This window comes from Alnus glutinosa, chromosome 11, assembly GCF_958979055.1.
Source record: "Alnus glutinosa chromosome 11, dhAlnGlut1.1, whole genome shotgun sequence".
Lineage (NCBI taxonomy): Eukaryota > Viridiplantae > Streptophyta > Magnoliopsida > Fagales > Betulaceae > Alnus > Alnus glutinosa.
Window position 1 is genome coordinate 28,462,955 of NC_084896.1, and position 286,416 is coordinate 28,749,370.

The 286,416-nt window shown below is 36.9% G+C and overlaps 19 protein-coding genes, 3 long non-coding RNA genes and 3 pseudogenes across 46 annotated transcripts; 16 read left to right on the forward strand and 9 right to left on the reverse strand.

Moving 5' to 3' along the window:
• Positions 1-5,808: 5,808 nt before the first annotated feature.
• LOC133882679 (uncharacterized) lies at positions 5,809-15,160 on the reverse strand. Of its 3 annotated transcripts, none has more exons than XR_009902705.1 (11): positions 14,831-15,160; positions 14,427-14,498; positions 14,226-14,350; positions 13,950-14,110; positions 12,595-12,664; positions 11,576-11,630; positions 10,597-10,680; positions 9,833-9,871; positions 7,571-7,617; positions 6,464-6,569; positions 5,809-6,290 (listed from the first exon to the last, which is right to left on the reverse strand). XR_009902705.1 is itself a non-coding variant. In XM_062321882.1 (11 exons), the coding sequence occupies exons 1-10, from the start codon at positions 14,969-14,971 to the stop codon at positions 6,468-6,470; spliced, it is 909 nt and encodes a 302-aa protein (XP_062177866.1). In that variant the 5' UTR covers positions 14,972-15,160; the 3' UTR covers positions 5,809-6,290; positions 6,464-6,467. The 3 variants fall into 3 exon arrangements, 2 of the variants coding, with proteins under 2 accessions (XP_062177866.1, XP_062177867.1); XM_062321882.1 differs by having other exon boundaries at positions 6,464-6,582; XM_062321883.1 differs by lacking the exons at positions 5,809-6,290; positions 6,464-6,569 and adding an exon at positions 6,707-6,734.
• Positions 15,161-15,870: 710 nt separating this feature from the next.
• On the forward strand, positions 15,871-19,351 carry LOC133882606 (cinnamoyl-CoA reductase 1). Its single transcript, XM_062321812.1, has 3 exons — positions 15,871-16,521; positions 16,776-17,125; positions 19,043-19,351. The coding sequence occupies exons 1-3, from the start codon at positions 16,054-16,056 to the stop codon at positions 19,203-19,205; spliced, it is 981 nt and encodes a 326-aa protein (XP_062177796.1). The 5' UTR covers positions 15,871-16,053; the 3' UTR covers positions 19,206-19,351.
• A 114-nt stretch (positions 19,352-19,465) lies between these two features.
• On the forward strand, positions 19,466-22,083 carry LOC133882607 (uncharacterized). 3 transcript variants are annotated; one of them, XM_062321814.1, is made up of 5 exons: positions 19,466-20,272; positions 20,367-20,622; positions 21,171-21,329; positions 21,459-21,605; positions 21,724-22,083. In XM_062321814.1, the coding sequence occupies exons 1-5, from the start codon at positions 20,241-20,243 to the stop codon at positions 21,763-21,765; spliced, it is 636 nt and encodes a 211-aa protein (XP_062177798.1). In that variant the 5' UTR covers positions 19,466-20,240; the 3' UTR covers positions 21,766-22,083. The 3 variants fall into 3 exon arrangements, with proteins under 3 accessions (XP_062177798.1, XP_062177799.1, XP_062177797.1); XM_062321815.1 differs by having other exon boundaries at positions 21,733-22,083; XM_062321813.1 differs by having other exon boundaries at positions 19,515-20,272; positions 21,720-22,083.
• A 5,608-nt stretch (positions 22,084-27,691) lies between these two features.
• On the reverse strand, positions 27,692-73,905 carry LOC133881407 (leucine-rich repeat receptor protein kinase HPCA1-like). 4 transcript variants are annotated; one of them, XM_062320331.1, is made up of 21 exons: positions 39,045-39,197; positions 38,845-38,939; positions 38,559-38,748; positions 37,367-37,487; positions 37,213-37,284; positions 36,743-36,817; positions 36,576-36,647; positions 36,197-36,346; positions 36,020-36,094; positions 35,612-35,683; positions 35,438-35,509; positions 35,261-35,326; positions 34,990-35,064; positions 31,582-31,653; positions 31,353-31,490; positions 30,766-31,247; positions 30,456-30,602; positions 30,228-30,364; positions 29,725-29,944; positions 29,072-29,307; positions 27,692-28,328 (listed from the first exon to the last, which is right to left on the reverse strand). In XM_062320331.1, exons 3-21 carry the CDS (start codon positions 38,635-38,637, stop codon positions 27,846-27,848), a joined length of 2,844 nt encoding a protein of 947 aa, XP_062176315.1. In that variant the 5' UTR covers positions 38,638-38,748; positions 38,845-38,939; positions 39,045-39,197; the 3' UTR covers positions 27,692-27,845. The 4 variants fall into 4 exon arrangements, with proteins under 4 accessions (XP_062176315.1, XP_062176312.1, XP_062176313.1 ...); XM_062320328.1 differs by having other exon boundaries at positions 30,456-30,614; positions 39,045-39,196; XM_062320329.1 differs by lacking the exons at positions 37,213-37,284; positions 37,367-37,487; positions 38,559-38,748; positions 38,845-38,939; positions 39,045-39,197 and adding exons at positions 71,696-71,767; positions 71,850-71,970; positions 73,641-73,887 and having other exon boundaries at positions 30,456-30,614.
• LOC133881410 (uncharacterized) lies at positions 39,412-100,048 on the forward strand. Of its 10 annotated transcripts, none has more exons than XM_062320342.1 (8): positions 39,412-39,696; positions 39,784-39,820; positions 39,902-40,086; positions 40,652-41,422; positions 41,508-41,592; positions 47,441-47,538; positions 48,461-48,589; positions 48,983-49,376. In XM_062320342.1, the coding sequence occupies exons 1-4, from the start codon at positions 39,545-39,547 to the stop codon at positions 41,166-41,168; spliced, it is 891 nt and encodes a 296-aa protein (XP_062176326.1). In that variant the 5' UTR covers positions 39,412-39,544; the 3' UTR covers positions 41,169-41,422; positions 41,508-41,592; positions 47,441-47,538; positions 48,461-48,589; positions 48,983-49,376. The 10 variants fall into 10 exon arrangements, with proteins under 10 accessions (XP_062176326.1, XP_062176327.1, XP_062176320.1 ...); XM_062320343.1 differs by having other exon boundaries at positions 39,908-40,086; XM_062320336.1 differs by having other exon boundaries at positions 39,412-39,820.
• Positions 53,941-56,781, forward strand: LOC133880842 (uncharacterized). 2 transcript variants are annotated; one of them, XR_009902439.1, is made up of 4 exons: positions 53,941-54,243; positions 55,448-55,508; positions 55,607-55,915; positions 56,638-56,781. It is a non-coding gene; the product is annotated as an uncharacterized LOC133880842 (long non-coding RNA). The 2 variants fall into 2 exon arrangements; XR_009902440.1 differs by having other exon boundaries at positions 55,617-55,915.
• Positions 100,049-106,340: 6,292 nt separating the features above from the next.
• Positions 106,341-108,715, reverse strand: LOC133882514 (uncharacterized). Its single transcript, XR_009902679.1, has 4 exons — positions 108,528-108,715; positions 108,385-108,449; positions 107,588-107,643; positions 106,341-106,658 (listed from the first exon to the last, which is right to left on the reverse strand). It is a non-coding gene; the product is annotated as an uncharacterized LOC133882514 (long non-coding RNA).
• A 1,600-nt stretch (positions 108,716-110,315) lies between these two features.
• Positions 110,316-120,764, reverse strand: LOC133881406 (leucine-rich repeat receptor protein kinase HPCA1-like). Of its 2 annotated transcripts, none has more exons than XM_062320327.1 (19): positions 120,565-120,764; positions 117,440-117,560; positions 117,286-117,357; positions 116,805-116,879; positions 116,639-116,710; positions 116,258-116,407; positions 116,081-116,155; positions 115,689-115,760; positions 115,515-115,586; positions 115,339-115,404; positions 115,068-115,142; positions 114,119-114,190; positions 113,830-113,967; positions 113,239-113,726; positions 112,920-113,072; positions 112,690-112,826; positions 112,160-112,379; positions 111,580-111,815; positions 110,316-111,018 (listed from the first exon to the last, which is right to left on the reverse strand). In XM_062320327.1, the coding sequence occupies exons 1-19, from the start codon at positions 120,644-120,646 to the stop codon at positions 110,548-110,550; spliced, it is 2,847 nt and encodes a 948-aa protein (XP_062176311.1). In that variant the 5' UTR covers positions 120,647-120,764; the 3' UTR covers positions 110,316-110,547. The 2 variants fall into 2 exon arrangements, with proteins under 2 accessions (XP_062176311.1, XP_062176310.1); XM_062320326.1 differs by having other exon boundaries at positions 112,920-113,084.
• Positions 120,765-123,090: 2,326 nt separating this feature from the next.
• On the forward strand, positions 123,091-126,617 carry LOC133881409 (uncharacterized). 2 transcript variants are annotated; one of them, XM_062320334.1, is made up of 5 exons: positions 123,091-123,499; positions 123,583-123,761; positions 125,198-125,966; positions 126,052-126,143; positions 126,264-126,617. In XM_062320334.1, the coding sequence occupies exons 1-5, from the start codon at positions 123,224-123,226 to the stop codon at positions 126,391-126,393; spliced, it is 1,446 nt and encodes a 481-aa protein (XP_062176318.1). In that variant the 5' UTR covers positions 123,091-123,223; the 3' UTR covers positions 126,394-126,617. The 2 variants fall into 2 exon arrangements, with proteins under 2 accessions (XP_062176318.1, XP_062176319.1); XM_062320335.1 differs by having other exon boundaries at positions 123,091-123,350; positions 123,584-123,761.
• A 206-nt stretch (positions 126,618-126,823) lies between these two features.
• Positions 126,824-160,188, reverse strand: LOC133881412 (glutathione S-transferase zeta class-like). Of its 3 annotated transcripts, none has more exons than XM_062320348.1 (11): positions 160,072-160,188; positions 135,912-136,011; positions 135,701-135,757; positions 135,405-135,490; positions 135,185-135,256; positions 131,972-132,025; positions 130,407-130,482; positions 129,381-129,442; positions 128,594-128,653; positions 127,773-127,900; positions 126,824-127,339 (listed from the first exon to the last, which is right to left on the reverse strand). In XM_062320348.1, exons 1-10 carry the CDS (start codon positions 160,072-160,074, stop codon positions 127,790-127,792), a joined length of 681 nt encoding a protein of 226 aa, XP_062176332.1. In that variant the 5' UTR covers positions 160,075-160,188; the 3' UTR covers positions 126,824-127,339; positions 127,773-127,789. The 3 variants fall into 3 exon arrangements, with proteins under 3 accessions (XP_062176332.1, XP_062176331.1, XP_062176333.1); XM_062320347.1 differs by lacking the exon at positions 160,072-160,188 and adding an exon at positions 136,155-136,492; XM_062320349.1 differs by lacking the exon at positions 160,072-160,188 and adding an exon at positions 136,161-136,488.
• Positions 138,445-146,477, reverse strand: LOC133881978 (glutathione S-transferase zeta class-like). 3 transcript variants are annotated; one of them, XM_062321056.1, is made up of 11 exons: positions 146,214-146,470; positions 145,971-146,070; positions 145,772-145,828; positions 145,488-145,573; positions 145,286-145,357; positions 143,250-143,303; positions 141,591-141,666; positions 140,581-140,642; positions 139,770-139,829; positions 139,056-139,183; positions 138,445-138,655 (listed from the first exon to the last, which is right to left on the reverse strand). In XM_062321056.1, the coding sequence occupies exons 1-10, from the start codon at positions 146,220-146,222 to the stop codon at positions 139,073-139,075; spliced, it is 687 nt and encodes a 228-aa protein (XP_062177040.1). In that variant the 5' UTR covers positions 146,223-146,470; the 3' UTR covers positions 138,445-138,655; positions 139,056-139,072. The 3 variants fall into 3 exon arrangements, with proteins under 3 accessions (XP_062177040.1, XP_062177041.1, XP_062177042.1); XM_062321057.1 differs by lacking the exon at positions 139,770-139,829 and having other exon boundaries at positions 146,214-146,473; XM_062321058.1 differs by lacking the exons at positions 138,445-138,655; positions 139,056-139,183 and having other exon boundaries at positions 139,737-139,829; positions 146,214-146,477.
• Positions 147,892-160,211, reverse strand: LOC133881413 (glutathione S-transferase zeta class-like). Its single transcript, XM_062320350.1, has 11 exons — positions 160,072-160,211; positions 159,828-159,927; positions 159,620-159,676; positions 159,336-159,421; positions 159,139-159,210; positions 158,059-158,112; positions 151,095-151,170; positions 150,018-150,079; positions 149,218-149,277; positions 148,503-148,630; positions 147,892-148,102 (listed from the first exon to the last, which is right to left on the reverse strand). Exons 1-10 carry the CDS (start codon positions 160,072-160,074, stop codon positions 148,520-148,522), a joined length of 681 nt encoding a protein of 226 aa, XP_062176334.1. The 5' UTR covers positions 160,075-160,211; the 3' UTR covers positions 147,892-148,102; positions 148,503-148,519.
• LOC133881365 (cytochrome P450 86A1-like) lies at positions 160,073-161,630 on the forward strand (annotated as a pseudogene).
• A 3,604-nt stretch (positions 161,631-165,234) lies between these two features.
• On the forward strand, positions 165,235-174,116 carry LOC133881408 (ferric reduction oxidase 7, chloroplastic-like). Its single transcript, XM_062320332.1, has 9 exons — positions 165,235-165,648; positions 165,746-165,839; positions 165,918-166,115; positions 169,142-169,376; positions 171,998-172,325; positions 172,413-172,689; positions 172,780-173,035; positions 173,139-173,583; positions 173,725-174,116. The coding sequence occupies exons 1-9, from the start codon at positions 165,423-165,425 to the stop codon at positions 173,892-173,894; spliced, it is 2,229 nt and encodes a 742-aa protein (XP_062176316.1). The 5' UTR covers positions 165,235-165,422; the 3' UTR covers positions 173,895-174,116.
• Positions 174,117-176,709: 2,593 nt separating this feature from the next.
• LOC133882836 (ferric reduction oxidase 7, chloroplastic-like) lies at positions 176,710-183,141 on the forward strand. The gene is made up of 9 exons (XM_062322057.1): positions 176,710-177,537; positions 177,621-177,726; positions 177,862-178,053; positions 178,240-178,474; positions 179,496-179,823; positions 179,906-180,179; positions 180,726-180,981; positions 181,077-181,509; positions 182,787-183,141. Exons 1-9 carry the CDS (start codon positions 177,291-177,293, stop codon positions 182,954-182,956), a joined length of 2,241 nt encoding a protein of 746 aa, XP_062178041.1. The 5' UTR covers positions 176,710-177,290; the 3' UTR covers positions 182,957-183,141.
• Positions 183,142-185,617: 2,476 nt separating this feature from the next.
• On the forward strand, positions 185,618-190,016 carry LOC133881398 (endoglucanase 25-like). Its single transcript, XM_062320319.1, has 6 exons — positions 185,618-186,273; positions 186,867-187,177; positions 188,006-188,467; positions 188,693-188,828; positions 188,951-189,123; positions 189,243-190,016. Exons 1-6 carry the CDS (start codon positions 185,901-185,903, stop codon positions 189,642-189,644), a joined length of 1,857 nt encoding a protein of 618 aa, XP_062176303.1. The 5' UTR covers positions 185,618-185,900; the 3' UTR covers positions 189,645-190,016.
• A 3,103-nt stretch (positions 190,017-193,119) lies between these two features.
• LOC133882821 (MLO-like protein 13) lies at positions 193,120-198,488 on the forward strand. The gene is made up of 14 exons (XM_062322045.1): positions 193,120-193,250; positions 194,113-194,170; positions 194,337-194,551; positions 194,954-195,070; positions 195,394-195,442; positions 195,548-195,642; positions 196,827-196,901; positions 196,986-197,074; positions 197,164-197,213; positions 197,308-197,348; positions 197,448-197,693; positions 197,795-197,862; positions 197,941-198,001; positions 198,119-198,488. Exons 1-14 carry the CDS (start codon positions 193,131-193,133, stop codon positions 198,356-198,358), a joined length of 1,524 nt encoding a protein of 507 aa, XP_062178029.1. The 5' UTR covers positions 193,120-193,130; the 3' UTR covers positions 198,359-198,488.
• A 4,053-nt stretch (positions 198,489-202,541) lies between these two features.
• Positions 202,542-209,485, forward strand: LOC133882822 (uncharacterized). Its single transcript, XR_009902732.1, has 3 exons — positions 202,542-202,591; positions 202,686-202,726; positions 209,417-209,485. It is a non-coding gene; the product is annotated as an uncharacterized LOC133882822 (long non-coding RNA).
• A 2,926-nt stretch (positions 209,486-212,411) lies between these two features.
• LOC133881366 (protein FAR1-RELATED SEQUENCE 5-like) lies at positions 212,412-214,945 on the forward strand. Its single transcript, XM_062320281.1, has 2 exons — positions 212,412-212,470; positions 212,815-214,945. The coding sequence occupies exons 1-2, from the start codon at positions 212,412-212,414 to the stop codon at positions 214,943-214,945; spliced, it is 2,190 nt and encodes a 729-aa protein (XP_062176265.1).
• A 2,018-nt stretch (positions 214,946-216,963) lies between these two features.
• Positions 216,964-222,329, forward strand: LOC133881368 (MLO-like protein 13). The gene is made up of 5 exons (XM_062320282.1): positions 216,964-217,201; positions 221,245-221,402; positions 221,504-221,571; positions 221,665-221,725; positions 221,887-222,329. The coding sequence occupies exons 1-5, from the start codon at positions 216,964-216,966 to the stop codon at positions 222,160-222,162; spliced, it is 801 nt and encodes a 266-aa protein (XP_062176266.1). The 3' UTR covers positions 222,163-222,329.
• A 12,266-nt stretch (positions 222,330-234,595) lies between these two features.
• On the forward strand, positions 234,596-237,302 carry LOC133882713 (uncharacterized). Its single transcript, XM_062321927.1, has 6 exons — positions 234,596-234,833; positions 235,011-235,830; positions 236,034-236,278; positions 236,379-236,814; positions 236,929-237,030; positions 237,123-237,302. Exons 1-4 carry the CDS (start codon positions 234,816-234,818, stop codon positions 236,676-236,678), a joined length of 1,383 nt encoding a protein of 460 aa, XP_062177911.1. The 5' UTR covers positions 234,596-234,815; the 3' UTR covers positions 236,679-236,814; positions 236,929-237,030; positions 237,123-237,302.
• A 1,145-nt stretch (positions 237,303-238,447) lies between these two features.
• LOC133881369 (uncharacterized) lies at positions 238,448-246,527 on the reverse strand (the record flags this gene model as incomplete). The annotated part of the gene is made up of 3 exons (XM_062320283.1): positions 246,306-246,527; positions 245,938-246,155; positions 238,448-238,535 (listed from the first exon to the last, which is right to left on the reverse strand). Coding segments are annotated over exons 1-3 (528 nt in total), but the record flags the coding sequence as incomplete, so codon positions are not given.
• LOC133881859 (endoglucanase 25-like) lies at positions 246,494-250,647 on the forward strand (annotated as a pseudogene).
• A 1,408-nt stretch (positions 250,648-252,055) lies between these two features.
• Positions 252,056-257,838, forward strand: LOC133881370 (MLO-like protein 13; annotated as a pseudogene).
• Positions 257,839-260,508: 2,670 nt separating this feature from the next.
• Positions 260,509-276,754, reverse strand: LOC133881595 (uncharacterized). Of its 2 annotated transcripts, XM_062320545.1 has the most exons (6): positions 276,031-276,754; positions 275,376-275,979; positions 273,665-273,934; positions 272,465-272,701; positions 272,102-272,319; positions 260,509-261,019 (listed from the first exon to the last, which is right to left on the reverse strand). In XM_062320545.1, exons 3-6 carry the CDS (start codon positions 273,911-273,913, stop codon positions 260,752-260,754), a joined length of 972 nt encoding a protein of 323 aa, XP_062176529.1. In that variant the 5' UTR covers positions 273,914-273,934; positions 275,376-275,979; positions 276,031-276,754; the 3' UTR covers positions 260,509-260,751. The 2 variants fall into 2 exon arrangements, with proteins under 2 accessions (XP_062176529.1, XP_062176528.1); XM_062320544.1 differs by having other exon boundaries at positions 275,376-276,754.
• Positions 276,755-286,416: the final 9,662 nt, after the last annotated feature.

Consider the following 286,416-nt stretch of genomic DNA (forward strand, 5'->3'; position numbering starts at 1 on the left):
GTTTAATGTTGAAGATATTATTATAACACCCTGCTCAAACATGTGGCAAATGTTTTATTAATTACCGGTTAAGCCCATAAGAATAACATTATTTTAAAATGACACAAATGCAAACTACCTTGATATGTGTGTTTCAAAAACACTATGTACCTTCTACTTGGTTAACAACCAAACGAGTTTCGAAGTGTTTAAAAACCCGTGTTGAAAACATGTTAAGAAAAAAAATTTCAAAATAATTATTCTTAGGATTTGTATCGAAAATGATCTATAAATTAATCGGTGCCACATGGCACAAAACGATGGATCAATGTACTGAACGATCGATCGGTGATAGTCTACATGTTTTTGGATATGAACTTTTCAGCATATAAACGTGAGAAAGACCCTATATAAGGGCTTAGGATAAACCTTATATTAATTAGGCTCCATTTTCGCTCATTTCTAATACCCAATCCTAGAGAGAGAGAGAGAGAGAGAGAAAGAAAGAGGATCTTCTTGGAGATCTTGCACCTAGAGCTTGGAAAGCTTAACCTAATTCTAATCCATGTTTATTTCTCATGCTTTGAACTTTGATTTACGTATTTAATGATGATTAATTGTTTCCTTTTATAAAATGGCTTAAAGTTGGTTCTTTGATGAAGGAAATTTTGTTTTGTTTTGTTTTTTTTTTTTTTTTTTTTTGCATATGTAAACTTTAGAAGATTATTTCCATTTTAATCTCAAAACAGTGTTAAAGTAAATGCTTTTCAACACTTCAGAGCACTTTCCTTGATTGTTTAACAAAAGGGATGCGATTATGTGAATAAAATTAATTAGGACCTTTGATGTTTAAAGTAATGCTTGAGACCTTGCTTGTTTATGCATGATATATGGTGTTCTTTAGTGGTTTTGTAACCTAGCCTCCAGGATTCTTGGGTAAGCATTGGATTAGGTTTTGGTAGATTGTATTAAGAGAAATCATGGTCTGGAGGTAAAATGATCGATGAGTTGGTCCCTAGGAACGTACGATCAATCGTTCTAGACAATAAGTGTAAGATTAGGGGTTAAAATGCATGATTAGTGTTTCACATGTGGGATTAGAGTTTTTGCTTAGAGTCTTGACTAATATTAGAGTATGATTTGCATAAACGAAGAGTTGATTTTTTGTGATGTCCGAGGTTGAATCTGAGTGGTCGAGATAAGTAATCACCCATGGAACCATCAAAATACTATATCATTTAATATGACTATTTTTCTATAACTTATGTTGTGAACCTGATATTTATAAATGATGATTAATATACAATGATATTAATAAATGTTGATTATTCATAAAGTAAATTATATTCTCAATTGAAATGTATTGTGTATCACACCATGTATGGATGGTAGTTACGCACGTATAGGGAGACTTAACCCCATGACCCATGTTTACTTTTATTGGTATTGGCTTTAGATTCAATGGTTGTCGGTGACTAGCGCATCCAGGGGCGGAGCCACACTATGGCTTGAGGGGGGCTTGGCCCCCCCCCCCCCCCCCCCCCCCCCGCCAAAGGGCTCCCCCTAAAAAAAAAGAAAAATCTAAAAAAAAAAAAAGAAAAAAATATAATTTTTATCCCAATTCTTTAAAAAATTTGTAGTTTTGGCCCCCCAAATTATTTTTTTTTCAATTTGGCCCCCCCAAAGCCTAAAAGCTGGCTCCGCCACTGAGCGCATCCATGTACGGATGGTGGTCATGCCTTGCGGCATTGCTAGCGGTGTTAATCACTCAGGGTTAGACCCAGTCAAGCCATTAGCGATGGCTTGCTACGTACCTCGTTGGGGCACCAATGTTGTACTAAAAGTGCCACGGGACGCGCAAATCTCACAGTAAAAGGGTTTAGGGTAATGATAGACTATACGAAGGACAATTATGAGTTTATAAATGATTATTATATTGTATATTTCATTGATTTTCTGCATTAAAACATTATGTTCCTTGTCCCTGGGATTATGTCTCAGTTACTTTCAATATGTACTTATTTTCCGTAATGGCGTAATAAAGGAGATAATACTTTATTCAAAATGCATGTTAATTTTACGATATACAATTCTTTTGATTACTCTTATGAAAATAGGCTTATTGCATGGGTTAAGTTTCGTTGGTAATTTACTTACTAAGTCGTGGACTTATCCAATTACTTTTCTACCTGTAAAACATTACGGTGTTTTTACAGTTTTATTAAGTTTATCTCGGGAGGTCAGGTTAGAGTTATTCACAAGGCTGAAGATGTTGAACAAAGGGCTTCTAGAGGTAGAAGATATTATTGAGGTTACCTAGTTTTCAGCTCAGATCATATCAATATTTTATGGTTTCCACTACTTTTTTACCCTGATGTGTGTGTTTAGGTATGCAATCAAATAAATTAACAAAACTTGTTTAGCCTAGCTAGCTATATGACTTTGTGTCTTTCTCTTTATATCTTTAATCTCTTTAGTTTATTATGAAATTCTATATGACCGCTGTTGGTTGCAAATAGAAGAATTAAGTTCAGCGATTGAATCCATACCTCTATGAACTTTATCAGTCCTCCGGAGAGTTCTTTTTAAGGGAGAGGGAGTATGATGGAGTAGGAGCCAACAACTACCTACAACACAATCTAGCTAGCATATGTAGAAGAAGTCAAGTAAGGATGGAGTTGTTTTCCAGCAATAGGAGATCAAATGCCAAAGGAGCCAGTCTAGTTCAATAGGCAGTCTAGCAGTTAAACAATGTTTATTAAATAGTTGGAAATTGTAACTAATTAATAACTCTTATCGTCTTTTTAACTTTCTTTCTTAGTGATCACAAGTGGGTTGTCTATACTAATACCCATGTACTCCACCCGGTGATAATCAATGATGAGAATTTGTTTATAGTAAACTTTCTTGATCGATCGAGTTAAGACTACTCTATTCTTTTGATGATCGAGATGCCAATCGTGTGTGTGTGCAGTGTGTTTTCTGTGTTCGTCCTGCATCAAGACTACTTAAAGGAATCCATCTTTCGTCTCTTTACCACGGTAACAACTAATTAACAAAGGTACGTACGTAGAGCGTAGAAATTTCATAATTGTTGAGAGAAAAGTTAACCAACTAATTAACTAATTAATAATATTGTACGTGGCTGCTTTATAAGGCACGCACGTCCCAAGCATGAAATAAATGGAGGGAGGTGCGCAACTGGATCGCCTTTGAATGCCATAATAAGTTACGAAAAACATTTGGGCTTAGCGAGGATGGATCGGTGAAGTTGGTAATGCCATAATGGCAGTTAATATGGGAAGCATGTTAGGGCAACCCCAGTTCATCGAATGGTTTTGAAAAATCTCAATCCAAATGGCCTTATCCAACCCCACCAAGAAGACCGGACCCATTCACAGTCAAACCACCTTTATCGGATCCAAACACAATAGACTTGTCAGTTATAGAATTCAGTGGTACTAGTACTACCACTTTGTTGTCATATATATATATGACTTAAGCACAGCCTCGGGGGCATACAACTGTCGACGTTCCTTCAACTTGTACGTTTCTAATATCTGCCGACTCATAATTGCGATTTACATATAATGATACTTTTCATATTTATTTACATATAATGAGTGTGTAGAATAGCCTTACCAAAATGCAAATATGATATTACATCAATAGTCAGTCGGAGCTGTAATTGTAAGTAGTATTATTGTGATAGAATAAGGACAAAAGACCAAAGGAGAGGGAAGGGGACTGGACAGCAGGATCGGACCGGGCATGTATCACAATGGAAGAAACATGGGAGGGTCCACAACCACCGTTGGATTTGTATCCATTTATTTGGGTCCATAATAAAGGAGTCAAAATATTGACCATCTGACCAATGACCATGACTCCCTGACCATCCATTGACTCTCTGACTAGCCATTTAATGTTGTCCCAGTTAAAGGACTTGGAACTAACCGATCTGGTTGGTGTCTTTGAGCCCAAAGTACCTCTTTCTCTGCTGTCTCTCTCTCTCTCTCTGTATTTGGTTGGGGCTCTTTGTTTGTACCTCTTTTCTTTTTTCTTTTTTTCTCTCCTAGCTACTTACTAAGCAGGCAAGCATCTCGTGATTCCCTTTCTACAAACCCTGCAAGAAGCTGACACTCCTAAATGCACGACAGCCTCCTACATTTTTACCAATTATGCTCTTTCTGTCCTTTTTTTTTTTTCTCAATATCTGTCATTCATACTTTCTGGTAATTAATGCCACACAAGTTATCTCTTTGGTAAATGCCAAAACCAGTCTAAAGATCAATACACAACAACCTCGTTACTCGAATGCATGGTAAAATAATACGATACAAGTAGTGCATGTGATCAGTAGCAACAATCTGCAGGTTTTCTAAATGCTTTAGGAGCTAGCTAGCTGTGAAAGTTAGTCCAATCTTGGTGGTAATTACTCACCCGGAATAATGCATGTGGAATTAATCAATCAACGCCCTTTTTCTTCTGTGGTCGTATTTGGTAGGTGAATGAAGTTTTGCAAATTATACTTGTCTCAGTGTCTGTCTGACAGCCAGACGACCCACAAGATACTCTTCCATTTAGCGGTGGCATTCATCACTCATTATTTTATGATGATAAGGGATAGTAAAGTTTGTGGTTGTTAGGGAAATATTTATCCCCTATAATTGGTGGGGTCAGACCAGCCCCTTTGGGCTGATCACCAGACTCCGGGGTGGGCTTTAGGTCTCAAACTTTGGGCTTTGGCCGGGCATCTCAGTCTTTATTTATTGACACAGTTAATTTAAGTCAGATATATGTATATCAAATATATGCTAAGAACACCGTGCCTGACAAAGGAACAGAAGAAGTGATTGGATATTTATCATGACAAGGTTTTATCTAGACAAAAAGGAAGAAAAAATAGAATATGTACAGATATGTGAAATAAAAGGGAGTATCAGAACTATTTGACAGCAGAATCAATTATTCTCTCTCTCTCTCTCTCTCTCTCCCTCTCCCTCTCCCTCTCCCTCTCCCTTCTTTACATAGACACTTGACTGACTTGACCATCCGAGGAGGCTTCGCCGACTAACTCCAGGCGGGTCTTTGCTGTCTTGCAGGTCAACACATGGACGAAGGAATGGCTTTGATGATGCCACGTCACCGCGAAAAATCTGACATCAATAGTACTAAAATCATGTATTGATGGGACTATATTCGTAAAGCTTACTGACAACATAACTGGCAAAGCTAGCCAATCGATGCTAGGGTTTGACGATTTTTTACTTCGATAGTTAATAAATCTATGTAAAAAATCGTCAAAATAGGAATCCAACGATAAATTAGTGAACTAAACTCTAGAAGTTTTAACCATTTCATTAAACGAGTCAAATTATAATTAACCTTTATAATTTTATACACATACAATATCAACAATGACTCAAACTCAACCCGCTACATATCCGTTGTCTAGCTCTTTTCTTTCTCTCTATCCCTAATTGGAATCTGGAAGTCATTCTTTTGGAAATGATGAAATATGTCCGCAAATGTCGCTAGGCTGATAAAACTAAGTGTAATTATTGGGCTTTATGAGGTCTATTCAATCAAACCGGCCCACATGAACTTGGGCAGGGCCAGCCAAAAATGATTCCGGGCTTGGATTAACCCAGCCAGAACACCATGGCCAGTACCTTCTCTTCTAGAGCATCTTCTTCGATCCCGATGCCTGAATGGCTTTTGTTATTAATTACATAATTTAATTTACATTCGAACGTGGCATATATGCAGCTTCTTTAATTTGTCTTGTTGGATTGGTGCATGAAGCCTAAATTCACGAGCTCAGACTTAAAAGCATGTAATTTCTATTATTTCATTGATTTTAGGAAAAATCGAACAATGTGTACGTTATGATAAAAACAGCGTTGAATATTATTGTGGGTTTTATATCATGAAATAAATTTACGACTAGCGAGGCCGTCACAACCGTGCAGTGGCAATCATCCTTGGAAGAGCAAATATGGCAACTGTTTGTTTATCACCGTGCTTTTCGTACGTTCATGGAACCATGATGCATGCCACCATAGAGAACTATCCATGTTTTAGGGTTCTCGATCGTGAAAGTATATCTTGGTCATGCATGCATGGTTGATGCAGCCAATGAAATTCCCAATGCTACTTTGTTGATGTCGGTCATCATGGCACACGTACAGTAAAGTTCCCCGAATTAGAGAACTATTCCCTTCTTCTTCTTCTTCTTCTTCCTCTTCACCCGGCACATTCTTAATCTCATTACAACTAGTTATTAACGTGCTCTCTTATAAATGTATCTGCAAAGAAAAAGGTACGCACCTTAAAATCAACATATATATATATATGTAGAATATGCATGGTGAAAGGTAAAGGATAATTACCACTAAGACCTTCTCATGAAGGCTGTACTCTACTCAGGAAGCAAGGAATATCAAGGGTTTAAACATGAAAAAGAAAACATAAATTGAACCTGATCAGCTACTTTGAGTCTTTGACTCATTTTCAGATAGCTGCTTCCTCAGATCTTTAAGAGCATCTACAACTTCTGAATCAAGATTGTGCTTCAACAGTTTACCCTGAAAAGTAGATCTGAAAAGATAAACAAACTGGTTAATTACTCTTTCTTTCTTTTCTTTTTTTTCTGGTAAGTTAACACATACACAAAGTGAGTCTTGAACCCATGAGCTCACTTTCCGTCTCACTCTTATGGGGGATGAAGTGCCATTTGACCTATAGTTTATCTTTGCAAAGAAAAAAAGAGCATAAGAAACCAGCATAAGCTCTGGCCAAAAACCACGACAAATGGCTTTTAACAAGCTTCAATGAGGATCAGGCTTTTATACCCATAAAACGCAATTATTTTCTAGTAAGCATCCACGCCAAAGATGTACAAGATCTGCATAGGTAAACATCCATGTAAACTATGGTTTCTCTCCTCTGAAAGGACCTGAAACTATTTCTAATTGTTTTACTGTGGTCAACTTGCATAGTTCTTACAAAGCCTGGCATGAAGATTCCCCCTGCAAGTCAAAACCACCACCACAGTTTCTCTGGTTCAAACGTCAATGGAATACACCTTTTCAAATGACATACGATCCCTAGAGTCATGCAGCTCAAACTGTGTGGCTAAAAGTTAAGTCAACTTAAAAAACCTGATTGAGTTGCTATATTCTGTCCCAGTAAAAGTAAAAAATTTAAACTCAAAGAGCCCGTCTTACATTATGGCTTTCAGAATTTGGTGTTGAGAAGAAAAGTCACGTATGATACTTCACTAAACAACTCTTATTGAGTACTCTGCTCTGAAACATTAGTCCTCTCGTATTGTGGCATTTAGAATTTTGTATTGGAAGGAAAAGTCACTACATATTTATCTAAATACAACTCATAATTTCTGATCCCCTCAGACAATCAATGAGGACAAATCTATATGGGATAATTATGTGTCAGCCATGGCATTCACTTAGTTGGGAATTTAAAAAGAAAAATGAAAAGGCATGAATGGCTTACACATAATTCCTAATATTTTCATGCAAAGAAGATAATATGCTTGTAAACATTCATCTCAGACAGAACACACCTTTGTTCTTGAAGCATCTTCTCAACCTCCCTCTGTGATGCTTTAATCTATACCCAAACCACATATATAAAATTAAAAAACATGGCATACATGAACTATAATATGTCCCAATAAAGCCTTGTCATCAAAGAATAAGTTAGAAACTTCTTAGTAGGGTTGAAGTCAGATATAATTGATACATCTTTATTTTGCATAACCAAAACAATTTAAAGTTGTACAACATGTCAATTATTGATAAGCAAGACCATAGGACCAACATAAGCAGCAGCGTAATTTAGTAGAACTTGTATGTGATAGTCTACAAGAACGCTAATACAACAAAAACTTTTGTTGTATCTTGTTTAATCATCCGTGAGTAAAAGACTGAAAAAGGACACTGCCCATCGAATTTAAAGTGCATCCATTGAATGAATAACAGGGACGTGATTGGGAGTATGACCATTGATAGAGAGTATGCAGAAAAGATACATGTAACTGATCCCAAGTATTTGAGAAATGACTTATGGAGCCAACCTCGCTTTAGTTGGATTAAGGCTTAATTGAGCTGGGTTGAGTAATCCATTGAATGAATAAAATTGTTACAGCAATATGGATGTTGATGAGCAGGGATAACAAACAGGATCATTGCTCCAGGTTACATGAAGAAGTTAGTCTATTGTATCAATTGTGGTTATTGATACTAAAGTGTTTTCAGTGAAAAGAAATATTCCGTCCATTTTTTTAAATTCTGATTTAGACCCAAGTTGTTAAACACAAGATTACCAAGCCAATTATTAATCCAATTATCACAGTTAAAGTCACCACAATCACAAAAAGTAGAAAAATAATAAAACAAACAGATTTGGTGAAGAAATGAAAACCTTTTGAAGAACTCTTCAAAGGTAAAACCACTCTGGGGCCCGGCCAACGCCAAAGGCATCCACTGTAGAAGACTTGTGTTATAGATTGTTCTTATTTACAAAACCTTTGCTACTCTGAGGACCCAATATGTAACCCCAGCAAATGGCCCGTTCACCTCCCACCGCAGTGGCTCTATCTAGTCTTCTTCTACACATATCATCTTTACAACGAACCTCATCCACTTCAACCCAAAACTTTGGTGGCTATAGACCTTTCTGTGGTTTGAATGAAAAGAATGAAACTAGGAGAAATTTTGAATCTGTTTAGTCTCAGAAACAGTAACAAACTTCTCTCATAACCACGAAAAAATCGCCTCTCAAGGTGTGTGGAAGTGTTGGTATGCGAGACTTATATAAATGGGAGAAAACAAAACCTTTTAGGCTAAGTTGACTAGACAACGATCTACTTCAGTCTCATTCGAACGATACTAAGTTACGTTTGAAACAAATATAGGTTTTCACAATTATCTTGAGCGGTGATCGAACGGCTTCAAACGACACTTCAACTGAAGCATTCTATGGCCCTCTTGTTCGAACAACTTTCAAATAGGGTTGCGACCAGGGCATTCTAGAAGTCCTCTTTTCTTTTCTTTTTTGAAAAAAGGAAAGTATATTCCCAAAAAGCGCAGAGGGGCGCAACCCAAAGTATACAGGAAGTATACATGATGCCTTTAATCCAAAGAGAAAGAAGAACAGAAATCAAAAAAATAAAAAAAAGAACAATCAGACATAAAATGTAGCGTCACTCTCCATGTAAACAAGGTTTGTATTACCAACTTCTTCAAATTAAGCGAATCAGTCTCACAATCTTCAAAACTGTGTGCATTCCGTTCATTCCATAACATCAAACACAACGGAGCCATTCTCCACATCGGCCTCAATAACCGGTTGCCCTTTTAATCCTCCCTTCAATTGGGCTTTGATCGTATCTGCGATCAAGTCATTCTAGAACATGACGCACATTCTCTTTTGAATGAGATCTTCAACTTCTCGATTTCAGCACCAAAAGTACACCGATTCAACCCTAGACCTAAAACTTGAAACAAAATAGGTTTTGACATTGATTTTGCCAACACTTAAAACCTAACAATTTTTTACGAATCAAAGGTTAAAAATAATATGAGATGCATCTTTCACAACCAATATCATTCTATGAAGAAGATCATCATTGTGATATAACACTATCATAATCATAATCATATCATTCTATGAACACACATCATATCATGAAACCCACAAACTGCTAATGGGACCCCATAGTGCATCTGACCCCACATTGCACAATGGTTTTGTGATATGTACAATAAAAATGATAACCATAGTATAATAAATAAATTCCCAATGTCAGATATTGATGGCTCACCTCAGAAACCAACGCCTTACTACTCCAAACAAAGGCACCCTGGAAAATATCATGACAGTATAAATCCATTGGGACATTAACAAAAAGCATGATTCAACCACCATTGAGATACATTACTAGTGGAAGAATATTATAAAAGATAACTACCACTTGTTTACAAAACATTCCATGTGTAAGAGGGAAACTGACACTATATGAAATGACACGCTGGACCATTCCACAACACAGTTAATAGTTTTTATTTTGAGAGAATTGTCCAGGATGGACCAAGTATAAAATGTAACTGACACTAAGCAACAACTAAGAGGTTAAATGGTGGTATGAAGGAGGCTGGAGTATTGGGAATTAATGGGGGGAATGAGGTTTCATTTTTGGTAGCTGCTTGGACAAAAAAGTCTAAAACAAGCAAAAAGAAGAAAATTTTAAATTGGTAATACCATATCTTATTCCAACAGCAAACTCAGATTTCAGGTGTGTACGCAAAACCAAAAACACAATGTCAGCCAGACAGAGAACGTTTAATACCAGAAATTATGCATCCATAAGGTTGAAGACATGAACTTAATGGATATGGTATGAGACATCATATGACATAATTATGGATTTCACATTAAATTTGAAATTGTTCTTAATTACTGCAGCAGTTGACTAAACACAAAATATTCAAAATACTTTGACATGGTTGTATAAGAATTTCTCAAAAGATTAACAAAGAAAGTCTCATAATTTTGAGAAAATGCTCTAACTATGAGGAGAATGCATACTGCTCCATATGCTGCATGCTGCTGACTATGATCAGAAGTGGCAACCCAGACTTTGGGGCATCCATCCTCCTTCAAAGCTGCAACCTGTCGCATAAACAAGAAGACATGCTACCAATAAAAATAAAAACAATTTACACATGAAAACTAACAGATAAATACAAACACAACATCAATCAAGAGAACTAATTTCCAAAAAAGAGACTGATAGAAAATGTCTAAACAAGGGTAACCATGCCAAACATAAAAAAGCAGTTTTGTATGACAACTGATATTCATTTTCTTCATAACTAGTAAACAATCTATCAGAGAATAAATATTAGACAGATAGGATGATTATGCTACATTCTCTTAAGAAATTACAATAAAAATTTCAAGACAGCAATGAAATCCAAATGTATACAGCCCAAGACGCACAAATTACAACCAAGATTCAGGACAGTGAAAATTTTTGCTCTATCACATGCATGATGTAGTTCCATGAAATGTGCGACTCTTTGGTATAGACGAGAGGTAAGGCCCCTGCCAAAAGAACCTCTGTCATTCTCAACTTTTCACTTTTTAGGGCCTGCTCATCTAGCAGGTTACAGCGATCCAGATCCACAGGCTAAGATTCTTCAAGTTCCTGCTAAGGAAGTCGTATCCCCGTAGAAAGTGCGGAAGATATTTTTAACATCATTCTGACCAAAGTTTGATGATAAGTTAGTCATGGTTTGATTGCTGCAGGCAAAATTAAGAGGGACAGAGAAAAGCAGGATAACAACATGAATGAAAATAACATCCTTCTATACTAACTATATCCTATCACTAAAATACAACAGTAGAGTAAGTTATATCCATAACATGAACGAGACGAAGAGACGTCCAACTAACAAAAATAATTCAGGCAGTCAACCCACATAATATGAAAACAATAACTTCTATATTTTGACACAGCCAGAGCACAGTTCTGGAATTCTACCGGCTTGATGTTATCTCTTACCTCCTTTTCGATCCACGCATCAGCACATGATTCACCTGAGTAAACTACATCGACACTGCAATATTGTGAATTTTCATAATTAAATGAAACTTATCAACAATAAGGAAGTTTTATTCCCCACTTAAAATAGATAATTAAGATTCAAAGATAAGCTTGACTTTCAACATAATCTTTTAGGTCTATTTTGTGTTAATTTCAAAATATAAATTACAAGCATAAAAAATGTAAAAATGTGCTATTCATGAAGTTTCAATGGCAAACCTACTTTCAGTATCAGGCTTTGTTTCTTGATCATAACTTCTATTTGTTTAATTTACTTTTGTTAAGTAAATATGAGTTAAAAATGAAAATCACATTTCAAACAATAATTAGAGTGGTTCAACTCCAGCTCTCTACCCTGCGCTGCAATCAGAGTGACAATTGAAGCAAGAACTCCCTACTTTCCACAACAAACATTATTTTCCAGGTTTTGTACATGCACGTGCGAAAGAAGTCTATCATCCTTAAAAAGATTACATCATCAGACTCTTGTAAATCAAGAACTTAAGAAAATAAATATTATTGGTTTTTATGTGTAATGCAGCACAACATGTAGAGCATGCATGAAATAAGAACAACAATATAATAGTAGTCATCTTTTATATGTTGTGTCTGTGTCGATATATTATCAGTTTATCACGTAGATGGGTACAAACAGTTAAAGATGTGCTTGCCGAGCCAAGCAATGACCAATCAAAATGTCATTATTCTATAAATAAGATTTGTCAATTATTAGGAATCATCCTTCATATGAAAAACTTGATCTCATGGATACAAGAAATGTAAGGAGGGGGCATGGATTTACACATAAATATACACAGACACAAGTATAAACCATAAAAAAAAAAAAAAAAAAAAAAAAAAAAAAAAAAAATGCTGCTTCTTGCTTTAATTACAATGAACAACCAAACCTCGAGATTGATTAGGAATACCATGCAATTGAAGAAAGAGCTAACTATAGGTTAGGTTCTAAATAGTACCCGGCGAAATCTTCCTTGTGTGTAGGGAGTCCAGACATCATGGCATCAAATACAACTACCACTTTCACCTCTGCAAATGTTTCAAATAATAGAGTGTGGTATTGACATCAACATACAGAGAACAAATCAAGAAGAAACAATCTAATTACAACAACTCAACATAAGACAGCTTTAGAGCAAACTATAACAGATGTAATGTCTTAGTAGAAAAATCATGGGATATAATAACTGTATCCAGTTTTAATATAGTGCAGGAAGCTATACACATATTAAACAAAAGCATAAGAAACAAATAATTTTTAAAATTATAGATTTGTCAACATAGTTTACACAGACTATCAAATGAATGACAATGCGAAAGAGATAGTGACACCAATAAGACCCATTATTTTTCCTTATCTTTCTTCTATATTGTAAAGAGAATTTCCATGTTCAGCTTCATGATCCAGATCTACTCCAGTGCTACAACAATAGTGTGTCTTTTATATTACAAGTCAATCTTCACTAGTCTCAATATTTTTTAAGTCACCAATTCTTGCAAAAGTTTGAGCCGAAAGGAAATGATGAATTTAATAATTTAACTAATATTTAACACCCCCCACACGTGTGGGCTAAAAATCCCCTTCAACAAGTGAATCCCAACACGTGAAAAATTTGACTGATGATTTAACATGGTATAAAAGCCAGAGTTCTAAGAGACTAATAGGAAATGGTTAATTTAGTCATTTAATTGATATTTTAATAATATTCTCTTCAACCGAATTATTTTTAGAGGCTTCAACATATACATAAAAGAGTAGTCTTCTAAAAGGGACTTCTTTCCCTCAAGGGCCTTAATGCATGCAGAAAATGAATTTGGAGTGTTGTTTGTTCAACGGGTGCATACAACCATACCATTTTAATCTGCAGCCCTTCAGTAAAATCTTATGCGCTAGTTGTCTTATCAGATTCTCATATCTGATTATCTTCATCTTCCATATGCTTATCCACATTAACAACCTTACATACTCCATCTTGGAAAAACTAAAAGTATTTTTTGGTTTGTGTCGGGAGGGGAAGGGTCACTAGAATATGACCTATTCCTTAGTTGCTGGATGTTTTGAACATCCAAGCAAGGACGTGTCTGGCTGAATCTTTAAAAGAGGGTGAAAGTAAAAGTAACCAAACTTTGGAGGGGAAATATAGGAAATAAGTTAATACTTGGGAGGGCCACCAGGTTAGTTCAAAATTAACCTGAAATGTAAGGTTAAAACTTGAAATCCACCTCCCTCAACCCCCTGCCCCAAGCATGTATGTAGTACGGCCCCTGTTTATAAGCCACCTTATACAACTAATAGAAGAGCCAGAGTACGAACCTCTTAGCAGACTGAATGTTACAAGTTCATCAATTAGCTTTTGGCGAGCAATATCAAGTCTCCCATTCACAAAGTGTTTCTTCAACTTCATCCAGTAGCCACATACATTATAACCATCAACAAGCAAGACAGGGATTGCGTTATCTATACCCTGGTTTGTGCTGTAAAAGAAATTTAGCAAACAAGGAAAATACTTTCGAAAATACTTTCTCCAAGACGCTGAATATGGTTAAGATGACAAATCACAATAAGAAAAAAACCTGGAAAGATTATTACTAGTAGAGGGTCATGGTAGGATCACGATAGAGTTCTGTATCTTCTGGAAGGTCCTCCTTCTGAACCTTCTTTCTCCGATAGCTGGTAGCAGGCTTAGGTGTGCCAGACTTTCTATTTTGGAACTCCTACAAGAACTTTACCAGGTGAGATAGAGGATCCATAAATGAACACCAGCTATGAATATTTCAGTAGATAACCAACCTTCCATAACCTTAAAAACTGCAGATTCTGCTTGACATTTGATGTAATTCTGGGAGGAGTTGGCTCCGAACCCTGTCAGCATAAAGCCTCTCATATGCAGTCTAAAGCGGAAAAAAAAAATATATATGTATATACTCTCAGTACAAAGCTGGCAAGCTCACTACTTTTCCTACAAAATTGGATGCTTTTGTGCGCCAATGTCTTCCAAACTGTTCTCAAATTGCTTGCCTTTCATATTCACACCAAAACCCACTACATTTTTCGTTCTTTAATGTGCTGAAAGACTACATACTAAACAGTCTTTTTTTTCATTAGTACAAATTCGAAAGATTAAGATAATGGGTGTCATGGTAACTGGAAAAATATCATTTAAGGAAACAAAAGAGAAGGAAAAGAAACGAAACCTTGGGAGATGGAGGTCTAGGCTGCTTCTTGCTCCCGCCCATTTTGATAACCTTGTAAGAAGTAGTTGTAAGAGAAGAAGCGTAGGTACAGCATGAAACACCATCCCAATTATACGGAGATGGAAATGAAATTGATTTCATGGAACCACAACTATTTTTTGTTTCTTGTCTCTTGCTTCTTATCCTTGTACACTCTACTTCCACTTGTATTCATACAAGATAACAACATGATTCTCCATCTTTACCCTTCCGAGCATCTGAATGTATCAGTTTGGTCTGTAGGAGCGAAGCCGTAGCTGTGCCTGTGCCTCTATGGCCAGTAGAGGTGGATGACGTGTATGGGCAGCAACCCCCACATCCTTAATTTGTGCGACTGTCTCCTAGTTGTCTTCACTGGGCTCGGCCCATTCATCCAACCGGGTTTATTACCCAACCAAGTCTAAGACCCACAAAGCCATTTATTAAGCGTAGAAAGCTAGAAACCAAACTTTCCTATGGGGAGAGCTGGAGTTTCATTTTGTTAAGTGGATTTAGATTTTTTATAATTATTTATCTGAATCGGAAGGAATTCAAACTAGTAATGAGTCCAACTCTTAGAACATACTATAGCCGAAGGTCGATGTGAGATCTTTGAAAAGATCATCATGTTATTTCTAAAATAACTTTTATTTGTTGAGTGACGGCCCTGTCACTTGGTACTGTCGGATCACTAAGGCCAACTTTTGTCCATGCTCGACTCATTTATTAAAACTTGACTCGTATATTACATGTAAGCATAAATTAAGTAATAAATAAAAATGGTCAGTAAATATTAATTGGTCATACTTGTTTGATTATATAAATATGTATATAAAATAATAAAAATAAATAATATCGATACTTAATTGTTAATCGCTTAATCATATGATATAATAATACCTCAAATACTTAATCTTATGATTTATATAGTATTATTCATGAAATATAATAGAACCTTTATTCTATATACAAAGTCTTAACGATGATTATGGTGAAGGCAGAACATTCCAATTACGTACGGTGCAATTCTACATCATATACGAACGTCTTTTTTCTTTCCAAAATGGCAACCTCTTCTAATCCCACAAATTGAGAGAGTTATCTCCTGATAACTCTCTAACAAGAAAGATTTATCCTTTATTAGGCCTTCTCCTATCCCAAACAACTCAAATCCAACACATCAGAGCTTAAACATATGTATATATATGGCTGCAAATTACCAGAAGGAGGCAGTCTGCGTGACCGGAGCCAATGGGTTCATAGGATCATGGCTGGTGCGGACCCTGTTGGACTCCGGCTACACTTCCATCCACGCCTCCATTTTCCCGGGCTCCGACGGCTCCCACCTCCTTGCGACCGGGGGCCACGTGGTGGTGTACGAGGCCGACGTGTTGGATCTCGAGGCGGTGTGCAAAGCGGTGGAGGGGTGCCAGGGAGTATTCCACGTGGCCTCGCCTTGCACGCTGGAGGACCCCAAGGACCCCCACAAAGAGTTGGTGCTTCCTGCGGTTCAGGGCACGCTCAATGTTCTGGAGGCTGCCAAGAGGCACGGGGTGAGGCGCGTGGTTCTCACCTCCTCCATTTCCGCTTTGGTTCCCAACCCCAGCTGGCCTCCTCATAAGCCCTTCGACGAGTCCTCCTGGACCGACCTCCATTACTGCGAATCTCGCCAGGTCCCCTCTATACTCTAGTAAAATTACTACAAATATTAGTTAAAATTGCGGCCAATTGAATCGATTGACAGTGGATTGGAGATTATAAGTGGAAATGAAATGGTAATTAGGGTGTCAATCCGATCAGTTAATAGTTTTTTTATATAGATAAATCAGTTAATAGTTAATAGATTGCAAATGGGGTAGCTTTTGGGTGGTAAGGTAAGGGTAGTATTTTTAATTGATGGTTTTTTGTTTTTGTTCAACTTGCTCAGAAATGGTATCCGGTGTCAAAGACATTGGCAGAGAAAGCAACGTGGGAATTTGCAGAGAAACATGGAATAGATGTAGTGGCTATCCATCCAGGTACATGTCTTGGCCCGCTCTTGCAACCTGGCTTGAATGCGAGCTGTGCCGTATTGCTGCAGTTGCTACAGGGATCGCAGGATACTCAGGAATATCACTGGCTGGGGGCTGTGCATGTTCGGGATGTTGCAAAGGCACATGTTCTGCTCTTTGAGACTCCTGCTGCCTCTGGTAGATATCTTTGCACCAATGGTATCTATCAGTTTGGTGATTTTGCTGAGAGGGTCTCCAGGCTTTTCCCTGAGTTTCCTGTTCACAGGTGCGTATCTTAGACCCAACCCCCTCGAGTTGTTCAACTCAAGCATAATGGCTTAGCTGAATTAGTATTAACTCATTAACAAAAGCATTCCGTGCGGATAGATTATATTGCAACCAATGGGCAGCCCTCACTGAAATATGATTACCTATACGAATCTGTTAATCATGCACCATGTGCTGCTCATGTGCATGGGGTTAACTTTATCTTTTTAATGGTTGGAACTTATCCTTATTCTCTTGTCATGTTCCCTCGATTACTTTGTCTAGTTAAGGTGGTTTCCCTGCATAAAGACAGGGAGCTTTTCTTCTTGAAGCTTGCTAATAGATACCCTTGGTGATTTTTTCTGGTTGGATGTTTCTACTTTTCTGTGAGCTAATTTCTGGTTGGATACCCCTGCTCAACGATCAATTTTTTTTTTTTTTTATGCGTCAATCTTCTAAACTTGGTCATATGAGATCCACATCATCAATCTTAATGGTTATCTATCTCCAAAAGTATATCTTTCATGTTCTGACTTCTGTAGTATGCATTATATACGATGCTCAGTATATGGCCTTGTTGAAGCTTTATGAGTCATATGCTTGCTGCTGTCCCACCAAAGTTTTTCATATAGAAAATATATTATAAAAACTATTTGAGATGATTAAGTTACACAAACTTTCTGCGAATTTGAAAGACAAGAAAATAGATTCTCCTTATGTTAGTCAATGTGCTAGAGCTGTGGTGTAGTAGAGATACATACAGCAATATAATATTTTTCTTATGAAAAATTATTTTGATTTGTTGATCCAAAACCTTGAAAAACTAGCACCTATTGAAGCTGATGTTACATGGCCTCTCTATTAACATCATTGGAAAATGTGGTATCTATTAAATCACTACTTATTTCAAAAGCTGAAGTTGATTGAAAATGATGAATGTAATCATTTTTAATTAATATTTAAATGCTCCCCCTCGTATGTGAGACCAAATAACATGTAGAATATTTTAACTAAAATAGGGTATAAATTATGGAGGCAGAATTCAAATTCAGGACCACTAATCCGATACTATATTAAATCACTAGTTTTTCTTACAAAAATTTAAGCTGATATGAATGGGTGAATTTAATCATTTGATTAATATTCTTACGCTTTCTATCACATGTAGACTCAAATTCCATCTTAATAAGTAAGGCTCAATATGTATAGATTGAAATAGGAGGTGACTTATAGAGTTATGGTTCGAATTCAGGAATTATACTTTGATACCTTGTGAAGTTACTCTGTATTCCAAAAGCTTAATTTGATAGGAAATTGTGTATGTAATAATTTATAATTAATATTCTAATAGTATGTATGATAAAGTAGTAAATATTGCGCAACAAGTTGTGATTATAGGGTATCTCTAGAAGTTTCAAAAGTGGTGGTAGTAATAAAAATAATATGACTTTCAAAGCTGACATGCATCAGTTCAATTCAATGTTGATTAACCCTTGCTTTCCATGAGACTTTCCAAAAGGTCCAAAAAAATGAAGTTATCTTATTATGACACATTATGAAACTTACTTTAATGATCATTGCATCTCCACCTTTTATTCAAGGGAAGGCCTTGATTGGTCTAAAAAATAAAATCCTTTCATAACTAGATTTGTCACATTGTTCTTTAGAGTAAGCAAGGTTATTTTATTATTCTTGGTAAGTAGAGCTATTTTAGTTAGCAATGCATGTCATTGGAAACAGGACAACCTGGTTTTCTGGTTTTATGTGAACCAAGGGATAACATATATAATAAAACAAAACAGAAGTTATCATTGGTTGTGTCAGTCATTTTGAACTTTTCTATCCTTCTCAGACCTAGAAAAATATCATTTTTGTCTTAATTTTTTTTTTTATCTGATTCCATTTGGTGGAAGTTCTTAACTTGAATTACATACAGGTTTACTGGGGAAACTCAGCCAGGTTTGGCAGACTGCAAAGATGCAGCAAAGAGATTAATCGATCTGGGTCTGGTCTTCACACCCCTTGAAGATGCTGTCCAGGACACAGTGGAGAGTCTCAAAGCTAAAGGCTTTCTGTGCCAGAAAATGCCACAATCTTAGGCTATTTCTTTCTTTTATTCTGCCTCGTCTAGTTTTTCAATACAACATGAAATTTTCACTGTTTCATTGCTTTATCTATTAGCTGGCTGTAATAACGTTTGCAATGAACTGTTGTCTTTGTATATAATCATGCTTTTTCTCTTTCATTTCTAAAGGAAACGTTGATTGATCAGAAATGAACTACCGGTAATGCTTACTATATAATCATTCAACTCGTTATAATTTTCGTGAAATTTTATAGGTTACCAGAAATATATCAAACTCTAGCTCTAATGTCTTTTACTGCACCATATCCTGCGAGCATACGAAAATAAGAGTCAGTCCAGTACTTGGGATTCAGTTGCAAAACGTAATATTGGCTCCGTATTCTATGAGTTTTTATAATTATAAGTTATAGCCTCAGAATAATTGGCATTTTTTTTATCAAAAGCATGAAATGGAAATGGGTTAGTACCATAGGTGCACTAGAAAAGGACGATGCCAAAGCAATTTGAATTGGGACCATTGTCCATCTTCGTGTTTGGTGTGGCAAGTCAGGCCTTTCTCGGGCACGTGATTGGGGGCCTTTTAAGCTGAAAAAAAAAAAGAAAAAAAAGAAAGTGGGGTCCTTGTCAGTAGTCACCGAGAACCAAGCGGTCCAAGCCAAGTTTAGATAAATATAGAGCAAGTTATTTATTCCGGCTTTAGTTTTCAGTCTTTTCTCGATCTCTCTCTGTTGTTTTTCAAAAGCCTCCAACATTCCATGTGCGATATCTTTCCCACCCTTGTTCTTGCTCCTTTTTGACATGGAAGAATCTATCTTTTATCTAGAGAGAGAGAGATGCTCAGTTCTAATCATGGAGGTGTTCTGGCATTGCATGTGCATCAATCACCCCTGCCCACTTGGAAGTTATATTACACTTTCAGTGTCCCCCTCCTCAAACCAATCTTCAACATACTCTCTCTCTCTCTCTCACACACACATATATTCTTCTGCAATTTTCTCGTTTCCTTAATGTGAAAAGAAGACTTAGAAGCAGTTGATAGCCACCAGAGATGAGCAGCCTTGCACCTTGCAGCCGATCTTGGTGAACAGAACTTTTTGATTCCCCCTTTTTATTGTTCTATATAATCATTAATGAATCGGGTTTTCAGTATTACTTTCTTTTCGTGTTTCCAAAGGTCCATAAGCGAGGATTCACTCAGAAGGTATGTGCGCTTTGCAAGTGAGAGCTGCATACAGGAGTTACTGTCAGCTTCAGACTCAAACAGGGCTGGTAATGCCAATGATGGCTGGAAGGTTCTTACTCTTGAAAACGGAGTAGAGATATCCAAACGCAGGTCTGGGTCTTTTCACACATTTCGCAGCCGTTGGCTGCTCAGATCAGTATCGCCCCAACAATTCATTACTGTTGCTAATGCCATTGATGCTGCAAAGGTGAATTTTGAGTTTCTCACATGATCATGGAAAAAGAAAATCAAAATTTTTAAAATCTATAGATGGGAAACACTAAAAAAACTCCGTAGGTGAGTTAGATTCCTAAGTCCTAACCAACACGTTGAAAAGAACAGTTTTGTCCTCAGCAATATCTATTATATGACTTCTTTTCTCTGGGTAAGATAATAATGAATTCTTTTTTTTTGTTTGTCTTCCTTGAAAATGACAAAATATAACCTGTATCCTTTTTTTATGCAACAGCTATGGCAAGTACATTGTATGGGATCGTACTAGCTTGGATTTGAAAAGGAATTCATATATGCAATTATGAGTAATGCTAGTACTGAGTCTTCACAGCACTTATTTTGCACCGGCTGACGTGGTGTGTTTTAAGTGACTTTACATGTCGGTCGGTGTAAAATGGGTGTGAAGAGTAATATTACTCATGTAATCAAATATCAGCAAATTGCTCTAGGTGTGTGTATATAACTAGGTTCATGTGGGGTTCTTGTTAATTAACATGTTGTATTTTCATGTTATTGAACCAGCAATGGGACCCTGATCTGGTGGAAGCCAGGTACATAAAAGATCTTGAGGACAATCTTAGTATCATCCGGCTCAGGTTTGGTGATAGCTCTAAGCCTCTCTTTAGGAACAGAGAATTCATAGTCTACGAGCGACGTGAAACCATGGAAGACGGCACCCTGGTAAGCAGTACTACAAAGCAGACTGGCAGAATATTTATTTACTTAATTTTTAGTGCAATGAATTTAACCTTGCTTGCAAGGAACAGAACTTATAAAAGTGTGTCTTTCACGTGACTGTGGGTTTTGCAGGTGGTAGCAGTTGCTTCACTGCCGAAGGAGATAGCTGCTGGATTGCATCCAAAGCAAAATAATGCAATCAGAGGACTTCTGCTTCAGTCAGGTTGGGTCGTGGAGAAACTTGAAGATGACTCCTGCATGGTCACTTACGTTGTTCAGGTAAGTAACTTTAGCAGCACGTTTTTTCTGTTCCCCGTATGCTTCCACAATTGCCAAGTAAAACTAACAGGTCCAATTCACTCAACTGTTGACTTTCGCTTTATTGTTATTCAGTTAGATCCTGCAGGATGGCTGCCCAAGTGCTTTGTCAATCGACTAAACACAAAGCTGGTTATGATCATTGAAAACCTTAGGAAACTAGCTCAAGCTTGTCCCATGGAAGGTGATACATAATTGCATCAATGTGGAGTGGGAAAAGAACAGAGATTAATGCATATTGGTGGAACAATTATTCACCGATCGATATTCCTGATCGATGCCTCTATTTAGCACTCTCTTGAACTTGGAATTTGCTTCTTTCAGCATGAACGCAAGTGTGAATATTAGAACATGCATCAATCTTCTGATGTTCAGCAGGCGTGCAATCAGTCTTATATATGGGTTTTGTTTTGAACTATGAAAATTATGATTAATACAAGTTATGTGGCCATTAACAAGCTAAGGATTAAGTGAGAAAGAACCATTATGTTTAGAGAAATGTTTTATACTACAGTTTACTGGATTGATGTGACAGTGTCCATCAGCTTTTTTTGTTAGACAAAATAAAAATAAAAATAAAAATTAAGGGCCGATAGACACTGCTACATCAACCCAATAAGATAGGGTGAGATGAGTGTGTCGGATATGCATTACTCTTTATGTTTAACTAGCTTATAACCCACACATGCTATGCACGATTTTTTTTTTATTATTATAATTTAATTTTAAAAATATTTTATATATTACTATATTTGTAATATATCTTAGTAAAACTATTGCTTCGATTCACAAAAATCTGTAGTTTTTCAAATATCATATAATCACTAAGAAACAAAGTGAAGGATAAAAACAAATGATTGAGAAAATAAAATTAAGCCTAATGAGGAGATTGGGATTGGGTGCAATAAGAATCGAAACTAAGATGTGAGCTGGATTTAGGCTGGAAGCATGTGCGATGCAAGCAACAAAACAGTCATGAAATCGTCGAGTAGCAATCTAGTGCAACAGTCAGGGAAAGTAACTCATGAGCTCAGGTCACCAAGTAAGGATCTAGTTGAGACAGGCGTGTAGGTGCATGGATCTCACGTGCAGGTTAATGAGCGGTGCGTGACAACGCGTGCACTAGTGTGGTGGTGTGGTCGAACTAATGTTGGCGCGTGAGGGTGCATCCAACAGCTTCTTGAGGTTGTTTTTTCATAGAATCTATAATGCCCCCGAAATTAATTAACTATGAAGTTAACATTGCAATGCCACTCGCAGCGCTTCTAAATTAATTAATTAGTAATTAACTTTTATTTTTTATGTGTGTAAGTTGTACAATAGAATGAGTTATTTATTTGCTTCTTTTTATGTTACTTGGGTTATTGTTTCCCTTTAAAGTAGACTATTATATTTGAATTTGAGTTGGTACCTCTCTTTATTATAGTCCTATTTTCGAACCCTAACAGCGCTTTTACTGCTTCAGCCATCCTTTTGGTGGTTGTTGCTGTTTCCAAGTGGGGTTGCAGATAGGCTTGTCCTAATCTGTTTTCCTTTAACTTTTATAACCGCCTTGTGCTGCTTATTGAGATGACCGAATCATTTGTTTGACCAATTTTCTACCCTTTATAATTATTTTAGTGTTGTTTTAGTTTAGTTTGGGTCTACTATTGGGGAGCCAACCCCTTTTTCATTCATAGGATCGTCTACTTCTTCCTTTTGGATCAGAAGTGGGAAGGATCTTCTTTTATAATTAACCCTTTTCCTTATTCAATTTATTTTTATTTTTTTTAAAAAAAAAAGAAAAAGAAAAAAAAGAACAAGGCCAATGAAAAAAATGAAATACACTAATTAATATTATGATAATATCTATTCTTGCACAAATATGGTAATATTGTAACAATGGTAATATACTAACAATTTTCAATGCTACCATAGACTTCTAATTGCAAGAGCTCGATAGTAAATTTAGTTAGGGGTGGGCAAAACCGTGCAAAACCACACCGACCCACATGAACTGCCCCGCCCCGCCCCATCCCTACCGGTTTTCACGTTGAAATTTGCGGGCATGGTTTGAATTTCTGCCAAACCGTGCGGGGCGGGGCGGGGCACGGGTTTAGGATTTTTTCAACCCCAGATCCCCGCCCCGCACCGCATAAACCTAAAACACCTAAACATAAAAAACCCTAACCCCCCGTCCAGCGACTCTGGCTGTCCTTCACGAGTTATGCGACTCAAGCTTCACTTGTTATGTGACTCACGTCTCACTTCAAATGAAATGAGTCATCATTTCTTCATCTTCGTTACTATTCAGGCTTTGGATTCTTTGAGCAGGACTGGAGGAAGAGTGGAAGGCTGCAACTGAGATATCATGACTGTTGAGACGGCAACAGATTTGGGTAAAGAAGACGAAAGGAAAAGAAGAGGAGATGAAGGTTGAATATTCATTTTCGTTGATTATTGAATGCCTTAAGGGTAAAATTGTAAAATGCAGGAAGTTGGAAGACTCTAGAAGCCACGTGGTGGATGAGGGTTGAAGTTTCTCTCAATGTGGATTACAGCTATTAGTCACTCACTACTAACTCCAAAGTCCAAACGGTGTGTTTTGCTATTCATTTTTTTTTTTTTTTTTTAAACTAGAAGCTTCAAGCTATGAATCATTTAACCCTAATTTCCCTAAACAAAAAACAGTAAAAAATAAAAATGCTCGCAGGCGCAGCCTCTAGTCTTCGTTTTCCTCATCTTCTTCTTTCATCTCAGATCATCTATGTCTTTCTCGCTCCTCCACTTCTTCTTTTTCTGGTTATTCTAGGGTTTGCGGAATGGCGACTATGGAGAGCAAGAGCTTGATAGGCCTTGTGAATTGGATACAAAGGGCAACAGGCATGGCTGATTTTTCAACGCTCGCTTCAAGTCCTTCAGTTGTGACTCCGGGATTGTGTCCTTGTCTATATGTTGGTATTTCTCTATTGCTATAATTTCTCTATGATTTGTTTGGTTCTTGAGAAAATTGAGGAAACGAGAAATTCTGTGATTTGTTTGTGATTTGTTTGGCTTTGGTTTGAATCCACCCCGCCCCGCACAACCCGCACCCCCCGCCTCGTATCACCCCGCCCCCGCACGTACCCGCCCCTCACGGTTCAGCTCTGTAACATGCGGTTCACGGGTTGAGAATTCTCAACCCGCAGGGATGCGGGGCGGGGGCAAAAAGGACGAAAATCCGCCCCGCCCCGCCCCGCCCCGTGCACACTCCTAAATTTAGTGAAGGGGCAATGAAACTTTTGACACTTGCTTGATTGTGAGGATGTGGGGGTCACAAAGGAGGTGAGGGGCCGAGGGCACAAGAGTACAGAGAGAGACGATGGGTGAGCCAGGAGGTAGAGATGGTGGTGGGGAGATGGCAAGACTACAGAGGAGATGAGTTAGGGGGGGAGATCGAGCTTTGGATCGATGTTGTGCTATTTATTTGGCTATTCATTTACAATGACCGATCCAGGTTCTAAGAGTTGCAATGTATTTGGCTGTTCATGCGCACTAACACATACCACTTTTGTTTATTTGGTATTTTCTTCATCTCTTTCTTTCTTTGTTTTCTTCTTTTCTTTTCTTTTCCTTTTCCTTTTCCATTTTTTTTTTTTTTTTTGGCCAAAGAGTGAAATAACTTTCTTGGAACCTATGATAATAGGTAAACTTTTGCAGGTACAGTAAACACAAAAACAGAAGGAATTTTGTTAAGTAAGAAAAAAAAAATTAAAAAAATAAAATCTTGCCACTATGATCATCGTTTTCAATCACAAATATTTGTTACATAGCAGGTTGCCAATTTTATCAATGGGTAATACTTGAGTGCAGCAAAATTTCCGGATGATTTCCGAAAATTTTGCTACTCTGTAGCAGTACTCTTTTATCAATTCATGGTGGGTTTTGGGTTTAACCTGTTGTCCCTCATTACTTATAGGAACCATAGATTGTCACATAAGTATCATTCTTGAATTATCTACAATCTAACAAAATGAATATATGATCATTCTAATGAATATTTACAGTTTAGGAATTTATAGGGGTGGGCAAATTTTCCTCCTACCGCCTACCGAACCGACATTAACCGCCTATCGACTCTACCGACAAAATTCGGATCGGTAGTCGGTAGAGAATTTTTAACCGAAAGTCGGTTCGGTTCGGTAGGCGGTTCGGTTATACTGTTAACCGACTTATCGAACCGAACTGAATCGACACTTAATCGAAAATTAACCGATCATTTAACCGAACTGTCGAAACGAAATGATGTCTTTTTATTGATAACGAAACGATGTCGTTTCATTACATCTTTTTTTTTTATTATTATTATTATTAAAAAATCAAAACGGCGTCGTTTTATCACACTTGAAACGACGCCGTTTTCTGAGAATATATATGTTTATCGCTATTCGCTTCAAGACCTAGGTTATTCGGCAATTCCAGGCTTTCTAGCCTCCAGGCTTCCAGTTCCAGCCCACTGCAGCATTGCCCACCCCAATCACCTCCCCACCTACCCATTCTCTCCTCTTTCTGAATCACTTGAACCCTAACCCTAACCGGCCGACTCCACCGACGGCCGACGCAGCCGAGGCCCGCTGTTGCCTCCCCGCCTTCCCCTACGGTCCTACCCCTCTCCTCAATCCTCAGTTAACCAAATCCTAAGGCCTGGAAGTCCAGACTCCGGATGACTCGACGCAAGCCGCGGACCGCTGCCGTCCCCTCCCACTCGAAAACTGTCCGATAGCTCTCTCTCTGATTCTCTCTCTCTCTCTCTCTCTCTCCCGCTTCTTCACTTTCCTCCTTCGCGCCTTCCTCGTTTTCCTTGTCTCCGCCTTCTTCACTTTCTGGTTGGAGCATATATGGGCATTTTCTTGTCCAATTAGGCGAATTTTTTATTTTTATTTTTTTTCCAGTGTTGGTGTTTTTGTGGAATTTCAGCTTATTTATGTTGTATTTAGTACATTTTCTTGTTCATGTCTTATTTATAAAGTGTGGCTTTATGTTTGTATGTTCGAAGCTGTTCCAGCTTGAGGGTGAGTAGCATTCAGAGTTTGTTTGTGTAACTTGTGTTCTTCCAAGCCAAGCATATATCTATTATGCTTTGTATGTAATGAGCTGTGTAGCCTGTGTGTGAGCTCATTATACAAAGCTCCAATATATGTGGAATTATCCGAATTAATTGAGAGCTCATTATTAATTGTGGTAATATAAGTTTTGTTTACTACATTCTTATTCATTATCAATTATTTGTGAGATTCAATATAAATTCAAAATTCTAGTATTCTACAAATCCAATAATAAACTTGAAACTGATGAATGTTTAACATTTTTCAATAATATACGTACTCATAAAAAAAAAAAAAATGTTTCAATGAATGTTTAACATTTTTTGAGTAATTTTGTGTGGACACAATACACATGTAAGCCAAGATTTTACATTTTCCTTTTACTATTTGTTATTTGCTACTGGCCAACTGCCAGCAATCAGCATGGTCTCAAGTTTTTTTTTTTTTTTTTATTATTATTTTTTTATTATTTTTTATTGGTATCCTACAAACAATTGAAATTATTATCAAATTTGCTATTTAAGAGATCTAATTATCTCATTTAGAAATTAACTATTTAAATGTATGAAAATTTGATTAAACATTGTAAATATGTAAAAAAGAGAATAATCAAATATTATTCTTCATAATTGATTCATTTGATTTGAATGGGCCAATGGCTTGTGGTGGTGTTGGACTTGCTGGCAAATGTTGAAAAATGAAGACCAATTGTTTTTAGAAGTATTTTTTTTTACCAATTTAAAAAATTAGGCCCAAATTATGAAGGCCCAGGCCACCCAGCCCATTTGAAGAGTATTAATCGAATTAACCGACCGCCTTAATCGAACCGCCTACCGACCGACTTAACCGCCTATGCCGACTTAACCGAACTTTTCGAAAATATTCTTAGTCGGTTATATGTCGGTGAATTAACTGACTTAACCGAACCAGTCGGTTAAGCGAACCGACTTAACCGCCTACCGAACCGCTGCCCACCCCTAGGAATTTCCACCACAATACATTAAAAAAAAGAGAGACAATAATACAACGCATTTCAATTGTGATTCTGGTTCTTTGTCATCTGAAACAAGCATCACAACATCTTCAATCCAATACAAACTAGCAGTACCAAGCTCCACATGAAAATGCAAAAGGATAATCAATGAGGTTCTATCTTTGAAGTTGGATAAACCCCACTGTACTCAAAGCCCTCATTGCTGTAAGGATGGCTATAAGGATGGTGGGCATTCTCCTTCTTTACGTCGTAACTGTCTGAAGTGGTTGCAGATTCAGCATTGGGGTTCAAACCAGCGAGCTCCATAATGTTCTCAATCTCTTTCACCACCATACCCATTGCAGGCCTCTTCGCTCCTGATTCTTCAACACAACGCATTGCCAGGTCCACGAACTTCTCTAATCCTTTCAGTGATGTCTGCAAACCAATGGCTGGGTCAAGAATCTCATGGAGGTTGTATAATACTTTCGTTCTATCCATTGCTGTCTGTACCACCCTGACAATATACTTCCCCCGTTGAATTGGCATTCTTGCAGTTATCAGCTCCAGCAGTACCACTCCAAAGCTATATACATCACTCTTTTCAGTCAACTGTTGGGTCATGTAATATTCAGGATCCAAGTAGCCCTACACAATTAAAGAAAATCAGTTCACACTGCTTGATTTTGATGCAATGTGGTGGAATATTAAATCAACTCAAGATGTAAAAACACATGGCTTTAACAAGTTAAAGTTTGGATTCCCCTGGTCAGAGGAAATCATATGTATTTGTTCGTTAAGAAAATTTAGATTCTACAAGCGGATACATGTGACCTTTTGGCCCAACAGGATCTGGTAAGCAAACTGCCTAGGAAGAAAAAGGCACAATCCAGTAACAGGTTCAAACATTGTCAATTTTTTGTATTTGCTTTAAGAGAAATGATCCCTACACTCATTTCTCACAACAGCCCCACAACAAGCTGACGTGGCTGGTAATATTTTATTATTTTTTTGTTTTGTTTTCATTTCTTTTTGTAAAAAAATAATAAAATATTACCAGCCACGTCAGCTTGTTGTGGGGCTGTTGTGAGAAATTAGTGTATGGATCATTTCTCTTGCTTTAAATACCCGACAATGGGACAATTTTCTGCCTAAACCCTGATCTGCTTCTTCCGTTACTACATTGTAAGACAATTTTTCTGCCTAAACCAGCTCCTTGTGATTGAAAATCTCATGGTTGAGGACACCGATATTTGGCTAAATTAGTTTAACATTATAAACCACAGCAATCCTCCATTACTTTTTGTTTCCTCATCACTTTTTTTTTTTTTTTTTTTTTTTAAAGGGAATTAATTTTGCTAGAGTATAGGTTTATGGGATTTTCGACTAACCATTGTCCCTTTAACTTGAGTAGTGACATGGCCAATTTCAGCATCACCCATAAGCTTAGAAAGACCAAAATCAGCAACTTTTGCATTTAAGCGCTCATCCAGCAAAATGTTGGTTGATTTGATGTCCCTGTGTATAATAGGTGGGTTGGCAAGTTCATGAAGATACGCCAGACCTCTGGCTGCACCAAGGGCAACTTTTAGTCTTCTTATCCAATCCAACCGGATTCCTGACTTCCCTGCATAAGCAAAAGCTATGTCATTAAACTCTTAGGAAAAATTATATGAGGACTGTTTACCAGGCTAATTTACACTGTCTGGAGTGAGCAATATGAGTTCTGTATGTATATTTTTTCAAGGGGCACAGGTGAGAGAAGCATTGTAACACAAAGATGATGAGTTCCTTTCAATTTTCCTCTGAATGAGGCGCACTGCTAAACTATAAAGATTTTATTGATTCTTACTGTGTGATTTCTTTGTTTCTTTTGCAAGTAGAAACAAGATATATTGTCTTCTTCTCAGTTCCCTAATTAGTGAACAATATAATGCTAATAAACTGAGTTCCACGATATTATTAATTAAGTACTCCACCTCAAGTGTCAACAGATACAAGAATTCAATTAGATAAAAGAAGGTCAAGAATAGAATGGAAGTACCTGAAAGGCCATCCATAAGAGTACCATTTGGAACGTACTCATATACCAGCATCTGTTCACCCTGATCGAAACAAAAACCAACAAGACTGACAAGATTCTTATGATGAACCCTAGATAGAAGTTCAATCTCAGTTTTGAACTCAACCCCACCCTGCAGAGATTCTGTCTGAGCTCGTTTGATGGCAATCAGTTGACCATCGGGAAGAATCCCCCGATAAACCTGTAAAAAAGTTGACAGATTAGACATTTAATTAGTAAATATTTAGTGACAGGAACCGTTTATAACTATTGAGAGAAGCTTAAGAAGCTTTTGTTAACAAGAAATTTATGGAGGAAGAATAAAAGAACAATTTTGGAAGGAAATTGAGGATTTGAAGTGCAAGAAAACAATTAAAATTGGATAGGTTAGTAATGTTCTTTTTATAGAGCTTAAAGAATCTTCTGGTATATTCACACAAAATTAGAAAAGAATCAATATTGTTGCATGAGAGTCATAATTAAACCTTTCCATATCCTCCAGATCCAATAGAATTTGCTTCAGAAAACTTGTTGGCGTACTTCTTCAGCTCTTCAAAAGAAAATGATCTAGCCCCTTTTAACTGAGGAATGCCACCACTGCCGTTATTTGGATCCCAGTGTGCTGCATTTGTATGGCATGAAAACGATAATATACACTTACAATTCCATACTAATAACTCTGAAATGCCAAGTTTAGATCATAAATTTCATACCAAAAGGATTTAATTGCTCAGAAGCTCTTTCCGCTCTTCTCTTTTGACGGAGAGCATAAACCCCAGCAAGGAGTAATAGTAGCAGCAGGATGGTGCCACCAGCTACCGCTCCAATTATAACTCCTATGCTCAAAGACTTTTTTGATTCTGTAGATATTCCTAAACCATGCGAAGAAGGGAGAGGGGGAGAGAGAGATAGGTCATAATCGGATCAAGCTAACATTGTTACAATTATTATTTTTACAGATGCATCATAAGACAGCACATATGAAGTGTTACTTTTTATTGAAATTGTGAAATTCCAAGTTACCTGCATAGTATCCATATGGATCAGCCAAAAAATAGTAGGGTCCAAAACCTGGCGGAGGCTTAAAAGTCTGGCCACTAAGTAGAGACCCAATAATAGAAATTCCTGTTCGATTGAAACTATCTTGGCCAGATGGGAAGACATCTAGGCTCAGGTCAAGGTTCATAGTTGAGTCTTTGATTGGATTACTCAGGGAAACTGAATCCACAGGAAGACTAAAATTCTGAAAACATTGCAAGAGAGAACTCTGAAGTGCTATGTAGTAACTGAAGTTCCCCAAGTTTGAAAAGGAAGGAGCTCTGAAGACTAGAGTTCCGCTGTATGGATACGCACATTTACAGTTAGGGCTGGAAATCTGATTCGAACTACATTGAGCAGTCAGACAGCTATTTGGTGGCGTGGAGTATGGGGGAGTATTCGATTGGGAAACCGCACAGTAACTCTCTGTGGTATCTGATGTGTTACAAATTGGGTTATCCACAAGTCTGCAGTGATTTTGGAAAATTAGTTCAATAGTGTGACAAGAAATCAAATGGTCAGTTCTTGGACACCGCAAATGAAATGACCAAGATAACTAATATGTGGCTTACATCAAGTTCTTGTTGTATCCGCCAGCTGAGTCTACTTTGTGCCTAATAGAATTGTTCTGCAAATCAACGAGTTGCAGTTTGCTGCTATAGCTGGTACCAATATCTAAGCTACCACTGAGATTGTTGTTCCTTAGTGTCCTGTCCCCACATGTCAGAACATTTACATCATTATCACCCTATATATGTATATATCACATTGAAATCTGCTTGAGATCAAGCTGATACTCACAGAGTCTGTAAATTGGGAAGGCTGAAAATGGAACTAGGAACTGGTCCTTGAAGTTGTGTGTTTTCCATCACTCTGCACCAATAAGATATTTAGAGGTTAAAGCTTCTCCCTGTTTGACAAAAATCCTGAAAGCATTCATACACATGCAAACCAGAGAGAGAGGAGCACCACCAGTTTCACAACCCATTTGGCCCATTCCCAAGCCAGAATGGACAGGGCCCTTTAGGTTGAGAATGAAAAACTCTTGAAATATAACCTAAGAAACACGAATTCTTATGCAAGAAAAACCATGCTCTGTCTTGCTAACAAAATTAACTTAAAAGACAAGACCTGAGAAAAACCCGCTGAGTCAATATAATGGAGAGATGCAACTTTACAGTGTAAACTGGACTTATTAAAAGTGTGAAAGAAACCTAATATCAGAATAATATATACTACTTACATTGAGAAGATACTAACGGACCGAGCTGAGTATGTCAGTTCAATGATCTATTATAGGGAAGATTCTAGAGGATGTCGCCAAAGATTCAAAAGATAGATGGATGAAGTGGGAGCAAGGAGCCTTGTCTGGCAAGGTATTAACACAGATACCAAACCCAGTGAGAAATCCAGAAGAAGACTTATGAAAATAATCCTTTTGATGTAATCATTATCGATTACATCTCTAGCCATGAGTAGTATTATTTAAATAAGAGTTTATCTCTTATCTTAAGAGATAGGCGGTTGATCAGTAATAGAAATAGTCTTTTAATTTTAAATAAGATAGATTAGTATGTTTTTTGATTTACTAGCAGTTCTATTTAGATGATATCTAAGTAGTATAGTTTGAATAAGGTTCCTAGCTATTATAGTGGGATAAGTTAAGTAGTAGTCTTTATTGATTGTTATTTGGTATTGCTATAGGTTTCTATCTTTGAATAGCAATAGGTTATCTAAATTAATTCATGGGATAACTCTATCTAGAATAGAGTTATATTCCGATGATGAGTCTGCTAGCTTTTTTGTATATTTAAATGAATGATTATGGAATAAAGCGTATGTTGATTATTGTTATGTGAAATACAGTTTACTGTGTTTTTTGGGAAATCAGGCTTTCTCGAATTAGCCATTGGAGGTTACGGTTCCCTCGAACGAGCCAATCTATCATTTCCTGTGTTTTGTATTGGTATCAGAGCCAGGCTTTTTTTTTTTTCCTCTTGAATAGCAAGAATTGTTTACCCAAGAGGACCGGTTTCCCTCAAAAGAAACCAGATATTAGACAACACAAGAAAATCAAAGAACAAGAGTTGGGCAATTCGGGATTTTTCTTTACAAACCCGTCCAACAACCCGTTCTGTAACAAAAGAGAGACAACACGAAGAGATTGATCAACAACTGCGAAGCATGGAGCAATCACTAAAGAGCTTATCGGATAAGCATGAGGAGTTTTGTAAGAATCATGAGGAATTCCATAAGAGTCAACAAATCATGCACGATCGTATGACAGAAATCTATGAGATGCTTGCCAAACAATCACATGGGGAGAATTCACGTGGAAGAGATCACGAATGCGAAGGAGAAAATTCCTTTCAGGGAGGACGTCAACCAACAATTACCACACGACACATGAAATTAGATTTCCCACGATTCAACGGAGACGAAGACCCCACGATGTGGATCTGCTGAGCTGAACAATTCTTTCGATTTCAGGGACCATTGGAGGGTGAGAAGGCAGCCCTGGTATCATTCCACCTAGAAGGAGAGGCCCAGATGTGGTTCCAAATCTTAATTAGGGAAGAACGAGAAATTGGGTGGCCAGAATTCACTGCAGGTTTACTTACCCGCTTTGGACCTAATCAATTTTACAACCCTTTTGGAGAATTGACGAAGCTACAACATGAAGGAACTGTACGAGAATACCAGGCAAAATTCGAGTCTTTACCCTCCAAAATTGGGGTGCTATCCCAAACTCGTCAGGTTAGTTGCTTTATAAGTGACTTGCGAGAAGTGCTCAAGGCTGATGTCACTGCAGGAAAACCTGAGACGTTGACATTTGCAATCGGGCTGGCTAGACTTTACGAAGCACGACACAGTGCTATCACAAGAAGCATCCAAGCAGAAGAAAGAAAAGTAGATATGGGAAACCAACAAACCTCAAACCCGCCATCCCTCCCCATCAAGAGGTTGATGCCGGAGGAGTTAAAGGAAAGACAAGCAAAGGGATTGTGTTTTAAATGCAACGATAAATACGGACCAGGACACCGATGCAAAAAATTGTTTATGATTGAAGCTTGCCTAGGGGAAGATGAAGATGGAGACATGGAAGAAGTGAAAACGCAATTCTCTTGTTTTTCCCTTGAGGACAAGGGAAAGGATTAGAGGGGGGTAATGATGTAATCATTATCGATTACATCTCTAGCCATGAGTAGTATTATTTAAATAAGAGTTTATCTCTTATCTTAAGAGATAGGCAGTTGATTAGTAATAGAAATAGTCTTTTAATTTTAAATAAGATAGATTAGTATGTTATTTGATTTACTAGCAATCCTATTTAGATGATATCTAAGTAGTATAGTTTGAATAAGGTTCCTAGCTATTATAGTGGGATAAGTTAAGTAGTAGGCTTTATTGATTGTTATTTGGTATTGCTATAGGTTTCTATCTTTGAATAGCAATAGGTTATCTATATTAATTCATGGGATAACTCTATCTAGAATAGAGTTATATTCCGATGATGGGTCTGCTAGCTTTTTTGTATATTTAAAGGAATGATTATGGAATAAAGCATATGTTGATTATTGTTATGTGAATACAGTTTACTGTGTTTTTTGGGAGATCAGGCTTTCTCGAATTAGCCATTGGAGGTTACGGTTCCCTCGAATGAGCCAATCTATCATTTCCTGTGTTTTGTATTAATTGGTTCGCATCACCTTTATACTACAATGGTGCTTGGAGGCAAGGAACATATCAGTGAATCAAGTTGGTGACTATAGTACTGGCTATGTTGAGAATTATGAGACATGCTAAAATCAAAATGAGCTAATCTGCCAGAAATTAGCGATAGCTGAAGATGAGCACAAAGTTCACTAGGTTGTGTGGGTTGGTCCATACAAGTGCAGTGAAAACTAGAGACTGCATGTGGCAAGGAGACACATTAGGAGTCAAGCACACTTAAAAAAAGAGGATTAACAAGATATAGATAAAATTGTGAGAGAAATCTTGATAAGCTATAATTTAAACAATTAGGTCTTTTAGATGAAGCCGAAAGGTGGAAAAAGATTTTCTACAGGAACCCAAATTTTTCTAGTAACGCTATTGAATATAAACTGTCTTCTTTTAAATTCTTTCAATTTTTTTCTTTGGCAGTATGCATGTGCTGTTGAGAGAGAAGGGGGAAGGGACATGGAGAAAGAGAAGAGCAAAACTTACAATGTCGTCAAAGACTTTAAGGTTGAAAACCATGGAGGCATATCGGAAGCAGTGAAACTATTGTTGCTCATATCCCTGCAGATCACATTTCAGTCAAAGAAAACATTGCAAGATTACTAACTATAGTTATAATAGAAATAGGGTGTGACAAATAGTAAACGTGTGAGGAAAGACGATGAACTGATCATCCATTTATGATGGTCTGAGAATGCTTAGCTACCCTTGCACCACAAATGAAATTTGTAGCCTCAGTAAAACTATTTCGACTTACACATAGGTGAGGCTCATGCCAGTAAGGTTGGGAATAGAACCAATGAACTTATTGTTGGACAAGTACCTGAAAACAGAATATCAGAAGCTCTTTTAGAAACTGAAAATTCCCAAACAAGATGATAATTGTCAAACAAGCATAAATGCTACATTTGGAATGTCCATATTTTCTGCTTACAGCTCATGAACGTTAACAAGATTGCTGAGGTTCGAAGGCAGAGTCCCACTTAGTGAATTCCTATCAAAGCGTCTGTAGCCAAAACAAGATATTTAGCACAATAACTTGTCAAAATTTCACAGCCATCTATAGTGTAGGACTGAATTCACTTGAGTATCTGAGCTAGATACTCACATCACCTCCAAAGTCTGCACACTTCCAATGGTTTCAGGGATACTGCCACTGAGATTATTGCCGTTAAGAATCCTGCCAGAGAAATATATGAGCGGATGGAAAGTAATGAGTAAATTGACAGTATTTTGCTATACCAATTGAGAATAATAAAGCATTTTCATTCCTTAGATTCCATATCCAAGACATTCAACCTGATATTTGACATTAGAGACAAAAAACAGGAAAAACAATTGCAGAGGCGATACCCAAAAAATAAAAAATAAAAAAAACGAAAAAAAAAAACGAAAAAGCACAACAAGGAGAGACTATTAGGCCTGTATTTCAAATATTACTAATATGAAGACGTGAAAGCTTGGCACCTAGCCGTACCTTCGAGTTTTAGACAATAAACAGTTTCATGAAACTTACAAGTGTAACAGAATCATATTTGAACTGAAAAGTTGAGGTGAAATTTCGCCTGAGAGTTTGTTGTTATCGAGATGACTGTATATAACATAAAAAATCATAGATGGTTATTAATTGGAGAAAACAAAGAAACTAGGAGAAACAATATAATCATCTTGAAATTACATAAACTTGACATACAAGTGCTTTGCATGAAGTAGGTTATCAAGACCAGGAGAGACTGGTATAGGTCCATTAAGCTGGTTTACAGCTAGGTCCAGCCAATTAAGATTGGAAAGATTACCAATAGAGGCTGGAATTGGTCCACTAAAGCCATTATTATTCAGAGATCTGCAATTGAATAGCAAAAGATGAGTTATGGAATTCAGTGTAAGTTGGCCCAGAAATGAAACTGCAACAAAATACCAACAAATGCAAGATTGACAGTATGTGAAGATAGACCCTTCATCCAGAAAATCATTGTATACTAAATCAAAGATAAGTTAAGATCCATAAGTAATTTCATGTGTATTTGACGCTACACTGAAAAAAAAAACGAATACTAAGTTAAAATCCTTACATAGTGGTTAGCTGCTGTAGATTTCCAATTGTGTCTGGAATAGATCCAGAGAACCCACAACCAATCAGGTTTCTGCTATGCAAAAAGCAACAGCTTAATTAAAAAGGATGTTTACATGCAAAACTGATTATCGGCTAAGACTTTGACAGCAATCAACATTTCCTTACAAGATAACTAGCTTCTTTAAACTCCCAATTGAAGGTGGAAGTGGTCCTGTTAAGTACTTGTTGTAAGACAGGTCCCTATATGAAAAAGCTGATAATCAGAAAATAAATTACAGACTACTAATTGAATAAGCAACAAGCAAATACTGCAGCAGAAAATAGACATCAATTTAATCTAATAGATGACATGAAATAAAATACAGTTTCTTAGACACTACTCTCATGATGATAATCCCTACTCTCATGATTACTGTCCCCTGAAATGGTTGGTGCCAGAGATGCAAGTCTCAAGAGAGATAAAGGGACCCAGGCATGAGGAATGTGCTGTCTCACACATGAAGCACTGAATCTTAACATATATGAACAAGTGTAAGAAAAATGATGGTAGTTGACTGTCGCTCAAGAAAATTTGTAAATGGATTATTATGAGTCTATGACTAACAGAACTGGCTAAGTACAAATAGAAGACCTACAAAGCCTGCAACTCAGACAACAACTCGATTTCGCCAGATAGCCTGCCTGACAAATTCATGCTCAGTAATTGTCTGAAATAAAAAGCAGCACGTTAACACAAAAAATTTGGACATAAGTTACAGCCTTCCAAATGCGTTAAAGGGTGAAACTCACAAGGTGGTCACACGTGAATTGGTGCATACAATCCCATCCCATTTGCTACCACAAGGGTCAGGACCTACCCAATTTGGTGGTGTGTTCATCAAATCATTCTTTACAGAAAGTAGGCCATTATCTGCATCAGAAATTATATGATAGTTTTCATGATTCAATCACCAAAAAAAAAAATCATGCAGAACCATACAAGTTGTTGGGGAATTATTATCCCCCACTCGGGTTATTCGGTGTTTAGACTATATACAGATCTCGGGATTATATGCTTAGTCGGGAATGACCAAGATCTCGGGATTATATGTTTAGTCGGGAAATGGTTAGTTGGGAATGACCACGATTCTTAGCATTTATTAGGATCTTGACACTTGTCAAATCAAGTCAGAAATTAGTATAGGGCACCATGCTTGATATCTACAAACCTTACCGGTCACTCTTCACATTGTACAATAATAAGACTTTTACTATGCGTCAATAGTAAAATGTAGCCTATATATTTACCCATCATCTAAGAGGTATGGATCTATCTAATATGAGCATCACTCTCTCTCTTTCACTCTCTCAATTGACTTGGGCATCGGAGGAGGCTCCACCGGCCAACCCCCGGTGGGCCTTCGCTTTGTTGCAGGTTACAAATGAAGAGACGAATAGGAGGCTGCCACGTCATCAGGCTAAAAATCGTATCAACACAAGTATTATACTGAATATGTACATAAACTGAGGGAAGGATTACAACTAGCTTTATCCACCTTGAGGGAAAGCAACTTTCAAGACATGATGCACTTTACTGTTATTTCAGCAACCCAGGTAACATAAGGAAATTACCATTCGAGAGCTGATCCTCTTATCGAGACTGACCAAGTATTTCCCAGTTCCAAGTGTTGCCAATTTACTTTAAAAAGTACCAAAGCCACAAAAGAAACAATATATGTATGTGTGTGTGTGTGTGTGTATATATATATATCCAGTGGGCTATGTAACTTGAATCTGACTTGACAACGCTAATGTCAAATCTTGACTTCCGAATGCCACCATGCTAATGTGTTCTGTAAAAGAGCACTTGTATGTATACACAACATGAAATTCGCAGTTGATGGCACTAAAGATAACCCTCTAAGGCAATGTCAATGAAGGGATATCAGAAGTCTGTAAGTCACATAAAAACTGGATTAACAAACAAAGAAAAGAAACTCACAGTCATCACCGGCTGTACTTTCCATAACGAAATATGGGATGAAAAGCAGCAGCAGAATCAGCTGCGTCCTTTGACCCATCTCTCAACGAACAAAAGGCTTCCAAATCTCAGAATTCAATTTAGTTCTGTTGGAAATGCTGGAGATCGAAGTTTTAGATGAAAGCCACCTAACAACATTGACTTGAGCAACCTATACAAAGAGTATGGTCAAAATTTAAAATTTCACAACCTCTTTCTCAGATTTTTAAACTACAACATTCAATAATGACGGGCTTGAATGGGGAACCTTTTTTTTTTTGATAGAAGGGGGGGCGGGGTGTCGTAAATTATAATAAAAGGACCGCTGTGCGTCGGTCTTTGATTGATTTCCCCACGAGTTCTCTGAAAGATAATTTGGTTTTGATAGTGTTAAAAAATAAAAAAAATGAAAAAACAGAGAAAAAGTCGTCCCGAAGAAGGATTCAAACAAAGCGAACAAGTCACTACCAACGGTAAGGATGATAATAACAATAACAAGTTGTGCGTGCTGAGCTCTACAAGCGTCAAGGGTTGTTTCAATGTTTGAGCTCCGGCAGCATTTCTTTTAAGTTTCTCCGCTGAATAAGACAAAATGAAGAAGAAGAAGAAGAAGGCCGGCATCTTAAAACCCCTGCAAATGTTGGTGGGATGAGTTCAATGCGTGTGGCCTCTCTGTCCATCTCTGACCACTCGCCATTTTTCTTTTTTCATTTTTTCTCTTCATGCAGTAGAAAAATAGAAATAGAGCATTATTCAAACTACTTCTGCCACGTCATGTATATAAAAGCACGACCATGCATGTCAAAGGAATCAAAGGATGTGGGCGCACGCGCCATCCTTTTCCCTTTACCCTTTGACATTCCCTCCCTCCCACAGGCCACAAACAACAAAGTCTGTCCGTCTCAAAGGTTGAGTAGTTTTCAGAGGATCTCTTTTCTTTTCTTGTTTTGTCGTTTCAGTTGAGAAAGATGAGCGATGGGTTAGACTTGGTCCTCCCACTGGGAGAAGCAGCGGAGACCTTCCAACTGGAGAAGGCCGTGTGTAGCCATGGGCTGTTCATGATGGCACCCAACCAGTGGGACCCTCTCTCCAAGACCCTTCTCCGCCCACTCCGTCTTCTCCACTCCCAACCCCAAGCCTCAGTCCTTGTCCGCGTCTCCCAACCCCACTGGGACTCTCACTCTCTCCATGTCCGCGTTTACGGCACCCACTCCCTCTCCACTCCTCATCGGCAATCACTGCTGGTACTCCATTCTCTATTCTTAATTTGGATTGATTCATCTGGGTGGGTAATGGGTATTATTGTACTTGAGATTAATTTATAGGCCCAGGTTTCGCGAATGCTGCGTCTGTCGGAAACCGAGGAGAGGGCTGCGAGAGAGTTCCGAAAGATGTGCACCAATGGAGCAGATGCGGATGGGAGCTTTGGTGGCACTGGCAGTGGCAGGGTGTTCAGGTCTCCTACGTTGTTTGAGGACATGGTCAAGTGCATTCTCCTCTGCAACTGCCAGTGAGCTCCTAACTTTTAACTTTCTTTTCTCATACATTCTCACCACTTCTCCCATACCACCTGCTTTTGCTAATGCTGCAAAGTCAAATGCTTCAATTCTTGTTTTGATTTTAAATTGTTGTAAAGGATGCAGTTTATGAAAACGGCTGCCTTTGGAATTACCCTGCATCCTGCTGCTATTGTTAACTAATCTCCATATCTTTTTCCTTGACTCCACTTATCTCTCATTTTAAATATTTATCTGATCTAGTCAAAAGTTTCCGGAACCAAATCTGCTGATTAATGATTATCTTTTCAACTGCCTCTCCAGTAGATGTTAAAACTCTTCTATTTACCCAGACAAGACCATTGGCATACCCCTTGGAGTTGGAGGAGTTATGCAATGGGATTGGGTGCAAAATACTGTAGGAAAGAAGTCAGCAATTTTGTATTACTAGTGTTGAATGTGTCAAAAAGAAAAAAACACTTTTTTCCTCACTCAACGTTGCAAACTGAACTGACTCCAGAAAGCAGGGAAACTAATGTTTCTAAAGCCAATTAATGATAACCTTCACAACTTTAATAGGTGGTCCAGAACCTTAAGCATGGCGAGAGCGCTTTGTGTGCTTCAGTTGGAACTGCAGAGTCGATCGTCATGCATGTCCTCCACTGAAACTGGAGGATCAGTTACTGAAGCTAGCAATACCAAGTCTAAGAGCCCAAAAGCTGAGAATGAGGACTTTGTTCCGAAGACACCTGTAGGAAAAGAGACAGAGACAAAGCTTAAGGCATTCAAAGTTTCCACGAATTTGACAAAGCTTGCGGAGACTGAAGCAGAGTTGGGAGCAAATGCTTATTTGAGGACAGACTCTGTCCAAACTAAAGCTAAGAACTTGAGCTCAAACGTCCTTCCAACTAATGTAGAAGATAATTCATGTCAAAACTGCAAAAGTTGTCAGGTTACTGGAGAACTATACAAGACTGACTCATGTTTGCTCACTGTGCTTCAGTGTTTTGAAGGGCAAGAATTTGATGCCTATGGTATGGTAGGAAATTTTCCTAGCCCAAGAGAACTAGCAAAAACCTTGATGAAAGTTTTCTGAGAACACGCTGCAATCTCGGCTACAGAGCAAGTCACATATTGAAATTTGCTCAGGGTATTGTTGAAGGCAGAATTCAACTAACACAGCTTGAAGAAGCCTGTAAAGGAGCAAGCTTATCCAGCTACAAAATATTGGATGACTAGTTGAAAGGAATTGATGGATTTGGTCTTTTTACATGTGCCAATGTGCTTATGTGCATGGGATTTTACCACGTCATTCCAACTGATTCTGAAACTATCAGGCATTTAAGACAGGTATTCATTTGGTTCTTCCTCTGGATTTATCAGTAGTGTTAAAAATGTGCCTGATATGATTGAAGTTTTTCTTAATAAAATGCAGGTCGAAAATCCAACTCTCAAACAATGCAGAGAAATGTTGAATATATCTATGGGAAGTATGCAACATTTCAGTTCTTGGCATACTGGTATATGATACAACAACTCTAATTTCGTATTGACTATAGCTTCTTCATATTTTCCTACCATGCTTTTGTAATCCTTCATAATTAGTTTCACTACATAATATTTCCTCTGTTATCTATTAGGTCTGAACTCTGGCACTTCTATGAGAAAAGATAAACCTTAGGATGCAATATATCAAGTGCTTTGTCAATCGACTTAACACAAAGCTGGTTATGATCATTGAAAACCTTAGGAAATTAGCGCAAGCTTGTCCAACGGAAGGTGATACATAACTGCATCAATTTGGAGTGGGAAAAGAACAGAGATTAATGCATATTGGTGGAACAATTATTCATCGATCGATATTCCTGATGTCTTTATTTAGCACTCTCTTGCTTTCAGCATGAACGCATGCAAGTGTGAATATTAGAACATGCATCAATCTTCTGATGTTCAACAAGCGTGCAATCAGTCTTATGGAATTTGTTTTGAACTATGAATATTATGATTAAACTTGAGATAAATCTGATATACTTGAGATAAGTCCTATTGAAGTAACTCAAAATTTTTTCCTTTAAAATGAAGTAGCAGTTCATGTCATTGAATCAACTCAAACTGACCACCAATTAAAACAAGTTGAATAAAACTAGCTCCAAGTAATCTAGGGGTTTGCCTTGTTTCACCTACCAGACGTTCGGTTGCTGTGCAGGGATAGTGTTTTGAGCATCAGGTGTTTGTGGGTCGCGCTAGTAGCTCTCATAGGGGCGTCAGCCGGTGGGTCTCGTGATTGTGTGGCTCTTTTCCGTCGAAAATGTGAACATCCTCTGGGTCGGGCGCTCGGGTTCTGAGTGTTTTTTGTGATGGAGATAAGTTTTATCGTGGAGTCGAAGACTTATGTATTCTCGGTTCTGGATGGGTTGTCGACGCTGAGGGTGGGGGAGAAGAGAAAAAGCTTCTCCGGTGAAATTTTCATTAGTTCTTTGTGTTCTGAGTGGTTGGCTTCGATATTGGAGAATCTCGTAGGTTATATGGAAGATCAAGTCTTCATCAAATTTTCAGGGAAGGATCGAGAGTCTTGATTGCTCGAAGAGGGTGTAACCAAGCCGGCTGTTTCTTAGAGGCAGCATCATTCGGGATGGGTGGCCGAAAAGGGTTTATACTGATCCCTGATGGACGTGGAGGGTGGGGTTGGATCAAATTCTCCGACGAGTTGAGAAAGGCCGCAGTTTCCTTCTTTGCTTCAGTGGGCTGGGGGTCTAGGTCCTTGCATGAGTCAGTGGAGAATAAGGGGAAGGAAGTAGAGGCATGGCCGGGTTTGGTTCCTTTCATGAAGGGGCCCTCCTTTGTGGAGGTGTTGAAGGCAAGCTTGGCCGCTGTCGTGAAGAAGGTGCCTATCGTGGGGGATCATTTTTCTGGGAGAAAGGTTACGCCGGTGGAACAGTGTGATCTTGACCTTCTACCGACGGTGAGGGTGTTAGATGCAGATCTGAGGTCGGCGTTGGACTATCCTACCTTAGAGTCTTCTTCGTTTGATCTATTGTGTAAGGACCAGCCTCTCCGTCCGCTGGGTAAGACTTATCTTCCACATACGAGTTTGAAATTTCAAAGTTGCGCACGTGGAGTAAGCGGGTCAAAGGGTTCAACATGGTTTTGGGCCAGGCTGCTAAGAAGCTTCTGGGCCGGCTTGCAAGGCATGGACTGAGATGAAAGGGCTTGCGTTTGGGTCGTCTCATGCCAAAACCCAGATCCTCCCGGTTGTCGAGTTTCATGCCAGAGATGACTCTGGTGGTCTCTTCTGGGCTGTGCGAAGACATTTTGCTGGAGTCGATGATGAAGTTTCCCTATGGGGATCCTTTGTGCGAAGACAGACCTAGGGGTGGGTTGTCTCTGGTTAAGTCAGCTCCTCTGTTCGTCTTCCCTCCTCTACCGATTGCGGAGATGCCGTCTCCAGCGACTTTGGCTACTCCTCCGGCGTTGACTGGGCTTTTGTGTGGTGCAGAGCTTTCTGTCTCAACTTTTCCTTCTCCCTCAGGGGCCTCTGAGTTGGGGAAGAAGATTCGTTCTTCCCCCTCCCCTTTGCTGCAAAGTCGCCCTTTTCAGCATTATTACAGGAGGGCTAGGGAGCTCAGGGTAGGGCATTCTCTGTTATGGAATTATGGGTTTTTATCAGACTCTTTGGAAGCCTCGAAGCTATCTGCAGGACCTGCTCTTTTTAAGGATACGAGTGGAGAGTTTCATGCGAAAAAGAAGACAGAGACTCCAGCAAAACAAGGTCTATTTAGGAAGGGATTTCTCAATCTTTCCCCGATTGTTTTTGTCCCTCCCATTTTGCCGCGAGAGGTCAAGGACGCCGAGGTAGCAGGACCTTCCTCTCCTCCAAGTGGCTGCATCATTCCTCATTTCGTTGAGGGAAATGGTTTCTTCCATTCTCGGAATTGGCCTGTCGGTTTTGATCATAACAGGGAGATCGTAGTTTGGGAGGAGGAAGATGATTATTGGGAGGGATTGCCCTTGGATTGGGCATTGGAAGGGGCTTTTTGGGATGAGGCCTTGGCAATTGGGGATGGCATGGAAGAAGATTTTCAGTTGGAGAAGATGACTACACGCCAAAAGTCTAAAAAAAAAAGGAGCTACTTAATTTGCATAGTTTCATCAATTATGGTGTTGCGAAAGATCCTTCTAGGAGTAGGAAAGGCAAGGCACACATGATGTAGATTTGTGTGCTTTGGTGGGTGGTGGGTTGTTTAGTATCTTACTTGGGTTCTATTGTAGTTTGTTTTGGGGTTTTTCTTCGATTTCGGGGGTTTAGGTTTTGTTGGTTCTGTTGGGTTTTTGCTAGTGGTTAGTTTTGGTTGTTCATGTGTATACTTCTTGTGTACGTAGAGACGCCTTACGCTTTCATTAATAAAGTCTTCTTACTTATCAAAAGAAAAAAGAAAATTATGATTAATACAAGTTATGTGGGCATTAACAAGGATTAAGTGAGAAAGAGCCATTATGTTTAGAGAAATGTTATATGCTACACCATCGTCTCACCCACATTTTACTAGATTGATGTGATAGTGTCCATAAGATTGGAAATTTTGATACGACCCTACAACCCGACACGAAATTAGCGGATTTGGGTATAGCTTAAACGGGTTTGGGTCATAAACGGGTCGACTCGTGTATGACCTGTTTAACTCAGTCTTGCGGGTCGGGTGGCGGGTCACCAGTGGGTGACCCGCCAAACACGATCAACTTTTTCTTCTTCTTCTTCTTATTTTCTTCTTCTTCTTTTTTTTTTTTTTTTTTTTTTTTTCTTTTTTTTTAAAAAAAAAAAAGAAAAGAAAAAAGGGAATGGGATTGTTTCTGATTTTCTGTTTTAGGCTTTTAGCCGAAAACACAAAACACAAAAGTTCAAAAGAATCAAAACCCTAACTTCCTTTCTTTTTCGGGTTTTCCTTCAGCTGAATTAGCTTCGCCGCCCTTCTCTTCTTCTTCTTCAACTCTGCGCCGCCGCCCCTTTTTCTTCCTCCCGCAGTCCCTGTAATGTCCAAGAAATTATTTGATGAGTTTATTAGGAATTAAATTAATGTAAGCCCACTTAGTGTGGTAAAATCACACTTGTGGATTTAATTTAGATAAGTGAAGAGAAAATGGTAGAATATTATTAATGGGTTTTTAGGATTTAATAAAAATAAGTCTATTTAGTGTAGTAAAATGAAACCAAGTGTTTTATTTTATCCTATGGGCTTTTAAATGATAGCCCAAGAAAAGAGAATAAGAATGATGTTTTTGAGGCCCAAATCATGAATTTTCACTAATACCCTCAAAAATCACTTAAAGTGGGGGGCATTTTCAAAATTTATGCATAACCCTTATCCTCTCTATGTGGCTCACGACACTCCCTCTCTCAAAATCAGATTTTCACTCCTCTTCTCCCTAAAAACGCAGCAGCACTCGGTCTCTCTTCCTCTCCACCAACCGGTGAGCTCCTCTCCCTCTTAACTCTCATCTCTTCTTCACACAAGCTCGGATTAGCATGGGAATGGGCTGAGCTCGTGTGAAGGACAAAGAGCAACGGTTTCATGGGCTGAAAACAGTAGGTAATTTCTCAAATCCTCTTGCTCATCATTCTCTTTCACATGGGTTAAGGTTTGAGCAATGAATTACACACCTTAAATTAGCTAAAGCAGCACGTATGAGTGATTATAGAGGCTGATTTGGTAGATTTAAATTCTGAAATTTCTCACTTTTCTTTCCCCATTCACATGAAGCTTGAGCTTGGATCATGGGTCTTGCTTGCAAGTGAAAGTTCCATCATCTACAAGACTAAAGTAGTGATTATTCTAAGATAAATTCGTAATCCCTAATTTTGTCTAAGTTAGGTCAATTTTTGGGTGTTAGACTAAATCCCTAAAATTAGCTTGGGGTTTTTATATATAGTGAATTCCTATACATAATTTTAGCCATGGGCTGTTGAATTAAAGGATTAAGACTCCAATTTTGTTAATGGTTGAAGTATGGGCATAAACCCTAAATTTGTTAGAATTGTTGAAATCTTAGAGTTTAATTTTGTCTATGTTTTTGGATTGAATCCGAAAATGGGTATGGATTTTATGGGATTTGATTTAGATGAAAATTTAGGGTTTATGGTGATTTTTGGGAGTGATGGCCTAATGGTAATGGTGTTTTTATCATGGGGTTTTGTTTCTTGTAGCTTTCATGGTTGATTATGTTAGTAGATTTTGGTTGTGGATTTTGAATTAGGAATTTTGGAGATATGATTTTGAGTTTACTCATGTTGCTAACCAAATTAGAAATGGTTTTTAAAGGTGGGATTTCCTATCTTGGCCATGCGATGTTTTAGGTATTTATATTTGGTATGTGTAATAGTGATAGAGATGATTTTGATGGGTATTTTGATGAAAACCTTAAATCTGGTTTGTATTTGTAAATGGGATAATTATGTTAGTTTATGACTATTTGTTAGGAATTAAGTTTGTTTATGTTCTAGGGTTGATGTTAGCTTAATTGGAGATGAACTTTGAGGGTTTGGTGTGGAGATACCGAATTGGTATTCTTGGAAGTTTGGTTTTAGGCTTTTGATAATTGTTAATGTCTTGGCCATTGATTGAGGTTGGTTTTAGAACTCATGCATATGGTGACCTTATATGTGAGTTGAAATGAGAGGTGTGTGGTGTTGTATTGATGGACTTAGTGTGGTGGAGGAGTCTCGGAGAAGTTGGTTTTGGTTATGTGACGGAGTTTTGAATTATGCCCTAAAAGGAGTTGAGTTAGTTATTATGTTGTAAGTGGTTAAATAAACAAGATAATAACTAATATAAATTAAGGAGTAAAGGCTACATAGAGTAAGTGAGCAAATAAAATATATTAACATAAAGAATGAATAAATCCATGAGTAGGTAAAGTAATTATATAAATGGATTATGGATTTAGGCTAATATAATTGAAGACATTAAGATAATCTTTAAGTATAAGTCACTAAAGTTCTAGGTTGGAAAGACTTAATGGATTAGCCTAAAGTGTTGTATGTGTATATGTATATATGTATACATGTACATGTATATGACTAAAATATATATATATATATTGTTAACTTAGTGAATGAATTACAAACTATAGAAAATGGTTAACAATAATAGGGTGATACAACAATAATATGTAAACCAACAAAAATAGTAAACACATCTTTGTGCTTAATATGCATGATATATTATGAACCTATAAACAATGATCCACATAATAGTAACCAAGGTACCCAACTAGACTTAGAAGCGAGTGACGTGACGTGTGAACGCATGGGTAGTTAGGATGTTATAGAGTATGAGATTCAATAGTGTAGTCTAACGATACCAATGTTTGCAGGATCATGTTCGAATTGGAGACTTTAATTGGTTCTCCAATGTAGAGTCCAAGTGACTAGAGTCCAATGAGTGTTCGAGTTGGAGTCCAATGCAGCCAAGGTGGGTATTCCACTCACTGAGAAAATATATATTTTTATATGTATTGGATTGATAAAAATATATATATTGTTTATGAATCCGAACCAACCATATGATGAAATGTATATGCTTTGAGATAATTTGTTTAGTTTCGATTATGTTTAAACTATATCAATGATGTTAAAGAGATAGTGTATGAGTGAAAAGTATTGAATAGATTTAAAGTGTTAAGTTCTGCGGTTGAGATTTAAATTATGCAAATTGTTGAGAACATGTCATGTTGAAACTGTTTATGTTTTATGAAATTATGTTTTGAGTTTGAGAACATGTCATGTTGAAACTGTTTAGATTTTATGAAGAAACTATGTTTTGAATTATTTTAAAGGGTTGCATAAAATGTTGGATTGTTTAGTTTTAAGAGGACGTGATTTAGCAACTGCATGTTTTCAGCATGATACAGTAGTGAAAAATATACTGGTCATGCACGGAACATAGAGCATGTAGAATAGAGCATACATACCAGCAGTATCAGTATATCAGCAGCATAACAGTATCAGCAGCATATCAGTATCAACAGTATCAGCAGTATATCAGTATCAGCAGCATAACAGTGCCAGCAGCATATCAGTATCAGCAGCATATCAGTAATCAGCAGCATAACAGTATCAGCAGCATATTAGTATCAGCAGCATTATTAGCCCCAGTTCATGCATAACATATATAGAATTGTTTTATGAGTGATGTTTTTATGTTAGGAGTAGTTTTACTAGACGTGTTGGTATGCATAAGTGTCTTCATGAAAAAGTGCTTATGTATATTTCTATCGGATAGTCATGTGTTAAGTTGTCATACATTGAACTTGGAAGTACATGGATACATGACTACCCAGGCACGAGTAATGGCATGTCTATGAGTAAGAAGGTTGACTGTTCTTATTCTTCAGGAAAGATAGCATGATTGAGTTCAACTCTAGTGCTCTCATGATCTACTGACGTCAAGGCACGAAGCTGGAATACGATTAGAGATGGTGTTGCGAGTGTTTTGTTGAAGGATGTTATCCTAGTACGGAAAAGTAAGATGCTATGTTCTTTGCTTAAGACCTATGTGTATACGTGATATCTGTGATAGAGTGATCGTGTGCACGTATGTCTGAGCGACCGGTGAAAAGTATTATTATAGAAGGGACTATATGTAGAAACTTCCAAGGAGGGATGATTGGAACTTCTACATATGTTCACAGCTATATATTATGTTTTAAATGTTTTCTAAATAGTCGGTGTTTGCTGCATTAGCTGTTGGTAAATTGTGGCTAATATAGTGCTCGCACGACTAAAAATAAATAAAGGTTGGTTCTTTGTGAAAACTCAGTTAGTCTTATACCACTGAGGTCTTAGTATGAGGTATACTAAGGCGGTGAACTCATTATTTCACCTATGCGGATGTGGATACCACCACAACCGTGTAGATGATGTTTCTTTGGCTGCAGGTACTACGGTATAGTCGATGGGTCAGTAGCAGTGTGCTTGGGATATTATGACTGAAGCTCGCCGCGACAGTTGTAATTGTCGGACCACGGGTTGTCCATTATTTTATAGGTTTGGTATGGCTTGTGGCGTTTGTGTCACTTGTTCTTTGTTAAGCCATTATTGTTATAGTATTAATAAGACTCAAACAGATAGATGTTAAATGGCTCTTTGTTGTAATTAATTTGTGATAGATGTATAAGTTGTAATTTCCGCTATTCAGATTTATGTTTTCCGCTGCATAGATAGATGTATGTTATACTCTGATTATCAGGTACATGTTATGGGGCATGTGTCATATGTTGGCTTTGCGACATATCGTCGTGCCACTGTGAGGACTCATTTTATGTTTGTATATATATAAAAAATAAAAATTAAAAATTAAAAAAAAAACGGGTCGTCACAGTCCCGCTGGACGCTTGGACCCGCTCGAGTTGACGCTCTCTCTCTCAATCTCTCTAGTCTTTACTCTTCGCTCGGCGCTCGCTGTTGACATCACAACGCTCTCCTCATCTCTCTGTTGCTCTCTCTCTCTCTCTCTTCTGCCGATGTCGCATCTGGTACCGCCGGTATGTTAATAATTGATTTTCATTTTTATAGCATTTTGATTTGTTTTGAGAATTGCTTGTCAAGTCTCAGTGGTTTTGTTAGTGTAAATGCTTTGTAATTAATGGATGAGCTGAAGCAATGAGGAAAAGTTTGCAATCTCCTTTTATGTGGAAAGGAGAATTTTATCATAAAACATAATTGTTGGATAGATGATAGCAAGGCATTTCCTACATTTCATTTTTATTTACTTACAGTAGCAAGGCATATTAGCTCAGCTAGATTTCCATTACACTTGCCTCTCATGCGGTTGTCATGTCAAACAGATTGGGATCCATAACAATTAGTTGCACAAATTGTTGTGGATAGGGAAATTAGTGTAGCTAATTGCTGTGGATTCCCATCCATGTCAAACGCGACTAATTGATATTGCAGGTAAAAAAAAAATATAGAATTCAAACTTACCAAAGGCAATTCCTTTGAGAAAATGTGGTATCTAAACTCTGCTGCCAGGTCTAGCAGGGGATTAGGGCCACTAACATAGCAATGGACATGGAGACACATTTCATCTTTCACTTTCTTCCATTCTGCAACTACATCATCCTTGTTGTACCACCCATTTAACTGAGACGAACAAGTGGACAAACAAAATTATGTGTACTTGTTTGCCTATTTTGCAGTTTTAGACATCATGTGATTAGTACATAATAAGAAAGTATACTTGATCAAGGTTGATGACATTTGAGATAGTCAAGGTTAAGTTAGCTGTAAAGTCACAGTGGGATAGGATGTAGGTTCTTGGAATAATTCCTGAATACTTGGCCAACTGTTCTCCCATGAAAACCACTTTCAGCTTTGAAGCTTCAAATCTTGCTGGAGGATCCAAAAGTCTAACAGCCTAGCATCAAGAATATGCCACCTAATTAGGCAATAAAGAATACCAATGATAACTGTTGCAAAATGGTCTTAACCATGTTGTGTTTATGCTGCTGCAAATAAGCAATGTTAGTTTTGGAACAGAAAATCCAACCTGAGTATTCAGAGACATTTGCTCATGTTAAAACTATTAAGCTTTTCTCTAGTGTATGCAAAATGAAGGAATCTGAAGCTGGATCAGATACAACAATAAATATGATATTTGTCTTCATTAAAACATATCCAGAAGTTGCCTTAACTCACTGAATCTAGATCGAGAACATCACTCGTCTCCCTACCTTTCTATTGCATGAATACAATATTATAGAGGCTATAAGCATAATTGGGAGATATATATACAGAAGGGCTTACTAAAATTTGAAAGTGGGTTGAAACTAGAAATCTGAGAGACTCATAATTAAGAACTATGCACTAACTACACATATTACATGTTGATTTATGTGACGTCCAACATCGTCTGGGAATGGAGATGTGCTTATATGTATAAATGCATTCTTTATGACACAACGCGTTTTAAAGCCGTGATGGCCATGAACCTATCAGAACTTCGCAGTTAAGCGTGCTTCTGCGAGAGTAATCCTAGGATTGGTGACCTCCTGAGAAGTTTGGCTCGGGGGAGCCAAAAGCGGACAATATTGTGTTATAAATGGTGCATTTATACATATAAGCACATCTTCATTCTCAGGCGATGTGGGACGTCACAATCACCCCCTCTTGGGACCCAGTGTCCCCTCTGGCGACCCTCTTAGGCTTGTGCACCCTCCCACCATCTCAGGCTGGGCAATGGCTCTGATACCATTTGTAACGACTCACCCCTAATGACACAATATTGCCCGTTTTTGGCTCCCCAAACCAGACTTCCCAAAACTTAACCCAAATTCTGAAAATCATCAACCATAACAGGGGAAATAAATCCAAACTTCAACACCCACAGATTTGGCCAAGACCCACAAAATCCTAGAAATTCCATACCAAAGCCACAACTAAAATCAAAGGATCGGGCTACACGATTTAGTCGACAACAGCAACTAAAATACCCACAAAACACCAAGTTCAATCCAAGTTTCCAAGGTAAAATCTATCGATAATAACCCATAAACTCAAAACCCCCAATCGGTTCTAACAATAAATCAAAGGAAGCTTCAAGTAAAAATAAAAGAAAAGGAAAAGATGTCGCACCGGAAATCGGCTCTGCATTGTCGGAGAACCCGCCGGAAAAATCGCACCTAGAGGGTCGGGTTTCACGGGTCTCGGGTCATGGATCACAGGGTCACTGGTTGCACGGGTTTCGGGTTACGGGTTCCCTCTCCTGGGTCATCTCTGGTTCACGGGCTCACCGGAGATCACTACTGGGACCGCCGAAAAACTCGCCGGAAATCGCACCTAGAAGATCGGCCATTGTAGCTTCACCGGCGTCATCCACCAGAGGATCAGGCTCCGATCTCTCCTTCTCTCCCAATCTCATCTCTCTCTCAACATCTTTCTGTCTTTCCCTCTGAAACTCTCTCTCTGATCTCTCTCAATCTCTCATCTCTGTGTTCGCTAGAACATAGAAGAAGGAAGAAGAATAGAAGAAAAAGAATAAAGAAGAAAGAAGAAGAAGAAAGGAAGAAGAATTGGGGGGGGGGGGGGGGGGGGGGGGGGGGGGGGGGCGGCTGTGAGATTGAGGGGAGAAGTATCTTCCCATTAATCCATAGCCACACACGTGGCTATGGATAAGGCCAAGCTTTGGTCTTATTTAACACTAGCCCCTGTCCTTTCTAAATTGCAGTATTACCCCATCTTATTTTATTCATTTCTCAAATAATTATTACTCAACCTCATTTAGCTAAATATCATTACAACTTAACCCTACAATTAATTACTCACTACATTAGGACTCATTAGTAGTATTTTATTATTTTATCTTAAACTCGTTTTATTTTAGATAACATAAATATTATCACTTAAAACTTAATTATTAATCTTATCTTATTTAAAAATATAAATCATTAAATGCTAAATACCTAATTATTTTCTCGGTCTTTACATCCTCCCTTCCTTATAAAATTTCGTCCTCGAAATTTGCATACGACTCTTTGGATCTCATATGCTTAAATGGAGCTAAGCTAATAGTCCTCAAGAATAATTCGCATCTAGTATATTATCCTTAATACCAAAGTCATAACTAGTCTCAACACTTGGCTAACCCAAACTTTATTCATTCAACTTCATTCATCTTCATTCATTTGAACTTTACATCTTCCTCTACAATCATCAATCACTTAAACTCATACTACTTTACTAGCATCACTTATCTCTTCTATTTATATATTCATCACAAGTTCAAGTCATTTCACTAAGTCTCCCCTCCTTAATTCCAAACTCATTATCCAAATTATGACTTAAGGTGAATCAGACTCATTTCCTCTATACCGTATACTTTAACTTATCCTTAGTGCTTTAAATTCTTTGTCATTGTGGCAAACTATCACCAAACTTTAGCCATGAAAAATATTCCTTAAGCAACCTCAACAATAATTTGATCGTATTATTGAATCGCTATAGAGAGTGACCTCCCTTAATTGATGTAATTCAATTGTTTCTCATAAATCTCCTCTATCATTTACCTTGTCAACTCCTAATACCATAATGGAATCACCTCAATCGTCCTCAATCGTGACCTTTAGGACATCAAAGATCTTGTGTGGACTTACTAAGTGTCTCTCAATATTCAAAATCTTACTTAGCCTCATATGGTTTTATGATTTATTTCTCTTAACTCATAGGCACTACTATCTTCAAATAGGTAAACCATTGAAATTTTCATACTTAACCTAACATTACTAGGCCTCGACTTGATTCTTATTCATGATTGATGGCTTATCCTCAACATGTTATCCATTCAATTCGTTAACTCCTTACTATTTCCCCATCATCCATACCTTCAAAACATAAATTTTTCTATCCACTGGTCTTACCATCGAAAATATGCTATGATACCATGATCTTATAAAAGATCAACTTGCAATTAACTATTTTCCAATACCTGGACCTAATTCAAATAATATTCTCTAACACGTACAACACATAATATGCTATGACACAACGCGTTTTAAAGCCTTAATGGCCATGAACCTATCAGAACTCTGCAGTTAAGCGTGCTTCTGCGAGAGTAATCCCAGGATGGGTGACCTCCTGGGAAGTCTGGTTCGGGGGAGCCAAAAGCGGACAATATTGTGTCATTGGGGGTGGGTCGTTACAATTTGCATTACATGTATCAACATGTTGATACATAATTCATTTTTACATGTTGATTTTGACTGTCATCATTCTTTTCTCCCCTTTATTTTTAACTGCCTATATGTTAATCTTAGTTTGGTTAAAAGGGTTTTTTTTCCTTCATTCTAACTTACTAATGATTATGTGTGTAGGTGATTAACGAAGATTCAGTTACATTCGATAACGATGTGGTTGAAATAGATACAATGGAGGATCATTCTATTCATACGAATCCAATGACAACAAAAAAGGTCCAGTTTGGACCCATTTTGATGAACTTCCTTCTACAGATCCAAATGACACAAGAATATGAACAAAATGCAAGTTTTATGATCATAAATATATAGCTAACAGTTCACATGGAACTAGAAATCTACAGAAGCATATGAAAGTTTGTGGGGGGAAAACTAATCATGATATTCAACAAATGCTCCTATCTAGAGATCAAGAAACTCTGTCAGTAAGTGCCTCAAAATTTTGTCCTAAAAGATATAGAGAATTGTTGATTAGTACAATTAAAAAGCATGACTTGCCTTTTTTCATATGTTGAATATGATGGTGTAAGAGAAATGTATAGATACTTGAGTAGTGATGTACCATTAATTAGTAGAATACTGATAAGGCTGATTTGATTAAGATGCATATGTTGGTGAAACAAAAGTTAAGTCTTTGTTAAATGTTTGTCCTTGGAGGATTAGTTTAACATCTGATTTGTGGACTTCTTTGATAACCGATGTGTATATATGCCTCACTGCACATTTTATTGACAATGATTGGGGATTATCTAAAAGGTTGTTAAGCTTTTCATTCATGCCCCCACCACATAATGGTGCATCTTTAGCTGAAAAGATATGTAGTTTGCTAGAAGAGTGGGGGATTGATAAAAAGGTTTTCTTTATAACATTAGATAATGCTTCTGCGAATGATTTGTGTGTTGTGAATCTCAAACCAAAATTAAACATGAAAAAAGCCCTTTCTTGTGAAGGTGAGTTATTTCATATGCGTTGTTGTGCCCATATTCTTAATTTGATTGTGCAAGATGGATTGAAAGAAATCATTGGTGTTATCCAAAAAATTCGAGATAGTGTTAAGTATTTTAGAGGATCATAAATGAAAAAACAAAGTTTTCTTCAACTTGTCAATCAAATGTCATTGGAAAGTAATAAGGGATTAAAACAAGATGTGCCAACTAGATGGAATTCAATATATCTTATGCTTGAGAGTGCAATTCATTATAGGCGTGCTTTTGCTTATTTGGAGATGACTGATAAAAACTATACATTTTGTCCTAATGCACCTGAGTGGGAAAAAGTGATTGATATCAGTAGTTTCTTGGGTTGCTTTTATCGTGCTACATGTGCTTTTTCTGATGCCAAATATCACACAACCAATCTATACTTTCTCGTGATTGCATTGATTTATGTGAACTTGAAGTAAGAACTTGTGAGCGAAGATGAATATAAGAAATTAATGGCAAGTCAAATGATCTCTAAATTTGAGAAATATTGGTCAGAATTCAATTTAGTGTTGGCCATTGCAGCTGTCTTAGATCCTTGTTACAAGTTGTGCCTTGTAAAGTACTACTATACGAAGATTTATGGAGCTGAATCTCAAGAGTATGAGAATGTGATAAAAATGTTAACCAAACTTTTTATGGATTATAGTGCTCCTACAACTTCAAACTCCACAGTTGTTCAGCCCCAAGAAGGCTCAGATTGGAAAAAGGTAAATAATATCACAAGTTTCTTAATTTGTTAGTAACTTCGTATATATACTCATAATTACTTACTAATTTTATGTTTATATTATCTCTTTTTATGTAGGATTTTCTAGCATTTGATGAAGTCGATCCTGATGCACAAAAGACTCAATTGGAACTTTATTTGGATGAACCCAAGTATTTGAAGAAGAAAACGACATTTGACATCCTTTTATTTTGGAAAGGAAATGAATTCCGTTATCCTGAAGTAGCTGTTATGGCTCGTAATATTTTGAGTATTCCATTTCTTCTGTTGCTTTATAATCCACTTTTAGTATTGGTGGACGTGTGATTGATCAGCATAGGAGTTCACTCAAGCCTGATATTGTTGAGGCATTGGTTTGCACTAGAGATTGATTATATAGAGAGCAAGGTAATATTAGTTATTTGCATATTTAATTTCTTCATTTACTTGTATTTTTTTTATTTTACTTTAATGACATTAATTTCTTTTATCTTTTGATATAGAACAAAGTTTAATGAAGGTAGATAATGAAGAAGATGATGTTTTTACATTGGATAGTAGCAGTTCCTGTGAGATCCCCAATTCTTTCTTTTGTTCTTATGTTATTGTTTGTGTTTTAGCATGTGAGATAGAATGACCAAACTTTGCTTGATGCTACATGCAATTGGTATACGGTTAAAAAGTTAAATTGTAGAAAGTGAATGCTGTAAGTAGACATCTTAAATTTATAAAAATGGTCACTTTATGTCTTTGTACAGTGGGTAAGGCATACTAAGACCAACTGATTTGTTTGTGTACATATATTATATAAGACATGCTAACAGATCATGTTTGTCATGTATTCGTATATTATATAAGCCAGATATAACAGTGAATAGCTGATTTGTTTGTGTACATATACATACTTGTTTCACTTGAATTGTTGCTTTGATTGAATTATATGCTTACTCCTATAAATAGCTAGAGGATTGTACTTTAGGATCACATATTTTGGCTTGAACCATGCTGAAGAAACAAACACTTGATAGAAATTCTCCATATCTAATTATCATCCTCTACTTTTGAGCCATAGAGATAATCTTCAGAACTTTTTCCCCTCCCAATGTAATTACTCTGTTTTTTTCTTTTAGGTATTGGAGCTGAATGACAAAGATGTGCATGTCAAACTAACCTGCGTTGGACCCAATCTGATGGGCAATGAGAATATTTGTAGGTCATTCAAGGAATCAAGAGTGAACAATTATGATGTAGTTTTTTGTATTTGTAAATTTGTAATGATGATGTAGTTTTTTTTTTTTTTTGTTATTTGATTAGACAATTAAGCATATTAAGTGATTTGGTGCTAGCCTACTAGGAGTTTAGAGATGAATTGTTAAAACTATTATTATTTTATTTAAATACAAAAAAACAAAAAAAAAAAAACAAAAAAAAAAAAACACTTTTAAGCTAAACAGGCCAAACGGATCGTGTCTAGTGACCCATGAAATTGTTGTGACGTGTCATGTTTGGTGCCCCGACCTGTTAACATAAACGGGTCGTGTTTGGGTCTAGTTTAAACAGGCTGCGGGTCTTAACGGGTCGTGTCGGGTACCTGTTTTGCCAGCCATGTTCATCAGCTCTTAGATCAATAACCCTTGTTAGTAAAAAAAAAAATTGAGGACTAATAGACACTGTCACATCAACCTAATAAAATAAGGTGGGATGAGTGTGTCGTGTATGCATTACTCTTATGTTCAACTAGCCTATAACCCACACGTACTATGCACGATTTTTTTCATTATAATTTAATTTTAAAAATATTTTATATATTACTATATTTGTAATATATCTTAGTAAAACTATGCCTTCGATTCACAAAATTCTAAAGTTTTTGAAATATCATATAATCATTGAGAAACAAAGTGAAGGATAAAAACATAGGATTGAGAAAATAAAATTAAGCCTAATAAGGAGATCGGGATTGGGTGCAGTAAGAATCAAAACTAAGATGTGAGCTTGATTTAGGCTGGAATCATGTGCGATGCAAGCTTGTAGGCGCATGGAAAGGAACTCGTGAGCTCAGATCACCAAGTAAGGATCTGGTTGAGACATGCGTGTAGGTGCATGGATCTCATGTCCAAGTCAATGACCGGCGTGTGACAGCATGTGCACTAGTGTGGTGGTGTGGTCGAACTAATGTTGGCGCGTGAGGGCGCATCCAGCAGCTTCTTGATGTTTTCTTCATAGAACCTATAATGCCCATTAAATTAATTAACTAAAAAGTTAACATTGCAATGCCACTCGCAGCGCTTTCAAATTAATTAATTGGTAATTAACTTTTATTTCTTATGTGTGTAAGTTGTACAATAGAATGATCTATTTATTTGCTTCTTTTTATGTTACTTGGTTTATTGTTTCCCTTTAAGGGAGACTACTGTATTTGAATTTTTGTTAGTACCTTTTTTTACTGCAGTCCTATTTTCAAACTTTAACAGCGCTTTTACTGCTTCAGCCATCTTTTAGTAGTTGTTGCTGTTTCTAAGTGGGGTTGCAGATAGGCTTATCCTAATCTGTTCTACTTTAGCTTTTATAACTGCCTTGTGCGGCCCATTGAGAGGACCAGGTCATTTGTTTGACCAATTTCCTACCCTTTATAATTATTTTAGCGTTATTTTAGTTTGGTTTTAGTCTACTGTTGGGGAGCCAACCCCTTTTTCATTCATAAGATCGTCCACTTCTTCTTTTTAGATCAGAAGTGAGAAGGACCCTCCTTTATAACCCTTTTCCTTATTCAATCAAAAAAAGAAAAGAAAAAAAAGGGCGAGGCCAATGAAAAAAATGAACTACACTAATTACAAAATCAAGAAATAATACCTAAAATATTTACAATAGCAAATATGGTAGTAAATAAAGAATATTACTATAATATGCTGAGAATATTATGAAAATATATATTCTTGCACAAATATGGTAATATTGTAACAATGGTAATATACCAACAATCTTCAAGGGCTACGAAGGAGATGAAACTTTTAATTGCAAGAGCTCGATAGTAAATTTAGTGAAAGGGACTTTTGACACTTGCTTGATTGTGAGGATGTTGGGGTCACCAAGGAGGTGAGGGGCCGAGGGTACCAAGACTAGAGAGAGAGACAATGGGTGAGCCTAGGAGGTAGAGATGGTGGTGGGGAGATGGCAAGACTACGAAGGAGATGAGTTAGGGGGGGGGGGGGGGGAGAGAGGGAGAGAGAGAGAGATATATGGATCGATGATGTGCTATGTATTTGGCTATTCATTTACAATGAGCGATCCAGGTTCTAAAAGTTGCACCTCTAAGGTATTGCGGGAGATTTGAATCCTAAGTTACTGCACAATGTGATTAAGGTTACAAATATACGTGATTTAAGTGCCATATTAAGCCATTATTTGATATAAAACATCTAAAACAACTGAGTTGTTGCACACTTGAATTATATGACTGTCCAATCAATATAGAATGATATTTTCCTAAATTAGAAGGCACATGAGTGCATACACTAACACATACCACTTTTGTTTATTTGGTATTTTCTTCGTCTCTTTCTTTCTTTTTTTATTTTCTTTTCTTTTTTGGCCAAAGAGTAAAATAACTTTTTGGGAACCTGTCATAACAGGTAGACTTTTGCAGGTACAGTAAACACAAAACAAAAGGAATTATGTTATGAAATAAGAAAAAGAAAAAAATCCTGCCACTACGATCATCGTTCTCAATCACAAATATTTATTACTTAGCAGGTTCCAGTTTTATCAATTCATGATGGGTTTTGGGTTTAACCTATTGTCCCTCATTACTTATAGGAACTATAGATTGTCACATAAGTATTATTCCTGAATTATCTATAATCTAACAAAAGGAATACATCATGATCATTCTAATGAATATTCACAGTTTAGGAATTTCCCCCACAGTAAATAATAATAATAATAATTTCAATTGTGATTTTGGTTCTTTGTCATCTGAAACAAGCATCACAACATATTCTATCCAATACAAACTAGCAGTACTAAGCTCCACATGAAAATGCAAAAGGATAATCAATGAGGCTCTATCTTTGCAGTTGGATAAACCCCACTATACTCAAAGCCCTCATTGCTGTAAGGATGACTGTAAGGATGGTAGGCATTCTCCTTATTTACGTCGTAACTCTCTGAAGTGGTTGCAGATTCAGCATTGGGATTCAAACCAGCTAGCTCCATAATGTTCTCAATCTCTTTCACCACCATACCCATTGCAGGCCTCTTAGCTCCTGATTCTTCAACACAACGCATTGCCAGGTCCACGAACTTCTCTAATCCTTTTAGTGATGTCTGCAAACCAATGGCTGGGTCAAGAATCTCATGAAGGTTGTATAATACTTTCGTTCTATCCATTGCTGTCTGTACCACCCTGACAATATACTTCCCCCGTTGAATTGGCATTCTTGCAGTTATCAGCTCCAGCAGTACCACTCCAAAGCTATATACATCACTCTTTTCAGTCAACTGTTGGGTCATATAATATTCAGGATCCAAGTAGCCCTGCACCATTAAAGAAAATCAGTTCACACTGCTTGATTTTGATGCAATGTGGTGGAATATTAAATCAACTCAAGATGTAAAAACACATGGCATTAACCAGTTGTTAAAGTTTAGATTCCCCTGGTCAAAGGAAATCATATGTATTTGTTCGTTAAGAAAATTTAGATTCTGCACGCGGATACATGTGACCTTATGGCCCAACAGGATCTGGTAAGCAAACTGCCTAGGAAGAAAAAGGCACAATCCAGTAACAGGTTCAAACATTGTCAATTTTAAATACCTGACAATGGGACAATTTTCTGCCTAAACCCTGATCTGCTTCTTCCGTTACGACATTTTAAGACAATTTTCTGCCTAAACCAGCTCCAACTGCTTATACCATGTCATTGAAAATCTCATGGTTTAGGACATCGATTTCTTGGCTAAATTAGTTTAACATTATAAACCACAGCAATCCTCTATTACTTTTTGTTTCCTCTTCATTTTTTTATTTTTATTTTTATTTTATTTTTAAAAAGGGCATTAATTTTGCTAGAGTAGAGGTTTATGGGATTTTCGACTAACCATTGTCCCTTTAACTTGAGTAGTGACATGGCCAATTTCAGCATCACCCATAAGCTTAGAAAGACCAAAATCAGCAACTTTTGCATTTAGGCGCTCATCCAGCAAAATGTTGGTTGATTTAATGTCCCTGTGTATAATAGGTGGGTTGGCAAGTTCATGAAGATACGCCAGACCTCTGGCTGCACCAAGGGCAACTTTTAGTCTTCTTATCCAATCCAACCGGATTCCTGACTTCCCTGCATAAGCAACAGCTATGTCATTAAACTTTTAGGAAAAATTATATGAGGACTGTTTACCAGGCTAATTTACATTGTCTGGAGAGAGCAATATGAGTTCTGTATGTATATTTTTCACAAGGGGCACAAGTGAGAGAAGCATTGTAACACAAAGATGATGAGTTCCTCTCAATTTTCCTCTGAATGAGGCACACTGCTAAACTATAAAGATTTTATTGATTCTTACTGTGTGATTTCGTTGGTTCTTTTGCAAGTAGAAACAAGATATATTGTCTTCTTCTCAGTTCCTTAATTAGCGAACAATATAATGCTAATAAACTGAGGAGTTCCACGATATTATTAAAGTACTACACCTCAAGTGTCAACAGATACAAGAATTCAATTAGATAAAAGAAGGTCAAGAATAGAATGGAAGTACCTGAAAGGCCTTCCTTAAGAGTACCATTTGGAACATACTCATATACTAGCATCTGTTCACCCTGATCGAAACAAAAACCAACAAGACTGACAAGATTCTTATGATGAACCCTTGATAGAAGTTCAATCTCAGTTTTGAACTCAACCCCACCCTGCATAGATTCTGTCTGAGCTCGTTTGATGGCAATCAATTGACCAGTGGGAAGAATCCCCCGATAAACCTGTAAAAAAGTTGACAGATTAGACATTTGGTAAATATTTAGTGACAGGAACAGTTTATAACTATTGAGAGAAGCTTAAGAAGCTTTTGTTAACAAGAATTTATGGGGGAAGAATAAAAGAACAATTTTGGAAGGAAATTGAGGATTTGAAGTGCAAGAAAACAATTAAAATTGGATAGGTTAGAAATGTTCTTTTTATAGAGCTTAAAGAATCTTCTGGTATATTCTCACAAAATTAGGAAAGAATCAATATTGTTGCATGAGAGTCATAATTAAACCTTTCCATATCCTCCAGATCCAATAGAATTTGCTTCAGAAAACTTGTTGGTGTACTTCTTCAGCTCTTCAAAAGAAAATGATCTAGCCCCTTTTAACTGAGGAATGCCACCACTGCCATTATTTGGATCCCAGTGTGCTGCATTTGTATGGCATGAAAACGAATATAACCTTACAATTCCATACTAATAACTCTGAAATGCCAAGTTTAGATCATAAATTTCTTACCAAAAGGATTTAATTGCTCAGAAGCTCTTTCTGCTCTTCTCTTTTGACGGAGAGCATAAACCCCAGCAAGGAGTAATAGTAGCAGCAGGATGGTGCCACCAGCTACCACTCCAATTATAACTCCTTTGCTCAAAGACTTTTTTGATTCTATAGATGCTAAACCATGCGAAGAAGGGAGAGGGGGAGAGAGAGATAGGTCATAATCGGATCAAGCTAACATTGTGACAATTATTATTTTTAGAGATGCATCAGAATAAGACAGCACATATGAAGTATTACTTTTTATTGAAACCGTGAAATTCCAAGTTACCTGCAAAGTTCCCATATGGATAAGCCAAAAAATAGTAGGGTCCAAAACCTTCTGGAGGCTTAAAAGTCTGGTCACTAAATAGAGACCCAATATTTAAAATTCCTGTTCGATTGAAACGATCTTGGCCAGATGGGAAGACGTCTAGGCTCAGGTTCAGGTTCATAGTTGATGAGTCTTTGATTGGATTATGCAGGGAAACTGAATCCACAGGAAGTCTAGATTCCTTAAAACGTTGCATGAGAGTACTCTGAAGTTCTATGTAGTAACTTGAGATCCCCAAGTCTGAAAAGTTAGGAGCTCTGAAGACTAGAGTTCCGCTGTATGCATACGCACATATACAGTTGGGCCTGGAAATCTGATCCGAACTGCATTGAGCAGTCAGACAGGATGGCGTGGAGTATGGGGGTGTATTCGATTGGGAAACCGTGCAGTAACTCTCTTTGGAATTTGATGTGTTACAAATTGGGTTATTCACAAGTCTGCAGTGATTTTGGAAAATTAGTCCAATAGTGTGACAAGAAAATGAAGAAATCAAATGGTCAGTTCTTGGACACTGCAAATGAAATGACCAAGATAAATAATATGGCTTACATCAAGTTCTTGTTGTATTCTCCAGCTGAGTTTACTTTGTGCGCAATAGAATTGTTCTGCAAATCAACGAGTTGCAGGTTTCTGCTATAGCTGGTACCAATTTCTAAGGTGCCACTGAGATTGTTGTTCCTTAGTGTCCTGTCCCCACATGTCAGAACATTCACATCATTATCACCCTATATATGTATATATTTATATAACTAGATTTCATGGTGTTCGAACCCATGCTCGTTCCATTTGGATTTTCTCTATCACATTGAAATCTGCTTGAGATCAAGCTGATACTCACACAGTCTGTAAATTGGGAAGGCTGAATATGGAACTATTAACTGGTCCTTGAAGCTGTGTGTTTTCCATCACTCTGCACCAACAAGACATTCAGAGGTTAAAGCTTCTCCCTGTTTGACAAAAATCCTGAAAGCATTCATACACACATGCAAACCAGAGAGAGAGAAGAGCACCACCAGTTTCACAAGCCATTCGGCCCATTCCCAAGCCAGAAGGGGAAGGGAGCTTTAGGTTGACAATGAAAAACTCTTGAAAGAGAAGTGATTGATGCACAACAACATTGTACAACTTATGCATAACACAAGACACATAGGGTGGGACCTATGTGGTGGGTTGTACTCACATGGGTCCCACCCATATGTCCTATGTTGTGCACAAGTTGTACAATATTGTTGTACAAGAATATTTTCCCATATCATATCATATATCATATATATATATAAAAGCCGAATTCTTTCTTAGAATGACATAGAATAGTGACATGTGGCATAAATTCATACTTTTTAGTGACTAAACCGGTTCTTTAATTACTGAACATGTCTTTTAAATAAAATTGAACCGGTCTATTTAATATCTCTCTCTCTTTCTCTCTCTCTCTTCCTCTATTAATGATACAAGTAGCCTCTCTCTCTCTCTCAATTAATGATAGAAGTATGACTCTTTAGTATTTTTATATTTTTGGTTAAAATCTAAATATGTTTTCATTTTTTTGTTTGTGAAATTTGTAGTTGAGCAATTCTTCATTTGAATCTTTATGAGATTTTTTTTTTATTATTATTCATTTGCTTTTTCGAATGTTCAGAATTATATAGGATTAAAATATAATAGGTATCACATCAACAATAAAAAAAATTTCTGTTAATTTTCTATTTTATGTTTTGATAATCAAAATCGTGGTTTTCTTTTTGCTATTTTTTTTTTCTTCATACTTTTTTTCATTCTAAACTAAAACTAAGGGTCTTATATTTTAATTCATTTGAATGTTAATGGGATATTTGCTTTTCTTTTATGTGATTTTCATGATTTTTACTTATTTTTTGGAAGTGTTATTATACTTTTGAAAGCCAAAAAAAGGCAAAATTTATTTGATTATTGTGAACAAAAGGGATATAAATGCTTTTAAAACACTAAAGAGTTAATTAAGCATTAAATTTGAAATGATTTTTTTTTTAATGTTCAAAATTATATGGATTTTATTTTTATTGAAACATAATAGGTACGTATCACATTAAAAATATCATAGATTCCTACTATTAATGCTTTGATAATCAAAATCCAGGTTTTTCTCTTGCTATTTTTTTTTTCTTTACACTTCTTTCCATTTTAAGCTACACATATGAGAATATTTCAAATGTTTTAATTTATATGGATTAAAACTAAAAATACAGTTCTTTTGATAATAAAATTTTATATGATTTATATATTCATGCAATGGAGAATTATGACACGTGGCGTGAACTCATAATTTTTAAACACTGAACCGGTTTTGTAAGTAAAAAAAATCGGTGAATTTTAAAAGTTCAACCGGTTTGGTCATGATTTTAATAAATTTATTGTGCTTTAATGAAAAAGATCATGGGTGTTAATCTTCATTGACCAAAATATGGAATTTTTCACAATATATCATTAAGTGTCATTATAGCCGCATTAAGTTGTGAGATTTTTTTTTTTTTTTAAAAAAAAAGAAACTAAAATTAAAAACTTGCATTAATTCTAAGTGGTCAGATTTTTTTTTTTCTCCAAAATTTTATTTCAAAAATTTTCCTTACATGAGATTTCATTAAGTTTAAAATTTTAATGTACAATATTATGGTTTCAGAATTTACGACTCTCGAAAATTATAAAGAGATAAAATTTAAAACTAAGAACGTATTACATTAATTACCTATAATTGACCATATATTTATTGTATATATTAATTTTAAAGAAACCGTACAAGTAAGCTAAAAAGTCATATTACTCTCTTAGATTAGTTATTTATACCTCTCTTTAAGGTTTGAAACATCTTGAATTGTGAAATCAAGAGCATACATCAGCAACATTTAAGAGAAAAACAGATTGTTAAAGTACATAATTTTTTTTTTTTTTTAAGGACTTTCCTTTGCTTTCTTTCTTTCTTCTTCTTTTCTTTATATATATATATTTTATTATTTTTTGGGGTTTTGTGGAGGTTGAAAGACTTTGTGTTTTATGCATTTTTATAATTAGAATCTAGATATTCTTTTGCTTCCTTCTTTTTTTTTTTTTTTTTTTTTTTTTTATACTTTCCGTTTTCAACCTTGTCTACCTATGGGAATAAATTTTCAAAAAAAATGTTTATTTTTCTTTATATTTTTTTTTCCTAATGTTCATAATTATTTGCGTTTTATTAGTATTGAAATATAATAGATATCACACAAAGATTCCTACTAATTTTGTATTAATGCTTTGATATTTAGATTAAACTATGTATTCTTCTTGAATATTTTTCTGTTTTTGAAAGAAAAATGAGGCAAAAAATTATTTGATTAAGCATTGAACGTGATGTGAGAGGATTTATTTGATTGCATTAAATGTTGAGTGAAGATTTTTGTTTCATTTTGTAGGATTTGGCTTAGGTGCTATAAAAAAAAATTACATCATCATATTGACCATTGAAAAAACTACAATACCTATGTTGTAATATTTGGAATTTAGATTTTCTTTTTGCAATTATTTATTTATTTATTATTATACTTATTTTCGTTATAAACTACATCTATGCGAACAAATATTTTAAAAAGTTTTACTTTTTTTGGGTGTGATAATTTTTTTTTTTACAAGTATTTTTTAACCTATGATAAAAAGTACGATGAATGTGTGTTTAAATTCTGAAATTAAATTATAATGAAAAATCTCGCGCATAGTGTGAGTTATGAGCTAGTATATATAAAAGCCGAAAGCCGAGTTTTCTCTTAGAATGGCATTGAATGGTGATACGTGGCATGAACCCATACTTTTTACTGACTAAACCGATCTTTTAAGTACTGAACCGGTCTTTTAAATAAAATTGAACCGGTCTATTTAATATATATATATATATATATATATATATATATATATATATATATATATATATATATATATATATATATATATATATATATATATATCTCTATTAATGATACAAGTAAGACTCTTTTGTGAAGATAAATGTATCTTTAGTATTTTATATTTTTGGTTGAAATCTAAATATGTTTCCATTTTGTTTGTGAAATTTTTGGTTGAGCAATTCTTCATTTGAATGTTTATAAGATTTTTTTTTTTCCCGTTCATTTGCCTTTTCGAATGTTCAGAATTATGAGTAATGCTATACATCATCCCCTTGTCCTCCTTTTGTCCTCCCAAATTTGATGTGACTCTTAAAATCACTATTGAATTTATGATAGATCATTATTGAATTTTGATCCAATGGTGATTTTAAGAGCCACATCAATTTTGGGAGGATAAAAGGTGGACAAGAGGATGATGTGTAGCATTACTCCAGAATTATATAGGATTGAAATATAATAGATATGACATCGACAATATAAAAAATTTCTGCTAATTTTCTATTTTATGCTTTGATAATCAAAATCATGGTTTTATTCTTGCTATTTTTCTTCGAGAACTGATTCTCGTACATCACTTTTACAACAAGTTTACAACAGCCCTCTCACATGGGGTAGGCCCCACAGTGTGTGGGACCCACCCCATGTGAGAGGGCTGTTGTAAACTTGTTGTAAAAGTGATGTATTTCTATCATTTTTCTTTTTCTTCTTCATACTTATTTTCATGCTAAACTATAGCTATGAGAACAAAGATTTTAACATGTTTTAATTTATATCGATTAAACTAAAAATAAGGGTCTTATGTTTTAATTCATTTGAATGTTTTATGGGATATTTGTTTTTCCTTTATGTGATTTACATGACTTTTACTTATTTTTTGGAAGTATTATTTTGCTTTTGAAAGCCAAAAAATGCAAAATTTTATACTTTCCATTTTCAACCATGTCTACCTTTGGGAACAAATTTTCGTAAAAAAATGTTTATTTTTCTCTGTATTTTTTTTTTCCCCTAATGTCAGAATTATTTGCTTTTTATTTGTATTGAAATATAATAGGTATCACACAAAGATCCTACTAATTTTATATTAATGTTTTGATATTTAGATTAAACTATGTATTCTTCTTGATATATTTTTTTTCTTTATACTTTTCATTTTAAACCATGTATACCTATGGGAACAAAGATTTAAACACGTTTTAATATATATATGGATTAAACTAAGATAAAGACTCTTATGTTTTCCATTTTTTTTTTCCTTTTATGTGATTTACTACATTTTTAGCCATTTTTTGAAAATGTTTTTATGCTTGTGAAAGCAAAACAAGGCAAAAATTTATTTGATTGTTGTGCATAAAAAGAATATAAATACTTTTGAAACACCAAAGAGATATTAAGCATTGAACATGATGTGATGATTTATTTGATTGCGTTAAATGTTTAATGAAAGATTTTGTTTAGTTTGTTTAGTATTCTTTTAAATGTTTATAATTACTTTGGTTTTATTTGTATTTAAATATAACAGGTATCACATTAACAATATCATAAATTCCTGCTAATTTTTTATTAATGCATTGATAACTAGATTAAACCATGTTTTCTTCTTGCTATTTTTTTTTTCTTTATACTTCTTTTTCGTTATAAACTATTCATATGGGCACAAAGATTTTAACATGTTTTAATTTATATGGATTAAACTAAAATTAAATGTCTTATTTTTTAGTTCATTTAAATGTTTTATGGAATATTTTTGTTTTCGTTTGTACGATTTACTCGATTTTCAGCCATTTTGTTTAGTTTGCTATGTATTTTTTTTAGAATGTTCAGAATTATATGGATTTTATTTGTATCGAAATGTAATATGTATCGTACTAATAATATTATAGACTCCTGCTAATTTTTTTTATTAATGCTTTGATAATCATAATCTACAGATTTTTTTCTTGCTTCTTTTTTCTTTCTTTCTTCTTTTTTTTTTTTTTTTTTTTTTTCCCATTATAAACTACTGATATGGGAACAGAGATTTTAAATACATGTTTTAATTTATATAGATTAAAATAAAATTAAGGGTCTTATTTTTTTAATATATTTGAAAGTTTAATGTTTTTTTTTTTTTTGGTATGATTCACTCAAAAAAAATTTTGAAGTGTTTTTTTTTTTGCTTTGGAAAGCAAAAATTAGGAAAAATTTATTTGATTAAGCATTGAATGTGATGTAAAATTTTGTTTTATTTTGTAAGATTTGGCTTAGATGCTGTAAAAAAAAATTACAGCACCATCTTGACTATTGAAAAAACTACAGCACCTATGTTGTAATATTTAGAATTTAGATTTTCTTTTTGCTATTATTAAATATATATATATATTTTTTTATCCTTATTTTCGTTATAAACTACACCTATGTAAACAAATATTTTTAAAAAAATTATTTTTTTGGGTTAAAATAAAATTAAGGATCTTAACCTTTATTGTCTTTTTATTGAAAGATGTGTGATAATTTTTTTTTTACAAGCATTTTTTAATCTATAATAAAAAATACAATGAAAATGCATTTAAATTCTAAACTTAAATTATAATGAAAGATGTGACGCATAGCGCGGGTTATAAGCTAGTGATCTATTATAGGGAAGATTCTAGAGGATGTTGCCAAAGATTCAAAAGATAGATGGATGAGGTGGGAGCAAGGAGCCTTGTCTGGCAAGGTATTAACACTGATGCCAAACCCAGTGAGAAATCCAGAAGAAGACTATTATGAAAATGATCCTTTATACTACAATGGTGCTAGGAGGCAAGGAACATATCAGTGAATCAAGTTGGTGACTATACTACTGGCTATGTTGAGCATTATGAGAAGGATATGAGATATATGCTAAAATCAAAATTTAATGAGCTAAACTGCCAGAAATTAGCGATAGCTGAAGATGAGCACACTTAAACAAGGAGGATTAACAAGATATAGATAAAATTGGGAGAGACATCTTGATAAGCTATAATTTAAACAATTAGGTCCTTTAGATGAAGCCGAAAGGTGGAAAAAGATTTTCTACAGGAACTCAAATTTTTCTAGTAACGCTATTGAATATAAACTGTCTTCTTTTAAATTCTTTCCATTTTTTTCTTTGGCAGTATGAATGTGCTGTTGAGAGAGAAGGGGAGAAGGGACATGGAGAAAGAGAAGAGCAAAACTTACAATGTCGTCAAAGACTGTAAGGTTGAAAACCATGGAGGCATATCGGAAGCAGTGAAACTATTGTTGCTCATATCCCTGCAGATCACATTTCAGTCAAAGAAAACATTGCAAGATTACTAACTATAGTTATGATAGAAATAGGGTGTGACAAATAGTAAACGTGTGAGGAAAGATGATGAACTGATCATCCATTTATGATGGTCTGACAATGCTTAGCTACCCTTGCACCACAAATGAAATTTGTAGCCTCAGTAAAACTATTTCGACTTACACATAGGTGAGGCTCATGCCAGTAAGGTTGGGAATAGAACCAATGAACTTATTGTTGGACAAGTACCTGAAAACAAAATATCAGAAGCTCTTTTAGAAACTGAAAATTCCCAAACAAGATGATAATCGTCAAACAAGCATAAATGCTACATTTGGAATGTCCATATTTTCTGCTTACAGCTCGTGAACGTTAACAAGATTGTTGAGGTTCGAAGGCAGAGTCCCACTTAGTGAATTCCTATCTAAGCGTCTGCAGCCAAAACAAGATATTTAGCACAATAACTTGTCAAAATTTCACAGCCATCTATAGTATAGGACAAAATTTTTCATGGGTTGGTTTTTTCCCGAAATTCTACCAAATTAAAACGACTACTGCTATTAAACCGTTTCCATTCTACCAAATAATAGTATGGGACTGAATTCACTTGAGTATCTGAGCTAGATACTCACATCACCTCCAAAGTCCACACACTTCCAATGGTTTCAGGGATACTGCCATTGAGATTATTGCCGTTAAGAATCCTGCCAGAGAAATATATGAGTGGATGGAAAGTAATGAGTAAATTGACAGTATCTTGCTATACCAATTGAGATTAATAAAACATTTTCATTCCTTAGATTCCATATCCAAGACATTTAACCTGATATTTGACATTAGAGACAAAAAACAGGAAAAACAATTGCAGAGGCGACACCCAAAAAAAAAAGAAAGGAAAAAGCACAACAAAGAGAGACTATTAGGCCTGTATTTCAAATATTACTAATATGAAGAAGTGAAAGCTTGCCACCTAGCCATACCTTCGAGTTTTAGACAATAAACAGTTTCATGAAACTTACAAGTGTAACAGCTTCATATTTGAACGGAAAAGTTGAGGAGGAATTTCGCCTGAGAGTTTGTTGTTGTCGAGATGACTGTATATAACATAAAGAATCATAGATGGTTATTAATTGGAGAAAACAAAGAAACAATATAATCATCTTGAAATTACATAAACTTGACATACAAGTGCTTTGCCTGAAGTAGGTTATCAAGACCAGGAGAGACTGGTATAGTTCCAGTAAGCTGGTTTACGGCTAGGTCCAGCCAATCAATATTGGAAAGACTACCAATAGAGGCTGGAATTGATCCACTAAAGCCATTATTATTCAGAGATCTGCAATTGAATAGCAAAAGATGAGTTATGGAATTCAGTGTAAGTTGGCCCAGAAATGAAACTGCAACAAAATACCACCAAATGCAAGATTTACAGTATGTGAAGATAGACCCTTCATCCAGAAAATCATTGCATACTAAATCAAAGATAAGTTAAGATCCACAAGTAAGTTCATGTGTATTTGACGCTACACTGAAAAGTAAAACGAATACAAAGTTAAAAGCCTTACAGAGTGGTTAGCTGATGTAGATTTCCTATTGTGTATGGAATAGATCCATAGAACCCACAACCAATCAGGTTTCTGCTATGCAAAAAGCAACAGCTTAATTAAAAAGGATGTTTACACGCAAGTTGATTATCGGCTAAGACTCTGACAGCAATCAACATTTCCTTACAAGGTAACTAGATTCTTTAAACTCCCAATTGAAGGTGGAAGTTGTCCTGTTAAGTTCTTGTTGTTAGACAGGTCCCTATATGAAAAAGCTGATAATCAGAAAATAAATTAAAGACTACTAATTGAATAAGCAACAAGCAAATACTGCAGCAGAAAATAGACATCAATTTAATCTAATAGATGACACGAAATAAAATACAATTTCTTAGACACTACTCTCATGATGACAATCCCCTGAAATGGTTGTTGCCAGAGATGCAAGTCTCAGAGAGATAAAGGGACCCAGGCATGAGGAATGTGCTGCCTCACATATGAAGCACTGAATCTTAACATATATGAACAAGTGTAAGAAAAATTATGGTAGTTGACTGTCGCTCAAGAAAAGTTGTAAATGGATTATTATGAATCTATGACTAACAGAACTGGCTAAGTACAAATAGAAGACCTACAAAGTCTGCAACTCAGACAGCAACTCGATTTCGCGAGATAGCCTGCCTGACAAATTCATGCTCAGTAATTGTCTGAAATAAAAAGCAGCACGTTAACACAAAAAAATGGGACACAAGTTACAGCCTTCCAAAAGCGTTAAAGGGTGAAACTTACAAGGAGGTCACACGCGAATTGGTGCATGAAATCCCAATCCAGTTGCTACCACAAGGGTCAGAACCTTCCCAATTTGGTGGTGTGTTCATCAAATCACCCCTTACAGAAAGTAGGCCATTATCTGCATCAGAAATTATTAGATAGTTTTCATGATTCAATTACCAAAAAAAAAATCATGCAGAACCATACAAGTATTATACTGAATATTTACATAAACAGAGGGAAGGATTACAACTAGCTTTATCCAACTTGAGGGAAAGCAATTTTCAGGACATGATGCACTTTACTGTTATTTCAGCAACCCAGGTAACAAAAGGAAATTACCATTCAAGAGCTGATCCTGTTATCAGGATTGACCAAGTATTTCCCAGTTCCAAGTGTTGCCAATTAACTTTATATATATATATCCAGTGGGCTATGTAACTTCAATCTAACTTGACAACGCTAATGTCAAATCTTAACTTCTGTAGAAGAGCACTTGTATGCATACACAACATGAAATTCGCAGTTGATGGCACTAAAGGTAACCCTCTAAGCAGGGACAGAGCTGGGGGGTGGCCGGTAGGGGTCATGGTCCCCCCTAGCTAGTTCATTTGAAAAATTAAAAATTTAATAAATAAATAAAAATTAATAAGTATAGTTTGATTTTCAGTCTATTTGGCCTCTACCCATTAAATTTTTTAACCCTACCCATTAGAAATTTTGGCCCATTTTTGCTGTTAAAGTATGGAGGAATAAGCCTTTTAGAGCTTATCTGTATCGATTGATTATTTGTGAAACAGTCTATAATTTGTGAAGAAATAGAAATAAATTAAAATATGGGTGCAGGCCGAAAACAAATGAGCAAATTTCTCAGCATATTTTTTTGGAGGTTTGTTCTTGAGTACTGGGAACTTGAGCAGAAGAAGATTTAAAAAAAAAAATCTTGAGAATATTGAACTTTGTAGGAGTTAGAATCTTAATGAAAAAAATTTGGGTTAATAGGCAGTTCAGCCACGCTGTGAAAAGCACCTCTACCATATTGTGACTGATATTACCTGTTGAATGAAAGTAAATAGTGGTTTATGTTGTAGATGATGTAGCGTAGAATTGAGAAAAAAGAAAAAAAGTATAGTAGAAAAGATGAGGTATTTATTTATTTATTTTTTTAAAGCACAAAAGAGACTCAATAAGGCGTTGAAAACTTGAAGATGAAGAGATAGCAAACTCACTCAGTATATTTTGTATTTATACTTTGATGACATATTTTAATTTATTTTTTGTTTGGCCCATTCTCAGCCTTATGTGTGGCTTCGTCCCTGCCTCTAAGGCAATGTCAATCTGTGACCTTCATTCTGGAGATGATAATCACTCAAGAATAACAGAAATAGAAATCCTCCCTCCGTGGTGGAGGAATCTGGAAAAATAAAAAGATTCCAAAGAAGTAAGATTTATCTTGTTCAGATTTCCACAGACAAGGAAAATTCATTCCAAGAAGGTAAAATTATTGTCCAATGGTCACTTAAGTGGACACGTTCAGTTTACTCAAATTATTAAATATAGAAATTTTAAGATTCATAATTCCTGTTTCTTGTCTTTTCAGTTTTCTCTCAGCAATCAAATGAATTTGAGCCATAATTAAAGAAAAAAAAAAGGGGTAGGAAGAAGCAGAAGAAACAAGCTAAGAAATAACAACCTGTTTGTATAATAAAGGAGATGCATGAGGTGGTAAGCAATAAACTTAAAGAAGGGATATTAGAAGTCTGTAACTCACATAAAAACTTGATTAACAAACAAAGAAAAGAAACTCACAGTCACCAACGGCTGTACTTTCCCTAACAAAATATGGGATGAAAAGCAGCAGCAGAATCAGCTGCGTCCTTTGACCCATCTCTCAACGAACAAAAGGCTTCCAAATCTCAGAATTCAGATAATTTAGTTATGTTGGAAATGCTGGAGAAAGAAGTTTTAGATGAAAGCCACCTAATAACATTGACTTGACCAACCTATACAAAGAGTATGGTCAACATTCAACAATGGCGAGATTGAATGGGAAACCTCTTTTTTCAATGTAGAAAAATATGGGAGGTAAACAATTACACGACTCTACTGATATGTAGTGAGACTTATGTGAGTGAGACCTGTCACATGGGTTCTATGCAATGTGAGTAGAGTTGTCCAATTGTTTGTTATGCATGATTGTTGTGTAAAAAACATTTTTTGAAAAATAGAGCGTTATTCCAACTACTTTTGCCACGTCATGTATATAAAAGCACGACCATGTCGAAGGAATCAAAGGATGGGGGAGCCGGAGGTCAGTGGTTGGCGCACGCGCCATCCTTTTTTTCCTTTACCCTTTGACATTCCCTCCCTCCCACAGGCCACAAACAACAAAGTCTGTCCGTCTTAAGGTTGAGTAGTTTTCAAAGAATCTCTTTTCTTTTCTTGTTTTGCCGTTTCAATTGAGAAAGATGAGTGATGGGTTAGACTTGGTCCTCCCACTGGGAGAAGCAGCGGAGACCTTCCAACTGGAGAAGGCCGCGTGTAGCCATGGGCTGTTCATGATGGCACCCAACCAGTGGGACCCTCTCTCCAAGACCCTTCTCCGCCCACTCCGTCTTCGATCTCCACTCCCAACCGGGAACCTCACTCTCTCCATCTCTCGACGAACAAAAGGCTTCCAAATCTCAGAATTCAGATAATTTAGTTATGTTGGAAATGCTGGAGAAGTTTTTGTTGGCCGGCGTGAGTGTGTCGTGAGGGAAATTATGGAAAGATTGGCATGGGTTGTCATTAATTAGGGAAATTATGGGAAGATTCTTGATAGCCAATCCCTATAAGGGTTGGTTGCCGACGCCTACAATTAGGGACCACTATTTATTATTCTAGCCATAAAATCATAAAAGAAAGAGAAATGATCCCTACACTCATTTCTCACAACAACCTCACAACAAGCTGATGTGGCTGGTAATATTTTATTACTTTTTTTGTTTTGTTTTGTTTTCTTTTTGTAAAAAAATAATAAAATACTACCAGCCACGTCATCTTGTTGTGGGGCTGTTGTGAGAAATGAGTGTAGGGATCATTTCTAAGAAATGATCCCTACACTCATTTCTCACAACAGTCTCACAACAAGCTGACGTGACTGAAAATATTTTATTATGTTTTTACAAAAAGAAAAGAAAACAAAAAAAAATAATAAAATATTACCAGCCAGAACAGCTTGTTGTAGGGCTGTTGTGAGAAATGAGTGTAGGGATCATTTCATAATAGCCTAAAATTAGTTAGGATTCTCTTGTATTTATACATGGTCATTCTTTGTAAAGAAGTGTGGAGAAATAATAGAAAAAGCTATTATGAATTTGAACAGTCTTAGATGAAAGTGTCATCTAATAGCATTGACAATAGCAACCTATACAAAGAGTTTAGTCAAAATTTAAAATTTCACTCTTTCTCTGATTTCCAACCTCTGTTGGTACAGTTTCCGGTATGGTGACGTGTCGCCTGAAGATTCGCTGTTGATTTCTACCGAATACCTCAACCCTGCAAAAAGGAACAAACAACTCGTCGGGGGTGCCGACCACGCCCACTCCGATGCCTAAGTCAGTCTAAAAAGTTTTCTGCAGAGTATTCTGAATATTAATCTCAAGAGCTTCGAGAATTCGTGTTTATACCTGGTGTGACGGTCTTTATTTATAGGCCGGACCTTCTTGACACCTAGTTGGATTAGGAGTTTGAGTCCTAGCCTGGTTGAACTTTAACTATATCTTCAGGGAATTCGAGTAGGAGTGTGAAGTCCGTAGTTGATCGCGTTTGTACTTCTTTGAACTTGATTCCATGTCAATAACCATTTTATCCCATAAATTATGGATCTGTAGTTTATCCCTGATCTTCTGGGATTCTATCTTTATCTCACTCTAAGACGGACGTGGCGCATGGCACCTTTTAGAAGTCTGTAGCACATTTCAGCTAACCTCCGAGGCGATGATATCCGAGACGTGTTCGCTCCGACCTGGAGATCTCGGGATATATCTGTACCACAACGGGGTTATGTAAGTCCGAGATGTTGACACATCCAATAGATATCACCCCGAAAATATACCACACCGACTCGATATCATACCGAGACGTTATTACTCCGAGACACAAATATCCGAGATATGCTCGCTCTATTCAGACTAGGAGATCTCGGGACGTTCCATATACCGTAACCTGGAGTGTTAAGACCGAGATGTCGTTTTGCCTCCGAGATGTATTTGTACCGAGATGTCGTTATACCTCCGAGATCTATTTATACCTAGGCAATCTTTTCTTCGCTGGCCGAAATAAATGTCCGAGACATAGATCCGAGATGTTTCTGAGTCCACGTGTCTCTAGGGTTAATTTTATCCCTAACAGTTACCCCGCTAATTCTCTGATTTCAGGGATAAGAGAAATAAGGGAATTATTCTTCGTCTGCCATTCTGTACTCGCTACTGTGAAGGGCGCGTCTTTTCAACAGTTCAAATATTTAAATCTTACCGCCTCTTTTTCCAATGACGACGTCAGCTCTGTACCGCCTCCCTTTTGTCATCATGAAACGGTATTGTCGAGGCAGTGCATTTAATCCTGGAGTACGGAAGGCGCGCCTTTTCACCTTCAGAAATTTTGAATCGACAGCGCTTTTTGGCATTCCAGACACGTAGGGGTGGAGGTATTTAAAGTTAGAATATTTTACTGTTCATTCCTCATCACTTATCTACTTTCTCTCGATCCTCATTGTCGTCTTCCTCCTCAATTTTTTCTTTTCCCTGCATTTTCTGTTTCCACTCTTCTTCTTTCTTCCATGGCTCCCAAGAAAACTGTCCCAAATGCTCCTGCCACATCTCGGGCTCGGACAAAGAGATCCGACGGCTCTGTGGATCTTTCTCCTTTGGAGAGCAGAGTCAACTCCATTATTTTCGCGAAGCATGAGGGTGTCCTTCGCTCGAACTACGAAATTTCTCCAACAGTAAAGCTGTTTTATCAAGCGCCTGGAACCAGGGTCATCGACGGTGGCGACGTTACTCTGTACGAGAGGATGTTTCTTGCTGGTCTCCGATTACCGTTTCCGGAGATTGCTCGAGACTTTGTTCTTTTTCTGATGCTCGCACCCAGTCAGATAATGCCCAACGCTTGGCGGTACCTGTTTGCCTCTTACATCCTGTGGAGGCTTGTGTTGAAGAAGGAGATGAATATTCTGCAATTCTTCAACATCTACAGGCCGAGGCAGACTGCAGAGGGGATGATTGAACTCTGCGTTCGTCACCCGCCTGTCTTCATCAAGCTCAAGAGTGGGCTAACGAACAACAAGTTCTGGGAGATGCAATTCTTCAGAGTTTCCGGGGAGTGGGAATGCCCCGAAGGTACTCTTCTTCCTGAAGACCGTATGATGCCCCGGACTTGGCAATTGCTGCGATCTGACCGAAGCGACCCCCCTTCACTCACTGTATCCGAACTGGAGGATGTTAAGAAGATAAGTGGGTGGTCCGCTGCCAGGGTCAAGGCCGAAAAGTTTGAAGAGGTTGATTTTGATAATCTCGTCACCGAGGAGAATCTGAGGCAATTTCTTGGATACGACATTCCGAGAGACAAACAGCTAATCACCAAGAGGGGAGCTGTCAGGAAGAGGAATGACGCCCCTCCATCCCCGAGGCCTGCTACTAAGAAGAGGTCGACTAAAAGTTCTGAGGAAGTTCTCGGTGATGTTCCTGCACAAAAGAAACAGAAAATTCCTTTGGCTGCTTCGGGTGCAAGGAGGACTCCTCCTTCGGCTCCATCACCTAGGGTGAACGTTGAAGAGGGGTCTGCCAGCTTTCGGGGTTTCATTCCCGAGGTTAGCCCTGCCCCTTCCTTTGTTTTACGGGATGAGTCTAGCTCCGAGGCTTCGTTCCATGGTGAACAATGTGCGGAGCCCGAGAGGTCTGGAGAAGGAGAAGGAAATGTACCTGAGGCCCGAGACATCCCAGTCGCGCGTAGGGTGAAACATTCAGCCAGGAAGCGGAAGTTCACAGCCCAGGACCGAACGGCTCAAAGACTCGCGGACGCCGAGCGGATGTGGGGTAAAGTGGTTATAACACCTTCCGACGCCGAGGAAGTGCACCAAGAGCCCATCGCTTCAAGTGGTGAATCTCTTGAAGAGATGGATGAGGAAGTTGGCACCCCCCGAGCTGAGGCTCTAGTTGAAGAGTCTGAAGTAGAAGGTACTCCCCGAACTCCTTCTTCTGAACGTCCGGAAACACCATCACTTCCTGAAGAAAATCGTGAAATGGGGCATACCACCCCACAAGTTCCATGTTATGCGCCTGTTCAAACCGAGGCTTCTACTGGAGTACCTGAGGCTGAAGATGTCGAAGAGCCTAGCGCCTTTCAGGAAGCGGTTGATCAGGAGGTACCGGGCTCTGCCTCTGAAGTTCGAGATGCTGGTCAACCCGAAATAACTCCCCGCGTCGAAGCGCTTGAGGAGCCTCGGATCGACTCCGAGAATGTTATCCCTGAAGCAGTTGTGCCTCCCGAAACTTCCACTCGTGCCAAGGTCAGCCCTTCTGGATTAAGGTCTGACGGGTCTGAAGCGGCCCCAAGTGTAGGGGCTGAACCTCATGTGGGTCCCAGCTCTTCCCCTAGGGTCTCGGTCGGTTTCGAAGTTTTGGGCAGGGGTCTTCTGGGTCATCCGATGGAGGCCATAAAGAACTTAATCCCCGAGGGATATCTGGGGAATGCAGGGGCGTCTTCTCCCGAGAAGATCGCTCAAGGCATTCTTATTTCTCATTATCAAGTAAGTTTCTGGGGCTAAGTCTTTTCATTCTGCATGCACCTTGATTCTGTCTTTGCTTACATTTTTCTTGACAGCTTCTAGTGAAGATGACTGCCCTCTGGCAGAAGTACGAGAATCGTCCTGCGCCTCCGCCTACTCCTTCTCCCGAAGTGCAGGTCCGTATCTCTGGTTTAGAGAATGAAGTTGCGACGCTGAAGTTTCTTCTTCAGTCCAAGGACGAGGAACTCGCCTCCCGGGACTCGATCATATCCGAGATGCGTTCTGCTAACGCTCGTTTGAGGAACGAAGTACTGGAGGCCAACGATCGGTACACTCGCTCTGTTGCAAGTCTTTCTTCCGAGCTGGATCGCGCAGACCAATTGTCCATTCGCTTGTCGGCCGTGCAGAATGAATGCTCTGAGGCATGCAAAAATGCTTTGAATGCCGAAGCCGAAAAGGACAAGCTTAAAGATGAAGTTGAAAGACTTGCGTCCGAGAGAGATAAAGCTGTCAAGGCGCAGGATCATTCGGAGAGTCTCTTGATTCGGCTCAGGACCAGATATGACGCAGATCGGGCAAAGCTCAAGCGTTATCTGAAGCAGTTGAGCTATGCACCACATCTCCGGGATCATAGCTGGTCTCGGGGTTGTCATTGGGGTTTCGAAAATTTTCGAACTTTGGTGACAAATCCCCAATATAAATTTGATCCCAAGACGGTTGATCCGATGCTGGTGGGTTTTCCCGAAGAAGCCATCCAGGAGATGGAGGAGTTCGGGAAGGACTTCATGCCCGATGTTCCGAATTGGGGTCTTGACGCGCCAGATCCCCGAGAAGAACCTCTAGACGATCCTGCCAGCTAGAAGCTGTTCCTTGTCTTGAATTTTTATCTTCTTTTTTCTTTACCTGTACATTTTTACCTGTACAAGACTTCGAATATGATATCTTTTGAATGAAATTTCTACCTTTTAATTCTTTCTTTTCTGATTCGAAGAAGCCTTTTACTTTGGTATTTTTCTTTTATGTAGTCTTTTCGTATCCTCTGAGGAATGGAATACCTTTTTCTGTTTTCGGTGTTGTTCTAGCCAATAGACTTTTCCTGCTCTCGGTGTCAGACAAACCGAAAGACTTTTCCTGCTCTCGGTGTTAACAAACCGAGAGACTTTTCCTGCTCTCGGTGTTGAATGACCGAGAGACTTTTCCTGCTCTCGGTGTTAACAAACCGAGAGACTTTTCCTGCTCTCGGTGTTGCATGACCGAGAGACTTTTCCTGCTCTCGGTGTTGAATGACCGAGAGACTTTTCCTGCTCTCGGTGTTGAATAACCGAGAGACTTTTCCTGCTCTCGGTGTTAACAAACCGAGAGACTTTTCCTGCTCTCGGTGTTGAATGACCGAGAGACTTTTCCTGCTCTCGGTGTTGAATGACCGAGAGACTTTTCCTGCTCTCGGTGTTGAATAACCGAGAGACTTTTCCTGCTCTCGGTGTTGAATAACCGAGAGACTTTTCCTGCTCTCGGTGTTAACAAACCGAGAGACTTTTCCTGCTCTCGGTGTTGCATGACCGAGAGACTTTTCCTGCTCTCGGTGTTGAATGACCGAGAGACTTTTCCTGCTCTCGGTGTTGAATAACCGAGAGACTTTTCCTGCTCTCGGTGTTGAATAACCGAGAGACTTTTCCTAAGTGTGAATCGGATTGATTCTTGGATTTCTGCCATTGTCAATATATACTGGAAGTAGACATTCTTTATTGAATATGAAATTGTTTGTAAAAAACTTGAAAAAGAAAACAATAAATTACATAAAATATTTTTTCAGGTGTTCGGCATTCCATGATCTCGGAAGTATCTTCCCTGTTTCTGTCATCAAGCGATAAGCTCCCTTCTGATGGCATCCTATTACCTTGTAGGGACCTTCCCATACGGGTCCCATTTTGCCTTCCATAGGATCTTTCGTCATTAAGCTCACCTTCCTGAGTACCCAATCTCCGAGCAGGAATTTTCTGGGCACCACCTGTTTGTTAAAATACCGAGCCGTTCGGTTCTGGTATGCCGCCCATGTGACATGAGCGTCGTCTCTTTTTTCCTGCAAGAGATCCAGGTGTACCTTAACATTCTCGTCGTTGAGTCCTGGATTGTAGTGAGCCACACGGAAGCTTTGAGATCCTACTTCCACAGGTATCACCGCCTCTGTTCCATATGTAAGTGAGAATGGTGTCTCACCCGTTGGAGTTCTTCTGGTGGTTCGGTACGACCACAGCACCTCTGGAACGTATTCAACCCATGCTCCTTTCTTCTTATCAAGCTTTTTCTTCAGAATCTTTACCAAGGTCTTATTTGTCGCCTCTACCTGACCGTTCGCCTTTGGATATTGTACCGAAGCATAATGGTTTCGGATACGGAGCTCCGAACACCACTTCCGAAATGGTTCACAGTCAAACTGCTTCCCATTATCTGTGACGAAAGCATGAGGAATCCCGAACCGGCACACCACCGACTTCCAGAGGAAGGTTATGGCATTCGTTGTAGTTATAGCTGCTAACGCTTCTGCTTCCGCCCATTTAGTAAAGTAGTCTACAGCTACAATCAAGAACTTTCGTCCACCTTTTCCTACCGGCATTGGACCAACTATATCCACCCCCCATTTCGCAAATGGCCACGGAGAAGTGAGGGGGGTGAGCTTCTCGGGACTTGCTTTCATGATTCTTGCGAATCTCTGACATTTGTCGCAGGTTTTGACAAGAAGAGCTGAATCTTTCTTGATCGTGGGCCAATAGTAACCCGCTCGGATGGTTTTTTGTGCCAGCATCCTTCCTCCGGAGTGGTCTCCACACACACCTTCATGAATTTCCCTGAGGACATAATTCGACTCGGCCTTGGAAAGGCATTTGAGAAGGGGTTCGGAATATCCTCTTTTGTACAGTGTCTCCCCGAGAAGGCAAAACCGTGCTGCTTGTATCTTCACCCTCCGAGATGCAACCTTATCTTCGGGCAACAACCCCTGTCTAAGGAACCGGATAATGTCCTTCGCCCATTCTGGCTCCTCTGGTGCTGAGTCTACTTCCATAACCTTGGTCCTCGGGGCTATCGAAGGCTCGGTCAGAACAATAATTTGCCTTCCTGATGCTTCCATCTCCTCCTCTGTTCCCGATGCGATCTTTGAGAATTCATCGGCTCGAATGTTTTCCTCCCGAGGTATTTTTGTGATGACGAATCTTTCGAAATAGGACTGGAATCGCCGTACTTCTTCCAAATACTTCGCCATTCTATCTTCTTGTGCTTCGAATTGCCCTTGGACTTGGCCTACGACCACCTGGGAGTCACTCCGAATTTCGACATTGGTTGCCCCCATCTCTCGGGATAATGCCAAACCTGCTATCACCACTTCGTACTCAGCCTCATTGTTCGTCGTAACGAAGTCCAGTTTCACAGCAAAACCGAACTCTTGCCCTTCGGGATTCCTGAGGAGAACCCCAACTCCGCTTCTGCTCTGTGTAGAAGAGCCATCTACGAACACAACCCAGGTTGACTCCTTGGGTAGTTCTTCTGCTTCAGGAATGTTGCAGAATTCTGCCAGGAAATCTGCTAGAACCTGTCCTTTGATAGCCGTCCGAGGATGAAACTCGATATCAAATTGTCCGAGTTCCACCGCCCAGTTGACTAATCTTCCCGAGAGGTCTGGTTTTTGCAACACCTTCTTCATTGGATACTCGGTTAAAACTCTGATAGCGTGAGCCTGAAAGTATGGCCTCAATCTTCTGGCTGAAATGATCAAGGCGAACGCCAACTTCTCGATCCGAGGATACCTCCCCTCCGCGCCATGTAGTGCTTTACTTGTAAAGTAAACCGGTCTCTGAACCCCTGAATCTTCTCGGACCAGCGCCGAGCTTACTGCTGAGGAAGAGACTGCCAAATAGAGATAAAGAATCTCCCCTTCGGTTGGGCGGCTCAATAGTGGTGGGTTGGCTAGATATTCCTTCAACTTCTGAAAAGCTCCCTCACACTCCTCACTCCATATAAATGCTTTTCGTAAAATTTTAAAGAAGGGAAGACACTTATCTGTCGACCGTGATATGAAACGGTTCAAGGCCGCAATCCTTCCTGTCAGCCGTTGGAGTTGCTTTGTCGTTCTCGGTGCTTCCATCTCGAGGACAGCTCTGACCTTCTCTGGATTAGCTTCAATGCCCCTTTGTGACACCATAAACCCCAGAAACTTGCCTGAAGAAACTCCGAAGGCACACTTCACGGGGTTGAGCTTCATGTTGTATTTTCTTAGAGTCCGAAAAGTTTCTCGGAGGTCTTCTATGTGTCTGTTTGCCCGAACACTCTTAACCAGCAGGTCATCTACGTATGCCTCAACGTTTCGGCCAATTTGACTTTGAAACATCCGGTTCACCAGGCGTTGATATGTGGCTCCAGCATTCTTCAATCCGAAGGGCATCATCTTATAGCAGTAAAGTCCTCGGTCTGTGATGAAAGCAGTTTTCTCCTGGTCTGTTTCTTCCATGCAGATCTGATTGTACCCCGAGAAGGCATCCATGAAGCTTAAAAGCTCATGCCCGGCCGTCGAATCCACCAATAAATCAATCCGAGGCAGAGGAAAGCTATCCTTCGGACATGCTTTATTCAGGTCGGTGAAATCTACGCACATCCTCCACTTCCCATTAGACTTCTTCACCAGCACTACATTGGCCAGCCACTCGGGATAATCCACCTCTCGGATGAATCCAGCTTTCAACAACTTCTCTACTTCTTCAGCAACAGCCATGTTTCGTTCAGCAGCAAAAGCTCTTCTTCTCTGCTTCACAGGGCAATAATTTGGGTCCACATTCAGCTTATGGACAATAATCGAGGGATCAATCCCCGGCATATCTTCATGGCTCCAGGCAAATACATCTTTGTTGCGCCTCAAGAACGCCACTAGGTCTTCCTTCATGGGTTAAGGGAGTTGTGAGCCTATACGAACTTTCTTTCCCGAGTCGCCTATCTCGAACTCCTCCAAGGCTTCCACAGGCTCCCCCAACGATGATTGCTATTTTCCATCCTCCTTAGTTTTCTCCCCCCGACCGTGCTGCCTCGGGGTATCTTTCAAGGACATATTGTAGCATTTCCTAGCTTCCTTCTGGTCTCCTTTTACCTCTCCAACTCCTTCTTCTGTTGGAAACTTCATGCTGAGATGTGGTGTTGAAGTCACCGCTTTGAAGTCATTGAGAGCCGTACGTCCTATAATTGCATTGTAGGCCGAGACCTTATCAACTATAAGGAATTTCACCATAATGACTTTTTGCCTTGGATAAGTCCCGGCTGTCACAGGTAAATCGATAGAACCGAGGGGCAACACCTTCTCTCCAGCAAAACCCTGTAGCTGGCACGAGACTGGAACCAACTTTTCTGATGGAACACCCATGTGATCGAAAGCTGATTTAAAAAGAATATCAGCCGAGCTCCCAGTGTCAATGAGAATCCGCCGGGTCTGATAGTTTGCTATGGTCAAGGTGACTACAAGGGCGTCTGTGTGCGGAAGCGAGACTCCAGCATAATCATCATCAGAAAACCCTATAACCAGAGGGTTATATTTCCGAGACTTTGCGGGCTTCTGGACCGAGTAAACTTCGAAATCATCGAGCTGTCTGGCATACGCTTTCCGAGCCGAGTTGGACTCACCTCCTCCTCCGAATCCTCCCGAGATGGTATGAATGATAGGGATATTGCCTTGCTGTGCCCCCCGAGGCCTGCTTCTACTTCTCTCCCTTCTTTCATCCCTCCGAGGCCGAGGTGCTGGCTCTCGGCTTCTTTCTCTTCTTTCATCTTGTCTCGGTTGATTGTTTCTTCTATTATCCCGATCTTCTTCCCTCCTAGGCCTCGGATAGTGATCTCGCTCCTGATGATTCCTCTCGTTCACGAGGAATCGGACCAGCTTCCCATTCTCAATGAATTTCTCGATCAACTGCCTCAACGAAACACACTGCTCGGTCAGATGACCGCGTGAGTCGTGGAAGGCACAGTACTTGTGAGCCAGGTACGGAGGGGGATTTCCTTGAATGGGTCTCGGTCTCTGGTAATTCGGATCTTTCTTGAGTTCCATGAGCACCTCGGTGATGGAAGTGTTCAACGGTGTCCACTTATAATCTCCGAAATTTTTCTTCACCTTCTTATACTCTGCAGGACCAGCATCCTGTATGGGCTCAGGGTTCTTCTTTTACTTAGGCTTCTCGGTGGACGGCTGTTGTTGTTGCTGGGAATTACTGAGAAGGGCTCGGAGCGTCTCTTCCTGATTGATGTACCTGTCCATCTTCACCATAAAGGTTTGAAGATCTTTCGGCGGTTTCAACGCCAATTCTGCCATCAGAGGTCCATCTTTTTTTAAGCCTTGAAAAATTGCACCGTAAATGAAGTCGTCTGGTGCACTCTCTGTGTCCAGCTTCTCCTGGTTGAACCTCCACAGATAGTCTTTTAGAGACTCATTCGGTCCCTGCTGTACAGAGAGTAAGTACCCTCGGGGTTTTCTTCTAGCTCTCCCGGATACAAACTGGGCTAGGAATTTTCTTCCAAGGGTGTCAAAGCAATCAATCGACCTTGGTGAGAGATTCCTGAGCCAGTCTCAGGCCTTTCCTGACAAGATGAGAGGAAAAGCTCGGCATGCCACAGCGTCTGGTGTCTTATGCAGGGAGACATGGGACCGGAAATTGTCCAAATGCTCCACTGGATCTTCGCTGCCTGAGAAGACAGGAATGTCAGGTACCTTGAATCTTCCAGGTAAGTCGCAGTTGGACACTTCTTCGGTGAATATGGACTCCTTGTGCTGGAAGAGGTTGTCAACAAGGGACTCCTTCCCATCACGTTTCTGGTCAATCGTCCTTGACAGCACGTCATATTTTGCGCCCAGATCCTGGACCATCCTCTGCAACCTCCTTTCTGCCTCCGTGGGTGGAACCGGATTGATGGGCTCTCCATGATTCTCGTTCCGTCCGGCTCTCTCTTCATGATTCTCGTTCCGTCCGGCTCTCTCTTCATGATTCTCGTTCCGCCCGGATCTCTCTTCATGATTCTCGTTCTGTTCGTCTCTCTCTCCTGACCCTTCGTGTACATCATGATTGAACGGCGGTGGAGTTCGCGCGGCTAAGAGCACAGCATTCTGAGCCAGCAAATCCTCTACATTCTTCTGCGCCTGGGCCAACTGTTGACTCAGTTGGGTTATCCGGGCCTCTGGATCTGCAGATTCTGCTTCTCCACGAGCATCGTCTCGGCTGGTAAGTGGTACTTCGTTTACGATCGATTTGGAACGTCTCGTCGTCACCATTGCGGATTTGTTTTTCGTAAGAACAACTGATCGTTCCCACAGACGGCGCCAAACTGTTGGTACAGTTTCCGGGATGGTGACGTGTCGCCTGAAGATTCGCTGTTGATTTCTACCGAATACCTCAACCCTGCAAAAAGGAACAAACAACTCGTCGGGGGTGCCGACCACGCCCACTCCGATGCCTAAGTCAGTCTAAAAAGTTTTCTGCAGAGTATTCTGAATATTAATCTCAAGAGCTTCGAGAATTCGTGTTTATACCTGGTGTGACGGTCTTTATTTATAGGCCGGACCTTCTTGACACCTAGTTGGATTAGGAGTTTGAGTCCTAGCCTGGTTGAACTTTAACTATATCTTCAGGGAATTCGAGTAGGAGTGTGAAGTCCGTAGTTGATCGCGTTTGTACTTCTTTGAACTTGATTCCATGTCAATAACCATTTTATCCCATAAATTATGGATCTGTAGTTTATCCCTGATCTTCTGGGATTCTATCTTTATCTCACTCTAAGACGGACGTGGCGCATGGCACCTTTTAGAAGTCTGTAGCACATTTCAGCTAACCTCCGAGGCGATGATATCCGAGACGTGTTCGCTCCGACCTGGAGATCTCGGGATATATCTGTACCACAACGGGGTTATGTAAGTCCGAGATGTTGACACATCCAATAGATATCACCCCGAAAATATACCACACCGACTCGATATCATACCGAGACGTTATTACTCCGAGACACAAATATCCGAGATATGCTCGCTCTATTCAGACTAGGAGATCTCGGGACGTTCCATATACCGTAACCTGGAGTGTTAAGACCGAGATGTCGTTTTGCCTCCGAGATGTATTTGTACCGAGATGTCGTTATACCTCCGAGATCTATTTATACCTAGGCAATCTTTTCTTCGCTGGCCGAAATAAATGTCCGAGACATAGATCCGAGATGTTTCTGAGTCCACGTGTCTCTAGGGTTAATTTTATCCCTAACAAACGACATTCATTAATGACGGACTTGAATGGGGAACCCTTTTTTTTTTTTTTTTGTCGTAAATTATAATAAAAGGACCGCTGTGCGGCTGGCCTCCACAAGTTCTCCGAAAGATAATTTGGTTTTGATAGTGTTAAAAAAAGTCCTTCAGGAAGAAAGATTCAAACAAAGGGAGTGGTTTATCATATGGGTTGAGGCCCACAAGTCACTACCAACGTTAAGGATGATAGTAATAATAACAAGTTGCGTACATGTGCCAGGAGCTGTGATGTTGATAACGTACAATAGCGAGCAAGTTGTGCGTGCTGATGAGCTCTATAAGCGTCAAGGGTTGTTTCAATGTATGAGCTCCGGCAGGATTCCTCCGCTGAATAAGACAAAATGAAGAAGAAAGAGGCCGGCATCTTAAAACCCCAGCAAATGTTGGTGGGATGAGTTCAATGCGTGTGGACTCTCAGTCCATCTCTGACCACTTGCCATTTTTCTTTTCATGCAGACATGCAGTAGAAAAATAAAAGCATTATATATCGTTGTGAAGACACAATCCTGAGTCAACTTTGTACCCCTAACAATTTTTACTTTTTTTTTTTTTTTTAAAGAAAAGAATCCTTAAAGCTAGTTAGGGCATCACTTTGCCACATGAGAAAGGTGGTCAAAAGTTGTGTCTTGAAGTGGCAAAATATCATATCTCTATTCCAATCAGAATGGGTTAATTGCACAATTAAAAGTGCATAATTTTTACACAACTAAAATATATTGGGGGAACCCATGCATGTAGGCCCAAATTGTGCACTTTTGATTTTGCAAAAATCATTTTCCATTCAGAATATAATAAAAAACGCCCACATTTACATACTTTTTACACACCCACTCATATGGGGTGAGACTTATGTGAGTGGAACACATCCCATGTGAGTGGGGTGTATAAAAAGTGTGTAAATGTGGGTATGTAACAATCATTGCTATTTCCATTCCAACTATGTCTGCCACGTCATGCGCGCGTGTGTGTTAATATATATATATATATATATAGTAATGTTTCTTGCACAATTCTTATATAACTTTTACACAACTCTAATAACCTTTTTTTAATATCAACTATTGAATATTTATGAGATAGAAATTTTCTACAAATCGGTTTGTAAAAAATATTCTACAATCCATATATAAGATTGACATGTGTCCCTTGACATGTGAGAATCACATGTTATTTATATGTGGGTTGTAAGAAATTTCCTACAAACCGGTTTGTAGGAAATTTCTGTCCATATTTATGGCCCACATGTAGGAAAACAAATCTAATGATTGATCATAAAAAATAAATAAATAAAAATAGTTAGAATTATACAAAAGTTGTGTAAGAGTTGTGCAAGAAACATTACTCTATATACATGGAGTTGTGATTAGGGGTGTGCAGAACCCACCTGCACCTGCAAATCCGCCCCGCCCTGCACCAACCTGCCCTGTAAATAACGGATATAAGACATTTCTAGAAATGTACGAACCCTAATGGTGCGTTTGGGTATTGAATATTTCGAATATGAATAATATTCTGAATCTGATTGCGAATTTCAAAGTAATGAAAATGTGTTTGGATGTTGAATATAATTTAGATTCTTTTCGAATATGTGTTTGGGTGTTGAATTTCTGTGATTGAAAAAAAGTGTTTTATAATGGTATAAAGTGATTGGATTGTATGAAAAGTTGTGTATAATGATTGGTATGTTAAAAAATAATAAATTTAATAATAAAAAAAATAACAAAAAAAATTAAAAATTAAAAACTAAAAAAACAAAATTTTTATTTTTATTTAAAAAACAAAACAAAACAAAAAAATAAAAATATAGGAGAGAACCGGCAGCCACCCATTGGGAGGGGGGTGGCCGAGCGCCACCCCGAAATCTATTTGGGGTGGCCCGAAAGCCACCCCCAGGCCACTCGGAGTAGCCGCGCGGCCACCCCCGGCCACAAGGGGTAGCCGCGCGGCCACCCTCGACCCCAGGGGTGGCTCGACAGCCACCCCTAAGGCTTTCGGGCCACCCCTGGATCCATTTGGGGTGGCCCGAAAGCCACCCCTAGGGATCAGGGGGTGGCGCGCGGCCACCCCTAGCCCCAGGGGTGGCCCGAAAGCCACCCCTAAGGCTTTCGGGTGGCTTTCAGGCCACCCGTGGATCCATTGCGGTGGCCCGAAAGCCACCCCTAGGGCTCAGGGGGTGGCGCATGGCCACCCCCGGCACCAGGGGTGGCTTTTGGGCCACCCCGAAAATCCACACGTAGTGGTTCAAAAGCCACCCCCAGGGGGTCGCAGGGTGGCGCTCGACCACCCCTCGACCCCTGGGGTGGCTCGTAGGCCACCCCATTCTCCTATTTTTCTTTTTCTTTTTCTTTATTCTTTTTTTAATTTTTTTGGCCAGCTTTGATTTCTGCAATTGAAAGAAAATGCACCTCGAAATTCACACATCAATTCATGATTTCATCACCTCGAAATTCAAACAACATTCAAAACAATATTCAAGAGGCAGACGAGTTTTATTCACCATGGATCCGGGTTCCGGGTTTTTGAATAAAAACCCGGTTTGAATATTGAACAATATTCGAACCAAACACGCCAACCCGTGATTTATGGGGAAGGTTGCAGTATTAAATTTTTTTCCCACCCGCAGTCCCTTTATACTCATACCATTATATTTTCCCCAAAAAAATTATAAGAGTCACGACTAGGGGTGTGCCTTTGATTTCATCAAATTTTTCCCAAAAAAATTATAGGAGTCACGACTAGAGTCACAAATTGCTCAGATTGTGTACCTTTGATTTCATTCAATACAGTTCTGCACTATCCATTTCATCTCTATTCTTATTACATTCTCATATACACTTCCATCTCTACATTCTCACATACACATACCAATTCAATCTACAATCATAGAAAAGAATAAAAAAGTTCTTTACAGTTGGGTTTGTTGGTAATTCTGGTTCTTTCTTCTTGTTCTTGTTTGTTGGTGAAATTGATTCAATTGGGATTTTCAAATTTTGAACTGGGTTAGCAAGATTATTCTGGTTTTGGGCCCACAAAAAAAAACCCGAACCCGTATGTACCCGTCCTGATCCGTGCTACTCGAGGCCCAGCGGGTTGACCATTCATTATGCGGGTTGCGGATCTCGATTTTCAACCCCGTTCAATGCGGGGCGGGTTGTGGGAAACATGCAAATCCGACCCGCGCCCACCCCTAGTTGTAATTCTTATAGAACAAAATTTACACAACATACTCACATGGAGTGTGACCCATGTTGTGGGTCTTACTCACATGGGTCTCACCTCACGTGAGTGTGTTGTGTAGAAGTTGTGTAAATTTATTGCTTAAATATCATTTCTCATATACGTAAGAGTTGTAATTGGTGCATAACAAAATTGCACAACACATGCACAATACTAGACATATGGAATAAAACCCATGTGATGAATGTAAAATGATAAAAATACTCACAGTGCACAACACCAAGACACAATGGAGTGGGGCCCAAACATTAGGCCTCATTCCATTGTGTCTTGGTGTTGTGCACTATGAGTGCAAGAATCACTCCCTGTGATGAATTTCACTCACATAAGTCTCATCCATGTGTCTTGTGTTAGTGCAATTTTATTGTACAAAAAATCTTTTCACTATGCATAGTCCCACACCTGAACGAATTTGGATCCTCCCATTTGAATGGAGACGGTCCATTCATAATCCGAGTTGCATCTTTGTCCACTTAACAATTTTTAATTTTACGTTTTTTTTTTTTTTTTTTTTTTTTTTTTTTAAGAGAAAAATCCTTAAAGCTAGTTAGAGCATAACTTTGCCACATGAGTAAGGTGGTCAAGAGTTGTATCTTAAAGTGGGCAAAATATCATATCTCTATTCCAATTGGAATGGGTTAGTTGCATAATTAAAAGTGCATAATTTTTACACAACCAAAATATATTGGTGGAACCCATGCATGTGAGTCTAGATTGTGTACTTTTAATTTTGCAAAAATCATTTTCCATTCAGAATATGATAAAAAAAAAAAAAAAAAAAAAAAAAAAAAAAAAAAAAGCCCACATTTACATACTTTTTGCACACCCACTCACATGAGGTGAGACTCATGTAAGTGGAACACATCCCATGATAGTGAGGTGTATAAAAAGTGTGTAAATGTGGGTTTGTAACAATCATTGCTCTTTCCATTCCAACTACGTCTGCCACGTTATGCATATATATGTGAGTAATGTTTTTTACACAATTCTTATATAACTTTTACACAATTCTAATAACTTTTTTTTAAGATCAACTATTGAATATTTATGGCTCACATGTAGAAAAACAAATCTTATGGTTGATTATAAAAAAATAAAAAATAAAAAAAGTAGTTAGAGTTATACAAAAATTATGTAATAATTATGCAAGAAATATTACTCTATATACATGGAGTTGTGATTCTTACATAACAAAATTTACACAACACACTCACATGGATGGGGGACGCATGTTGTGGGTTTCACTCACATGGGTTCTACATCATGAGAGTGTGTTGTGTAAAAATTGTGTAAATTTATTACGTAAATATCATTTCTCATATACATAAGAGTTGTGATTGGTACACAATAAAATTACACAACACATTAATAATTCTAGACACATAAATGAGTCACATGCACGTGAGTCTCATGTCCAAAAATCTTTTCCCTGTACATAGTCCAAAACGTGAACGACTTAAATGGAGAGGAACCTGTTCCCACGTGAACGACCAGGTCAAAGGATGGCTTGACCCAAATACAATTGAGTGATTGACGCCTTGACGGGGGAGCCGGAGGTCAGTGGTTGGCGCACGCGCCATCCTTTTTCCTTTCCCCTTTGACATTCCCTCCCTCCCACGGGCCACAAACAACAAGACTAGTGGATTGTTTGGCAAGTGACATTACAGAACAGAACAGAACAGAACAGAGTAGTGGATTGTTAGTTTTTGAAATTAGTAAAAAGTGATGATGTGATATAAAATAAAAAGAATTTGTATAAAAAAGTAAAAAAGTTTTGTATTGTAGTGAATTTTTTTATTTGAATAGTAATAAAAAATTATTGATGTAATATAAAAAAGTGAAAAAAGTGGAAATGTTTTGACGTTGATTAGTAGTGAAAAGTATTAAAAAATGAAAAAAAAAAAAAAAAAAGAAAAAAAAAAAAAAAAAAAAGTACATAAACAGTACTGTAATGTATTGTTACTCGACAAACAACCCCAAAGTCTGTCTGTCTTAAGGTTGAGTAGTTTTCAAAGGATCTCTTTTTCTTTTCTTGTTTTGTCGTTTCAATTGAGAAAGATGAGCGATGGGTTAGACTTGGTCCTCCCACTGGAGAAGGCCGTGTGTAGCCATGGGCTGTTCATGATGGCACCCAACCAGTGGGACCCTCTCCCCAAGACCCTTCTCCTTCCACTCCGTCTTCTCCACTCCCAACCCCAAGCCTCAGTCCTTGTCCGCGTCTCCCAACCCCACTGGGACCCTCACTCTCTCCATCTCTGTGTTTACGGCACCCACTCCCTCTCCACTCCTCATCGGCAATCACTACTGGTACTCTATTCTCTATTCTTAATTTGGATTGATTCATCTTGGTGGGCATTATTGTAATTGAGATTAATTTATAGGTCCAGGTTTCGCGAATGCTGCGCCTGTCGGAAACCGAGGAGAGGGCTGCGAGAGAGTTCCGAAAGATGTGGACCAAGGGAGCAGATGCGGATGGGAGCTTTGGTGGCACTGGCAGGGTGTTCAGGTCTCCTACGTTGTTTGAGGACATGGTCAAGTGCATTCTCCTCTGCAACTGCCAGTGAGCTCCTAACTTTTAACTTTCTCTTCTCATACATTCTCACCACTTCTCCCATACCACCTGCTATTGCTAATGCAACAAAGTCAAGTGCTTCAATTCTTGTTTTGATTTTAAATTGTTGTAAAGGATGGAGTTTATGAAAACGGCTGCCTTTGTAATTACACTTCATCCTGCGGCTATTGTTAACTAATTTACATATCTTATCCCTCATTTTAAATATTTATCTGATCTAGTCAAAAGCTTCCGGAACCAAATCTGCAGAGTAATAATTATCTTTTCAACTGCCTCTCCACTTGCTGTTGACTGCTGTTGACTGCTGTTTAATCACGGGTTAACGTGTGTTGCGTTGTGCCCCCTCTTGCTTATCGTGTAGGGCACGTAATGCCATTATTGTCATTAAGAATCTGACAAGTTTGACACTCTCAGAAACGACATCATAACCCACAAAATTATTTTCATTAAAAAATTACTCGATATAGGTTCAATACATTACTTGCATCATATCCTTGTTTAATTTAGTACGCTAGTAGAAGTAGATGTTAAAACTCTCCTATTTACCCAGACAAGACCATTGGCATACCCCTTGGAGTTGGAGGAGTTATGCAATGGGATTGGGTGCAAAATACTGTAGGAAAGAAGTCAGCAATTTTGTATAACTAGTGTTGAATGTGTCAAAAAATAAAATAAAAAATAAATAAAAAACACTTTCTTCCTTCACTCAACGTTGCAAACTGAACAGACTCCAGAAAGTAGGGAAACTAATGTTTCTAAAGCCAATTAATGATAACCTTCACAACTTCAATAGGTGGTCCAGAACCTTAAGCATGGCGAGAGCACGTTGTGAGCTTCAGTTGGAACTGCAGAGTCGATCTTCATGCATGTCCTCCACTGAAACTGGAGGATGAGTTACTGAAGCTAGCAATACCAAGCCTAAGAGCCCAAAAGCTGAGAATGAGGACTTTGTTCCCAAGACACTTGTAGGAAAAGAGACAAAGACAAAGCTTAAGGCATCCAAAGTTTCCACAAATTCGACAAAGCTTGCGGAGACCGAAGCGGAGTTGGGAGCAAATGCTTATTTGAGGACAGACTCTGTCCAAACTAAAGCTAAGAACTTGAGTTCAAACGTCCTTCCAACTAGTGTAGAAGATGATTCATGTCAAAACTGCAAAAGTTGTCAGGCTACTGGAGAACTATACAAGACTGACTCATGTTTGCTCACTATGTCATTGTTTTGAAGGGCAAGAATTTGATGCCTATGGTATGGTAGGAAATTTTCCTAGCCCAAGAGAACTAGCAAACCTTGATTAAAGTTTTCTGAGAACACACTGCAATCTCGTCTACAGAGCAAGTCGCATATTGAAACTTGCTCAGGGTATTGTTGAAGGCAGAATTCAACTGACACAGCTTGAAGAAGCCTGTAAAGGAGCAAGCTTATCCAGCTACAATATGTTGGATGACCAGTTGAAAGGAATCGATGGATTTGGTCCTTTTACATGTGCCAATGTGCTTATGTGCATGGGATTTTACCACGTCATCCAACTGATTCTGAAGCTATCAGGTATTTAAGACAGGTATTCATTTGGTTCTTCCTCTGCCTTTATCAGTAGTATTGAAAATGTGTCTGGTATGATTGAAGTTTTTCTTAATAAAATGCAGGTCCATGCAAGAAAATCCAACTTTCAAACAGTGTAGAGAGATGTTGAATATATCTATGGGAAGTATGCACCATTTCAGTTCTTGGCATACTGGTATATGATACAACAACTCTAATTTTGTATTGACTATAGCTTCTTCATATTTTCCTATCATGCTTTTGTAATCCTTCATAATTAGTTTCACTACATAATATTTCCTCTATTTTCTATTAGGTCTGAACTCTGGCACTTCTATGAGAAAAGATAAACCTTAGGATGCAATATATCAAGTGCTTTGTCAATCGGCTTAACACAAAGCTGGTTATGATCATTGAAAACCTTAGGAAACTAGCGCAAGCTTGTCCAATGGAAGGTGATACATAACTGCATCAACGTGGAGTGGGAAAAGAACAGAGATTAATGCATATTGGTGGAACAATTATTCACCGATCGATATTCATGATGCCTCTATTTAGCACTCTCTTGCTTTTAGCATGAGCGCATGCAAGTGTGAATATTAGAACATAAATCAATCTTCTGATGTTCAGCAGACGTGCAATTTGTCTTATGGGATTTGTTTTGAACATTGAATATTATGATTAAACTTGAGATAAGTCCTATTGAAGTAACTCAAAAGTTTTTCCTTCAAAAAGTAGCAGCAGTTCATGTCACTAAATCAACTCAAACTGACCACCAGTTAATACAAGTTGAATAAAACTAGCTCCAAGTAATCTAGGGGTTTGCCTTGTTTCGCCTACCCGGCGTCCGGTTACTGTGCGGGGATAGTGTTTTGAGCATCAGGTGTTTGTGGGTCTCTTAACTGTGTGGCTCTTTTTCGTCGAAAATTTAAACATCCTCTGGGTCGGCCACTTGGGTTCTGGGTGTTTTTTTTGAGATGGAGATAAGTTTTATCGTGGAGTCGAAGACTTATGTTTTCTCAATTCTGGATGGGTCGTCAACGCTGAAGGTGGGGGAGAAGAGAAAAAGTTTCTCCGGCGAAATTTTCATTAGTTCTTCGTGTTCTGGGTGGCTGGCTTTGACGTTGGAGAATCTCGTGGGTTATCTGAAAGATCAAGTCTTCATCAAATCTTTCATGGAAGGATTGAGAGTCTTGATTGCTCGAAGAAGGTGTAACCAAGCCGGCCGTTTCTTAGAGGCAGCATCATTTGAGATGGGTGGACGGAAAGGGTTTATACTAATCCCTGATGGACGTGGAGGGTGGGGTTGGATCAAATTCTCCGACAAGCTGAGAAAGGCCATAGTTTCCTTCTCTGCTTTAGTGGGATAGGGGTCTGGGTCCTTTCATGATTCAGTGGAGAATAAGGGGAAGGAAGTAGAGGCATGGCCAGGTTTGGTTCCTTTCACGAAGGGGCCCTCCTTTGTGGAGGTGTTGAAGGCAGGCTCGGCTGCTGTAGTGAAGAAGGTGCCTATCGTGGGGGATCGTTTTTCCAGGAGAAAGGTTACACCGGTGGAACAGTGTGATCTTGACCTTCTACCGGCAGTGAGGGTGTTAGATGCAAATCTGAGGTCGACGTTGGACTGTTCTACCTTGGAGTCTTCTTCGTTTAATCTGTTGGGTAAGGACCAGCCTCTCCATCCGCTGGGTAAGACTTATCTTCCACATGCGAGTTTGAAATTTGAAATTTCAAAGTTGCGCACGTGGAGTAAGCGGGTCATAGGGTTCAACATGGTTTTGGGCCGGGCTGTTAAGAAGCTTCTGGGCCGGCTTGCAAGGTATGGACTGAGACGAAAGGGCTTGTGTTTGGTTCGTCTCATGCCAAAACCTAGATCCTCCTGCTCGTCGAGTTTCATGCCGGAGACGACGCTGGTGGCATCTTCTGGGCTGTGCGAAGACATTCTGCCTGAGTCGATGATGGAATTTTCTTATGGGGATCCTCTGTGAGAAGACAGACCTAGGGGTGGGTCGTCTCTGGTTAAGTCGGCTCCTCCGTTTGTCTTCCCTCCTCTGCTGACGGCGAAGATGCCGTCTCCGGCGACTTTGGCTGCACCTCCGGCGTTGACTTGGCTTTTGTGTGGTGCAGAGCTCTCCGTCTCAACTTTTCCTTCTCCCTTAGGGGCCTTTGAGTTGGGGAAGAAGATTCGTTCATCCCCCTCCCCCTTGCTGCAAAGTCGCTCATTTTAGCATTATTACAGGAGGGCTAGGGAGCTCAGGGTAGGGCATTCTGTGTTATGGAGTGATGGGTTTTTATTAGACTCTTTGGAAGCCTCGAAGCTATCTGCAGGACCTACTCTTTTTAAGGTTACGGGTAGAGAGTTTCATGCGAAAAAAAAAGACAGAGACTCCAGCAAAACATGGTCTATTTAGGAAGGGATTTCTCAATCGTCCCACGATTGTTTCTGTCCCTCCCGTTTTGCCGTGGGAGGTCAAGGACGTCAGGGTAGCAGGACCTTCCTCTCCTCCGAGTGGCTGCATTATTCCTCATTCCATTGAAGGAAATGGTTTCTCCCAATCTCGGAATTGGCCTGTCGGTTTTGATTATAAGGAAGAGATCGTAGTTTGGGAGGAGGAAGATGATTATTGGGAGGGATTGCCCTTAGATTGGGCATTGGAAGGGGATTTTGGGGAAGAGGCCTTGGCAATTAGGGATGCCATGGAAGAAGATTTTCAGTGGGAGAAGATGATTGCGCGCCAAGAGTCTAAAGAAAAAAGGAAGCTCTTAATTTGCATAGTTCCATCAATTATGGTGTTGCGAAAGATCCCTCTAGGGGTAGGAAAGGCAAGGCACACATGATGTAGGTTTGTGTGCTTTGGTGGGTGGTGGGTTGTTTAGTATCTTACTTGGGTTCTATTGTAGTTTGTATTAGGGTTTTTCTTCGATTTCGAGGGTTTAGGTTTTATTGGTTCTGTTAGGTTTTACGCTTTCATTAATGAAGTCTTCTTACTTATTAAAATATATATATATATATATATATATATATATATATATATATATATATATATATATATATATATATATATATATATATATATATATATATATATATATATATATATATATATATATATATTATGATTAATACAAGTTATGTGGGCATTAACAAGGATTAAGTGAGAAAGAGTCATTATGTTTAGAGAAATGTTATATACTACACCATCGTCTCACCCACATTTTATTAGATTGATGTGACAATGTCCATGGGGCTGGCAATTTTGACACAACCCAACAACCCGACACGAAATTAGCGAGTTTGAGTCTAGCTTAAACAGGTTTGGATCATAAACGAGTCGACCTATTTATGACCTGTTTAACTCAGTCGGCGGGTCCCCGTGGGTGACCCGCCAGACATGATTAACTTTTTCTTCTTCTTATTTTTTTCTTTTTCTTTTTCTGTTTCTTTTTAAAAAAAAAAAAAAAAAAAGGAATGGGATTGTTTCTGATTTTCTGTTTTAGGCTTTTAGCCGAAATCACAAAACACAAAAGTTCAAAAGAATCAAAAACCTAACTTCTTTTCCTTTTCGGGTTTTCCTTCAGCTGAATTAGCTCCGCCTTCCTTTCTCTTCTTCTTCAGCCCCGCGCCATCGCCGCCCCATCTTCTTCCTCCTGTAGTCCCGCTGGACGCCTGGACCCGCTCGAGTCGACGCTCTCTCTCTCAGTCTCGCTAGTCTCTGCTCTCTGCTCGACGCTCGCTGCCGACTGCCTACATCGCAAAGCTCTCCCCGTCTCTCTCTCTCTCTCTCTCTCTCTCTCTCTCTCTCTCTCTCTCTCTCTCTCTCTCTCTCTCTCTCTCTCTCTCTCTCTCTCTCTCTCTCTCTCTCTCTCTCTCTCTCTCTCTCTCTCTCAAGCTGTCAATCAAATGTCATTGGACAGTAATAAGGGATTAAAACAAGATGTGCCAACTAGATGGAATTCAACATATCTTATGCTTGAGAGTGCAATTCATTATAGGCGTGCTTTTGCTTATTTGGAGATGACTAATAAAAACTATACGTTTTGTTCTAATTCACTTGAGTGGGAAAAGGTGATTGATATCAGTAGTTTCTTGAGTTGCTTTTATCGTGCTACATGTGTTTTTTCTAGTACCAAATATCTCACAGTCAATCAATACTTTCCCGTGATTGCATTGATTTATGTGAACTTGAAGCAAGAACTTGTGAGCGGAGATGGATATAAGAGATTAAATGGCAAGTCAAATGATCTCTAAATTTGAAAAATATTGGTCAGAATTCAGTTTAGTGTTGGCCATTGCAGTTGTCTTAGATCCTCGTTACAAGCTGCGCCTTGTAAAGTACTACTATACGAAGATTTATGGAGCTGAATCTCAAGAGTATGAGAATGTGACGAAAACGTTAACCAAACTTTTTATGGAGTATAGTGCTCCTACAACTTCAAGCTCCACAGTTGTTCAGCCTCAAGAAGGCTCAGATTGGGAAAAGGTAAATAATATCAAAAGTTTCTTAACTTGTTAGTAACTTAGTAGATATACTCATAATCACTTACTAATTTTATGTTTATATTATCTCTTTTTATATAGGATTTTCTAGCATTTGATGGAGTCGATCCTGATGCACAAAAGATTCAATTGGAACTTTATTTGGATGAACCCAAGTATTTGGAGAAGAATACGACATTTGACATCTTTTCATTTTGGAAAGAAAATGAATTTCGTTATCCTGAAATAGCTGCAATGACTCGTGATATTTTGAGTATTCTTATTTTTACTGTTGCTTCAGAATCCACTTTTAGTATTGGTGAACGTGTAATTAATCAGTATAGGAGTTCATTCAAGCCTGATATTCTTGAGGCATTGGTTTGCACTAGAGATTGGTTATATAGAGAGCAAGGTAATATTAGTTATTTGCATATTTAATTTCTTTATTTACTTGTATTTTTTTTATCTTACTTTAATGACATTAATTACTTTTATCTTTTGATATAGAACAAACTTTAATGAAAGTGGATAACGAAGAAGATGATGTTTTAACATTGGATAGTACCAGTTCCTGTGAGATCCCCTGTTCTTTCTTTTGTTCTTATGTTATTGTTTGTGTTTTAGCATGTGAGGCAGAATGACTAAACTTTGCTTGATGCTACATGCAATTGGTATACGGTTAAAAAGTTAAATTGTTGAAAGTGAATGCTGTTAGTAGACATCTTAAATTAATAAAAAGGTTCACTTTATGTCTTTGTATAGTGGGTAAGGCATACTAAGACCAACTGATTGTTTGTGTACATATATTATATAAGCCATGCTAACAGATCATGTTTGTCATGAATTCATATATTATATAAGCCAGATGTAACAGTGAATAGCTGATTTGTTTGTGTACATACACATACTTGTTTCACTTGAATTGTTGCTTTGATTGAATTATATGCTTACTCCTACAAGTAGCTAGAGGATTGTACTTCAGGATCACATATTTTGGCTTGAACCATACTGAAAAAACAAATACTTGATAGAAATTCTCCATATTTGATTATCATCCTCTGTTTTTTAGCCATAAAGATAATCTTCAGAACTTTTTCACCTCTCAATGTAATTACTCTATTTTTTTCCTTTAGGTATTGGAGCTGAATGACAAAGATGGGCATGTCAAACTAACCTGCGTTGGACCCAAGTTGATGGACAATGAGCATATTTGTAGGTCATTCAAGGAATCAAGAGTAGACAATTATGATGTAGTTTTTGGCATTTGTAAATTTGTAATGATGATTTTTTTTTTTTTTTTTTTTTGTTATTTGGTTAGACAATTAAGCATATTAAGTGATTTGGTGCTAGCCTACTAGGAGTTTAGAGATGAATTGCTAAAACTATTATTATTTCATTTAAATACCAAAAAAAAAACACTTTTAAGCAAAATGGGTCAAACGGGTCGTGTCAGGTGACCCGTGAAATTGTTGTGTCGTGTCATGTCTGGAGCCCCGACCCGTTAACATAAACAGGTCGTGTTTGGATCTAGCTTAAAAGGGTCGCGGGTCTTAACGGGTCGTAAACGAGTCATGTTGGGTACCTGTTTTGCCAGCCCTGTGTCCATCAGCTCTTAGATCAATAACCCTTGTTAGAAAAAAAAATAAATAAATAAAATTAAGGGCTGATAGACACTGCCACATCAACCTAATAAGATATGGTGGGATGAGTGTGTTGTTTTTGCATTACTCTTATGTTTAACTAGCCTATAACCAACACGTGCTATGCGCGATTTTTTTCATTATAATTTAATTTTAAAAATATTTTATATATTACTATATTTGTAATATATCTTAGTAAAACTATGCCTTTGATTCACAAAATTCTAAAGTTTTTTTTTTTTTTTTTTTCAAATATCATATAATCACTGAGAAACAAAGTGAAGGATAAAAACAAAGGATTGAAAAAATAAAATTAAGCCTAATGAGGAGATCGGGATCGGGTGCAATAAGAATCAAAACTAAGATGTGAGCTCGATTTAGGTTGGAATCATGTGCGATGCAAGCGTGTAGGTGCATGGAAAGGAACTCGTGAGCTCAGGTTGTGACGACCCTTTTTTTTTTTTTATACAAACCATTTGCTTAAACATTAATCTCTTAAAATGCAAACGGATCCTCACAATGGCACGACGATGTGTCGCGAAGCCAACATATGGTACATACCCCATAATATGTACCTGGTAAATTAGAGTACAACATCTAACTACTATGCAGCGGAAAAACATAAACTCAATAGCAGAAATCACATCTTAAACATCTATCATAAATTAATAAAAAGAGCAATTTACCATCTATGTGTTTAAGTCTTTCATCAATATAAATACATAACAAAGTTGGCTTTATACAAAACAAGTGACACAGGCGTCACAAGCTATAGTAAAATTTACAAAACTGAGGACGTCCATGGTCCCGCAATTACAACCGTCGCAGCGAGCTTTGGTCATAATATCTCAACTGCACGTCTACAACCCCATCAACTACGACCCGAGTACCTACAGCCAAAGGGACATCATCTATACGGTGTGGGGGTTTGCCACATCCATATAAATGAAATGATGAGTTCACCGCCTCAGTACATAATACCGAGACCTCAGTAATATTAAACTAACTGAGTTTTCCAAATGAACCAACTTTTCTTTTTAGTCTCGCGTACACTATAACAGCTACCAATTTATAGAATTTTGTTTGAAAACCCCCATAGCTGATATAGCAAACACTGACTATCAGAAAACATTTAAAACATACTATGTAGTTGGACCCATACGTAGAAGTTCCATTGGCTTGGAAGCAACCACGTAAACCCACCTACAATAATACTTTTATGTTGTGGCTCAAATGCACATAGGTCTAACGTTATTAACTGTGATAACACTGTACCTCAGGGCATTACAACTTCATGTCAAAGCACATAGTTGTCCATGCGGTTACTAGAGTAAGACTCTGATATCCAAGCACTTCTTACTGATGTGCCACAATCCATCTACCTACTCTCAAGCCACACTGATATCGCAACCAATAGCGTCAAAACCAAGCACACTAAGCTTAAAACATGCCATCTCGCTCTTTAGTACAAGCTTACTATCATTTTCCGAACATGGTTAACACGGAATCCTAGGGCATTACAACTTCATGTTGAACACGTAGTTGTCCATGCGGTTACTAGAGTAAAACTCGGGTATCCAAGCACTTCTTACTGATGTGCCACGACAATTCATCTACCTACTCCTAGGACAATGTATTTCTCATACCGAACCATGACAATATTCTTGTTCATCCAAGCTCAATGTTCTAAAATTATGCAACTAGACGATAGCAGTATACATAAGCTCTTTTGCCATTAAAACTCTTAGGCATACTAATACGTCTAGGATAAAAACTACAATATTCTATATCATGAAAACATCACACAATTTAAATCATGCTATATGCTATGCATGCTACTATGCTGCTGTTAAACTGCTGAACTGAACTGTTACTAGGCTACTGCTGGGTTACTGCTGAGTTATTGTATGCTTTATGCTCTATGCTTTTTGCTTGACTAGTAAATATTGTCTTTCTGTATCATGCTGGTAAATCATTCTTTGCTAAACATTTTACTATTTCATCTCAAAACATGCAACATACTATACTATACAAACTATCATTGATATATTTGAACATACTCTAAAATACTCAAACCAAGCAAAACAAATATATTCAACATACAGTTGGTTCATATTTATAAAACATATATATTTTGCAATTCTATAATATATAAAAATAACCGTTTCTCAGTGAGTAAAATATCACCTGGCTGCATTGGACTCACGACTCTAACTCTACATTGAAGGACCCATTGAAATCTCCAATGATGACACGATCCTGCAAATACTTATAACATTAGATTACACTATGGAACTCTACACTCTATGACACATAAACTATCCGCGTGCTCACACGTCACATTACCCGTGTCTATGTCTAGTTAAGTACCCTAAATTATTGTTAAGTTATCATTTAGGTTTTAGTTCATATTATATTACATTTATTAACACTAAGGTGCGTTTATTTTTCTTAAGCGCATTCATTATTGTTGTATTACGTTAGTTTTACTAACCATTTTATAACTTGTCATGTACTTACTAAGTTGGCAATATATATTTATACATATACGCCATGTACATGTATATGTATATATATATATACATACATATATATACATATACACATCTAACACTTAAACCTAATCCATTAGTACACATAAATACTATATGGATATGGTTAGGTGAATTAGTTATTAGGTTGTCACATAATGGATTTATATTACACTTATATGTTCTATAAGTCTTCTAACTTATATTTACAAGCTTAGGGTTATTTGAGTAATTTATAGTCCTTTAACATTATTATTAATTACTAACCATTTAGGTAGTTTAGATTTAGGACTTTGATCTTATAGCATTGCAATTTAGTAACACCTATTACTTTAGGTTACTAATATTTACACATACAAAAACTTGAGATATATACATAGGCCTAAGAGCTAAGCATTATACATGGGTTCAATTTACTTTTAGTCCACCACAATTCTAATAATGATACCTCATCATCTATCACTCATTTTACTTCACCATTTGTTTCCCTTCCTTCTCTGAGATTCTTCTTTTAATTTATCTAAACTCGTTAGCCATATACTACCAAGAATATCCTCCAACTATTTCAACAACCTTCCATAAGGATCCACCATCCCTCCTCTACACATATTTGGCCATTACAAATAAATCATCAAGCTTAAAACTCTCACATACAAACCTAACACAAATAAACATTTAAATGAACATACCCAAAAATCAACTCCAAATTTCAGATTCCACCAACAATACACCCAATGAACACCATACCAAATCAGCAACCTATTCTAGATTGTTAAACACAAAATAACATCACTGAAACCGAAACCCACATACAAAATATACCATTAGGCCAATTCCGAAAATCATAGCATAAGCCCTAGATTTTAACCTAAACCAAACCCAATCAAACTTTCATCCTCATTTAGCACAATCTTTAAATTATAAACATCAACAACTCATTCATCAAAATCATCAACCCATAAATTCACCATAAACCCTAGATTCATATTTAACAAAAGTCATAGCAATCCACCAAATTTCTTCCCAAAACTTAACCTAATTCTGAAAATCATCAACCATAAACATCCCCAATTTCAGAACCTATTCTCAATTTCTGATTTCACCTCAATACCCCCATTCAGATTTACAATAAAAAATCTTAAACATCAACCATTGAAAATCAACCCAAATCAAACCTAAATATCATACCCATAAAAATCTAGCTTCAAGAACACCAACTAATGCTTTAACACCAAACAACCAAAAATCAATAAAGCTCCAAATACTGATCGGCCGAACCCTCATCACCAACTAAAACCATCAACCCCCAATTACACATACACATACAACCCATCGATCAAACCAACCTCAACCCACACCTAGAAAATGATCTACCACAATCACGGCTCAGCCGTTCCAAGAATCCAAACAAAATACCCATATCAACCAATAATAAACCTAAATGAAATCACAAGAGTTACAAGGAATTACCTATAGAAAAAATCCCCACAAATCACCGAAAATCGCACTAGGAGTCACCGAAATTCGACCCACTGCTTCACCGGCGCCGACCACCGTCATCCAGCCACCAACCGGACCTTCAAAAGGACCGGGTCTCACTCAGGTCTCCCTCACGGATCCACCAGATTTGCTCTTTTCTCTCTCTCTCCCGAGTCTCATCTCACTCAATCTCTCGATCTCACTCTCTCATTCACCGCATCTCTCTCTGTTTGGTGTCTCTCGGGTGGAAGGGAAATGAAGAACAGAGAAGAGGAAAGAAGAAAGAAAGAAAAGAGAAGAAGGAAGAGTGCTGCGTCGAGTGGGGAGAAAAGAAAGAAGAAGAAAAGAAGGGAGAGGTCGTGGTCCAAAGGAAGAAAATGGGAGAAAAGAAAAGAAAGAAAATGGAGGTGAGACACGTGGCGCGAGGTGAGTGGCTAGGAGAAGATAATGAAATCCTCCCAACCAACCGGGTAACGCCACATGGCAAGGGGGAGATTTCTTTTATTTTTAAAACCCTCAACTTATGTGAATTAAAGTGGGACCCCATTTAATTAAAACCATTTTATTTAATAATTAACATTTGACCCCACATATTTTAAACCACCTTCTTATTAATACAAATAATTATTTATTCAAGTAGGACCCACTATAATAATTATTATTCTTTCAATTATTTTATATTAAGCTTATTTTATTTTGATAACACAATTATTATTACTAAAAATAAAATTATTAATCCTATCTATTTAGTAAATACGATTTATTAATTGATAAATCGCCTATTAAATTTCTTGGTCTTTACACAGGTCACCAAGTAAGGATCTAGTTGAGACAGGCGTGTAGGTGCATGGGTCTCATGTGCAAGTCAATGAGCGGCATGTGACAGCGTGTGCACCAGTGTGGCAGTGTGGTCGAAATAATGTTGGCCCGTGAGGGTGCATCCAGCAAATTCTTCAGGTTGTTTCCCCGTGAAATTAATTAACTAAAAAGTTAGGGGTAATTACCTTTTTCCCCCATCAACTACCAGCCATTGTCAACATGCCCCCATGAACTGACACCTCGACCAAAAGAGAGCATCCAACTATCAACTTTACACACTTTACCCCATTCCGTCAGTTTAATTCGTAAAAAGACATAAATGCCCTCAACTTTTTTAAACATATTAATTTTAATATATTTTTTTATTAATTACTGTTGGAGGGCATTTTGGTCTTTAAACCAAAATTAACGCCCAAAAATGGAATATTCCGTCCAAGTTAACGGAATTCCTTGACGGAAGGGGGCAAAGTGTGTAAAGTTGGTAGTTGAATGCTCTCTTTTGGTCGAGATGTCAGTTCATGGGGGTATATTGACAATGGTTGGTAGTTGATGGGGGAAAAGGTAATTACCCCAAAAAGTTAATATTGCAATGCCACTTGCAGCGCTTCCAAATTAATTAACTAGTAATTAACTTTTATTTCTTATATGTGTAAGTTGTACAATAGAATGATCTATTTATTTGCTTCTTTTTATGTTACTTGGGTTATTGTTTCCCTTTAAGGGAGACTACTGTATTTGAATTTTTGTTGGTACCTCTCTTTAGTGCAGTCCTATTTTCGAACTCTAACAGCGCTTTTACTGCTTCAGCCATCTTTTAGTGGTTGTTGCTATTTCCAAGTGTGGTTGCAGATAGGCTTGTCCTAATCTGTTCTACTTTAGCTTTTATAACTGCCTTGTGCGGCCTATTGAGAGGACCGGGTCATTTGTTTGACCCATTTCCTACCTTTTATAATCATTCCAGCGTTGTTTTAGTTTGGTTTGGGTCTACTGTGACGACCCTTTTTTTTTTTTTTTTTTGAAAACATGCAAACGGATCTTCACAGTTGCACGACTATTTGTCGCTCAGCCAACATAACGTACATATTTCATAACATGTACCTGATATTCAGAGTTACATCTAACACAGCGGAATATAAATAATCAATGTGCAGCGGAACACATCATAAGCGAAAATACATCTAATACATGACGATTATTTACAACAAGAGTCATTTACAAGTCTATCTATTTAAGGCTTATAAAACACATTACACTAATTACATACCATAACACAGGCTCAACAAATACATGTGCCACGTAGGACACGAGGCATAAATAAAATACCCAAAATACGGACTACCCATGAGTCCGTGACTTATGACTGTCGCGATATGCTCCAATCATAGCATCCCATGTGCTAGGTGGACGAGTCAATATCTATATCTGCAAAACCTGCAACCAAAGTATTAACGTCTGTACAGTTGCGAGGGTTGCCGCACCCATACAGGTGGAATTATGAGCCCACCGTCTTAGCATAAATAAATACACTAAGACCTCAAAGGTATACTATTCACTGAGTTTTCGCAAAGAACCAACTTTTCTTTTCTAGTCATGCGTACACTATAACAGCCATCAACTTTATAAACTTTTGTTTGAAAACCCCCATAGCTGATATAGCAAACACCGACTACTAGAAAATATTTAAAGCATACTATGCGGCTGGGACTTAGAAAACAATAGCATTTAAATCATGCAACCATCCGATAAAAATATACATAAGCTCTTTTTCATTGAGACTCTTATGTATAATAATACGTCTAGCAAAACTACTCATAATGTAAAAACACCACACTCATAAAAACAATGCTATACATGCTCATGCAAGTTTCCTCATGGAAATGAATCCATGCCTCATGGGAATTAACCCAAGTTCCTCATGGAAATTAATCCAAGCCTCATGGAAATTAATCCAAGCCTCATGGGAATTAACCCAAGTATAGTTTCCCGTGGGCTATAAACCTCACTTCGATGCACGTTTAGCGTTCATATGCTCATGCCTCAAAAAAAATATACATATACTTTCTAATTTCATGAACATGCTTTAAACTCATGCTTCCGATGTAAATTCATAAACAATTTAACACATCAATTCTTCTATCAATATTTCTGTAATTTAAATCCCTACAACATCTCACAATCAAATCATTCAAATCAGTTTAAATCACACTTTTCAGTTACATATCATTTCTCATAAACATCATTGATACTTCAACATAATTGAAACTACTTAAAACATCCAAAACATATTGTCAATATACAGTCGGTTCGGATTTATAAAACACATATTTTGCAATTATATAATATATGAAAAATAGTAGTTTCTCAGTGAGTAGAATACTCACCTTGGTTGCGCGGATTTAAGCACTAGGTCTCCTAGACACCACCTTGCAATGTATCACTGTGGAATAATACATTGCACTATTTAGCACTTTAAATAATTAACACCCTAATTAGCACTTGAATCGCTCAAGGCTAAACCGTTGGAAAACTCATAATATTTTTAAGGGTTCCAAACGTCTACCCATAAGTCCTAGACACTAATTAAAACTCAAACAATACTAACTCAAAGTATTTACTAAGGGTTAGATATTAAAATTACTATTTAACTATTTACTCATAATATTAATTACTAACCCGCAATTAATTTCACTAACCCATAAATTATTTTCACTAACACTTTTATAATAATATTAGCCATAAAATTATATTCACTAATCTCTAAATTATTTATCACCAACATTTTCTCAATATCATTAACACATTTAAAATAACATTAACCCATAAAAAAATCTTAGGGTTAACTTCGCAAATATTATTTAAACTAAATACCCATAATTATTTATTTTTACTAACATTAGTACCTAACCCATAAATACTTATTTTTACAAAACCCATAACTAATTTAGGATTAATCATCACAATAACAACAATTAATCCACCAACTAATAATCTAGGTTTTAAACACTAAAAACTCCAAATTAATTTAACCTATCAAATTAAGGTTTCTAATTTTAAATCATAATTTATAAAATACTACCCCAAACACAATATTATTAACCCAATAGCTTTTACTAATGGTTAATCACATAAAAATTCAATTAAAATTAAATACCCAAAAGTTAGGGTCGAGGAAACTCACCAAAAATTCCACCAAATGTAAATCCAACACTTGGAGAGTGTTTAGCAAACTCCCCACAACAAATCCTAAGGACACATAAAATCAAACTCATATATCTTTAGATTTAATCTAAAATCTTAAAAACCAAGAGTTTGCGAAAATACCTCAAACCAATCGGTAGAAACGTAGATTGAGTTTCGTAGATCACGTTACCGAAATCAGATTGAAGATCGGACCGTTGGATCTTCGTAGATCAAAAATTTTCTATAAAAATCATTAAGAAAAATAAGAAGAGGCCCTGCCTCTTTTCGAAAAATGAAAAGAAAAGGCCATTTGGCCTTCTCTCTAAAACAAGGTGCACTGCGCCTTGTTTATTATTATTTTTTTTTTTTCTGCAAGAAAGGGCCACTTGGCCCTTCCTTTTAGTGAAGGTGGAGCGCAGGCGCCCCACACTTCTTTTATTTTATATATATATATATATATATATATATATATATATATATATATATATATATATATATATATATATATTACTTTTGACTTTTCTTTTTTTCTTTTAATTTTAATTTTTCTTTTCTTTTTCTTATTTCTTTTCTATTTTAAATTCTTTAATTCTTTTCTTTTCTTTATTTAATTTTATTCATTATTTTATTTTATTTAATTTTTCATTTCTAATTTCTTTTCTATTATTTCTATTTTCTATTTTCTTTGGGCTTTAAAAATATCCATTTGCATTTTTAATTACACTAAAATAATTTTAATTAATTATTTACTTAAATTTTATACTCTAATTATTTAATAATGTCCCGGACATTACATCTACTGTTGGGGAGCCAACCCCTTTTTCATTCGTAGGATCGTCAACTTCTTCCTTTTGGATCAGAAGTGAGAATGATCCTCCTTTATAACCCTTTTCCTTATTCAATTAAAAAAAAAAAAAAAAAAAAAGGAGCGAGGCCAATGAAAAAAATGAACTACACTAATTATAAAATCAAGAAATAATACCTAAAATATTTACAATAGCAAATATGATAGTAAATAAATAATATTACCATAATATGCTGAGAATATTATTAAAATATATATTCTTGCACAAATATGGTAATATTGTAACAAAGGTAATATACTAACAATCTTCAATGGTATCATAGACTTTTAATTGCAAGAGCTCGTTAGTAAATTTGGTGAAGGGGCGATGAAACTTTTGACACTTGCTTGATTGTGAGGATGTTGGGGTCACAAAGGAGGGGAGAAGCCAAGGGCACAGGAGTAGAGAGAGAAACAGTGGTTGAGTCGGGAGGTAGAGATGGTTGTGGGGAGATGGCAAGACTACGGTGGAGATGAGTTAGGGGGGGAGATCGAGCTTTGGATCGATGATGCGCTATGTATTTGGCTATTCATTTACAATGAGCGATCAAGGTTCTAAAAGTTACACTTCTAAGGTATTGCGGGGATTTGAATCCTAAGTTACTGCATAATGTGATTGAGGTTACAAATAAACGTGATTTAAGGACCATATTATGTCATTATATGATATAAAACAACATCTGAAACAACTGAGTTATTATACACTTGAATTTTATGACTGTCCAATCAATATAAAGTGATATTTTCCTAAATTAGAAGGCACATGAGTCCATACACTAACGCATAACACTTTTGTTTATTTGGTATTTTCTTCGTCTATTTCTTATTTTCTTTTCTTTTCTTTTCTAGCCAAAGAGTAAAATAACTTTCTAGGAACCTGTCATAATAGGTAGACTTCTGCAGGTACAATAAACACAAAAATAGAAGGAATTTTGTTAAGAAGTAAGAAAAAGAAAAAAATTCTGCCACTACGATCATTGTTCTCAATCACAAATATTTGTTACTTAGCAGGTTGCCAGTTTTATCAATTCATGATGGGTTTTGGGTTTAACCTGTTGTCCCTCATTACTTATAGGAACTATAGATTGTCACATAAGTATCATTCCTGAATTATCTACAATCTAACAAAAGGAATACATCATGAACATTCTGATGAATATTCACAGTTTAGAAATTTCCCCCACAGAAAAAATAAAAAAATAAAAAAACATTTCAATTGTGATTCTGGTTTTTTGTCATATGAAACAAGCATCACAACATCTTCAATCCAATCCAAACTAGCAGTACCAAGCTCTTCATGAAAATGCAAAAGGATAATCACTGAGGCTCTATCTTTGAAGTTGGATAAACCCCACTGTACTCAAAGCCCTCATTGCTGTAAGGATGGTGGGAATTCTCCTTATTTATATCGTAACTCTCTGAAGTGGTTGCGGATTCAGCATTGGGGTTCAAACCAGCTAGCTCCATAATGTTCTCAATCTCTTTCACCACCATACCCATTGTAGGCCTGTTAGCTCCTGATTCTTCAACACAACGCATTGCCAGGTCTACGAACTTCTCTAATCCTTTCAGTGATGTCTGCAAACCAATGGCTGGGTCAAGAATCTCATGAAGGTTGTATAATACTTTCGTCCTATCCATTGCTGTCTGTACCACCATGACAATATACTTCCCCCGTTCAATTGGCATTCTTGCAGTTATCAGCTCCAGCAGTACCACTCCAAAGCCATATACATCACTCTTTTCAGTCAACTGTTGGGTCGTGTAATATTCGGGATCCAAGTAGCCCTACACAATTAAAGAAAATCAGTTCACACTGCTTGATTTTGATGCAATGCGGTGGAATTCTAAATCAACTCAAGATGTAAAAACACATGGCTTTAACAAGTTGTTAAAGTTTAGATTCCCCTGGTCAGAGGGAATCATATGTATTTGTTCGTTAAGAAAATTTAGATTCTACACGCGGATACATGTGACCTTATGGCCCAACAGGATCTGGTAAGCAAACTGCCTAGGAAGAAAAAGGCACAATCCAGTAACAGGTTCAAACATTGTCAATTTTTTTGTATTTGCTTTAAATACCCGACAATGGGACAATTTTCTGCCTAAACCCTGATCTGCTTCTTCCGTTACTACATTGTAAGGCAATTTTCTGCCTAAACCAGCTCCTACTGCTTATATACCATGTCATTGAAAATCTCATGGTTGAGGACGCCGATTTTTGGCTAAATTAGTTTAACATTATAAACGACAGCAATCCTCAATTACTTTTTGTTTCCTCATCATTTTTTTTCTTTTTAAAGGGCATTAATTTTACTAGAGTATAGGTTTATGGGATTTTCGACTAACCATTGTCCCTTTAACTTGAGTAGTGACATGGCCACTTTCGGCATCACCCATAAGCTTAGAAAGACCAAAATCAGCAACTTTTGCATTTAAGCGCTCATCCAGTAAAATGTTGGTTGATTTGATGTCCCTGTGTATAATAGGTGGGTTGGCAAGTTCATGAAGATACGCCAGACCTCTGGCTGCACCAAGGGCAACTTTTAGTCTTCTTATCCAATCCAACCGGATTCCTGACTTCCCTGCATAAGCAACAGCTATGTCATTAAACTTTTAGGAAAAATTATATGAGGACTGTTTACCAGGCTAATTTACATTGTCTGGAGAGAGCAATATGAGTTCAGGATGTATATTTTTTCAAGGGGCACAGGTGAGAGAAGCATTAAACTATGAAGATTTTATTGATTCTTACTGTAGAAACAAGATATATTGTCTTCTTCTCAGTTCCTTAATTAGTGAACAATATAATGCTAATAAACTGAGGAGTTCCACAATATTATTAATAAAGTACTACACCTAAAGTGTCAACAGATACAAGAATTCAATTAGATAAAAGAAAAGAAGGTCAAGAATAGAATGGAAGTACCTGAAAGGCCATCCATAAGAGTACCATTTGGAACATACTCATATACCAGCATCTGTTCACCCTGATCGAAACAAAAACCAACAAGACTGACAAGATTCTTATGATGAACCCTTGATAGAAGTTCAATCTCAGTTTTGAACTCAACCCCACCCTGCATAGATTCTGTATGAGCTCGTTTGATGGCAATCAGTTGACCAGCAGGAAGAATCCCCCGATAAACCTGTAAAAAAGTTGACGACAGATTAGACATTTAGTAAATATTTTTTTGATAAGTACATTTAGTAAATATTTAGCGACAGGAACAGTTTATAACTATTGAGAGAAGCTTAAGAAGCTTTTGTTAACAAGAAATTTATGGGGGAAGAATAAAAGAACAATTTTGGAAGGAAATTGAGGATTTGAAGTGCAAGAAAACAATTAAAATTGGATAGATTAGAAATGTTCTTTTTATAGAGCTTGAAGAATCTTCTAGTATATTCTCACAAAATTAGGAAAGAATCAATATTGTTGCAAGAGAGTCAAAATTAAACCTTTCCATATCCCCCAGATCCAATAGAATTTGCTTCAGAAAACTTGTTGGTGTACTTCTTCAGCTCTTCAAAAGAAAAAGATCTAGCCCCTTTTAACTGAGGAATGCCACCACTGCCGTTATTTGGATCCCAGTGTGCTGCATTTGTATGGCATGAAAACGAATATATATACCCTTACAATTCCATACTAACAACTCTGAAATGCCAAGTTTAGATCATAAATTTCTTACCAAAAGGATTTAATTGCCCAGAAGCACTTTCTGCTCTTCGTTTTTGACGGAGAGCATAAACATAAACCCCAGCAAGGACTAATAGTAGCAGCAGGATGGTGAAACCAGCTACCGCTCCAATTATAACTCCTATGCTCAAAGACTTTTTTGATTCTGTAGATATTCCTAAACCATGCAAAGAAGGGAGAGGGGGAGAGAGAGATAGGTCATAATCGGATCAAGCTAACATTGTGACAATTATTATTTTTAGAGATGCATCAGAATAAGACAGCAAATATGGAGTATTACTTTTTATTGAAACTGTGAAATTCCAAGTTACCTGCATAGTACCCATATGGATTAGCCAAAAAATAGTAGGATCCAAAACCTGTTGGAGGCGTAAAAGTGTGGCTACTAAATAGAGACCCAATATTTAAAATTTCAGTTCGATTGAAATGATCTTGGCCAGATGGGAAGACGTCTAGGCTCAGGTTCAGGTTCATAGTTGATGAGTCTTTGATTGGATTACGCAAGGAAACTGAATCCACAGGAAGACTACAATCCTTAAAACGTTGCATGAGAGTGCTCTGAAGTTCTAGGTAGTAACTTGAGATCCCCAAGTCTAAAAAGTTAGGAGCTCTGAAGACTAGAGTTCCGCTGTATGCATACGCACATTGACAGTTGGGGCTGGAAATCTGATCCGAAGTGCATTGAGCAGGCGGACAGCTATGATTTGATGGCGTGGAGTATGGGGGTGTATTCGATTGAGAAACCGCACAGTAACTCTTTGTGGCATCTGGTGGGTTACAAATTGGGTTATGCACAAGTCTGCAGTGATTTTGGAAAATTAGTCCAATAGTGTGACAAGAAATCAAATGGTCAGTTCTTGGACACTGCAAATGAAATGACCAAGATAACTAATATGGCTTACATCAAGTTCTTGTTGTATCCGCCAGCTGAGTATACTTCGTGCACAATAGAATTGTTCTGCAAATCAACAAGTTGCAGTTTGCTGCTATAGCTGGTACCAATATCTAAGGTGCCACTGAGATTGTTGTTCCTTAGTGTCCTGTCCCCACATGTCAGAACATTCACATCATTATCACCCTATATATGTATATATTTATATAACTAGATTTCATGGTGTTCGAACCCATGCTCGTTCCATTTGGATTTTCTCTATCACATTGAAATCTGCTTGAGATCAAGCTGATACTCACACAGTCTGTAAATTGGGAAGGCTGAATATGGAACTAGGAACAGGTCCTTGAAGTTGTGTGTTTTCCATCACTCTGCACCAATAAGACATTTAGAGGTTAAATCTTCTCCCTGTTTGACAAAAATCCCGAATGCATTCATACACACATGAAAGCCAGAGAGAGAGAAGAGCACCACCAGTTTCACAGCCCATTCAGCACATACCCAAGCCAGAATGGGAAGGGCTTATAATGGAGAGATGCAACTTTTCAATGTAAACTGTACTTATAAAGTGTGAAAGAAACCTAATATCAGAATAATATATACTACTTACATTGAGAAGATACTAACAGAACGAGCTGAATATGTCAGTTCAATGATCTATTATAGGGAAGATTCTAGAGGTTGTTGCCAAAGATTCAAAAGATAGATGGATGAAGTGGGAGCAAGGAGCCTTGTCTGGGAAGGTATTAACACAGATACCAAACCCAGTGAGAAATCCAGAAGAAGACTATTATGAAAATGATCCTTTATACTACAATGGTGCACGGAGGCAAGGAACATATCAGTGAATCAAGTTGGTGACTATAGTACTGGGTATGTTGAGAATTATGAGAGGATATGAGATATGCTAAAATCAAAATGAATTAACCTGCCAGAAATTAGCAATAGCTGAAGATGAGCCCAAAGTGAACTAGGTTGTGTGGGTTGGTCCATACAAGTGTAGCGAAGACTAAAGACTGCATGTGGCAAGGAGAAACATTAGGAGTCAAGCACACTTAAACAAGGAGGATTAACAAAATATAGATAAAATTGTGAGAGAAATCTACAGGAACCCAAATTTTTCTAATAACGCTATTGGATATAAACCGTCTTCTTTTAAATTCTTTCAATTCTTTTCTTTGGCAGTATGCCTATGTTGTTGGGAGAGAAGGGGGAAGGGACATGGAGAAAGAGAAGAGCAAAACTTACAATGTCGCCAAAGACTGTAAGGTTGAAAACCATGGAGGCATATCGGAAACAGTGAAACTATTGTTGCTCATATCCCTGCAGATCACATTTCAGTCAAAGAAAACATTGCAAGATTACTAACTATAGTTACGATAGAAATAAGGCTGTGACAAATAGTAAACGTGTGAGGAAAGATGATCAACTGATCATCCATTTATGATGGTCTGAGAATGCTTAGCTACCCTTGCACCACAAATCAATTTGTAGCCTCAGTAAAACTGTTTCGACTTACACATAGGTGAGGCTCAAGCCAGTAAGGTTGGGAATAGAACCAGTGAACTTATTGTTGGACAAGTACCTGAAACAGAATATCAGAAGCTCTTTTAGTAAATGAAAATTCCCAAACAAGATGATAATCGTCAAACAAGTATAAATGCTGCATTTGGTTTGTCCATATTTTCTGCTTACAGCTCGTTAAGGTAAACAAGATTGCTGAGGTTCGAAGGCAGAGTCCCACTTAGTGAATTCCTATCAAAGCGTCTGTAGCCAAAACAAGATATTTAGCACAATAACTTGTCAAAATTTCACAGCCATCTATAGTATAGGACAGAATTCACTTGAGTATCTGAGCTAGATACTCACATCACCTCCAAAGTCTGCACACTTCCAATGGTTTCAGGGATACTGCCACTGAGATTATTGCCGTTAAGAATCCTGCCAGAGAAATATATGAGTGGATGGAAAGTAATGAGTAAATTGACAGTATCTTGCTATACCAATTGAGAATAATAAAACATTTCCATTCCTTGGATTCCATATCCAAGACATTATCCTGATATTTGACATTAGAGACAAAAAACAGGAAAAACAATTGCAGAGGCGATACCCCAAAAAAAAAAAAAGAAGAAGGAAAAAGCGCAACAAAGGGAGACTATTAGGCCTGTATTTCAAACATTACTAATATGAAGACGTGAAAGCTTGCCACCTAGCCATACCTTCAAGTTTTAGACAATAAACAGTCTCACGAAACTTACAAGTGTAACAGAATCATATTTGAGCTGAAAAGTTGAGGAGGAATTTCGCCAGAGAATTTGTTGCTTTCGAGATGACTGTATATAACATAAAGAATCATAGATGGCTATTAATTGGAGAAAACAAAGACACTAGGAGAAACAATATAATCATCTTGAAATTACATAAACTTGACATACAAGTGCTTTGCATGAAGTAGGTTATCAAGACCAGGAGAGACTGGTATAGGTCCATTAAGCTGGTTTACGGCTAGGTCCAGCCAATAAAGATTGGAAAGAATACCAATAGAGGCCGGAATTGGTCCACTAAAGCTATTATTAGTCAGAGATCTGCAATTGATAGCAAAAGATGAGTTATGGAATTCAGTGTAAGTTGGCCCAGAAATGAAACTGCACTAAAATACCACCAAATGCAAGATTTACAGCATGTGAAGACAGACCCTTCATCCAGAAAATCACAGTGTACTAAATGAAAGATAAGTTAAGATCCATAAGTAATTTCATGTGTATTTGATGCTACACTGAAAAACAAAAAAACGAATACAAAGTTAAAAGCCTTACAGAGTGGTTAGCTGCTGTAGATTTCCTATTGTGTCTGGAATAGATCCAGAGAACCCACAACCAATCAGGTTTCTGCTATGCAAAAAGAAACAGCTTAATTAAAAAGGATGTTTACACGCAAGTTGATTATCGGCTAAGACTCTGACAGCAATCAACATTTCCTTACAAGGTAACTAGCTTCTTTAAACTCCCAATTGAAGGTGGAAGTGGTCCTGTTAAGTACTTGTTGTAAGACAGGTCCCTATATGAAAAAGCTGACAATCAGAAAACAAATTACAGACTACTAATTGAATAAGCAACAAGCAAATACTGCAGCAGAAAATAGACATCAATTTAATCTAATAGATGACATGAAATAAAATACAATTTCTTAGACACTACTCTCATGATGATAATCCCTACTCTCATGATTGCAATCCCCTGAAATGGTTGGTGCCAGAGACGCAAGTCTCAGAGAGATAAAGGGACCCAGGCATGAGGAATGTGCTGTCTCACATATGAAGCACTGAATCTTAACATATATGAACATGGAAGTGTAAGAAAAATGATGGTAGTTGACTGTCACTCAAGAAAAGTTGTAAATGAATTATTATGAGTCTATGAGTCTATGACTAACAGAACTGGCTAAGTAAAAATAGAAGACCTACAAAATCTGCAACTCAGACAACGACTCGATTTCGCGAGATAGCCTGCCTGACAAATTCATGCTCTGTAATTGTCTGAAATAAAAAGCAGCACGTTAACACAAAAAAATTGGACATAAGTTACAGCCTTCCAAAAGCGTTAAAGGGTGAAACTTACAAGGAGGTCACCCGTGAATTGTTGCATACAATCCCATCCCATTTGCTACCACAAGGGTCAGGACGTACCCAATTTGGTGGTGTGTTCATCAATTCATCCTTTACAGAAAGTAGGCCATTATCTGCATCAGAAATTATAAGATAGTTTTCATGATTCAATCACCAAAAAAAAAAAAAGTCATGCAGAACCATACAAGTATTATACTGAATATGTACATAAACTGAGGGAAGGATTACAACTAGCTTTATCCAACTGAGGGAAAGCAATTTTCAGGACTTGATGCACTGTACTGTTATTTCAGCAACCCAGGTAACAAAAGGAAATTACCATTCAAGAGCTGATCCTCTTATCGGGATTGACCAAGTATTTCCCAGTTCCAAGTGTGCCAATTAACTTTAAAAGTACCAAAGCCACAAAAGAAACAATATATGTACATATACACATGTATATATATTTATCATTTCCCTATCCAGTGGGCTATGTAACTTGAATCTGACTTGACAACGCTAGCGTCATATAGACATCTATATATCATATAGATGTCTTTTCACATTTTCAAAGACATCATTTTATAAAAATATGGAAAGGCATCTATATTCCTGATTTATAACTAAATGCAGAGAAATGGAGAGGATCCAAATTCTTGGCTATTGCGGTCCAACATATAGATTGACCATCCGTTACCAAATCCATTGATTCCATTGCCATTGTTATACATTATGCCCAAAACGTAAAAACACATAACATCCACCCTTACCGTTAAGTCCATATAAATATTCGGCCCGTTTCTAATACTTAACCAACATTGTTAAATATATTGATATGTATGTGTAAAAAGGAATTTTATGCTCAATTAATTATTAATTCGTATTGTTTTGAATTCTATTTCATTTGTAAAATCAAGCAAAAAATATAACTAAACGTCCATTTTATATATTTATATTTTGTTCAAGTAGGGAGATCAATCCATGTGCTACCTAAAGGTTAATTAGACATTCTGCATCATGTTTCACTTATTCCAACTAAATACATTTTTTTTTTCTTTAATTTTTTTCACTCTATTTATTTGATATTTGTTCTTTAGGTTGTTTAGAACAATCAGCATATCTGAGAAAAAAAAAAAAAACACACTCGACTGGCTACCTTCTCTCTGTTTATTTTGTATTGCGTGCATCCAAGAATTTGGTTAATAAGTACAATTTGTCTGAATTGTAATTTATTTTTTATTGAAATATTAGATTAATTTTGTATTTGATTTTGATTTTGTACAATATGCCGTTAACCAACAAATAAAAAATAAACTTGAAAGTACTTTATGTATAACCTAATATTTCTTTTTAATTAATCCAATACAATATTTTGATTCTCTCCTTATGGATAACATGTGATTTTATTATTTAATAAATACATTTAAGAATTATTTTAATTTATAAATCGAATTGTTACTTTTTAGTTGAAATATCTATTTAATATTTAAATATAAAAAGGCATCATTTTAAACTTTTGCCTTAAGCCTCACAATATAGAGAGTCGGCGTTGTTCTTCTTTCTTCTATTTTCCTTTCTTTCTCTAATGCACGCTCTTTCTCTCTGTGTCTGGTTTTCGTATTTCTCTGTTTCTTAGTTTTTCTCTGTTTTTTTATTTTTGTCCTTACTGCAAAATTGAAAGGGGACAATTTTTAACACTAATTTGGGCTTTCGGTATGTATATTCTTCTCCTCTCTCTACTACTAGTTTTTTTTTTTTTTTGCCCCAATTTGGTGAAATTTTTTATAGGCATGTGTAGTCTTGGGTTTAAGTTTTAGCATCTTTCTCACGCCCATTCAAATTTTCTAATGTAATTTTACTTAAGATAAAATAAATTGTTGGATTTGAAAACTGGTACTTTAGATGTTGGTGATTGTGTTTATACAAAGTACATTGCACTTGAAGTTTATTTCTTTCAGCTTTATCAGCATATGCTGCTAGGATAATTCATAGATCAGACTCATGTTCTTCTGAGGTGTTTTACTTATTGATATGTTGTACTTTACTACTTTTGGCTTTACTTACTTGGTTATGGTTTGACAAATAGAGATTTGTATAACCCTGAGAAGCTCTACTCACTTAGTTCCTCTTCAACGATCTTCAGGAAAAGAAAGCGGTTCACTTTTGTATAGATGTTATTCAACTCTTTTGATATGAATCTGGCAAAGCTGGGTACTTGACTTGCTATCTTTCTTTCTTTTCTTTTCTTTTCTTTTTTTTTTTTTTTTTTTTTTTTTTGCAATCAAATAAATCCTCTTATATGAAGTTCAATGTTTAATTATTTCTTTAGTGTTTCGAAATCATTTCTATTCTTTTTTTGTACAACCATTTCTATTCTTTTTTTTTTTTTTAATATTCAAATGGCTTATTTTCATTTTGTAAATTTTACATTGAATTCAGAGAAATGAAAAAGAGTTTCTTATCATTGATTTTGGTACGAGATATGACTTTTTTTTTTTGGTGGTAATGCACATTGTTTACATTCTTAATTGATAGCTAACATTAGCTTTCAAGGTTTTATAATGGATTATGAATCTATGATTTCTTTTTATAGTTCTTTTTTTTATGGAATTTTATATTATCATATATTTTCATTCATGTCGTGTTTGTGTTTTTGGGTTCTCAATATTTTTGTCACTGTTTTTCTTTTTCTTTCTTTTTTTTTTTAAAGAATAGAAATATCATGCAACCAAATTTTTTATGTTCGTATACAAACATAATTCATTTCGTTTTAAACTGCATCTATGAAAATAATTATTTGACATGTTTCAATTTATAAGGATTTAAACTTTATGAATTTTAAATTTTATTTAATTTGTGCGTTTATAGCATTGAGTAAAAACTCTTGTTATAAACAATTATATATATTTGGTAGCAATTAGTTAAATAAGTGAGAAAAGAAAATTAATTACTAATAATCTTTTAACGACTTTTTGAATAAATTATAATAAAAAAAGCCCGCACTTAGAGCGGGTTATAAGATAGTTTGAATAATAAAGGAGATAAATGAAGTCTTCAGCAACAAACTTAAAGAACGGGATATTAGAAGTCTGTAAGTCACATAAAAACTTGATTAACAAACAAACAAAAGAAACTCACAGTCATCACTGGCTGTACTTTCCATAACGAAATATGGGATGAAAAGCAGCAGCAGCAGAATCAGCTGCGTCCTTTGACCCATCTCTCAACGAACAAAATGCTTCCAAATCTCAGAATTCAGGTAATTTAGTTACGTTGGAAATGCTGGAGATCGAAGTTTTAGATGAAAGCCACCTAATAACATTGGCTTGAGCAACCTATACAAAGAGTATGGTCAGAAAAAGTCGTTCCCGAAGAAAGATTCAAACAAAGCGAGTTGTTTATCATATGGGTTGACAGTTGAGATCGACCCTTAGTCACTGCCATGGCAATTAAGGATGATAAGTACATGTGAAAGTAGGCCAGTACGTAGCTGTGATGATGATAACAATAGCAAGTTGTGCGTCCTCTACAAGCGTCAAGGGTTGTTTACTTGTTTCAATTATGGTCCGTTTGAAAACCCTTCTCCTCCCTTCCCTTGGGTTTTTTCTTTTTAATAATTGAAAAATAAAATTGATATGATAAAAAGTTGAAATAATTTATATAGAAAAGTGAAAAAAAAAAAAAAAAATTATATTGTAGTGAATTTTTTATTTAAAAAGTAATAAAAAAGTGTTGATGTGATATAAAAAGTTAAAAAAAAAATTAAAAATATTTTGAAGTTAAATTTTTTTTTTTTTTTTTTTTTGAAGAAGCGTAGGGAGGAGGAGAGAAGGAAAAATGAAGAAGAAAAGGCCGGCATCTAAAAATTAGCAAATGTTGGAGTGGGAGTAGATGAGCAGTGATTGGGGGACCTTGCCAGCCCCTTTCTCTTTTTTAATAAATAAATCAATTTTATTGAAAAAAAAATTAAAACAATAAAAAAATCACTTTTTGAATATAATTGTTTTGTTTATTAAAAAAAAGGAGAAAAGGGGCCGGCAAGGAGTCCCCAATTACTGCTCGTGATCGAGTAGATAGCCGTGCCTCTCGGCTCTCAGTCCATCTCTGACCACTTGCCATTTTTCTTTCTTTTTTCTTTTCATGCAGGAGAAAAATAAAGCATTCATTATTCCAACAACGTCTGCCACGTCATGTATATATACATGGGTCCCACGCGGACCACCGTGTCAAAGGAATCAGAGGATGGCTTGGCCCAAATCAGGGGCGGAGGGAGGGGGGGTCGAGAGGGGGCAAATGCCCCCCCTCAACCTCCAAAAATTTCTCTTATACCATGTAGAAATCTTCCTAATATTTTGGTTGCCCACCCTAACCAGTCACCAGGGGCACTGCCCTCAGCCTCTCAGCCACTAATAGGGGCAAACGACTCCCGCCGCCATTTTTATTTTTTTCTTTGACAGTCTCAGTTTTTAGGTTGGATGTTATAGACGAGGAAGACGAACGAGGAAGATGAACTTTTATGACTTTAAAAAAACGCACCGTTTAGTTGATGAAAGCGCGTGTTTAAAGAAAGCCACGCCTTTCAAATGTTGCCCAACGCTCAGTTTTTGTAGTGACTGCCAGTTGTTGTAAAGGCATGTGTCAATTTACTTTTTTTGGCTCTCTAATTGACCGCTAGATTTGATTGGGATCGAGACACTACAGTAAATCACTAAACTCACCCACTCAAGTAAAAAAAAAATTTTAAAAAAAGCTGAAGACTAAAGTACATAATAAACCATGGGCCATGGCATTGAGTTGCTATTTGCTATTGCAAGATGCAATTTATAGTTTGTCTCGGAGAGTATTTTGCAGGTAAAATGTGTAATTTCAAACTAAAATGCGAAAAGTAAATTGTGAGGAGTGAATTTTTAAATAATTACAGTTTGAAAACGTAAAAAAAAATTACATTTTCAAATCTTACACAATGAAATATTTTTTTTATATTAAAAACGTACTATTTTAAAAGTTAACTTGCAATTTTAAGGGTGTTTTACTAAACACACTATTTTGTTCTCTATTTTACCAAACGCTTAATTGCGTTTTTTAAAATTATATTTTTAAATTGCACGTGTTAAAATCGCTATTTTTAAATCGTCCTTTTTAAAACCGTAAACTCAAACGGACATTCAAAGACATTGAGTTGTGATTGCGATTGCAATTTTGAGAATTTCTGAAGTCTAAAACAAGTTCATCTTTTATAGCACGACCATCAAATTCTTATTATTCTTATTGTAGTTCTTTCATTCCGTCAAATTTTTCTTCTTCATGCCGTCCAATAATTCAAATAAATTACTTCCTTTTTTTTTTTTTCCTTTGATTTCTTCTTTTTGAAAAGTTTCAGATATTTATTTTATTTATTCAAACTTTTACATTGATTACGCTTTTATATTTAGATTGCTCTTATAAATTAATTGTTTATGAATATATGGTTTTTTTAGCATATTTTAATTATATAAAATATATAATTGTAATTATACGAGATTATGGAGAACAAAAATGATGAGCTATAATCAAATTCTAAACAAGATCGTGTCGATGTAAATTTAACAAATATTTTTAATAAATTTTCTTTAACTTCATTTTTAATCTTGACCCTCCTTAACCAAAATCTTGGCTCCGTCACTGGGCCCAAATAATCAAAATTTTGTGTGACTGAGGACGGGGGAGCCGGAGGTCAGTGGTGGGCGCACGCGCCAACGTTTGCCGTTTACCCTTTGACATTCCCACAGGCCACAACAAAGTCTGTCCGTTGAGAAAGATGAGTGATGGGTTAGACTTGGTCCTCCCACTGGGGGAAGCAGCGGAGACCTTCCAACTGGAGAAGGCCGTGTGTAGCCATGGGCTGTTCATGATGGCACCCAACCAGTGGGACCCTCTCTCCAAGACCCTTCTCCGCCCACTCCGTCTTCTCCACTCCCAACCCCAAACCTCAGTCCTTGTCCGCGTCTCCCAACCCCACTGGGACCCTCACTCTCTCCATCTCCGCATTTACGGCACCCACTCCCTCTCCACAACTCATCGACAATCACTGCTGGTACTCTATATTCTCTATTCTTAGTTTGGATTGATTCATCTGGGTGGGTAATGGGTATTATTGTAATTGAGATTAATTTATAGGCCCAGGTTTCGCGAATGCTGCGTCTGTCGGAAACCGAGGAGAGGGCTGCGAGAGAGTTCCGAAAGATGTGCACCAATGGAGCAGAGACGGATGGGAGCTTTGGTGGCATTGGCAGGGTGTTCAGGTCTCCTACGTTGTTCGAGGACATGGTCAAGTGCATTCTCCTCTGCAACTGCCAGTGAGCTCCTAACTTTTAACTTCCTCTTCTCATACATTCTCACCACTTCTCCCATACCACCTGCTATTGCTAATGCTACAAAGTCAAGTGCTTCAATTCTTGTTTTGATTTTAAATTGTTGTAAAGGATGGAGTTTATGAAAACGGCTGACTTTTACTCAATTTGAAATTACTCTAAATTTAAAAAACTCTCAATTTCACCCGTCAATCTTTGAATTTGTTGCAATATCCTCCTTCGTTATCTGCTATCCACTATCCGCACATGCGGATGCGGTTAGCAAAAATCTATTCGCACCTGTTTTGAGTAATGAGGAACAATTCATCCGGATGAATTTTAGAAAAAAAAAATTGAGACTACTATGCGTGGCCCTTCACACGTTATACAGAAATTAATTTGCTATTCATAAAAGGACATAAATTTCCTAAAAACAAGCTTGTAGGAAATTTCATACCACATATAAAAATGACATGTCCTTTAAACGTGAGAAGCATATATTTTTTTTTTATTAATGCTATTAAAAAAAATATGTGAAAAACACATGCTATTAAAACAATATGTGCTTCTTACATGTCAAGAGACACATATCAATATTATACGTGGGTCGTATAAAATTTCCTACGTACAAACCGGTTTACAAGAAATTTCTGTCCTTCATAAAATAGGTAGATAGCCTAATTGTAGGCCATCCTCATCCAAATTGGAGATGTTTTATACCACATAATTAAAGAAGGTTGAAGATAATTTCAACCACATAATCTCTGCCAATCCATCATATTAATGGAGATGTCGATCTCCTCCGACTCCAGTAGCAGTTAAAATCAGCAGCCTAATTGTAGGCCATCCTCGTCCAAAACAGAGATGCATGTTTTATACCACATATATGAAGAAGGTTGGAGATAAGGTTGCTCGGAATTTTAAACATATGTTTGTGTCAAACCGGCCATTTTCTGGCCGGTCCACTTCATGTATGATCGTGATTGTCCACTTCAAGTGATTGGCCCAAAGTCTCAAAGCCTTGTAATCTCTTAGAGAATGCATCCTGCTGCTATTGTAAACTAATTTCCATATCTTTTTCCTTGACTCCACTTCTCTCTCATTTTAAATATTTATCTGATCTAGTCAAAAGTTTCCGGAACCAAATCTGCTGATTAATGATTATCTTTTCAACTGCCTCTCCAGTAGATGTTAAAACTCTTCTATTTACCCAGACAAGACCATTGGCATTCCCCTTGGAGTTGGAGGAGTTATGCAATGGGATTGGGTGCAAAATACTGTGGGAAAGAAGTCAGCAATTTTGTATAACTAGTGTTGAATGTGTCAAAAAAAAGAAAAAACACTTTTTTCCTCACTCAACGTTGCAAACTGAACTGACTCCAGAAAGCAGGGAAACTAATGTTTCTAAAGCCAATTAATGATAACCTTCACAACTTTAATAGGTGGTCCAGAACCTTAAGCATGGCGAGAGCACTTTGTGAGCTTCAGTTGGAACTGCAGAGTCGATCGTCATGCATGTCCTCCACTGAAACTGGAGGATCAGTTACTGAAGCTAGCAATACCAACTCTAAGAGCCCAAAAACTGAGAATGAGGACTTTGTTCCGAAGACACCTGTAGGAAAAGAGACAAAGACAAAGCTCAAGGCATCCAAAGTTTCCACAAATTTGACAAAGCTTGCGGAGACCGAAGCGGAGTTGGGAGCAAATGCTTATTTCAGGACAGACTCTGTCCAAACTAAAGCTGAGAACTTGAGCTCAAATGTCCTTCCAACTAATGTAGAAGATGATTCATGTCAAAACTGCAAAAGTTGTCAGGCTACTGGAGAACTATACAAGACTGACTCATGTTTGCTCACTGTGCTTCAGTGTTTTGAAGGGCAAGAATCTGATGCCTATGGTATGGTAGGAAATTTTCCTAGCCCAAGAGAACTAGCAAACCTTGATGAAAGTTTGCTGAGAACACGCTGCAATCTCGGCTACAGAGCAAGCCGCATATTGAAACTTGCTCAGGGTATTGTTGAAGGCAGAATTCAACTAACACAACTTGAAGAAGCCTGTAAAGGAGCAAGCTTATCCAGCTACAATATGTTGGATGACCAGTTGAAGGGAATTGATGGATTTGGTCCTTTTACATGTGCCAATGTGCTTATGTGCATGGGATTTTACCACGTCATTCCAACTGATTCTGAAACTATCAGGCATTTAAGACAGGTATTCATTTGGTTCTTCCTCTGGCTTTATCAGAAGTATTGAAAATGTGCCTGATATGATTGAAGTATTCCTTAATAAAATGCAGGTCCATGCAAGAAAATCCAACTCTCAAACAGTGCAGAGAGATGTTGAATATATCTATGGGAAGTATGCACCATTTCAGTTCTTGGCATATTGGTATATGATACAACAACTCTAATTTCGTATTGACTATAGCTTCTTCATATTTTCCTATCATGCTTTTGTAATCCTTCATAATTAGTTTCACTACATAATATCTCTTCTGTTTTCTATTAGGTCTGAACTCTGGCACTTCTATGAGAAAAGATTTGGGAAGCTAAGCGAAATGCCATGCTCAGATTATCACCTAATCACTGCCAGTAATATGAGAATCGCAAGAGGTAAAAGCAAGAGGAAGAGAATATGACTCCAGAGAAAGCCTAGCATTAGCTTGGATGACAAAAAAGTGAGAGGCTAGTTTAGCTGCCCTGTTCTGTGATTCACTTTTTATTATTTTTAGTGTTTCAGGCATGCTGAAAATTGCTTGAACTGCTTAACAATTTTGAGGCTTTGTCTGCCATTTGGAACACAATTTGTGACATCATGCCCATGCGATGTAGTGTAATATGAAGTTTCCATGTAAGTTGCTCAGTTTTGACTTTCTGGTCCTTAATTCTTTTATTTTTATTCTCTGGTAAATAAGGAGGGAAAGGCCCAACTACCTTGCAATATTACATCCCAAGTAGGAGTTCCACTGATCCTTGAGTTAGCTGAGAGTGTACGTACCATTAGGATGAAATAAGATTGACAAGCTAAGTGAGTTGGCCCAACTACCATCACTGCCAGCATTCCAGGTAAGCTTTAAGCCATTAGAACGTTAATCAAAATTAGCTGAGAAAGCCTACATTCCATTCGCCACTGCCCCCAAGTCAGTATCGCACTGACCGTAACAAAGGAAAAAATAAATAAAGAAAAAGTGTAGTTGCTGTCTTGCACGTTTGGGTCTGACAGCACAAAACGTTTGGCTCACTACTCTTAAAAACATCTTTTCTCAAATACATGTGTGCAACCTAATTATTTACTTCATAGTTGTGGAAAGTAAAATAGCTCCCTTGATACTTCTTCTTAAGTCACCGGTCTGTCTCTATAGCCAACTAGTACGTCTCCAAGCCATAATATTTACATCTCAACTTCTTGTTAATGCAGATTTCTGATAATAAGAAATCTTCCATCATCCCAAGAAAAAAATAATACTATCTTATGAGATGTCAATAAAATTTGCAATATGGCGAAGTGAGTAATTGACTGCCACTAGCACAGAGTTTATGGTTGGCCTGTGAAATTCTTGAAACTTGACCACGTGGCACTTCATGCTGCAATTTTGAGATTGGAAGGGTAAGTTTGATAGAAAAATAGTCTCAGATGAACAAGAATGACAATTTCAATCAAATTTATATGACCAACGACCATAAAGAAAACCATGAAAAAATAGAAATTGAAAAAAGTGTCGCACAAATGGAACCCCATATGATCGGAAAATTTGAGTCTAGCTTTATAGCTTTAAACCTTGGGTTTCTAATCTATCCAAGAAAGACTTTTTCATCTTCCCTTTTTTAAACAGCACTTACTAAGCAAAACGCTTATTGAAAAGATATATATATATATATATATATATATATATATATATATATATATATATATATATATATATGCTGGTCCTATCTTCTGGAATGTATATGTATGTACTGGACACCTGATGGATAAGAAATGGCTAATAATTGCTGATTCAGCAAGGTTTCTACACACCTCCTTAACCAATTCGTTTAACTAGTGCTTGCAGAAGGAGCCTCTGGCTGCTTTTCTGCCAAAGCATCTTGAAAAGCTGGTATCTCATTGTATGCCTCATTCAACCTGGATAAAAGAGGGAATTGGGTCTGCAGAATAAAATTGAAAGAGTAAAAGGAAACCTGTCAGCAAACACTTACAGAAATACTGTAGACCCTAGATTTCAGGACTACTGGATATAGTTGTTATCATGAGTGAAAGAGAAAGAGAGAGAATTTCATAATCTTACTTCTAATAATTAAACAACAGGATCAAAGAAGCAACAAAAGGAGAAAGCAATACAAAACTAATGAAGCCAAAAATATCCGCAGCAAAAATTCTAGCTGGTGGATGAAGAAGTTGGAATATCTCAGACCAGAAGCAAGGTGTACAATGGCCGCAGAAGAATATACAAGGTCATAAAATTTTCCAAATACTGTAATTCCACAAATTCTTGATGGCCAGGTTCCAGTAGCATTTACAACCTAAAAGGAAAAAAAACTATCCTCATATATGAAGGCTAAACTCTAGGTCCATGACAAAGTGCAGCTACTGTTATTACAACAAAGTGTACATACAGCAGATCAAAGGAAACGTTCGTATTAAAGCAGATTGCAGATAAATTTAATTCATTTAATGAAAACGTCAGCCATCAACCGCTGCTTTTTCATTTTTATTTATTTTGCACTTTTTCTGAAGAAATATTGTGTCTAGTAAGACTGCTACTGTTTTTCCCATTAATATAAATTAGAGATATTTCCTACACATGTAGCTGCCACATTAACTTATAGAATGAGCAATACCATGTCAACATTGAACATTTTACTTGCTGCATCAAGCTGAGGCGCTAGAAACAAATCTGCCTGCAATAATAGAGAATGCATTACATTATGTTTTAAGAAATACCTTAATTCATGAACGAATTCCACTCAAGCTCTTGTACTGCAGCACAGTAGAAAGTGAAGTTCTAGCATACTGCAATGTGCCTAAGGCATGTAAAGTATAAGACTGGAATCAGCACAATTGTATATATGTATACAATTGTGCTTAGAGTTGAGTTTGGTGCCTTCATGTCTCAGAATCCATGGTTTGGGAGAAGAACCGTTTTCAGATTGCAGTCCCAAAGATTGAGGAGTGGGTTCAGATATTTTATGTTGTGTTCTGCTGCCAGAAGGTAGCAGTTGGTCTCAATACTTAAGGTTGTAATAACATTAAGAGATATCTTCCTGTGTAGAAGATAAAGCAACTTCAGACTGGTTGACGACTTTCTTAGCGAAGCCCCAAGGAATATTGGAATATTCGGTACCAAATTGAAGATTTCAGAAGACGCACATTTTTTTTTCAGCCTTTCTCTGTGCAGTAGCCAATTTTAAATTAGTTTGAAAGGATCTAGGGTTTAAGATTGTGTGTTTAGGGTTAGGTACCTAGTGCATTAAATGTAGATAGCCAACTTAGAAGAAAGCATTCTTAAGAGCCGTAATACATCTGTAGCACCTTCCAAACCCTCTCTAGAAAAATGCCTGCAAACAGTACAGTGTCTGCTATATGCAAGTTCACAGGCACAGACACAGATGGAGCAAGAAAACAAACCAGGAAAACTTCATCTCCAGTTGCATATCGACCAGCATGGTCTTTTAACAGCTTTTCAAGTGCTGAAACAAATTGAAATAGTGATCAAATTAAGCCAAAACTGCCATTCAGGAGCAGAAACAATCACATGGTGAGCTGCAAAAAGCAAAGAGGAAATCAAAAGTCGTTAGAAAGATCGAGATAGTCCAAGAAAATAAAATTTTGCATTCAACCTTTGTTTCTCCCCAATTATTCTGATGATTGGTCTTTGGATATATGAACATTGACCTGATTATCCAAACAAACAAATAGATACGATCCTTCCAACAGATCTAGAATCCATTGGCACTTAACATGTCTTCTACATGATATAATAATAGTCTATCCAAGTAGAAAGTCCATGTACAGCTAAACTCCCTTGAATTTCATGAGTAATGAAAAACTAGTACCACAACCTAGAAAGTTGAAGTCATATTACAAATTTGATATAAAGTCTATTGATAATAGACCTAGCTGATACTTCTTCTTTTTATAAGTAAGGGAATCGCCTACCGTGGGGCTGATACTGTTAATCTTGTGAACTGCTGAGCATGCAGATATTTCGGAACTCATAGAGATAATTAAAATCAAAGAATTATTGTTGTCAGGCGTATCTCTAAAATGGCTTATGGAGGGACTGAATGCTCAGATTGTGTCTATATCATAACTCAATATTATTCGCAAAGACTATTATCAGATATCTTCCCCTATATCTTGCTAAAATTCTGTATATATTATATTCATTCAATGGCTGTGTGAGAATTGGTCTTGTCATCAGCTTATTGTGAAATAATGCTTGGACAGCCATCCATGGCTGAAGCCATACCCAAAAGATCTTCAACAACTCTAGTGCCATAGTTCTAATGTATGAATTCAACCCATCCTTCAGACAGGTAAAATTGAACTTAAATTCTACGTGTCATGTATAAATTGGCATTTGTCTCCTCTCTGGGGGTGAAGGGAGTGGGAAGGAGGATTGGGTTCAGCGACAGCTTAGTGCAAGCTTACCTGCCAAGCCTTTTTCAATATGCTGTTTAGCCCAAGCAAGTTGCTCGTTGGGACCAACTCTTTCTTCAATGTACTTCTGTAAATGGGAAAAGCAGAAAAACAAAATTAATATCATATATGTTTTAACAATGTTATCAATAATAAATAAGAATGTAGTCAAGCTGAGATGAGTATTAAAAATTTAAGATTAGTTTGTTTAATTTTCTTTTGAATACAAGTTGAGCTCGAGCTGATCACCAAACTAAATTACATGTTCAAGCTTAGTTAATTTATTTTTTAAATAAGCTCAAGTGTGCTCACGAGCGCTTTAATTAATGTATTCCTCTCCTCATAAAATGTTAATACCATGAGACCCGTTATTTCTTCATCTCCCATCCATCTTTTTTTCAAATCAACCATGTGTGACCTACAATTCCAATGGTTGATTTGAAAAAAAAAAAAAAAATTACATATATGGATAGAGATGGAGAAAATAGCATTTCTCAAATACCATTATTGAAATTTTGCACTTTTCCATAAATCCAGGCTATAATTGTCGTTAAGTTTATATCATTCAAGTTAATTAGATAAACTAATTTTTATTTATGAATTTATGAAAATTATATTCGCCTACTAAGATTTGTAACAAATCATAGAAAAAAAAATTATCACGAAACAGACTATTAATGTTATATTTTGTGACCATATCTACAAATTTATAGCGGAAAAGTTGCTACCACAATTTCTTAAAAAAAAAAAAAAGGATTTCCTATCTAGTTTTCAAAGCTTTGCGATTTACTTCCTCCATCATATTTTCCATCAAACTTACTAACGGAGTTGCTGCCTGTAAGCACATCGCTAGATCACCACAACCACGTATTAAATTCGACACATCATATCTATGTTGTATACAAACTGTGTGAAATTTCAATTCTATCCTTAAAAATAATAAAAGTAGCATTAAAAAAAAAAAAAAAAAAAAAAAAACACCCTGATGAAAATGGATATGTGATGTGGTGGGTGCAATTGCGGCCCCCACCCAAGTCCCACATAGATCCAACTTTTCTTTCACTTTTTTTTGGACGAAAAAAGTTATTCATAAAGTTATGAAAACCTAGGCAGAGAATCTCTCTTCTTCTTCCCCTCTTTTTTTTTTTTTTTTTTTTTTTTGGATAAACATAGATAGCAATTTTGAAATGTGTTAAAACCTATAGAGTAATTTTTTTTATTTTCCCTTCATATAATCCAATTTTGAGTTCAAACTATATGCATCACATTGAAGAGAATTCTTTTTCTTTTTCTTTTTTCTCATCTTTTATATACTTCAAATGTTATCATTACAAAATTATAAATAATAAAATTGAAGCTATACAATTTTATACAAGTTGGCTCATTTGATAAACAAGCTTAAATCTTTGTTCAAACTCAATTCGTTTATTAATCAAACAGAACTTAATCAAGTTTATACTAGTTGAGCTGGAACTATTAATAAACAAGTTAGTTCATTTGCAACCCTAATTATGCACATATTGTCTGAATTCTAACTAATGGATACAGAACCATAAAAGCCTCACTCAGCTACATACCAGTATAGTTAGATTTTGACGAGGCTGTATGCTTGAGGAAACAATATTGGCAGCCTATATATCATGTGGCAAAAGAAACCTCATTAATCTCTGAATCTGAAACATACTTGAAAAACATTGGTGAATATTAGGAAAAATTAGATAACACCAGACAAACATTTATGCCTGATTACATCAGGAAACTCAAACCATCATTACTATTCCAGCATCTATCCCCTCGAGGCTGGACAAGAAAGTAATTCTAAAGAAGGATTTTTGTTACATATTATCTACCATGAAGAAAACAATTCTTTTAGTGTTATTAATCATGCAGAATACAAATAAGTGCAGGTGTGTCAGAAATGTTTAAGGTACCCATATACTGGACAAGAAAGTAATGATCACAGCAGACACAGCCATCCTTGTTAATGTGTATCCAGGTTTATTTCAGATTGTTAACTCTCCATGGGCCATGAGGCCATGCACTGATCTCCAATATTAAGATTCATAAATATTTAAGCTTATCTCTGTCCATGTGTTAACATTCTTTCATTTATGTTTTTAAATACTTCCAAATTTCTTTGAAAATTATGAGTGGTACTACAAAACCCACTTCTACCAACTTTCTTATTCATGACACGGTTATAACTCTGTGTGAGTCACTAACAGATGCAAGTACTGGAGTCACTTCCAGAGAAGAGGTAAACAGTTTTAGTTAGAATTGTTGTGTACAACTGACATATATTTGAGATAAAGTACATCAATGGCCAAGGAACAATTCACATTTTCTAACAAGAGCATTCGATGGAATATGTAGAGCTCAATGAATATGGGTTCTTAAGCTTAAACTCAAATAAAGAGTCATACTGTTAAGGATAAGATAGTAAACTCACACAACACACGCGGATCCTACTCAGCATCCGCCACTACAGACTCAGCCTCACTCCTGGACAGCAGACAAACCCTAGAACAATCAGCCAATCGAGGGCACCATGGCTGCTTTTGCCACAAATCTGGCAGGGAGAATACTGGCGAGGAGGCAGGGCAGTAGCAGAGAGGAAGTGCTCGGCAGTGGAAATTTGAGGCTGTTGTGGAGGTGGATTTCTTGGAGAGAAGGGTGGAATATGATACTGGTGGTTGTGTGGAGATGGGTGACGAAATTGACCAGGTGGTTTAGGGAAGAATCTGAGTTTGCGGAAGTTGTTAGGACTATTGTGGAAGGAGTTGGAACTGTAAGGTGGTTTCGATCGATGAGCATGAAGAGCAAAGGAACCGGCTTCAGCGTTAAGTGCTTGCTGTTGGTTTTGAAGAAGTATTTCATGGCTAAGCAACTCGGATTGGAAATCATGAACAGTAGTTTCTCGGTCACGTAGGGTAAAGGCAGTAACAAAGGAATTAAAAGTAGGGTTGACTCCATTGATGATGAGCGAAATCAAGTCATCATCATCAACGGGTTTACCTACGGCAGAAAGTTCATCAGCCCAAGCTTTGGCTTGGTTGAGGTATTCGGTGCACGTCTTATTCCCCTGCTGTAAGCTTTGCAACTGACGCTTGAGATGGGAGATGCGTGATCTGGACTGAGCAGCAAAATGTGTAGCCAGAGAGTCCATGCAATCCTCGATGTGTAACGATCCACCCCCAATGACACAATATTGTCCGCTTTTGGCTCCCCATATCAGACTTCCCAGGAGGTCACCCATCCTGGGATTGCTCTCGCAGCGGCTCGCTTAACTGCGGAGTTCTGATAGGTTCATTGTCATCACGGCTTTAAAACGCGTTGTGTCATATAGGGTGCATTTATACATATAAGCACATCCTCATTCCCAGGCGATGTGGGACATCACAATCACCCCCCCTTGGGACCCAGCGTCCTCGCTGGCGACCCTCATGGGATCACCCCATTCTTGGCATCCCAGCGAGTGCCCGCCGGCAACCCTCTTGGGCTTGTGCACGCTCCCACCATCTCAGGCTGGGCAATGGCTCTGATACCATTTGTAACGATCCACCCCCAATGACACAATATTGTCCGCTTTTGGCTCCCCATATCAGACTTCCCAGGAGGTCACCCATCCTGGGATTGCTCTCGCAGCGGCTCGCTTAACTGCGGAGTTCTGATAGGTTCATTGCCATCACGGCTTTAAAACGCGTTGTGTCATATAGGGTGCATTTATACATATAAGCACATCCTCATTCCCAGGCGATGTGGGACATCACACGATGTGTTCAAACCATACATCGATGGCACAAGTGAAGGTGCTAGAGAGCAGATAATGAGACTTAGAAGCTGTTAGTCTCGTCTCAGCCATGCAACATAGGCTGGATTGGGAATCTGGGCATCACCAGTGGCATTGGCGATGGTTTTGGGAGGACAGGGTTCCGTCCCATCAAGCAATCCCTAGAGTTCATAACCACATAGGATAGGTTGAAACTAAGCAACCCATCCGAGGTAGTTAGAGCCTTCCAATTTGATGCCGCCGAGCTATGTAACATTGGGCATCAAAGGATTGGTTTCAGCAGGTGCAGCATTTGTGTTGGCCATGGAAGAGCGTTGGCTATCGGTTTGGCTCTGATACCATGTAAACTTAAAAGAATATTAGGGTAAAAACCTTAAGCACTTGATGCTTAGGTTTAGTATTGATACAGTATTTATAGGGATTTACAATATGCCGTGTACATGGCATGATATAATATCATATGCTAGATAAGGTAAGTAACATTCTTTCCTAGGAAGGTAAAGATGGCAATATAGCCGTTGAGTGTACAATAGGAATAGTGTGCAAGAATAATGACAGATATGCTAGCTATAGGTTTGATATGGTGAGGAAATTCGGATCTGTTCATGTTGAGGAAGGCTCCCTTGAATCACGGCTAATTGTTCTAGGGTTTGTCTGTTGTCCATGAGTGAGGCTGAATTTGTAGTGGTGGTTGCTGAGTAGGATCCGGGTGTGTTGTGTGAGTTAACTATCTTATCCTTAACACATACTTCACCTTACTGAAATCTGTTAGTTTGAGCATAAGAGAAGTTGGTTAAGAAACCTCATAGAATAAAATAGCACAGTGACCTCCCGTGAGCGAACTGACAAGTATACTTTGCAATTTCTCAAGTGCAAGCACACAAGTTCTTGATTTAGTCAAGAATCAATAATCAATCCATTCATACTGGTTAATGAATTTTTGTTTCAAAGTGATGCATTAAATTTTATTTAAAAAAAAAAAAAACAGATGCAATATTACCTGGTAGTTGATGCCTCTTTTCTGAAGATCTCGAGGCAACAATGGATGCTGGGGATATTTCGCTTCTAAATACTGCATGCGTTGCAAAAGTACAACAAGAACCATTAATATAGGAAAGATTGAAAATGTACATGAAGGGGATGTTTGATGAGACAGACGGTAAAGAAATTGTGAAAAATAAAATATAAAATATAAAAAAAAAAAATTGTCACTTATATACCATTATGATGGCAAAAGAGTCGGAAAGTACAATATCTCCATCCACGAGCACCGGCACGTAACCAAGAGGATTTACCTTTCTAAACTCTACGAAGCCAAAAAAAAAAAGAGAATGCTTTCAAGAGTTTTTTTTTTTTTTCTTTAATTATAGAGAGATCAAATTTAGTAGAAGGGGCGGGGCCATTATGGAATGCATGTAGAGGCGTAGAGCAATAGAATTCATTCAGAAGTTTGAGAAAAAGAACATGCAGAAGGTTGGGAAAAAATAAGAAGAACAAAAAGAGAATCAAAACTGACCTGGACTGAATTGCTCTCCCTTCAATATGTTAACTGCTCTGTCTTCGTATTTCAGCTCTATATATGATTTATGCAAAATTGAAACAGTCAAACAGTACTGGATCAACAAAAGACTAGAGGGGCTTACCATTAATGATCGATTAACCATAAACTAAAGTCAAAAGACAATAATTTGAAGAAATTTAAAAAAAAGGGGAAGCAAAGGGCTTACCTTTCAAGCTGAGGGCAATACGAACACGGCGGGAGCAAGAACTCCTCCAGTACGAATACAGCTTCAGCTGATTCTTATCGCCATTTCCGCCTCCACTCGCCTAATCAAACCACCCCCCGCCAAAAAAATAAAGAAAAGAATAAACCCAATTCTCAGTCTCCTCTCACGTATACAAATCTTCATATACTTAAAGTAAAATAAAAAAGAACGAGAATACTGACTGTAATTTGTAATAGCGCATACCAATGCCATGACCCGCTCCAAGTAACAAAGAAGGATAATTCGATCAAGCAGCGATCTCTTGATTTGGTTACCCCTAAACAACGCAACACAAAACAGCCAGTGACGACGCACTCTTTAAGGCCAATCCAATCCCAACGAGACATGCAGTGTCGTTGTCCAACTCTAAAGTTTGCGTCGCGGTAGTCTATTGGCCGTTGGCTTTCTGCGGTGTCGTCGGCTGCATTCCCAATTGATTACTCACACTCACACAGTTACACCAGCCCATTTGTTTAGTACATGCTTAACGAGTCATGCTTCTTCCTTATTCTTACGTTATCTCAAAATTGATATTGTTTTTAAAATTATGCTGCGATTAAAATGATCTACTAAAATTAAATAATAATTTTAAAAGTTACATCAATTTTAAAATAACACAAGAAAAAGATGAAAGGTTGAGAACAACCTAGACTAGAAGAATTGAAAGCCAGATCTCCTCCCCCAGCAGCCTTGAAAGAAGAGCTTCTAGGAGTGATAAGCTGCTATGAAGACTTTTGGTTTTTTGGAAGAAAAAAAAAAAAATATATATATATATATATATACCGTAATGAATGGGGCATGATACTTTCGTATGTAATTATCTAGAAGATGAATGGTAACCTACTTTCACCGATCATGATTATGATTTGTATGATGATTATTATAGTGACAATTAACAGAAGAATTGCATTAAGGGGTATTATATGATGAACCATTATGACATGAAGACTTTATGAAGATGCATTATGACAGACTTTATAAAGAAGAATTATGATATGAAGACTTTTGAAGAAGGCATTTATGACATGGAGACTTTATGAATCATTTTCACACCCGCCGACACAAAAGACAAAATAATCAATACTGCTCAGAAGACTCAAGAATTATTACTGCCTTTACTGTTCAGAAGACATGTGGAATATTGAATTATTGCTACCTTTACTGTTCAAAAAGATATGCACAATATTTACTACTGTTCATATTTGTAGTTTTCCTTTTCTTCTAGCCTATAAAAGACCTGTAAGATATGTTAGAAGGCAGAGGCTATTTGAGAGGTCATTTAAGACGCAACTCAGAGATAACTTGAGTGCCTATCGTCCTTAGCCTTTGTATCATTTCTATCCTTTGTATCCAGTATTATCTTTTCTTTTTCTTTTTCTTTTCATTTCCTAATATCTTCGGCCTCTGCATCAAGGTTTTGAATCTTGTATCTACTTCCACTTTGAATCAATATATTAAGTAAGAATGTTTATTACTTGTCTTTATCTTCACTAAATGATTCTCCTTTATATTATGTTTTTGAATTATTTTATCAAATCATTATACAATTCATTATTTAACATATATATATATATATATATATATTATTCAGGGCCATTCCATTCCTGTAAATGGTTATTCTGAAGAATGCTAAAAAACCAGAGGACAGAATAGTTATTCCATTATATATTGGACCTATTCCTATCTACCAAACGTGACATTATTATGATGATGAGATAATTTTTTTAGGTATTGTTGTCACAATTTGGGTCGTTTATTTAAAATGAGCGGCTCGAAAAAAAAAAAAGGTATTGCACCGGATCTAAATCCAAAAGTGTAAATATCTGCTATATGATGTCTAAGAAAGGTACAATGGATGGAAAATTAAATTGCCCCTTGTAAAAAGAACTATATTAAAACATGGAAAAACTTTACTAAACATACCTGAATTTTTATTCCTTTACAATTATCCCCTGAACTTAAAAAATACTCAATTTAATGTATTCATCTTTAAAAACTGCTAAGGAGGCACGAGACATTCTAGAGGTCACTCATGAAAATATTAAAACTGTTTAAAATTCAAAACTTTAGGTGTTGACTTCCAGGCTTCATGTGATTAGGATGAAGAAACAAAATGAAGGGATGAATGGTACTACTATTTGAGTCTAAACTCGATCTTTTCTGTTCCCAAGAAGTAGCTCAATCGGCTGGAGACCACGCCTCATGAAGCGAAGGCCACTAGTTCGGATCCCCCATCCTCTCTCTTGTGTGGACATGTCAAAAAAAAACTCAGATCTTTTATTTTTGTTGTTCAAAAGGCTTTAAAGATCTTTGCCATGCCTCATTAAAAGAAAAACTAAAGTAATAATTTAACTTGAGTTCATATTTGGATATTGGATAAATTAAATATTTCTTAGGAATAAAAAAAAATTAAAAAAAAAAAGGAGCCAAACACCTTTTCCGCTATAAATCTGATATCTGATTGATATGCAACTGGAAGAAAACAAAAAGGAGAGAACACAAATAACAACTGAAAGCAAACTGAATTTCAGGGAATTCAAACAGGCAATCCAAACCGTTAATTGTATGTATCAATTCAGTCTCAACTGTTATTAACATTATTCCACACGATTCCATGACGTACGGTAAGGACCTTTATTGCAACACCTAGATACAAATGTGCTCTCACATGCGTATCTTAAAGCTTGACCACGCGGTACTTCATGCTGCAATTTTGAGATTGGAAGTGTAAGCTTGATAGAAAAATGGTTTCAGATGAACAAGAATGACAATTTCAAACAAATTTATATGACCAACGAAACGAGCATTAAGAAAACCATGCAACAATTAAAAATTGAAAAAAGCATCGCACGCAAATGGAACCCGTATGATCGGAAAATTTGAGTCTAGCTTTGTAGATTTAAACCTTGTGTTTTTAATCTATCCAAGAAAGACTTTTTCATCTTCCCTTTTTTAAACAGCACTTGCTAAGCAAAACGCTTATTGAAAAGATATATATATATATATATATGCTGGTCCCATCTTCTGGAATGTATATGTATGTACTGGACACCTGATGGATAAGAAATAGCTAATAATTGCTGATTCTGCAATGTTTCTACGCACCTCCTTAACCAATTCGTTTAACAAGTGCTTGCAGGAGGAGCCTCTGGCTGCTTTTCTGCCAAAACATCTCGAAAAGCTGGTATCTCAATGTATGCCTCATTCAACCTGGATAAAAGAGGGAATTGGGTCTGCAGAATAAAATTGAAAGAGTATAAGGAAACCTGTCAGTAAACACAGATAGAGAAATACTGTAGACCCTAGATTTCGGGACTACTGGATATAGTTGTTATCATGAGAGTGAAAGAGAAAGAGAGAGAATTTCATAATCTTACTTCTAATAATTAAACAACAAGATCAAAGAAGCAACAAAAGGAGAAAACAATACAAAACTAATGAAGCCAAAAATATCCACAGCAAAAATTCTAGTTGATGGCCAGGTTCCAGTAGCATTTATAACCTAAAAGGAAAAAGACTATCCTCATATATGAAGGCTAAACTCTAGGTCCATGACAAAGTGCAGCTACTGTTCATACAACAAAGTGTAAATACAGCATATCAAAGGAAAAGTTGGTATTAAACCAGATTGCAGATAAATTTAATGCATTTAATGAAAACGTCAGCCATCCACCCCTTCTTTTTCATTTTTATTTATTTTGCACTTTTTCTGAAGAAATATTGTTACTAGTAACACCGCTACTGTTTTTCCCATTAATATAAATTAGAGATATTTCCTACACATGTAGCTGCCACATTAACTTATAGAATGAACAATACCATGTCAACATTGAACATTTTAGTCGCTACATCAAGCTGAGGCGCTAGAAACAAATCTGCCTGCAATAATAGAGAATGCATTACCTTATCTTTTTAGAAATACCTTAATTCATGAACGAATTCCACTCAAGCTCTTGTACTGCAGCACAGTAGAAAGTGAAGTTCTAGAATACTGCAATGTGCCTAAGGCATGTAGAGTATAAGACCAGAATCAGCACAATTGTGTACGTTTCTACACTTATGCCCAAAGCCTAGAGCTTAGAGAGTTTGGTGCCTTCATGTCTCGAAATCCATGGTTTGGGAGAAGAACCATTTTCAGATTGCAGTCCCAAAGAATCAAAAGATTGAGGAGTGGGTTCAGATATTTTATATTGTGTTCTGCTGCCAGAAGGTAGCAGTTGGTCTCAATACTTAAGGTTGTAACAACATCAAGAGAGATCTTCCGGTGAAGAAGATAGAGCAACTTCAGGATGGTTGACAATTTTCTTAGCAAAGAAGCCCAAAGGATTATTGGAATATTTGGTACCAAATTGAAGATTTCAGAAGACACATTTTGTTTTCCAGTCTTTCTCTGTGCAGTAGCCAATTTTTTAAAATTAGTTTGAACGGATCTAGGGTTAAAGATTGTGTGTTTAGGGTTAGGTACCTAGTACATTAAATTTAGATAGCCAACTTAGAAGAAAGCATTCTTAAGAGCCATAATATATCAGTAGCACCTTCCAAACCCTCTCTAGAAAATGCCTGCAAAGAGTCCAGTGTCTACTATATGCAAGTTCACAGGCACAGACATAGATGTAGCAAGACAACAAACCAGGAAAACTTCATCTCCAGTTGCATATCGACCAGCATAGTCTTTTAACAGCTTTTCAAGTGCTGAAACAAATTGAAATAACGATCAAATTTAAGCCAAAACTGCCATTCAGGAGCAGAAACTATCACATAGTGGGCTGCACAAGGCGAGGAGGAAATCAAAAGTCGTTAGAAAGATCAAGATACTCCAAGAAAATAAAATTGTGCATTCACCCTTTGTTTCTCCCCAATTATTCTGATGATTGGTCTTTGGATTATTGGATATATGAACATTCACCTGATTATCCAAACAAACAAATAGATACGATCCTTCCACCAGATCTAGAATCCATTGTGCACTTAACATGTCTTCTACATGATACAATACTCTATCTAAGCACTTATAGAAAAATAAAAAATAAAAATACTCTATCCAAGTAGAAAGTCCAAGTTATGTATAGTTAAACTCCCTTGAACTTTATGAGTAATGAAAAACTAGTCACACAACCTAGAAAGTTGAAGTTACATTAAAAATTTGATATCAAGTCTACTGATAATAGACCTAGCTGATACTTTTTTTTATAACTAATAAGTAAGCGAATCGCCTACCGTGGGGCTGATACTGTTAATCTTGTGAGCTGCTGACCGTGAGGATAGTTTGTAACTCATAGAGATAATTAAAATCAAAGAATTACAGTCATCAGGCATATCTCCAAAATAGCTTATGGAGGGACTGAATGCTCAAATTCTGTATACATTATATTCATTCAATGGCTGTGTGAGAATTGGTCTTGTCATCAGCTTGTTGTGAAATAATGCTTGGACAGCCATCCATGGCTGAATCCATTCCCAAAAGATCTTCAACAACTCTAGTGCCATAGATCTAATATATTAATTCAACCTAGCCTTCAGAAAAGTAAGATTGAACTTAAATTCCACGTGTCATGTATAAATTGGTATTTGTCTCCTCTCTGGGGGTGAAGGGAGTGGGAGGGAGGATTTGGGTTCAGTGCCAGCTTAGTGAAAGTTTACCTGCAAAACCTTTTTCAATATGCTGTTTACCCAAAGCAAGTGGCTCATTGGGACCAACTTTTTCTTCAATGTATTTCTGTAAATGGGAAAAGCAGAAAAGCAAAATTAATATCATATATGTTCTAACAATGTCATAAATAACAAATAAGGATGTAGTCAAGCTGAGCTGAGTATTAAAAATTTAAGATTAATTTGTTTAATTTTCTTTAGAATACAAGTTGAGCTCGAGCTCATCACCAAACTGAATTACATGTTCAAGCTTAGTTAATTTATTTTTCAAATAAGCTCTAGTGTGCTCATGAGCGCTTAGTTAACGTTTTCATCTCCTCATAAAATATTAAGACCATGAGATATGTTATTTCTCTATCTCCCATCCATCTTTTTTTCAAATCAACCATGTGGGACCCATAGATCTAATGGTTAATTTGAAAAAAAATATGGATAGAGATGGAGAATTAGCATTTCTCTAATACCATTATTGAAATTTTGTACTTTTCCATAAATCCAAGCTATAATTGTCGTTAAGTTTATATCATTCAAGTTAATTAGATAAACTAATTTTTATTTATGAACTTATGAAAATTAAATTCGCCTACCTTATATTTGTAACAAATCATATAATTTTTTTTTATCATGAAATAGACTATTACTATTATATTTTATGACCATATCTACAAATTTATAGCGGAAAATTAAAAAGTACTCTCTGGGTTTTAACGCGTATAAAAGTTGCTACCACAGTTTCTAAAAAAGGAAAAAAAAGGATTTCCTATCTAGTTTTCAAAGCTTTGCGATTTACTTCCTCAATCATTATTTCCATCAAACTTACTAACGGAGTTGCTACCCGTAAGCACGTTGCTAGATCACCACAACCACGTATTAAATTTGACACATCATATCTACAATCTGTGTGAAATTTCAATTCTATCCTTAAAAATAATAAAAATATATATATATAAAAAAAAAAAAAAAAAAAAAAAAAAAAAAAAAAAACTGAACAAAATTGATATGTGAGATGGCGGGTGGAGTTACGACCCCCACCCAAGTCCCACATAGAACCAACTTTTTTTGTACTCTTCTTCTTCTTCTTTTTTTCCATTTTTTCTTTTTCTTTTTACTATTTTTGTTATTGTTGAGAATATAATTGGAATTTCATACACGGCTATAGTGACTTGGTGAAGTGCTTACGTAGCAACAAATCCATTGGTAGTTTGGACGAAAATAGTTATTCATAAAGTTTTGAAAACCTAGGCAGAGAATCTCTTTTTCTTTTTTCTTTCTTTTTTCTTTTTTTTTAGAGTAATTTTTTTTATTTTCCCTTCATATGATCCAATTTTGACTTCAAACGATATCTATCTCATTAACAAGAGGATTCTTTTTTCTCACTTCTATATACTTAAAATGTTATCATTACAAAATTATAAATAATAAAATTGAAGCTATACAATTTTATACGAGTTGGCTCATTTGATAAACAAGCTTAAATCTTTGTTCAGACTCATTTTGTTTATTAATCAAACTAAACTTAATCAAGTATATACTAGTTGAGCTGGAACTATTAATAAACAACTTAGTTCATTTGCTACCCTAATTATACAAATATTGTCTCAATTATAACTGATGGATATATAACCACAAAAGTCTCACTCAGCTACATACCAGTACAGCTAGATTTTGAAAAGGCTGTATGCTTGAGGAAACAATATTGGCAACCTACATATCATGTGGTAAAAGAAACCCCATTAATCTCTGAATCTGAAACATACTTGAAAAACATTGGTGAATATTAGGAAAAAATAGATAACACCAGACAAACAGTTATGCCTGATTACATCAGGAAACTCAAATTGTCATTACTATTCCAGCATCTATCCCTGAAGGCTAGACGAGAAAGTAATTCTAAACAAGGATTTTTCTTACATATTATCTACCATGTACAAAACAATCCGTTTAGTGTTATTAATCATGCAGAATACAACTAAGTGCAGGTGTGTCAGAAAAATTTAAGGCACCCATATACTGGACATTACTTCAGAACGACAACAGCAGACACAGCCATCCTTGTTAATGTGTATCCAGGTTTTATTTCAGATTTTTAACACTCTCCATGGGCCGTGAGGCCATGCACTGGTCTCCAATATTAAGATTCATAAATATTTAAGCTTATCTTTGTCCATGTGTTAACATTCTTTTTTTTTTTTTTTTGATAAGTAATGGCAATTATATTAAAAAGCGCAAAGGGGCGCAACCCTAATACACGGGAAGTATACAAGAGAGCCCCTAAAAGGGTCGGACAGGAAATACATTTAGAAACTCTACAAAAGTAAAGACACTCAAACTATGATGTGGCGCTATCCAAGAATATAAAGTAGTTAGCCACCCCTTCCGTAGCTCCACCATAGTCGTCTCTACATCTTCAAACAGACGAGCATTCCGCTCCCTCCAAATACACCACAACAAGCATAGAGGAGCTAACCGCCAAGCCTCTTTGAGTTGACCATTCCAAATCGCCGCCCCCCAACTATTCATTAGCTCCAACACCATTCGAGGCATAATCCACTCCACCCCAAATAAAATAAGAACGTAGCTCCAAAGAGCCCGGGCGACCTCACAATGAAGTAACAAGTGATCAATAGTCTCCCCACTCTTCTTACATAGACAACACCACTCCATTACTATTACATTCCTCTTACGCAAATTATCATGAGTCAAGATTTTGCCCAAAGCTGCTGACCATACGAAGAAAGCCACCCTTGTTGGAGCCTTAACTCGCCAAATATTCTTCCAAGGAAAGAATGAAAGAAATGGACCATCTTTCCTAAAGAGTTCTTCGTAGAATGATCTCACCTCAAATAAACCTTTTTTAGAGGGATTCCACACTAATTTGTCACCCTCTCCATGACGAATCGAAATGGAATATAATCGGTCGAAGAAAGAAAGGACCATTTATGTTTTTAAATACTTCCAAATTTCTTTGAAATTTATGAGTGGTACTACAAAACCCACTTCTACAAACTTTCTTATTCATGACATGGTTATAACTCTGTGTGAGTTACTAACAAATGCAAGTACTGGAGTCACTTCCAGACAAGAGGTAAACAGTTTTAGTCAGAATTGTTGTGTACAACTGACAAATATTTGAGATAAAGTACTTCAATGGCCAAGGAACAATTCACATTTTCTAACAAGAGCATTTGATGGAATATGTAGAGCTCAATGAATATGGGTTCTTAAGCTTAAACTCATATAAAGAGTCATACTTCACCTTACTGAAATCTATTGTAAATAGTTTTAGTCAGAATTGTTGTGTACAACTGACAAATATTTGAGATAAAGTACTTCAATGGCCAAGGAACAATTCACATTTTCTAACAAGAGCATTTGATGGAATATGTAGAGCTCACGAATATGGGTTCTTAAGCTTAAACTCATATAAAGAGTCATACTTCACCTTACTGAAATCTATTAGTTTGAGCATAAGAGAAGTTGGTTAAGAAACCTCATAGCACAAAATAGCACAGCAACCTCCCACATGCGAACTGACGAGTATAATTTGCAATTTTTCAAGTGCAAGCACACAGGTTCTTGATTTAGTCAAGAATCAATAATCAATCCATTCATACTGGTTAATGAATTTTTTTTTTTTTTTTTAAAAAAAAAAAAACAAAAGAAAACAAAAATAGATGCATTATTACCTGGTAGTTGATGCCTCTTTTCTCAAGATCTCGAGTCAACAATGGATGCTGGGGATATTTCTCTTCTAAATACTGCATGCGTTACAAAAGTACAACAAGAACCATTATAGGAAAGATTGAAAATGTACATGAAGGGGATGTTTAATGAGACAAACGGTAAAGAAATTATTAAAAAAAAAAAAAAAAATTGCTACTTGTATACCATTATGATGGCAAAAGAGTCGGAAAGTACAATATCTCCATCCACAAGCACCGGCACGTAACCAAGAGGATTAAGCTTTCTAAACTCTACGCAGCAAAAAAGAGAACGCTTTCAAGAGTTTTTTTTTTTTTTTCTTTAATTATAGAGATATCAAATTTAGTAGAAGGGGCGGGGCAATTATGGCATGCATGTAGAGCAATAGAATTCATTCAGGCGTTTGAGAAAAAGAACACATGCACAAGGTTTGGAAAAAATAAGAAGAACAAAAGAGAAGCAAAACTGACCTGGACTGAATTGCTCTCCCTTCAATAAGTTAACTGCTCTGTTCTCGTATTTCAGCTCTATATATGATTTATACAAAATTGAAACAGTCAAACAGTACTGGATCAATAAAAGACTAGAGGGGCTTACCATTAATCATCGACTAACCATAAACTAAAGTCAAAAGACAATGGTTTAAAGAAGTTTAAAAAAAGGGCTTACCTTTCAAGTTGAGGGCAATACGAACACGGCGGGAGCAAGAACTCCTCCAGTTCGAATACAACTTCAGCTGATTCTGATCGCCATTTCCGCCTCCACTTACCTAATCAAACCACCCCCCGCCAAAAAAATAAAGAAAAGAATAAAACCAATTCTCAGTCTCCTCTCACATATACAAATCTTCATATACTAAAAGTAAAATAAAAAAGAACGAGAATACTGACTGTAATTTGTAATAGCTCATACCAATGCCATGATCCGCTCCAAAGTAACAAAGAAGGATAATTCGATCGATCAGCGATCTCTTGATTTGGTTACCCCTAAACAACGCAACACAAAACAGCCAGTGATGACGCACTCTTTAAGGCCAATCCAATCCCAACAAGACATGCAGTGGTATCCAACTCTAAAGTTCGCGTCGCGGTTGTCTATTGGCCGTTGGCTTTCTGCGGTGTCGTCGACTGCATTCCCAATTGATTACTCACACTTACACAGTTACACCAGCCCATTTGTTTAGGGTGCGTTTTTGGCTTGCGATTTTGTAGAAAAAAAAAAAAAAAAAAAAAAAAAAACGATTTTAAATCAATTGTGAAAAATAAACCATTTAAAATTACGTTTTTAATTACGATTTAAAAACGTAGAAAAAATGCATATTCAAATTGCAGGTAATGAGATATTTGTTTGAAAATGCAATATTTTAAAGGATTAATCTGCGATTTTAAATGCTAAATTGCAATTTTATCAAACGTTTAACTGCGTTTTTAAAAATCACTTTTTTAAATCGTACTTTTTGAAATCACAAACCCAAACAAAACGTTACATGCTTAACGAGTCATGCTTCTTCCTTATTCTTATGTTATCTCGAAATTGATATTGTTTTTAAAATTATGCTGTGGTTAAAATGATCTACTACAATTAAATAATAATTGTAAAAATTACATCGATTTTAAAATAACACAACAAAACCATGAAAGGTTGAGAACAACTTAGACTAGAGGAATTGAAAGCCAATCTCCTCCCAGCAGCCTTGAAAGAAGAGCTTCTAGGAGTATGAAGACTTTTGGTTTTTTGGAAGAGAAAAAAAAAAAAAAAAAAAAAAAAAAAAAAAAAATATATATATATATATATATATATATATTTTCAGGGCCATTACATTCCTGTAAATGGTTATTCTCGAGAATGCTAAAAAACTAAAGGACAGAATAGCTATTCCATTATATATTGGACCTATTCCTATCTATCAAACGTGACATTATTATAATGATGTGATAATTTTTTTAGGTATTGTTGTCATGATTTGGGTCGTTTATTTAAGAACGGGTAAAAAAAAAAAAAAAAAAGTATTGCACTGGATCTAAATCTAAAAGTGTAAGTATCTACTATATAATGTCTAAGAAAGGTACAATCGATGGAAAATTAATTTGCCCCTTGTAAAAAGAACTATATTAAAACATAGAAAAACTTTACTAGATATACCTGAACTTTTATCACATTTACAATTATCCCCTAAACTTCAAAAATACTCAATTTAATGTATTGATTTTTAAAAACTGCTAAGGAGGCACGAGACATTCTAGAGGTCACTCACGAAAATAATAAATCTGTTTAAAATTCAAAATTTTAAATGTTGACTTCTAGGCTTGAGGTGATTAGGATGAAGAAACAAAATGAAGAGATGGATGGTACTACTATTTGAGTCTAAACTCGATCTTTTTCCTTTTTTCGTTGTTCAAAAGGCTTTAAAGATCTTTGCCATGCCTCATTAAAAGAAAAACTAAAGTAATAATTTAACTTGAGTTCATATTTGGATATTGGATAAATTAAATATTTCTTAGGGAAAAAAAAAAAAAAGGGAGCCAAACATCTTTTCCGCTATAAATCTGATATCTGATTGATATGCAACTAGAAGAAAACAAAAAGGAGAGAACACAAATAACAACTGAAAGCAAACTGAATTTCAGGGAATTCAAACAGGCAATCCAAACCGTTAATTGTATGTATCAATTCAGTCTCAACTGTTATTAACATTATTCCACACGATTCCATGACGTACGGTAAGGACCTTTATTGCAACACCTAGATACAAATGTGCTCTCACATGCGTATCTTAAAGCTTGACCACGCGGTACTTCATGCTGCAATTTTGAGATTGGAAGTGTAAGCTTGATAGAAAAATGGTTTCAGATGAACAAGAATGACAATTTCAAACAAATTTATATGACCAACGAAACGAGCATTAAGAAAACCATGCAACAATTAAAAATTGAAAAAAGCATCGCACGCAAATGGAACCCGTATGATCGGAAAATTTGAGTCTAGCTTTGTAGATTTAAACCTTGTGTTTTTAATCTATCCAAGAAAGACTTTTTCATCTTCCCTTTTTTAAACAGCACTTGCTAAGCAAAACGCTTATTGAAAAGATATATATATATATATATATGCTGGTCCCATCTTCTGGAATGTATATGTATGTACTGGACACCTGATGGATAAGAAATAGCTAATAATTGCTGATTCTGCAATGTTTCTACGCACCTCCTTAACCAATTCGTTTAACAAGTGCTTGCAGGAGGAGCCTCTGGCTGCTTTTCTGCCAAAACATCTCGAAAAGCTGGTATCTCAATGTATGCCTCATTCAACCTGGATAAAAGAGGGAATTGGGTCTGCAGAATAAAATTGAAAGAGTAAAAGGAAACCTGTCAGCAAACACAGATAGAGAAATACTGTAGACCCTAGATTTCTGGACAACTCGATATAGTTGTTATCATGAGAGTGAAAGAGAAAGAGAGAGAATTTCATAATCGTACTTCTAATAATTAAACAACAAGATCAAAGAAGCAACAAAAGGAGAAAGCAATACAAAACTAATGAAGCCAAAAATATCCACAGCAAAAATTCTAGTTGATGGCCAGGTTCCAGTAGCATTTACAACCTAAAAGGAAAAAGACTATCCTCATATATGAAGGCTAAACTCTAGGTCCATGACAAAGTGCAGCTACTGTTCATACAACAAAGTGTAAATACAGCAGATCAAAGGAAAAGTTGGTATTAAACCAGATTGCAGATAAATTTAATGCATTTAATGAAAACGTCAGCCATCCACCCCTGCTTTTTCATTTTTATTTATTTTGTACTTTTTCTATAGGAAGAAATATTGTTACTAGTAAGACCGTTACAGTTTTTCACATTAATATAAACTAAGATGTTTCCTACACGTAGCTGCCACATTAATTTATAGAATGAGCAATACCATGTCAACATTGAACCTTTTAGTTGCTCCATCAAGCTGAGGCGCTAGAAACAAATCTGCCTGCAATAATAGAGAATACATTACATTATGTTTTAAGAAATACCTTAATTCACGAACGAATTCCACTCAAGCTCTTGTACTGCAGCACAGTAGAAAGTGAAGTTCTAGCATTCTGAAATGTGCCTAAACCATGAATAGTATAAGACTGGCATCAGCACAACTGTTTATATTTATACACTTATGTCAAAAGCCTAGAGCTTCGAGTTGAGTTTGGTCCGTTCATGTCTTGGAATCCATGGTTTGGGAGAAGAACCATTTTCAGATTGCAGTCCCAAAGATTGAGTGGGTTCAGACATTTTATATTGTATTCTGCTGCCAGAGGCTAGCAGTTGCTCTCAATACTTAAGGTAGTAATAACATTAAGAGATATCTTCCGACGTAGAAGATAGAGCAACTTCAGGCTGGTTGACGACTTTCTTAGCAAAGAAGCCCCAAGGAATATTGGAATATGTGGAACCAAATTGAAGATTTCAGAAGACGCACATTTTTTTTTCAGTCTTTCTATGTGCAGTAGCCAATTTTAAATTAGATTGAAAGGATCTAGGGTTTAAGATTGTGTGTTTAGGGTTAGGTACCTAGTACATTAAATGTAGATAGCCAACTAAGAAGAAAGCATTCTTAAGAGCCGTAATACATCTGTAGCACCTTCCAAACCCTCCCTAGAAAATGCCTGCAAACAGTACAGTGTCTACTATATGCAAGTTCACAGGCAGAGACACAGATGGAGCAAGAAAACAAACCAGGAAAACTTCATCTCCAGTTGCATATCGACCAGCATAGTCTTTTAACAGCTTTTCGAGTGCTGAAACAAATTGAAATAGTGATCAAATTAAGCCAAAACTGCCATTCAGGAGCAGAAACTATCACATAATGAGCTGCACAAAGCAGGGAGGAAATCAAAAGTCATTAGAAAGATCAAGATACTCCAAGAAAATAAAATAGTGTATTCACCCTTTGTTTCTCCCCAATTATTCCGATGATTGGTCTTTGGATATAGGAAAATTGACCTGATTATCCAAACAAACAAATAGATACGATCCTTCCACCAGATCAAGAATCCATTGTGCACTTAACATGTCTTCTACATGATACAATACTCTATCTAAGCACTTATAAAAAAAAATAAAAAATAAAAATACTCTATCCAAGTAGAAAGTCCATGTATAGTTAAACTCCCTTGAACTTTATGAGTAATGAAAAACTAGTCACACAACCTAGAAAGTTGAAGTTACATTAAAAATTTGATATCAAGTCTATTGATAATAGACCTAGCTGATACTTTTTTTTATAACTAATATGTAAGCGAATCGCCTACCGTGGGGCTGATACTGTTAAGCTTGTGAGCTGCTGACCATGGGATAGTTTGGAACTCATAGAGATAATTAAAATCAAAGAATTAGTGTCATCAGGCGTATCTCCAAAATAGCTTATGGAGGGACTGAATGCTCAGGCTGTGGCTATATTATAACTCAATATTATTTGCAAAGACTATTATCAGATATCTTCCCCTAATCCCTATAGCTTGATAAAATTCTGTATACATTATATTCATTCAATGGCAGTGTAAGAATTGGTCTTGTCATCAGCTTGTTGTGAAATAATGCTTGGACAGCCATCCATGGCTGAATCCATACCCAAAAGATCTTCAACAACTCTAGTGCCATAGATCTAATGTATGAATTCAACCCAGCCTTCAGAAAAGTAAGATTGAACTTAAATTCCACGTGTCATGTATAAATTGGTATTTGTCTCCTCTCTGGGGGTGAAGGGAGCGGGAGGGAGGATTTGGGTTCAGTGCCAGCTTAGTGAAAGTTTACCTGCAAAACCATTTTCAATATGATGTTTACCCCAAGCAAGTTGCTCGTTGGGACCAACTTTTTCTTCAATGTATTTCTGTAAATGGGAAAAGCAGAAAAGCAAAATTAATATCATATATGTTCTAACAATGTCATAAATAACAAATAAGGATGTAGTCAAGCTGAGCTGAGTATTAAAAATTTAAGATTAATTTGTTTAATTTTCTTTAGAATACAAGTTGAGCTCAAGCTCATCACCAAACTGAATTACATGTTCAAGCTTAGTTAATTTATTTTTCAAATAAGCTCTAGTGTGCTCACGAGCGCTTAATTAACGTTTTCATCTCCTCATAAAATATTAATACCATGAGATATGTTATTTCTCCATCTCCCATCCATCTTTTTTCAAATCAACCATGTGGGACCCACAGATCCAATGGTTAATTTGAAAAAAAAAATATGGATAGAGATGGAGAATTAGCATTTCTTTAATACCATTATTGAAATTTGTACTTTTCCATAAATCCAGGCTATAATTGTAGTTAAATTTATATCATTCAAGTTAATTAGATAAACTAATTTTTATTTATGAACTTATGAAATTAAATTCGCCTACCTTATATTTGTAACAAATCATATAAATTTTTTTTTTCATGAAGTAGACTATTACCATCATATTTTATGACCATATCTACAAATTTATAGCGGAAAATTAAAAAGTACCCTCTGGGTTTTAACGCGTATAAAAGCTGCTACCACAGTTTCTAAAAAAGAAAAAAAAAAGGATTTCCTATCTAGTTTTCAAAGCTTTGAGATTTACTTCCTCCATCATATTTTCCATCAAACTTACTAACGGAGTTGCTACCCTTAAGCACGTCACTAGATCACCACAACCACGTATTAAATTTGACACATCATATCTACAATCTGTGTGAAATTTCAATTCTATCCTTAAAAATAATAAAAATAGCAGAAAAAAAACTGAACAAAACCGATATGTGAGATGGTGGGTGGACTTGCGACCCCCACCCAAGTCCCACATAGATCCAACTTTTTTTGTACTTTTCTTCTTCTTCTGTTTTCCTTTTTTTCTTTTTCTTTTTTACTATTTTTGTTATTGTTGAGAATATAATTGGAATTTCATACACGGCTATAGTGACCTGGGGAAGTGCTTATGTGGCAACAAATGCATTGGTAGTTTGGACGGAAAGAGTTATTCATAAAGTTTTGAAAACCTAAGTAGAGAATCTCTTTTTTTTTCTTTTTTTTTTTGTAGAGACGTAGATAGCAATTTTGAAATGATTTAAAACCTAGAGTAATTTTTTTATTTTCCCTTCATATAATCCAATTTTGACTTCAAACGATATCTATCTCATTAAGAAGAGGATTGTGTTACGCACTTATGTTAGGCGCAAAAAGACCCTAGCAAACCCTGATGCTAACCACGGTGGCGGTTGAGGCGAATATGGAAGGGAAAAGTTTGTGCTTGAGAAGCACGGCTTTTGGTAGGAAAGTCCTAAGAATAAGGGGTTGTGTTTCCCCAGTTGTAGCCTAAGAATAAGGAATTTACTTCCCAATTAGTAGCTGATTTGTAGGAAGCAAATAAAGGGAATTATACTTTCCCTAAAAATGGAAATCAAGCAATTACTGTTGTATTTGTAATTCACCCTATTTATGTAGGGATTCGAAGGAATAAAGATATGCAGAAAAATTATCAACACAACTCCAGTAGTTGTTAGGAGGCAGAGGTACCTCGAATACCTCTTATCATCAACCCCGTCAACATAGGTAAGCACAGGGAATTAGACCCTACGGCTGTACCCCTAGCCAAACCAGTCACACAATCACAAACCCGGGTCCTTAACAGTTTGGTATCAGAGCCAAGTTTCAGCATGACGGAGCAACGGATCGAAAACTTGGAGAAGAAGGTGGGATCGATGGAAGAACGAATCACGAAACAGATGGAGGAGATGCTGGCCGTCATTGTTGATCAGCTCTAGAAAAATCAAGTGGAGGAGGCTAACAAATCCACAAGTTCATCCGACGTACGCTTAGGCAAAACAGTCACCCGAACAGAGTCGGGCGGCTCCTTTCCGAAGGTGGCCAAGCTGAATTTCCCCAAGTACGATGGCACCAAAGACCCAACTAGTTGGGTGTGTCGAGTGGAGCAATTCTTTGAATTCCAGAATACTGCGAAAGATGACAAAGGATGCTGGCCACTTTCCACCTGGACGGCGAGGCCCAATTGTGGTACCAGCTCTTTAAAGAAACGAAGGAAGGGGCAACATGGGAACAAATGAAGGAGGGTCTTCATGTCAGGTATGGGCCAACTCAGTTTGATGATTTTTTTTGGGGACCTAACGAAGTTGCGGCAAATTGGGACAGTGCGAGAATACCAGGGTCAGTACGAACAGTTGCTGAGCAGGGTGGGAAGGCTCTCAGTAGCACAGCAAGTCGGTGGGTTCATCAGCGGTCTCAAGCAGAGCATTAGGCCGGAAGTCCAAGCCTCCCAACCCACTACGCTCTCCTCAGCAGTAGGGCTCGCTCGTTTGTATGAGGCGTGGCTGCTGTCACAACGGAGAAGCCCAAGTTTTTTTGAGCCTCAGAAGACCACTGGTCCGCCGAACACGCCCCCTTTGCCTTCCGCAAATCTGGTGCAAAGCCGAGCTCTGGTGGTTCGGAGGTTAAACCCAACAGAATTAAAGGATCGAAAGGATAGGGGCCTTTGCTTCAACTATGACAAGAAGTTTTCGCCGGGGCATAGTTGCCAAAAGCTCTTCTTGATTGAGGGGGTTTATGAAGAGGAAGCTGAGCGTTCCAGCCCGGCAGGAGAAGGAGTGGTGGAAGAAGAGGAGGAGTTCGTGATTCCCGAGATTTCCCTTCACGCCATCTCCGGGGGTGCCAACCCCTCAAACGATGTGAATTTTGGGAACCATCCAGGGGGCACGGGTGATTTTGTTGGCTGATTCTGGGAGCAAGCACAATTTTCTCAATACCCAATTGGCGAAAAGGTTGGGACTGGTGCCGGACAGAAACGCGACATTTGAAGTGGTGGTTGCAAACGAAGAAAGGCTTTCCAGTAGAGGCAAATGCTCGGCGATACCTGTTCTGCTAGAAGGTACCTTATTCATATTAGAATTTTTTATCATTGACCTCCAGGGGTATGACGCGGTCCTTGGGGCCCAATGGCTCAAGACCCTCGGCCCCATCCTATGGAATTTTGCATCCCTGCACATGAGCTTCACATGGCAGGGGTGGAAGGTGTTACTGACCGGGATAAACTCCCCTAGTAACCGAGTGTTAGAAGGACAAAAAATGCAAAGGGAGCTGCGTCACTGTTCAGAAGGCATCCTACTCCAACTATTGGCTGTTGAACTAGGAGCAGAGCAGCAGTGCCCGAACGTAGAGGACCCAGAATTGCAACAACTCTTGGAGGCGTTCTGAGAGTTATTTGGAGAACCACAGGGGCTTCCACCAAAGCGCCGTCATGACCATAAACTTCCCCTGATCCAGGGGTCTTCTTCAGTGAATGTGCGACCATATAGGTACCCCCATTATCAAAAGAATGAGATAGAGAAGATTATTGTAGAGTTGTTGAACACCGGTGTGATCTGAACAAGCACCAGCCCTTATTCCTCTCCGGTCCTGCTGGTTAAGAAACAAGACGGCTCGTGGTGATTATGTGTAGATTATCGAGCCCTCAACAAGATTAATATCAAGGACAAGTTTCCTATTCCTTTGATCGACGAGCTGTTGGATGACTACAGGGAGCCCAGTATTTTTTTAAGCTTGACCTTCGTTCCGTATACCACCAAATCCGGATGAGGGAGCAAGATATAGAAAAAAAACAGCCTTCCGTACGCATCATGGGCACTTCGAGTTTCTAGTCATGCCATTTGGCCTCACGAATGCCCCCTCGACTTTCCAATCTTTGATGAACGACATCTTCGGCAGCATTTTACGTAAGTTCGTTCTTTTTCTTTTTTATGACATACTCATTTATAGTCGATCTTGGGATGAACACTTGCAGCACCTCAATAAGGTTTTAGAGATCCTGAAATTTAACCACTTGTATGTTCGGAAGGAGAAGTGCAGATTCGAGCAACAAAGGGTAAAATATTTGGGCCACATCATCAATAGGAACAGGGTTGCAGTGGACCCAGAAAAAGTCCAGGCCATGCTACTATGGCCGAAACCTCAAAACCTCAAGGCACTTAGGGGTTTCCTCGGCCTCACCGACTACTATCATAAATTTATCCAGCATTACGACAGTCTCGCAAGGCCCTTGACGCAACTCCTAAAAAAGGATGCATTCGGGTGGAATGAAGAGGCTGAAGAGTCTTTCTCGCTGCTCAAGGAAGCAATGACCAAAGCTTCGGTATTAGCCCTACCAGATTTCTCCCAGCAATTCATAATTGAGTGTGACGCATCCGGCTTTGGCACTGGGGCCGTTTTGATGCAAGGCCGACGTCCCATTGCATACTTCAGCCAAGCCCTCCATGGGCGTAACCTGGTCCTGTCCACCTATGAAAAGGAGACGCTCGCGTTGGTCACCGCAGTCCAAAAATGGCACCCCTACCTCTTGGGCCACAGGTTTGTAGTGCGAACTGACCACCGTAGCTTGAAGTTCTTATGGGATCAAACAATAGCCACAAAGGCGCAGCATAGGTGGCTGATCAAACTTATGAGGTACGACTTCGTCATAGAATACAAGAAGGACCATGACAACCGGGCGGCTGATGCTCTCTCTCGACAGCAAGAAGGGGCTCTCTTGGCCTTATCCTCACCAGTCCCTAGTTGGATCGAACCCATCTAGCAAGAAGTCCGGCACAAACCTAATCTTATAAAATTATCCGAGAAAATCCAGCAGCAAAACATCAAAGGGCCGTGGTAGGTACGGGAAGGACTAATTTACTTCAAAAATAGGACTTACCTCAGGTCCGTATCCCCCATTGCAGCAGCCATTATCGCAGAATTTCACAACCGCACTCACGAAGTGTATCACAAGGGCCTCCAACGTATCAGGTCAGTTTTTTATTGGTCTCAAATTAAGCAACAACTCCACAATTTCATCAAAAATTGTGATACCTGCCAACGCCACAAGGCTGCCAATACCAAATCCGCTGGACTGTTGCAGCCCCTGCCCATCCCCGAGCACGTGTGGTCCGACATATCCACGGATTTTATCGATGGGTTGCCCTCTTCCTATGGTCGAACCACCATCTTTGTGGTCGTAAACCGCCTCTCAAAATACGGGCACTTTACACCCCTCAAGCACCCTTTTACCACGGCACAGGTGGCACAAACCTTCTTTGAGGTAATTTTCAAATTGCATGGAATTCCATCTTCTATTGTGTGCGACAGGGACCCCGTCTTTACTGGAATTTTTTGGCATGAGCTCTTCCGCCTCCATGGGACCAAGTTCAACTTCAACTCCGCCTATCATCCCCAAACAGACGGCCAAACGGAAGTCATTAACCGCACCATTGAGATGTACTTGCGGTGTTTCACCAACTCCTCACCCAAACAATAGGCTAAGTGGCTGCCTTGGGTGGAATATTATTACAACACGGAGTATCACTCGGCCACCAAGTAGACTCCATTCTATATTGTGTACGGGCGGCCTCCACCCTCTCTATTGCCTTACGTCCCAAGAACCACAAAGTCAGCCGCAGTTGAAGATACCTTGAGGGCCAGAGACAAAATTCTGCAAGAGGTGCGGCAGCATTTATTGGATGCCCAAAACCGAATGAAGCAAGTGTATGATAAAGGCCATGTGGAGCAATCATTTTCTGAGGGTGAATAGGTTTACTTGAAGCTCCAAGGGTACCGGCAGCAATCTATCCAGAAACGACACAACCAGAAATTAGCTCACAAGTTCTACGGCCCCTACCGAATTGTCAAGAAAATCAGCTCAGTAGCATACCGATTGGCTCTACCCCCCCAAGCCAAAATTCATGATGTCTTTCATGTTTCAGTTCTCAAGAAATGGGTAGGAGTTGGCATTGCAATACATGATGATCTTCCCCTCCTTTCAGACGATAGTCAGTTGACTCCCCAAGCCATCCTTGACCAACGACTCCAGCAAGGAAATAAGGAGATACTCGTGCACTGGAAGGACCTTTCACCAGCTGATGCCAAGTGGGAATCTCTCTCGGACTTCAAGCTTCGTTTCCCTACTTGTCCCATTGAGGACAAGGGTCATTTTAAGGGGGAAGGAGTGTTACACACTTGTGTTAAGCGCAAAAAAAACCCTAGCAAACCCTGATGCTAACCATGGTGGCGGCTGAGGCGAATATGTAAGGGAAAAGTCTGTGCTTGAGACACACGGCTTTTGGTAGGATAGTCCTAAGAATAAGGGGTTGTGTTTCCCCAGTTGTAGCCTAAGAATAAGGAATTTACTTCCCAATTAGTAGCTGATTTGTAGGAAGCAAATAAAGGAAATTATACTTTCCCTAAAAATGGAAATCAAGCAATTACTGCTGTATTTGTAATTCACCTATTTATATGGGGATTCGAAGGAATAAAGATATGCAGAAAAATTATCAACACAACTCCAATAGTTGTTAGGAGGCAAAGGTACCTCGAATACCTCTTATCATCTACCCCGTCAACATAGGTAAGCACAGGGAATTAGACCCTGCGGCTGTAGCCCTAGCCAAACCGACATGATCACAAACCCGGGTCCTTAACAAGGATTCTTTTTTCTCACTTCTATATACTTAAAATGTTATCATTACAAAATTATAAAGAATAAAATTGAAGCTATACAATTTTATACGGGTTGGCTCATTTGATAAACAAGCTTAAATCTTTGTTTAGACTCATTTTGTTTATTAATCAAACTAAACTTAATCAAGTATATACTAGTTGAGCTGGAACTATTAATAAACAACTTAGTTCATTTGCTACCCTAATTATACAAATATTGTCTCAATTATAACTGATGGATATATAACCACAAAAGTCTCACTCAGCTACATACCAGTACAGCTAGATTTTGAAGAGGCTGTATGCTTGAGGAAACAATATTGGCAGCCTACATATCATGTGGTAAAAGAAAGCCCATTAATCTCTGAATGTGAAACATACTTGAAAATCATTGGTGAATAGTAGGAAAAATTAGATAACACCAGACAAACAGTTATGCTGATTACATCAGGAAACTCAAACCGTCATTACTATTCCAGCATCTATCCTTGAAGGCTAGACGAGAAAGTAATTCTAAACAAGGATTTTTGTTGCATATTATCTACCATGTACAAAACAATTCTTTTAGTGTTATTAATCATGCAGAATACAACTAAGTGCAGGTGTGTCAGAAAAATTTAGGGCACCCATATACTGGACATTACTTCAGAACGACCACAGCAGACACAGCCATCCTTGTTAATGTGTATCCAGGTTTTATTTCAGATTTTTAACTCTCTCCATGGGCCGTGAGGCCATGCACAGATCTCCAATATTAAGATTCATAAATATTTAAGCTTATCTTTGTCCGTGTGTTAACATTCTTTCATTTATGTTTTTAAATACTTCCAAATTTCTTTGAAAATTATGAGTGGTACTACAAAACCCACTTCTACCAACTTTCTTATTCATGACATGGTTATAACTCTGTGTGAGTAACTAACAAATGCAAGTACTGGAGTCACTTCCAGACAAGAGGTAAACAGTTTTAGTCAGAATTGTTGTGTACAACTGACAAATATTTGAGATAAAGTACTTCAATGGCCAAGGAACAATTCACATTTTCTAACAAGAGCATTTGATGGAATATGTAGAGCTCAACGAATATGGGTTCTTAAGCTTAAACTCATATAAAGAGTCATACTTCACCTTACTGAAATCTATTAGTTTGAGCATAAGAGAAGTTGGTTAAGAAACCTCATAGCACAAAATAGCACAGCGACCTCCCACATGCGAACTGACGAGTATAATTTGCAATTTCTCAAGTGCAAGCACACAGGTTCTTGATTTAATCAAGAATCAATAATCAATCCATTCATACTGGGTAATGAATTTAAAACAAAACAAAACAAAACAAAAACAGATGCATTATTACCTGGTAGTTGATGCCTCTTTTCTCAAGATCTTGAGGCAACAATGGATGCTGGGGATATTTCTCTTCTAAATACTGCATGCGTTACAAAAGTACAACAAGAACCATTATAGGAAAGATTGAAAATGTACATGAAGGGGATGTTTGATGAGACAAACGGTAAAGAAATTATTAAAAAAAAAAAATTGCTACTTATATACCATTATGATGGCAAAAGAGTCGGAAAGTACAAAATCTCCATCCACAAGCACCGGCACGTAACCAAGAGGATTAACCTTTCTAAACTCTACGCAGCAAAAAAGAAAACGCTTTCAAGAGTTTTTTTTTTTTTTCCTTTAATTATAGAGATATCAAATTTAGTAGAAGGGGCGGGGCAATTATGGAATGCATGTAGAGCAATAGAATTCATTCAGGCGTTTGAGAAAAAGAACACATGCACAAGGTTTGGAAAAAATAAGAAGAACAAAAGAGAAGCAAAACTGACCTGGACTGAATTGCTCTCCCTTCAATAAGTTAACTGTTCTGTTCTCGTATTTCAGCTCTATACATGATTTATACAAAATTGAAACAGTCAAACAGTACTTGATCAATAAAAGACTAGAGGGGCTTACCATTAATGATCGACTAACCATAAACTAAAGCCAAAAGACAATGATTTAAAGAAATTTAAAAAAGAGGAAGCGGGGGCTTACCTTTCAAGCTGAGGGCAATACGTACACGGCGGGAGCAAGAACTCCTCCAGTACGAATACAGCTTCAGCTGATTATTATCGCCATTTCCGCCTCCACTCGCCTAATCAAACCCCCCCGCCCCAAAAAAAAATAAATAAATAAATAAAGAGTAAACTCAATTCTCAGCACATATACAAATCTTCATATACTAAAAGTAAAATAAAAAATAACGAGAATACTGATTGTAATTTGTAATAGCGCATACCATGACCCGCTCCAAGTAACAAAGAAGGATAATTCGATCGATCAGCGATCTCTTTTTGCAGCTCTTGATTTGGTTTCCCCTAAACAACGCAACACAAAACAACAGTAAGTGTTGACGCACTCTTTAAGGCCAATTGAAAGTGAATTTTTTAATATTGAAGGGGGAGAGAGCCGGTCATTGGCCTCCCCCAATCAATACCCAATCCCAACCAGACAAAATTGTTCTACTAAACTTGAATAATGATTTTAAATCAATTTTGAGAGGATAAAAAAATTTCAAATAAAAAAAAGAAAGAAAGAAAAACTATAATTTACCCCCAAAGTTTTACTCAAATTATAATCTTGCTTTTAAAGTTAAAAAAAAAAAATTTGCAATGAAACCAATAAAGTTTCAAAAATTTACAATATAGTCATTCCGTTAGTTGATTCCGTCTCTCTTGCAAAAAGTACTTCACGTGTGATTTTTGGTCAAAACTTCACGAAAATGCTCTCATTTTTCCACCCGTTTGCCATGGCCTTTGAGTCTTTGACACTGCCACCGAATCCACTCTCCAACGCATTCTCTACCCAGGTTTTCTTTGGAGATTGGGAAAGATATTTAGTATTGGAGCGGAGAAAGAGATTGAAAGAAAGCCTTCAAGTCATCGAAAACTACATGAACGATGCCATCACGTCACATAAGGAATCTCCGTCAGATGATTTACTCTCTCGCTTCATGAACAAACGTGACGTCAATGACAAACCCTTCTCAATGTCCGTCCTCCAACGCATCGCCCTAAACTTCGTCCTCGCCGGCCGCAACATGTTGTCGGTGGCACTGAGCTGGTTCTTCTGGCTTGTCATGCACTACCCGGAGGTCGAGGACAAGATCGTCAAGGAGATATCAACGATCCTGAACGACACACGTGGTGCCGACCACCGGAAATGGGTCCAAGAGCCGTTGGTTTTTTACGAGGCCAATCGGTTGGTCTACCAGAAAGCCGCATTGGCTGAAACGCTACGTTTGTTCCCGTCTGTGCCGGAGGACTTCAAGTACGTCGTCTCGAACGATGTTTTGCTAGACGGCACATTTGTACTAGCTCGTTCGACAATGACGTATTCAATATATTCAGTTGGGAGGATGAAGAGTATATGGGGTGAGGACTACATAGAGTTCAAATCGGACCGGTGGCTCTCGGCAGATGGAGACTGGTTCGAACTGCCCAATGATGGGTACAAGTTTGTGGCCTTCAATGATGGACATAGGACTTGTTTGGGGAATGACTTGGCTTACTTGCAAATGAAATATGTGACTTCGACTATGCTTTTGAGGTACCGGTTATTGCCGGATCTCGGTCACAGAGTGAAGCAGAAGATGTCTCTCATGTTGTTCATGAAGAATGGGCTCCAAGTGTACTTGAATCCACGTTAGCTCTCTGGTTGAAAAAGGAGGGACGAAAATTCAACGGGTGGAAAAATGAGAGCATTTTCGTGAAGTCAAGACCAACATGTGCAATACTTTTTGTCAGGGAAGACAAAATCAGCTAACAGAAATGTTACATTGCAAATTTTTGAAACTTTATTGGGATCCATTGTAATTTTTTTTTTACTTTGGAGGCAAATATTGCAATTTACATGAAACTTTAGGGGATAAATTGTAGTTTTTCCAAAAAAAAAAAAAAAACGTGAAAGGGTTAGAACAACAGGAATTGAGAGCGAGATCTCCTCCTAGCAACCTTGAAAAAAGAGGGGAGTGATAACTAATAAGCAACCATGGAGACTTTTTTCTTTCTTTTTCTATAGACTTTGGGTGCGTTTGGTAAAGATTGTTGAAATAAAATTTTGTTAGTAGCAGTAAGAAGTAATTAATGTAATATAAAGTATTGTTAAAAAAAAAATATAATATAAAGTAAAAAATGATTGATGTAATATAAAAAATGAAAAAAGTTATAATGTTTTGAAGTTGACCTTTTCTTTTCTTTTTTTTTTGGATAAATGAAAATAAGAGAATGGGAGGGGAGAGTGGTTACCAAACACACCCAAAAACAAAAAAAAAAAAAAAAAAAAAAAAAAAAGGGAAGAAGAAGAAGAAAAGAAATAAAGAGAAAGAAAAAAGAAAGATTAGATGGTTTTTTGGAAAAAATAAAAAAAAATCAATGCCATTTCATTAGTGTAAATAGTTATGTCCAGGAGGAATACTAAAAACCAAACGAAATAATAGCTATTCTATTATTTGACATATTCCTATCCACCAAATGTGACCTTTATTATAATGATGTAATAATATATTTCCTAAAAAAGGGGTCGGACCACCCCTTTTGGAACTTCTAGAGATGGTTGAACAATCTCTTTGGGTGGTTTGACCACCCTCAAACACCTACTTAAGCTACCTCTTCCTCTTCTTCTTCTCTTTTTTTTTTTTTTTTTTTTTTTTTTTTTTTTCTGATTGCCTTTTTTGGTATTGTTGTATTTGGGTCGGCCCATAAAAAATGTATTGCACCGGATCCAAAAGTGTAAGGTCCAGCTATATGATGTCTAAGAAAGGTACTATCCATGGAAAATTAAATTTCATGCTTTAGGCGATTAGGATGAAGGATGATGATACTTTTGATTAATTTCATACTAAATTAAATTGTGTTGTGAATTCCGGCTTTAACCTACGTGAGAAAATTCATGACAATAAAAATTGTCAGGAAAGTGTTGAGATCTTTGCCATAAAGGTTTAGGCCATATGTCATTGCTATTGAGAAAAACAATGACCTTGATAAAATAAAAATTGAAGAATTTGTTGGGGCGTGTTTAGTAAGTAGTTGTGTTGTAGAATATTTATTTGAATAGTAATAAGAAGTGATTGATGTGATATAAAATTTGAAAATGTTTTATAGAAAAGTAAAAAAGTTTTGTTTTGTAGTGGATTTTTTTATTTGAATAATAATAATAAATAATTGATGTGATATAAAAATGTAAAAAGTTGGAATATTTTTGATTTGATGGGCAAAAAGACAATTATGAATAATTGGCAATGGCTTGATTGACTATGTGACTTTAGGAGACCCCTAAATCTAGTGAAAATTTTAAAAGTGACTCCGAATGGGAAAAATTGAATAAATGAACCTTTAAAAAGATGAATGAACTTGAGTGTGAAAAAAGAGTTTGTGGTAACTAAATTGTCTGATTCACATACTTGATTGACTATGTTGAATTTGATAATTTTGTGTTGACTAAGAAAGTTAATTCACTTGAAAAGAAACTCCATATGTCTAAAAATCAATTGAAAAAAGCATGTTAATTCATGCATTAACCTCTCTCGAGACTTGCACAAGTGAATAATAAAGTTAAGTTACATGCATGAATGAATTAATGAATAAGAGATTTATGCCAATGGCAATGAGGACGATGCATACCAAACCAAATATTTATGCCAAAGACAAGGGTGCGTATCAAACAAATTTATTGGCTCCGGTTGAGAAAGCGAGAAAGCAACCGTGGTATACCACACATAAATTGAGTGGACCTTCTCGTTCTCTGTGTAACATCAAACTTCCCAGAGAAGATAAGATTTGATTGGGCATTATATATATAAATTCTTTCAAGTATTTTATGTTTTCTCTAATCTTAAGGTAGCAATCATTTTCATCATTTGTATCATAATAAATGCCATCACTCTCAATCATTTTCATAAATTGAGAAAAATCGTTCAATAATATAATAAGTTAAATGATATCACTCTCAATCATTTTCATAAATTGAGAAAAATCGTTCACAAATATAATAAGTTCGAATCTCTCCTCTCATTTTTGTGTGAACATGTTAAAAAAAAAAAAAAAAAAAAAACAAATACTAATACTATGATAGTATGATGCCACCCAAATTGGAGCAATTCTACAATATTGTGTCCCTCTAATAATAAGACGCTTTTAAAATTATTATTTGATCAAAATTTTATAATCATCATCACAAATCCGACACGTTATTAATTTTTCTTTTAAATGAAAGATTTGAGTATTTCATTGAAAAAAAATTAGGAGTATAAAGCTCTTATATTACATAGCATAAAGTTCTGCAAAATCGTAGTCACATGCTATAAGGTTACAAAGTCATATATACAAACAAAATTCATACAATAAAGTGATATCTATAGCTTTCATCTTTCACTAACCCATGTATAAAAATAGTTAAAGAACAGACCTGCTCTGAACAAACTAAATTTAAGACAATGATAGCCAAATATTCTAAAAAAAATTATTTAAACCGGCCGTAAGAGATAACCCCTCATACCGTATTATCCAGGTCGTGAGGAATAACCCTTCACACATGACTAACATTCATCCCATAGATCGACTATGATGGTAAATCTATGGAGAATAAAACTATTATTCAAAGCAAAAACACAACCAACAAATTAACAACAGCAGCGGATATGGAGAGGATGAACGACACAAAACGAAGGTAGATAGACAGATGCTTAGAAGAGAGATTAAAATTATTGATCTGGTTGGAAAACACTAGCGAACAAAAGAAAAAACCAGAGTAAGAAGGGAGGTAGAAAGTGGAAGGGAGAGGTATGTTTTTTAAACAAGAGCGACCATGTTTGAAAATCCCTCACCCCTCCCATCACTTTAGGAATTTTTTTTGAATGATTGGAAAATAGGATTGATGTGATATAAAGTTAAAATAATTTATATGGAAAAAATGAAAAAAAAAAAAAAATTGTATTGTAGGGAGTATTTTAGTTAAAAAGTAATAAAAAAATGTTGATTTGATATAAAAAGAGAAAAAAATTAAAAATGTTTTAAAGTTGATATTTTTTTTGTTTTTGAAAGAAGTAATAATAAGAGAAAAGGAAGGAAAAATAAATTTCAAATAGGAGGGGTGTCTTTTTCAAAATATAAAAAAGAAAAAATATGAATAAAGAAAAAATGATGAGATTCCAACCGGAATGACTTCTTGTTGCTGCCCAATTTGCGGGCACAGAAGAAACACGTTATTAATTATTATTGAAGAAACACAAGAAAACTTATAAAATTGTCCTCTTTACCGTCCTGTTAAGTTGTCCACTTGCACATACACCAATAAGGCCAGCTGGACGGTTTTTATTTGTCTGTAAAAGAGTAATTACCACCGTTGTGTATCCTTTTCTGGTTTGAGGGAATTGTTTCAGATATTAGACTACAACAACGTTAGTGGTTCAGAATCTGTGTTTCGTATGATTGACAGGATTCTCTATAGTAATGCTGGAGAAATGGGTTCCACAAAATTATCGCCTTCTTTTGATAAACTCTTTCTGTATAAATGTGGCTTTCTCCCATTTGGTTTTCGTTGGGAGATTGAGTTTGCCATAAGACATTTGAGGAAAAAGAAAATTTCCTGGCCATGGATGAACAATCTGTTGATACACCTCTTCTTTTGAGTCGAGGTGCTGGTTATGTCAAGAAGACGCCTCTCTTTGTGTCATGGGCCAAGTGGAGTCTCAAGTTTGTAATATGGGTCGTTTTCATTGCATGGGTTGCTTTTATTTTCCTGTCCCCAGCGGAATTTGTTAATCAAGTGCGAAGGAAATGGGTTCAGGCCACCAGTGGTTCTGTTTTTGGGATTACAGGTTGGTCCTTTAACTTGTTCTCTCCATTTGTTTTCCATACGTGATGGTCAAGTACTGTTTGGTAGCCTCAATTTTATTCCCATGTCGCCAACTGCAGGAAGCATATTCATGGTGTACAGCGGCCCAATTCTTGTTATTGCGTTCCTTTCCATAGCTTATCTTATCATCTCTGGGGAAGAGGAGCTCCATGAGTACGTATTTGTCAAGTGTGGAGTTCTTGTGTCCATGATATCTGGTTTTGAAATTTAACGTACAACTTTTCCTTGTAGGAAGAAGGCTTCAAAACATCCAAGTTTCCGCTTGTGGACTTTCCCCGTTCTTGTGGATGGGCCATTTGGGGTTATTTCTGCCACGGAATTTATTGGGATTCTCCTCTTTCTTCTTTTTGTTATATGGTCTGTGTATGCGTATACCATGCAGATACTCAGCTTAATCTCTCAGTTCCAGTTTACTTTAAAAGAGAAGAGGTACAATGTTTTTTCATAATCAACCTTGCCTTTTTCGCTGGCTATGTTCGGTTGTCATTTATATGAGCAGAAGTTAGTTGCTACTTGCTAACTTTCGCGGTGTTTCATTTTTCAGAATTTTAACACTTTTAAGTTGTCACATTTCACCAAAGGGTCTTAATTGCTTCATTTAATTGTAAATGTTTTTGTTTTGAGAGAAAGAAGAGTAATGATTCACTACCACCTTTTAATACAACTTTTCACCACCTTGCTTATGTGGCAAGGTGGTCCCCCACCTTATTTTATTTTTAAAACCTAAAAAGTAGTAGGGGACCACCTTGCCACATAAGCAAGGTGGTGAAAAGTTGTATTAAAAGGTGGTAGTGAATCATTACTCGAGAAAGAAACAACATATAGAAAAAACATAAGGAGCCATGTCTCTTCCAAATACTTCGGTCAGCCCACATTGCACATCGTCCCTACTTTCACAAATAACTCGTCTTGTCTCCCCTGATCTATGTACGGTTGGCAACTTTATAAGACATGCAACCCGACACAAAATTAGCGAGTTAGAGTTTAGTGTATTAAGATTTGGGTCAAACCGATTAGACACCATTAATAAATAGGTCAACCCGTTTATACCGCAATTGACCTGCATAACCTATATAGGTTTAAATTACATTTCAACTCCATCTATTTCTCATTTTGTTAATAATTAATATTTATGCTTAGTGAGAAGGCTTTATCATGTTATTTGTTGGAATGTAATCTTATCTTCTTGGGAAAATATATATTAGCCCCCCAAACTACCACCCTTTCTCCGGATGGCCCCCCAAACTACTAATGCTTAGATTTTGGCCCCCCAAACTACCACTTTCTGATTTTTTGGCCCTATCTATCCATTTATGCCGTTAATTTTAAACAGAATTCTGAAAATACCCTTCTACACTTTGAAATTCTCACGGTTAAGGGATGGATGTTTTCGGGTTTTTGGCCAATTTCTGTTAGAATTAATGGTATAAATAGACGGATGAGGCCAAAAAATCAGAAAGTGGTAGTTTAGGGGGTCGGAGTGCCAGTGTTGGTAGTTCGGGGTGCCATCCGAAGAAAGGGTGGTAGTTTGGGGGGCTAATATATATTTTTCCCTATCTTCTTTATTGTTATATGTTTGTTTATGTAGATGAACTTTATTGGACCGTAATATTTTTTTCAATGGATATTGCCTTGGAAGTTGGGTTATGTTTATTAATTATGGTTATGGATAATTGGATATCGAATATTAAATTGATTGTCGTAAATCTAGTTGGAAATGTGTATAATTGATATAATTTTTTCTTATAAGTTATGAAATTGTATTAATTAGGTCATATCAAGTATTTAGGTCAATTTAATCCATTTATATTAATCAGGGTTGAAATGGGTGGGTTGTGTTCGGATTAACCCAACACGATCTATTTATTAAACAGGTTATGGAAGTCGGGTTGTGCCACCTGTTTATTTAAGCATATCATGTAAATGTTGAGGGGTTTGATTCGTTTAATTAAATGTATTGAGTTCGGGTTGACCCACATAGCCGTATACCTGTGGCTCAACAAGACACGAACCCAACCATGAACTTGAATTGCCACCTCTAGACTTCTATGTACTTGAAACAGAGTCCATATGATGCGTTCGTGGGTTGAGATTTCGTACTTTTGGGGTTCATCATTAGCTCAATCATGCAATGGGCAACATTTACTATATCTTTCTTTTGGTGGAGGCATTAGGCTGGATTTGAGCTTGTTCACGAGCTACTCAATTAATTTAGTCATTCCATAAATAAAGTAAATTTTCGTGATTGTTTAATTTTATTTTTTAAAATTAATACTATATCTTTCTTTTCTTTTCTTCTTATTCTTCTTCTTCTTCTTCTTCTTTTTTTTTTTTTTTTGAATCTCCAGTAATTACTTGTACTACATACATATTGAAGTGGTTCTCAACCAAGTCTCTTATACTACTTCCTTGATACTCCTACTTAGGGCTATAATCGAGTCGAGCCGAGTATTAAATGTTCAAGCTCGACTCGTTTAATTTTTTTTTTTCGAACACGAGCCGAGCTTTCACTTATCACCGAGGTAGATAATCTGATCATTTATTTTTTGAACAAATTTGAGCTTGTTCACGAGCTACTCAATTAATTTAGTCATTCCATAAATAAAGTAAATTTTCGTGATTGTTTAATTTTTTTTATTTTTTTATTTTTTAAAATTAATACTAATTATTAGTTATTTAATTATGGTTATGATATATTGTTTGAGTAATTATAGAAATTACCTCAAATCTTAAATAATCTAATCTCAATTTTATATGTTTATCTTATAGTATATATATACATTCATATACACACACACATATATACAAACACAAGCTCACTCATATACACACAAAGGCACTTAAATCTATATCCAGACTCACACTTATAATAATTCAACTTATATCTATTACATTACGAAGAACATTTTTTTAAAAAAAAAATACTAAACATGTTCTCGTTACAAAGTTAAAAATAATAAAAATGAAGTTATACGAGCTTATACGAGTCGAGCTGAGCTTATACAAGCCAAACCTAAATTTATACGAACCTGAATTTTTTGTTCAAGCTTTGTTCATTTAATAAACGAACTGATCCCGAGCCAAGCTAATCTAGCTGAGTCTGAGCATGTTCACGAGTAGCTCTGCTCGCTTACAGCCCTTCTCCTACTTCAATTTATGCATCCTGGTAGACATGGACATTTCCTTTACTTGGGGTGAAAGTATATTTTTATGTTTAATGAAGTGGAATTCCAATTCTTGAAGTGAGGGTCACCATGTATTATTGTATGTCGTTTACTTTTCCTTTTATTTCATTCTACTTTTTTATATTTAAGTGTCATGATAGAACAAGTAGTGTACAAGAAACTTAAGTTCTTCATAATTGGCATCTAATCCGTACACTTTCTAATATCTTTTTCTTACAGTTTGAATATTGGTTTCATTTGCTAAGAGTCCTCGTTTATTTGAATTTTCAGTTGTTTTATTTTGGAAGTTCTGGGACTTCGCTTTGGTACGATTGGATTATATTGCTTGGCATTTTTGTTTCTTCCGGTTGCAAGGGGATCGGTTCTTCTCCGCCTTATAGATATCCCTGTTGAGCATGCGACAAGATATCATGTATGGCTTGGACATCTCACAATGCTGCTGTTTACTCTCCATGGACTGTTCTATGTAATTGCATGGGCAATCGAGGGTAACCTTCTACAAGAAGTGAGTGCTATTAATGCTGTAATTCTTTTTCTTTATACTTATACATGTGTATTCTCTTTGTGGATATATTTATTTGTTTGTTTGTTTGCTGCAAGAAGCTTACATCACTCAAAATCGAATGATCCCCTGGAGTGGCAATATATAATCTTTATATCAAAAGAAAAGGATTGCAGAGGGCAATAACTGAACATTAGGAAGTAGGAATGACAAAATTAGAGAAATAATTTAATAAATAAGTGATTTGAAGACATAGTTTGTGAAGTGTTCTGTGTGGTAGTTCTTCCACAATAGGTGGAAGTTTAAAGGGTAAATTTTATTTAACCCTCCTAAACGTTCATCGCTTTTGCAATTACTCTCCGAAAGTTAAAAAACTCTCAATTTAGTGTATCTAACTTTAAAAAATTGGATGGGCAATCGAGGGTCAACTCCTACAAGAAGTGAGTGCTATTGCTGTAATTCTTTTTCTTGTGTTTAGTCCCATTTATACTTGTACATGTGTATTCTATTTTGTGGATATATTTATTTGTTTGTTTGTTAGCTGCAAGAAGCTTACATCTATAATCACTGAAAATTGAATGATCCCCTTGAGTGGCAATATATAATCTTTATATCAAAAGAAAAGGAATGCAGAGGGCAATAATTGATCATTGGGAAGTAGGAATGACAAAGTTAGAGCAATAATTTAATAAAGCAAAGGATTTGAAGACATATAGTTTGGGAAGTGTTTTGTGTGGTATTAAAAGCTATTCCCTCTGTTCCACAATAGATGGAAGTTTAAAAACTATAAACATTTTACTGACGCAAATGCTCTCTTTGAAATGCTCTAAGACAGTTCGAGTAAGGTGGGTTCAAATTTGAAGTAAGTTGAGTTCAAATTTGAAAAAGGTTTGGTTCAAATTTAAGGATAATATTGGAAGGTAAATGAATATGTTCTTTCATTTTTTTTAAACTTTCATCTAGTTTAGGACAATTCAAAAAGTGTCTTAATGGGACGAAGGGGGCATTACTTCTGTTAATGTGATTTGACCCCCCTTTGAAAATGATCCTTCTACTTTTTCTGTTGTCATTCACATTTCCATGGTTAAATCGTTATATCCATATCCAGTGCAAGAGTGGTAAAATTCGGATCAAGTAAAAAGGGAAATTATTGAAATGAAGAGATAGTTATTCTACAACAATCTAGGTTGGCTAAAGATTCACATAACAAACTTGGACCTTCAATGTTACTCTTGTCGGAGTAGGTAGCTTGAGTAGAAGCCTAATGAATGATGGACTGTCTGAGTCTGAGGTGGGGGTTGTGCTTTGATAATGGCTGTGTTCTTGAGAAGAACTATCTGCTAAAAGTATGAGATGGTGCACCATGTTGGTTTTGGGGTTGAAACATAGCTATTCAACCAGGACATTTGTATGGTATTTTGACTAAAGGGAACTAAAACATGGTTATGTGGTGGCTTCGGGGCAGTCTTGAATTGTATGGGTCATGATTATACAGATAACAATGTTGTTATTCAAAGACACTTAACCACTGGGTTAAAACGTCCTCAGAATGAAATCTTGTTATGGTAATGCAGTTAAATACCTATAACAGTGCAAATTCTTGACAACAATATATATCCTTGAAGACTTTATGCACAATGGAAGTAGGATAAAAATGAACTTCGGTAAACCTTCATAGAATGAGAATGTGACAAAACGAATCCTGATCCTTAGACAGATCATATTGATAGTCTTGCTTAGACCGATACTAAGACTTTCTGATGAACTTTGCTGAATTGTGTTATAGTAGACTAAAATTGTTTTGATCTGTATATACTTCTTTCTTGATTGGTTCTAAAAAATCTCTTCATGCTTCCTTTTTTTCTAAAGTACGTCTCATGTTCTTGATTTGATGATATGGTCATAGCTGACAATTACATTAGCACATGCAAACTTAGAAAGCATGGAGCTAACATACAATGAGTCATTAATTATGATTGTTTAGAGAACTTACTTTTGGTCCCGTTTATGTTGTCTGATTATTCATGTCACAAAACAATTTTTTATGCTAACCAACCTGTGGTACACTTAAAAATTGTGTGCATATATATATGAGAATAGAAGTGACTTGCTTCCAGCTTGGCTTGTAGGATCATGTGGTGCCCTTAAAAATGGTGTGCATATGTATGAGAATAGAAGTCAGTTGCTTATGGCTTGGTTTGTAGTAATAGTCTTTTGGCTTATGTAGTGCTTGTTGTTTCTATATGCCCACACCCGCCAGAATGCTACTTGGTTTTAGAAGAAGCCATGCCACATGTGCATAAATGTATAGTTACATGATTATATTACTATGTTTTTTACTTTAATTTAATGCTCCTCACATAGTGTCAGTCCCATATGCGGTTCAGCCATTTTTGAATTGGGTAGAATTGGCAGCCTCTTCTTCAAAAACGAATTGAGATGGCTATTTAAGTCATTGAGTGGCCTTACAGGAGAAAACCATCTCCTTTGTAAACTTTCTCAGTGTCTCAAACCTCTTCTTTTTCTTCCTTTGTAGAATTTATTTAAAAGGACCTCAATGGAAAGAGACATAGGGTCATATGAAGATGATGAAGCTACTTATGTCTTTATTTTTTTTCATGCAGATATTGGAGTGGAAAGATATTGGTATTGCTAATCTTGCAGGAGTTATTAGTCTTTTAGCTGGTCTTTTGATGTGGCTGACATCACTTTATCCAGTGAGAAAGCAGCAGTTTGAGTTGTTCTTCTACACCCACCAACTATATGTAGTCTTTGTTATCTTTTTAGCTTTGCATGTTGGTGATTTCATTTTCAGTATAGCTGCTGGAGGAATATTTATTTTTATACTTGATCGCTTTCTGAGATTCTGCCAATCAAGAAGGACTGTTGATATAATTTCAGCCAAGTGTCTTCCTTGTGGATCTGTGGAATTGATTCTTTCAAAGCCTGCAAGTAATACTAATTCCCCACAAATTTATATATTTTCCTTGTTTATCTGCTATCACCATATCTATGACACTTTTTCTCTTGACAATGTAGATCTACGGTACAATGCCCTTAGTTTTATTTTCCTTCAAGTTCGGGAATTATCTTGGCTACAGTGGCATCCTTTCAGTGTTTCATCTAGTCCTCTAGATGGTAAATATCATCTCTCCATTCTCATTAAGGTTCTCGGGGAATGGACAGCAAAGCTTAAAGAAAATATCTTGAATAGTTCTGAAGCTGAACTTCAGGATGAGCTACATCTCCGGCCTCAAACAAAGATAACAGCTTCAGTTGAGGGGCCTTACGGGCATGGATTACCGTATCACTTGATGTATGCACTCGCTTTACTGGATATCAAACATAAGTTTTTATGGTTTATTATCTTTTTTTAGTGAACTGACTTCACCATCTTATTCTGTAGGTATGAAAACCTTATTTTAGTGGCAGGTGGCATTGGGATTTCACCATTTCTTGCTATCTTGAGTGACATTCTCCATCGTGTAGGAGAAGGAAAACCCTGTCTACCTCGAAACATCTTGCTTGTTTGGGCTGTGAAAAGATCAAACGAGCTTTCTCTTCTTTCTACTGTTGACATGGAGTCGATCTGTCCATATTTCTCTGATAAACTAAATCTTGAGATTCACATTTATGTCACTCGGGAATCAGAACCTCCACTGGTTGGTTTAGTTATACTCACAGAACCTTGTACTTTTCTTTGTTTTGTTTTAACATTATCTCATTCACTTTTTGTGGCATTTAATGGTTGTTAATTATCTGCAGGAAGAGGGTAAAGTTCACAAGACTAAGAACTCTTCTCCCTCCCCTATGTCGGATGGATGCAGTATGTCTGTTTTGGTTGGTACAGGAAATAATATATTTTCTGGACTATATGTTATCTCATCTACACTGGGGTTTGTTATCTTAATTGGTTTACTGGATATTTTCTACATAAACCCTTTTGGCATATCTTCATGGTGGTACAAGGGGCTTCTTTTTGTAATCTGCATGCTTGCAAGTGTCTTTATCTTTGGGGGTCTTGTGGTTGGTATATGGCATCTTTGGGGACGAAATGAAACCAGGCAGGAGGAATGCGCGCGCGAGATTGATAGGATAAAGGTTGATAGGATGCAGCATAATGAAACTGCAGCTCACAAGGATCAGTCAACTCAGCAAAATCTTCCGAGTTCAACCAATACTTATTATGGTTCAAGGCCAGACTTCAAAGGCAAGGCATTCAATTTCTGTTCAAAATATAAACCACAAAAACGCAAAAAAAGAAGAAGGCATCTTTATAATGACGTTTAACCTTTTTGTTGCACTACAAATAGAAGCTTTCTGAATCCCCTTCCATTTGTCTTTACTGCAGAAATTTTTGGGTACGTTTCCGAGAAATGGGGCCGAGTTGATGTTGGTGTCATTGTGTGCGGTCCTCCACCTCTTCAGACGAGTGTTGCTACAGAAATCAGGTCACATAACATTAGGAGACAACGCCATCATCCAATCTTCCATTTCAACAGCCATAGTTTCGACCTGTAGGGTGACCCTAGATTTGTATTTCCTTGATAAGCTGTATCCAATCTTCCCACCTTCGTTATCTTCCCCTTAGTGGAGGCAACACCTTGGCTTCCTATCATGTAGGCACCACCTTCGTTGTCTTCCCCTTAATGTAATCAATGAGCTTAGAAGCCAAATTTGCCCTGTTGAAATGTATATTTGTAAGTAAGTACACTTATATATGTACAAATGTTTTTATGAATATATATATATATATATATATATATATATATATATATATATATATACACACACACACACACATTGACAATTTTTGAAAATATTCGCGAACCCAACACAAATTAGTGAATTAAGATTTTGTAAAATAGAATTTGGGTCAAACCGGGTCAATCTGATTATACACGATTAATAAACGGATCAATTTTTAGTAAACCTGATTAACCCACCCGTGCCTGCATAAATCCGGATAAATTAAAACTTATTTTTTTTATTTATTTTTACCATTAAAAAATTAAACCCTAAATTCTACAACCAAATTAAAATTGCCCTCAGTCTCATCCTAAGTCATAAGGATATAATTTCAATGGTGTAATTCGTTTTCATGTTCAATAATTAAGAATTATTGTGCCAATATCTTTTGTATGACATTTTCATGTTCAATAATTGAAAATTTTGTTAATTTAACGAGTTATGCGGGTCGAGTCGAGTCAATCTAATACGATCTGTTTATTAAATAGGTTATGTGGGTCAGGTTGCGTCACTCACCTATTTCTATGGGTAGTGTCAGGATTGAAGGGACTAGACCATTAAATTAAATGGCTCGAGTATATAATCTTATATCCAAGGTTCGATACGACCCGAATCCAACACACAAACACAAATTGTCATCCTTATTTTTATGTTTCACAATATCAATATATGCACTTGTGAGTAATTATTAGGGAAAAATACAAAATCAGTCTCTGTGATTACACCGATTTGCAATAAGCTCTGTGTGGTATAAAAACAACCCGAATCCGATATACAAACACAAATTACAACCCCTATTTTTATGTATCATACTATCATGGTATCAATATATGCACCTATGAATATGTAACACTCCAGTTCTATATTGAAAAGATGAGTATCCCGCATAGAGAGTGAGTGGTTTATAAAAAATGCTCATAAGTGCCAAGAGCCTGTTTGAGATTGTATTGAGAAATATAATTTTTTTTAAACTCAAAAAGAGTTTTTTAGAAAAAAAAAAAAAAAAAAAATCATTTTTAAGCTTTTCCCATCTAAAAAGGTTCATTTTAAAGTTTTTTTTTTTTTTTTTTTTTGCCAAAAGTTCGATTTAACAATTTTTAGATTAAAGAAAAGAAAAGAAAAAAAAGAAGAAGAAGAAGAAAAAAAGGTCCATTTGGACTTTTTTTTCTCTCTCTTTTATTTTAATCAAACATTATCTTTTTGTTTGACACAACTTTTTAAGCTTTCTAATGCAATATCAAATAAGTTATAAATTCTACATTGTTTACTTACTAGGTGAACTGAGTTTTATAAATAATTTTAGAGAAGTTCTAATTGACTAGTCTTTTTTGAGAGATAGTGCTGATGTGCTATATGTGACTTACGATTTTATTTTATTTTATTTTCATATTGATAAGATGAGTAGCCCATATAGATAATAAGTTGTTTATAATAGATGTTCATTGGTGTTAAGTCTCACATTATTTACTTACTAGGTAAAACTGAGCTTCAAAAGTGATTATAAGGAAGTTCCAAATTAATTAGTCATTTTAGAGGTAATAGTGCATACGTTACTAGTGCTTTTCGTAGGTCGTTATAGAATAATTATTAATGCAAAATCAATTCATGACCCTATGATTACATCGACTTGCCACTCCATATGATATAAAAATGTTTTGAGAGCTCTATGTAGTATGCAAAAATAACAAATAGGTCTTCGCACCCAACTTTCGTTTAATTTCTTTTTACAGATATTGTCAAATGTCGCGTTAGCATCGATTAGATTATGACACATGCTACTCAAAATAAAAAATTTATAAATATAAATATATACAAATTAAAATAATAATAATAATAATAAAAAACTTAGAATAGACGGTGGTTGAGCTCGACCGAACCACCCCTGGCCTTCTGCTATACCAAAAGTTTAGGACCTGAAATGCCGTCAAGGCGTTAAGCAATAGTACTACCTTTGCTCTAAGGTTACCATGTTCAGAGTTGCAGGAGTTTCACAAGCGGCATAATGGATTTAGGGACAGAATCAAGAGTTCTTATTAGAGTAAGGCCAAAGCGTAAATGAAAAATATATTAAGATTGAAGATTAAATTAATATATAAAAGATTAAATTAATATCCATTCAATATTAACCAAATATAAACAAAAGAAAAGATGACTTGTAGGCATTATAGCAAAGAAGGAATTTTGGAGTTATAAACATAACGGGTGAATACTTAAACCGCGAATTCAAAAATAATTCACAAACAAAAATCAGAGGAATTGAGATAGATTTGCCAAACCTATCATTTTGGACCCATTTTTTATTTGACAAACTACCTTAGCAGACAGGGGGCCATGGCCCCTGGGGGCCTCACTGTGGGTCCGTCACTGGATGGATTGCAGAAAATGATGAACCTGGCCCTGGGGACCCCAATGCCCATTTCGAGATGAGTTCCATCCCCAGGAAGCTTGACATGTCAATGCTAGACAACAACCCTATACCATGTTTTGTGTTTGACAGCCATGTCGTGGAACAGGATTGAGAGATAAATAAGACAAGGAGATCTTCAACTGTGGTTGCGGCTGGCTGTTGCACAAGTAATCCGCTTATGGAACAACAACCCTGGCCATTGGGAGGTCAGGCGGTCCAACCACCTTCCATTTGGCCAAACTTGTTACTTGACTATTCTTGTTTCAGGTCTTTTTATTTTTTATTTTTTTATACATCTATTCTTGTTCTCCCAAAAGTCAAACCTCCCGGTGTGGGACTGTCTCCCAAGTCCCACCTAATTTTCTTGGCATCCAAAAGCGGCAAATCGTTGAAATGAAAAAGTCACAAAACAAATCAAAAGAAAAGCCTCTGACACTTTGTTCACCAACTAATTTTCTTCTTCCGCCTTATTTTGATTCCTCGTACTCTGTGTCTTGGTTTTATTAGAATTCTGATACCTACAATTACAGACACGCTTTTACAAGAGTGCGCAAAGAAAATCAGATAGCTTTCTAGATAATCCAGTGTAGTATATTATGGAGGATATTTGGAGATGAGGAGGAATTAGGTGAGGAGTTTGAAATACAGGTGAAGTGAATCGATAAGATAATGAGGGGAAATGGCCGCATGTCCAACAAGAAGATTTTATTCTCACTCCCAGTCCCAGAACAACCGCGGGTTCTTGCTGATTCCTGGTGGCCATGGCCGTCAACGAGTCACACTCTGCTCAAGAACCTCTTCTTCATTCCAACGGAGCTCATGATAACAAGAACAACGTCAAGATACCTGGCTTCTTCGTATCATTGGCCAAATGGGTTCTCAAATTTACTATGTGGGTTGTATTCGTTGCATGGGTTGCTCTCTTTTTTCTGGTTCCTACAGACTTCGGGAGCGCCCTGTATGAGGACTGGGTTGATGCTACCACTGGAACGCTGTTTGGGGAGACAGGTGCTTCTTTAGTATTCTTAATTCAAACTCATCATCGCATTAATGCTTACTGGTCTCAAAAGTTTGACACTCTCAACTTTCAGGGAGTGTCTTGCTGTTATACAGCGGCCCCATTGCAATTATTGTTTTGCTTGCTGTGCCATATCTTCTTATCTCTGGGGTAGAGCAACATGAACAACTGCTGCAAGAGTATGTGATTTTTATGCACTTACGTGTTCTCATTGTTACTTGTATACCAGATTACGATGATAACTGCAAAAGTAAATAAATTGCCCATGATATATTTGTTTAAATTTTAAAATAAAAAACTTCATTTATCCGCAGGAAGAGGCCTCCAAGATTCCGATTGTGGACTTTTCCCGTTCTGGTGGATGGACCATTTGGGGTTGTTTCCGCTGCCGAGTTGATTGGGATAATCCTCTTTGTTGTGTTTGTTCTCTGGGCTGTTTATTCCTATACTGTAGTGAACTTTGAAATCTTACCTAGCTATGGTGATTTGACCCTCAAAGAAAAGAGGTACGCCATTTTGTTGGGTTTGGTTTTGTTTATTTGTATAGGTTTACAATAGAAAGTCACATGCTTTAGTGGTCCATGGACGATGTTCCCCGTGCTCAATATTTGAAACCTTTGGAATGAATGAACGGATGGTCCATAATCCATCAGCTGTGTTTCCATACTAATCTGATTTGTTCCACTTTTCAGGGTTTTTATGTTGCAAATGTCAGCATATTCCTTTGGCTTGATCGCCTTATCTTGCTTGGCCTTTCTCTTTCTCCCCATCACGAGGGGATCGATTCTTCTCCGCCTTATTGATATACCTTTCGAGCATGCCGCCAGATATCATGTATGGTTGGGAAATCTCATAATGTTCCTCATTACTCTTCATGGACTTTTCTATATGATTGTATGGGCAATAAGGGGCATCATACCATCTGAAGTGAGTGTTCAAATTCTTTCTTGCGTTTACGCATACAAAATGTGTACATATGAATGTTTTTCTTTGCATATTTGTCAAATTAATCTATTTATGAACTCCGTAATTGCAAAACATTGTTGAGACAACTTTATGACGCTTTTGATGAAAGCTAAACAACTCTATGTGAAGGAAAAAGAAAAATATAATTGGTCATAGGGAAGAACAAAAATATATGATTGATATTCCTCCCACCATATTATCTCCATGAACATTCACTCACATGCTTTTTTCTACTTTCTTTAGACCTTTTTTGTCCTTAAGTACTCATTATGGATATTTTAGTATCAACTACATGACACCGCAGTCACCGAAACTTCTTTGTTTTCCAAGAAGACTGGATCATTATAAGGGTATAATGATCTCTAAAAGAATGTAAGAATATTATTTGCATATCTGTTGTTTTAGAAGTGCAGATTAGTTTCTTATTATTTAATGAGCTTCCTGTATTGGTCCCAAACCTTCTGACCTGTCGTTAGCTTTGCTAGGGTAGAACTGCCTGGGTAGGGACTGGTGGCAATAATAAGTCCTGCTTGTAGAAATATGAATAAACCCTCGATGAAAAACTGAAATGAACTAGCAACTACGTCAGTGCCTGGACTTGGGGGGCATTGGCCCATGGGACAATGTTTACAGTAACTGATACTATAAGTGTTGACTGGATTGTTTTGGCATGTTCTACAGGTTCGATTTTAGTTTTGTTTAGTTTTTTTTTGTTGTTTTTTTTTCCTTTTCTTTTGCACCCTCATTAGGTAGTGAATGAGAAATGGTGACTCCAATCATTGAACAGCACAAAAAGAAAAAATGAACTGACATGGAAGTTTCTTCAACAAAATGCTCTTGTTTCTTGTTGTCCTTTCATTCTTCCTTTATTAAATAGGCAATCTACCTACACAGTAAGAATTCATTGGAAGAGACATAGGGACAAAGAAAGATTTTATAAACTACAGAAGTATTTTTTTCCTAACTTTTTTTCTTCATGAAGATAATAGAGTGGAAAAGTGATGGTGGTGCGAACTTTGCCGGGGTTATTTGCTATGCATTTTTCCTGGTGATCTGGGTGACCTCACTTCCTCCAGTGAGAAAGCGATATTTTGAGCTTTTCTTCTACACACATCAGCTCTACATCCTTTTTGTCATCTTCTTGGCCTTGCATATTGGTGATACCAATTTTAGCAAAGCTGCTGGAGGAATATTTCTATTCATGCTTGATCGCTTTCTGAGGTTCTGCCAGTCACGGAAGACGGTCAATGTAATTTCGACAACCAGCTTTCCATGTGGAACAGTGAAATTGGTGCTTTCCAAACCTGGAAGTAAGATTGGTTCCAAACTCTATCGTTTTCTTGTGTTTATTTTTCAACCAAAAACTATAGAGCTTCCTCTTTGACTATGTAGACCTGCGATACAATGCCCTCAGTTTCATCTTCCTCCGAGTGCGGGAATTATCTTGGCTGCAATGGCATCCTTTCAGTGTTTCATCAAGTCCTTTGGATGGCAAAAATCATCTTTCGGTCCTTATAAAGGCTGTCGGGGACTGGACAACAAAGTTAAGTGGAAAAGTCTCAGATATTGCTGAGGAATCTCAACTAGAGCTACCTGTCCAGCCTCATTCTCAGATTATGGCTTCTGTAGAGGGGCCTTATGGGCATGAATCACCATACCACTTGATGTATGTACTTTTTTCTTTATATACATATGTATGTGCGACAATGATGGATAGTTAAGTCACTGTTTAAATAGATAATTTTTCCCGTGGGCCAAAAAAAAAGAAGGAAAAAGTGTTTTCTTTTGGGTAAAATTTTCATTACCATGGGAAAATGCATAGAATTCTGTCATAACATTTAACGCTTAGTTTTCTGTAACAGCAGTAAACTTTCCCAAATAATAAATGTGCCGCAAGTTGGAATTTTACATTAAAGTTTACTCTTGGGAAATTGAAAATTGGTCCACCCAAAATTTATTATTGGTCATAAAAAAAAAAATGTGGGCCCATCCTGATTAGTGGTGATTTTCTGTTTGTGTGGTTTTGGTTGGCACATTCTGCGTCTCCCAGAGGAGAGGCCATGGTTCAAGCCTCGCCATGGGCATGAAGTAGGGATAGTTCTAGGGACACCCAGTCTATGGACTGGGGATTTTGCTAAGTTATCAAATGTTTGTTCTTTCATATGTACCATGTGTTTTTCAAAAGACTAACTTGACATTTTTATCCTCTTAGGTATGAAAAGCTTATATTGGTTGCAGGAGGCAGTGGGATCTCCCCATTCTTAGCTATCTTGAGTGATATTATCCATCGTTCTAAGGAGAAAAAACCTTGTCTACCAAGACATGTTTTACTTGTTTGGGCCGTAAAAGGATCAAATGAGCTTTCTATTTTTTCTGCAATTGGCATTGAGTCAATCTGTCCATTTTCCACCGATGAATTGAATATTGAAATTCAAACTTATGTCACTCAAGAATCAGAGCCTTCATTGGTACGTTTAATTGTCTTCAGTTTCTTAGATCTATACTCAATATTTTTCACATTTAAGATTACCTCTTCATTGCATTTGACTGTTGCTAACCGCAGGAGGAGGGTAAACTTTACAAGCCTACAAGCTCTTCAGCACTCTCTTTTGCCAAGGGAGGGAGCATGTCAGTTTTGGTTGGTACTGGAAATAAGATATGGGTTGGAAGTTATGTTATCCTATCTACAATTGGTTTTGTTATCTCTCTGGGTTTGTTAGACATCTGTTACATAAATCCTTTCAGTATAACATATTGGTGGTACAAAGGCCTTCTGTTTGTAGCATGCATGGTTGTAAGTATTTTCATCTTTGGGGGCCTTGTGGTTGGTTTATGGTGTCTTTGGGAAAAAAGGACCTCGGCCAGGGAGGAAGTTCAGGAAGATAGGGAAAAGATTGATGTGATGCAGCGTAATGCAGAGACAGACAAGGACTTATGCCAGGAAACCCTTGCTAGTTCATATTCTGTTCGGTATGGTTGCAGACCAGACTTCAGAGGTACGTCCCCATTTATTTATGACAAAATGCTCACAATACTTCAATAAGTAATAGGTTTCAGGTGATACATAAAGTATGTATATATATGACTATGCTTCTTCAATAATCTGTGTTAGAATGAGAGAGCCAGACTACCAACTAAAAATAAATAACCTTACATATTTACTTTAGAAAGGATTTCAGTTATTGTACAAACTGCTAGTGGGATTATTTAATTTTTTGGTCTGTAACTGCCAATGGGCTTGAAAAGTAAAAATTTCCAGATCTCATGTTTGTAAGAGCAGTTTCTCTCAAATTTTGAACTCAAAGTTTAATGCACATAGAAGGTTTAGGGTTTAATCACAAAACAAGTAAGAGTGGTTTTGGATGAATGAAGAAGCTGCAATAATTTGTGATGCTCTCATGGGGTAAATAAGAATCCCAACCATTAAACAGCAATGATAACGTCCTTCTCATAAAATAATAGGGGTTAATGAGAGAGGAAAATTAGATAGGAAGAAGAATAGGGAAATTAAATTCATTAACTAAGGTGTTTAGGTGTTTTTCATGCTTATATCATGAATATCATGAAACTGACTTTTTCCTCAGTGCTTTGATATATGAAAAATTGTAAACTGTTGCAAAATCTTCTATATAAGGCTAATAATTTCTTGGACAGGTAACTTAAACATTTGATACGTTAGGCTCTAAAATCTGCCTCAGTGGTAGACCTTGCTTTTTTTATTTTCTTGTTCACTCTTATTATTGAAAATCGTCTTCAGTTGATCATTTTTTTTTGGTCCTTACACAATGCTGGATTCCAAGATATATGAGCTGCCTTTTGTCTCAACATATTCATCGGCCACTCAATCAAAAAAGTAACTTGACACTTTTACATGTCATATGAACCATGGCTTCAGAATTAACTTCAGCAGTGGAGTTTGCTACCACATACTGTTCTATCTTCCACGGCAAAAGTTTCGCCCAAAAAGGCACAGTAGAACTAGTTGATTCTGGCCAGAAAACTTGGGACAAAATTCAAAAAGAAAAAAAGAAGTGGACTTCTTGTTGGATCGAGTATCCTGTGATAACCTAGAAATTCTTGATTGCTCTCAACTTGAATAAGAACGGGTCTATGGTATTGCTCTTAATGTATAAAGAATCTGCTTTTACATCAAAACCTGATATTCGAGCTTGAAATTTGTTACATTTGATGTCGAAACCCTTATGAGCAAAGTCATCTGTTTTACCAGACAATACCTGTTTCCTTGACTCCATATTTATGATTTTTCTTGCAGAAATTTTTGGTTCAGTATCAGATGGTTGGGGCCATGTGGATGTCGGTGTCATTGTGTGCGGTCCCCCAACTCTTCAGAAAAGTGTTGCTAAAGAGTGTAGGTTGCAGAATCTGAAAAGAAAAAAGAATGACCCGATCTTCCATTTCAACAGCCATAGTTTTGATTTGTAGGGTCATCATCAAGAGTTTTTCTCTTGGCATGTTTGTAGGCTTAGTAATTTTTGAACTGTTATCACTCAATGGTTTGTCTCTGCTGACAACCATAATTTTTGGTTTTCCTTCACACTAGCCATTTGCGGGCAATTGCCTACTGCCAGGTTTATCTTGCTTGATGTTAAATGATTGATATTTTAAAATTTTGCCTCAATGGTTTGTTAATCTTCAATGTAAAAAATTAAAAATCAATGCATATATGTATTATCATGTATATGTCACACATTGGTCATTCTATTGCTTAGGAAATTATAAGCCCTTTTACTTACAAAATCTAGGAAGTTAGCCCCAGCAGAATGGACAAAAAACCAAGAGATATGTTAACTGCATAACTTTTACACAACAATTGCATAACAATGTTGATGTAAAAGTGAGTCCAGGAGGACCAATAAGGCCTAAGACACTTTTATAAGATCAATAAGTTGCACTTTTAAATCTAGAGGACCAATAAGGCCTAAGACACTTCTATAAGAAAAATAAGTTGTACTTTTAAATTTCTCTTCCAAATAAGTCCACAAGCCGAAGATAAATTCTCCAACACCAAACTTTACCATTTTTTTTTCCTCTATGAAGTGGGAAAAAGGTTTTAAGAGGATTTTTTTTTTCACTCTTGATTTGAATGGAAAAGAAAGTGAGAGACTTTAAAAAAGGGGTAAGCTTTCCAACAATATATCAAAAGTAGAAATTACAGTGCAAAAAACACAGCCAAATAGTAGGAAATGAATAAAATACTTGATCATCTCAATAAGGGTTGCATAAAGTGGTACTATAATCGTTGCGAGACCCTTCAACCTTATCCGAACCCTTAATGCAAGGAATGTGGACATGGACATGGCCATGACCTTCGAAATACCCTTTCAACCTACTCGAACCCTTGCTAGGTAACAACAACCACCAAAAGAAAGGTGAAGCAAAATAAACTTTGAAATAAAAGATATTGAATGAAGAAGTGGTAGAATAAGTTTCTACTACAAAACCAAACCATAGAGGCACATAGAGACCACAGCCCACAAAACCCAACAAAAACAAGAGGAAATATAGGGAAAAAAAAAAAAAAAAAAACTAAAACACAAAAAACAACATTTGAAAGAAGCAACTGTCCAAAAGAAGCAAAGCAAAATTGGTTCATTGCCCGAATTTGAAGGCGTATTCATGGTCTGAGTTCTATTCCTTTTATTTTATTTTATTTTCCTCTTATGTCTTTTGATGTTACATAAGCATAATTAGTAAATTCAATCATTATTTTATAGTGCCTACATACGAGCAGTGCTTCGGAGACATCCAGAAATAGTGCTTCTTCATGGCATACTTGTAATTATAATAATTACAAGTACGCCATGGAGGAGCAATATTTCCGGAATTCCAAGCATTACCCGCCTACATTCATTGGATCACATAATTGTATACTAATTTCTTGATAATTGTATTTTGGCCAATGAGCTAATCTAAAAAAAAAAAAAAAAAAAAGTATTTTGATTTGGAACAGATATTATAGCGCTTCTTTAATGAATAAGATTAAAGGAAAATGTGGAAAGCAGTTGGTAGAAAGAATATACGAATGATAAGTTTAGCTAATTATAAAATATGGAATATGGATTGTTATTAAAAAAAAAAGGGGTTGTTGGGGGTGAAAAACCTCTAAATTCTAATTATAAGGTGGTTGATTTGTTTGAACAGAAGAGTTTAGTATTTTAAAAGAAGAGTAGGTCTAATCCTTACTTTTTCTTGGATATAAGCTGAAAAATTAGATCTTGTGATTATATATACACATTAATTTCAAATAATTATAATAAATATAATTTTCTATACAAATATATATTCATAAGATTTTTTTTTTTTTTTTTTTTTAATTTATTTATTCTTGATCCATTGTCAATGTGAAAGGGAGAGTTGTTTCGGGTGCGAGAGAGATGGACAGCAAATTTCATTAAAGACGACGGCAAATAGAGGGAAATGACAGCAGGCGATCCTGGCACCTAAATTCGTCCGAATTGGACCACAGCCCAGCGCACACATGATCCGAGTCCAGAGTCGAGAGATTAAAAAATCAAATGAAAAGTGGATGCCAATCATGGCCCATTGGAGGGGGTATCTTTGAGTGTCGGCAAGGCAAACCTTTGTAGGTTCAGTTTGGTTGGAACTTAATTGGAAGGGAGAGGTTGGGGGGGTAAAAAAGGAAAGGAAATCAGAGAGAGAGAGAGAGAGAGAGAGAGAGAGAGATAGAGAGGTTGGGGTGTCTGAATCTTTTGGTAAAGCGAGGGAAGTAGTAAATTTCAGCCTACGAACCGGGTGGGTTGCTTTCTAGAACGAGAATCGAATGGCTTGCTTAAAATTGAAACAATTTTTTTTTTCCTGAAATGAAATAGAAAATAGCAACCGACACATAAAACTGATAAAAAGACGATAAGAAACTGATGAAACAATGAATGGTTAGACAGACAGAGTGTCTTTGTCGATTAGTGGAGTGGTCAGTGTCATCAACCAAACATTTATTAATGAAAAAGAAATCCCCCGACTCTCGCTCATATTAATCATGCAATTACCCGCATAATTGTTGACTCCCCACCGTCACCCAGTCACCCACCGCACATCAAAATAACATAAAAAAAAAAATACATTATTATTCAATAATACCCACCATGACCCCGAGTCACACCCCCTGACCCCCCTTCCTCCTCGCTCTTCCTTTCCTCTAATAATAATAAAGCATCTGGACTCTGAAGTGTGGGACTGTCACTGTGTCTCTCTTTTTCCTCTCCTGCTCCTTGCTTTTTTGCCAAATTGGCAGCATCTACTTCTTCTCTCGGATCTCTTGCGTTTGTGGTGTGGAGCTGGATTTCTGAGGTCGGTGGAGTAATTGGGGAAGCTAAGCTCACCAAGAGGAGATTAGAAATATACGATCATGTACGGAAGGGATCCGTGGGGTGGGCCCCTGGAGATAAACGCGGCCGACTCCGCCACGGACGACGACCGCAGCCGCAATCTGCAGGATTTGGACAGGGCAGCGCTGTCTCGGCCTCTCGACGAGACCCAGCAGAGCTGGCTGCTGGGCCCCGGCGAGCAGAAGAAGAAGAAGTACGTGGATCTGGGCTGCATCATCGTCAGCCGCAAGATCTTTGTCTGGACGGTGGGCACTCTGCTTGTCTCTGCCTTCTTGGCCGGCTTCATCACCCTCATCGTCAAGATGGTGCCGCGCCACCACCATTCCCATCCTCCCCCTGACAACTACACCCTCGCCCTCCACAAGGCTCTCATGTTCTTCAACGGCCAACGATGTAACTTTCCTTACTCGCCTTTGCTCTTTCATGTTAGATCTGCTTTTTTTGCCTCGTCTCAATGGGTTTCCTTGTCTTGAGTTATTGCTTATGCTAAACCTACTGAATCAGTTAAAGTCATCTCGTTTCATTCCGTTCCTCTTCGGCTGCTCTGGATCTTACCCATTTCCACGAATAAGTTCACGTGTAGACTTAAAGATTACAGACTGAACAAACGTACCCAATTACCTGAGATTTCCATTTTTTTATTTTTATTTTTATGTTTCTTATATATATATACACCATACAGTTCTCTTAGCGACTGTAACTGAATTTGTTTATATTTAGGAAGCGACGAGGGAAACATCGAGAAATCTAAGATGTAATTTTAATAGTTTACATTACTTTCCGTTATGGTGATCCAAATGAAAGATTAAGAACTTCGGATCATTTATTTATTTTCCACTTCCCAAGTTTTCTCCGTAAACCAAACGCAGCCCTGGAATAACAGTTGATCAATCAAGAAAACAACATCATTCTCTTAATCTTTCTCCTCACCATCACGACTCTCTTACATTTGTTTTTCTTGTTTTTCTTTGACTTGGTAATTGCAGCTGGGAAACTCCCAAAGCATAATAATGTCTCTTGGAGAGGTAGCTCCTGTCTGGATGATGGCAAGTCCGAAAAGTCGCCAATTTACAAAGATCTGGTGGGTGGCTATTATGATGCTGGAGATGCTATCAAGTTCAATTTTCCTTCATCGTTTGCCATGACCATGTTGAGCTGGAGTGTAATTGAATACAGTGCGAAATATGAGGCTGCTGGGGAGCTCAACCATATCAAAGAGATAATTAAATGGGGGACTGATTACTTTCTCAAGACATTCAACAGTTCCTCTGATACCATAGATAGGCTTGTTGCACAGGTAAAGCTATAGACTTGATCGTTTCATTTTTTTAGCTTTAACTGCTCATGGTTGGTCTCTCTACATTTCTGGATATTTAGGAGAATAAGCTTGTGTCTCTGAGCTTGTTGGCTGGTTTCCTTAAAAATTGGCTTCGGGGAAAAGAAAAGGCCTTGCAGGATTGGTGTTTATAGCGTATTTTGACTTTACTGGTTCCTGGTTTGCCGTCTGGGATCGTTGAGGTGGGGGATTCTTCTAAAGGGGTTGTTTCAAAGGATTGTGTTGTTGTTTACCCCAGGGTTGTGGAAGATAGCAAGTCGTGTTCTCGCACGATCGGGGTTTCGTTCGTGGGATCTGATCAGAAGGGATTTTTAGATTTTTTGGCTTTGATCGAGGATGAGCGCTTTGACTTTAAATCCCCTCCTAAGAAGGATAAGGAGATAAAAAGGAAAAAGGGGAAAAGAGAGGTCAAGAATCTAGAATGTTCTATCAATTTCGATGCTAGGGGAATGGGTTCTAGTCGGGACAGGGGCAAGAAGATGGGGGTTTGATGTAATTTTCTTTTTCTTTTTCTTTTTTTTTTTTTTTTTTTTTTTTTTTTTTGGTGTCCTTTTTGTATACTTCCTGTATGCTTAGGGGCGCCTTTTACGCTTTTTAATGATATTCTGTTTATTACCTATCAAAAAAAAATATTTTGATTCTACAATGTGAAAGATTGACTTTCTTTTCACTTTCTATTGCTGTGTAGAGAGTTTCACATGATCATTCATCATAATGTAATTGAAGTTTGTCTTTGGATCTCGTGTAGAGTATGTGGATAATCTATGGTTTGCGCCCCATTGTTGACAGGTTGGGTCAGGGGATACTTCTGGAGGGAGTACAACTCCTAATGATCATTATTGCTGGATGCGTCCTGAGGACATTGATTATAAACGACCTGTGACTGAATGTTCCAGCTGCTCAGATCTCGGTGCAGAAATGGCTGCTGCTTTAGCTGCTGCATCCATTGTTTTTAAAGACAACAAGGTGTATTCACAAAAACTCGTCCATGGAGCCAGGACGCTCTTCAAGTTTTCAAGGGATCAGAGGGGCAGATACAGTCAAGGTGGTTCTGAAGCTGCAATTTTCTATAATTCCACTAGTTACTGGGATGAGTTCGTATGGGGTGGAGCTTGGTTGTATTACGCAACTGGAAATACCTCCTATCTTCAGCTTGCGACTACACGTGGTCTTGTAAAACATGCAGGTGCTTTTTGGGGAGGCCCTGATTATGGTGTGCTGAGCTGGGACAACAAGCTTGCTGGTGCTCAGGTAACTTTGTATTGTTTGATGTTACCTCGGTATAATTATAATGTTTCTGATTATGGTAATATAATTCGTATGTTTAGAGGACCAAGTTTACTAGTTTCTGGGTCCCTCTGGTGTTTTTTCTTTGATGTATAAGCTCATTGAGTTAAGAACTTCACAATCTTAGTTACTTTAGAGCTCTCTGGCCATATGTTCATTTCTGACATGACCTTGTTATTTTGTGTTTAGGTGCTTCTAAGCCGATTGCGGTTGTTCTTGAGCCCTGGATATCCATATGAGGATATTTTAAGTACATTCCACAATCAGACTAACATCATTATGTGCTCTTATCTACCCATTTTCACTACCTTTAATAGAACCAAAGGTACATTACCTCCTACTTCATTGTCCTTATATCTGGGTAGTGAACTCCATTGATGCTATATTGTTCCATATCTAGTTTTTTGTATGTATGGGTCACTCTGATTTTTTGGAGACCTGTTGCAGGGGGCTTGATTCAGTTAAACCATGGAAGGCCTCAACCTCTTCAATATGTGGTCAATGCAGCCTTTTTAGCTACTCTGTACAGTGACTATCTCGATGCTGCAGATACACCTGGATGGTATTGTGGACCCAATTTCTATTCAACTGAGGTCTTGCGTGAATTTGCCAAAACACAGGTGCGTGATGAATCCCCTCAACAAGGTATCCTAGGGGGCTTGACTCTGCTCACATGATAATCAGTTACTGCTGATACATGTTGGAAAATTACTTCATCTTTTACTGTGGTGTTCTGCAGATCGATTACATCCTCGGCAAAAATCCTCGGAAGATGAGCTATATCGTCGGTTTTGGTAATCATTACCCAAAACACGTCCACCATAGAGGCGCATCTATCCCTAAGAATAAGATTAATTATAACTGTAAAGGAGGATGGAAATGGAGGGACTCTGCAAAGCCAAACCCAAATACAATTGTTGGAGCTATGGTTGCTGGCCCTGACAAGCATGATGGTTTCCATGATGTTCGTACAAATTACAATTACACGGAGCCAACTATTGCTGGTAATGCTGGTTTAGTTGCGGCACTCGTGGCTTTGTCGGGTGACAGGACTACTGGGATTGACAAGAACACCATTTTCTCTGCGGTTCCCCCCATGTTTCCAACTCCACCACCACCTCCGGCACCTTGGAAACCATGAGATGCTGTGTTGGTACTCATTTTTTTTCTGTCAAGTATGCTGTATGACTATGGATAGACGATTTTGGTGGAGTAATAGTGTTGGGATTTGAATCTCCAAGGTAAAGGTAAATGCAAAGATGAGGAAGTTGATACCAATAAGGAAGAAAGCAACGGACAAACTTCCTAAAGATAATGGGCTGGGGCTGGGGCTGGGGCCAGGTTAAGGATTCAAGACCAGCATTAAGAATTGCTCACTGATATTTGGGAATGCCTCTTTGTTTGGAATGTGATATATGTAGTACATATGTATGAAACCATCACGTATTCTTTAAACACAAGAATTTTAACAGTTTGAGATTGGTTGCTAATAACTTCCATTTAAGTCCTACAATTACCTTATTGCATTGTTTTTTGTTTTTTCGTTATATATATATATATATATTAGAAAAACATTTCGTATAATTTTCATTCTATGAAGTGTTGTGCATCGTGCATGTAGAGTTTGCTACTGAAAAGCCTTTCTAGTGGTGGTTCGTTCATGTCATAATGACTTTGTGCATTGGTACGATAGAATTGCGCCATTACAATAATTTAGGGAAGTCATACTTTGTTGGAAACACAACTTTCTCTCTATCGGAAACTACGCTTTATGAAGTGGAGGTTACTAGTTTCAACCCTAGAGGTGAAAAGGTGGTTAAGGTTAGCGGTTATTGGCCAAAATCGCTAACCGTAACCGTTTAGGCGGTTAGCAAAAAAAGTGGCAACCGCCTAAAAAAATAATAAAAAAAAGGTGTCGCCCATCGCTGGCCATGGAATAGAATACACATAAATCGAATACACACAAATCAAATACAACACAAAAATTAACTACACACAAATCAAATATAAAGCAGGGGTTGCAGGCCATGGAGTAGAACAATATATATATATATATATATAAAGCAAGTTAACTGTTGATAGACATATTTTCAAATAAATCAAGAGTATGAGGCTTCGGATCTCCATGTTTTTTAGTCGTAGGACTTTGAAGCTGATAGCTTTGAGAATCGATGGCAGTTGAGATGAGAGAATCGTAGGCGGCGAGAGAGAGAGAGGCCGGCGAGAGGTTGAAGGTGGTTGAGATGAGAGAATCGGAGGATGGAGATGAGAGAGTTGAGAGGTGGCGAGCGGGCTGGCGGCATGGAGGAGAGGGAGACGAGAGAGAATGGAGATGAGAAGAAAATGAGATGAGTCTAGGGTTTTTTTTTTTGCTTCTTTAGGTATAGGTTAAAGTTAAACGTCCAAAAACGACGCTGTTTTGGTGTTTAACCAAAACAACGTCGTTTTATATATAATAATAATAATAATAATAATAAAAAGACGGTTAGTGGTTATAACTGCTAACCGCCTTTTTAAAAACCGCTAATCGCCCTACAAAGGCGGTTAACGGTTACCGGTTTTTAGGCAGTTTTAACAGTTTTGCGGTTATACAGTTAGCGGTTATGGACGGTTTACGGTTAGCGGGCAGTTATTTTCACCCCTATCGAATCTCCTCTCTTGTGTGGACGTGTAAAAAAAAAAAAAAAACAACTCCTCTCGACAACGCTCTGATTAAGTGGGGGAGGAAACTTAAAAAATGGAGACAACAATCATCCTGGTATTGCCCAGCATGCTAGGTTAACAATTATTTTTTGGTTAAGATTGAACCTACTATTTGAGAGTTTTTCTGTTTGGATCAGGATCTCCTCAAATATTGATACCACTTTTTGTTGATGACATTTATTTTATGTAGACAACTGTCACATTGTAAATTGTTAAATGTAAAGCATAGCTAAAATTTAACAATTTGAAAATCGTAAATATTTAAAAAATTTGAGGCAATCCTAATCCTTCTGATTTTAGAAAGTTTTTTTTGGTGGACCACTCAACTGATCTGGGTATAATCTAATTAGATCAACTGGTGTGTGTATCACTTAGCTGGATGGGGTGTTTCCTCTACATGTTTCTTGGAAACCCCAAAATCTCTCCCCCCCTCCCCCCCCCCCCTTTTTGTTGTTTGTGTTTTCTCTTGGTGTTGTTTTATATTTACCCAGAAAAAAAAAAAATGTTCTCTGGTGAATTTGTAGCGGAGAAAATGTCACATATCCCCCCTCCAGATTGTGTTCTGCGTTTCCATTGGGTTCACCATAAATGTGTTTCCCACAAGTGAGATGGAATAGTTTTAGAAACTTGGGTCAACAGAAAAGCCCATTTTCAGAAAGGTTCTTGCCACATGGCTGAGAATGACAGGATAGATTCCTTAATGCCGTTGGTTGCAAGGGTCAAGTAATTCCTTTCGCGAAAGTTGTTCTCCCTTGTTGATCAGACTTCTCAATCTTGGTGGGTGGGATAGAAGATAAGAATTTGTTAGAAAATGTAAACGAAAGCAGAAAAATGAAATATTCCTGAGGCGCGTTACAACGTTGCTTTTCTTAAGAAATTATTTGCCCCCACCAGAAAGGTATTCAAAAGGTTACAACAAAAATTTATTCAGGAGGATACAATGGAACCTAGAATTCTCTGTTTGTTTAATTGCGTTTTACACTAATGAAAATTAAACCCGAACACTTTCAGATTTTTCTATTATAGCAAGAGACAGACATAGACTTTTTAATTTTAAAATACAGAAGGTATTAGAAAAAACACTGAAGATAAAAGAAATTTTGTTATTTTTTTTATTAATCACCGTACAACAGTTATTTCTGTATATTTCTAATTCAACCGTTCATAATTACTTAAGTAACAACCATAAACTGCTGTTTTAACATACACTTAAACCTGACCATCAGATCAAATAACTGTCTATGATTGATTAATAATAATAACCATTTGATCGTTATTAATTAATCTCAACCATTAGATCAAATGTGATTTGACCTTACAGTTTATTTATTTGATTGTCCAGTAAATCTGACCACTGGATCTATCTAAGAAGCATCCAAAATTGAAAGGTCATGATTAGATCGCTACGAGCTCCAAGTACCGAGTGCGCCACTAACGCCCTACAGCCTATTGCTACGCGCTCGTGTGCATCCGGTGCTTCACACTGTACTAGAGTATACACCCAAGCATTACTTTAAATGCTTAAAGTTTGTTGAGCCTTATAAATGTCAATTTCAGTCTCTCTTTTTTCCACGTGGGATTATCTTCATTTAATGCTTTTTAACACCTTCCTTTTAAATCATTCCCAAGACACAAAACAAATATATATACATATTAATTTTGAAAATACTTTAACAGAATTAAAGCAGGAGCTTGGTCGGTAGTTTTCCCCTTTCGCTTGTGTAGATTCTGAGCGTTACTTAATTAAAATGGTCACCATGCATGAATGAATCTGACTTTATTTTGTTATCAAGTTTGCGTCCATTATATATTCTTCTCCTTTTAGCTTTTACATATTCTTTGCCCCCCCACCTCAACCATCTGTTCTATTTATACAAAGTTAACCGGCCAGGATCATGTTGTCAACTGCATTACCGGCCAAGATATGGAAGCGGAACACAGCAGCTCCTTAGAGTATACACCAACATGGATAGTTGCCATTGTCTGCTTCATTATCGTTTTCATGTCTTTTTCCGCTGAGCGCGGTCTTCATCGACTTGGGAAGGTATCCAAACTGTCGTGTCACCCTTTAGTATCATTATCACAATGCTCATAGTTATTACCTTTTTACTTTGCTGGGCCTCTCTATCTTCACTTTTTGATCTTTTTCTGGCCAACTTTCTGGGGTAGCTTGGGAATCACTATAGTCTGAGAAAAGAAGTTTAATATAAAATTTAACTTGCTTCAGTGATCATTCAATATGGTGGATCAAGTTTTTACTCTAGTGATAGTTCTCATTGAGATTTTAATCAAATAAAATCTTGTTAGTTCTGAAGAAAATAAGCATGGGATGTTGTATTTGTAAAGAATCTAGAGCTTGTTCTGTTTTGTCATAATTGTATACCGATCCGCTTGAATAAATTTATAAGTTCTTTTTGATAATCAGTGGAAATGTGAGTGCATTGAAAAAATACTCAATGGAAGTAAAATTAATAGAAGGTGTCGACCCTTGTTTCTGTGAACCCTTGGCTGTTAATAAACACCTCTCTTCTGATTTCTTTTTCAAATAGTATAATATAAAACTGGTAACTTTTTTGTCAAGACCAAGGAGGAGAAACAATTTGAATGCTAAATGAATGATAAGAAGGAGGAACAATTTGAAAGCAAACGGAGAGACAAATCATATGATTATAAAGATATAGGAAACATTTTTAGGATTGTCAAGGATCATGTCAATTTTTGAATTGCTTAAAGGTTATGGAATATTTTCACAACATATTGACTGGCAACCAGCAACTCACCCAGTATCCTTCTCTGATTATGGAAACTAAAATTTTATTTCATTAAATCATTTAACTTTGGGGCTTTATGCATAATGGGAGAATCTTTAAGTAGTTTGCTGTTTGTTTGTTGGTTTCCCAATTCAGTTCTTGGAGCATAAGGATCAACATCAACTATATCAAGCCTTACAAAAATTAAAGGAAGGTTTGCTGCTCTCTCTCTCCCTCTCTCTCGCTTTGCAAAAAGCAATTGAAACCACGTTTGCAACGCTAGACAGTTTTCATCTCTTATAATTGAATTTTTCCTCGCAAATTTAGCATGACCAAATTTTTATATTCTTTTCTAAGCCTGATCAAATGTTTGTTTACAGAACTGATGCTTCTAGGGTTCATTTCCCTTCTATTAACGGTCTTTCAAGGTTTAATAAGTCGCATATGCGTACATAGTCAAGTTACCTCTTTCATGCTTCCGTGCAAGAGGGACACTATTTCCTCGAATGGTTCCGAGCATTACTCTCATCTAAATACACACAATCGACGAAGGCTTTTGTCTGAAGAGGCTAATTCAGGGCAGTGCCTACATGAGGTATATTATAATGTTCTCAATCATAGGCATACATTATTTTTCATATTCTCAAGATGCTTGTAATTAAATTGCTGTGCTATATAGTCAATGCCCATGAACAACTAAGGACGATGTTATGCATACATAAATACATGTGTGTCTACGACAATGGAAAAGAAAATGAAGAATATGTAACCCATCCACTGCAAGTGCACAAGTGTAACCATACAATGGGGGCCTAGAAAATTTTTGAATTCTTAATGTGATCATTAGAGAATACCCTAATGAAACGTGGATGGATCAATAGCTAATAAAAGGAAGGCAAAAAATGACAATAATAAAGATGTTGGGCTGATGCTTATAGATGCTGATATTCAATTGATTTATAGTTATATCTCTGTTTTTTTTTTCCTCCATACTCAGGGAAAGGTTCCATTGGTATCATTGGAAGCATTACACCAGCTGCACATTTTCATCTTTGTACTGGCAGTAGTTCATGTGATCTTCTGTGTCACTACTATGATTCTTGGAGGAGCCAGGGTAATGTATTGATGCCTCTAACTTTAGAGTCCTTTATAAAGTAGTTTTGTTTTTTGGTTAGATTTTCAGCCAAGAAGCTGTTACACCTTATGTACAATCTTTGTGGCTCTTTTCTTTTCTTTTCTTTTTTCTTTTTCTTTTTTTTCCTCGTTCTCTCTGAGCTATCTTTGTGGCTCTTGTTCATGATAATTTAGCTACTTTGAAATGTGCACTGTTTAGGGAAAAATTGGGTATTCATATCTATATCGTCCATTTGTGGAATCATTTACAAAGCTATTTGGCTATATATCTCATAATTTATAGTTTTTCTGTTACATATGTAGGTACGTCAGTGGAAGGCCTGGGAGGATTCAATTCGAAAATCAGGGAAGGGTAATGTGAACCTGAATTTTTAAAATGCCTTGCATGATCTTATTTAGCTAATTAAAGTATTTTGGTTTAATTGGCATGTACGCATGAATTTAATCTTTTGTGCAGATCGGCAAAACAGCAATACTGCTCCTGGTCACCAAGAGTTCTTCAAACAACGTGCAGCTGGAAAATGGAGAAAGGCAGCTATTGTTAGTTGGATGGTGAGTTTGTGAACCCATCTATGAAAATTTTAATGAAATTCTCGAAATATCAATGTTGAGGTACCTGTATTTATCTTTTCCTTTCCTGAATGGGATGAACTCAAAGGCTTATCTGATATACTTCAATATCCCTAAATTAGTTACAAAGATCGCCATTGATACAAGAAATTGCAGTTATTTCTTCATGAGTTACAAAGAAATACATGATTAAACACATTCTGCAAATATTATTATTATGGCTGACATCTAAATCATAGTTATTTTCTTTACATTATTAAACAATATCTTCCTGCCATGTCTCTTAACTTAATAAAAGTTACTTTCTGATTTAAAATAACTACCAAGCAAAAAGAAACAGAAACATCAGTGCATTATGTGTCTTTTGAAAAGCAAGGGATGATCCCTTCGTTTCTTAATTGTCTAATTTTCTAAATTATATGTCGTATTTGCAACAATGATTTGCTTACTCCTTTTCTTTTTTCCTAACCGTTGCAAATTTCTATCTAAACTCTAATTTGTAAGAAATGGACATGGACTCTTTGGGACTTGGATGCTCCAAGCTAACAAGTCAAGCTAATCGGGGCCTTTACAATGGACAACCAAAGGCAAAAGGCACAGGCAACGATTTAACGTATATGCAATAAGCAATGCTATAAAGAGTATTACAAACCAAAATTTGCTCTTTAGGTATCAAAAAAAAAAAAAAAAGGAAAAAAAAAAAAGAAAGAAAAAGAAAATGCCTATACCTTTCTATGCAACCTGTAGCAGCTCACTATATGTGCACTTAGCAGTATCATATCATCTGAAAGTTACAATTTTGCACAGACACGCCCTTTTGTGTGCTTTAGACTAACTTCACTTAGCTCCAACATTAAGGGGGCTGGCTCATTCACATGCAAATCACATTACACTGTCTGGACTGTGTTATGCATGATAATGAATATCTGAACCAAATTTTGTCTATCTCTGGATGAGACATTTAATCATTTATATATGATAAATCTTTCATCTTGAACATAGTGGTATTTTTTTTAATTGTTTGAGTTTATAGAGGTTCTCTATGCCTGTAACTATATATGGATATAAAAGGTCGAAACGTTATTTCTTATGCCAATTAAAATGTTTTCCTAGTTTAAGGCTAATCTCCAATGTCCTGACACTTGGATATTTATGTTTATCGGTAGATATCGTTCTTCCAACAGTTTTATGGCTCTATTACCAAGTCAGACTACATTGTACTGCGACAAGGTTTCATCAAGGTCTAGTCTGCATCATTTCTATGTACAACATTTTGCATATCCAGTTTGTTTCATATGCTATTTTCCTTCGTTTTCTCCCTGCAGAATCACTGCCCAGGTAATCTTGAATATGATTTTCAAAAGTACTTGATGCGGACGCTTGAATTTGATTTCAAAAAAATTGTTACCATAAGGTAAGACTTAGAGACATAGTTTAAATCTAATTATTAAACTATTTTCCTGGATTCAAATTGATTTTTTACATAAATATTGTCAACCGTAGCTGGTACCTGTGGCTGTTTGTTGTGGTTTTCTTACTGCTGAATGTGGCAGGTAATTTCCTTAGATCTTGATGTGGCAGGACTTATACATCACATTTCATAATTTCAATTTTGAACCTTACTCGTGTCTAAAAATGAACATGCAGGATGGAACTCGTATTTTTGGTTATCCTTTTTGCCTTTGATCGTAAGAGGTTTAGGTTGATTCCAATAGGGATTAATTAATACTGAGTTTATATATGGAATGCCATAATTAGACTAATGTTTGAGTTGTTTGGAGTGACAGATACTACTTTTTGTGGGCGCTAAGTTAGAAAATATAATCACCCGTTTGGCTCGGGAGGTAGTGGAGGAGAATGAACATGAACTTGAAGCACAGCAGGTCACAGGGAGGAGGAGAGACCCTGAAGCAGCACCGGTGAAGCCATCAGATGAGCACTTTTGGTTTGGTCGCCCTGCCATTGTTCTTTACTTGATTCAATTCATTTTGTTTCAGAATTCATTTGAGATTGCCTTCTTCTTCTGGATCTTGGTGAGGAAATGTATATCAGCCTGAATAGTTTAGTTCCCATTCAATTCGAAAGCCATACATGCAACTGCATTTTCACTTTCATCAAATTTACTCCTCTGCAGTGCACATACGGATTCAAATCATGCATCATTGAAAAATTGGGCTTCATCGTCACAAGACTTATTATGGGGTAATACTGATCATACGGAACATATGTTATTTTGTGCATATTATTCACCTGCTCACATAATGGTGTTTCCTTATGCAGTGTGATTGTTCAAGTGCTGTGCAGTTACAGCACCTTGCCTTTGTATGCTCTTGTGAGCCAGGTTAGATACACGTGCTTCCTTGTTAGCGTGATTGATAAGCTTCACCTGAAATCTGATATCCTCTATTCTTTTCTGCCAACTCTTTTTTTTTTTTTTTTTCAAAATATTGCTCTGAAGATGGGTAGCTCGTTTAAAGAAGGCTTCTTTAACGATGATGTGGGATTAGCTTTAAAATCATGGGCTATAACTACAACAAAGGAAAGCGCAGGGAGTCAAACACAAATGGATAAAATGGCTCGAGAATCACCTCAAAGTGCTCAAATTTCAGAGCAAGCAATGGTTGTGATTGAAGAAACTACGACATCAGTAGCACCTGATCTCCCCTCTGTAGCCCAACGTCCTTTTCCATTATCTTAACTTACTTCAGAGATATCCTACGTATTCAGTTTCATAATGTATAAGGATATATAAGATATTTTGCTTCACTTTCATGAAAAAGGGGCATAGCTTGTCAACAATAATAAAGGTCCATTACGACCCTTTTTTTTTTTTTTTTTGATACAAAACATTTGCATAAATATTAGTCTCTTAAAATATAAACGGATCTTCACAGTGGCACGGCGATATGTCGCAAAGCCAACACATGGTACATTTTCCATAATATGAACCTGGTATATCAGAGCATAACATCTATTCATCTATGCAGCGGAAAACATAAACCTAAATAGCGGAAATCACAGCATAAACTTCTATTACAAATAATCATAAACAAAGAGTCATATTACATCTATCTGTTTAAGTCTTTCCTCAATATAATTACATAACATAAATGGTTTTACAAGAACAAGTGACACAAACGTTACAAGCCATAAACTAAACCTATAAACAAGTGGACAACCCGTGGTCCACCAATTACGATCGTTGCGGCGTGCTTCAGTCATAACATTCAGAGTATCTTTCTACGATGCTATCAACTACGACTGGAATACCTGCAGCCAAAAGGACATCATCTATACGGTTGTGGGGGTTTGCCACATCCGTATAGGTGGTGGAATTATGAGCCCACCGCCTTAGCATAAATAAATACACTAAGACCTCAGAGGTATACTATTCACTGAGTTTTCGCAAAGAACCAACTTATTATTTTTAGTCATGCTTACACTATAACAGCTACCAATTTTTATAAACTTTTGTTTGAAAATTCTCATAGCTGATATAGCATACACTGACAATTAGAAAGCATTTAAACGTACTAGGTAGCTAATATTATACGTAGAAGATTCAATATAGAAAACAATGGCATTTAAATCATGCAACCATCCGATAGAAATATACATAAGTTCTTTTTCTATTAAGACTCTTATGCATACTAATACGTCTAGCAAAATTACAATATACTTATCATGAAAACATCACACAATTTAAACAATGCTATGTATGCTCATGATGGTCTTTTTGTTCATTATGAGCCTCACGCTCCTCTTCCATTATTATGAGCTTCACGCTCTCTTCGTTATTATGAGCCTCACACTCTCTTCTTTATTATGAGCCTCACGCTCTTTTCATTATTATGAGCCTTACGCTCTCTTCTTTATTATGAGCCTCACGCTCTCTTCTTTATTATGAGCCTCACGCTCTCTTCATTATTATGAGCCTCACGCTCTCTTCTTTATTATGAGCTTCACGCTCTCTTCATTATTATGTGTTTGTGCTTTATGCTTTACAACTCAAACTCTATACTCCTATTCTTTACAAATCATGCTCTCTTCAAATACAATAAACCAATCAACATGAAGTTTTCATCATTTTTCTTTGCATAATTAGAATCCCAACTGCAGTACATATTCAAACACTTTAAATCAATTCAAAACCTTTCATTCATGCATCATTTCATAACATCATTGATATTTCAACATAATTGAAACTACTTAAAACATTCAAAGCATACATGTTAACATATCGTCGGTTCAGTAGAAAATCATCTATCATTTGCATTTCTATAAAATACGAAAAATATCTTTTCTTAGTGAGTAGAATACTCACCTAGGCTGCATTGGACTCATGACTCGAACTCTACATTGGAGAACCAATTGGAGTCTGAAATCCAAACTCTATCCTGCAAGTAATTATGACGTCAGACTAGCCATTGAATCCCATACCCTTATAACACCTACACTACCCGCGTGTTCACACGTCGCGTTACCCGGTTCTAAAGTTAAGTAGGTACCCTTGGCTATCATTATGTTGATCATTGGTTATAAGTTAACATTATATTGCTTATTATCTTAGATATGTTTACTATTTTATTCGCCTGTTTATTGTTAGTCCTTTTATTTACAAACCATCAAAGTAGTTTAGATTATAAAACCTTAATCCTATCTAACATATTAATTTACTAACTCTTATTAGAATAGATTACAATCACATATTGTAGCATATTCATTTACTAAAACTTGAGTCATACATAAACCATAAAGCTAAGCATCATACTTAAGAGTCAACTTGCTATTAGTCCATAACTCTTATGAATTCTACTTTGATGTTAATTATGTCCATTACGATATCTAAATTGTTATCTATGTTTATTTGATTTATTCACTTATTAGTTATTGTATTTTCTTTATCTCAAGCTATTCGCTTCCTTAATCCATTTATTTCCTTGTTACACTTTACTAATTCTTCATTTTACCCATTTCATTTCCATTCTATTAGACACCCCAACATCCTATTCTCAATTTCAACTGTATTTCCCCTTTAAAAATACTCCAAAACCTCATCTCATTAGAAAGATCAATAGCCTAATGCAAACATCATCCAGCCTCCCACTAAGGAACTCCTCCACGAATACTTTGAAATCCTCATTTTTGTATTAAAACCAACTCCTCTATTAGTCATAAAACCAATATCAAATCAACTATCCATAACAAGTTAACATAACTAAAATTACATTATCCAAAGACTCATTCCTAAAAGGAAATTAAACACCTAAGCTCATATTCTAACTCTACCATATTCAACCCTTTATAACCTCCCCAAGCCATAGTTCATTCAACATGTGATACTCATCCATAACCTTACATCAAGATCAATCAAAACCCCTCCTTTACATACAATGGGCCATAGTCATTAAGGCCTACTAAGGATCAACCACAAACATTAGACACCATATAAAACTACATCCATAAATCTATCACGGGCATTAACCTTAATCCTTAACAATTAATCCTAAACTAATATCATCAAGTTACCAATCCAAACCATATTTAGGTTCAACCAAGAACACTCCTAAAAATCAATTTCCAATCTAACATTAACAACATACAATAAAGCATTAATCATAAGCTAATATAATCATCAATTTACAATCCCAAAACTATATTTGAATTTCACCAAAGCCGATTACTAATGCATAATCAATATATCCATACAAGTAAGGAATCCAACCTAAGTCACAACTCATACGCATATGCCCTAAATCAAACCCTAAATTCGGATTTCCATCAAAATAATACTACAAATCCTCCATTAATAACTAATCGTCCATAGCCAACAAAAGCCACCAAAATCAACATCACCAATGCAAATCAACCAACTAAAGCTACCAAAACCGAAATCCATACCCTGCCATACCACCATCAAAGCCAACAAGAAATCTAACACAATCAAAGCCCTAAACCCCAATTATCCATTCAGTTATTCCAAAAATATAATAAATCACAATAAAAACCCTGGGTTTCTCAACAAATCCCAAGTCAATTTCTATTTTCGTTTATCATTACCCTAAAATTATTACCACAAACAATAACCCATAAAACCCCTAAAATTCCATTCTATAAATCCAAAACACTTAAAATCATTCAAGAATTCACTTGAAAATTACCTAATAAAATGGAGCTCAAGAACCACCGAAAATCAACTCTGGTTCGTCGGAGGACTCATCGGAAAACCCATTAAGGGGGCTGGCTCATTCACATGCAAATCACATTGCACTGTCTGGACTGTGTTATGCATGATAATGAATATCTGAACCAAATTTTGTCTATCTCTGGATGAGACATTTAATCATTTATATATGATAAATCTTTCATCTTGCACATAGTGGTATTTGTTTTAATTGTTTGAGTTTATTGAGGTTCTCTATGCTTGTAATTATATATGGATATAAAAGGTCGAAACATTATTTCTTATGCCAATTAAAATGTTTTCCTAGTTTAAGGCTAATCTCCAATGTCCTGACACTTGGATATTTATGTTTATCGGTAGATATCGTTCTTCCAACAGTTTTATGGCTCTATTACCAAGTCAGACTACATTGTACTGCGACAAGGTTTCATCAAGGTCTAGTCTGCATCATTTCTATGTACAACATTTTGCATATCCAGTTTGTTTCATATGCTATTTTCCTTCGTTTTCTCCCTGCAGAATCACTGCCCAGGTAATCTTGAATATGATTTTCAAAAGTACTTGATGCGGACGCTTGAATTTGATTTCAGAAAAATTGTTACCATAAGGTAAGACTTAGAGACATAGTTTAAATCTAATTATTAAACTATTTTCCTGGATTCAAATTGATTTTTTACATAAATATTGTCAACCGTAGCTGGTACCTGTGGCTGTTTGTTGTGGTTTTCTTACTGCTGAATGTGGCAGGTAATTTCCTTAGATCTTGATGTGGCAGGACTTATACATCACATTTCATAATTTCAATTTTGAACCTTACTCGTGTCTAAAAATGAACATGCAGGATGGAACTCATATTTTTGGTTATCCTTTTTGCCTTTGATCGTAAGTGGTTTAGGTTGATTCCAATAGGGATTAATTAATATTGAGTTTATATATGGAATGCCATAATTGTTAGAAATATTCAACATATTACTGAAACTAACGTGCGCAACGGAAAACAAATAAGACAGGATTCAGGCTTACCTCTAGCCATATTTGCTCAAGCGTCTCCACGATCCATCTGAAGAACAAAAAAGATTATTTGAGGGATCTTCTAACCTATGCCTATTGCTTGATGGCTGTACTGATGGTGTACACAGGCACTCTATTTATAGGCTAGGTTAGGGACCCTCAAATGGTAAACACCGTATTGTTTCCTTCCATCAAGGAAACAATATTGTTAATTGATTTTTTAAAATCAATTAACCGATTCCATATTTACGGTAATCTAAATTAATAGAAATAATCATAATACCGTATATGTTTATTAAAAAATAATAAACATAGCAAACACCGTAAATGTGATATAAAGGCCACATAAGGGAATAATATCTTACATTCTCCCACTTGGCCTTTATGACACATGACCTTATGGTATTAGGTTCTTTAGTTTGGCCAATCACTTATGGAATCCTCCCACTCAGATAAGAAATGTTTCACACGAATCATGGCGGTAAAACCATTATAAAATTAGGTCGTCCCTTCCATGTATCACAATGTAAAACACTCATTATATGAGTAACTTATGGATAATTAAGCTTTATGAATGAACTTCCTATAAGTCATTCGGGTCCAACTTTATTTATCCTCATGGATAAAATAACAAATGTGCACAAAATCTTTATTATAATAACTTTATGTCTATAGACCAAAAAGAGACAAATCAAGCAAAAAAAATGAATTAATGAGTCTCATATATTCCGCATGACTTTATTCTTTATTTACCGGTAAACTTTAAGTCATGGGATCCGCAATCATTAATTCAGTACTTATATGCTCAATAGACCTTTTATGTCTCTTAATGTTATCTCTCGTACTGAGATACTTGATGTCGATTTACTTCTGCTTCTACTCTTTATTATTATAAAAGAAGATTATAGTAGAATTACCGCAGAGTATCTTTATGGTCTAACTGTAAAATCGACAATATTGAGACTTTCAACAAAATGTCTCAACCATCATGCCTGTGTACTAAATTCATAGCACGCTATAATTTTAGCTTTCTTGGTAGACGTAGCAACCATAGTCTGCATACTGCATCTTTAAGATATATCTCTCAATAAAAAGATATATATCCTAAATAGACTTTCTACTATCTACACAATCAGCAAAACTCAAATCTGAACAACTAACCACCTTCAAATGGAAAGTGTATCCTTAGGTTAAGTTGTACTTCTTGGTTCCTTGCATATACCGCAAGACTTTATTTGCAGCACTTTATTGACTCAATATACTTATTGTCAGTCATATGGTTATGTATAATGCAGACACTTAAAACTTTTCATCTGCCCTTATTCCAATACATTTTGGGACATTAATCTGTATATAATTGGTCCCTCTTAATTGCTACTGAAGATGCAAATCCTTCATTCTAAATTTTTCCAAAACATTTTCAATGTAGGCCTTCCGAGACAATGCTAATATTCTTTATGTCTCTGTGAATCTCTATGTCAAAAGATATAAGAGGTTTCACCCAAATCCTTCATTTCAAAGTTTTGTGAAATGAACCTTATGTAGCAAACCTAAATCACCACTTGCAAAAACAATATCTACATATAGGACTAGAAAGATTACTGTACTCCCACTAACCTTAAGGTATATATGCTAATTAACAAGGTTTTCAGTAAACAATAAAACAATTACCTTGTAAAAAGTATATCACCAGTGAGAGATCTATCACAGCCCATAAATAGAATTCTTTAATTTGCAAGCGTTCTGACTATTATTTATAAAACCTTTTGATTGTTTCATGTAAACCTCGTCTTTAAGATCCCCATTCAGAAAAGTTGTTTTCGCATCCACTTGATGTAGCTCTAGATAAAAAATAAGCTACTAATGCTATGATCATCTTGATGAACCATCCTTAGACACTGGAGAGAATGTTTCACGATAGTCAATGCCTTCCTTATGAGTAAAATCATTGGCTACGAGTCTAGCTCGACCCTTCAGCCATGGACTTAACTCTCACTTCATGGCACTGAATCTCAATGTGGAGTTTTTTCCACTCATAGCATGTGAAAACAAATTTGGATCATCTTTATGTCCAATGTCAACATCAGACTCTGGGAGATATACAACATGATCACTAAGAATTGTTGATCTCCTTATTCTATAGGATTTTCTTAATTTTACTTCCTCTGCATTTTGCAATGGGAGAATAGACTTTTGAACCTGTTCTGTATGAGTTGGTTGTTCTAGAAATGATTGTGGCTCAGGATAATCAATCTGATTTTCCCTGAATACAATCAATCATCCTCTATGAGGAGGAGATTTGGCCAACTCTAGTGCTTCCTCAAATTCCAATTTATGTGAATGAGCACTCCCACCAGGTTCCGTATCCTCTAGAAACTTTACAATCAACAACTCTAGGCTTATATGAAGGATAATAAAACATTAAAACCCTTTAAAGTTTACTAGATAGCTTATAAAAGATCCACTGGTTGTCTTTGAATCTAATTTCCTAAGGCGAGGATTATAAATCATCTCTTTAGCAAGGCAACCCCATATGTGTAAATAATTTAAACTAAGCTTCCATCTATTTCATACTTTAAAAGGTGTCTTATGGACAACCTTAGATGGAATACTGTTTAACATATACACAACGGTCTTCAAAGCTTTACTCTATAAGGGTAATAGCAGGTCAGTATTACTAATCATTTCCCTTTGTGTGTACCTACCTTAATACTCTATGCCTATATTAGATCTTATGATCTTCAAATTGTTTCTCCTCTTCTTCCTTATAGGTATTAAAAATATTCAATACCCCAGCTTTAATATTTAGAATATATAGATACATAAACTTTATATGGTCATCACTAAAAGAGATAAAAATATCTCTGACCATTTAGGCAATGAGTATGGAAAGGTTAACACATTTCAATGTACATGATCTCAAGAATTTTAAAAGGCTCTCTTTGGCACCTCTAATGGTCTTGTTGGTATGCTTTCCCTTATGCAGTCCACACAAGTACCAAAGTCAGTAAATTACCGACTTTTATTTTCTGTATAGAGATATATTTCAATCTCCAAAGCCATTACAAGAGCATTTTTTAACTTCTGAAAGACTCTACTTTACGTCAACATCAGTATGCAGAAACAAACAAATAATTTTGTTTCAAAAGTTGGGATATAAGTCAATTTTAAATATACCTTAAATAAACCCCAACCAATATTCCACCAAAAATAAGAAAAATTTCAAGTTTAAAATAAAATTGAAATTTTTAACAAGTCAAACTAGAAAAAATAAATTTCTAAAAGATTATGGAATATAAATCATTTTTTGAGGTAAAAATTATAACTGAATTTCAAAATTAACCTATAGATCCCAACAACCTCAAATTATAAACACGTGTTATTCACTTTAAAAAAACTCTGCATTTGTGTTGACAACGTGGATTGTTAAACCATAAACAATCCACAATAAATTTGAATGAGTCACTAAAAGAGATTCACGACATACCAGATATATGAGATTATCTTTATTTTAAGTCATTTCTTATACTTCATGCAATCTTTCTTTATATACCCTTAATTTTCCTTATTGCATGAGAAATAGGTATCTTGATTGCCATAATACTTTATTGGCACCTTATTCTCATGCTTTAAGTGTTGGACATGATTGCATTTATTGGTCCTTCCCTTGACATGAGTAATCATGTGAACACTTTATGGATTCTCTCATATTCTTGAACACACATGGTTAGAAGTTCACTTACTAACCATTTATCCTTATGTGTGTTAAAAGATAAAATTCTACACTTAGAAGAGAGAATTCAAAAATGAAATAGACCAACATTGACTCAAAAAATCTCAATCTTTAGGGACATAAGCTAAGTTATAATATCCTTCATTCCCATAATGAGATTATAAACACTTTAGAAACTGTAAAAAGTTTGTCTTTAAAGCTTTTTCTATTAGGGTGCTGGCCAAATTCTGTTTGAACTTAGTAAATGTTCACAAACAACCTTTATAAAACTTTGGCTCTAAAACATTCAGGAATAAATCCCTGATGACTTTAGTGACATGGGATTTCATGAACATCTAACTTAAGTGATTAAATCACTCCCACCGTTCATGCTTAATAATCTCACGTGTCGTACTTAATTCCACGGGAGTAGGTGGTTTGTCCACACGGAGCACCAAATTTTTAACACCCCAAATAAAAAAGCATATTAATATTTTTCAGTCAGAAAAAATATTACCTTAAAGTATTGGAATATAAAACTACCAAAAGTAGAGTAATACGAATAGCTGCAATGACCAAGAATATAAAAAATAAAAATACTTTAATGCTATGAAGTAACTTTATTTCAAATTAGCCAATGCCAATTTAAATAGTAAATTTCAACCTACCTGTGGGCAAAGGTTGCATCACGCATGAAATTTACTCTTTATTAATAAGACTAAAGCAAATTTAAATATTAATAAATAAAATTCTCCGTACCTATGGGCAACCGAGAGAAATTTTATTTTCAATACTAAATTTGTCATCTTATTCTAATTAAGTCATAAAAATAAAAACTTCCCTGTGAGGATAAGTAATTAAATTTATGAATTAATTACAAGACGATGTTAATTTTTCTATATGAAGTTTACGTGTACGATCTTTATGCGATTATTATAAAATCGAGATGCTGTGGCTCTCCCAAAATTATAATAATCATGCTTTAATTCATGAACATCTAATAAATCTTTATGAGGTTCATGCGTGTAATCCTGATGTAATTATCATTAAAATTTGGGATGCTGTGGCTCTTCAAAATCATAATGATAATCACGTGTGTGTAATCTTGATGCAATTGTCATTCAAAATTGGGATGCTGTGGCTCTCCCAAAAATATCATGATAATTGCTACTTCATTAACATCTAACAACTTTATAGATGCCCCCTTAATAGCCCCAGGAATATAACAAACCAATACTTAAATGGGGTAAACAGCATTTTCCAAGGTGCAAACAGATGAGCTCCCAGGAAAGTGAGGGGGGTCACACCGGACACACTTAAATCCCAAGACTTTCCTTGCCAGAACTTTCTCCGACATTGCATTCTTAGATATTATTGTAAACACACCAGTATATATGGTATTGTTAATTATTCTTAGGTCTAGGCATCAAGCAATTTATATTTAAACAATATAAATTCAACAATTAAAAATATATTCCTCAATTCATGTATTAAATGAACAATAATTTTAATACACAGTACTGTAAATAATAAAGGGAATAAAACCTTAATGTGAAAGCATAAAACCAGGCTTAGCTCAATGGTTTGAAGCTTGTCACTTTATGGACATGAAGGTCCCAAGTTCGAACCCCATATGAGCCAAATCTTTTATTTTATTAGAAGGCTACTGTAATAGGCTACTATATTGGGTTGGGCTTCTGGGTCACAAGATTCCAAATGGGCTACTGTATTGGGCAATTAGGTCAACCCACTTAATCGGGTCGGGCCTTTAGGTCTATGTATAGTGCTAGCCCAAATTGGGTCAGCCCACTTAAATGACCCAAAATTGTATGGGTTTTAAAAAACCCTACCCGAGAATATATCCAATCCAGAAACCTTAATGGGTCGAAACCCTACCCAGTCACCAACGAACCCGACCCGTAATGTTCCAGATGGGTTGAAAACCCTAAAAAATAGAACCCTAGCCGCCACCCCTTTATGAAAATACCCATATCAAGATTACAACAACTCAAAATTAGGCAGTATATCACAATACACAGAATAGTGATAAAACAAAAATAGTTATATCAAATTTATGGGTTTTCACAAACAGTACGTGAACAACAAATATTCACAAAATAATCGCTAATGCGTTTCTATCATGTCAAAAAAAGACGAAATATTGCTCAAACAATATTGACAAACAGAAGTGAACAATACCAAATAGAATATACTTGATTCAATATTGAAAACGCATAGTAAAATTATACGCTAAGCAAAATAGCACAGAGGATGGCTCTGATACCACATGTTAGAAATATTCAACATATTACTGAAACTAACATGCGCAACGGAAAACAAATAAGACAGGATTCAGGCTTACCTCTAACCATATTTGCTCAAGCGTCTCCACGATCCATCTGAAGAACAAAAATGATTATTTGAGGGATCTTCTAACCTATGCCTATTGCTTGATGGCTGTACTGATGGTGTACACATGCACTCTATTTATAGGCTAGGTTAGGGACCCTCAAATGGTAAACACCGTATTGTTTCCTTCCATCAAGGAAACAATATTGTTGATTGATTTATTAAAATCAATTAACCGATTCCGTATTTATGGTAATCTAAATTAATAGAAATAACCATAATACCGATTCCATATTTACGGTAATCTAAATTAATAGAAATAACCATAATACCGATTCCATATTTACGGTAATCTAAATTAATAGAAATAATCATAATACCGTATATGTTTATTAAAAAATAATAAACATAGCAAACACCGTAAATGTGATATAAAGGCCACATAAGGGAATAATATCTTACAATAATTAGACTAATGTTTGAGTTGTTTGGAGTGACAGATACTACTTTTTGTGGGCGCTAAGTTAGAAAATATAATCACCCGTTTGGCTCGGGAGGTAGTGGAGGAGAATCATATATATATATAAAAGCCGAGTTTTTCCTTAGAATGACATAGAATAGTGACACGTGGCATGAACCCATACTTTTTATTGACTAAACCGGTCTTTTAAATAAAATTGAACCGGTTTATTTAATCTCTCACTCTCTCTATTAATGATACAAGTAGCCTCTCTCTCTCTCTCTCAATTAATGATATAAGTATCACTCTTTGGTATTTTTATATTTTTGGTTGAAATCTAAATATAACCGGTCTATTTAATCTCTCCCTTTCTCTCTCTCTCTCAATTAATGATTTAAGTATGACTCTTTGGTATTTTTATATTTTTGGTTGAAATCTAAATATAATCGGTCTATTTAATCTCTCTCTCTCTCTCTCTCTCTCTCTCTCTCTCTATCATATCATATATCATATATATATATAAAAGCCGAGTTTTTCCTTAGAATGGCATAGAATAGTGACACGTGGCATGAACCCATAATTTTTATTGACTAAACCGGTCATTTAAATACTGAACCGGTCTTTTAACTAAAATTGAACCAGTCTATTTAATCTCTCCCTTTCTCTCTATTAATGATACAAGTAGCCTCTCTCTCTCTCTCTCTCTCAATTAATGATATAAGTATAACTCTTTGGTATTTTTATATTTTTGGTTGAAATCTAAATATAACCGGCCTATTTAATCTCTCCCTTTCTCTCTCTCTCTCTCTCTCTCTATTAATGATACAAGTAGCCTCTCTCTCTCAATTAATGATTTAAGTATGACTCTTTGGTATTTTTATATTTTTGGTTGAAATCTAAATATAACCGGTCTATTTAACCCCTCTCTCTATTAATGATACAAGTAGCTTCTCTCTCTCAATTAATGATTTAAGTATGACTCTTTGGTATTTTTATATTTTTGGTTGAAATCTAAATATGTTTCCATTTTGTTTGTGAAGTTTATGATTGAACAATTCTTCATTTGAATGTTTATGAGATTTTTTTTGTTCATTTAATTTATATGAATTAAACTAAAAATAAGGGTCTATGTATTAATTCATTTAAATGTTTTATGAGATATTTGTTTTTCTTTTATGTGATTTTTACGATTTTCACTTATTTTTTGTAAGTGTTATTCTACTTTTGAAAGTCAAAAAATGCAAAATTTTATTTGATTATTGTGCACAAAAGGAATATAAATGCTTTTAAAACACTAAAGAGTTAATTAAGCATTAAATTTGATTTTTTTTTTTTAATGTTCAAAATTATATGGATTTGAAATTTGTGATTGAACAATTCTTCATTTGAATGTTTATGAGATTTTTTTTTTGTTCATTTGCTTTTTCGAATGTTCAGAATTATATAGGATTGGAATATAATAGGTATCACACCAACATTAAAAACTGGTAATTTAAGTAAAACTAAACCTGGTTGAAATCTAAATATAACCGGTCTAAATCTAAATGAACAATTCTTCATTTGAATGTTTATGAGATTTTTTTTGTTCATTTAATTTATATGAATTAAACTAAAAATAAGGGTCTATGTATTAATTCATTTAAATGTTTTATGAGATATTTGTTTTTCTTTTATGTGATTGTTACGATTTTCACTTATTTTTTGTAAGTGTTATTCTACTTTTGAAAGTCAAAAAATGTAAAATTTTATTTGATTATTGTGCACAAAAGGAATATAAATGCTTTTAAAACACTAAAGAGTTAATTAAGCATTAAATTTGATTTTTTTTTTTTAATGTTCAAAATTATATGGATTTGAAATTTGTGATTGAACAATTCTTCATTTGAATGTTTATGAGATTTTTTTTTTTGTTCATTTGCTTTTTCGAATGTTCAGAATTATATAGGATTGGAATATAATAGGTATCACACCAACATTAAAAACTGGTAATTTAAGTAAAACTAAACCTGGTTGAAATCTAAATATAACCGGTCTAAATCTAAATGAACAATTCTTCATTTGAATGTTTATGAGATTTTTTTTGTTCATTTAATTTATATGAATTAAACTAAAAATAAGGGTCTATGTATTAATTCATTTAAATGTTTTATGAGATATTTGTTTTTCTTTTATGTGATTTTTACGATTTTCACTTATTTTTTGTAAGTGTTATTCTACTTTTGAAAGTCAAAAAATGCAAAATTTTATTTGATTATTGTGCACAAAAGGAATATAAATACTTTTAAAACACTAAAGAGTTAATTAAGCATTAAATTTGAATTTTTTTTTTTTAATGTTCAAAATTATATGGATTTAAAATTTGTGATTGAACAATTCTTCATTTGAATGTTTATGAGATTTTTTTTTTGTTCATTTGCTTTTTCGAATGTTCAGAATTATATAGGATTGGAATATAATAGGTATCACACCAACATTAAAAACTGGTAATTTAAGTAAGGATCCGGCTACTATGCTGTGCTTAAAAGTACCGCATATCTGCGGTACTTTTAAGCACCGGCTGAGATTCAGCCTTCTTCTTTTTAATGTTTTTTCTTTTTCTTATTTTTTTCTCTCTCTCTTGGCTTTGTGGGAAAGTACAGCCGTTCCTCCTTTTTAGTTTTTTTTTGTCTTTTTTGCTTTTAACTCCGTGAAGGATCCGTTAAACACTTAAACAGAAGCTGCTGATTTGGGTTTTTTTTTTTTTTTTTTTTTTTTTTTTTTTTTTTTTTCTCTCTCTCTCTCTCTCTCTCTCATTCACAATGACGCGGGAAACGAAAACTAAAATAATAAAAAATTGCCAAACAAAGGCACGTCTCTTTGCTGCCGCGGGAAACCAAAACTGAAAGGTCTCAATTTTACACCGCATCTCTCGCTCTCATTTGCTTGCTTTCAAGATTTCCATTTTTTTTGTCTAAATAATCAAGATTTCCATTCACAACGACACGGGAAACCAAAACTGAGGAAAATCTAAATAATCAAGGTGAACACAAGTAAAAATGGCGTCGACTTTGCACATGTTTCCAGATAAAGAGGCCATCCAAGACTCCCATGACAGGTTAGTTTGTGTTTTGTGTATTGTTTTTATCGGTTTAGAAGTTTTTATTGTTTATGAAAGCAAAAAAAAAAAAATCGTTTTTGAAATGATGTTCTGTGAAAGAAATAATTTTTGTTATAAAAGAGATGTATTTTTGTGTGAACGAACAAAAAAACTGTTCTGTAATGCCCAATCATATAATTATTTTTTATAGAATCTACTTGTTGGGATATATTTCCCTTTTAAAGAAAAGAAAAAATGTGTTGAAATATTCTATCAAAATTGACATAGCATCTTTTAAGTCTTCTAGCATATTCTAACAAGATTTCAAGATTGTTACACATTTATATTTATCTTTTGAATAGTTATATGGAGGAGACGAACAAGAACAATGAAAATGTAGTTACTGATTATACGCCAAAGCTTGACATGGAGTTTGGTTCTGAACAAGAGGCATACGACTTTTATAATGAGTATGGACGAAATTATGGGTTTAGTATTCGTAAAGATTGGTGTAATAAAAGAAAGGTAGATGGCGTGGTCACTTCAAGACAATTTGTATGTTGTAAAGAGGGATTTCGAGACGAATGGGAGAGAGATGGTCAAAAAACACGTGAACGAGCTGAAACAAGGACAGGTTGTCAAGCACATATGAAGATTCGACTTGATAAAAAGAAGGAGAAATATTGTATACAGAGCCTTGAGCTCAGTCATAATCATGTTCTTCATGTTTCACAATGTGCTCACATGATGCCATCACAACGAAGGATTTCACATGCACAAGCATTGGAAATTGATTTGGCTTATGATAGTGGTATAAAATTGAAAGATTCGTATGAGTTTATGGGTAGGCAAGCTGGTGGAAAAGATGTTCTTGGTTACACCAAGCAAGATCATAAAAATTACCTTCACAGCAAGCGACAACGAGAGCTGAAATATGGTGAGTCAGGGTGTTTACTTAGATACTTTGAAAAGAAAAAGCGAGAGAATTTTTCCTTTTATTATTCATTACAGTTGGATGCTGCAGAACAAATAACAAATATTTTTTGGGCAGATGCACAAATGATTGTTGATTATAAGTTATTTGGTGATGTAGTTTCTTTTGATACGACATACAGAACTAATAAGGAATATCGACCACTTGCAATGTTTGTTGGGTTTAATCATCATAGAGAGGTTGTGATATTTGGGGCAGCACTTTTATACGATGAAACTATAGAGTCCTTTGAGTGGTTGTTTGAAACTTTTTTTGAGGCAATGTCAGGAAAGAAGCCAAATACAATCTTTACTGATCAAGATCCAGCAATGGCAAAAGCTATCTCAGTGGTGATGCCTAATACTTACCATCGATTGTGTACGTGGCATCTAATGCAAAATGCTTTGAAACATATTGGTCATTTATTAAGAGGTGAGAATGGGTTTAGAAGTGAGCTTAATGCATGTTTTAAAGTTTGGGAAGAGGAAGATGAGTTCCTTAGTGCTTGGGATGCTATACTTCATAAGTACAATGTATGTGATAATTCTTGGCTACAACGTTTATTTGAAGTGAAAGAGAAATGGGCTAAAGCATATGTCAAGATGTCTTTTTCTGCAGGAATGACTTCGACACAATTGAGTGAAAGTTTGAATGCTGACTTGAAGGATTATTTACAGTCAGATTATGATATTGTAAAGTTCTTCACACATTTTGATAGATTACTTAATGATAAGCGTTACAAGGAATTGTTGGCGGAGTATAATTTAAGACAAAAGTTACCAAAGATTAAGATGTTATCACCTATGTTGGTACAAGCGGCAAAGATTTATACTTCTCAACCATTTTTGAAGTTTCAAAAGCAATATGAAGAGTTCCAAGGAGCTTATGTCAAGGAGTGTATTGAAAGAAACTCATCTCATGAATATATAGTGTCATTTTATGATAAGCCTCAATATCGTAGAGTCATTTGGAATTCTTTGGAACACAGTGTTTCATGTAGTTGCAGAAAGTTTGAGAGATGTGGAATTTTGTGTGGCCATGCTTTAAAAATTCTTGATGTTATGAATATCAAGGTACTTCCAAAGAAGTACATCCTTAAGAGATGGACAAAAGATGCAAAAAATGAGATTGTGCAAGACTTCAACGGACAAGAAATAATAATAGATACCAATTTAGAATTCACAACTCGATATAAGTCCTTGTGCCCCTTGTATGTCAAACTTATCAGTCGAGCAGCTGAATGTGAAGAAGCATACAAGATAGCATTGGAAAACTATACTGAGTTGAACAAAAAGATTGAAGATGTCATGAGAAGGAAATCCGATCTTTGCCAAGTTGATAATTCTCAAGAAAATCCATTAAATGAAGATGTCATAAGTGCTAAAGGCCTAAAAAAGAAGCAAGGTTGTAAGGGAAAGCGTCGGATCAAAAGTTCTATTGAAGTGGCTATAAAGAAGAAGAAAAGTATCAACAATCATCACCCGCAAGCAAATCAGCATTTACAAGTAGTTACCTCATAGCTTTATATTTTGTTTTCACATTTATACATGTTATTTATTTAATGTGAGCTTCATTTACTAATCCATGTGTAACTAAAATAGGGTCAATGTACGACTTCATTGATGCATGGAGCTGACAGTTTTAATCCTTTGTCATTATGTCATTCAGATCAGGTACCAATACTTCACCTTTTTCTTTTTCTTGTTTTATTGTTTTTGTTTCACTTTATTTTATTTTAAGAAATTATATATAGTTATTGATCAATAATATATGGCATAGGATTTATACATACCTCATGCTGCAACTAATGCCCCTTGTAGTCTTTATCCTTCATCAATACATCAGGTACTATTCTAATAAAATTTTATTTAAGGCACGTAGAATGCTAGTGCTAATCACTATTGTAATGCTTCTTTCATTTGGAAAATTGCAGGATACCGAGAGTAATTCATGTCTCCCTACAAGTTTGAACATTCATGATACGACTCTATGGAATTTCTTTCCTAACCATTAGTTGGTGTTGCTCAGTTTCTTTTTATCTGAAAAATTTGTTGGATTGTCCAAAATAAATTCTTGTCCCTTTTGCACTAGCTTTTGTTATTTGAATGTTCAAAACTTGGAATAGATTGCAACATGAGCTTTTTGTTTTATGTAATTACAAGATTTGGTTAGTGTTAACTAGTTCCAATTCTATCAAGTAGAACTACAACCGTTATTGCTCTATACCACTGAGTTTTATCCATCTTTTCTGTAGACAGTTCAAATCCAGCACAACTAAGAGTGTTGCAGTAAAATCATCATTGTTCTTCAAAAAAAAAAAAACAGTAAAATCATCATTGTACAATTTGTGCCATAAAAAAGCAACGTTGATAACACTCAAATAAAAAAATTTCATTAATTCAACAGAATTTTTACAATGAAGTAAAATGCAACTGCACATTTACAAAAGATGCAGCTAGTCAAGCATACTCATAGTTGTACATTTCATATACACTTATTCTCATGGGGTACAAACATTCTCAGAGTTGCTGCATTATCAATTTATCATAACAACTGCAAATTAGTAATGCCTAGAGTAAACGGCCTTGTCTCTTCTAGTAGCTGTCCATAATCTGGCTTTTGTAGCTCTATTAGTGCAAGTTTCAGTTGGATACTTCTCATCTTTATGGCTAAAGAAATACCATTCCTTCTGCTCTTCAGATTCTATTTTGTACAATTCTACACCTCCAAAATTAGCAAAAAGGTAAATAAAAAAAATGTTGATTGCCCAACCAAACAAAGATAAAGCAACTAACAACAATAGGAGTGAACTTTGTTTTGCAGTATATCCAAATACATAGGCAAAATTAGAGGTTCTCAAAGAAATCTAATATTAAGCAAAATACAATCAATATGAAAAATGACAAGTTACATGCCTGTCTTTTAACACTAGAACCGGGTTCCATCATCTCGAGCTTGGGAGCAATACGGACTACACAACCACCTCCACATACAAATTACAAGATGTAAAGTGACACTCTATAAATTACAAGAAATGGTTATATGGCATATTTTAACAACCACAAAAATCATGTACACATATCAAGGAAAACAGAGTCGTAGCAAAGATATATGAGTCACCCAACAGATGTTCTTCAGAATTCTAGAACTTGTACCAGAAATAGTAAAATAGACAACAATTTCTGCAGAACTTGTACAAGAATTCCAGAACTTGAATCATGGGTGCTAGCAGAAACCCATCAATTTTTGCTTTAAACACTTGTCAATCTTCTCCTTCACCCTTGCCCTCTGCTTTTCCTGCATGTTCTAAGAAATGACACTCTGGGTTACATCAGAATCACTTACAAACCCACAATTTTACAACAAAACCTAATAAAAAAACCCAAATCACTTCCCCTGTGCAGTCCCTGAAATCCGACCAAGAGAAGAAGCTTAAAAGAAAGCTCGGTGACTTGTTGTCTCCCTTTCCTTTGCATCAACTACACACACTCTCTCTTGCTCGTCTCTCTCTCTATTCTTCTGAGGGATACACATTGAGATGGGACTAGAAGCAGCGCGGGAGCAACGGGAAACCAAAACTGAGGGAATCTCTGGTTGGCGGGAGGAATTTTCCGGCGCTGTCGCGGCACCGACGAGGTCAAAGTTTGACCGGAATCTCCAAGGAAACCGCCGACGAGAACCTGGATCTCTTCTCCAGGAACCGCCGCACGCCGACGAGAACCTGGATCTCTTCTCCAGGAACCGCCGCACTCTCTCCTCTGACGAATCGTCCAAGGGTACCGGATTACCCTTACACACACAGTTCCCCTATCAGTCACATTGTCTTTGTTCAATGCCAAATACGAAAAGTAACGGAGGACACGGACACAGAGTTAAAAGAAAAAAGAAAAGCCAAATACGAAAAAAAAAAAAAATTAAAAAGGGGAAGGCTGAATCTCAGCCGGTGCTTAAAAGTACCGCAGATATGCGGTACTTTTAAGCACCGCATAGTAGCCGGATCCTTTAAGTAAAACTAAACCTGGTTGAAATCTAAATATAACCGGTCTATTTAATCTCTCCCTTTCTCTATCTCTCTCTCTCTCTCTCTCTCTCTCTATTAATGATACAAGTAGCCTCTCTCTCTCAATTAATGATTTAAGTATGACTCTTTGGTATTTTTATATTTTTGGTTGAAATCTAAATATAATCGGTCTATTTAATCTCTCTCTCTCTCTCTATCATATCATATATCATATATCATATCATATATATATATAAAAGCCGAGTTTTTCCTTAGAATGGCATAGAATAGTGACACGTGGCATGAACCCATAATTTTTATTGACTAAACCGGTCATTTAACTAAAATTGAACCGGTCTATTTAATCTCTCCCTCTCTCTCTATTAATGATACAAGTAGCATCTCTCTCTCTCTCTCAATTAATGATATAAGTATAACTCTTTGGTATTTTTATATTTTTGTCATATATATATATAAAAGCCGAGTTTTTCCTTAGAATGGCATAGAATAGTGACACGTGGCATGAACCCATAATTTTTATTGACTAAACCGGTCATTTAAATACTGAACCGGTCTTTTAACTAAAATTGAACCGGTCTATTTAATCTCTCCCTCTCTCTCTATTAATGATACAAGTAGCCTTTCTCTCTCTCTCTCAATTAATGATATAAGTATAACTCTTTGGTATTTTTATATTTTTGGTTGAAATCTAAATATAACCGGCCTATTTAATCTCTCCCTTTCTCTCTCTCTCTCTCTATTAATGATACAAGTAACCTCTCTCTCTCAATTAATGATTTAAGTATGACTCTTTGGTATTTTTATATTTTTGGTTGAAATCTAAATATAACCGGTCTATTTAATCTCTCTCTCTCTCTCTATTAATGATACAAGTAGCTTCTCTCTCTCAATTAATGATTTAAGTATGACTCTTTGGTATTTTTATATTTTTGGTTGAAATCTAAATATGTTTCTATTTTGTTTGTGAAATTTATGATTGAACAATTCTTCATTTGAATGTTTATGAGATTTTTTTTGTTCATTTAATTTATATGAATTTTACTAAAAATAAGGGTCTTATGTATTAATTCATTTAAATGTTTTATGAGATATTTGTTTTTCTTTTATGTGATTTTTACGATTTTCACTTATTTTTTGTAAGTGTTATTCTACTTTTGAAAGTCAAAAAATGCAAAATTTTATTTGATTATTGTGCACAAAAGGAATATAAATGCTTTTAAAACACTAAAGAGTTAATTAAGCATTAAATTTGATTTTTTTTTTTTAATGTTCAAAATTATATGGATTTGAAATTTGTGATTGAACAATTCTTCATTTGAATGTTTATGAGATTTTTTTTTTATTCATTTGCTTTTTCGAATGTTCAGAATTATATAGGATTGGAATATAATAGGTATCACACCAACATTAAAAACTGGTAATTTAAGTAAAACTAAACCAGTCTGTGTATTTCAAGTAAATAAATGGTGCATTTAATATGACTAATTAACTATCTTATATTGAATAAAAAATGAATAGAAACGTCAAATTTTTTTTGTCATTAAATCCTCACTAATTTCTACCTCTTTCTCTTCCTTTAAGTAAAACTGGAAAAAAAAAAAAGAAAAAAAAAAAAAAGTAAAATTGAACTACTCCATGTATTTCAAGTGAAATAAACGGTGCGTTTAATATTCCTAATCAAATCTCTTCCATTGAATAGAAACATTTAATTTTGTTGTCATTAAATTCTCACTAATTTCTACCTCTCTCTCTCTCTCTCTCTCTTCCTTTAAGTAAAATCTTTTACTCCAATACCGCTTCCCCTCCTATTAAATATCCGTTACAAACTAAACCTCAAAGAGTCAAATGTCAGTTTTTTTTTTTCCTTTGGAAAATGTCAAAAGTCACTCCAATATCTATCGCTTTCTCAAATAAATATATGGAGAAGTAATGGTTTGTGGTTATGCGAAACTACAATGTTGTTTACATTACCAGAGAGTGGTGCTCAAAGCAAAGAGAGAAAAAAAAAAAAGAAAAAAAGAAAGTAAAATTGAACTGCTCCATATATTTCAAGTGAAATAAACGGTGCGTTTAATATTCCTAATCAAATCTCTTCCATTGAATAGAAAATGAATAGAAACATTTAATTTTGTTGTCATTAAATTCTCACTAATTTCTATCTCTCTCTCTTCCTTCAAGTAAAATCTTTTACTCCAATACTGCTTCCCCTCCCACTAAATGTCCGTTACAAACTAAACCTCAAAGAGTCAAATGTCAGTTTTTTTTTATTTGGGAAATGTCAAAAGTCACTCCAATATCTCTCGCTTTCTCAAATAAATATATGGAGAAGTAATGGTTTATGGCTATGCAAAACTGCAATGTTGTTTACATTACCGGAGAGTGGTGCTCAAAGCAAAGAGAGCGAAGTTTTTGCTATTGTTGGAACCTTTTTGTTTGTAATACTGCTATAGCCTTTTTTTTTTAGTTTGCCTTTCAAGTTTGTCGGGGCTGTGTTCAATAAAATTGTAAATAATATGTTTGTATTTATTTTATGTGCTTCTGTTTTTCTGATTTGATTTTCTATCCTTATTTTTGCATTGATAATTTATATTATTATTCTTTTTTTATTTTATTGGAAAAGTAGTTTCTTTTACGCTATATATAAGAATGATGGTCGAATTAAAAAATATCTATCTAACCGTAGTTTTTTCCTATACTTAAAAATTTCTTTGGAACTGGAAAAAGTATATAAAAAAATAGTTATTTTCTATTATATTAGTGGTTAACATTTTACATTTTTTTTTTTACTTTATTTTCTATGATTTTGTTCTTTCTTTACATTTTTTTTTTTTGTCCCTATTTCCTAATTTATATTTTTTTTTGTTCAAATTGCTTTTTTTTTTCTTTCTAAATTTTACATTGAATTCAAGGAAACCATGGAGAGAGAGAGTTTACATTAATTGTTGTTTTGAGTACGAGGTATGACGATTTTTTAATTTACATTGTTCACTGATTTTTTTTTTTCCATGTATAATGCAGATTGTTAACGTGCTTAATTGATAGACAATATTGATTTTCAAGGTTTCATATGAACCAGAAAAATATATGGAAAAGAAAACTTTAATTTATTATATTATTATTTTCCATTTTTCATTTTTTTTGTCCATATTTTCTATGGTTCTCTTATTTCATTTCCTCTCTTCTTCTTCTTCTTCTTCTTCTTCTTCTTTTTAGTTTTTTTATGTAATTAATATATTATTTTTCATTCAAATTGCTTATTTTATCTTTTGTAAATTTTACATTAAATTCAAGAAAATGATGGTGAGAAAGAGTTTCCTATGATTGTTTTTTGTACGGGGTATGATGATTTTTTAGCGTATTATGTTTATTGAGTAGTTTTTTATTACTTTGTGTAATACAAAAAAGATAACACTATTATATGAACATAAATTTCCTACAAACCGGTTTGTAGGAAATTTCTTACGATCCACATATAAGATTGACATATGTCATTTGACATGTGAGAAACATATGTTATTTAAATAGCATGTACGAAAAAAAAATAGCATCAATAAAAAACATGTGCTTCTCACATGTTTAAAAGATACGTGTCTTTTTAAAATGTGAGTTGTAAAAAATTTCTTATAAGAAATTTTTGTCCCTATTATATTATATTAGTGTTTTTCAGTTTTCATTTTTTTATTTATATTTTCTATGCTTCTCTTCTTCCATTTTTTTTTATTATTATTATGAAACTAAATTATATAGAAGAATCCCGCGCATAGCACGGGTTATGAGCTAGTTAACATGAACTTGAAGCACAGCAGGTCAAAGGGAGGAGGAGAGACCATGAAGCAGCACGTGTGAAGCCATCAGATGAGCACTTTTGGTTTGGTCGCCCTGCCATTGTTCTTTACTTGATTCAATTCATTTTGTTTCAGAATTCATTTGAGATTGCCTTCTTCCTCTGGATCTTGGTGAGGAAATGTGTATCAGCCTGAATAGTTCAGTTCGCATTCAATTCGAAAGCCATACATGCAACTGCATTTTCACTTTCATCAAATTTACTCCTCTGCAGTGCACATACGGATTCAAATCATGCATCATTGAAAAATTGGGCTTCGGCGTCACAAGACTTATTATGGGGTAATACTGATCATACGGAACATATGTTAGTTACCTAGACAATGTTTTGTGCATATTATTCACCTGCTCACATAATGGTGTTTCCTTATGCAGTGTGATTGTTCAAGTGCTGTGCAGTTACAGCACCTTGCCTTTGTATGCTCTTGTGAGCCAGGTTAGATACACGTGCTTCCTTGTTAGCGTGATTGATAAGCTTCACCTGAAATCTGATATCCTCTATTCTTTTCTGCCCACTTTTTTTTTCTCTCTTTTTTTTTTTTTTTTTTTTTTTTTTTTTTTTTTTTTTTTTTTTTTTTCAAAATATTTGCTCTGAAGATGGGTAGCTCGTTTAAACAAGGCATCTTTAAAGATGGTGTGGAATCAGCTGTAAGATTATGGGCTGAACCTATAATAAAGGAAAGAGATGGGAGTCAAACACAAATGGATAAAATGGTTCGAGAATCACCACAAAGTGCTCAAATTTCAGAGCAAGCAATGGTTGTGATTGAAGAAACTACGACATCAGTAGCACCTGACCTCCCCTGTGTAGCCCAACGACCTTTCCATTATCTGAACTTACTTCAGAGATATCCTACGTATTCAGTTTCATAATGTATAAGGATATATAAGATATTTTGCTTCACTTTCATGAAAAAAGGGGCATAGCTTTTCAACAATAATAAAGGTCCATAGTCTTCAAATGTAGGATCAAAATTTGGCATTCACCAAATATTAGGCAGTTTAAGGGATGGCAGACTGGAATCACCTGTAATGTTGATTGTGACAGAATTATTCTAAGTTCAGTCGATCAGACTTAAAGTTGGATCGTTCGAACAAAAGATCACATTTTGGCTCGATCCAACATCAATCCACCAATCAATCGAACTTCCTGAAATAGAATTTTGGATTTCTATTGATGGCCTGTTTTGACTTACTAAACGTTGGTTTTGAAATTTTTTCATGAAATACAAATTTGTATCCCTTTGAATAAACTTTCTAAAGCCACCAAGTTTACCTTCATTGGTTTGTGGGATAACAAGATATAGTCAATTTACCATGACTGGTCTGCCCGTAAATTAGTGTCCATCATTCTTTTCGGGTCGGAGAGAATTCGTCATCAAATTCAAATTGTCTTTGTCTCAATCTTTTGGACGTCTAATCATGTCTAAGAGTGGTCATTGGGTAAGGCTTCGAGCTGGGAAGAGGGGTCTCCCAGCCCAAAGCTTCGTTTTGAGATGTTAGGTTTTTTAGGTCCATGTTCGGGTTTGTGAAGGATGGGCAGGTGAAGGGAATGGAAGAGAAGAAAGGTTGAGAAATAGTGAAAAGAACCAGATAAGGACGAGCGCGTGGGATGGGGTTGGTTAAAAGTGAGACTCTAGTACAAACCCTTGATCACCATACCAATGTTGAGCCTCAACTCCTCAAGGCCAATTAAATTTTGCAACTCTACGAGGTCAAGGGTCTATTCCATTATTTTGCATTGTTCGAACTCACAGTGACTTGTATAAAATTTTATCTAAAATAGCTAACGAAAATTCACTTTCGCTAGTTTAGCTAACTATTTTTAAACACCTTCCTCCATCGGTTTATTTAAATTTCTTCTTTATTTTATTAAAATAATCAATTTTAATTTTTATTCATTTTAATTAAAAAAACATCTTCTCAAAAAAAAAACACCAAATAAAACCCTTCATCTGCCACCACCATCTGCCAACAACATGAAGAAATTGCACCAAAACAAACTGAAACACCAAATCGATGAATAAATTTTTTTTAGAACTAACCAAAAATCACCGAAAATTTCCTCAACAATTAACCAAAATCGAAAAGCATTAACCCAAACCGCCAAACCCATACGCCCCAACTCAGAAACCTCTAGAAGATCAGCAGTCTAGCCCAAACCGCAGATCCGTCCAATGAGAAGCATGGCAGCGAGCTGGTATCGTGTGTTGTGACTCACAGACCAAATCCCATACCCATCCTCCAACCAATTGCGGAAACAACCCAAAGAGAAAACCCAAATCCAAATCCTTCAACAGACGAGACCGATTGAGAGAGAAATGAGAAAGGTTCAGCAAGACCGACTGAGAGAGAGAATGCTGGAGAAGACGAACTCACTGTGAAAAAGAGAGAGAGAGAGAGAGAGATTAAAAAAGTAATCTATTTGTGAATAGCGTAACTTCAGATGGGGCGTTATACTGTTTACAAATAGAAGACAAACCTATTTTAAGGTTTGAGCACATAAGCTGATGGAGTTTAGTTTTAACAAAAAGTTCATCTATTCTAACCAAATGGAGGAAGTAGCGAATTCGATAGGAATGCTCTTACAACGGCTTTTATTCTCACATTTATAATTGGTTAAACTATGATTTGGTCCCTAACCTATATATCAATTTTTTTTTAAAAAAATTTTATTATTATTATTATTATTATTATTATTATTATTATTATTATTATTATTATTATTTATTTTAATTGGACCATCAATTTTTGAACTTAGATTTTGAAGTCTTAAAAACATTTCAATATTACACATCTTCAATACGACAACGACATTTGTGTGCAAGAAACATTTTTTATACACATCTTCTAATGCTAATGAGGAAAGTTACACCACATACTAGTCTCTCAAAATCAAAATATACAGAAACAGATGAATTTGATATTTACATAACGTAACTTATGAAAATTTATGGGTCTTTAAATCCTGATTTTGTGGGAGTAGCATGTAAGTTACACATGTCAACCTCAACAATATAAGAACATGTGTACAAAGAAATGTCTACAACATTAGTAATTGTTTTTCACATAGGAACGGGAAGACAGAAGCTCAAAATAAGAAAAACGGAAAAAGAAAAAAAAAAGATAAAACTTCACTTATATCTCTGAACTTTTACCCCTATCGACATAACAATGTCATGTAATATCGTCCAACAAACTGAACAAGCGTATGTTAACTGTCATATTCCAAGACAGAAAGCGAGAATATATGCATAGATTAACGTGCTTAGAAGTTTGTTGCATTTCATGTATGATACAACCAATCTTTTTTTTTTTCTTTGTTCGTGTGTATACAACTTTTCTACTTACAAATATCAGTACCATAGCAAAAGGAATAAAGACTGTTACAAGGATCAAGGAATTTGAAACCCCTCTAATTAATGCCAATACTTACAGATACTAGTCTATTCCTAAAGAAACCAGGTTATGACGAAGAGGATGAGGCACAAAGCTGCTTAGGTCTTTCAAGTGGAAGCTTCTCCATCTCAAGACTGCCATGGTCAGAGAGAGAGGCATCTTCCCCATTAGTCTCAACCTTTTGGATCTCATCCAAAGCTCTTTTTGCATAAACTGTGAATGCAATTGTGGTAATGACTGCGATAACACTACAAAAACACCTTCATTTTGACGCGTGTCTACAGTACCCGTTACTGTAGACACGCGTCCAAATTGACACGTGTCATTTTAGACACGTGTCAATTTGTGAAGCCGTCCAAAATGGACACGTGTATGACATACACGTGTCCATTTGGACACGCATATGGAATACACGTGTCCATTTTGGACGTGTGTATATAGACACGCGTCCAATTGGACACGTGTATTCCATATGCGTGTCCAAATGGACACGTGTATTAATACACGTGTCAAAAATTTATTAATTCGCCAAATATATATTAAAAAAAAAAATTCTGTGTTGTATTAATTATTTAAAAAAAAAAAATCAAAAAAAAAAAACTCCTTACATTATTAATCATACAAATCTAATCCAAAAATACGGTGTAGATTACCCTAACCTAATTTACATATTGTACTATATGCTATATGTAAATTTGTTGGTTGGAATTTATACTTTTTAGGTTCCTTATTTATATATATATAGTATACTATTAAGCACGTAAACCCTAACCTAATTTACATATTGTACTATATGCATAATTATACAAATTTGATGCTAAATATATAATTAAACTAAATAGTTTAAATTAGGGTTTAGTTTTGTACACCATCTACGTTTAGAAACCAAAAAAAAAAAAAATTAAACATAACAAAGTTAAAAAACCTATAATTAATACTATATATATAGATATGCATGCATGTAAACGGTTTAGAAACTATATACAGTAACCTTTTTATTTATGTCTATATATAGTAAATGCAATTATTTTTAGAGTTCTGCGCTACATAATGAATTAAATACTTATAGTTTAGTCCCTCGTAAATTTATGGCTATATATAGTACATACCCTTAGGGTTAGGGTTTATAGCATATAGTATATACACTTAGGGCTAGGGTTTATACCTATATATAGTATATATACTTAGGATTATGGTTTATCGATATATATAGTATATACACTTAGGGTTTGGGTTTTAGGGTTTATAGGTATATATAATATATACACTTAGGGCTATGTGTTATAATTTTATTGATTTTACGTTTAATGAATAATAATGTCAATATATTTTTCACGTGTCATTATTGTACACTTTTAAGTATATATATATATGTTAAATCATGAGCAGTTCAAAATTAGATTGTTCCGATATATATATATAGTTATAGTTATAGTTATAGTACATTTACTTAGGGTTTAGTTTTATAGCTATATATATATATATATATATATATATATATATATATATATATATATATATATATATATATACACTTAGGGTTTGGGTTTTAGGGTTTATAGGTATATATAATATATACACTTAGGGCTATGTGTTATAATTTTATTGATTTTACGTTTAATGAATAATAATGTCAATATATTTTTCACGTGTCATTATTGTACACTTTTAAGTATATATATATACAAGTTAAATCATGAGCAGTTCAAAATTAGATTGTTCCGATATATATATATAGTTATAGTTATAGTTATAGTACATTTACTTAGGGTTTAGTTTTATAGCTATATATATATATATATATATTATATACTTTTGGATAGAGGATTAGGGTTAGGGTTTATGACTAGATATAGTACGTACCCGCATGATTAGAGTTTATAGCTATATATAGTCTAGCACTTAGGGTTAGAGTTTAATTTTATGGTTAGGTTTTAGTTTTTATTTTTTATGGTTTTAGGTTTTAGTATAGTACGTACCCTTAAGGTTATAGTTTATAGCTATATATAGTATATACACTTAGAGTTATAGTTTAATTTTTTGGACCATTAAATTATTATTTTTTAAATAATATATTTATTTCTATATATAATTATTTTTTATTATATATATAGATATATTTATTACTTTTTAAATTAAATACAATTTCTACTATGGGGGACGTGTATTTTAGGGTTAGGGTTTTTTTCTATATATAGTACATACAGTTAGGGTTATGGTTGTTTGCTATACAAAATACATACACTTATGATTAGGGTTTATATGATGAGTTATATATATATATATATATGGTGTACTTATAAGTACGTAAACCCTAACCCTAAATTGACATATTGTACTATATGCATAATTAAACCAACTTTGTGAAGCATATATGTAGACCCAAAAAAAAAATAATAATAATTAACATGAGTTCATGCAGTGCATGTACATGCAGTACATGCATTGCATGAACTTAGGGTTGCATGGGTTTATATAAAATAGATATAATATATATATATATATATATATATGTATTAAATATTAAATATATATAGCATGTGGAGACGTGTATTTATAAACACGTCTCCAACTGTTTGGCCGGATGCCGCGCGGGAATTCTCCCGCGCGCCACCTGGCCAAACATTATATATTATATACGTAAAACTAATTAATAATATAAATATATATTATATTATATAAATTATATACTTATATTTATATATAAGAAATGGGTAGCTTCCAGAGGAAGCTACCCATTTCTTCTCTCTCGCTCTCTCTCTCTCTCTCTCTCTCTCTCTCTCTCTCTCTCTCTCTCTCTCTCATTTCTTCTCTCTCTCTCTCTGTCTCTCCGGCGAGCTCAGCCGGCCGGTGTGGTGAGCTCCGGCGTCGTCACGTCTCCCTCTCACCGACTGTCTCTCTCTCACCGATTCCCTCTAGCTCTCTCGCTCTCTCTCTCTCTCTCTCTCTCTCTCTCTCTCTCTCTCTTTCTCTCTCTACTGGGACGTCCCTCCGGCAGGGGTTGGCTAGGCCGTCGGTTCCCTTTCCTCCGGTCCGGTCAGTGGCTCTCTCTCTCTCTCTCTCTGTTCAGTCGCCGGTGCTCTTAATATATATTGCAGATAAATTTAGTGTTATATATATATACATTTGCTAACTTTTTTTTCCTTTCTCCATAATGTATATCCGAATATGCAGGTATATATATAAAGAAGGAGCCCTAAATCCACAACCTACCGTCGACAGTGAGTAATTTCCCCTTAAATTTGTATTTCATTTTTTTTTTCAACATGTAAATGAAATACTGATTGAATATATATTGTAATAATTTTTATTGTAATAATTTGGACATTTGTTCTTGATTGATAATTGTAATAATTTTTGGACTGTGTTATATTTTATTTTTTCAATTTTGCTGAATCAGTGTAAGCTTAAATTACTGTTTTTTTTTTTTTTTTTTGGGGGGGTTTTCTTGGAGTAGGTATTTCATTTTTGCTATAGTTTGTGTTTTTTTTTTTTAACAATGCTGCATGTATTTTTGTGTTAGTACACATTTGATATTTAGAAATTGTGTAGGCGTTTGTATTTTTGTGTCATTTAGTGTTATATGTATTTTTATTTTTTTGAAAGCCATGTTCTTTTTTGCCATGTTGTGTTTTTTATGTTTTTAATTTTTCCTGTCCTAATTTTTTATTTGAGAGGTTATATATATATATATATATATATATATATATATATTTTGAATGTGTTATTATGGATTACAATGTTTTTTTGTTAGTCAAACAAAATCAAACAATGTCCGATATTAGTTTAACGTTATAAACCAACGATGACACTTTTGAAAATAATAAATGGGAACAACAAATAAAATGGGTTTGAATAAAAAAAGAAAAAATATTAAAATTGACCGTCTACTTTTTAAGAAATACTTAAACTCCAACCCTAAACTTTATATCTTCAAATCATAACCATAAAACCAACACAATAATAAACCCTTAAATAAACTTTGAATCCTACACGTTCTTAAAAAAAACCCTTACCCTAAACTCTAAACCCTAAATCGTAAACCCTAAAAAAAAAATTCCTACACTTAAAAACCCTAACCCTAAACCTTAAACCCTAAACCCTAAACCCTAACAAACCCTAAACCCTAAAGCCTAAAAAAAAATATCCTACACTTTCTAAAAAAAGAAACCCTAACACTAAAAACAAAAGTCCTATCCTTAAACCCTAAAAAAAAAAATTATCCTACACTTTCTAAAAAAAGAAACCCTAACACTAAAAACAAAAATCCTAACCTTAAACCCTTAAAAAGAAAATTTCCTACACTTTCTAAAAAAAAAATTCCTAACACTAAAAACAAAAATCCTAACCTTAAACCCTAAACCCTAAGAAACTAAAACCCTAAACCCTAAACCCTAATCCTAGATCCTTTAAAAAAAAAAAAAAATTCCTACATTTTCTATAACCAAACCCTAACCTTAAACCATAACGAACCCTATATCCTATACCCTAACAAAAAAAAAAATCCTACACTTTCTAAATTTATACCCTAAACCCTAACAAACCCTAACCCTAAACCCTTTAAAAAAAAAAAAATCCTACACTTTCTAAATTTATACCCTAACCCTAAACCCTTTAAAAAATAAAAAAAAATCCTACACTTTCTAAATTTATACCCTAACCCTAACAAACCCTAACCCTAAACCCTTTAAAAAAAAAAAAAAATCCTACACTTTCTAAATTTATACCCTAACCCTAACCCTAACAAATCCTAACCCTAAACCCTAACAAACCCTAACCCTAAACCCTTTAAAAAAAAAAAAATCCTACACTTTCTAAATTTATACCCTAACCCTAACCCTAAACCCTAACCCTAACAAACCCTAACCCTAAACCCTAACAAACCCTAACCCTAAACCCTTTAAAAAAAAAAAAAAAATCCTACACTTTCTAAATTTATACCCTAACCCTAACCCTAAACCCTAACCCTAACAAACCCTAACCCTAAACCCTAACAAACCCTAACCCTAAACCCTTTAAAAAAAAAAAATCCTACACTTTCTAAATTTACACCCTAACCCTAACCCTAAACCCTAACCCTAACAAACCCTAACCCTAAACCCTAACAAACCCTAACCCTAAACCCTTTAAAAAAAAAAAAATCCTACACTTTCTAAATTTATACCCTAACCCTAAACCCTTTAAATAATAAAAAAAAATCCTACACTTTCTAAATTTATACCCTAACCCTAACAAACCCTAACCCTAAACCCTAACAAACCCTAACCCTAAACCCTTTAAAAAAAAAAAAATCCTACACTTTCTAAATTTATAACCTAACCCTAACCCTAAACCCTAACCCTAACAAACCCTAACCCTAAACCCTAACAAACCCTAACCCTAAACCCTTTAAAAAAAAAAAATTCCTACACTTTCTAAATTTATACCCTAACCCTAACCCTAAACCCTAACCCTAACAAACCCTAACCCTAAACCCTAAAAAAAAAAAAATAACCTAAACCCTCCTAAACCCTAACAAACCCTAACCCTAAACCCTAATCCCTTACAAACCCTAACCCTAAACCCTTAAGAAAAGAAAAAAAAAAAAAAACAAAATCCTACACTTTTTTTTTTTTTAAAAAAAAAGCCTAACCATAAACCCTAACAAACCCTAACCCTAAACCCTTTAAATAATAAAAAAAAATCCTACACTTTCTAAATTTATACCCTAACCCTAACAAACCCTAACCCTAAACCCTAACAAACCCTAACCCTAAACCCTTTAAAAAAAAAAAATTCCTACACTTTCTAAATTTATAACCTAACCCTAACCCTAAACCCTAACCCTAACAAACCCTAACCCTAAACCCTAACAAACCCTAACCCTAAACCCTTTTAAAAAAAAAAAATCCTACACTTTCTAAATTTATACCCTAACCCTAACCCTAAACCCTAACCCTAACAAACCCTAACCCTAAACCCTAAAAAAAAAAAAAAAACCTAAACCCTCCTAAACCCTAACAAACCCTAACCCTAAACCCTAATCCCTTACAAACCCTAACCCTAAACCCTTAAGAAAAGAAAAAAAAAAAAACAAAATCCTACACTTTTTTTTTTTTTTTTTTAAAAAAAAGCCTAACCATAAACCCTAACAAACCCTAACCCTAAACCCTTTTAAAAAAAAAAAAATCTTACACTTTCTAAATTTATACCCTAACCCTAACCCTAAACCCTAAACCCTAACCCTAAACCCTAAAAAAAAAAAAAAAACCTAAACCCTCCTAAACCCTAACAAACCCTAACCCTAAACCCTAAACCCTAAACCCTTACAAACCCTAACCCTAAACCCTAAAAAACCATAAACCCTAAACCCTAAACTCTAACAAAAAAACTAAAACCCTAAACTCTAACCATAAACCCTTTAAAAGGGAAATAAATTCGTACACCCCATGTTGCGTGACATGCTCAACTTTTTTACACGTTTATTTGTTTGACGTATGATTTGTCTTGTCCTCTTAACCCTATACAGAGGAATATGGACAAGTCTTGGATGTCAGCACCTAGGGGTACGACAACGTATAACGACGGGTGTAGGGCGTTTGTGACATTTACCGTTCGTAACTGTACGGCCGTCGATGGAAAAATTTACTGCCCATGCAAGTATTGTCGAAATAACCAGCGTCACACTCCTGATTACGTTCTTGCCCACTTGACTGGAGGTCGGGGGATGAATCCGGGATACCATTTGTGGTATATGCACGGTGAGACTACGACTGGGTCCGCTATTCCTGGTCAGTGTTCGAGTTATCACAGTGGCACAGAGGCCGCTGACCATAGCACTGAACATGGTGAAGTCACAGAACAGGAGGGTGTCGCCGTGGAACAGGATGATAACATGCACGCCATGTTGCGTGACGCCTTCGGCGTGCACGATGTTCCTGAAGCCGCAAGTACTCTTCCGCAACAAGTTGATGAAGATACGTCGTGCGGGGACGCATTGAAGTACCAAGAGCTGTTAAAGACTGCCGAGAAGCCCCTTCACCCTGGTACAAAGCACAGTAAATTGAGTGCTACTGTACACATGTACAACTTGAAGTGCGTTGGAGGTATTAGTAACAAGATTTTTTCAGACATTCTGGAATTCATCAATCAGTTGTTGCCTCCTTGCGATGAGGCATTGCCAGATAACACGTACGAGGCGAAGAAGTTCCTAAGTGGCATGGGTCTGGGGTATGAGAAGATTCCGGCGTGCCGTAACGACTGTATGTTATTCTGGAAAGACAATAAAGAATTAGATTCATGTACCGTATGTGGAGAGTCTAAGTGGAGGGCTGATACACATGTAGATGATGATGGTGAGATCATATCAGCGAGAAAAAAACGCCCGGTGAAGATCTTGAGGTGGTTTCCACTCATCCCACGGTTGCAGAGGTTATTCATGTCTGAGCATACTGCGCCCCATATGAGATGGCATGCAGAAGGCCGCACTAGGGATGGCGTATTGAGGCACCCGGCCGACGGTGAGGCATGGAGATCGTTCGACATTTTACATCCAGATTTTATGGCAGAGAGTAGAAACGTCCGGCTTGGTTTGACAGCAGATGGATTTAATCCATTTGGGAACATGAGCACATCTCACAGCACATGGCCCGTAATGCTTGTGCCGTACAATTTGCCACCTTGGATGTGCATGAAACAGTCGTCCTTCATCCTTTCCTTGGTTATCCCTGGACCGAGCTCACCAGGTATGGATATTGATGTTTACCTTCAGCCATTGATTGATGAGTTGCTGGAACTGTGGAATGTAGGGGTACGAACATTCGATGCTTCAAAGAAGGAAAATTTTATTATGCGATCTCAGTTGATGTGGACGATAAACGACTTGCCAGCGTATGCAGATTTATCAGGTTGGCCTAACAGGGGTGCGAAGGCATGTCCTTGCTGTATGCAATCGACGCGTTCTATACGCTTAAAGAACGGGTGCAAATTTTGCTATATGGGGCACAGGAGATATCTGCCGCCTGAACATCTGTGGCGGCTTAACAGGAGGACATTTGACGGTACCGAAGAATTTGCCAGCGCACCGATTGTGCCATGCGGATACGAGGTTCTCCAACAGTTGGACGGAGTTGCGTTTGGAGATGAGACCGCGGGTAAGAAGAAGAAACGGAAGAAGCGGAAGAAGGGTGCAGGGAGTTCCGATGTTATATGGAAGAAGAAAAGTATATTTTTCAGATTGCCGTATTGGAAAGACAATTTGCTTCGGCACAATCTTGATGTTATGCACATAGAGAAAAATGTCATGGACAATATACTTGGCACTATTTTGGATATAAAAGGGAAAACGAAGGACAACTTGGCAGCTCGGCTGGACTTGCAGGAAATGGGGTTGAGACCTAAGTTGCATTCGTTCACGGCCGCCAACGGTAAAACGTATATTCCCGCTGCCTGTCACACAATGTCTAGAGAGGACAAAGAAAATTTTCTGAAGGTTCTTCGAAATGTTAGGGTCCCGGACGGATACGCTTCAAACATTTCACGATGTGTTCGGCTCAAGGACCGTACAATTTCCGGCTTGAAGAGCCATGATAGCCACATACTGATGCAACAGCTTCTTCCAATTGCACTGCGTAAGTCATTGCCTGATAAAGTGGTTAGACCTCTTGTGGAGATTTCTGCATTTTTTAGAGGCATATGCTCAACAAAGCTATCACAAGAAGATATGGACCGACTGCAGGGTGACGTCTGTATCACTTTGTGCAAGCTAGAACAGATATTCCCTCCAGGGTTTTTTACCAGCATGGTCCACTTGGTTGTGCATCTTGTGCGCGAGTGTAGACTGGGCGGACCCGTGCAGTATAGATGGATGTACCCGGCAGAGAGGTAAAATTCGGCGTAATATGTAAATAAATATTTTTATTTAATTGTAATCCTAATTGACGACAATTAAATTGTCGTGTATGTGTTTAAACCAGGAGTCTGGGGAATTTCAAAAATAATGTGCGCAATAAAGCAGCTCCTGAGGGGTGCATTGCGGAGGGGTACATAGCGACCGAGCTGGTAACGTTCTGTTCAAGGTATCTGAATAACGCACCAACATTCCACAACAGACCTCAGAGGAATCCTGATGGATCCAAGGGAGCGGGCACGCGTGTTACCATGAACCGGTTGATAATGCACCAGATTCATCGTTATATTGTGTTCAACTCTGAAGAGTTTCACAATTTGCGGACGTAAGTAGTCCTAACCTTATATTTAGCAGAATTCGAGTAAAAGTATTAATAACAATTATTACATAATTGTATACGCTGAATGTAGGATGCACAAAGACGCGCTTAGGCGATCATGCACTAGGGGTCGCATTACGGAGGCTCTTATTGAAGCACAACATCATGAGCAGTTCTGCGAATGGTACCGTGCATATGTAAGGAAATAGTTGTAAATTTTAAATTGGATAAATTTATGCGGGTTCAGGATTATAACCCAATGTGATGTTTACTATTTGTAATTAAAACATAGGTCGATGGCCTGGACGATCAACGTAGGGAGGAATTGGGCCACAAGTTGGTTATGCGTTGTAGAGGGCTAAAGGAGACAGCGGTGAAGTACAACAGGTACGTGGTAAATGGAAAATTATTTCGCACGCTTGCTCATGATGTGGGAAGGAGGACTCAGAATAGCGGCGTCTGTGTTCCTACCGTTGAAGGCGAAACGTACTACGGACAGTTAACCGATATATTTGAGGTCGAGTACTATGACAGGACTACGTACGTCTTATTTAAGTGCAATTGGGCAGACCCCACAATGGACAGAGGATTCACAATAGACGAGTATGGCCTAGTGTTTGTCAACTTCAATCACCTCGTCCACAGGGGAGAACAGATTCAGGACGAGCCGTACGTGCTTACATCTCAGGTGAATCAAGTATTCTACGTAGAAGATGGAAGGAACCCAAATTGGGTTTGTGCGGTTAGGACCAAACCGCGCAACGTGTACGACGTTGGACAGGGGGATGGGAGTAATGAGGATGGTACAACCTACCATGAGTGCGTACCGCTCGTACTAGCCACTGCTGACCTACCAGATACGAATGACGAATTCGAGTACGACAGGCCCGACGTAGATCCTATTGAAGCTCCCGTGATACAATGATTGATGTATTTGTTGTGAGTATAATTAGCTTGAACTTAATACACTTGACTGATATATATATTGTTTGTACAATTCGCTTGTACTGAATACAAATTTTTATTAATTGTATAAATTTCGCTGTTCTTTAGTATGTTCATTAAAAATATATTAAAAAAACATATTCTAATTAATTTGTCTGCATTTGTTCGCAGGTATTGATGGACCAGAGACCCCCTCATTATGCGTATCGGGCACCTAGCCCACCCGTGCCCCCCATGACCACGCCCACTGTTTCGACGGCATTGTATTCTGCAGCGTGGCCACACCACCCAGACGGGCCTTATAGACCATTGTTGCCGGGTACGGTGGCCGTGCCCACGTCAGATCACGGACAGAGCAGCACAGCTGGACCTTGCAGCTCTCCATTGTCGGAGCTGCCGACATTATCTCAGATAGGGTTCACCCAACCGGGTAACGCATATCGATGGTGGCTGCGAGAAGGGATGGGGTCACAGGGTTATGCGCCGTACTTTCCGTATACGTATAGTGGACCTATGACGTGTAACCCTGATAGTGAGACGCAGGATGTAGGATTTCCACTGTCACAGACCGGGGAGATGCAGATGCCGGCTATGGGGTTGGGACAGATACCGACACAGGCGGCGATGCCTGGCCAGATTTTGGGGCCGAGACAGATGCCAGCATCGGGGGCGAGTCAGGGCCCGGGGCCGAGACGGATGCCAGCATCGGGGGCGAGTCAGGGCCCGAGGCATGTAGAGAGCCAGATGCCTTTATCTGGTGAGAGCCAGATGCCACTTTCCGGTGAGAGTCAGATGCCAGATGTGGGGGGGAGCCAGAGTACCCATGAGGAGGACGTTGCGATGTTGGGTACCGATCAGTTGGCCCCCGGTAGTCCCCAGGATATGGATTCAGATGATGATCAGCAGGATCCACAAGCCGGAGGGGTTGGGGAGGAGGTTGCGGGCGACCCAGCGACCCAGCACATACGGATTGAGCAGATTCGGTTGATGGGTAAGTACATATTTAGACATCCTTAAAACTCAGATTCTCTTACCAATTTTTTTTTTTTTTTTTGGTTTTTAAATAAATAAATATTTGATTAGAAATTGTTTTATATATATATATATATATATATATATATATATATATATATATATGTTCTTTAATCTTATGATTAAATATTTAACATTAATGTTGAATATTTCTTTCATTAGGGTACAACCCAGACGGGACCATTTATTATGAGGTGATTGACGACCCAGCGAGAAACTGGGTCCTCCCGAGGGGTAAGAAGGTTGTATTGCAGTACAATGCTGCTATACAACCTGTAGGACGGGCCTGCAATCGATTTCGGCGGGCTGAGGGCAAGATGATCAGGAGTGGGTCCTACATACACATGCGGGACGAATGGGCGAAGGTAAATAGGCAGATTAAGCAGGCAATGTGGGACGCGCTGATGGTATGTCTATGAATATAATTTAATTATTTATTTGAATTAAACTTGAGATTAATGTATTTCTTGAAGTTTTTAAACCTATAAAAATGTGTTGAATGTGCAGGAGGAGTTCTATGTACCTGTATCAGTAGACGCGCGCAGGGCACAACAGGAGGCTTTATGTGATATTGGCCGTAAGCACCGCTCGTGGAAGTCGAGGTTCAAAACCAAACTACGTATTAGAGACGGTGACACGCCCGAGATTATCCGTGCGAGAATGCCGGACAATTTTTTTGGCAACTATGACGCAGAAGATGTAGAGTTCCTGCTGAGAGATTGGTGCCGTGAGCAAAAAATCGTATGTAGGCCAAGAAAATGTTGTGGTTTTTTAATAACAGTTTATTTAATTTTAGTTTTAATTTAAGTGTGTCAATGCTTACATTTTTATTTTCATGTTAAATGCGTAGGCAACCTCTGAACGGATGAAGAGGCTGCGCGAGCAGAATGACCTTCCTCATTGTACGGGATCTAAAAGTTATGCCAGATTTAATCACGAGGAGGTATGAAAATATATATGTTTATGTTATATATATTTGTTGATAATTGTTTTTATTTTTATTTATACTATTTTTATCGCTATCTGTTTCTTATATATGTCAACTGCATGACGACAGACATGTACATCTGGCACGCCCCCCACTCGCGCCGCGTCGTTCGTGAAGACCCACACAAGGAAGGACGGCACTCACGTGAACGAACGTACACGGGTCCTATGCGTATGCTACTGATTTAATTTACTATTATTTTTAAAATTATGTGTGATTTGTCATTATTCAATATATGACTTGTTCATGTTGACGACGTACAGGAGAGGATGACGCAGAGTTTATCCAGTGATCCAGCCGCCACGCAAAGCGTCTCCGCAGACACGGTGCGTTGGGCACCGAACGACGCTTACGAACAGGCGGTTGGGAGGCCTGAGTATGCAGGGAGGGTTCGGCAGGTTGGGCCGAACGTCACACCTGTTCAGGGGACATGTTTCTCATATAGGCCTCGGTCACAAGGGGGACCATCTCAGGGCACGTCTCGGGATTGGGCCGAAAACACTCGGAAGATGGAAGAGATGCAAGCGGAGCTACAGGCTGAGCGAGCGAGGAATGACCTGTTGGAGCAGCGCCTGCGACAGGTTGAGGTCTTCATGTCCTCCATGGGAGCATCAGCACCATGTCTTGGTACGCCTTCACCTGCACACGTAGGTAGTACGTCGTCTGTTAGTAGTGCATCTGCAGGTATGATTTATACTGTGTGTAGGAAAAAATTAATTTCAATTTATTTTAATTACCCCTTTAATTTTGCAAGTAATATTATATACTTTAATTGTCTATATGATTTGCAGGTAATTCGACAACGGTTGGTACGTTGTCGCCTGTTGGACGACGGCTGACCCAGCATTCCATTGTCGCTACACCTTCGCCCGCTACACCATTCCTTGCTCAGCAATCGCCGGTTGGCGATAACACGCCTGGGACGGTACCTCCTCATTCGCAGGGACGCCCTTCAGATTTGTAGATATTTTGTGTAATTAATTTTTATGTGTAAATATTTGCTTAGTTAACGAATACGTTATTAACTTATGATTTGTGTAATATTATTTTGTGTAGTTTTTCTGTAAAATCAATATTTTGTTATTTGTGGTCGGAAATAATAAAATTTGAAATAACTATTAAAATTATTATACCAAATAATTTTAAATAACCAATACCAAAACTAAATTGAAGAAAAAAAATCCAAATTGGGTTTTTTATTTAATTAAATTTTTAATTTAATTAATTAATCGTATTTTTAATTTAATTTAAAAATACAATTAAATAATTAAATTAAAATTTTATTTAAATAAAAAATTCGATTTGGATTTTTTTTAAAAAAATATAACCAATTTGACACGTGTATCTAAATACACGTGTCAAAAAAAATACTCGTGTCAAAACACTTTGACACGTGTATTGAGATACACGTGTCAAATTTGACACGTGTATCTCAATACACGTGTCAACTTGTACACTTAATGTCGTGCACATTTGACACGCGTCTTACGCGTGTCAAAGTGCACGTGTCTAAATGTTTGACACGTGTACAGCACTGTACACGTGTCAAAATGCACGTGTCAAAGTGCATACATTTTTGTAGTGTAATGAAGGAGATAATGTTGTATATGATTTCGACCAGAGTCAGGTGAAGGTTCCCATACTTTGCATCTGCTAATGTCCTTATCAACCGACCACTGCATAGAATGTACAACCAACATGGTATGAAACATATCTATTTCTATATATATATATATACTTTATTTTTTGATAAGTAATTTCATATCATTAAATAGAATGCATAGGGATGCAACTCTAGTCCACATAAAGTATACAAAGAGAATCCCTAATATGAAGCAAGAGAAGAATATAAATTCAAAAAATTTGCAAAAGTAGAAACAATCAAGCTATGGTGAGCCACTATCCAGAGATGTAACATGTTAAGCACAAGCTTCCTCAATTTTATCACTTATGTCTCTGTGTCTTCCAAGTACTGAACGTTCCTCTCAGACGGAGTTCCATTCACAAGTATGGAAAATCTCCTCGTAGAAATACAAAACTCTATCAAATTCCTCCACTTCTCCCCAAAACCACATCTATTAACCAAGTAAAGCAAAAAATTTCAATTGACATGATCATATGCATTTTTTAAATCCAATTTCAACAGTACCCAGATTCCCCTGATGTAAGTCGACTATCCAAACATTCATTAGCAATAAGAGCACTCCCATCCGATTGTGCATTTCCTCCTTTCAGTCAAAATGGCTAATCAAAACACTAAAAAGTCATTCCATCAGATTATATAAAGCAAATGCAAAATGCATTTGTCATCCATTCGTTAACAATGTAACTCTGCATGTAATGTTACACTGTTTACGGATGCATCTATTTATTTATTTATTGTTTTTCGTTTCTCTCACCCTTTGTCTCTCTCTCTCTCTCTCTCTCTCTCTCTCTCTCTCTCTCTGATGCTTTTCTCGCGAAATCACAATGAAAAAAACAATGTGCAAGAATAGTGGTACTTCTATTGCTAAAGGACGTGAGTTATAGTCCTTTCGGGAGAAAAGGACAAAGCATTTTTTTTTTCTAGACTAAAAGGACGTCTTTAGCAAATGAAGTGAAAAAAATATAAAGAAAAAGAAGGGGCCAAAAAATTACTGTTTGAAAAATAAGAACGTTTGAGAAAAAATTGATTATAAAAAAAATATTCTTAGAAAAAAGAAAAAGAAAAAGAAAAGAACAAAGAAAGATGAAAAAAGATTATTTAAATGATGTAGAGAAAGAATTGATAATCGGATATATCATGTCTTTTAAAACTAATTAACTAAACTAGATAAAGTAAGCTTTGGTTAACCATTTTACACAGAAATGCATAAGCCATTAGGAGTGCTCTAAGCACTGAATCCAAAATTTATCAACTTCCAATGAAAGCATTCTGTGAGTTAGAAATAATCTTGCCCAATATCGACTTAAACATGTTAGCGAGAACCTTGGAGATGATTTAATACACCCCGCCCACCAAACTAGAAGGCTGAAAATCCTTCACATCCACAACGCATGTCTTCTTTGGAATCAGAGAAACAAACGTTGCATTAAAATTCTTCTCAAATTGTCATCAATTATGAAATTCCGAAAACACGGCCATAATATCCATTTTGGGTGAGGTCGTACTGAGTGCTCAGTGCTCTAATTGGTTAGCGTCGACGTTGGAGGTGCTAATGGGTATTCCGGAAGATCAAGAATTTGTCAAGTCTTTCCGAGAAGGTTCAAAAATTTTGATTGCTCGGAGGGGTGGGAACAGAACTGGGCGCTTCTTAGAGGCGACAGTATTTGGTTTGGGCAGTCGGAAAGGCTTCATTATCATCCCTGAGGGCCGTGGAGGGTGGCGATGGCAGAAATTCTCCGGCGAGTTGCGTAAGGCTGTCGATTTCCTCTCTGCTACGGTGGGTAGCGGGCAAGGCTCTCCGTCTTCGTCAATCAAGAAGGATGCGAAGGTGCTAGGGCCGAGCTTGGGCTTGGCCTCAAAGTGGACGGGGCCATCCTTTGCGGAGGTGTTGTGCTCGGTTCCGACCTCTGCTGTGAATAAGTTGCCCTTGGTGGGGGAACTTCGTTCCGGGTTGAGGGCTTCGTCGGAGGAGCCGGGTGCTCTTGATCCCCTCCCAGCGCTGACTCATGCTGAGCAAGTTTTGAGCTCGACGGTGGGCTGCCCACATGATCTGTTGGTTAAAGACCGGTCTCTTGATTCGCTAGGCAAGAAACCTTCCCCACGTTCAAATTTTGAACGTTCTATGTTGCGCACGTGGAGCAAGCTGGTCAACAGTTTGAAAGTGGTCTTGGGTCGGACTATTAGGAATTTTTTGGGCCGGCTTGTCGGGTCTGGCCTGGGTTGAAAACGTTTTGGTTTTTGGTTGGCCTGACTTCTGCCGAAACCTAAAGCTCATTCGGCAATCGAACCAGGGACGCCTCCTTTTCCGGCGCCGTCTCAGCCGGAGCTCTCGTCGTCAGCAGTTCCAGGGGCTCTTCCGGTTGGTTCGTTTTCTTCTGGGTTCTCTCTGGTGCGTTCTCCTCCTAGGGGTTTGGAGGCTGTTTCGTCGGGGAAGGGTACAGCAGTTCCAGGGGCGTTTTTTGCTTTTCCGGTGCCGTCTGTTCGGCCGGAGACCTCCTCGTCGGCAGTTTCAGGGGATTTTCCAGTTCGTGTTTCTTCTTTAGGGGGAGGGTCTAGCAGCTTGAAGGTGGACCCTAGCCGGGTCACTGCCTCTAAGCCTTTCGGTGCTTCTCTGGCAGTATCCCAACTCATGGCCTCTCCTTCCGCTGGAGCGACTGAGTTGGGGGAGAAGCTGCACTTTTCTCCTCCCGTGGTTTCTAAGCCTTTTCAGAGGTATTTCAGGAAGGCGAGGGTACTTAGGGAACGGGTTTCGTGTAAGTGGAATGATGTTCTACTTTCAGATTCCCTAAAAGCCTCGAAGATGGTCGCCGACTTAGCTGTTAATAAGGTTTCGGTTGTAGAGCCTCCAATGAAAAAGGGTGCTGAGCCTACAGTGAAGGACTTTCTTAGAAAGGGATTTCTCAACCGTTGCCCGGTTTTGACAACCACTTCCTCTTCGCCACAGAAGGTCGTTGATGGGGGGGATAGTCGGGCATTCCTCCCCTCCTAGAGGCTGCTCCAGTTCTTCACCTTTTGAGGGTAAGGGTTTCTCCCAATCTCGGAATTAGCCGATCAGTTTTGATCATAACGGGGAGATTGTGGTTTGGGAGGATGATGTTGATTTTTGGGATGTATTGCCTTTGGATTGGGTGTCAGAGGGTGCTTTTGGGGAGGAGGCGTTGGCTATTCGGGATGCCATGGAAGAAGAATTTCAGCGTGACAAAATGATATCGCGTCAAAAGTCCAAAGGCAAGAGACAACTTCTAAATCTGCATAGCTCTATCAACTATGGCAACACTAAGCCTTCTGCTAGGAGTAGGAAAGGAAAAAACCTTATGTTGTAGAGTTGTATGCTTGGGTTGGTTTGTGGGTCGTTCCTCAGGCTTTTGGTTTTTGCTTGGGATCTTTTGAGGGTTGTTGTTCTTGGGTTTTACCCTTTGTTTTTTGGGTTTGCTTGTATTTCGGGTTTAAGGTTTTGGGGGTGTTTTCATGTATTTTGGGTGGGGGTTTCTTCTGGGATGTATTTTGTAGTTTGGGCTTTTTGGGAGTTTCTTCTGGATTTTGAGTTTTGGGGGGCTTTGGGTTTTGTGCGTGCGTAGGTTCTTGTGGGTTTTTTTTTTTTTTTTTTTTGTTAGTTAGCTGGGTGTTCCTACGTACTTAGGAGCGCTTTTCGCTTTTTTAATAAAGTTTTCTTACTTATAAAAAAAAAAAAAAAAAAAAAAAAAAAAAAAAAAAATTCATTTTCAGTACTTCCCAACACTTCTGGAAAAAAAGCCATAGTGAAACCATCCGGTCCTAGCACCTTATCACCATTCAATCCCCTCACCACCTCCCACACCTCCTGCTCCTCAAACTCCATTTTTAACCAAGTACTCTCATTCGCATCAATGGATTGGAACGAGAGACCATCCACCATTGGCTGCCAAGTACACTGCTCAGAATACAATTTGTTGTAAAAATGTAATATATGCTCCTTTATCTCCATAGGATTATCGGATATAGAACCATTGATACTCAAAGATTCCACATCATTATTTCTTCGATGTGAGTTGGCCACCCTATGAAAAAATTTGGTGGTTTTGTCCCCCTACTTCAACCATAAAGCTCTTGAATTCTGTCTTCAACTCACTTCCTCAAAAAAAGAAAGTTTTCTCCAACACTTTAGACATATCCACCTACTTCATCCCTTCCTCCTCCACTAAACCAAGGTCCTTTGCAATTAAATCTAGATCCCGAATGCCCTCCAATAACTCATTCTTTTTCTTCCCTACGTCACCAAAACCCCCTTCATTCCCTTTTTTCGAGTCTGCCTTCAAAGCTTTTAACTTACTAGCCAACACATAACTATGTAAACCATGAAAATCATAGGACATCTACCAAATTTTAACCTGTTCCACAAAACCTTCAGATTTCAGCCACATGTTTTCAAACTTAAAATACATGCTCCCTCCTTTGGGCTTCCCGCAATCAAACAACAAAACGTGATCTGACAGTAGTCTTGGCAGTCACCTCTGTGTCACCTCCAGATAATGTTCTTCCCACTTTGGAGATAGTAAGAATTTGTCAATACTAGACCATATTTTCTCTTTCTGATTATTTAACCAAGTAAATTGCCCCCTACAAGCGGTATACCCACCAATCCTTGTACGAAAATAAAATACAAAAACTTCGCCATAGATGCAGAATAACTTGAATCACCTGATCTCTCGCTTGGAAACCGAACCACATTGAAATCTCTCCCAATACACCATGACATCTTCCACCAGCTCATCAAACTAGCCAACTCATCCCACAAAACCCTCCTATTCCCATCATCATTCGGCCCATACACACCCCCAAACGCCCAAACAAAATAATCATCAGTACTTTTCAAAGAGCAAGCAACTGTATATCTCCTCATACTCCTCAATCTTTTCCACCACCCGCCTATCCCACATTAACAAAACTCCACCTGAGTCCCCGCTTGATCCCAATATAGCACCAATCCACATGTTGGCAACCCCATAATCTCCAAATCACCTCCCTTGAAACATTTTCCAGCTTCGTCTCCAATAAATGATTAAATATTAATCATTTAATTAATATTTACTTATAAAAAAAAAGATTCTGATCCTCGGTCTTTGATTAAGCGCATTCAACCCTCTAACACCCTCTTAACATTCCACATTACTATTTTTTGTTTCATAAAACACCATTTGAGCCCCTCCCCTGTCCTCTCCCTCTTTGTGATTGTCCCCCCTTCTTTTCACAGTTAATAGAGCAATCCAACCTTTTTAACTCCCAATTGCCTTTAGACCCTGGTGTCAAATGTACATAGACATATTCCTCATTAAAGAATGATCTCTAGTTGCTTCAATCTCGGCAAATAATACCAACATTTTACCCTCGAACCCATCACACGACAAGCCTAATGGTTGGTGTTATCTTCGCAACCTAAAAAGTCTGCTTGAATTACGTGATCAACATCTCCCCCAACTCTGTATGGAAGCAAAGAAGATTTGTCTCTCTCTCTTTTAACCCTAAAGCCGTGAGAGCAATTGAGGAAGGTGTCTTCAAAGATTGAACCCAATACCATGGAGACAGCATCCATGACAATGATATCTCTTTGATGAGGTATGGTGATTGGTCTTAGCTTCCCCGGCTTGTTCCGCTTGGGAATCAAAGCCCCACTTTTTATCAAACCTATCAAGGGAAAAGCGAAAGGAAGAATTGCTCAATTCCTTTTTGATACTCTAGATCTCTATTTCACCGAGTTTATCTTTATATTAATTTGGATAGTCTTTTCAAAGTGAATGTACTATTGCGATCATCTTTTTGATCAAATGAGTTGGTTTTTTGTTTGTTAATGTTTTCAATGGTAACATTTACTTGTCCAACTCCCTTGTGTTCTGCACTGTTCGTTCGTTTTTTACAATCTCAAGCTTACGACATGGCAAAAATCCTTCACCCTATAAACAACCCAATTGGAAGACAGCTTATTAGGAGTCCCCTCACCCACACCCATTGCCAACGGAATGACGGACAATGGTTCACTCCCCTACAACTTCTCCCTAGGGATGTAAATAAGCCAGTCCGTTCGACAGCCCGCTCGATACCCGCTCGGTTTAGCTCGATCCGAACTCGAGCTCGATACTGTAGAAACTCGATCGTTACTGTTGAAACCCGCTCGATTAATAAGTGATACATACCCGACTCGCTCGACAAAACTCGATAGGGGCTCGCGAGTTCAACTCGTTTAAAGCTCGACCGGATCGCTCGCCCGACTCGTTAGTTCGACTCGTTAGCTCGTTCATATCTTACATATATATTAGTAAATAGTAAACATAGTATAATATATATAATATTACATATTAATTATAATATTTTGATAACAATATTTAGTATGTTAAATTAACATATTAAGTTATTAATAGTTAGTATATAACAATATAACAATATTAAATAGTTAGCATATATATATAAACACATATATCACATCACACATGGTTAACAATAGTTATATATTATACTTATATTATAGTTACTTAGTTATATAGAATATATTAGATTTACTATTTGTTCACATTATACATATACCATTGTTTATACTATGTAGTTGTATATAATAACATATTATTAATTTGTTACTTATAAACTATAATTATGTAATATATTTTATAATATGCCTTATATACTTACATATTATATATTTATATTATTAATAAATGCATAGAGGTTGTTCATAAACTTGGGCTTGAATTCTGCTTTGATCACTCATTGAAAAATTTAATAGTTTACATCGAGCTCTAGTTGAGCCTAGCTTGTCCAATAACCCGGCTCGGCTCGAATGTCATTTTCAACGAACTCGAGCTTGAGCTCGAGCTCGCCCGACTTTTAAACGAGCCGAGCTTGAACATGTAATTTATAGCTCGGCTCGAATTCGAGCTCGACTATTTAGGCTCGACTCATAAACGAGCCAGTCTTGAAATTTTCAAACTCGACTCGGCTCGGCTCGATTACATCCCTACTTCTCCCACATGCCATTCTCTCCATAAGTTAGAAGAAGTGCCTTCGGCTCATGACTCTGTAGATCCAGATAAAGTTGATTCCCGACACAGCTTAACTTTCTCTCAAACTCCTCATCTCCAAAACCTCGCCAGTATCCCCCATGTACATATACCCAAATAATATAATATACATTTGTATATATTAGAAAAAAAAATACATATTTGTATATGTATATGAAAATGGAACCAGTGAGAGTCACCATAGATGAAATATAGGGGAAATAAAAAGAATAACCAAGGAATTTAATTAGGCGAACTAGTTCATTTATCAAAGGATTTCTGACCATATTTGGTTGTAACTTATTTGTTTGCCATCAATAAACACTAGAGAATAGGAAAATCTAATTTTATTTTTCTTTGAACCATGATCATGGTAAAATAATCATATTAGGAATTCAGAGCACAAACCTATAGATATAAATGAAAGCTTCTGGGACCATTCCGGCAATTGATCCACATAAGTAGGGCCAAAACTTCATACTTGTTACCACAATTGCATAGTTGAAAATTGTGTATGGAAATGGTGAAACCCTAAAGAGAGCAACCACTTGGAATTGATGGAACCAGCTTCCTTCTCCAGCCAGTCTAATCATTTCAGCTTTCTGGGGCCATTTCTTTAACCATTGCTGCATAATGAAGACAAGACAGATGAGGGACAGGTATAAAAAAACCGTTTCCCACCTCATTAAATCATTATTAGGTGTAAATAAAAATAAAAGTCTTCTCCAATTAAAAAAAAAAAGAAAAAAAAAAAGAAGAAGCTAATTAAGTCTTACATGAATGCGGTCACTGAATAGCAGTCCAATAAAATAGGGGAGGATCATCCCAATAGTTGTTCCAACCATGATTATAACAAACCCAATTCCATATCCAAAAATCATCCCAGCCAACCACATGGAAGGGCTGGAAGGGATTAAGAACACAGGAAAAAGTGCCAGAGAAGCAACAACCACGAGGGCAAGAACTGGACGGCCAAAGGCAGTGGCTTCCCACTGCATCAGTGGAAAGAGAACCTGCAGTGAAATTGGAAAAGCTTTAGATGAAAATTAAGCAAAAATTTAGAGCTTCCACATAGCAAAAGTACTTCATTAATATATATATATATATATATATATATATATATATATATATATATATATATATATATATATATCCTTTCTCTTGCTAAGTTATATAGAATTGAACATGGTAGACATAGCATACTTAGCTAAATAGCAAAGTGAAAAATCAGGGCATCTAATTTTTTTTTTTTTTTTTCAGGGAAGTTCAATCAATACACAGTACATTTGGTGATTATGGTAATGCCTCCTTATTAGTCCATCAGAGCAACCACTCAAAAGTTATGCAAATGCTGTTTTAAGCTTATCCCTCCGCATGCTTCTCGCTGTAGGTCTATTTACAGAAAAAACTTTATTTTCCACAATAATAAATGATTAGAAGAAAAGAACAATGCTGGATTTCTGAGGTCGGTGGAGTAATTGGGGAAGCTAAGCTCACCAAGAGGAGATTAGAAATATACGATCATGTACGGAAGGGATCTGTGGGGTGGGCCCCTGGAGATAAACGCGGCCGACTCCGCCACGGACGACGACCGCTGCCGCAATCTGCAGGATTTGGACAGGGCAGCGCTGTCTCGGCCTCTCGACGAGACCCAGCGGAGCTGGCTGCTGGGCCCCGGCGAGCAGAAGAAGTACGTGGATCTGGGCTGCATCATCGTCAGCCGCAAGATCTTTGTCTGGACGGTGGGCACTCTGCTCGTCTCTGCCTTCTTGGCCGGCTTCATCACCCTCATCGTCAAGATGGTGCCGCGCCACCACCATTCCCATCCTCCCCCTGACAACTACACCCTCGCCCTCCACTAGGCTCTCATGTTCTTCAACGGCCAACGATGTAACTTTCCTTACTCGCCTTTGCTCTTTCATGTTAGATCTGCTTTTATTGCCTCGTCTCAATGGGTTTCCTTGTCTTGAGTTATTGCTTATGCTAAACCTACTGAATCAGTTAAAGTCATCTCTTTTTTCATTCTGTTCCTCTTCGGCTGCTCTAGATCTTACCCATTTCTTGTGATTTAATTACTTTTACTTATCAAAAAAAGATCTTACCCATTTCCACGAATAAGTTCACGGGTAGACTTAATGATTACAGACTGAACATACGTACCCAATTACCTGAGATTTCGATTTTTATTTTTATTTTTATTTTTATTTTTATTTTTTTATTTTATTTTTATGTTTCTTATATATATATAGTTCAATTAAACATATACACCATACAGTTCTGTTAGCGACTGTAACTGAATTTGTTTATATTTAGGAAGAGACGAGGGAAACATCGAGAAATCTAAGACGTAATTTTCATAGTTTACGTTACTTTTCATTTTGGTGATCCAAATGAAAGATTAAGAACTTGGGATCATTTATTTATTTTCCACTTCCCAAGTTTTCTCCGTAAACTTAACCAAACACAGCCCTGGAATAACAGTTGTTCAATCAAGAAAACCACATCATTCTCTTAATCTCTCTCCTCACCATAACGACTCTCTTACATTTGTTTTTCTTGTTTTTCTTTGACTTGGTAATTGCAGCTGGGAAACTCCCAAAGCATAATAATGTCTCTTGGAGAGGTAGCTCCTGTCTGGATGATGGCAAGTCTGAAAAGTCGCCTATTTACAAGGATCTGGTGGGCGGCTATTATGATGCTGGAGATGCTATCAAGTTCAATTTTCCTTCATCGTTTGCCATGACCATGCTGAGCTGGAGTGTAATTGAATACAGTGCGAAATATGAGGCTGCTGGGGAGCTCAACTATATCAAAGAGATAATTAAATGGGGGACTGATTACTTTCTCAAGACATTCAATAGTTCCGCTGTTACCATAGATAGGCTTGTTGCACAGGTAAAGCTATAGACTTGATCGTTTCGTTTTTTTAGCTTTAACTGCTCATGGTTGGTCTTTCTACATTTCTGGATATTTAGGAGAATAAGCTTGTGTCTCTGAGCTTGTTGGCTGGTTTCCTTAAAAATTGGCTTCAGGGAAAAGAAAAGGCCTTGCAGGATTGGTGTTTATAGCGTAGTTTGACTTTAGTGTGGTTAATATTTTGATTCTACAATGTGAAAGATTGACTTTCTTTTCACTTTCTATTGCTGTGTAGAGAGTTTCACATGATCATTCATCATAATGTAATTGAAGTTTGTCTTTGGATCTCGTGTAGAGTATGTGGATAATCTATGGTTTGCCCCCCATTGTTGACAGGTTGGGTCAGGGGATACTTCTGGAGGGTGTACAACTGCTAATGATCATTATTGCTGGATGCGTCCTGAGGACATTGATTATAAACGACCTGTGACTGAATGTTCCAGCTGCTCAGATCTCGGTGCAGAAATGGCTGCTGCTCTAGCTGCTGCATCCATTGTTTTTAAAGACAACAAGGTGTATTCACAAAAACTCATCCATGGAGCCAGGACACTCTTCAAGTTTTCAAGGGATCAGAGGGTAAGATACAGTCCAGGTGGTTCTGAAGCTGCAATTTTCTATAATTCCACTAGTTACTGGGATGAGTTCGTATGGGGTGGAGCTTGGTTGTATTACGCAACTGGAAATACCTCCTATCTTCAGCTTGCGACTACACGTGGCCTTGTAAAACGTGCAGGTGCTTTTTGGGGAGGCCCTGATTATGGTGTGCTGAGCTGGGACAACAAGCTTGCTGGTGCTCAGGTAACTTTGTATTGTTTGATATTACCTCGGTATAATTATAATGTTTCTGATTATGGTAATATAATTCGTATGTTTAGAGGACCAAGTTTACTAGTTTCTGGGTCCCTCTGATTTTTTTTTCTTTGATGTATAAGCTCATTGAGTTAAGAACTTCACAATCTTAGTTACTTTAGAGCTCTCTGGCCATATGTTCATTTCTGACATGACCTTGTTATCTTGTGTTTAGGTGCTTCTAAGCCGATTGCGGTTGTTCTTGAGCCCTGGATATCCATATGAGGATATTTTAGGTACATTCCACAATCAGACTAACATCATTATGTGCTCTTATTTACCCATTTTCACTACCTTTAATAGAACCAAAGGTACATTACCTCCTACTTCATTGTCCTTATATCTGGGTAGTGAACTCCATTGATGTTATATTATTCCATATCTAGTTTTTTGTATGTATGGGATGTCACTCTGATTTTTTGGAGACCTGTTGCAGGGGGCTTGATTCAGTTAAACCATGGAAGGCCTCAACCTCTTCAATATGTGGTCAATGCAGCCTTTTTAGCTACTCTGTACAGTGACTGTCTCGATGCTGCAGATACACCTGGATGGTATTGTGGACCCAATTTCTATTCAACTGAGGTCTTGCGTGAATTTGCCAAAACACAGGTGCGTGATGAATCCCCTCAACAAGGTATCCTAGGGGACTTGACTCTGCTCACATGATAATAAGTTACTGCTGATACATGTTGGAAAATTACTTCATCTTTTACTGTGGTGTTCTGCAGATTGATTACATCCTCGGCAAAAATCCTCGGAAGATGAGCTATATTGTCGGTTTTGGTAATCATTACCCAAAACATGTCCACCATAGAGGCGCATCTATCCCTAAGAATAAGATCAATTATAACTGTAAAGGAGGATGGAAATGGAGGGACTCTGCTAAGCCAAACCCAAATACAATTGTTGGAGCTATGGTTGCTGGCCTGACAAGCATGATGGTTTCCATGATGTTCGTACAAACTACAATTACACGGAGCCAACTATTGCTGGTAATGCTGGTTTAGTTGCGGCACTTGTGGCTTTGTCGGGTGACAGGACTACTGGGATTGACAAGAACACCATTTTCTCTGCGGTTCCCCCCATGTTTCCAACTCCACCACCACCTCCGGCACCTTGGAAACCATGAGATGCTGTGTTGGTACTCATCTTTTTTCTGTGACTATGGATAGACGATATAATGGGCTGGGGCTGGGGCCAGGTTAAGGATTCAAGACCAGCATTAAGAATTGCTCACTCGTATTTGGGAATGCCTCTTTGTTTGGGATGTGATATATGTAGTACATATGTATGAAACCATCACGTATTCTTTGAACACAAGAATTTTAACAGTTTGAGATTGGTTGCTAATAACTTCCATTTAAGTCCTACAATTACCTTATTGCATTGTTTTTTGTTTTTTCGTTATATATATATATATATTAGAAAAACATTTCGTATAATTTTCATTCTATGAAGTGTTGTGCATCGTGCATGCAGAGTTTGCTACTGAAAAGCCTTTCTAGAGGTGGTTCGTTCATGTCATAATGACTTTGTGCATTGGTTCGATAGAATTGCGCCATTACAATAATTTAGTGAAGTCATACATTGTTGAAACAAAGCTTTCTCTGGACTTGGAACCACATCTCATGAAGCAGAGGTCATTAATTCGAATCCTTTCTTTTGTGTGGACATGTTAAAAAAAAAAAAAAAAAATGTTCTCTTGACAACCCTTTGATTAAGTGGGAGAGGAAACTTAAAAAGGGAGACAACAATCATCCTTGTATTGCCCAGCATGCTAGGTTAACAATTGTCTTTTGATTAATGATTGAATCTACCATTTGAGAGCTCTTCTGTTCGGATCAGGATCTCCTCAAATATTTATACCACTTTTTGTTGAAGACATTTATTTCATGTAAATAGTTGTCACATTGTAATTCGTTAAATATAAAACATGGCTAAAATTTAACAATTTGAAAATCGCAAATATTTAAAAAATTTGAAGGGATCTAATCTTCTTATCTTAGAAAAGATTTTTTGGTGGACCACTCATACTAGTATCAACTGATCTGGGTATAATCTAATTAGATCAACTGGTCTGTGTATCACTTAGCTAGATGGGGGTGTTTCCTCTACATGTTTCTTGGAAGCACCAAAATCTCTCCCTCCCTCCCCCCTTTTTGTTGTCTGTGTTTTCTCTTGGTGTTGTTTTATATTTACCCAGAAAAAAAAAAAAAAAAAAAAATGTTCTCTGGTGAATTTGTAGCGAAGAAAATGTCACATTTCCCCCCTCCAGATTGTGTTTTGCGTTTCCATTGGGTTCACCATAAATGTGTTTCCCACAAGTGAGATGGAATAGTTTTAGAAACTTGGGTCAACAGAAAAGCCCATTTTCAGAAAGGTTCTTGCCACATGGCTGAGAATGACAGGATAGATTCCTTAATGCCGTTGGTTGCAAGGGTCAAGTAATTCCTTTCGCGAAAGTTGTTGTTCTCCGTTGTTGATCAGACTTCTCAATCTTGGTGGGTGGGTTAGAAGATAAGAATTAAAGCAGGAGCTTGGTCGGTAGTTTTCCCCTTTCGCTTGTGTAGATTCTGAGCGTTACTTAATTAAAATGGTCACCATGCATGAATGAATCTGACTTTATTTTGTTATCAAGTTTGCGTCCATTATATATTCTTCTCCTTTTAGCTTTTACATATTCTTTGCCCCCCCACCTCAACCATCTGTTCTATTTATACAAAGTTAACCGGCCAGGATCATGTTGTCAACTGCATTACCGGCCAAGATATGGAAGCGGAACTCAGCAGCTCCTTAGAGTATACACCAACATGGATAGTTGCCATTGTCTGCTTCATTATCGTTTTCATATCTTTTTCCGCTGAGCGCGGTCTTCATCGACTTGGGAAGGTATCCAAACTGTCGTGTCACCCTCTAGTATCATTATCACAATGCTCATAGTTATTACCTTTTTACTTTGCTGGGCTTCTCTATCTTCACTTTTTGATCTTTTTCTGGCCAACTTTCTGGGGTAGCTTGTGAATCACTATAGTCTGAGAAAAGAAGTTAATATAAAATTTAACTTGCTTCAGTGATCATTCAATATGGTGGATCAAGTTTTTACTCCAGTGATTATGTATACCCACTACCCAGTATCCTTCTAAAATTTTTATTTTATTAAATCATTTAACTTTGGGGCTTTATGCATAATGAGAGAATCTTTAAGTAGTTTGCTGTTTGTTTGTTGGTTTCCCAATTCAGTTCTTGGAGCATAAGAATCAACATCGACTATATCAAGTCTTACAAAAATTAAAGGAAGGTTTGCTGCTCTCTCTCTCTCTCTCTTTGCAAAAAGCAATTGAAACCACGTTTGCAACGCTAGACAGTTTTCATCTCTTATAATTGAATTTTTCCTTGCAAATTTAGCATCACCAAATTTTTATATTCTTTTCTAAGCCTGATCAAATGTTTGTTTACAGAACTGATGCTTCTAGGGTTCATTTCCCTTCTATTAACGGTCTTTCAAGGTTTAATAAGTCGCATATGCGTACATAGTCAAGTTACATCTTTCATGCTTCCGTGCAAGAGGGACACTATTTCCTCGAATGGTTCTGAGCATTACTCTCATCTAAATACAAACAATCGACGAAGACTTTTGTCTGAAGAGGCTAATTCAGGGCAGTGCCTACATGAGGTATATTATAATGTTTTCAATCATAGGCATACATTATTTTTCATATTCTCAAGATGCTTGTAATTAAATTGCTGTGCTATATAGTCAATGCCCATGAACAACTAAGGATGATGTTGTGCATACATAAATACATGTGTGTGTACGACAATGGAAAAGAAAATGAAGAAATTTGTAACCCATCCACTGCAAGTGCACGAGTGTAACCATACAATGGGGGCCTAGAAAACTTTTGAATTCTTAATGTGATCATCAGAGAATACCGTAATGAAACATGGATGGCTCAATAGCTAATAAAAGGAAGGCAAAAATGACAATAATAAAGATGTTGGGCTGATGCTTATAGATGCTGATATTCAATTGATTTATAGTTATATCTCTGTTTTTTTTTTTTTCCTCCATACTCAGGGAAAGGTTCCATTGGTATCATTGGAAGCATTACACCTAGGGCTGAGCATGGGGCGGGGGGGGGGGGGGGGGGGGGGATGCCCTTTTTTTGGCCCCGCCCCGCAGGGGTGCGGGTTTCCCAAAGGAAACCCGCAACCCGCAAAAATCCCCATGCACCCGCATGGGGCGGGTGGGGATGGGGCGGGGTTGAGGGGCGGGGATCCCCGCGGGTATGCGGGGATCCCCATGGGTGTAGAACACCTAAAAAAAAAAAAAAAAATGGTGCAGGAAGAAAAAGAAAAGAAAATATATGAGAGGGGGGTGATTCTGTGAAGAAGAAGAGAAGAAGAATGGTGCAGAAAGAAGAAGAAAAATCTGGAAGAAAAAGAAAATATATGAGAGGGGGGCTATGAATTTGTGAAGAAGAAGAGAAAAATAAGGAAGAAGAGAAGAAGAATGGTGCAGGAAGAAGAAGAAAAATCTGGGAGAAAAAGAAAAAGAAAATATATGAGAGGGGGGGGGGGGGGGACTGTGAATCTATGAAGAATAAGAAAAAAATAAGGAAGAAGAGAAGAAGAATGGTGCAAGAAGAAGAAGAAAAATTTGGAAGAAAAAGAAAAAGAAAATATATGAGAGGGTGGTTGTGAATCTGTGAAGAAGAAGAGAAAAAGAAGGAAGAAGAGAAGAAGAAGAATCTAGAAGAAAAGGAAAATATATGAGGGGGGGGGGGGCGCGGGGCGGGGCGGGGATCCGGGGGAAAAAAAAGATTAAACCCGCGCCCCGCCCTGCCCCGCACGGGTTGGTTAAAATCCAACCCGTACCCGTAAAAAAAAAATCAAAAACCGCAATTTTAGGGGCGGGGAGGGGCGGGGGGTGCGGGTTGGGGCGGGTTTGCGGGTTTTTGCTCACCCCTAATTACACCAGCTGCACATTTTCATCTTTGTACTGGCAGTAGTTCATGTGATCTTCTTTGTCACTACTATGTTTCTTGGAGGAGCCAGGGTAATGTATTGATGCCTCTTAACTTTAGAGTCCTTTATAAAATAGTTTTGTTTTTTGGTTAGATTTTCAGCCAAGAAGCTGTTACACCTTATGTACTATCTTTGTGGCTCTTTTCTTTTCTTTTCTTTTTTCTTTTTCTTTTTTTTCCTCTTTCTCTCTGAGCTATCTTTGTGGCTCTTGTTCATGATAATTTAGCTACTTTGAAATGTGCACTGTTTAGGGGAAAATTGGGTATTCATATCTATATCGTCCATTTGTGGAATCATTTACAAGCTATTTGGCTATATATCTCATAATTTATAGTTTTTCTGTTACATATGTAGGTACGTCAGTGGAAGGCCTGGGAGGATTCAATTAGAAAATCAAGGAAGGGTAATGTGAACCTGAATTTTTAAAATGCCTTGCATGATCTTATTTAGCTAATTAAAGTATTTTGGTTTAATTGGGATGTACGCATGAATTTAATCTTTTGTGCAGATCGAACAAGGGAAAACAGCACTTCTGCTCATCATCACCTAGAGATCTTCAATCAACGTGCAGCTGGAAAATGGAGACAGGCAGCTATTGTTAGTTGGATGGTGAGTTTGTGAACCTATCTATGAAAATTGTAATGAAATTCTCGAAATATCAATGTTGAGGTACCTGCATTTATCTTTTCCTTTCCTGAATGGGATGAACTCAAAGGCTTATCTCATATACTTCAATATCCCTAAATTAGTTACAAAGATCGCCATTGATACAAGAAATTGCAGTTATTTCTTCATGAATTACAAAGAAATACATGATTAAAAACATTCTGCATATTTTATTAGCATGGCTGACATCTAAATCATAGTTATTTTCTTTACATTATTAAACAATATCTTCCTGCATGTCTCTTAACTTAATAAAAGTTACTTTCTGATTTAAAATAACTACCAAGCAAAAAGAAACAGAAACATCAGTGCATTATGTGTCTTTTGAAAAGCAAGGGATGATCCCTTCGATTCTTAATTGTCTAATTTTCTAAATTATATGTCGTATTTGCAACAATGATTTGCTTACTCCTTTTCTTTTTTCCTAACCGTTGCAAATTTCTATCTAAACTCTAATTCGTAAGAAATGGACATGGACTCTTTGGGACTTGGATGCTCCAAGCTAACAAGTCAAGCTAATCGGGGCCTTTCCAATGGACAACCAAAGGCAAAAGGCACAGGCAACGATTTAACGTATATGCAATAAGCAATGCTATAAAGAGTATTACAAACCAAAATTTGCTCTTTAGGTATCCAAAAAAAAAAAAAAAAAAAAAAAGGAAAAAAAAAAAGAAAGAAAAAGAAAATGCCTATACCTTTCTATGCAACATGTAGCAGCTTACTATATGTGCACTTAGCAGTATCATATCATCTGAAAGTTACAATATTGCACAGACACGCCCTTTTGTGTGCTTTAGACTAACTTCACTTAGCTCCAACATTAAGGGGGCTGGCTCATTCACATGCAAATCACATTGCACTGTCTGGACTGTGTTATGCATGATAATGAATATCTGAACCAAATTTTGTCTCTCTCTGGATGAGACATTTAATCATTTATATATGATAAATCTTTCATCTTGCACATAGTGGTATTTGTTTTAGTTGTTTGAGTTTATAGAGGTTCTCTGTGCCTGTAACTATATATGGATATAAAAGGTCGAAACATTATTTCTTATGCCAATTAAAATGTTTTCCTAGTTGAAGGCTAATCTCCAATGTCCTGACACTTGGATATTTATGTTTATTGGTAGATATCGTTCTTCCAACAGTTTTATGGCTCTATTACCAAGTCAGACTACATTGTACTGCGACGAGTTTTCATCAAGGTCTAGTCTGCATCATTTCTATGTACAACATTTTGCATATCCAGTTTGCTTCATATGCTATTTTCCTTTGTTTTCTCCCTGCAGAATCACTGCCCAAATCATCCTGAATATGATTTTTCACAAGTACATGATGCGGACGCTTGAACATGATTTCAAAAAAATTGTTACCATAAGGTAAGACTTAGAGACATAGTTTAAATCTAATTATTAAACTATTTTCCCGGATTCAAATTGATTTTTTACATAAATATTGTCAACCGTAGCTGGTACCTGTGGCTGTTTGTTGTGGTTTTCATACTGCTGAATGTGGCAGGTAATTTCCTTAGATCTTGATGTGGCAGGACTTATACATAACATTTCATAATTTCAATTTTGAACCTTACTCGTGTCTAAAAATGAACATGCAGGATGGAACTCATATTTTTGGTTATCCTTTTTGCCTTTGATCGTAAGTGGTTTAGGTTGATTCCAATAGGGATTAATTAATACTGAGTTTATTTATGGAATGCCACAATTGGACTAATGTTTGAGTCGTTTGGAGTGACAGACACTACTTTTTGTGGGCGCTAAGTTAGATAATATAATCACCCGTTTGGCTCGGGAGGTAGTGGAGGAGAATGTACATGAACTTGAAGCACAGCAGGTCACAGGGAGGAGGAGAGACCATGAAGCAGCACGGGTGAAGCCATCAGATGAGCACTTTTGGTTTGGTCGCCCTGCCATTGTTCTTTACTTGATTCAATTCATTTTGTTTCAGAATTCATTTGGGATTGCCTTCTTCTTCTGGATCTTGGTGAGGAAATGTATATCAGCCTGAATAGTTCAGTTCGCATTCAATTCGAAAGCCATACATGCAACTGCATTTTCACTTTCATCAAATTTACTCCTCTACAGTGCACATACGGATTCAAATCATGCATCATTGAAAAATTGGGCTTCATCGTCACAAGACTTATTATGGGGTAATACTGATCATACGGAACATATGTTAGTTAGCTAGACAATGTTTTGTGCATATTATTCACCTGCTCACATAATGGTGTTTCCTTATGCAGTGTGATTGTTCAAGTGCTATGCAGTTACAGCACCTTGCCTTTGTATGCTCTTGTGAGCCAGGTTAGATACACGTGCTTCCTTGTTAGCGTGATTGATAAGCTTCACCTGAAATCTGATATCCTCTATTCTTTTCTGCCTACTTTTTTCTCTTTCTTTCTTTTTTTCTTCTTCTTATTCTTCTTCTTCTTCTTCTTCTTCTTTTTTTTTTTTTTTTTTTTTTTTTTTTTTTTTTTTTTAATATATATTTTTTTAATTTTTATATTTTTTCAAAATATTTGCTCTAAAGATGGGTAGCTCGTTTAAAAAAGGCATCTTTAAAGATGAGGTGAGATCAGGTCTAATAGACTGGGCTAAAAGAAGAGGGAGTCACCTGGCTGAAGAAAGACAAACACAAATGGATAAAATGGTTCGAGAATCACCACAAAATGCTCAAATTTCAGAGCAAGCAATGGTTGTGAGTGAAGAAACTACGACATCAGTAGCACCTGACCTCCCCTCTGTAGCCCAACCACCTTTTCCATTTAGAGAAATGCTAAAGATGCACCACTCATCCCTCTCATCACTCTCTTTTCCTTACAAAAAGTGATTTTTATTAAAAAGTTGTCTTTGATGTGACATTAGAGACAACTTTTTAATAAAAATCAATTTTTTTTATTATCAAAGGGTAATGAGGGGGGATGAGTGAGGAATGTGTAGAAGGGCTATTTCCATTATCTTAACTTACTTCAGAGATATCCTACGTATTCAGTTTCATAATGTATAAGGACATATAAGATATTTTGCTTCACTTTCATGAAAAAGGGGCATAGCTTTTCAACAATAATAAGGGTCCATAGTCTTCAAATGTAGGATCAAAATTTGGCATTCACCAAATATTAGGCAGTTTAAGTGATGGCAGACTGGAATCGCTTGTAATGTTGATTGTGACAGAATTATCCTAATTATACTGAATTTGAATCCCAGTTGCAAAGTAAAAGATTATCGGAGGATCTTTTTGTGGGCTATTGTATACTCTTATGAAAAGAGACCCTAATGTGTTGATGATGTTGTACTTCCACGCCGCCTTTATTGAACTTTAATAGTAGGATCGCAACCTAGAAAAAAAATGTGAAATTACCCTTATCGCAAGTTCAGTCGATCGGACTTAAAGTTGGATCGTTCGAACAAAAGATCACATTTTGGATCGATCCAACATCAATCCACCAATCAATCGAACTTCCTGAAATAGAATTTTGGATTTCTATTGATGGCCTGTTTTGACCTAGTAAATGTTGGAATTGAAATTTTTTCATGAAATACAAATTTGTATCCCTTTGAATAAACTTTCTAAAGCCACCAAGTTTACTTTCATTGGTTTGTGGGATAACAAGATATAGTCAATTTACCATGATTGGTCTGCCCGTAAATTAGTGTCCATCATTCTTTTCGGGTCGGAGAGAATTCGTCATCAAATTCAAATTGTCTTTGTCTCAATCTTTTGGACGTCTAATCATGTCTAAGAGTGGTCATTGGGTAAGGCTTCGAGCTGGGAAGAGGTGTCTTCCCAAGTTCCCAGCCCAAAGCTTCGTTTTGAGATGTTAGGTTTTCTAGGTCCATGTTCGGGTTTGTGAAGGATGGGCAGGTGAAGGAAATGGAAGAGAAGAAAGGTTGAGAAATAGTGAAAAGAACCATATAAGGACGAGCGCGTGGGATGGGGTTGGTTAAAAGTTGAGACTCTAGTACAAACCCTTGATCACCATACCATTGTTGAGCCTCAACTCCTCAAGACCAATTAAATTTTGCAACTCTACGAGGTCAAGGGTCTATTCCATTATTTTGTATTGTTAGAACACTCATAGTGAATCATATAAAATTTTATCTAAAATAGCTAACGAAAATTCACTTTCGCTAGTTTAGCTAACTATTTTTCAACACATTCCTCCATCGGTTTATCTAAACTTCTTCTCTATTTTATTAAAATAATCAATTTTAATTTTTATTCATTTTAATTAAAAAAACATCTTCTAAAAAAAACACTAAATAAAACCCTTCATCTGCCACCACCATCTGCCAACAACATGAAGAAATGGCACAAAAACAAACTGAAACACCAAATCGATGAATGAATTTTTTTTAGAACTAACCAAAAATCACCGAAAATTTCCTCAACAATTAACCCAAATCGAAAAGCATTAACCCAAACCGCCAAACCCATACGCCCCAACTCAGAAACCTCCAGAAGATCATCAGTCTAGCCCAAACCGCAGATCCGTCCAATGAGAAGCATGGCAGCGAGCTGGTATCGTGTGTTGTGACTCACCGACCAAATCTCATACCCATCCTCCAACCAATTGCGGAAACAATCCAAAGAGAAAACCCAAATCCAAATCCTTCAACAGACGAGACCGATTGAGAGAGAAATGAGAAAGGTTCAACAAGACCGACTGAGAGAGAGAATGCCGGAGAAGACGAACTCATTGGGAGAGAGAGAGAGAGAGAGAGAGAGAGGGAGAGAGAGATTAAAAAAGTAATCTATTTGTGAATAGTGTAACTTCAGATGGGGCGTTATACTGTTTACAAATAGAAGACAAACCTATTTTAGGTTTTGAGCGCATAAGCTGATGGAGCTTAGTTTTAACAAAAAGTTCATCTATTCTAATCAAATGGAGGAAGTAGCGAATTCGATAGGAATGCTCTTACATCGGCTTTTATTCTCACATTTATAATTGGTTAAACTATGATTTGGTCTCTAACCTATATATCAATTTTTAAATTTTTTTTTTTATTATTATTTTTTTTAATTGGACCATCAATTTTTGAACTTAGATTTTGAAGTCTTAAAAACATTTCAATATTACACATCTTCAATACGACAACAACATTTGTGTGCAAGAAACATTTTTTATACACATCTTCTAATGCTAATGAGGAAAGTTACACCACATACTAGTCTCACAAAATCAAAATATACAGAAACAGATGAATTTGATATTTACATAATGTAACTTATGAAAATTTATGGGTCTTTAAATCCTGATTTTGTGGGAGTAGCATGTAAGTTACACATGTCAACCTCAACAATATAAGAACATGTGTACAAAGAAATGTCTACAACATTAGCAATTGTTTTTCACATAGGAACGGGAAGACAGAGCTCAAAAAAAGAAAAAATAAAAAATAAAAAGAAAGATAAAACTTCACTTATATCTCTGAACTTTTACCCCTTTTGACATAACAATGTCATGTAATACCGTCCAACAAACTGAACAAGCGTAAGTTAACTGTCATATTCCAAGACAGAAAGCAAGAATATATGAATAGATTAACGTGCTTACAAGTTTGTTGCATTTCATGTATGAACCAATCTTTTTTTTTCTTTGTTCGTGTGTCTACAACTTTTCTAACAAATATAAGTACCATGGCAAAAGGAAAAAAGACTGTTACAAGGATCAAGGAATTTGAAACCCCTCTAATTAATGCCAATATTTACAGATACTAGTCTATTCCTAAAGAAACCAGGTTATGACGACAAGGATGAGACACAAAGCTGCTTAGGTCTTTCAAGTGGAAGTTTCTCCATCTCAAGACTGCCATGGTCAGAGAGAGAGGCATCTTCCCCATTAGTCTCAGCCTTTTGGATCTCATCCAAAGCTCTTTTTGCATAAACAGTGAATGCAATTGTGGTAATGACTGCGATAATGAAGGAGATAATGTTGTATATGATTTCGACCGTAGTCAGTTGAAGGTTCCCATACTTTGCATCTGCTAATGTCCTTATCAACCGACCACTGCATAGAAGTACAACCAACATGGTATGAAACATATCTATTTCTATACATATATACTACTTATTTTTTGATACGTAATTTCATAGCATTAAATAGAATGCAGAGGGATGCAACTCTAGTCCACATAAAGTATACAAAGAGAATCCCTAATATGAAGCAAGAGAAGAACATAAATTTTAAAAAATTGCAAAAGTAGAAACAATCAAGCTATGATGAGCCAACTATCCAGAGATGTAACGTGTTAAGCATAAGCTTCCTCAATTCTATCACCTATGTTTCTACGTCTTCAAAATACCAAATGTTCCTCTCACGCCAAAAACACCACATTCAATACAATAGAGCCAACCTCAAGACTTCCTTAACAGTACCACACCCAACCAAACCGCCCCAGTTTTACAACAAATTGATGACTCATCTCGACATACCCCACTCTACTCCAAACTGGATAAGAATATAGCTTCATAGTTCTTTGGCGACTTCATAGTGAAGCATTATGTGATCAATGGACTCCCCACTCATACAACACCAACTCAACTACCACAACATTCCTCTTTCGTAGATTATCACGTGTCAAAATTTTCGTAAGGCTGTTGTTCACACAGAAAACACTACAAGGACCATCTTGGCTAGTTAACACTTTATAGAACAACTTCACCTCAAACTTACCCCTCTTAGAAGGACTCCAGCCCAATCTATCATCCTCTCCATATTGTAACCGGAAAGAATACAACCGCTCAAAGAAAGAGTACCAACTCCATCTCTTAAATCCTGGATTGATCATGAAAAAATTACATTCCACCGGTGTGACATCTCACATGCTTGGGTATGAAAATGTGGATGTGATTATATGTATATTAGCGTCATTTTTAACATAATACGTTTTAAAGCCGTGATGACCATGAACTCATTAGAACTCTGTAGTTAAGTGTGCTTCTGCGAGATTAGTATCAGGATAAGTGGTCTCCTGGGAAGTTTGATTCAGGGGAGCACAAAGCAAATAATATTGTGTCGTTAGGGTGAATCGTTACAACTAGATAATTCTATCTTGAAAGAGCATATTATCCGCCACCCACACATCTTTGTACCAAGCAATACTAAAAACAAAGCCGAATAAGAGAGCTTCAATAGTCTATTCCCACACTAATGATCATGCCAAAAACTTACTTTTGACCCAACACCCACTTTAAAACAGACAAAATTGGAGAACTTATCCCACCTCCATCTAATATGTTTCCAAACTCCCACTCCATATGTCCTCATTACCTCTTTTGAACACCAACCCCCCCCCCCCCAAAAAAAAAAATCTCATATTTAGCTTCGATCACCAATCTCCATAAAGCCTCTCTCTCCATAGCATACGGCCACAACCATTTTCCCAACTAGGCTCGATTGAATTGAATCAAATTTCGAACTCCATCAAATTTCAAACTCTTAATACACTTGATTTTATCAGAGTGCAAATCTTCCTCCAATTCACTAAATGGAATTTAACCTCACCCCCAATGCCACCCCATAAAAAATCCATTTGAAATCTCTGAAGTGTATTAGCCACACCCACCGTAATAGGGAAGAATGACAAGTAATATGAAGGTAGGTTGGAAGGAGTACTTTTAAGCACAGTCAATTGACCACCATTCAATAAATAGTCTTCCAACCAGCTGACCGACGTTCCATTTTCTCAATAACTCCATTCCAAATAGCAGTGGACTCGTATGAAGCACCCAACGGCAAACCCAAATATTTCATTGGCAATGAAGCAACTCTACATCCAAGAATATGAGCTAGATCTTTGACATCTTCCACTTCTTCAATAGGAACAAGTTTAGATTTGCCTATTTGCCTAAATTGATTCTCAAACTCGAAATTGCTTCAAAACATATGAAAATACAACATAGATGTTGAATTTGTTTGGAATGCACACCACAAAAAATCAGTGTATCATCAGCGAATAGTAGATGAGACACTACTAAGCTTTTGTTGTCCCTAGAACCCACTGAGAACCCTATCAAGAGACCCTAATCCATTGTCACAGTCAACATCTGGGTTAATGCTTCCGTAACCACCACAAAAAATAGTGGTGAGAGCGGATCCCCCAGCCGCAACCCATTAGAGCCAGTAAAAAAATTAGACAGAGTTCCATTCACAAGTATGGAAAATCTCATTGTAAAAATACAAAACTCTCTCAAATTCCTCCACTTCTCCCCAAAACCAAATCTATTAAGTAAAGCAAAATTTTCAATTGACATGATCATATGCCTTTTCTAAATCCAATTTCAACAGTACCCCAGATTCCCCCGATGTAAGTCGACTATCCAAACATTCATTAGCAATAAGAGCACTCCCATCCGATTAAGCATTTCCTCCTTTCAGTCAAACTGGCTAATCAAAAAACAAAAAAGTCATTCCATCAGATTATATAAAGCAAATGCAAAATGCATTTGTCATCCATTCGTTAACAGTGTAACTCTGCATGTAGTGTTGCACTGTTCATGGATGCATCTATTTATTTATTTATTTATTGTTTCCTCTCTCTCTCTCTCTCTCTCTCTCTCTCTCTCTCTCTCTCTCTCTCTCTCTCTCTCTCTGATGTTTTTCTCGCGAAATCACAATGAAAAAAATAATGTGCAAGAATAATGCTACTTCAATTGCTAAAGGACGTGAGTTATAGTCCTTTTGGGAGAAAAGGACGAAGCATTTTTTTTTTCTAGACTAAAAGGACGTCTTTTAGCAAATGAAGTGAAAAAAAAAAAAAGAAAAAAAAGAAAAAGAAGGGGCCAAGAAATTATTGTTTGAAAAATAAGAACGTTTGAGAAAAAAATAACGGTAAAAAAAATATTCTTAGAAAAAAGAAAAGAAAAGAACAAAGAAAGATGAAAAAAAGATTATTTAAATGACGTAAAGAAAGAATAGATAATCGGACATATCATGTCTTTTAAAACTCATTAGCTAAACTAGATAAAGTAAGTTTTGATTAATCATTTTACATAGAAATACATAAGCCATTGGGAGTGCTCTAAGCACTGAATCCAAAATTTGTCAACCTCCAATGAAAGCATTATGAGAGTTGGAAATAATCTTGCCCAATATCGACTTAAACATGTTAGCGAGAACCTTGGAGATGATTTTATACACCCCGCCCACCAGACTAAAAGGCTGGAAATCTTTCACATCCACAATGCATGTCTTCTTTGGAATTAGAGAAACAAACGTTGCATTAAAATTCTTCTCAAATTGTCATCGACTATGAAATTCCGAAAACACGGCCATAATATCCGTTTTCAATACTTCCCAACACTTCTGAAAAAAAAAAAAAAAAAAAGCAATAGTGAAGCCATTCGATCCTGGCGCCTTATCACCATTCAATCCCCTCACCATCTCCCACACCTCCTGCTCCTCAAACTCCATTTTTAACCAAGTACTCTCATTCGCATCAATGGATTAGAACGAGAGACCATCCACCCTTGGCTGCCAAGTATACTGCTCAGAATACAATTTGTTGTAAAAATGTAATATATGCTCATTTATCTCCATAGGATTATCGGATATAGAACCATTGATACTCAAAGATTCCACATCATTATTTCTTCGATGTGAGTTGGCTACCCTATGAAAAAATTTGGTGGTTTTGTCCCCCTCCTTCAACCACAAAGCTCTTGATTTTTGTCTTCAACTCACTTCCTCAAAGAAGAAAGTTTTCTCCAACACTTAAGACATATCTACCTACTTCATCCTTTCCTCCTCAACTAAACCACGGTCCTTTGCAATTAAATCTAGATCCCGAATGCCCTCCAATAATTCATTCTTTTTCTTCCCTATGTCACCAAAACCCTCTTCATTCCATTTTTTCAAGTCCGCCTTCAAAGCTTTTAACTTACTAGCCAACACATAACTATGTAAACCATGAAAATCATAGGACATCCACCAAATTTTAACCTGTTCCACAAAACCTTTAGATTTCAACATGTTTTCGAACTTAAAATACATGCTCCCTCCTTTGGGCTTCCTGCAATCAAACAACAGCAAGTGATCTGACAATAGTCTTGGTAGTCGCTTCTGTGTCACCTCCAGATAATGTTCTTCCCACTCTGGAGATAGTAAGAATCTATCAATCCTAGACCATATTTTCTCTTTCTAATTATTTGACCAAGTAAACTGCCCCGCTACAAGCGGTATACCCGCCATTCCTTGTACGAAAATAAAATCCGAAGACTTCGCCATAGATGCAGAATAACTTGAATCACCTGATCTCTCGCTTGGAAACCGAACCACATTGAAATCTCCCCCAATACACCATGGCATTTTCCACTAGCTCATCAAACTAGCCAACTCATCCCACAAAACCCTCCTATCCCCATCATCATTCGGCCCATACACACCCCCAAACGCCCAAACAAAATTATCATCAGTACTTCTCAAAGAGCAAGCAACTGTATATCTCCTCACACTCTTCAATCTTTTCCACCACCCGCCTATCCCACATTAACAAAACTCTACCTCTATACAACTTGTAGTGTTCTTGGATCACTTGTTTTCTGTTTGTTATGGGGTTTTCAAGTAGCTCGTCGGTGGAATCCAAAGAGTTTGAAATGGTGGTAGTGGAAGGGGAAATAGGGGTACATATCAGGGAGAGTTGTAAGGGAAAGAATAGGTCGATCCTGTTAGATAGAGCTGAGTTAGCATGGTTGTTAAACACTTTTGAGAATCTGGTTTGCATGGAAGACTCACGGGTGTTTTGGGATCAATCTCAGCATGGGTTCCCTCAGATCATTGCGCAACGTCATTTTAACAAACATGGTGGTTACATGGTCATAGAAGAATTTAATGGTGATCGGAGGAAGGATTTGATCTTCATCCCGGAGGGAAGATCTGGCCAAGGTTGGAATAGCTTTCACGCGGAATTACGTCTGGTCTCTGATTACTTCAAAGCCGATTTTAGAGACATGGTGGTAGAACCGGAGCTCCACGCAGACCTGAGAGGGAGGAGAAGCTATGCAGAGGTGTTGGCGAAGACAACACCTTTGCTGGATGCGCCTTTTGGTGCTGCTTCCGGTCTAGTAGCAAGAGTGCCGAGATGGGTTAGAGAATGCTCGGAGGGGATTGAGAATTCCCAACCCCCGGCGAAGCGTGATGCTCATTTTATGGCAAAGGAATATCATGCCTAGGAGTCTATTCCGGCGAAGCATTATAGAACACAGGAGAAGACAACCCATCCTTGGTTTCCTGTGACTCGGCAACGTCTGCCCAAGTAGACAATCTTGGTGAAGACTGAAACAACGGCGGGAAAGACAGCTCCGGCTCCAATAGGGCACTCTACTATGTTGGGAAGGACGATTGACACAAGGCATGGAGCAGTCTCAGCTACGTTGCTCCTTGCAGCACGCAACAATCATTTTGGTGAAAGCATTGATGTGGGCACCTTCAAAGAGACGTTAGAAAGGCTACAAGAGGAAATCGGTTATTGCCTGAAGGGTTTAGCCATGTTAGAGGGTGGTGGACTAGGTAGTGCCATTTCTCGCCCCAAACATAGGACCCGTGTAGAATTTGCCATGGGCTTCAAACTGCCATAGCCCAAAACAAAATTTCTAGCTCATACCAAGTCAGCCCGGGATACTAAAGGAAATGGCCCCATGGTTTGTCCGACTAATCGGCCCAAGGTGTTCAAGGCCAAGGAGGGTCCAGGCTCCCACCCCCCCTTCGGCTCTTTCGGGCTCAGGCGGATCACCTTCTCGGGCAGAATTGCTACCTAGCCTGGACGCCGGGATCTTCACACAAAGTGCCTCTTCCTCAAGGTTGGTACCAACATTGGTCCCAGCTGCCGGTAACCTGTCATCTGACGGCCAATCATGAACGCCGGTGATGGTTTCACCATCGCCGGTTCCTATGGGCTCAGAAGTTTCAGCCGCACCGTTTTTCGACACCCTCACCACCGGGCTCAGTCGTCGGTCATCCAATATTACAAGGCCAACCCAGTTTCCCGAACAGGTGTGTTTCACCCCGAGGTAGCACTAAGTTGACGGTGTTTACAGTGCCAGCACAAGTGAAGGAGGTCCCGGTTCAGAGGAAGGAGGGTGAGTTGAACGCAGGGTCCAGATTAGCTATGGAAAAGGGGTCCTCGGAGCAATTACAGCAGGACATCCGTGAGCTTTCTGTTGTTTGTTCAGAGGCTGGTTCAGCTCGGGTGAGGGAATCTTCGGAACAACTACAGTTGAAAACTGACAATCTTCTTATCGTGCCACGGATGTTGACAGGGACCGAGTTATGGCCTTAACCGTTGGTGGAAATTGCAATTGTTCCATGCATTGACAGTGCTGGAGGTGAGGGATGTGATTGGAAGGGGGGGGCAGTATTGGAATAAGAAATGTTTCCTGATCTCTTTGGTATTACTCGGGTGAAGGATGCGGCAGTGGCTAACAATATGGAGATTTTGGGCGGGTCCATTTAGTGGAACGTGAACTTTGTTAGAGAGGCGCATGATTGGGAAGTAGATGTTTTTGCCTCATTCTTCTAGGTTTTACACTCTACCAGGGTGAATAGAGATCGGGCAGATTGCCTTAGATGGGTCTCTTCCAAGAAAGGTGTGTTCAAGGTTAAGTCTTATTTCGGTTCCTTGACGTGTTCTGGAAGAACTCGGTTCCCTTAGAAGAGTGTGTGGCGGTCTCAAGCATCCTCGAGGGCAACTTTCTTCACATGGTCTGCAGCTCTAGGTAGAATCCTTACTTTGGACAATCTCAGGAAGAGACAGATAATCATTGTAGATAGATGCTGCCTATGCAAGCGATATAGGGAATCAGTGGACCATATTCTTATGCATTGTGATGTGGCCTCCGCTCTGTGGAACAACTTCTCTCGCTTTGGTATTCTTGGGTCATGCCTAGGAGAGTGCTAGACCTAGTTGCTTATTGGTGGAAGTCTGAAAAATCAAGGAGCGCTACAACATGGAAGATGGTGCCTATCTGCATTTTTTGGTGTATTTGAAAAGAAAGAAACCTTAGGTGTTTTGAGAACCTAAAGAGATCCCTAGAGGAGGTGTTAGAGTTGTTTTTCTATACGATGTATCTCTGGTCGATGGCTTTTTTGTACCCTTTATTCATCAGCTTTGCTGAATTTCTTGGTTCTTTTTCATTTTCTAGTTAGGTGTTTCTTGTTGTATACTTCCAGTGTACGTAGGGACGTCTTACGCTTTCAATAAAACTAAATTTACTTATATTAAAAAAAAAAAAAAAAAAAACTCCACCTGAGCCCCCGCTTGATTCCAATATAGCACCAATCCACATGTTAGCAACCTCATAAGCTCCAAACCACCTCCCTTGAAACATTTTCCAGCTTCGTCTCCAATAGATAGACAACATCCGCCTTCCATTCTCTTAGAAGACCTCTAATCCCCAGTCTTTTATTAAGCACATTCAACCCTCTAGCACCCTCTAACATTCCACATTACTATTTTTTGTTTCATAAAACACCGTTTGAGCCCCTCCCCTGTCCTCTCCCTCTTTGTGATTGTCCCCCTTTCTTTTCATAGTTAATAGAGCAATTCAACCTTTTTAATTCCCGATTGCCTTTAGACCTTGGTGTCAAATGTACATAGACATATTCCCTACTAAAGAATGATCTCTAGTTGCTTCAATCTCAGCAAATAATGCCAACATTTTACCGTCGAACCCATCACACGACAAGCCTGATGATTGATGTTATCTTCGCAACCTAAAAAGTCCGCTTGAATTGCGTGATCAACCTCTCCCCCAACTCTGTACGGAAGCAAAGAAGATTGGGCTTTCTCTTTTAACCCTAAAGCCGTGAGAGCAATTGAGGAAGTTGTCTTCAAAGATTGAACCCAATACCATGGAGATAGCATCCATGACAATGATATCTCTTTGATGAGGTATGGTGATTGGTCTTAGCTTCCTCGGCTTGTTCCACTTGGGAATCAAAGCCCCACTCTTTATCAAACCATCAAGGGAAAAGCGAAAGGAAGAATTGCTCAATTCCTTTTTGATACTCTGGATCTCTATTTCACTGAGTTTATCTTTATATTAATTTGGATAGTCTTTTCAAAGTGAATGTACTAGTGCGATCATCTTTTTGATCAAATGAGTTGGTTTTTTGTTTGTTAATGTTTTCAATGGTAACATTTACTTGTCCATTGGGAACACATATGAATTAATCACCCAACCCCCTCTCTCTCCCCTCTGCCCTAGCGTCGGCGCGTGGGAGCGCGTCTAGCTAGGGATTCGTTTCTTCTCGTCGCCTACCGCTTTCTCTACTTTTCTTAGTCTTTCGTTTGGTACTCCAATTTTCGAGTTTCCGTTTTGCTGGTCTGCAGGGGAGGCTGTCAGCGTGCTCTTTGGTTTGGGTGTTTCTTTTTCCGGCGATGTAATTTTTGGCTTGGTTTGGTCGTCGGTGCTCCAGGGGTGTTGTGAGATGGATAAGAAATTTTTAGTGGAGTCGAAGTCTTTTGCTTTCTCTGTTTTGGCTAGGGCGTCGGCTCTGAGGGTGGAGGAGAAGAGGAAAATTTTTCTGGGAGTGGTCATATTGAATTCTTAGAGCTCCGAATGGCTTGCATCGATGTTGGAAGGGTTGTTGGGTTTACCGGAAGAGCTAGAAATTGTAAAGTCGTTCAGAGAGGGATCGAAACTTCTGATTGCTCGAAGAGGTGAGAACAAAGATGGACACTTTTTAGAGGTTTCTTCATTCAGGTTGGGTGGTCGGAAAGGGTTCATTGTTATCCCCGAGGGTCGTGGAGGGTGGGGTTGGATCAAATTCTCTGATGAGCTGAGAAAGGTTGTTGATTTTCTCTCTGGCCCGGTGGGTAGTGGGAGTGGTTCCTCTTCTTCTTCGGAGAAGAAGGAAGTGAAGGTTGTTCAGCCGAGTTTGGGTTTGGCTCCGAAGTGGACGGGACCCTCTTTTGCGGAGGTGTTGAGGTTGGTTCCGGCCATTGCTGCAAAGGAGTTGTCTATTGTGGGTGGCGGTCGTTCCAGGTCACGGGCTTCGTTGCAGGAGCTTTGTGAGCTTGATCTTCTTCCGCCAGTGTGGCGTGCAAAGTCTATTCAGAGAACAACAGTGGATTGCTTCTCGGTGGAGTTGCATCAGCTCAACTTGTTGGACAAAGACCGTCCTCTTCGTCTGCAGGGTAGGAAGCGTCCCTCTTGTTCAAATTTGAAAATCGAACGTTCGAAGCTGCGGACGTGGCATAAGATGGGTATCGGTTTTTTTTAGCTTTGGGCCGGGCCGTAAGGAATCTTCTAGACTGTTTTGCCAGGTCAGGGCTAAGTTGTAAATCTTCAGGCTTCCGCGTGGCTCATCTCATGACGAAAGCTAAAGTCTCCCGTCCGTCGAGTTCGCCGCCGGAGACAACGTCGAAGGTGTCATCTGGGTTGATTTTGGTTCGATCACCTCCTGGGGGTTTGGAGGTTGCTGCGTCGGTAGCCACAGAGGGCGCGGGTCCGGCGATCTCGATTTCTGTTGGGGGTTCCATTACGTCGAAGCCCTCGTCGTCGGCAGTTACAGGGACGATGTCGTTTATGCCTTCCACCGGGGGTGAGTGGAGCAATGTCCATACGGTGCTATCAAGCCAGACGCCAGCCTCTAAAGAATCTTCTGAGGGTATGGGTATGATGTCATCGGGTTCTTTTGGGTTCTGTCATCCTCCTCCGCCAGCATCGGAGTTGTTGCTTCCAGTGGCTCTGGCAGCTTCTCTGGGTTCTGTCTCCTTGTTGGTCGGTTCTGAGTTGAACTCTTCTCCGGTGTCCTCCTCTCTAGTCCCTGCGGTTCCTTCTGTGCAAGCCCACGCAGCTTCTTCTTTACATGTCTCTACAGATCCAGTAGAAGAGAAGAAGTCTGTTGAAGATCCTAGTCGGATTTCAGAGTTATCCACTGATTCGACTTTGGGAGAGAAAGTCCGAGATGTAGTCCATTGGTGGAGGAAGGAGGTATCAAGCTTCAAGAGAAGAAGGATTAGCCTATTGTTTGCGATCAGAATTGAGAGAAGGATTGTTGGAGAATCGAGGCAAAGCTCTGGGGAAAGATCTCTGAGGTGTATCCGTTGGTGACTAAAGAACAGAGACAGAAGCATCGGGAGATTTAAGGTGAGATGATTGAGAACAAGAAACGCGAGAGTAAGAGGGAGCTTCGGAATCTACAAAGTTTCGTAAATTACGGAGACCTCAAAACTTCTTCGAGGTGTAGGAGAGACAAGGCCAATAGGTCGTAGGGTTGGTTGCTTTGAGGGTTTTTTGGTGGGTTGTTCTCAGGTTTTCTTGGTTTTTTGGGTGTTGTTTGGTTTCCTTTGCAGTTAGTATTTTAGTTGGCTCTTTATTTTCTAGGTTTTGACTTGGGGGTTGTTTCCTGGGTTTTTTTGGGTTTGTCGGGTCAGCTGTGGTTCTCCTGTGTATATTTCCTGTGTACGTAGGGGCGCCTTATGCTTTCTTTTCAATAAAATCTACTTACTTATAAAAAAAAAACATTTACTCGTCCAACTCCCCTGTGTACTGCCCTATTCGTTTGTTTTTTACAATCTCAAGCCTACAACAAGGCAAAAATCCTTCACCCTATAAACAACCCAATTGGAAGGCACCTTATTAGGAGTCCCCTCACCCACACCCATTGCCAACGGAACGATGGACAATGGTTCACTCTCCTACAACTTCTCCCACATGCCATTCTCTCCATAAGTTAGAAAAAGTGCCTTCGGCTCATGACTCTGTAGGTCCAGATAAAGTTGATTCCCTACACAGCTTAACTTTCTCTCAAGCTCCTCATCTCTGAAACCTCGCTAGTATCCCCCATGTACATATCCCCATATAATATAATATACATTTGTATATATTAGAAAAAAATACATATTTGTATATGTATATGAAAATAGAACCAGTGAGAGTCACCATAGATGAAATACAGGGGAAATAAAAAAGAATAACCAAGGAATTTAATTAGGCGAACTAGTTCATTTATCAAAGGATTTCTGACCATATTTGGTTGTAACTTATTTGTTTGCCATCAATAAACACTAGAGAATAGGAAAATCTAATTTTATTTTTCTTTGAAGATCATGGTAAAATAATCATATTAGGAATTCAGAGCACCAACCTATAGATATAAATGAAAGCTTCTGGGACCATTCCGGCAATTGATCCACATAAGTAGGGCCAAAACTTCATACTTGTTACCACAATTGCATAGTTGAAAATTGTGTATGGAAATGGTGAAACCCTAAAGAGAGCAACCACTTGGAATTGATGGAACCAGCTTCCTTCTCCAGCCAGTCTAATCATTTCAGCTTTCTGGGGCCATTTCTTTAACCATTGCTGCATAATGAAGACAAGACAGATGAGGGACAGGTATAAAAAAACCGTTTCCCACTTCATTAAATCATTATTAGGTGTATATAAAAATAAAAGTCTTCTCCAATTAAAAAAAGAAAAGAAAAAGAAGAAGCTAATTAAGTCTTACATGAATGCGGTCACGGAATAGCAGCCCAATAAAATAGGGGAGGATCATCCCAATAGTTGTTCCAACCATGATTATGACAAACCCAATTCCATATCCAAAAATCATCCCAGCCAACCACATGGAAGGGCCGGAAGGGATTAAGAACACAGGAAAAAGTGCCAGAGAAGCAACAAGCACGAGGGCAAGAACTGGACGGCCAAAGGCTGTGGCTTCCCACTGCATGAGTGGAAAGAGAACCTGCAGTGAAATTTGAAAAGCTTTAGATGAAAATTAAGCAAAAATTTAGAGCTTCCACATAGCAAAAGTACTTCATTAATATATATATATCCTTTCTCTTGCTAGGTTATATAGAATTGAACATGGTAGACATAGCATACTTAGCTAAATAGCAAAGTGAAAATTCAGGGCATCTAATTTTTTTTTTTCAGGAAGTTCAGTCAATACACGGTACATTTGGTGATTATGGTAATGCCTCCTTATTAGTCCATCAGAGCAACTACTCAAAAGTTATGCAAATGCTGTTTTAAGCTTATCCCTCTGCATGCTTCTCACTGTAGGTCTATTTACAGAAAATCTTTATTTTCCACAATAATAAATAATTAGAAGAAAAGAACAATGCTGACTAGCAAGGATGACAATTTTTTGTTGACCTTAAAGGATTCTTATATTATTTTTTGCATTAATACTTCGATAATTTTTGGTCATCCAAAAGACATAATACTTAAGGATGAAGGTAATGAGATCAAATGTTAGTTATTCAAATTGAGAATCTTCAGTGTTGAAATTTAACATGGTAAACTATGCCACTTCTTAGCCATACAATTTTTTTTTTTTTTTTGATAAGTTCGTCTTAGTCATACAAATTATAGCAAGTAATCAACACAACAGAGCTGTGAGCTTATCAGAAAAATGTGCAATAGTCAAATACTTCTACTCCGAAGACAATCAGAGGTCAAATATCCCTTTCAACATAAAATGCTTCAGGAGAAATTTCAGGAATTGGAGAGTCTGCACAAGTAGCTGTTAACAGTGTCTATGCCCAGTGAAAAAGCCTCAAAATTGACAAAAATAAAAATTGACGTGTAGACAGGGCTAAACAAGGCTGACCTGATACATATTCTTTATGAGAAAAGATGAATTAAAGTGCTTGCAGTGAAACATGTTAAATTAAAAATCAAAAGAGTTGAGAATAGGAAGTACCTTCTCAAAAAGAAATGGAACTCCCCATTTCAAGAAAATGAGAAGAAATATTATGATTACCATGCACCATAATAAGACTTTGATCCACCAGAGGAAAGATTTAGTCCTTGCATTTGCTTGAGGCTGTAAGATATCAGCTTTTGCTGGACATGGTTCACTTGAGATGACCAGTCTAGTGTATTCGCTATTCTCTCTCACATGATGCTCAGAATTTGCATGTTTTACTAACTCAACAGAGGAACTTGGCATCTTTATTGATAACCCAGAAGGCTATGAAATTAGAAAAAGAAGCATAGTATAAGCCTAGGCAAGCATAATTTAGAATAAGTAAATGAAATTTCTTACATATTACATGTAAAAACCCAGCAGTTGCACAAGAGGTTAAGAATCCTGAACCATTCACGCCAGGCAATGATAGAATATTTAAGTAGACAAGTCTTTCCCTCTTAAAGCTATGGTTTTCATGAAATTGGGCATGTGATTTCGGGTGGCAAATATCATGATATCAAAATTATATGATGTGAACTATCCCACAGGGAAATACTCCTTTTCTAAAGTAGTCACAGGGTAGATGCCAATAAAATTAAAAACACTGCACAGAAAAGTGTAAACTTATTATCTCAATCCAACATGAAGTACACAGGAAATTGTCAAACAATAATTACAAGTAGCTATATACATGAAGAATAAATAATGGTACAACTTCAAAACTAAACTAAATTACTACCTACTGAAGCGTACTTAATTCCGCGGACAAGATAAGATCAATTAGCACCACTAGGACTACACTGGCCTGACCAGTCCAACCGATCAAAATAACAAGATCTAACTTGATCTTGGAAGTTTGGGTTCAACACAAAGAATGATGACACCTAAAACGGTATGGTACTATTATTGTTTGAAGAATGTCTCACATACAAAATCACTAATTTCTTCGTATCTGTCCTTGGTAATATGAATAGTTGGAATAAGGACTTGATGAAATAATGTTTGGAACTAGTCTATTAATATTTTGCAGACTGATAGCAAACATTGATGCGTTCAAGTTGAAGACACTACAAGCCCAAGAAATTCCACAATAAATGCAGGATGGGGATTGCAAGAAAGGGCATAATAGACAATGTACCAGCCGCCATTCTAAGTAATATTAAATGGTATAAAACAATTAATCAACAGGATTTTGGCATGAAGATAACGACCATGTTTGTCCTCAGTATGAACAAACAAGAAAAAATGTAGGTAGTCATCCTTGGGGGTCATTCGATGTAAAAAGTTACAAAATTTGATGCATTATTATGCGGATCGCTGAAGTTTCCATTACAATGGCGATTATAGTAGTTGAAATAGAGTATTTGTAAAAGAGAAAATCGAACCAACAGATTATTATCCCAACACAAATCATACGCTGATTTTCTTCTCAATTAAGCAATATTTAAAAGAAAAAGGATTCATGAATTTATTCAGATGTTACAAACTTGTATACATAATAATTCTTCTAAATGCCACATGGAACAGCTAACGGCGCTTTTGTTGTCGTCCCTCTACTCTTTAATCAATCGATTCGAGTAATTGATTACTCTAACGATGTCTTTGTAAGCATAGAAAATAAGTAGAGGACCAAATATCAAAAAAAAAAAAAAACGCAAATCACTTGATACACAAAAAGAAAGCAGATCAAATAGCAGAGCTGAACCAAATTAAATATTTTTACCTTTTACTGGAGAAGGAAGAGGAGTTTTGGAAGTAGTCTGCCGCTGGAAATTGTCGTCGACAACCCCCAACTCCCAGAGGACTGGGGCTGTTTGGTTGTTTTTCGTTCCACCCACCGCTCCCTCCCTTTGCTTCCAATGTCCTCAAACTCAACGCACCAATATCTTCTTTTCTCTTTTATTTTTTCTGACCCTTTTCTCTCTAAAAATGGCCGTATGGTCGTCCGCACGCGGCATACCCAACCTGACTTTTGACTTTTGCAAACATTAATTTTTGACATTTACAAGTTTTCCATCAACCTCCCTCCTGCCTTCGCCTCGCTTCTCTTTTTTATTTTTGGTCAAAGTGGTCTCCACTCGCTTTTGTTTTACAAAAACATTTCAGGGAGAAAAAAGACACATCAGCATATTATACCAAATGAAATTATGCAGAACACACACACGATCAAAACCTCCCTTTCTCAAGCCCCCCTTTCCCATTCAATCTGCAAGCACCCACATTTCAGAGAGAAAAAAGACACATCAGCATATTATACCAAATGAAATTATGCAGAACACACACACGATCAAAACCTCCCTTTCTCAAGCCCCCCTTTCCCATTCAATCTGCAAGCACCCACATTTCAGAGAGAAAAAAGACACATCAGCATATTATACCAAATGAAATTATGCAGAACACACACACGATCAAAACCTCCTTTCTCAAGCCCCCCTTTCCCATTCAATCTGCAAGCACCCAGTCACTGCCCGTCCACCGCCTACGAGTGCGATTACAAGAAAGAAGAGTTGGCGTCAAAATCTTATAATAGTTCTTGCAAACCGGTCGGTGGCGTCAAAATCTTATGGAAGAGCTGGCGTCAAAATCCTCCATGAAACTCCAATAAGAAGCTTAGTATGATCCTATGGAACTCTCCTCCACGAAATCAGAAGATGTTAAGTAAATCACCCAGCAACACACAACATACATGATCCACAAACTTTCCTTCAACTTCCAAATCAAACAAACTTACACTTTGAACACTGTGGCGGTGGCAGAAGATATAGAAAGACAATAACTTTCCAAACCGGGCGGAGGAGCAGAGCCGTTCGTTGTCAGCGTTCAGCGGCGTTCGTCACCGGGGTTCAGCGGCGTTGTTTCTCAGATCTCTCGGTGGCTTTGGAATCTTGAATGGGGAAAAGGGGGTTTTATCGATGAGAATAACTTTTCATATCCGGTGGAGTCCAATGCTCAAAAAGCCCGTGGAGTGGTCCGTCCTGGGCGGTGGCAGCGGGGTCCGGCCCAGGTGGTGGCGGCGTGGTTCGACCTGGGTGGTGGCGTTGCGGATTTGGGGCTGCGGCGGTTTTCTCTTTTCTACCTTTACTTAAGGTAAATGGAGAGTTGCTGAGAGGGATCCGGTTTTTGTTTCTGGCTAACGCGTCATCTTCTTATTAGTAGGCACAAAACACCTTATTTTATGCCATGACCGCACACAAGCTGCTCTCCATTTCAGAACTTATTAATTGTTTTTGTTTATGAAGATTTTAAATTACCCCTAAACACCATTTAAAAGTTGACACTTATTTTGGATGCTACATAAGTTAGCCCTCCAACTGCGGGTATGACATGTACATCGATACATGCCACATCAGTGTCAAACTCAACAAAAAGATAGATTAATTTTTTGAAAGAGTTGTTCAAAAAAAGTTATTCCTTTTATTGTTATCAGTTGATCACCCGACATATTCTCGTCATTCCATCAACTAATCTTATTCTTGAATCTCGTTTGTGAGATTGATAAAAATTAATATTTTTATGCATTCCTTATTATTTGTTTTTTCTGGTATTAAACTACAATAGTATCATGTATTTTATTATGTTATACTTTCATTTTTTTTTAATATTGTATTTAATATAATAAGAAAAACTGTAAATAAAAGTATCTTTATCGCATCCATTCTCCATCCCGTTGTCGAAACAAAAATATCACATGTATCGATATGAAAATATTTGGTATATGAATCGATGATATGATAAACAAAAGCAGAGCCACCCTCTTGGCCAGTTATTGGTTATGTCCAAAAAACTCGATTATAACCGGGAAACTAACTCTAGGTATATATATATATATATAGTGAACATATAACTATTATCAACAATTTTTTCGCGTCAAGCAAAACAGAATCAGTACACCATTGGTGTTTCTAAACTTTTAAGAGCAAGAGATTTGAATTTTAAATCTTTTCGATACACCAAAATTCGATTCACTAACGTATGATGAAGAACACGATTGTGAATCCGATTGGAAGAAACCTTGAAGATATAACTGTTACCAACAATTTCTTTGCGCTAAACAAAACAAAATTATTACACTCTCAGTGTTTCTAATATTTTAAGAGCGAGTGATCTGGATTTTAAATCTTTTCGATACACCAAAATTTGATTCATTAGCATACGATACAAAACGTGAGTGTGAGTCGGATCAAAAGAAATCTTGAACATACAACTATTATTAACAAATTTTTTTTTGCGCTAAACGAAACAAAATCAATAAATCATCGGTGTTTCTAATCTTTTAAGAGCAACAAATCTGAATATTAAATCTTTTCGGAATACATAATTCGATTTACTAACGTACAATGCAAAACACGAGTGAGTCGAATCGGAATAAATCTTGAACATACAACTATTATCAACAATCTTTTTGCGCCAAACAAAATAGAATCAGTACACCCTCGGTGTTTCTAATCTTTAAAGAGCGAAATCTGAATTTTAAATCTTTTCGGTACACCAAAATTCGATTCACTAACGTACAATGTAGAACGCGAGTGTAAGTCAGATCGGAAGAAATTTTAAACAAACAACTGTTATCAACAATTTATTTTGTGCCAAACGAAATAGAATCAGTACACCTTTGGTGTTTCTAATCTTTTAAAAGCGAGAGATCTGAATTTTAAATCTTTTTGGTACACCAAAATTCGATTTACTAACGTACGATGCGGAACGCAAGTGTGAGTCAGCTCGAAAGAAATCTTGAACATACCATTGTTATCAACATTTTTTTTTTTTCCTTACTAAAGCCACCACCCCCTCCCCCCCTTTTTTTTAAAAAAAAGAAGAAGAAAGTATTGTATTATTATTATTATTATCACAAATTGCTGTATATCTCCTTAATTTTTTTATTTTTTTTTTATGTTTATTATTATATTTTAAAATATGCCAAAACTCATATAAACATATAAATTTACCCAATTAAAAAAAAGGTCTTTTAAATAATAATTCTAAGGAGACTAAAAAATATCCTAAATTTTTTTGGGGAATTATATCATTCCCCCTTTATAAAAATTTCGTCATCGAAATTTGTTTGATGAATCTCATATATATATATATGGGATTAAATATTTTAATAGCGTGAGAAATGAGTATGAAAGCTTTCCGGGACACAAAATTTCGAATTACTATCGTCCGATGCCAAAAGTGAGCTTGAGTTCGGAACGGAAGAAACCGTGACCGTACGACTTTATGATCAATTTTCTGTTATAAAAAAGAATATAATCGGGACAAACCTAGCATTTCTATTATTTTAATAGCGTGAAAAATGAATATGAAAGAAAGCAGTTTTATTCCAAGATTTCCGTCTTCCAATATTCCAAATTCTTAGGACGTTGTGATTTTATTTCGTTTGATGAAAAAAATTGTTATATGATCCAATTTATTTACGTCCAAACAAAAACTCGCGTTCATTTGCGTTTTGTGTGGTTCGTTAGTGAATCGGAATTTCCGGGACCAAAAACCAGTTTTATTCCGAGATTTCCGTCTTCTAATATTCCAAATTCTTAGGACGTTGTGATTTTATTTCGTTTAATGAAAAAAACTGCTATGTGATCCAATTTATTTACGCCCAAACAAAAATTCGCATTCATTTGCGTTTTGTGTGGTTCGTTAGTGAATCAGAATTTTCGAGACCAAAAAGCAGTTTTATTCCGAGATTACCGTCTTACAATATTCCAAATTATTAGGACGTTGTGATTTTATTTCGTTTGATGAAAAAAACTGCTATATGATCCAATTTATTTACGCCCAAACAAAAACTCGCGTTCATTTGCGTTTTGTGTGGTTCGTTAGTGAATCAAAATTTTCGGGACCAAAAAGCAGTTTTATTCCGAGATTTCCATCTTCCAATATTCCAAATTCTTAGGACGTTGTGATTTTATTCCGTTTGATGAAAAAAACTGGTATATGATCGAATTTATTTACGCCCAAACAAAAACTCGCGTTCATTTGCGATTTGTGTGGTTCGTTAGTGAATCGGATTTTCAGGAACCAAAAAGCAGTTTTATTCCGAGATTTCCTTCTTCCAATATTCCAAATTCTTAGGACGTTGTGATTTTATTCCGTTTGATGAAAAAAACTGTTATATGATCCAATTTATTTACGCCCAAACAAAAACTCGCGTTCATTTGCGTTTTGGGTGGTTCGTTAGTGAATCGGAATTTTCAGGACCAAAAAGCAGTTTTATTCCGAGATTTCTGTCTTCAAATATTCCAAATTCTTAGGACGTTGTGATTTTATTTCGTTTGATGAAAAAAACTGCTATGTGATCCAATTTATTTACGACCAAACAAAAACTCGCGTTCATTTGCGTTTTGTGTGGTTCGTTAGTGAATCGGAATTTCTAGGCCCAAAAAGCAGTTTTATTCCGAGATTTCCGTCTTCAAATATTCCAATTTCTTAGGACGTCGTGATTTTATTTCGTTTGATGAAAATAACTACTATATGATACAATTTATTTACGCCTAAACAAAAACTCGCGTTCATTTGCGTTTTGTGTGGTTCGTTAGTGAATCGGAATTTTCGGAACCAAAAAGCAGTTTTATACCGAGATTTCCGTCTTCAAATATTCCAAATTCTTAGGACGTCGTGATTTTATTTCGTGTAATGAAAATAACTGCTATATGATACAATTTATTTACGCCCAAACAAAAACTCGCGTTCATTTGAGTTTTGTGTGGTTCGTTAGTGAATCGAAATTTTCGGGACCAAAAAGCAGTTTTATTCAGAGATTTCCGTCTTCAAATATTCCAAATTCTTAGGATGTCATGATTTTATTTCATTTAATGAAAATAACTGCTATATTGTACAATTTATTTACGCCCAAACAAAAACTCGCGTTCATTTGGGTTTTATGTGGTTCGTTAGTGAATCGGAATTTCCGGGACCAAAAAGCAGTTTTATTCCGAGATTTACGTCTTCAAATATTCCAAATTCTTAGGACGTCGTGATTTTATTTCGTTTGTTGAAAATAACTGCTATATGACACAATTTATTTACGCCCAAACAAAAACTCGCGTTCATTTGCGTTTTTTGTGGTTCGTTAGTAAATCGGAATTTCCGGGACCAAAAAGCAGTTTTATTCCGAGATTTCCGTCTTTAAATATTGCAAATTCTTAGGACGTCGTGATTTTATTTCGTTTGACGAAAATAACTGCTATATGATACAATTTATTTACATCCAAACAAAAACTCGTGTTCATTTGCGTTTTGTGTGATTCGTTAGTGAATCAGAATTTCCGGGACCAAAAAGCAGTTTTATTCCGAGATTTTCGTCTTCAAATATTCCAAATTCTTAGGACGTCGTGATTTCATTTCGTTTGTTAAAAATAACAGCTATATGACACAATTTATTTACGCAAAAAAAAAAACTCGCGTTCATTTGCGTTTTTTGTGGTTCGTTAGTGAATCGGAATTTCCGGGACCAAAAAGCAGTTTTATTCCGAGATTTCCGTCTTCAAATATTCCAAATTCTTAGGACATCGTGATTTTATTTTATTTGATGAAAATAAATGCTATATGATACAATTTATTTACGCCCAAACAAAAACTCGCGTTCATTTGCGTTTTGAGTTATTCGTTAGTGAATCGGAATTTCCGGGACCAAAAAGCAGTTTTATTCCGATATTTACGTCTTCAAATATTCCAAATTCTTAGGACGTCGTGATTTTATTTCGTTTGATGAAAATAACTTTTATATGATACAATTTATTTACGCCCAAACAAAAACTCGCGTTCATTTGCGTTATGTCTGGTTCGTTAGTGAATCAGAATTTCCGGGCCCAAAAGGCAGTTTTATTCCGAGATTTCCGTCTTCAAATATTCCAAATTCTTAGGACGTCGTGATTTTATTTCGTTTGATTAAAATAACTGCTATATGATACAATTTATTTACGCCCAAACAAAAACTCGAGTTCATTTGCGTTTTGTGTGGTTCGTTAGTGAATCGGAATTTTCGGGACCAAAAAACAGTTTTATTCCGAGATTTCCATCTTCAAATATTGCAAATTCTTAGGACGTCGTGATTTTATTTCGTTTGACGAAAATAATTGCTATATGATACAATTTATTTACATCCAAACAAAAACTCGCGTTCATTTGCGTTTTGTGTGATTCGTTTGTGAATCAGAATTTTCGGGACCAAAAAGCAGTTTTATTCCGAGATTTCCGTCTTCAAATATTCCAAATTCTTAGGACGTCGTGATTTTATTTCGTTTGTTAAAAATAACTGCAATATGACACAATTTATTTACGCCCAAACAAAAACTCGCGTTCATTTGCGTTTTTTGTGGTTCGTTAGTAAATCGAAATTTCCGGGACCAAAAAACAGTTTTATTTTTAGATTTTCGTCTTCAAATATTGCAAATTCTTAGGACGTCGTGATTTTATTTTGTTTGATGAAAATAACTGCTATATGATACAATTTATTTACATCCAAACAAAAACTCGCGTTCATTTGCATTTTGTGTGATTCGTTAGTGAATCAGAATTTCCGGGACCAAAAAGCAGTTTTATTCCGAGATTTCCATCTTCAAATATTCCAAATTCTTAGGACGTCGTGATTTTATTTCGTTTGTTAAAAATAACTGCTATATGACACAATTTATTTACGCCCAAACAAAAACTCGCGTTCATTTGCGTTTTTTGTGGTTCGTTAGTAAATCGGAATTTCCGGGACCAAAAAGCAGTTTTACTCCGAGATTTCTGTCTTCAAATACTGCAAATTCTTAGGACGTCGTGATTTTATTTCGTTTGATGAAAATAACTGCAATATGATACAATTTATTTACGCCCAACCAAAAACTCGCGTTCATTTGCATTTTGTCTGGTTCGTTAGTGAATCGAAATTTCCGGGTCCAAAAAGCAGTTTTATTCCGAGATTTCAGTCTTCAAATATTCCAAATTCTTAGGACGTCGAGATTTTATTTCTCTTGATGAAAATAACTGCTATATGATACAATTTATTTACGCCCAAACAAAAACTCGCGTTCATTTGCGTTTTGTGTGGTTCGTTAGTGAATCAGAATTTTCGGGTCCAAAAAGCAGTTTTATTCCGAGATTTCCGTCTTCAAATATTCCAAATTCTTAGGACGTCGTGATTTTATTTCGTTTGATGAAAATAACTATTATATGATACAATTTATTTACGCCTAAACAAAAACTCGCGTTCATTTACGTTTTGTGTGGTTCGTTAGTGAATAGGAATTTCCGGGACCAAGAAGCAGTTTTATTCCGAGATTTCCGTCTTCAAATATTCCAAATTCTTAGGACGTCGTGATTTTATTTCGTTTGATGAAAATAACTGCTATATGATACAATTTATTTACGCCCAAACAAAAACTAGCGTTCATTTGTGTTTTGAGTTATTCGTTAGTGAATTGGAATTTCCGAGACCAAAAAGCAGTTTTATTCCGATATTTACGTCTTCAAATATTCCAAATTCTTAGGACGTCGTGATTTTATTTCGTTTAATGAAAATAACTGCTATATGATACAATTTATTTACGCCCAAACAAAAACTCGTGTTCATTTGCGTTATGTCTGGTTCGTTAGTGAATCGGAATTTCCGGGCCCAAAAGGCAGTTTTATTCCGAGATTTTCGTCTTCAAATATTCCAAATTCTTAGGACGTCGTGATTTTATTTCGTTTGATTAAAATAACTGCTATATGATACAATTTACTTACGCCCAAACAAAAACTCGAGTTCATTTGCGTTTTGTGTGGTTCGTTAGTGAATCGGAATTTTCGGGACCAAAAAGTAGTTTTATTCCGAGATTTCCGTCTTCAAATATTTCAAATTCTTAAGACGTCGTGATTTTTTTTCGTTTGATTAAAATAACTGCTATATGATACAATTTATTTACGCCCAAAGAAAAACTCGGATAGATTTGAGTTTTGTGTGGTTCGTTAGTGAATCGGAATTTCCGGGACCAAAAAGCAGTTTTATTCCGAGATTTCCGTTTTCAAATATTCCAAATTCTTAGGACGTCGTGATTTTATTTCGTTTGATGAAAATAACTGCTATATGGTGCAATTTATTTATGCCCAAACAAAAATTCGCGTTCATTTGCTTTTTGTGTGGTTCATTAGTGAATCGGAATTTCCGAGACTAAAAAGCAGTTTTATTCCGAGATTTCCGTCTTCCAATATTCCAAATTCTTAGGACGTTTCGATTTTGTTTCGTTTGATGAAAATAACTGCTATAAGATACAATTTATTTACGCCCAAACAAAAACTCGTGTTCATTTGCGTTTTGTGTGGTTCGTTAGTGAATCGGAATTTCCGGGACCAAAAAGCAGTTTTATTCCGAGATTTCCGTCTTCAAATATTTCAAATTCTTAGAACGTCGTGATTTTATTTCGTTTGTTGAAAATAACTGCTATATGACCCAATTTATTTACGCCCAAACAAAAACTCGCGTTCATTTGCGTTTTTTGTGGTTCGTTAGTAAATCGGAATTTCAGGGACCAAAAAGCAGTTTTATTCCGTGATTTCCGTCTTCAAATATTTCAAATTCTAAGGACGTCGTGATTTTCTTTAGTTTGATGAAAATAACTGCTATATGATACAATTTATTTACGCCCAACCAAAAACTCGCGTTCATTTGCATTTTGTCTGGTTCGTTAGTGAATCGGAATTTCCAGGCCCAAAAAGCAGTTTTATTCTGAGATTTCCGTCTTCAAATATTCTAAATTCTTAGGACGTCGTAATTTTATTTCGTTTGATGAAAATAACTGCTATATGATACAATTTATTTACGCCCAAACCAAAACTCGCGTTCATTTGCGTTTTGAGTTATTCGTTAGTGAATCGGAATTTCCGGGACCAAAAAGCAGTTTTATTCCGATATTTACGTCTTCAAATATTCCAAATTCTTAGGACGTCGTGATTTTATTTCGTTTGATGAAAATAACTACTATATGATACAATTTATTTACGCCGAAACAAAAACTCGCGTTCATTTGCGTTTTGTGTGGTTCGTTAGTGAATCGGAATTTCCGGGCCCAAAAAGCAGTTTTATTCCGAGATTTCCGTCTTGAAATATTCCAAATTCTTAGGACGTCGTGATTTTATTTCGTTTGATGAAAATAACTGCTATATAATACAATTTATTTACGCCCAAACAAAAACTCGAGTTCATTTGCGTTTTGTGTGGTTCGTTAGTGAATCGGAATTTTCGGGACCAAAAAGCAGTTTTATTTCGAGATTTCCGTCTTCAAATATTCCAAATTCTTAGGACGTCGTGATTTTATTTCGTTTGATGAAAATAACTGCTATATGATACAATTTGTTTACGCCGAAACAAAAACTCGCGTTCATTTGCGATTTGTGTGGTTCGTTAGTGAATCGGAATTTCCGGGCCCAAAAAGCAGTTTTATTCCGAGATTTCCGTCTTCAAATATTCCAAATTCTTAGGACGTCGTGATTTTATTTCTTTTGATTAAAATAACTGCAATATGATACAATTTATTTACGCCCAAACAAAAACTCGCGTTCATTTGCGTTTTGAGTGATTCGTTAGTGAATCGGAATTTCCGGGACCAAAAAGCAGTTTTATTCTGAGATTTCCGTCTTCAAATATTCCAAATTCTTAGGACGTCGTGATTTTATTTCGTTTGATGAAAATAACTGCTATATGGAGCAATTTATTTACGCCCAAACAAAAACTTGCGTTCATTTGCGTTTTGTGTGGTTCGTTAGAGAATCGGAATTTCCGGGACCAAAAAGCAGTTTTATTCCGAGATTTCCGTCTTCAAATATTCCAAATTCTTAGGACGTCGTGATTTTATTTCGTTTGATGAAAATAACTGCTATATGGTGCAATTTATTTACGCCCAAACAAAAACTCGCGTTAATTTGCGTTATGTTTGGTTCGTTTGTGAATCGGAATTTCCGGGACTAAAAAGCAGTTTTATTCCGAAATTTCCGTCTTCCTATATTCCAAATTCTTAGGATGTTTCGATTTTGTTTCGTTTGATGAAAATAACTGCTATAAGATACAATTTATTTACGCCCAAAAAAAAACTCGTGTTCATTTGCGTTTTGTGTGGTTCGTTAGTGAATCGGAATTTCCGGGACCAAAAAGCAGTTTTATTTCGAGATTTCCGTCTTCAAATATTCCAAATTCTTAGGACGTCGTGATTTTATATTGTTTGTTGAAAATAACTGCTATATGACACAATTTATTTACGCCTAAACAAAAACTCGCGTTCATTTGCGTTTTTTGTGGTTCGTTAGTAAATCGGAATTTCAGGTACCAAAAAGCAGTTTTATTTCGAGATTTCCGTATTCAAATATTGCAAATTCTTAGGACGTCGTGATTTTATTTAGTTTGATGAAAATAACTGCTATATGATAAAATTTATTTACGCCCAAACAAAAACTCGAGTTCATTTGCGTTTTGTGTGGTTCGTTAGTGAATCGAAATTTCCAGGCCCAAAAAGCAGTTTTATTCCGAGATTTCCGTCTTCTAATATTCCAAATTCTTAGGACGTCGAGATTTTATTTCACTTGATGAAAATAACTGCTATATGATACAATTTATTTACGCCCAAACAAAAACTCGCGTTCATTTGCGTTTTGAGTTATTCGTTAGTGAATCGGAATTTCCGGGACAAAAAAACAGTTTTATTCCGATATGTACATCTTCAAATATTCCAAATTCTTAGGACGTCGTGATTTTAATTCATTTGTTGAAAATAACTGCTATATGCTACAATTTATTTACGCCCAAA

What these genes read in the sequence shown, in the direction of transcription:
- LOC133882679 (XM_062321882.1), bottom strand. Translation starts at nt 14,971, where the DNA reads ATGAAATCAATTTCATTTCCATCTCCGTATAATTGGGATGGTGTTTCA. An exon ending in CCTACCATGACCCTCTACTA is followed by an intron (nt 14,111 to 14,225) that starts GTAATAATCTTT and finishes TTTCTTTTACAG; the next exon opens with CACAAACCAGGGTATAGATA. An exon ending in ATGCGTGGATCGAAAAGGAG is followed by an intron (nt 10,681 to 11,575) that starts GTAAGAGATAAC and finishes TTTATGCGACAG; the next exon opens with GTTGCAGCTTTGAAGGAGGA.
- LOC133882606 (XM_062321812.1), top strand. Translation starts at nt 16,054, where the DNA reads ATGGCTGCAAATTACCAGAAGGAGGCAGTCTGCGTGACCGGAGCCAAT. An exon ending in ATTACTGCGAATCTCGCCAG is followed by an intron (nt 16,522 to 16,775) that starts GTCCCCTCTATA and finishes CAACTTGCTCAG; the next exon opens with AAATGGTATCCGGTGTCAAA. An exon ending in CCTGAGTTTCCTGTTCACAG is followed by an intron (nt 17,126 to 19,042) that starts GTGCGTATCTTA and finishes AATTACATACAG; the next exon opens with GTTTACTGGGGAAACTCAGC.
- LOC133882607 (XM_062321813.1), top strand. Translation starts at nt 20,241, where the DNA reads ATGAGCAGCCTTGCACCTTGCAGCCGATCTTG. An exon ending in GCACCTTGCAGCCGATCTTG is followed by an intron (nt 20,273 to 20,366) that starts GTGAACAGAACT and finishes GTGTTTCCAAAG; the next exon opens with GTCCATAAGCGAGGATTCAC. An exon ending in TGGTCACTTACGTTGTTCAG is followed by an intron (nt 21,606 to 21,719) that starts GTAAGTAACTTT and finishes ATTGTTATTCAG; the next exon opens with TTAGATCCTGCAGGATGGCT.
- LOC133881410 (XM_062320340.1), top strand. Translation starts at nt 39,545, where the DNA reads ATGAGCGATGGGTTAGACTTGGTCCTCCCACTGGGAGAAGCAGCGGAG. An exon ending in CTCATCGGCAATCACTGCTG is followed by an intron (nt 39,821 to 39,901) that starts GTACTCCATTCT and finishes ATTAATTTATAG; the next exon opens with GCCCAGGTTTCGCGAATGCT. An exon ending in ATTCTCCTCTGCAACTGCCA is followed by an intron (nt 40,087 to 40,651) that starts GTGAGCTCCTAA and finishes CAACTTTAATAG; the next exon opens with GTGGTCCAGAACCTTAAGCA.
- LOC133881407 (XM_062320329.1), bottom strand. Translation starts at nt 73,719, where the DNA reads ATGGGTCAAAGGACGCAGCTGATTCTGCTGCTGCTTTTCATCCCATAT. An exon ending in CTTGTTAACGTTCATGAGCT is followed by an intron (nt 35,327 to 35,437) that starts GTAAGCAGAAAA and finishes TTCTGTTTTCAG; the next exon opens with GTACTTGTCCAACAATAAGT. An exon ending in TCTTATGGATGGCCTTTCAG is followed by an intron (nt 29,308 to 29,724) that starts GTACTTCCATTC and finishes TTGCTTATGCAG; the next exon opens with GGAAGTCAGGAATCCGGTTG.
- LOC133881406 (XM_062320326.1), bottom strand. Translation starts at nt 120,646, where the DNA reads ATGGGTCAAAGGACGCAGCTGATTCTGCTGCTGCTGCTTTTCATCCCA. An exon ending in CTTGTTTACCTTAACGAGCT is followed by an intron (nt 115,405 to 115,514) that starts GTAAGCAGAAAA and finishes ATTCTGTTTCAG; the next exon opens with GTACTTGTCCAACAATAAGT. An exon ending in GATCTGGGGGATATGGAAAG is followed by an intron (nt 112,380 to 112,689) that starts GTTTAATTTTGA and finishes ACTTTTTTACAG; the next exon opens with GTTTATCGGGGGATTCTTCC.
- LOC133881409 (XM_062320334.1), top strand. Translation starts at nt 123,224, where the DNA reads ATGAGTGATGGGTTAGACTTGGTCCTCCCACTGGGGGAAGCAGCGGAG. An exon ending in ATTCTCCTCTGCAACTGCCA is followed by an intron (nt 123,762 to 125,197) that starts GTGAGCTCCTAA and finishes CAACTTTAATAG; the next exon opens with GTGGTCCAGAACCTTAAGCA. An exon ending in TTTCAGTTCTTGGCATATTG is followed by an intron (nt 126,144 to 126,263) that starts GTATATGATACA and finishes GTTTTCTATTAG; the next exon opens with GTCTGAACTCTGGCACTTCT.
- LOC133881412 (XM_062320347.1), bottom strand. An exon ending in AAAGAGGCATCAACTACCAG is followed by an intron (nt 132,026 to 135,184) that starts GTAATATTGCAT and finishes CATGATATATAG; the next exon opens with GCTGCCAATATTGTTTCCTC. An exon ending in AAATGTTCAATGTTGACATG is followed by an intron (nt 127,901 to 128,593) that starts GTATTGCTCATT and finishes TTTATTCTGCAG; the next exon opens with ACCCAATTCCCTCTTTTATC.
- LOC133881978 (XM_062321056.1), bottom strand. An exon ending in TATTGAAAAAGGTTTTGCAG is followed by an intron (nt 140,643 to 141,590) that starts GTAAACTTTCAC and finishes AATTTGTTTCAG; the next exon opens with CACTTGAAAAGCTGTTAAAA. An exon ending in AAATGTTCAATGTTGACATG is followed by an intron (nt 139,184 to 139,769) that starts GTATTGTTCATT and finishes TTTATTCTGCAG; the next exon opens with ACCCAATTCCCTCTTTTATC.
- LOC133881413 (XM_062320350.1), bottom strand. An exon ending in ACTCTTTTGCCATCATAATG is followed by an intron (nt 159,211 to 159,335) that starts GTATATAAGTAG and finishes TAACGCATGCAG; the next exon opens with TATTTAGAAGAGAAATATCC. An exon ending in AAAGAGGCATCAACTACCAG is followed by an intron (nt 158,113 to 159,138) that starts GTAATAATGCAT and finishes CATGATATGTAG; the next exon opens with GCTGCCAATATTGTTTCCTC.
- LOC133881408 (XM_062320332.1), top strand. Translation starts at nt 165,423, where the DNA reads ATGGATGAACAATCTGTTGATACACCTCTTCTTTTGAGTCGAGGTGCT. An exon ending in AGGGTAACCTTCTACAAGAA is followed by an intron (nt 169,377 to 171,997) that starts GTGAGTGCTATT and finishes TTTTTCATGCAG; the next exon opens with ATATTGGAGTGGAAAGATAT. An exon ending in TTCAAGGCCAGACTTCAAAG is followed by an intron (nt 173,584 to 173,724) that starts GCAAGGCATTCA and finishes TCTTTACTGCAG; the next exon opens with AAATTTTTGGGTACGTTTCC.
- LOC133882836 (XM_062322057.1), top strand. Translation starts at nt 177,291, where the DNA reads ATGGCCGTCAACGAGTCACACTCTGCTCAAGAACCTCTTCTTCATTCC. An exon ending in GGTGCTTTCCAAACCTGGAA is followed by an intron (nt 179,824 to 179,905) that starts GTAAGATTGGTT and finishes TTGACTATGTAG; the next exon opens with ACCTGCGATACAATGCCCTC. An exon ending in TTGCAGACCAGACTTCAGAG is followed by an intron (nt 181,510 to 182,786) that starts GTACGTCCCCAT and finishes TTTTTCTTGCAG; the next exon opens with AAATTTTTGGTTCAGTATCA.
- LOC133881398 (XM_062320319.1), top strand. Translation starts at nt 185,901, where the DNA reads ATGTACGGAAGGGATCCGTGGGGTGGGCCCCTGGAGATAAACGCGGCC. An exon ending in GTTCTTCAACGGCCAACGAT is followed by an intron (nt 186,274 to 186,866) that starts GTAACTTTCCTT and finishes TGGTAATTGCAG; the next exon opens with CTGGGAAACTCCCAAAGCAT. An exon ending in TACCTTTAATAGAACCAAAG is followed by an intron (nt 188,829 to 188,950) that starts GTACATTACCTC and finishes GACCTGTTGCAG; the next exon opens with GGGGCTTGATTCAGTTAAAC.
- LOC133882821 (XM_062322045.1), top strand. Translation starts at nt 193,131, where the DNA reads ATGGAAGCGGAACACAGCAGCTCCTTAGAGTATACACCAACATGGATA. An exon ending in CAGCTATTGTTAGTTGGATG is followed by an intron (nt 195,643 to 196,826) that starts GTGAGTTTGTGA and finishes GTTTATCGGTAG; the next exon opens with ATATCGTTCTTCCAACAGTT. An exon ending in CTTACTGCTGAATGTGGCAG is followed by an intron (nt 197,214 to 197,307) that starts GTAATTTCCTTA and finishes ATGAACATGCAG; the next exon opens with GATGGAACTCGTATTTTTGG.
- LOC133881366 (XM_062320281.1), top strand. Translation starts at nt 212,412, where the DNA reads ATGGCGTCGACTTTGCACATGTTTCCAGATAAAGAGGCCATCCAAGAC. An exon ending in ATCCAAGACTCCCATGACAG is followed by an intron (nt 212,471 to 212,814) that starts GTTAGTTTGTGT and finishes TCTTTTGAATAG; the next exon opens with TTATATGGAGGAGACGAACA.
- LOC133881368 (XM_062320282.1), top strand. Translation starts at nt 216,964, where the DNA reads ATGGGACTAGAAGCAGCGCGGGAGCAACGGGAAACCAAAACTGAGGGA. An exon ending in CCTTCTTCCTCTGGATCTTG is followed by an intron (nt 221,403 to 221,503) that starts GTGAGGAAATGT and finishes ACTCCTCTGCAG; the next exon opens with TGCACATACGGATTCAAATC. An exon ending in TGTATGCTCTTGTGAGCCAG is followed by an intron (nt 221,726 to 221,886) that starts GTTAGATACACG and finishes TTTGCTCTGAAG; the next exon opens with ATGGGTAGCTCGTTTAAACA.
- LOC133882713 (XM_062321927.1), top strand. An exon ending in TGAGCAGATTCGGTTGATGG is followed by an intron (nt 235,831 to 236,033) that starts GTAAGTACATAT and finishes TTCTTTCATTAG; the next exon opens with GGTACAACCCAGACGGGACC. An exon ending in CAATGTGGGACGCGCTGATG is followed by an intron (nt 236,279 to 236,378) that starts GTATGTCTATGA and finishes TTGAATGTGCAG; the next exon opens with GAGGAGTTCTATGTACCTGT.
- LOC133881595 (XM_062320545.1), bottom strand. Translation starts at nt 273,913, where the DNA reads ATGCCAAGTTCCTCTGTTGAGTTAGTAAAACATGCAAATTCTGAGCAT. An exon ending in TTCCATTTCTTTTTGAGAAG is followed by an intron (nt 272,702 to 273,664) that starts GTACTTCCTATT and finishes ATTTCACTGCAG; the next exon opens with GTTCTCTTTCCACTCATGCA. An exon ending in GCTTTCATTTATATCTATAG is followed by an intron (nt 261,020 to 272,101) that starts GTTGGTGCTCTG and finishes ACTTCTATGCAG; the next exon opens with TGGTCGGTTGATAAGGACAT.